At 54.1% G+C, this 262,799-nt stretch overlaps 8 protein-coding genes and 1 long non-coding RNA gene across 18 annotated transcripts; 4 read left to right on the top strand and 5 right to left on the bottom strand.

Annotated features, from left to right (window-relative positions):
• The first annotated feature begins 22,162 nt into the window (after positions 1-22,162).
• Positions 22,163-61,248, top strand: PER2 (period circadian regulator 2). Its single transcript, XM_065917169.1, has 23 exons — positions 22,163-23,002; positions 32,459-32,700; positions 33,329-33,391; positions 34,343-34,497; positions 36,232-36,353; positions 37,365-37,566; positions 41,145-41,196; positions 42,278-42,420; positions 42,728-42,806; positions 45,034-45,140; positions 45,721-45,874; positions 46,083-46,191; positions 46,759-46,884; positions 47,415-47,499; positions 48,259-48,421; positions 48,507-48,634; positions 49,380-49,544; positions 50,476-50,733; positions 52,540-53,354; positions 54,431-54,617; positions 55,402-55,594; positions 56,601-56,751; positions 59,014-61,248. The coding sequence occupies exons 2-23, from the start codon at positions 32,477-32,479 to the stop codon at positions 59,203-59,205; spliced, it is 3,873 nt and encodes a 1,290-aa protein (XP_065773241.1). The 5' UTR covers positions 22,163-23,002; positions 32,459-32,476; the 3' UTR covers positions 59,206-61,248.
• A 5,001-nt stretch (positions 61,249-66,249) lies between these two features.
• Positions 66,250-68,248, top strand: HES6 (hes family bHLH transcription factor 6). 2 transcript variants are annotated; one of them, XM_065930864.1, is made up of 4 exons: positions 66,250-66,386; positions 66,474-66,560; positions 66,651-66,732; positions 66,959-68,248. In XM_065930864.1, exons 1-4 carry the CDS (start codon positions 66,306-66,308, stop codon positions 67,384-67,386), a joined length of 678 nt encoding a protein of 225 aa, XP_065786936.1. In that variant the 5' UTR covers positions 66,250-66,305; the 3' UTR covers positions 67,387-68,248. The 2 variants fall into 2 exon arrangements, with proteins under 2 accessions (XP_065786936.1, XP_065786942.1); XM_065930870.1 differs by having other exon boundaries at positions 66,651-66,692; positions 66,959-67,204.
• Positions 68,249-70,177: 1,929 nt separating this feature from the next.
• LOC136165006 (uncharacterized) lies at positions 70,178-74,605 on the top strand. The gene is made up of 3 exons (XR_010662438.1): positions 70,178-70,738; positions 72,348-72,553; positions 73,292-74,605. It is a non-coding gene; the product is annotated as an uncharacterized lncRNA (long non-coding RNA).
• A 15,637-nt stretch (positions 74,606-90,242) lies between these two features.
• On the top strand, positions 90,243-114,440 carry ILKAP (ILK associated serine/threonine phosphatase). Of its 2 annotated transcripts, XM_065917167.1 has the most exons (12): positions 90,243-90,390; positions 97,497-97,562; positions 98,025-98,081; positions 100,958-101,077; positions 102,348-102,474; positions 103,554-103,660; positions 104,001-104,094; positions 104,380-104,467; positions 105,814-105,935; positions 112,105-112,224; positions 113,729-113,810; positions 114,193-114,440. In XM_065917167.1, the coding sequence occupies exons 1-12, from the start codon at positions 90,336-90,338 to the stop codon at positions 114,331-114,333; spliced, it is 1,179 nt and encodes a 392-aa protein (XP_065773239.1). In that variant the 5' UTR covers positions 90,243-90,335; the 3' UTR covers positions 114,334-114,440. The 2 variants fall into 2 exon arrangements, with proteins under 2 accessions (XP_065773239.1, XP_065773240.1); XM_065917168.1 differs by lacking the exon at positions 97,497-97,562.
• A 1,348-nt stretch (positions 114,441-115,788) lies between these two features.
• Positions 115,789-125,370, bottom strand: ERFE (erythroferrone). The gene is made up of 8 exons (XM_065930842.1): positions 125,142-125,370; positions 122,629-122,754; positions 121,476-121,578; positions 119,757-120,004; positions 119,570-119,678; positions 119,381-119,471; positions 118,577-118,655; positions 115,789-117,458 (listed from the first exon to the last, which is right to left on the bottom strand). Exons 1-8 carry the CDS (start codon positions 125,310-125,312, stop codon positions 117,360-117,362), a joined length of 1,026 nt encoding a protein of 341 aa, XP_065786914.1. The 5' UTR covers positions 125,313-125,370; the 3' UTR covers positions 115,789-117,359.
• A 5,572-nt stretch (positions 125,371-130,942) lies between these two features.
• Positions 130,943-145,173, bottom strand: KLHL30 (kelch like family member 30). Of its 2 annotated transcripts, none has more exons than XM_065917165.1 (8): positions 145,075-145,173; positions 142,527-143,343; positions 140,112-140,247; positions 138,182-138,268; positions 137,514-137,669; positions 135,704-135,892; positions 134,241-134,386; positions 130,943-133,008 (listed from the first exon to the last, which is right to left on the bottom strand). In XM_065917165.1, the coding sequence occupies exons 2-8, from the start codon at positions 143,298-143,300 to the stop codon at positions 132,757-132,759; spliced, it is 1,740 nt and encodes a 579-aa protein (XP_065773237.1). In that variant the 5' UTR covers positions 143,301-143,343; positions 145,075-145,173; the 3' UTR covers positions 130,943-132,756. The 2 variants fall into 2 exon arrangements, with proteins under 2 accessions (XP_065773237.1, XP_065773238.1); XM_065917166.1 differs by having other exon boundaries at positions 134,241-134,348.
• A 6,181-nt stretch (positions 145,174-151,354) lies between these two features.
• Positions 151,355-173,115, bottom strand: ESPNL (espin like). Its single transcript, XM_065930828.1, has 9 exons — positions 172,822-173,115; positions 171,477-171,667; positions 169,823-170,009; positions 167,351-167,533; positions 163,447-163,578; positions 157,368-157,482; positions 156,263-156,375; positions 155,242-155,439; positions 151,355-152,944 (listed from the first exon to the last, which is right to left on the bottom strand). Exons 1-9 carry the CDS (start codon positions 173,113-173,115, stop codon positions 151,355-151,357), a joined length of 3,003 nt encoding a protein of 1,000 aa, XP_065786900.1.
• A 1,039-nt stretch (positions 173,116-174,154) lies between these two features.
• On the bottom strand, positions 174,155-205,362 carry SCLY (selenocysteine lyase). 5 transcript variants are annotated; one of them, XM_065917162.1, is made up of 12 exons: positions 205,214-205,362; positions 202,292-202,407; positions 197,544-197,644; positions 192,310-192,490; positions 188,251-188,378; positions 187,904-188,068; positions 186,719-186,825; positions 180,383-180,419; positions 177,771-177,854; positions 177,132-177,231; positions 175,796-175,871; positions 174,155-175,065 (listed from the first exon to the last, which is right to left on the bottom strand). In XM_065917162.1, the coding sequence occupies exons 1-12, from the start codon at positions 205,276-205,278 to the stop codon at positions 174,912-174,914; spliced, it is 1,314 nt and encodes a 437-aa protein (XP_065773234.1). In that variant the 5' UTR covers positions 205,279-205,362; the 3' UTR covers positions 174,155-174,911. The 5 variants fall into 5 exon arrangements, with proteins under 5 accessions (XP_065773234.1, XP_065773232.1, XP_065773233.1 ...); XM_065917160.1 differs by lacking the exons at positions 174,155-175,065; positions 175,796-175,871 and adding an exon at positions 175,884-176,221; XM_065917161.1 differs by lacking the exons at positions 174,155-175,065; positions 175,796-175,871 and adding an exon at positions 175,884-176,221 and having other exon boundaries at positions 202,292-202,404.
• A 7,710-nt stretch (positions 205,363-213,072) lies between these two features.
• Positions 213,073-259,818, bottom strand: UBE2F (ubiquitin conjugating enzyme E2 F (putative)). 3 transcript variants are annotated; one of them, XR_010660822.1, is made up of 11 exons: positions 259,649-259,818; positions 254,877-255,010; positions 245,589-245,618; positions 241,936-242,001; positions 230,655-230,722; positions 223,155-223,225; positions 221,148-221,205; positions 219,832-219,864; positions 218,763-218,825; positions 216,248-216,825; positions 213,073-213,369 (listed from the first exon to the last, which is right to left on the bottom strand). XR_010660822.1 is itself a non-coding variant. In XM_065917158.1 (10 exons), exons 2-10 carry the CDS (start codon positions 254,992-254,994, stop codon positions 216,775-216,777), a joined length of 558 nt encoding a protein of 185 aa, XP_065773230.1. In that variant the 5' UTR covers positions 254,995-255,010; positions 259,649-259,818; the 3' UTR covers positions 214,968-216,774. The 3 variants fall into 3 exon arrangements, 2 of the variants coding, with proteins under 2 accessions (XP_065773230.1, XP_065773231.1); XM_065917158.1 differs by lacking the exon at positions 213,073-213,369 and having other exon boundaries at positions 214,968-216,825; XM_065917159.1 differs by lacking the exons at positions 213,073-213,369; positions 241,936-242,001; positions 245,589-245,618 and having other exon boundaries at positions 214,968-216,825.
• Between the last annotated feature and the right edge of the window lie 2,981 nt (positions 259,819-262,799).

The following is a 262,799-nucleotide window of genomic DNA, read 5'->3' as shown; positions in this document are numbered from 1 at the left end:
TTAATTAGTTTACTTATTTTGGCTGTACCGAGTCTTAGTTGAGGCATGCGAAATCTTTAGGCTGCAGTATGCAAACTCTTAGCTGTGGCATGCAGGCTCTGGTTCCCTGCTGTTGCTCAGTCGCTCGTCGTGCCTGAATCTTTGTGACCCCACGGACTGCAGCATGCCAGGCTTCCCCGTCCTTTGCTATCTTCCAGAATTTGGTCAAAATCATGTCCATTGAGTCAGTGATGCCATCCAACCATCTCATCCTTTGTCATCCGCCTCTTCTCCTGCCTTCAATCTTTCCCAGCATCAGGGTCTTTTCCAATGAGTCAGCTCTTCACATCAGGTGGCCAAAGGATTGGAGCTTCAGCTTCATCATCAGTCCTTCCAATGAATATTCAGGGTTTATTTACTTTAGGATTGATTAGTTTGATCTCCTTGCTATCCAAGGGACTCTCAAGAGTCTTCTCTAGCACCACAGTTTGAAAGCATCAATTCTTTGGCACTCAGCCTTCTTTATGGTCCAACTCTCATATCCACACATGACTACTGAAAAAACCATGGCTTTGACTAGATGTTTATTTGTTAGCAAAATGGTGTCTCTGCTTTTTAGTATGTTGTCTAGGTTTGTCATAGCTTTGTCTAACCAGGGATCAAACTCGGGTCTCTTGCATTGGGAGCGTGGGGTCTTAGCCACTGGACCACCGGGGAAGTCCCCTGCATCACTTCTTTTACTGCAGCAGTGACTGGTGAGGCATGCACTCAGTTGTGGCAGGAGATGCTGTTTTAAGTCTGGGCTCCCTGCTAACAAAGGGGATGATGGGTTCTCAGAACAATAGACGCCAAGTAGCAGTGCTTAAAGATCAGAAACAAGGCAGATACAATTACAGTCAAGAGCGGCAGAGTTGGGGTGGTAACCAGGAGGAGCTGACATGCAGACAGCTATGCGAACGGCTAACAGAGCACAGCGTTCCTGGGGGCCAGATGGACGGGCAGCCAACGAGGTTTAAGCAATCAAAGAAAGACAACCCAGAGGTTTAGAGTATCTGCCCCAGCTAAATGCCTCAATCCCTTACTTTTCAGACTTGGACCCCACTGACTGATGGAAAGCCCAGATTCCTACCACTGCCACTGTACACAGCTGCAGTCCTGAGCAGTCCATACTAACCTAAATTCACTCATCCAGGCAATGTTGTACCGGGGGAGGGTATATATATAGGGCCAGGGGAGCTGAAGCACCATCTTGACCCCTATTAGAATGAGGGCATTCAGGGTTGGTGATAAACAGAGTCCAGACCAAGGTTTGCTTAGGTTAGGTTTAGCTTTGTTCAGATTTTGTGAGTTCCTCTGAATCTATTGACCCAGCTGATCATCATTTCCCAAGTCCTTAAATGCACGGTTGAAATGGACATATTCCCAGGTGGGATAACCCCCGTGTCGGCCAGGTCTAGAGTGTGGAATAAGAGCCACAGCACTGAGGAAGGCTGCCTGGGAGCCCCGATACGCCCCCCCCAAACCGAGCCCCAAGGGTAAACCCAGATGACACTGCATGCTGGCGCGAGTGACGGCTGTTATATGAACGGATTCTACCCCACTCTTAGAATGGATCATTTCCCCATCACATATCCATTCATCAGTCTAGCTCCTATAAAACTCAGATGGATCCCGGACAGGGACAGTGGACGACTGCAAACCCAAGCAAGCAGTAGCCCCAGTCACGGAGTCTTTGCTAGAGCAGGTCAGCACAGTCTCAAATCCATGGGTCACACTTTTCCATCCCTACTAGAAAGGAGGACCAGAGGCAGTTTGCATTCATTAGGATGGACAAGAGGACACATTGGTGGTCTTGCCCCAGGGTTACGTTAACTCTTTTCCCTCTGCCTACATGGGCTGGACTGCATAGTCTGGACTGTCTGGGCACTCAGCATGACATCATATTGGTCCAGCATATTGATGAAATTATACTAATTAAGCTGGATGAACAAGAGGAAAATACATCAGAGCCTGGTAAGATCTATCTGCTGCAGAGGGTGGAGAAGAAATCGTGGGATGATTCAGGATACTGAAACGCCAACATTTAAGAGTCCAGTGCTTTGGAGCATAGCAAATTTCTGCTCCAAAAGAAAGGACAAATACTACATCTCGTACTCTGCACCACCAAGAAGGATACACAATGCCTGGTAGCCTCTTTGGATGCTAGAGGCAGCACAGGACACACGTATGAATAATGCCTAAATACATTTGCCGACAAAGGTCCGTTTAGTCAAGGCTACGGCTTATCCAGTAGTCATGGATGGATATGAGAGTTGGACTATAAAGAAGGCTGATCGCTGAAGAATCGATGTTTTGAATTGTGGTTCTAGAAAAGAACTCTTGAGAGTCTCTTGACAGCAAGGAGATCAAACTAATCAATTCTAAGGAAATCAACCCTGAATATTCATTGGAAGGACTGATGCCAAAGCTCCAATAATTTGGCCACCTGATGCAGAGTCAACTCATTAGAAAAGACCCTGATGCTTGGAAAGATTGAAGGCAGGAGAAGAGGATGACAGAGGATGAGAGGTTGGATGGCATCACTGATTCAATGGACATGAACTTGGACAAACTGGGAGTTAGTGAAGGACAGGGGAGGCTGGTGTGCTGCAGTCTTCAGGGTCGCAAAGAGTTGGACATGACTAAGCAACAACATTTACCAAGTGGCTCCGGGAAAAGTCTCGGCACACCTCTGAGTGGGTCCCAGAACTGAAAAAATTCTAGCAGTTTCAGGCTGTGGTATAAACATCCCTACCACTTACTCCATACAATCTGGAAGGTTCTATGGTTATAGAGGTACCTATGCTGGGAAAAGAGGCCGTATTCCTTTAAAGCACTCGGTTCACTTCAGTCACTCAGTCGTGTCCGACTCTTTGCGACCCCATGGACTGAAGCGCAGCAGGCCTCCCTGTCCATCACCAGCTCCCAGAGTTTACCCAAACTCATGTCCATTGAGTCAGTGATGCCATCCAACCATCTCATCCTTTGTCGTCCCCTTTTCTTCCTGCCTTCAATCTTTCTCAGCATCAGGGGTTTTTCCAATGAGTCAGTTCTTCGCCTCAGGTGGCCAAAGTATTGGAGTTTCAGCTTCAGCATCAGTCCTTCCAATGAATATTCAGGACTGATTTCCTTTAGGATGGACTAAGCCTGTGGTAAAATTATGACAAGCCCCTAAAGGAGAATCACAGAAGCCTAGGGTTCTGGAGCATGGCCACACACTACCTGCGCCCAAAACCAATGGCTGCCGGCACGCCTCTGTACCCTAGCAGAGATAGGGCGCCTGATCACGAAATGCCAAGTGGTCACCAGTCCACGAGAGCTGGGCTCCCCCAGACCCTCTGAGTCACATGGTCAGGCACAGCCAACAGCAACCACCGGAAGAAGAAAGTGGTACTTCAGGAGAGGGCACAAGCACGGCCAGCGGACAAGGAAACCACACAAAGGGCTTCCCTGGTTGTCCAGTCATTAAGAATCCGCCTTGCCATTCAGGACACTTGAGTTCCACCCCTGGTCAGGGAACAAAGCTGCGGGGCAAGTAAGCTCGTGTGTCGCAACTACTGAGCCCGCATTCCACAGCTGAAAGTCCGTGTGCCCCAACAAAGATCCCCCGTGATGCAACTAAGACCTGGTGCAGCTAAACAAACACATAAATAAATTTTTTAATAATTTTTTTAAAGTAAACCACCTAAACCCAGACCCTCACATCACCCACTGCTCTTGTCCCCATTGCCACACCTTACCTCCACTTATTACCGTGTTGGGTTGGGATGGCTCCATCCACAGAGGAGGATGGGAGCTGCGTTTCCAACAGGAATAGGTTGGCAAAAGGTGCCTGAGAATAGCAGCTGCCACACTCCAGCCTCACTCAGTTGTCTCTGAAAGGCAGAGGTGAAAGGAAGTCATCCCAGTCTCCCAGGCAGGAGACACTTGATGCGTTCGTTCACTGTTATTGCTGTGATAAATTTCCACAAACTTTAAAGCAATGTAAGTTAAGCATCATACAATCCTGGAGGCTAGAAATCCAAAACGGGTCTTGCTGGACTAAAATCCAGGTGTTGTCAGTGTGAGGCGAGCAGAAGTAACGCAGCTTAGATTAGGAGTAGGCTTTCCTACTTGGTAAGATTATCAGGCCACCTGGATACAACCAATTAGCTTTTGCTTAATACTGACCACTGTTTGCCAATTAGGAAATTAGGAACGGGGCGGAAACCCCCAGGAAAGTCCCGTGCGTGCGAAAGTTTTGACCAATGAAATTGCTTTGCAAACGTGTAACCAATCGGCTTCTCACCCTATAAATTTGTGTAACAGCTTGGGCTCGGGGCTCTTTGACCCGCACCACTGTGTTGGATGCGGCAGAGGGCCCTGGCTCGAGTCAGTAATAAACTTCCCCTTTTTGCCAGTTGCATTGTCTTGGAAGCCTTCTCTCTTCCCGCTCGGGGATTCGGAAATCGGGCATAACAGGCAGGGCTGTGTTCTTTCTGGATACTCGGGGAGAATTCATTTCCTTGAATTTTCCAGCTTCTAGAAGCCACCTGGGCTTGTTGGCTAGTGACTCCTTTGCAGCCATCACATCATTTCAACCTCTGCTTCCATCGTCACACCTTCTCTGACTTTGACACTCCTGCCTCCATTTCTAACTTTTAAGGACACCTATGACTATGCCAAAGTCTTTGACTGTGTGGATCACAATAACCTGGAAAATTCTGAAGGAGATGGGAATACCAGACCACCTGACCTGCCTCTTGAGAAACGTGTATGCAGGTCAGGGAGCACCAGTTAGAACTGGACATGGAACAACAGACTGGTTCCAAATAGGAAAAGGAGTACGTCAAGGCTGTATATTGTCACCCTGCTTATTTAACTTATATGCAGAGTACATCATGAGAAACTTTGGGCTGGAAGAAGTACAAGCTAGAATTAAGATTGCTGGAAGAAATATCAATAACCTCAAATATGCAGATGACACCACCCTTATGGCAGAAAGTGAAGAGGAACTAAAAAGCCTCTTGATGAAAGTAAAAGAGGAGAGTGAAAAAGTTGGCTTAAAGCTCAACATTCAGAAAATTAAGATCATGGCATCTGGTCCCATCACTTCATGGCAAATAGATGGGGAAACAGTGGAAACAGTGACAGACTTTCTTTTGGGGGGCTCCAAAATCACTGCAGATGGCGACTGCAGCCATGAAATTAAAAGACGCTTACTCCTTGGAAGGAAAGTTATGACCAACCTAGACAGCGTATTAAAAAGCAGAGACATTACTTTGCCAACAAAGGTTCATCTGGTCAAGGCTATGGTTTTTCCAGTGGTCATGTATGGATGTGAGAGTTGGACTGTGAAGAAAGCTGAGCACCGAAAAATTGATGCTTTTGGACTGTGGGGTTGGAGAAGACTCTTGAGAGTCCCTTGGACTGCAAGGAGATCCAACCAGTCCATCCTGAAGGAGATCAGTCCTGGTTGTTCATTGGAAGGACTGATGCTGAAGCTGAAACTCCAATACTTTGGCCACCTGATGCGGAGAACTGACTCATTGGAAAAGACCCTGATGCTGGGAGGGATTGGGGGCAGGAGGCGAAGGGGATGACAGAGGATGAGATGGCTGGATGGCATCACCGACTGAGTGGGCATGAGTTTGAGTAAACTCCGGGAGTTCGTGATGGACAAGGAGGCCTGGCGTGCTGCAATTCATGGGGTCACAAAGAGTCGGAGTCAACTGAGCAACTGAACTGAACTGATGATTAAGTTGGTGCTTCCCAGTGGCTTGGTGGTAAAGAATCTGCCTGCCAATGTAGGAGACACTACATTGATCCCTGGTTTGATACCTGGATTGGGAAGATCCCCTGGAGGAGGGCATGGCAGCCCACTCTAGTATTCTTGCATGGAGAATCCCATGGAGAGAAGAGCTTGGCGGGCTACAGACACGAGAAGTTGGACATGACTGAAGTGACTTAGCATGCACGCACATGATTAAATTGAGCCTGCACAGATAACTCGAGATCTCCTTCTCTTCTCAAAATCCTCAACTGGTGTGTGCCAGCCTGGATGAGAGGGGAGTTTTGTGGAGAATGGATACATATATACATACTGCTGAGTCCCTTCACCATTCACCTGCAGCTATCACAACACTGTTAATCAGCTATGCTCCCATATAAAATAAAAAGGTTGAAAGAATAAATAAAATCAAATTCATGCTTGGGAAAAAATCTTCAGCTTAAGACATCTGCACAGTCCCTTTGGCCATGAACATATTCAGAGGTTCTAGGGATCAGGACGTGAACGTCTTTAAAGGTCATGATTCTGCCCACCGCAGCACACTTAGTCATTCATTTTGTGTAGAGAGGGAAGTGACCTGACTGTATTCAAGCCCATGGACAGTGACTAAAGTCTTGACTGCCAGTAGTCTGGGCCTGGAAGGATTCAAAGATTGAGGGCAAGGAGTTTTGTGGAAGGGCATGTGTGTCAATCGACCCTGGTGAGTGTCGTGACATGATCTTTGTCTCCCACGCAGACACCCACCAGAAAACACCCAGCAGGAACAGGCAATAACCACCCAGGCAGACAAATGGTTTGACCAGTTGAAACCAACATCCCCCTGCCATTGGCCATTCAGAAGTCAGCCACAGTGGCAGGAAATAGGACGGCCTGGGCCCAGCCGCACGAGCTCCTGCCCACCGAGGCTGGATCAGTCAGCCTCTGCTGAAGCTCAGCTAACAACACCAGGAGCCAGAGCTGGCCCCACCCTCGCATCATCCCTTGAGGAATCTCACAGGCCACTCGGTGGAGAGTTGGTCACTCCGGACTTTTTGGCCACATGCGTTATGAAACCCAAGCCACCATTCTGCATAGTATACACAACACACATTTGCAGGATAAGATAAAAAATAAAAGCAAACCAAAGCTGCTCAGATGGCATCTCCTGAGAGACCTTCAACTCCCACCTCCACTGCTCCGCACAGCCCGTTTATCCAACCCTTTTCTCGGGCCACATTCTGGGGTTCCTTTTTTTATGGCTGAGCCCTGTGGCATGTGGGATCTTCATTCCTCAGCCAGGGATCAAACCCATGCCTCCTGCATCGGAAGTGTGGAATCCCAACCACTAGACCACCAGGGAAATCCCCCTGGGGATCATTTTGATGATCAGACTTCAGAGGCCCTTAGCCCCTCCCCTATCCTGCCTGACCCCCTCCCCACCAACCTCAGTCTTTCTCCTTGACTTTGTCCATCGTGCTGGTCTCTGATCCCCCCAAATAAGCCTGTTTACCACCTTCTAAACAAGGTTTGATATGCCCTTCCTTCTGATGTGCTCACCTACAAATCAAATCAACACTGTAAGGACAAAAACATCCAGAGAAACAGGGAAATAATGTTCATATTAATTCCCACAATATTCACTGCACAGCCAAGAAAAAGCCGAGACAGAGATCCAGGGATGACGTGTTCCTTCAGAAAGGCAGGATATGGCTAATGGTTTAAAAGTTAGTCTTGTCCTTTTGCTTTGTTCAATCAAAACAGATGAATTTTATATGTGCCCAACGGCTATTCAAGATGTAAGACAGGTAACAGGAGTCATGATGCCAACTGCTAGAAAAAAACAGGGTTGCATGGTTGAACCAGGCCTTTAAGTGAGGCCAGGTCCGGCTGAGACTCCTGGCGGGTCCACGGGCATGGAATTGTTGAAGAGTTAAAGCAACTGTTTTTATTGGAATTGCAATGAAATTTCATGAACGGACTAAAACCAATTTCACTTTCTGGGACTTAGTAGGCTCTCAGCAAATGTTAAGTGCATTGGGCTTGTCTTTCCTTGATGCTCTCTGCCGTGTGCAAAAGCTGAGCCTGGTGCCTGCGAGGCGTCCACCACCACCAAGAATGGGGGCGTTCACAGGCCTGAATCACAGGTACCAGCAAGGAGTGATGTTTTCAGGGTATTTCCACTGTGCCCTGTCAACTTCATGTCTAAAGAGAGGGCTTACATTATCACTGAGAAAGAGGAAACCAGAGTCTTATCAATTTTCCAGAAAGAAAGGAAGTGAGGTTTATAGAAGAGCCATGGCCAAGCTTCCTTCCCACCTGCTAAGCTGCCAGCACTTCTCTGAAAACCAACTTGGCCTGCTGGAGATGGCTTTCAGGTCTCCCACACAAACTGAACAAAGGCTTCGTCAGCTGCAAGAAGGTGGTTGCGGAAAATGGGTCAGTCTTTTGATGCTGGTGAAAGATGCTAGTCCCTGGTGATAGGCATACACACACACAAACACACACACATGCACGTACAAACACACACATACACACACACCTCACTAGGCCATGCAGCTAGAGGTCCAGAGCCACCGGGGATGAACATGTTTCTTCCAGGAATCACTTGGCTTAGCCTGAGAACCCTCTGAGGACCTGGAAGGACAATTCCCAGTAACAGGAGCTCCACGTACAAGCCTTCAGGGAGCTCCTTTATTGGCCAGCTAAGGGAGCATAGCAGAGAAGGCAATGGCACCCCACTCCAGTACTCTTGCCTGGAAAATCCCATGGACGGAGGAGCCTGGTAGTCTGCAGTCCATGGGGTCATGAAGAGTCGGCCATGACTGAGCGACTTCACTTTCGCTTTTCATTTTTATGCATTGGAGAAGGAAATGGCAACCCACTCCAGTGTTCTTGCCTGGAGAATCCCAGGGATGGGGTCGCACAGAGTCGGGCACGACTGAAGTGACTTAGCAGTAGTAGCAAGGGTGCATAGAGGAGAGTTCATCTCTGTGGCCTGAAACCTTGGTGACCTGAATATTGAGAGGAGGAAGGGAAACATTGAGGGGAAGATTGGAGACAAAAGAGTTCAATAGAAACAAAGCAAGAAGCTTTGGTAGGACGAAGTGGAGCTCGTCCTTGGAAAAACAGGAAGCGAGCTTCAAACAGATTTGAGAACACTCTTAGACCTACAGACCGAGCTGGTGCGAACTTTGTCCCTCACATAAAAAAGCCCCCCAGGCAGGAGTCTCATCAAATCTTTCCCAAATGGGGCAGTTGGACCATCAGTTCTGAGTGTGAGAAGAACCCTGGAGTCCTGACAGGTGCGGATGGAGAGGAGGGCAGGAGAGGAAACTGGGGACAGGTGGGCATGGGCACAGTGTCCCCGAGAGAGGACAGGCAGAGATGAGAGCTGGAGGTGGTGGAGACTTCCTGCACGAGGTGATGTCCAGGATTCAAGTCAGCGCACACCCAGCTCCGACCATGTCTTTTCTGGGCTTGATATCCCCACCCAGAGGACACCCAGGGCCATCTTCATGGATAGAAGAACATGAGCAGGCAGCACATGTTCAAACACAAGGCCTGCGGGCGTCAGAGGAGGAAGAGGCTGCAGAGTGACCCAGAGGCACGCTGAAGCCTCGGGGGTCTAGCTGTGAGCAGGTGGTACGAAGGGGCAGGGGTGAGCCCCCACCCACCCCCGAGAGCTCACCACTCTACCCTGACTCTGCTCCAGGTGGAGCCTCTTGCCAGATCTCTGCCTTCGATCCCCAAAATCTCACTCATGACAGATGCGTGGTCATTTTTTAATTGAAGTAAAATTGATTTATCAACTCTATCGATAACCTCAGATATGCAGATGACACCACCCTTATGGCAGAAAGCGAAGAACTAAAGAGCCTCTTGATGAAAGTGAAAGAGGAGAGTGAAAAAGTGGGCCTAAAACTCAACATTCAGAAAAGTAAGATCATGGCATCTGGTCCCATCATGTCATGGCAAAGAGATGGGGAAACAATGAAAACAGTGACAGACTATTTTGGGGGGCTCCAAAATCACTGCAGATGGTGACTGACACAATGAAATTAAAAGATGCTTACTCCTTGGGAGAAAAGCCATAACCAACCTAGATAGCATATTAAAAAGCAGAGACATTACTTTGCCAACAAAGTCCGTCTAGTCAAGGCTATGGTTTTTCCAGTGGACATGTATGGATGTGAGAGTTGGACTATAAAGAAAGCTGAGCAGCAAAGAATTGATACTTTTGAACTGTGGTGTTGGAGAAGACTCTTGAGAGCCTGTTGGACTGCAAGGAGATCCAACCAGTCCATCCTAAAGGAGATCAGTCCTGGGTGTTCACTGGAAGGACTGATGCTGAAGCTGAAACTCCAGTACTCTGGCCACCTGATGCGAAGAGCTGACTCATTGGAAAAGACCCTGATGCTGGGAAAGATTGAAGCCAGGAGGAGAAGGGGACAACAGAGGATGAGATGGTTGGATGGCATCACCGACTCAATGGACCTGAGTTTGAGTAAGCTCTGGGAGTTGGTGATTGACAGGGAGGCCTATCATGCTGCAGTTCATGGGGTCACAAAGAGTTGGACACGATTGAGTGACTGAACTGAACTGAACTGAAAGTTGATTTCCAGTGATGTGTTAGTTTCAGGCGTACAGTAAAGTGACATATATGTATATATGTATACATATGTGTATATATACATATAATTGCATATATTTTCTTTTTTAGATTATTTTCCATTATAGGTTATTACAAGATATTGAGTAGAGTTCCCTGTGCTATACAATAGATCCTTGTTGTTTATCTCTTTTATATAGAGTAGTGTGTATATCTGATAATTCCAAACTTCTAATTTATCCCTCCCTATGTTTCCCTTCTGGTAACCATAAGTTTGGTTTCTATGTCTGTTTCTGTTTTGTTAATAAGTTCATTTGTATATTTTTTTAGATTCCACATGGGAGTGATATCATATGACATTTGCCTTTCTCTGACTTACTTCATTTAGTATGATCATCTCTAGTCCCATCCATGTTGCTGCAAATTGTTTTATTTCATTCTCTGTTGTGGCTGAGTAGTATTCACAACTACTCACAACTTTATCCATTCATCTGCTGATTGACACTTAAGTTGCTTCCACGTCTTGGCTATAATAAATAGTGCAAGATGATGGTCTTTAAGCAAACATGCTTAGAAGATTGGTTTTTATTTTTTAAACCCAGATGAGAAAGACAGCACAGGAATTAGCATCCCCTGTTTGTTCGTACAAGCAAAACAAAAGTTGGAAATCCAGTGAGGAAGCCACTCTCTATCCACCAGACCAAATTATGTTCCTTCCATGTTTTCCCTCCCCGTGCTCCCCATAGACGTGTATGCGTCATATGGTTACACATATTCAATATAAGATACATGCCCCAGAAGCCCAAATGCTGCTCTGTCTCTTTGCAATATTGCCACCTCTACTTTCTCTGGTTTCTCAGAGACAGCCAAGGTCATCATTTCATTTTCTTCTCTTACCTTCCGTGGCAGCTGTGTTTTCTCCTGACTCTTAAGAGCTCAGTCCCGCCTGAGAGCCCACCGCTCCTATCTCTGTGGTCTGTGTGTTGTCCTCATGGCTGCACCCGATTTATGTCTGTCACATTGTTTTCTGAGGTTTGTTCATTGTTCCGTCATCTGACTTTGCCTCTGTAGACTGTTTATGATTTCTGCAAAAGTTTGGACAAGGTAAATCTTTGCTCAAAATTGCATGAGGTCCATGTTTGTGTGATTATTGAAGACAAAAACTGGGGAAAGAAGTCAAAGAAAAGTAGCAACTTGACAATATGAAGAATTCAGTTATCTTGATTTTGTACTGCTCTGGTCCCAATTCTCTATTAGAATTACAAAGCAAGCCATTTTAAAGTGACACTATATATATAAGTGTAGATTCTCTATAATTTACAATTTGTGTATACAAATATATGTAACATGCAATGGATGCTTACTTTAGTACATATGAAGGATGCTGAAAAGTATAAAAAAGAAAACTATTGCCCATATTCCACAACCCAGAGAAAAATCACTTTAAAATTTGGATGTTCCTTTTTGGTGTTCTCCTGTGTGCACATTCACACAAGCACAGTCACAGGCTACTAAGTGTGCAGCTCATCTGGAAGGTAAGTCCTTATTCTTTCAATAAAGTGCAAGTCTCAATGTCACAGGCCAATATTTGTGTGTGTGAATGTGTATGTAGAAGAAAACCAAAAAGGAACATCCAGACTTTTAAGTGATTTTTCTCTGGGTTGTGGAATGGGGCAATATTAGCTTTCTTTTTCAGACTTTTCAGTGTCTTTCATATATGCTATAATAGGCATTCACTCCACTCCCTGTCACATATATTTGTATACATAAACGTTAAATTCTAGATAATCAACATTTATATATAAGAAGAATTTTTATAATGAGAAAAAACATAGATTTAACTGAGGAAAAATATCTATCAGGGACACTGAGACTTTTCGGTGACCTCCTCCTGACCTTTGACCCTGAGGGCTGGAATCCATGGGGGGCGGGAACGGTGAGTTCAGCCCAGACTTCTAGCTCTCCAGGCTCAGTTGTGAGAGGCAGAAGGCAGGGTCACTCCCAGGGGGTGAGACAGGGGCGCTGGCAGCCGTCCCTCCTTCACTGGAGCCCTAATGACACAACCCAGTCCCTGGGCCCTCACTCAGGGACACACACACGAGCGGCCTGCTCTGCTGACGGTGGAGTTCACGGCTGTGCAGAGCAGGTGCGCCATGACTGAGGCCTGGCCTGTCCCCGCCCCAAGCAGCATCTCGAGAGCCACGATGTCAAGTCCAGCATGAACGGACTCCGGACATACTCCTCTGACAAGAAGCCAGAGGCCTCGACAGCCCAGAGATGTGTTTTCACGATGAACACTTTATTGGGATTACTGGACAGCAGTTACCTCTCTTTCCCAATCTTTTTAATGAGCTTTCTGTTGGGTGTAGCCAATTAACAATGTTGTGGTCGTCGCAGGTGGACCGCAGAGCGATTCAGCTAACACCCGCATGTTCTCCCCAGACTCCCCTCCCGCCCCGGCTGCCATATAACATGGAGCAGAGTTCTCTGTGCTCAAACTGTCCCTAACCATCACCTCTTCTTTAAGTCTTCTAAATAGAGTCTGAAAAAGAGCCTTTCAGGTGTTAAGCTTTGGAAGACCCATTTCTACTGGCAACTGAGCGAATTCACTCCATTTTCTAAAACACTTCTGTGAGCTGCACCGGACTAATGCGCAGTGGGTCTTTTCCCTTTGCAGGTTGGCCTGGGTAGGCCTTGCCCCTGTCATAACAGAGTTCTGTTAGCAGCTGGAAATTGGCCACAGTGGGGACATTTGCACCAGGACAAACTTTCCCCTCCAGGGACCTGGTTGTTAACCTTTTACCAACACACCACTGGAGTCATCCCAAGAAATGATTAGAACCAGTTGCAGGTGTTCTTGCTAAAACATTAAGTTCTAAACTACGGAAGGCTGCCCCACGCCAGTGAATTCTTCTCCAGCCAAGAAACCTAGCCTTGTATTCCTCCCCTTGCAACACTCTGAAGACCCACCATCACGTGACCTTCGGTCCTGTGGGTGGGTGTCAGCCAGGCCTGCTGAATTCTCAGCAGGCTGGTTCTCAGCAGGGCAGGGCTTATCTCCTCTGTAGACTATTTATGATTTCTGCAAAGGTTTGGACAAGGTAAATCTTTGCTCAAAATTGCATGAGGTCCATGTTTGTGTGATTATTGAAGACAAAAACTGGGGAAAGAAGTCAAAGAAAAGTAGCAACTTGACAATACGAAGAATTCAGTTATCTTGATTTTGTACTGCTCTGGTCCCAATTCTCTATTGGAGTTACAAAGCAAGCCATTTTAAAGTGACACTATATATATAAGTGTAGATTCTCTATAATTTACAATTTGTGTATACAAATATATGTAACATGCAATGGATGCTTACTTTAGTACATATGAAGGATGCTGAAAAGTATAAAAAGTATAAAAAAGAAAACTATTACCCATATTCCACAACCCAGAGAAAAATCACTGTAAGATTTGGATGTTCCTTTTTGGTGTTCTCCTGTATGCACATTCACACAAGCACAGTCACAGGCTACTAAGTGTGCAGCTCATCTGGAAGGTAAGTCCTTATTCTTTCAATAAAGTGCAAGTCTCAATGTCACAGGCCAATATTTGTGTGTGTGAATGTGTACGTAGAAGAAAACCAAAAAGGAACATCCAGACTTTTAAGTGATTTTTTTCCTTCTCCCTTTTCCCTTTAAAAAATGAAAACCATTTTTAGCTCAAAACTAAAACACCCATTCTTGGCCAGACAAAATGAGCCATGGCTGAACCCTGTTGCAGGGTTCACCCTAGGAACAGGGCCTCTGTGGCTTGGAGACAGATGGGCAGTCCGACTCAAAATGAAACTCTGAGGGCCTGCTCTCTAGAACCATTTTCAGCCTCCAGGGTCTTAGTTTCGAGTCTCTAATGTGTCCCTTGACACATCTGGTGTCAAGAACTGACACTTCATCAGGAGGTGCAATTCCAGAGCGTGAGCGTGGAGGAAGAGGGAGGAGAACGCAAGTGAGGCGTTTCCATGGCGACCTCTGCTTCCCGCTGAGCCACGTGGGACACACGAACTGGTCAGCAGGTTCATGTGCGCAGCCCGTGAACCTTTCTGGATCTCGCGGAATCAAAAACCAGGCCTGGGATTTCTGCCCATCGGAGGGTGAGAAGTGAGGAACTGGCGAGCTGGCCCTCTCCTGTCTCCTGCCTCCTGCCGCCCACTGGATAAGCGCAAGTCCAGCTCAGCAGTCCCACCAGGACAGCAGATACCACAGTGACCTTTCTTGGGCACCATCTGGGCCCTGGGCCTGGGATCCCCACCCTTTCCGGCGTAGATGAAAAGCAGTCCACAATCCCTCCTAAAGGGAGAAGAGGGCCAGGACCTCGGCCCTCATTTTCTGGTTTGAAGGACTCAGACAGGGTGTAGACAGGCCAGGCTGGGACTAGTCTGGCAGGGTGGACCCTACAGCCACCAGCGTTCCCATCAGGAATGGCTTTCCATGTAGTCGGCATGTGGCATGCCAGCCCTTAGCTTCACTCTCGAGGCCTTCAGCGGGGCAAGGGGCTTTGCCCAGGTGGGCCACAGAGGTGAGGGTGACAGGCTCAGCTCTCTTGCGGACTTCCTGGTCCCCCATCTTCCACCAGTCCCCTTTCTCCTAGTCGGCTTGTTAATCCCCCTTCACCATCACCTGCCCCCATGCATACGCATTCTTTCCAAGAGTGCTTCCCTACTCCTGCCACGGGCACCTCGGTCATTCTCCTAGATCTACAGCCTTCCACAGGTACGGCTTGGCCAGCCATCACTTCCCTACTTAGCACCCTCTGTTGCCAAGTCACAGCCACGTGGTTGGGAGGAAGCAGGGCCTCCCTCTCTCTGCTCCCCATCCTGATCTCAGGCAGAGATCTGGGATGAACATTCCACCCCGGCACTGCCTCTGGCCTAGAGGACCAAAGCCGAGGACGTCCGCCCACTTGGAGGCCCCATCACGTTAAATCACTTGGCGTTTTCTGACTCCAGAAGGCACAGTCAGGGATTCTTTCTGGATTCCCACGAGTTCCGTCAGGGAGCCCACAGCCTTGGTGGGGTGTCCTAGTTGATCTTAAGGTCTCAGGGGCTCCCCCAGTTGGAGGGGGGTGCTGTACCAGACTTCCTTGAGCTCCTGCTCCGAGACAGAGGTGGGAAGGCGTGTCTGTCCAGACCGCCGACTCCAGGGCAGGGGTCCTGGATGGGCCCCGTCCCCTACCCTCTGCTTTGCTCTGCAGCACCAGTGTTGGTTCTCCCTCCCGGCTTCCTGAGAGTCTGGGGTGCTGCTGACAGCCACGCTAGGGGGACCCCATCTCTTTACTGAGTGCCCACATAGATCCCCCCAATGCGTGGTCTTCTCCCTGCATCACAGGGCCTCAAAAGCCTCAGTGCTGCCATGGGGTGGGAGTCACCTATTTCCCCTTCCTCCTCCCTTGCAGCCCTTGATCTCTTGGGGAGGAGCCAGGAGATGGGCCCACAGCAGCCCTCTCCCACTGAGGATCTCTTTCACAATAGGACCACCATGTGCCCCAAGACTGCTGCTGTCCACAGCTAAGACCCCTGGGCTCCTGCCTTGACTACTCAGCCAGGTGACCCATCCCCATCTCCAGAGGGGATGTTGGCCATCCCGAGACAGTGGTCTAGCCAACCCTTTGTCGCTTCCTCAGAGGTTTGGTCTGGGCACTAGTGGTGTGTTTTCTACCCCATGCACCAAGGAGAAGCAAGTGAGCAAAGGCCAACATGGCAGGTAACTCAGGGTGAGTCGCGGCCCCAATTTACAGACGGAAAACTTACAGGCAGAGGCTCAGGAGAAGGCAGGGGTCCTGCCATCCAGGAGAGGCACTGTGGGCGGCATGGCTGGGTGGACCAGTGGTGGGTGGGCGTCCACAGGTGGGGCATGCACTCCAGCCATCCTCACCCCCGAATCCCCCACCATTGCAAGGCTCTCAGTATTTAAAGGGGGGTTAGGAGGGTGCGAAGAACTGACTCATTGGAAAAGACCCTGATGCTGGGAAAGATTGAAGGTGGGAGAAGGGGACGACAGGGGATGAGATGGTTGGATGGCATCATGGACTCAACAGACATGAGTTTGAGCAAGCTCAGGGAGATGGTGAAGGACAAGGAAGCCTGGTATGCTGCAGCCCATGAGGTCTAAAAGAGTCAGACACGACTGAGCGACTGAACTGAACTGAACTGGGAGGGTGCAGGGGCCTGGCCAGCTGCAGCACAGAGGGAGAATCGGGGCGGGGAGGATGTTCTGGGGACAAGAGGAACACTGGAGTTCGGACTTTGGCCGCCTGGTTCCCAGGCTCTGCAGTGCAGGCAGGGAGGGGATGGGATCGTTTTGCAAAGTCCGTCTCTCCCCCGGGGACACAGGACACAGCTCTGCAGGATTCCATAGCGTGTCCTGACATCGAGGGAGTCTTTGAAAAGGGACCATGCAGCTCTGGACACACGCCCCTCAGAGATGAGAAGAGTGTGCCCACAGGGCACTGCACGCGGTGAGCATGTGAGAGGTCACAGCTCGCCCGTGGGGCGGGAGGCGTCCTGGGGTCCAGGCCCACCGTGGAGGTGGCCCCACCTCAGCCTCCTGAAGGACCACACACCCTGCAGGGAGGGCCCTTCTTGGCCCCCAAAGCGCGCAGGGCTCCCATTCCAGACACTGGCCTGGGATAGGCATGTTTGGGGGGCAGGGTGCCAGCTTCAGCACCAACCCCGGCAATGCTGGCCGAGCCCGTCCTGGGACACACGCCCGGCAGCGTGTGTCAGGGTGAGAGACTCTGTCCCCGGGGCCCTGGTCCAGTCCACGGCCCCGAACACCAGCTGGAGGGCACGCCAACCAAGGAGAGACCCTCTGTACTGCGAAGAAAGGGGCACCTCGGATATGGGGGGGTCACCGCAGACATGGGAGCCTTGTGGGCAAGCTGTCTTTCTAGGGCCTTTCCAGGACAGTGAGGGGTACCAGTGGTCCAGAAACTCTGTGAAGGGGGCTCAAGCTTCCAGACACCAGAAAACCTGACCCATACATCAGCCTTCAAAGTCTCGAGGCAAAAGTCTGACAGTCAAACTCAACCTCCCCACTGCCAGCTCCCTCCCCCTCACCTAGAGCACAACTTTCATCTCAGTTAAACCCTCAGGTTACCTTTAATGGCCTCATGACCAGGAAGCTGGAAGTTTTCATCCTTTCTCACGTGACATGATAGCAAACAGTTTTTTGGCTTCCGTTAAGACCATGCCTTTTATTTGTGAAACAGATAATAAGAGAATTCGATTAGGTACACGTTTAACCATCGGGTTCCTCTAGCAAAAAGAAGAAACTGACAACATGAAAAAGGTGGAGTCTTGGGCACTAAGTTTTTTTTACTCGTTTAGGTTTTTTGTTTTAAGACACAATAATGAAGCAAGCAGGTCTATATGGAGTGCTGTATGGTAGAGACAAAGTTATGGTGGTTTAAATTATCTGCAGATCCACAAAAATAGATTAATTTGGGGGAGACATTTTAAAATAATAATAATTATCATGGGTTAAATGTCATTGTGTCAATGTATGATTTTAAAACACTCTCAGAGAAAATCCCCTGGCAGTCCACGGTTAGGACTCCACTCTTCTATGGCTGGGGGCCGTGGTTCAAGTCCTAGTTGGGGAACCAAGGTCTGTGTAGTATGGCCAACAAGGGAAAAGAAAACTCTCAGCAAACTATTAATGTAATAATAGAGAATAATATTTACATTAAAGTAGAGTAGTATTAATAGATAATAATTTCAGTCATCTCCAACTCTTTGCGACCCTATAGACTGTAGCCCACCAGGCTCCTGTGTCCATAGGACTCTTCAGGCAAGAATACTGGAGTAGGTAGCCATTCCCTTCTCCAGGGGATCTTCACAACCCAGGGATCAAACCCAGGTCTCCTGCATTGCAGGCAGATTCTTTACCGTCTGAGTCACCAGGGAAGCCCAATAATTATATTAATGACAATACAATAGAAGGACACTTTCTCTATATGACAAAAGACATCTACAGAAAACCAAACAACTGAGGCTCACATCATAATTCATGGAGAAATATTAAGCACTTTTTGTCCAGCTGGGAACTGGGCAAGTATGCCCACCATCACCACCTTTATTCTACTTTGTACAGAGGGCCTAACCTGTGCCATCAGGACTACGACACTGAGGATGTCACTTGCAAAGGGACAATGTAGACGAGGAGGCCAGCACTCCAGGCCAGGCAGCGCTGTGCAGACACTTTCAGTCCTTCTCAGAGTCTCTTTTCAGGGTGAGGTGAAGAAAGATGGAGGCTGCATCTGCAGTCTGCGACTTCCTGGGGAGGACTGTGAACACACACATACACACACACACACGTGTGTCGTGCACACACAGCATAAACAAGCGTGTCCCCAAAACAAAGGATGACCTTTCTTGCATCTGTATTTAGTTTAAAAACCAAAAGCCCTTCTCAGTAGGTGGCCAGCATAGTACAGACACCTCTCCCCGGCTCCCAGACGACCGTGCAGCCAGAGAGAAGCGCCAGCCCACTGGTCACTGTCCGGTTCGGGAAGCTTCCCAACCACAGGGGCAGGTGGGCCTTGCCTCACTTGTGTCTTCAGACCCTGGACATAGCTGCCCATGAGCTTGGGTTCCACTTTGGAAGCTGGCTAAGGGTCTCCAGGACAGGAGCTGCCTCGGTGCCCAGGGCCGGCACGGGGGAAGCTGGAGAGGGAGGTTCAGGGTCCGAGGTCTCGTCTCCAGGGTCCCTAAACCCAGGAAGGGGCTCTGCGAAGCCAGAGAGGCTGACAGGGTCCCCTCCATCTCCTTAGAGAGGACATGAGAGCCCCCTCCCCACGCACAGACCTCATCATTCTCTTCCCAGCTCGTGCCTTAGCTCACCGGCTCACAAAGCACAGGATCCAGGACCAGAGAAGCGATGGCCAGCGCAGTGCTCGTCATGCGGTAATTGTCCAGTAAACAGCTGGCCGACTGAGTGCAGGAGTGAGTGAGCGAGCCAGCAAGTGTCCTGGCAGGGACACCAAGGCCTGGAGGGGCCCTCCAGGCAGGGCCCAGGCTGAGTGGGCAGGGGTGCAGGGCTGAGAACTTGGGAGGCAGGGAGAAGGCTGAGACGAGAGGCCAGCTCTTTCCACAGACAGCATTCCTCAGGCACCTGGGACCCTGGCCGCCACCCCCAAATCCAGGTTTCCTTCTTGCTAGCTGCCTTCCCCAGGGCCAAGAGTCCTGTGCTAGAGGTGATGGCTAATCCAAGCACATTTCCGGGTCAGGATAAACTGACCAGGAGAGGATATCTTCTCCCCTCCTCCTCCAACCTGAAAGCACTAACGTGTGCCCCTGAATGCACACACACACATTCATGCACACACACACAAATGCTCACCCATCACCTTGGCTCTGGAAGTTACCACCCCGCAGCTGGCACTGGGGTGGACGCTTCCACCAGACCTATGCTATTCTCCTGGAACTCACAACCCATCTTATTTGAAATTGTCCCCAGACCTCCTTCATCACCCCTCCTATGCTGCAAACTGCTTATAAGCAGAGGCTCCAACGAGATGCATCTTTGCACACCCCCAATACTCAGGTGTCACCAAGAATTAGTGGAGTGAATGAACATTTCCAACAACAAGAATGAAGACAGGAATCATAAGACACTGAACACAGATTCAGTTCCAAAGAGTTGTCAAGGTTCACAGTGTTTGATAATTCATAATGGATTTCACTTTTTACCAGATTTATGGGTGGAAACTAAAATCATGGCATCCAGTCCCATCACTTCATAGCAAATAGATGGGGAAACAACGGAAACAGTGACAGACTTTATATTCTTGGGCTCCAAAATCACTGCAGATGGTGACTGACAGGATGAAATTAAAAGACACTTCCTCCTTAGAAGAAAAGCTATGACCAACCTAGACAGCATATGAAAAAGCACAGACGTCACACAGAGATTCTCCTCCTGCTCAACTTTTCTTTGGTCTTGCTCCATATTCAGGCTTCAGCCTAATGTCACATTTTCTATCTAAATTTAGACTTTTCTATTTTCACCCATCAGTCTGTTACTTTGTGGACAAAAGTCCGTCTAGTCAAAGCTAATGGTTTTCCCAGTAGTCATATATGCATGTGAGAGTTGGACTATAAAGAAAGCTGAGCGCTGAAGAATTGATCCTTTTGAACTGTGGTATTGGAGAACTCTTGAGAGTCCCTTGGACTGCAAGGAGATTCAGCCAGTTCATCCTAAAAGAAATCAGTCCTAAATATTCATTGGAAGGACTGATGCCGAAAGTGAAACTCCAACACTTTGGCCACCTGAAGTGAAGAACTGATTCATTTTTGAAAAGACCCTGATGCTTGGAGAGATTGAAGGCAGCAGGAGGAGGGGACGACAGAGGATGAGATGGTTGGATGGCATCACCGACTCAATGGACATGAGTTTGAGCAAGCTCTGGGAGTTGGTGATGGACAGGGAGGCCTGGCATGCTGCAGTCCATGGGGTCGCAGAGAGTCGGACATGACTGAGCGACTGAACAGACTGATGGGTGAAAATAGAAAAGTCTAAATTTAGATAGGAAATGTGACATTAGGCTGAAGCCTGAATATGGAGCAAGACCAAAGAAAAGTTGAGCAGGAGAATCTCTGTGTGATGTGAATGAGCTGTCTCTTTTCTCTCACTTACAGAACAAAGGAGCTTATCCTTGACGTCAATGTAGGTGAAGAAACAAAAGACTCTGGGTGTGTGCACGGTGCAGCTGGGCCTGGATTTGCTTGGCATTTGTGTAGGTTTATTTAGGAGGGGGCAGGGAGTCGTAGTTGAGGTGTCAATATCAGACAAACAGAAGGAGGGGCCATTCTCAGCAAGGAGCGTGCATCGCGCAGCTGGCCTGCCAGGACTTATGTGGGAAGGACTGTCCTGATGAACGTGGAGTTGCCCAGCTTTGCATCTGTGTCTGAGGAAGTGGCACACACCCTTTGCCAAGGGCAGGGGAAATCCTCAATATGCATTTGGCTTCTGGAACTAGCAGCTTAGTCTGCTTCAGGCCACCAGATCACGACTCTTTCTTCCTTCCCATCCCTGATCTACCAGGAGTGCCCAGGACGAAGAATATACAAGTGGAGAGAGATTCCACAGGCCCCCTCTGCCCTTCCAAGCCCAACCAACCTTGCTTCCCACGTCGGACCCTGCAATTTCAGAGCAGGGTGCGGCTAAGTTGCCTTGGAGCCTGCCTGTGTTTTGGGTCCCACCAGAAAGCCTTGGCTCTCCACCTCCTCTGAGGAAGTTCTACTCTCCTGACATTTAAAAAAAAATTTTTTTTTTGGCTGTGCCACGAAGCATGTGGGATCTTAGTCCCCGACCAGGCATAGAACTTGAGCCCCATGCATTGGAAGCCGGAGTCCTAATCACAGGGCCGCCAGGTAAGACCCTCTCCTGACACTTTTTAGACAGAAGGCTGGAGCCTTCTTCACAAACCCCAAACAGTGCTTATTGAAGAGTAAATGACTGCAGCCAAGGTGCTAAGAGTACAGGGCTCTCTCCCAGAGCCTGCTATGCCGGGCTCATGTCTTTGTGACTTCTGCTGTCGGAAAACCCTCCTTTTCCAAACGCCACTCAAGTGCTGCCTCCTCCACGGAACCTCTGCGCGTAACTCTTGCCCCGGTTAATTTCTGATCCACACCGCCCAGTTTAGTATTTGATTAAGTTCCCTTTTCATGAGATGGTCCTTTCTCCCGAATGACGCGATTGGGGGCAGGGACAACATGATTTATTTCTTTTGTTGTACATCCCCTTAGTAACAAGGACCTATTTGCTGAACCAAAACTTGCGACGCATAATCTGAAAAGTAAGAAAAGGCCCCCTGGAAGCTACGTGTCCTGACAGATCTGGGCTAGTGTCGACCTCGGTTGCCTGGGTGGGCGTGCACCCGAAGCTCCAGCAGAGCCGCCCAGTCTGCAGCTAGCTATGAATGGATACGGAGTAAATGAATGAAAGGGAGTGAATGAAGAGGTTTGCGGGGGGTGGGGGGACGTCTCTGGCAGTGACTCAAGGTGACGGTCTCTCGGAGTGGGCTTCAGCGAGGATTCGGCTGCCCGGGTTGGGCCTGGCAGGGGTGCCCCGGAGCCCCTCCCCGACCCGCGCCCAGCCCTCCCCTCACCCCGCAGTGGTACGCGCCACTCCGCGCTCCCCGGGCCCGCGGTGCCTTTCGTCTTGAATGGAAGGCGCCGAGGCCGGAAGTGGAAGGGACCACTCCAGAGGACGAGGCGGGGGGGGCCACGGGTCCGCCGCGTCTTCATTGAGGAACAGAATCGGGGAACATGGAGTTCCATGTGCGTCTTATGTAAAGAGAGCGACGGACGCCGCGGCCAATGGACGCACGGCGCTCGCAGGCCCCGCCCCCCCTGTATGCAGATGAGGCGGCACCGCGGCCAATGGCGGGCGCCGGGGGCGGGCGCCGGGGGCGGGCGCGGAGAGTGGTCACGTTTTCCACTATGTGACAGCGGCGAGTCAGCGGCGGCGGCGGCGGCAGAGGGCTGCCCTGCGGGCTACGCGCTGCTTTCGGCGGCGGCGGCGGCGGCGGGATCGGCGGGCCGCGCGCGGACAGTCCAGCCGACCGGTTAGGACGCGGCTCCGGTGAGTGCGCGCGGCGCGGCGGGCGTGGCGGGCCGGCCTGGGCGCAGACCGGCGTCTGGCCGCCTGACTCTCTGGTTACGTAACCGCCGGCGGGACGGCCCCGGCCCCTGCCTCGGGGGGCGGGTGGTGGCCTGGGGTCTCGGCGGGCTGGCTCCGGGCGACGGCAGATAATCCTCTCTAGTCCACAGAGATGCGATCAGAGGGTCTCCTGGGCCATTTCACTCGTCCTGAAACTGACCTGGGGGAGGGGGGTACCGTTATTCCCATTTTGCAGATCAAGAAACTGAGATTCAGAGAGGTCAGGCCCATGTCTGAGGTCACAGAGCTACTGAGGGGATGTACAGCGAGCTGTCCTTCTCTAGACGATTTTCTTTTAGGAACCCCTCCTCTTCTCCCCGCCTTGCCCCCATCCCTCAAGAGGGGAAGGCTGAGGAAGGCCAAGGCGACCAAGGGTGGGTGAGCAGAAGACAAGACAGATGCTGGACCTGAGCACAGATGCTCATCCCCTTTGCCCACGCGGGACTCTGTGTTTATTCCCTCTCCTGGGTCCCGCATAAGAAGGGGGAGGGTCCTGCTTTGTGATACAGCCCTCACATTATCCTTCTGGGCTGGACTTTGGCTGCCAAGTCCTGGGCAGGAACCAGTGTGTGGGGGGAGGGGTGGGGGCTGGCCTGCTTACCCGTTCAGGAAGGCCAGGGTAAGGGATGACAACTCGGTTGCCAGGGCTTCTATAACCTACACAGGAGAAACCAGTTGGGAAAGCTGATTCATACTCACAGAGAAACAGAGCCAGAAGGTACTCTGGAAATCATCCAGGGTAACCCCTTAGCTTGACAGATGAGGAAACTGAGGTCCAGCTGTCTGCTGGGCATTAAGCATGGCAGGGCCAAGCCCAGGCTCAGGGTGCCTGCAGGGTTTTTCCATCGTCCTGAGGGTCTTCATCTGGGTCAGGATGAACTTCAGAAGTTCTTCGAAGGCCTGGGATTGGGTGTTGCTGAATCTTGAGTGAGCTGGAATTTGGAGGGGGACGGCCCTCAGGTCCCCCAAACATTAAGAACCCCAGCTCCATGGCAGAAGCCCCTCCACGAATACCTCTCATCGCCCACATCCAGTGCAGCAGGGTCACTGACCTCCTCTCTTGCTGCAAAAGGGAGTTGCCCGGCCCCTACCCCCAGCCAGGGTTTCTGGTCCTGGGCTGGTGTGGCTAAGGAGGGAACAAAGCTCTGAACCTGAAGGCTTTCCTTCGAAACTGAGTTTTAAATTCAAGGCTAATCACTTTTTGTCACAAAGGTGATTTTTTTTCATGACGAAAAGTGATTAGTGGGTCGAGAAGATCCCCTGGAGAAGGAAAAGGCAACCCACTCCAGTATTCTTGCCTGGGAAATCCCACAGATAAAGGAGCCTGGAAGGCTACAGTCCATCAGGTCGCAAAAGAGTCCAGCGCGACTCAGTGACTTAACAACAAACAATCACTTTTTGTAAGGCGTCTGAGTAAAGTGAGGAAAGGGACTCCTGTTTCTTAAGTGGAAGCAACGTGATATGCCAACAGGGATGGTGCCGTGGGTGTTGGCAGTTACCTGTCACTGCCGTCTCCCTGTGATTCACTGGCGCAGAACTGACACAACCCGGGCTTTCTCTGGGGGCTGGGCATTGTGGGGGAGCTGGGGACTGTCGCCTGCCAGGCCCTGGGCTGCTGCTGGGTGACTCAGCAACCCCCCCCACACCCCTGCTTCCAGGGCACGTCTGTGCAGCAGCGCTCAGGGTGGGTGATCTCAGGTCTGTTTCCACCTCTAGCTTTTTTTTTTTTCCATTCTTATTGGAGTATAGTTGCTTGGCAATGTGTTCATTTCTGCCCTATAGCAGAGTGGATCAGTTGTTGTTGCTGTGTACTCATGGAGTCGTGTCTGACGCTGCATATACATATATCCCCCCTTTCTCAGATTTCCATCCCCTCTAAGTCACCACAGAAGATTTTAGTAGCTTTCCCTGAGCTGTGCAGTAGGTTCTCTGTAGTTATCTAGAGACAACTCTATGTTGTGGCATATGTACATCAGTCCCTCATCCCTAGCCTTTTGGATTCTGCTTCTCTGCAGACGATTTCCACAGGAGACACAAGTTCCTGACTTCAGGGCACATGATATTGCTCTGTGAGGCTTAGAAGGAAGCAGGGATAGTTCCTCTCATTTGTACTATTTCTCACCCACACTGAACTTTCAGAAAAATAACTGGTGGGCACGCCTCTGTTTTTAAATGATGATGTAATAACCTCACGGGGCCTCAACAAATCACAGGCTCTGGCAGGTCCCTGAGTTGCTGGCTGGGCCGCTCAGCGTTCTGTCCAGAGAAAGAGCGCCACAGAGAACTACCGTATTCGGCAAAACTAAGTAGAAGTACACGCCGATGACAGCTCTGCAGACACCCTGCAGAAGGCGGGCCCACCTGCCAACCCACAGAGACCTGGAGAGGGGGCCCGGCCCTGACCTCTGAGCTCTCTGTAGGCACCTCTGCAACAAGTTGGTTACTGTGTTTGCAAGTCTAGAGCGGATCAGAAGCAGTCAGTGAGCAGGCGAGCAGTGCAGGTCATGGGCAGGGCCAAGGCCCCTGTGTTATCAGAAGCAGGCAGTTCCGAAGATGGAGGTGGCTCCAGGCTGAGTGCTGGACCCTCCCCAGCTCCTGAAGGCCTTGAGAGTCCTCGCCCCCTTCCTGAGAAGAATCGCAACAGCTGGGCTGGTCCTGGGTACCCAGACGCTGAAGCCAGCGTTAAGCAAAAAAAGCAAGAGGCTTTTGCGTCGTTGTTTTAAATCAAATCTTGTGCTTCTTAAAGGCAGCAGAGCTAAGAGTACCTGAGGGGTCTCCACGAGGGGGCCATGCCTCTCCGCAGCCACCTTCTCTTCCATATTTGGACGGCTGCAGTCACATTTTCCTCGGTTACCAGCGGTTTCCATGGAGAGTGCCAGTGTTTATTCAGCAGGACAAACATTTTCTCCAGATTACAGCAGCCTGGCCTCGGGGAATTGGCTCCTGCCAGGAAGTAGCAACCGGGTTATGATATTTGGGGTTGTAAAATACGAGGGCTTGCAGAAACGAAGAACAGGCTATGAGGTCCCTGCTACGTAAAGTTCAGAAAGAGGGGGAATGACCAGGCTGTGAGAACTCAGGCTCGAGGGGCCTGGGGTGGACGTGGGGAGCAGGGGTGGGGATGGAGACCACCAGGGGCCCCTGGGGGCCGGCGGCGTCCTGCCTCTGGGGCTGGGGGCTCGGTTTGTGGACACGCAGCAAGGCGTCACCATCTGCAAGTGTCTTATCTCCCCTTTCAGCTCACGACGGTCTTCAGTGAGTGAGCCTGCCCTGATTTCTGGTCTCAGCTTTCCGCAGAGAAGGGCACGTCCCCCTCAAAGCAGGGGTGGTGAGTGCAGGCAGCGTGTACCGTCCTGGCGGTGCTAGTAGAGGGCGGCACTGGGGCTCAGGCTCTGTTTTCGTTCCCCGTTTCTACTGTTTATTGTGGAAACTGTGAGCGTGTGTGCAAGCAGAGAGGACGGGGAATGAAGGCCCCAGCCAGCGTCAGCGGGTTTCTGCTCTCCTCCGCCTCCCTGCTGGCTTCCTCCCTGTCCCAAGTGCCGCAAAGCCAGCCCAGACGGTGATCTCACCATGGACGGCACTTTCTCAGCGTTCCTCTGTCCCGGCCGGGCAGCCCCGGCTACTGAAGATGTGCTCAGGGGCCCGGGTCAAGGGTATGAGCTCAGCTCCTTTCCTTCCGTCTGGCTGTTCCCTGGGGCAGCTCCCACGTGTGGGCGTCTCAGAAGTGGCCGTGGCGGGTCTCTCACAGCGGGCGCCCCCCTGCCTTCCCCTCAGACCCTCTGCAGCCAGACAGTCCCTTCCTCCCCCAGGCCCTTGGGCTCATGAGGGCCCCCCACCCCACCACCACTGCTGCCCTGGTGGAAACACAGGCTTCCTGGGGCTTCCACGAAGCCCTGGCATGCTGGCGAGGGCGGGCGCTCCATGGACGTTTGTGGAAAGCAGGAGGCAAAGTCTGCTTTGACAGGCACGTTGGTTTTGCCAACTTGGCAAAATGAGGTCAGTCAGTTAGAGCTGTCAGTGCTGAGTGACGCGTTTTCTGGAATAATGAAGCTCAGACGGCTGGTCTGTTGTCTCCAGTTTCTGCCATGCTGGCCCTATGCTCTCAGGGGCTGGGACCCGTGAAAACCAGGGCTTCTCCGAGGACCTGGGCGACAAGCCCCGGGCGCGTGGAAGCACAGTGTGCCGGGCCTCCTCCACGGGGCGGCCAGAGGCAGCACTCTTGACAATGAACTCTCTCCTTTTTAAAAAGAAAAAAATTGTTAAACAATTTCCTCTAGTGATTGGCTGTGCTGTGCTGTGCGTAGTCGCTCAGTCGTGTTTGACTCTTCGCAACCCCAGGGACCGTAGCCCACCAGGCTCCTCTGTCCGTGGGATTCTCCAGGGAAGAACACTGGAGTGGGTTGCCATGCCCTCCTGCAGGGGATCTTCCCGACCCACAGATCAAACCCAGGTCTCCCGCACTGCAGGCGGACTCTTTACCGACAGAGCCACCAGGGAAGCCCCTAGCGGTTGGCAGGGACCGTAAAAGCCAGCCCTTGCTGGAGTCTCGCTGCATCCCATACACAGAATCACTGTCCTTGAAGCCTCCGAGCAACCAGTGGGTGTTGGGCGCTGCTGTGGCCCACCTTACAGGTGGGGAAGCAGGACCCCAGGACGTGCGGGAACTTGCCCAGGATCGCGGTCAGGAAGTGAAGGAGCCTGCCCACTGAAGGCCCCACTGTCCAGGGTCTGCTCACTTAGACCTAGACTGCCACCCCCTCCCCTTCAGAATTTGCTCAGCAGAAAGGCCCCACCCCACTGCTTATCTGGGGAGGGCTGTGGGGGAGACGGATAGTGTCCAGGGAGCTCTGGGAAGCAAGCAAAGTGCGGAGGAGCCCTAACAGGTGTCCCAGCCCCCAGCTTTCTCTGCCCTGTAACCCTGCTGACACCTGAGTCAGACCTTGTTGCACAGAACCCTCCAGCACTTTCCATCTCACTCAGAAAGCAGCCACGACCTGGCTCTGACCTCACGTCAGCCACCTGCCTTCCACCTGGCCCTCTGCCCCAGATTCATCCATGCTCAGACACGCCGGCCTCAGGACCTTTGAACTTGCCATCCCCCCAGCCCATCCTCTCAGTCTCTTCAGTCTGTCTTAGTTTCAGTTCAGTTCAGTCGCTCAGTCGTGTCCAACTCTTTGCAAACCCATGGACTGCAGCACGCCAGGCTTCCTTGTCCTTCACCAACTCCTGGAGCTTAGTCAGTCTCATGTCCCTTGAGTCGGTGATGCCATCCAACCATCTCATCCTCTGTCATCCCCTTCTCCTCCTGCCTCAATCTTCCCCAGCATTAGGGTCTTTTCAGACGAGTCAGTTTTTCACGTCAGGTGGACAAAGTATTGGAGCTTTAGCTTCAGCATCAGTCCTTCCAATGAACACCCAGGACTGATCTCCTTTAGGATGGACTGGTTGGATCTCCTTGCAGTCCAAGGGACTCTCAAGAGTCTTCTCCAATACCACAGTTCAAAAGCATCAATTCTTTGGTGCTCAGCTTTCTTTATAGTCCAGCTCTTGCATCTATACATGACTACTGTCTCAGTTCCGGTTCTCTTAATAGGAGCATGCGGGCTGAGGCCTAAATGCTGGTCCTTTACTGGGAGGTGTAATCCCGGGGCAGCTGAGGTGAGGGAGTGGGGAGTGCAGAAGAGACGACTGTCACACACATACACATGCATATACACACAGGATAACACTCTGCTTCACAGACCCCCAGCTGGCCACTCAGCCCCTTGGGGTCTCATTGAAAAAACTATCCAAAAAAAGATGAAGGAAGGACGCAGAGAAGAGGACAGTCTGTTCGAGCGAGGGATGGAGAGGCAGCACCGCCTCGGGGGCCATGGTCCCAGCTCACCCAGGGGTGTACGCCGCCTCAGATCCAGCTGCCTCACCCAGCCCTTCAGCTGCAGCAGTGGGGGAAGCCGGGGCCCACCTCGTGGTGACCTTGGCACTTCATCCAAGGTCACACGTGTCCAGCAGAGACTCCTCGGGTGTGGGCCCCGCAGTGACCCGGGAGAAGCGAGGCCTGCAGGCTTGGGGGACTGCGGCCGCGGGGCTCTGAGTGAGCACTACCCCAGGGCTCAAGAGCAAGGCCGCACGTCTCCTGTGTGTGGGCCTTTCCTGGTCCCCTTCCTGACTCGCGCCCAGCCGCTCCCACGCCTAGAGCCCTGCCCTGCTTCTGTCTCAGCTTCCCTCCTCTGCCCTGCACGCCGTTCCCTCACGGCCTGTTTTCTGCACTAGAAAGTGAGTTCCACGGGGCAAGAAAGTTGTCTGTCCTGTTCTCTGCGCTCGCCGGCCCCAGCGCTGTGGGCAGAGACGGGCCGGGATCAGCCCTGCAGTGCGCCACCTGTCCTTACAGTGGCTCCTGTTGTTCTGTGGCCGTCCGTTTATGCCCCGGGGTCTTCCCTCAGCAGCGCGCCTGGCTTCCGTCTTTTTACTGGGGGACACAGTATCCCCACACCGTGTGCCAGGCCCTGGGCTACAGCTGGGAGGGACGCGAAGCTCCCACGCCCTGGCTATCTCAGTGACCTCGGGGGGACAGGCCAGGCAGGGGACGCTGAGCCGAAGGGGCCGGGAGAAGGTGGAGCTGCTGGTGCGGGCCGTCGGGCCAGCTGCCGGCCGCGTGCTGCAGCAGGCTCCAGGCCTCCGAGGTTGGAGCCCAGCCTGGCCCGGGGTGGAGGAGGGCGGGTGGCTGCAGGGAGGTCCCGGGAGGCAGCCGAGGTCCTGCCGTGCTGGCAACCCCCATGCAGAGCAGGGCCATGCTCCACGCCCCGGGCAGAGAGGAGCTCAGCTTCCCTGCATGGACCGCAGCAGGGCCAGCGGAGGCTGGGCCTGTCAGGTGGGCTGAGTGGACAGGATGCCAGTGGCTTCCTTGCCAGTGGTCCTTTCCGGGTCTTTCTTCCTACATACCCCACACTCACACCTCTGTGTGTGGACGGAGCAGCTTCCCAGGTGTGAGGAGGGGCCAAGCTGTCAGCACAGCTGGACGTGCCCAGAGCCCCCACTCCAGGAAGACGTTGTTGGTCCAACACAGGAGCCCCCCATTGGCCAGTCCAGGATGCTGCCGGTCTTGCCGCCTTTTCCTTGTGTCTCACAAGGCTGAGCGTCTTCCCAGGCCAGTAGCTCTTGCCTGGTGCTTCTCTGTGTGGAAACAGCCTGTTCTTAGTCTTCAGTCTCTCCCCAGATGTTAGCACCTTTCGTCCTTTATCACGTTAGCTAGAACTTCCCTGAATGTTGAAGACCAAGCGGTAGACGTGCTTATTTGTTCCTGACTTTCGCAGCAGAGAGCTGGCGATTGAGGTTCTCATGATTCAGGGCCAGTAAAGAGCAGCCGTCTAAAACCACAGTGAGACGCTCTAAACAGCCTTCCTCTGTGGCCCTGATGTCTCCTCTCGGCATGTAAACTTTCTCTTCTGAAGATCTGATATTACAGCAGAGACGTCCAAGACTAGCGTGACTTAGCGTCCTTCGCAGGAAACTGTTTGCTTTTTCCGTAGGTAGAATTTTCTTTTTCCTTGAAAACATCGTTTCATCAAGGCGCAGCTGGGCTTGACTCCTCACGTGATTTTGCTGGGTGCTCAGGGAGCCAGGCACATACAGATATGTCTTCAGGATGGTTTCCTTCCACGTGTCTCTCTCTCTGTAGTTTCTGTCTCGTCGTTATGGTGTCTTCTGCAGAAACAGCTGTTATCTGCAGGTAAAAAAAGGTGACTTTAACATCAGCCCTTTCCCTGGGCAGGTTTAGAACGTTTCTCACTCTCATCCTTCCCACTTCTGAGTCTGAACTTTATCTGTCTGATTCTCTGTTCTGATGTGACCCATTCACCGCAGGTTGCAGCTTTAGCTCATCTGTCGTCACGTGTTTCATCGAACCCGTCGTTTCTTGATCTTGTCTGTGGTACAGAGCCGGCGCTGTCCCACGCTTCCTTGTCTCCCTGTGCCCTGGAGGTTGTATTTCTCTGGTCTTCATTGCACTTCTTTTCCAAAGCCGCACGTTGGCTCCTTTCTGCTGATTGGTTCAGGAACCAGACAGGGTCTGATCAGACCTGCTGTTTTTGTTTTACAAAGAGTGCTGTGGTTGGATTCTGCGTGGGCCCCATCCTTGGGGAGGAGGGGGCCCTGAATCCAGCGCTGTCTCTTGCTGTGTGTGGCCCTGGGCAAGTCACCGCCTGTTTTCCCTGCAACGGGATCCTGGTGCCCTGTGGACAGTAACCATGGGGGTTACCCAAGCCAGCGCGTGCTACGCCCCCCGCACTGTCTGCAGAGCCACCATCCGCCAGAGTCCTCTCCCTGTGGCCTCTAGTCCAGGCTCCCGAGCACGGGAAAGCTGAGGGGGCACATTCTGCCTTCCGGGGACACCCCCCCGAAGGCACCGCTGCCCGGGCCCTCCAGCTCTCCCGCCACTGCTCAGGGCCGAGGCTGGCCTCTGGGGCCCACGTCTGTGTGTCCCCCCGCCTTCTGGCTTCCTGGCCTCCACGGTCAGGAGGAGAGTGGAGCCTGGGTTTATGCCCCGACCCCCAGGCCACAGGCTGCCTGGTGCCCCTGCTTCAGAGGCCCCGCTGGCCCTCCAGGCCCGGCGGGGAGGACAGCCCCCCCACACACACACTTGGTCGCCCCAGAGCTGCGCATCGTTTGGAGTTTCCTTAACCCTGACCACATCCTCTCGTGCCGGGCCTCCATCCAGCTCTCTCCGGGTCTGCAGGAGGGTCTGCGTCCTGCCGGTACCCTCGGGAGGCACGCTGCAGGTCCTGCTTTTGCCCCGTGACCTCTTGGTCTCCCGTCCTTGGGCAGCCTTCCTGCCCTGGGTCCTCGCTATCTGTACTCACCCCAGCCTACAACCGGTCAGTCTCTCTCTCTAGCCCCTCTCCACCCACCTACCCCCCCAAAGCCCTGAAGCAAAACTTTCTGTCCAAATAAACAAACGCAGTTCCCAGAGTCTGCTGCTTCCGATGCATCTGTGGCTCTGCATGGACCCCGCAAGGTGTGGGCCCCACGCTGGCCTCATATGGACGCCCCCCGCCACCGTGAGGGCTCCCACCGCACGCCCTCCAGCCTCATCTCCCCCTGAAGACTTCCCACCCGCAGCCTGGCTCTGGGTCTCCCCTAATGTGTGATGGCTGAGATTTCTGAGCTCCACTGCACCCCCATCCCCGGGAGGGCCATCAGCAAAGGGGTATCCGGGGCTGTGGCCGCGCTCACAGTTCAGGGCAGTTGGGGGCCCAGGGCGCAAGAGCCACACCACTGACCCCACTTCCTCCAGCGAACCTGGAGGAGGCTTCCGACAGGGCGTCCCTCCTGGCAGGCCGCCTGCCCTCGCGTGCCTGACTACAGTCTCTGCTCTGCCAGCTCTGCTCCGGAGCCAGCATGAACGGATGTGATGACTACTCGCCCAGCCCCAGCAATCCCTCCGAGGAACCCGCGGAGCCCCGGACCAGCCAAGCCGCCCTCCAGGAGGACGTGAACATGGGCAGTGGCTCGAGCGGGAATGAGGCCAACGAGAATGGCTCGACAGGGCGGGACTCGCAGGGCAGCGACTGTGACGACAGCGTCCGGGAGCTGGGGCTGCTGGTGGGGCCACGGGCCCAGGGGTGGGTGTGGCTTGTTTTCTCAGAGCCTCACTCGGTGGTAATGGGAGTGCTTTTGCAGTCTTTAAGTCGTGATGACCAATTGTCTCAATACTTTTGAAAATCTTATTAACTCAGTTCAGTTTAGTTCAGTTGCTCAGCTGTGTGCAACTCTTTGCGACCCCATGGTCTGCAGCACACCAGGCCTCCCTGTCCATCACCAACTCCTGGAGCTTGCTCAAACCCATGTCCATTGAGTCAGTGATGCCATCCAACCATCTCATCCTCTCTCTTATTAATGCAGAACAACTAAATTCTCCTGAGGTCTGTCCTTCCTTATAACAGTGACATGGGTGTAGGATTGTGGTAGATGCATAATCTACCCAACAAGATCTCGGGAGGCAGAAGAGTCAGGTAACCCTGAACGATGCTGAGTGGTTTACAGACCATGAACTTGCTACTCTAGCCTAGGGTTTGTATCGCCCAGCACTTCCTTATCTGATATCCAGAGGTTTTCCATTCGTTTTCTCTTAACCTCGTGTTGTTCCTAATTGACTTGTGCAGTGTGGTCCAGCCTGTCATCCCTGGGTGGATGGGGAGGACGGAGATGGACACGCTCCTCTGAGTTTTGCATTTATTTTTGTTCTTTTAGTCCAGAAACCTTTGGCCTAATGATGGCGAAGTCTGAACACCACCTGTCCACCAGCGGCTGCAGGTAAGGCCAGTTACCACTTCCTCCATTCAGAGCCTTCAGAGAGGTTAAAAGGTTTGTCGTGAGACGAGGTTTTGGGGGTGAAGTGACTGTTTTCGAGCTTCCCTTGGAGCCCATCAGTCTGAGCCGCGATGCCCTCTGTGAATCCAGCCTCCTTCTTTCAGACGACTGACCCCTCGGTCTGCTCCAAGCCCGTGACTGTGCCCCAGGCCTGCAGTTCCTCTGGCTCTGACTTGGCAGGCCTTGTCTGCATCTCAGACATGTACCTGGAACATTCCTGACCTCTTTTTTAGGTGTTTTTGACAAACATGTCCTTAATTTCATATTGACATGATTTCCCATCACCACTGGGGCAAAATTCAGACCTTGGTCCCAGGCCTAGGGGCGCTATGCCATCACCCCCGAGGCCCAATCCCATCACTCTCTGGATCCTCTGTCTAAACAGCCTGTCTCCCTCTGCAAGTGCCCACATCTCTGTATCCTTGGATTTGAAGATCCTCCTTGTAAACTTCGTCTCCTCTCCTCTCCTTTCCTCTCACTGTTCACATCCTTGTGAACAGTGTTCTGGACGCCACCGTTCTGTCCCCTGGGGTCTCCCTCACTCACTCCTTCTCTGTCTGAGACCGGAAGGAGGACAGCTCAGCAGTGGGGTGGGCTGGTCGGGCGGTGGGTGGACCACTAGGCCTTGCTGGTAGAGAAGAGCCAGCAGGAAGGATGCCGTCCAGCGCTCACCGGGTTAGAGCACTGATGCTCCCAGGACGGCCCCTCTCCCTGCGAGCACACTGGCGTGTCTGCAAACGGTGTTGGTTTCACAGCTGGCAGGGTGCCCCTGCAGCCTGCATGCCCGCCAAGAACGCGCAGACCACAGGGTCCTCGCGCCCCAGCGGGGAAGCTGGGCCAGAGGCATGGTGAAGGCAGCACTCAGGGTGCTCACATCCTTCTTCAACTCCGCAGCAGCCAGCAGTGCACCAAAGCCGATGCCCACAAAGAGCTCATCAAAACACTGAAGGAGCTGAAGGTCCACCTCCCTGCGGACAGGAAGGCCAAGGGGAAGGCCAGCACCTTGGCGACCCTCAAGTATGCCCTGAGGAGCGTGAAGCAGGTAAAAGGTAGGTGTTTGTTCCAACCTGTAGCAGTAAGTCTCAGATCTCCCCAGATCAGAGCTTAGACTGGGTTGATTTTCTGAAATTCAGTCCTGAAATAGCAGAAGGAAATCATAGAAGTCTGATGAAATCGCAGTTCGTTGAAAACCTCGGTTCATCAGAAGTTTTCTATTATATGTGACTTTTAGAGGAAAGAAAAAAAAAAAAGCAGGTAGAAAACCAGCCAATAAAGAAACCTGTTTAATAATGCAACATGGAGCTTTTGTACCCTGGGCTGGGGTCCCGTCACGTTCCGGAGTGTCCAGCGCCTTCCTGGCTCTGGCCAGAGAGTTATGTGCATGCGGGCTGAGGCTGTGAGCAGCCCCCACACCCAATCCAGCCTGCCGCTGAGGGCTTACCTTTAAAAAGTCATGTGAGGAGATACAAGGAGGGTATTGCCTCATTTTTCTAAGCGTGTTGAGTTTCTCCTGTGGTGGTCTTTCTGCCAGGAAGGCGGGCGGGCAGGCCCCGTGCCCCTTTCCATCCCAGGCAGTAACAGTCTGCGTGATCCACATGCCACTTCCCTCTGTGGGTCTGTTCGGATTTTATCATTAGATGAAAGAACACGGAAGAGTTTTCAGAACTGTCAGCAGAAGCGAAGGGTTTCCCTGGTGGCTCAGCGGTAAACAATCCACTTGGAATGCAGGAGATGCGAGGTCGATTCCCGGGTCAGGAAGATCCCCTGGAGGAGGGCATGGCACCCCCCTCCAGTATTCTTGCCTGGAGAATCCCATGAACAGAGGAGCCTGGCGGGCTATAATCCTCAGGGTCACAAAGAATCTGGACACGACTGAAGTGACTGAGCACGCACACAGCAAAATCGGCTGAGGCCTTTACCTGAGGTGGCATGTGCTGGACTCTCCACAGAGGCGGTGTGGGAATTTACTGCAAACACTGCAGGCTCCAGCACGCTTGTGTCCGCAAGCTCAGATGCCTTATGTTTCAGTAAATTCCACATCCCATAAATGGCTCCCAATGAGCTTAGTCTTCCTTCAGCAGCTCTGTGACCTGGCCTTCCACCGAGCCGGTGCCCCTGCCCTGGGTCTCAGGTAACCACAAGTGCCCCTGTCTCCGGGCAGGTAAGGAAAGCGTGACCCGCAAGAGCGGCCGGCGTTCCTAGCGCACTGTTCCGCCTGAAGCCCACCCCCAGGGGTCCAGGCACAGGACGCCGCGCCTGGGGTCACCTCTAGACGGTTTAGCTGCGGAAGTCGGTCAGCCTGGGCTCCACTCACCTGGGGCCCCTCTGGCAGAGTGGCTTTGTCAGCCTGTACGGGTCCCAGGATGAGTGGCCAGCATCTTCGGTTATCTTGTGAACACTTTGTTCCCTGGGTTGTTTCCATGCCAGGTGTGTTTCTAAGAGTCGATTCTGTCCAGATGAGAGCGTCCAGTCGCCGAGGGGGTGGGAGCAGGGGGCTGTCACACTGTCCTGCCTGGAAACAGCAGTCTGTCATAGCATCACGAAGATAGGCCTGTGGGGGACACGCGCTCAGGTGGACTGTGTGGTCATGTTTCTGAGAAGTTCCTGAGAATGATTTAAAAGATTCGGTGATCAAAGTCCTTCTGATTTTTCAGGGGAAAAACCCTGGATTTCTGTTTGTTCAGCCTTGACTCTGTGCTCTCCGCCCAGTTTCTCACGAGAAGGGCAGAGCCCCCAGGCATGAGTCAGGCAGCGCGCTCAGCCCTCCCGTGCTCTCTCCGCAGCCAGCGAGGAGTACTACCAGCTGCTGATGTCCAGCGAAAGCCACCCTTGCAGCACCCACGTGCCCTCCTACACCGTGCACGAGATCGAGGGCGTCACCTCCGAGTTCCTCGTGAAGAATGTGGTGAGCGCCTGAGCCAAGCCCAAGAAGCTCACCTCCGCCGGCCAAGTCTCCCTGGGGGAGCCGGCCGAGCCCTGGCTTCATAGCAGCGGGGCTGCGAGTTTCAGGAAATGGGTTCCTTACTTTAAAAAAAAGAGCGTAAGTCAGGGATTCAGAAGCAGCGGCCATGTGCCAGCTCGTGCTGCTCTCTGAGGCCGACCCCTCGCAGCCCAGCCGACTCCACCCCACACCTGAGGGTGTGGGATTGAGCCCCCACTGACGGGGGGGGCCCCAAGTGATGGGGGGAAGGGGAAGGACACAAGTAGCCTATAGGTGGGGCCCACCCTGAGGTCTGGGAAGGGGGGTGAGTCACTCCCAGTTCTCAGTCAGGAGAGCAGACTCAAGGGCAGGTGGGGACCCAGAGGTCCCAGAAGCACAGCAGGGCTGGCCTGGAGAAGGAAGGGGCTCCTGACTCTCCGAGGTCACTCCCCCAGTGCCTCCGCTGCAGCTTAACCTCGGGGAGCCCCTTATCCCCTGGGGAAGCCCAGCCCCGAGCTCAGAGGGCCAGCTGGCCAGGAGAGCCTGAGTTTGGGCTGGGGCCCCACGGCCTTCAGCCCCCCAGGCAGCCCCGAGCCCGGGAGAGACATGCGCTGCACAGGTTCGTGGCTGACAGTCGCGGGGAGCGGGGGTGAGGCCCCTGCCACCTCCCGGGTCACCTGGGCGGGCCGCCAGCAGTGCCATGCCCAAAGACAGGGCGGGCGACGGCTGCAGAGGATTCCCACAGGCGGGGTCCTGCTCGGCAGTGGAACCCCACGTGTTTTTCCAACAGCATCCCATTGGGACCCTGTATATGTGAGAGAAGAAGTCCAGCCACTGTGGTCCGGGCCGGGGAGAGGGGTCCAGAGGCCTCCCGACCTGTCACTTGTCCTGCTCCCTGCCCGTCCCTCGGCCCGATTCTGGAGGGACCCCAATTCCAGGGGGATGTCCAGTCCTCTCCTGCCTGGCTTCACCAAAGCCACGTTCTCCGCATCCCAGGATGTGTTTGCGGCCGCTGTGTCCCTGGTGACCGGGAAGATCCTGTACATCTCTGACCAAGTGGCCTCCATCTTTCGCTGTAAGAGGGACACCTTCTACGACGCCAAGTTTGTGGAGTTCTTGGCGCCCCACGACGTGAGCGTGTTCCACAGCTCCACCACACCATACAAGCTGCCGCCCTGGAGCGACCGCCGCCAAGCAGGTGAGGGCCCTTCTCCCTGGGCAGCACGGGAGGAGGACTCGGCCCAGCAGGGTTGGGGCCGGGCAGGGTGACCCCTGATGTGGGGCCGCTGCCCACCTCCCCCCCACTGGACTCCACTGCAATCCCCCAGTGTGCCCTCCCAAAGGGGCCGGCGTGTCTGTCCCAGGTGAAAGATTAAAGGTTGTCTGCTCAGAATAAATTTAGGGAAAAAGTAGATTTCGGAAATGGAAAACGACTTCAGAAGATTTTAAGAGATGTCAGGTGTTTTTGAAAGGAAGGTGATGGAAGCTGAAGTCTGGAGGCGAGGCTACAGGGAGGGGGGAAGGACAGAGGCACATCTGGAAGGCTTCCTGCAGGCGGTGTGGTGATGTCAGCGCAGAGGGGAAGCTCAGCACCTCTGCAAGGCTGCTTCGTGAACACAGACCACACCGTCCTCCCAGCTCAGACCCAGCTGGGCGTTCTGAGCTCCGTGGGCTCCAGTCTGTACGACAGTGGCTGCGTGCCCAGGCCCCGGGACTCCCAGCCCGCCCTACTCTGCTCCGGGCCACGGGCTGTCACGGCCAAGTGTCACGTGTGCTTGTCCTGCAGTGTCTGTCCATCTGCGCCTGGACAGTCATTAGCCCCTCTTTGGGCTCTGAGTTCTCGAAGCTGAGATGGACCCGAAGAGGAGAAGCCCCAGGGAGTCAGAAGAGACAAGCAGGAAATGGATGGAACCAGGAGTGCTCCGGACAAGCTGGACCTCGGTCATGACCTTGACTAAGAGCCAGCCCTGGCTGCGTCCCCCAAAACTGACTCCTGTCCTTGGCTCCTGGATGAGGTCTCTGCTCTCATCAAGATGCTCCTCCACCCACATCCACCTCCGCCTGGACCTCAGGTCCCTCCATACCGTGGTGCTCCCCTCCCCTGCTTCCAGGCAGCAAGGCCGTCACCGTCACTGTCAGAGCCCCAGTTCAGCAGCTGTTCCTACACGAGCCCAGACAACCTGGGCCAGAGCACAGTTTGCCCTAAGGTTGACTCATAACGAGGGGACGCTCGCGTCACGTTTCAGGGGTCGAGCCGTCTGCTTTCTCCTGAAGCCCCAGCCCGGGAACTGTGCAGCCAGATCACTCAAGACTGTGGTCAGTGTTAGGAGGACCGCTCAGCTCTGGGTCACTGCAAGGAGGGAGGGAGCTCTGCGTGTGGGCTCACAGCGTGAACGGGTTGGCACCGTCCCCCTGGGATGCTTGGGGCTGAATCTTTATCTGAATAGAAAATAAGGCCTTTCCGGGCCAGTAATTTTATATCATTTTCCCTAACCAGTAATTGTCTACTTTTCCTTGCGTTTTGTTGTTGTTGTCGTTGGTTTCTTTGTTTTGAGTAGGAGAAGCTTTATGAGAACAACCAAATTAAGATTTCTTTTCTTAAATTGTGTTTATTATGAAAACACTGTTCTTTCATCTCTAATGAGATCATCGGGTTGAACTCATATTTTTGCTAGACATTTAAATTTTAAAGTAAGGATTGATGTAAGCTGTGAAATGCGCTGAGTTGCTTCTATTACAAAACAATAGAATGGGAATGATTAGAGACCTCTTCAAGAAAATGAGAGATACCAAGGGAACATTTCATGCAAAGATGAGCACAATAAAGGACAGAAATGGTATGAACCTAACAGAACCAAAGAATATTAAGAAGAGGCGGCAGGAATACACAGAACTGTACAAAAATGGTCTCAATGACGCGGATAACCATGATGGTGTGATCATTCACCTAGAGCCGGACATTCTGGAGTGTAAAGTCAAGTGGGCCTTAGAAAGCATCACTATGAACAAAGTTAGTGGAGGTGATGGAATTGCAGCAGAGCTTTTTCAAATCCTACAAGATGATGCTGTGAAAGTGCTGCACTCAATATGCCAGCAAATTTAGAAAACAGCAGTGGCCACAGGACTGGAAAAGGTCAGTTTTCATTCCAATCCCCGAGAAAGGCAATGCCAAAGAATGCTCAGACTGCCGCACAGTTGCACTCATTTCACATACTGGCAAGGTAATGTTCAAAATCCTTCAAGAGAGGCTTCAAAAGTATGTGAACCAGTAACTTCTAGATATTCAAGCTGGATTTAGAAAAGGCAGAGGAACCAGAGATCAAATTGCCAGCATCTTTTGGATCACAGAAAAAGCACGAGAGTTCCAGAACTCTCTGGAACTTCTGCTTTATTGACTACACTAAAGCCTTTGACTATGTGGATCACGACAAACTGTGGAAAATTCTTCAAGAGATGGGAATTGCAGACCACCTTACTTGCCTCATGAGAAACGTGTATGCAGGTCAAGAAGTGACAGAACTAGACATGGAATAATGGAGTGGTTCCAAATTGGGAAAGGAGTACATCAAGGCTGTATGTTGTCAACCTGCTTATTAACTTCTATGGAGAGTATATCATGTGAAATGCCGGGCTGGATGAAGCTCAAGCTGGAATCAAGATTGTTGGGAGAAATATCAATAACCTCAGATATGTAGATGCCACCACCCTTATGGCAGAAAGTGAAGAGGGACTAAAGAGCCTCTTGATGAAGATGAAAGAGGAAAGTGAAAAGCCTGGCTTAAAACTCAACATTCAGAAAACTAAGATCATGGCATCTGGTCCCATCCCTTCATGACAAAGAGATGGGGAAACAATGGAAACAAGGACAGATTTATTTTCCTGAGCTCCAATATCACTGCAGATGGTGACAGCAGTCATGAAATCAAAAGACGCTTGCTCCTTGGAGGAAAAGCTGTGACAAACCTAGACAGTGTAATAAAAAGCAGAGTTGTCACTTCGCCAACACAGGTCCCTATAGTCAAAGCTATGGTTTTCCAGTAATCAGGCACAGATATGAGAGTTGGACCATAAGGAAAGCTGAGCGCTGAAGAACTGATGTTTTCGTAATGCTGGAGAAGACACTTGAGAGTCCCTTGGACTGCGTGGAGATTAAACCAATCAATCCTAAAGGAAATCAGTCCTGAATATTCATTGGAAGGACTGATGCTAAAGCTGAAGCTCCAGTACTTTGGCCACCTGATGCGAAGAGCCGACTCATTAGAAAAGACCCTGATGCTGGGAAAGATTGAAGGTGGGAGGAGAAGGAGATGACAGAGGATGAGATGGTTAGATGGCATCACTGACTCGATGGATGTGAGTTTGAGCAAGCTCCCGGAAATGGTGATGGACAGGGAGGCCTGGCGTGCTGCAGTCCGTGGGGTCGCAAAGAGTCAGATAGGACTTAGCAACTGAAGAACAGCAATCCCCCCAGAAATGTTTGGGTTGAGATACTAGGGTGTTTACATGCAAACAGTCTGCCCACCAGTGAGTACACGTCCCAGAGTTAAATCTGTCATTAGTTGGTATGTTTGGTGAGTGCTCGCTCATGAACTAGACCTCACCTCCGTCAGGACTGAAGTCAGAGGTCTGTACCCTGAGGGCTCCTCTCGGTGGCAGGTAAACCGGCTTCACACCCTGACTCTCGATTCTCCTGCTCCTGCCTCATCTGTGGGCAATAAAAGCACCTTCCGGGGTCAGCCGTGTGACGGGCGGAGTGACTGGGACTTTCTCTTTCAGACTCTTTTACTCAAGAATGCATGGAGGAGAAGTCTTTCTTCTGCCGTATCAGGTGAGCCCAGCTCCTGAAGGTGGGGAAGATGCGGGAGTGCCCTTGCCCCGCTGCCCGCCCAGGCCCTGCTCTCCGGGGTGGAGGCTCAGCAGGGGCACCTCTGCCGCACAGCACACCTGGTCCTGAAAAGTCCGCGTGAAGACACGCTTCCATAGGCCAAGCCATTCTGTCTTGTTTCACTTGTTAGCCATGCTGCTCAGCTTGTGCGGCCTTAGTTCCCTGCCCAGGGATCGAACCGGGGCTCTGGCAGTGCAAGCAGTAAGTCCTCATCACTGGCCTGCCAGGGAAGTCCCGAGCCTCTTTTTAAATGTGCTCGGAGAGTTAGGAGAGATGGGTCAACAGTGCGGTGACTGAGCTGCTCCTCATGAAGAACGTCAGCCTGGGCAGCCCAGACTTACAATTCGTCACCTGGGAAACTGGCCAGCTTCCCCCTCCCCCAGAAAGGCATGAACCCCAGGTTCTGTGAGGACCCCCAGAAGCTCGTGTAGCCTTTGGTCTGAGTGTGTTTTCTCAGGGAGAGCCCACAGCTTTCCCCTCAGGTTCTGTGAGGACCCCAGAAGCTCATGAAACCCTTAGTCTAGGTGTGTTTTCTCAGGGAGAGCCCATAGGTCTGTGGCCCCAAATCAAGCGACCCATTGAACATCCATCTGTAGTGTCAGGAGTGGCCCCAGCAGAGTCGCATACCCTCAGGAGCTGGGGCCAGGACCCCCGCACTGGAGCAGCAGCCCTTCCCCCAATTAAAATGCAAACTGTCCCAGAGAAGGACCCCTGAAGCACTCCCATTGCTCAGGCCAGTGACTGTCTGATGGTCCCCTCGCTGTCCCCAGGCGTCTGAGGGCAAGGACAGAGGAGCAGGGTGGTGGGTCGCAGACCCTCTTGCAGGCTGGAGGCACAGATCAGAGACCAAGGAAGCATGCCCGACTCGGCCTGGGTGAGGGGCCAGGCTCAGCTCTGTGGACATCTGTGTAATAAGTAAAGGACCCTGAGACACAGCAGCCGCTGGTGGGGGAGAGGTAACCAGCAACAGAGGACGAGTCCTTCTGCCCTAATCCCTGGCCTCTCCTCCCACCCTCCTCTGCAGTGTCGGCAAAAACCACGAGAGCGAGATCCACTACCACCCGTTCCGCATGACGCCCTACCTGGCCCAGGTGCGCGAGCGGCAGGGCGCGGAGAGCCAGCTGAGCTGCGTGCTGCTGGCGGAGAGAGTGCACTCGGGCTACGAAGGTAACGCGGGCCAGCCTGCGCCCCGGCTTCCGCCCGCGGCTCAGACGTGTCTGTAAGGCGGGCTCCCGGCCCCCCGCTTCTCCCAGCCCCGGGCGGTCTCCTCTCCCTCCAGATCAGTCAGCACCCACTGTGTCACTGTAGCCCATCCACACCCCCTCCCCTGTCGGCCAGAGGCACTCAGGCCCCGCATCTCTCGCTGGGTCCAGGTGTTGCTGGGCCGTGGGTGCCCTCCCCTTCCCCACCACAAACTATGTTCTAATATAACTACATTCAAATCAAAAGTCTGTGGAAAATTCTTTTCTTTCAGCCCCTAGAATCCCTCCTGAAAAGAGAATCTTTACGACCACACATTCGCCAAACTGTCTATTCCAGGACGTGGACCAAAGGTAAGCCAGGCAGCAACCCCCCACCATGCTCACCTCCCCCTCCCGCTGGTCTTGGAGTCAGTGCTGTACCCTTCACAGCAGCAGCTTCCCCGCCCCAGAGAGTTCGTGTCTCATCACTGTCTTGGTAGTTACTTAATAACCAAATAAAGCCGAATGAACTTTCATGATTTTGATGTTGAAGCTATTTAGCTAAAGCTCAGGCTGCATGTTATACATAATAATCAATGAAAACACTCAGCTATACGTAGACAATGAAATAATTATGGAATCACACTAAAACCTCCTAAGGTATGGTCGCTACGTAGATGAGACATGCTGGGGAGCTGGTCATCATTCTAGTTGAGCTTGTCTACATACCCTTGTTTAAACCTGGTTCAAAAGTCGGGCACACATGTCAGGGCTGGTGTGGCCAGGGACCACACGCCTGGACGGTGCTAGGACTGAAGCTGAAGGCACCCTGGCAGGGCCCCAGCAGAGGTGCGTCCCCAGCCTGCCTGCCACGGGCCGCTGCAGGGAGCGGCCACCGCTGTACCCCTGCCCAGAGCCCTCCCGCGCTCCCCGCCTGGGTCCTCGGCGCAGGGTGCTGTAGTCGGTGCCCGTGACCCTGCTGGGCTCGGGAGCACTGACCATTCTGAGGGCTCAGGGTCCCCGTGTGACTTCCTCAGCTCCTAGGCACGTGCGCGAAGACACACAGGATGCTGCTGCTGCCAGCAGGGCTCGGGGAGAAGTCTCCTGGGGAGACCCACAGGGAGCTTGCTGGGCTTTCTGCAGGGTGTCTGTGCAGGGTTAGGCCCCCCACCGCCCGCACCAGGCCCAGGGACACCAGGTGCCCCCGCCCCCGGCTGCAGGCGGCCTGCTGGGAAGTTCTGCTCTCCGGCAGCCAGGCCCATCAGCCTCCCCAGCCCCAGGCTGCTCAGCTGTGCACGACCAGCCACCTGCAGCTTCCAGGAGCAGGTTCCAGGCCCCGCCTCCCTGGGGGACAGGATCCTGGAGGTTGGGCCTGGGAGCTACATTTGTGAAGCAATCCCAGGATAGTTTCTATTCCTCCAAAAGCCTAAGCATTCCTGTCGGCAGCCACCCCAGGTGTTTACTCATTTGTGTGCAGGAGGCCTGGTGAGCTGGTCACTGTGGGCCAAGAGGCTGCAGAGCCTGGCTCAGCAAAGCCCAGCGGACAGTTCAGCCCATGGAGCCCAGGCTGGCCAGGACTCCTTCCCCCTCCTCCCCTCCTGGACAGGCCTTGACCAGGATGTGCTGTACATCCTGTCCAGAGGAGAATACCAGGCCCAGGACGTGCCCCAGGCAAGGAGGAGGAAATCAAAGCACTCCCACGAGGAAGTTCTCCCCACACAGAACAGGGAGGCTTTGCTGTAAGGGAAGAACAAGCTGCTCCATGTGAGCAGAAGTCAGCTTGAGAAGCAGCTGCTGGGATGAAAGGGGACCGGCCTGAGAAGGGAGACTGGGGTGCCGCTGAGCCACCAGAGGGTGCTGGACGCACAGAGGGGACGGGACGCACAGAGGCAGGCGGGGGGACTACAGAAGTTCGGTGTAAAACATTGCCCAGAAAGCAAGACAGCTGCACCCAGGGAAGACCTGATGTGCACAGGGCAGGGGCCCAGCCGCCAACGGCGGCTCCTGGGGACCAGACGCAGTGGCCACGGTAGGACAGGAGGATGCTGGAGCTGGGGAGATGCCCACGGGCAGGCCTGCCCTGGTCCAGGCAAACTTGCTTTAGAAAGTCCGTGTCAAGCCAAGTCTGGCCAAACTTGCTATTGCTAAGTCACTTCAGTCGTGTCCGACTCTGTGCGACCCCATAGACAGCAGCTCCGCCGTCCCTGGGATTCTCCAGGCAAGAACACTGGAGTGGGTTGCCATTTCCTTCTGGCCAAACTTAGGACACACTAAAAGGAAAAGATCTTAGATGAAGAAAACAAAAACGTCATCATGATCAACTCTTTCAGGAAATCAGGTCTAAGCACTGAGCCTGTGACGGGCAGGGCCCTGTAGGACCCAGCTTCTGGTCGCAGACCCTCGGGATGCAGCATGCTTGGTTTGCTAATTAATGAAAAGCCTCACTGTTGCCTCGTCAGCACCGGTACCCAGATTTGGTCTTTAGGGGATTCAGAGCCGGCCTCGTTCCTGGAGATGATGGGCTGGCTGCCACTCCTGGAGGCCGTGCTCTGGCTGGCGTCCTGAGCACGGCTGTGACCCCGTGCCGCTTGCCTTGCAGGGCCGTCCCTCTCCTGGGCCACCTGCCCCAGGACCTGATCGAGACCCCCCTCCTCGTGCAGCTGCACCCCAGCGACAGGCCGCTGATGCTCGCCATCCACAAGAAGAGTAGGTCCCCTCCTCGAAGTCCTTCCTGGGGGCGCAGACAAAGCTAGTGCAGTCTGGAGGTGTCTTCCCGAGGTCAGCACCCACCAGGACTGGTCCCGGGGACTGCGGGCGAGGGCTGCCCCACCGCCTGCCTGAGTCCTGGCACTGTCGGTCAGTCGAGAGTAGCCCACAGCCTGAGTCCTCGGTGTCCTGTTTTGACTGTTGGCTGCGCCAGCAGGCAGGAAGAAAGGAGACAGGGTCAGCTGGTGGGGCGTGGGGGAGTAGGGCGGTTGGCCCAGGCCAGGGGAGTGGACGACCCCGGTCCTACAAGCCCACAGACAGGCGACACTGAGATCCCACTGGGAGAAGACCAGTGAGGCTCGCAGGGGCGTGTGTCCTAAAATCCGCGAGGACACTGCTGCAAGCAGCCCCACGTGCAGCCTAAGGCAAAACAGAAGGTTCAAAGCAGTGGCTTTGAAGAGGTATTGGTGTCTCCTGAGTTTTCACATGATTCCAAAATTAAGTGTATCTCCACGTGTCTTCTACTGCAAGCACCAGCTGCATCTGTTCACATCCTGAACTCTGTTTCTCCCTCCCCTAGTCGTGCAGTCCGGGGGGCAGCCCTTCGACTACTCCCCACTCCGGTTCCGTGCCCGAAACGGGGAGTACATCACGCTGGACACCAGCTGGTCCAGCTTCATCAACCCCTGGAGCAGGAAGATCTCCTTCATCATTGGGAGACACAGAGTGAGGGTGTGAGTGCTCCCAGGGCCTGGGGCGGTGAGGGAGCTGGTGGGGGGGCCAGACCCAGGTCACCTCCCACCATGGATCTGCCCCCCGCCCCCGGTGGACGGGACAGTGAGTGGGAGGAGGGAGTGAGGAGCGAGCAGGTGGCAGCCTGGGAGGTCTGCAGGGAGGAGGAGGCAGGGGCCCGACTCACGGAGACAAATGGAAACTGCGCAGGGGGCCTCTGAATGAAGACGTGTTCTCTGCTCCGCCGGGCCTGGAGGAAAAGGCCCCTCAGCCCGGCGTCCAGGAACTCACGGAGCAGATCCACCGGCTGCTGCTGCAGGTGGGTGTGCTGCCCCCCGCCTCCCAGACAGCCTGGGGCTGCCCCCAGGCCAGGGCCCACCCTCCTTCCCAGGCCCGTCTCCTGCCCCCTAGTGCTGGTGTCCACAACCCGCCCCCCTGGGCAAGTGGCTGGAGGGTGTGGTCCTCATGGGTGGAGGTGGGTGGGGGTGTCCCTCCAACTTGGGAAGCCGAGCTGGCCCCAGGGGACTGGAGAAACCCCCTCCCGTCCTTAGGGACACAGCCCTCAGGAAGAATCCCTGTGAGCACCTGGGCCCCGGGGGAGCGACTTCCTGCTTCTCGGTTCCCAGGGGCTGGGGGTGCTGTCAGGCACCTTGTTTTGTCTCTGAACCCCGTGGCCATGGATTCCCTGGGGACTGGGATCCAGGCCCGGCCCCATGGCTGGAGGCGGGGAGCCCACCGCCGCCCGACCCTGGGTCCAAGCCCAGCCCCACCGGGGTGCCCCCTGAGGGCCGCCCCCCGTCCCCTGCCAGCAGGTTACGGCCTCTCTGAGATTCGGTGGGGGGCCACACCCCGCCTGTCCAGACTCCTCCTGCCGCTGTCTCTGCAGCCCGTGCCCCACAGCGGCTCCAGCGGCTACGGGAGCCTGGGCAGCAACGGGTCCCATGAGCACCTCATGAGCCAGACCTCCTCCAGCGACAGCACCGGCCAGGAGGACCCCCGCCGGAGGAGAGCTGTACGTGCTCCGCGGTCCCCCTCTGCCCATCACCTGCGACGCGGGTGACCGTGCGCTCTGAGACCAGTCCTCGCTGGGGCCAAGCCTGTCCGGCCTCAGCTGCTTCTGGCTGCACTAAAAACTCGGCTCACCTGGGACTCACTCTCTAGCCTTGAAAGGGTGGGAGCAGCTGCAAGCTGTGGCTACAGGTTTGGGTGAGAAGTATTTAAAGCAGGCAATCAGACAAAAGTGAAGATCAAACTGAAGGATTAGGGTTAGAAAGAAGAAAGTATAACCTAACGTTCAGATAAAACTGAAGATCAAACTGAAGGATTAGGATTAAAAAGAAGAAAGAGTAGCCTAACATTCACTTTATTTCTTATTATTCTTCAGAATCGTAAAATCTGCTTTGTCTGGGTCTCAGATCTCATTTCGAACTTGCTTCTCTGTTCCTGGGGTTAGTTGGGCTCTTCTTTCTCAGCCTGTAGGGCACAGATTGCAGGGTCTCCTGGGGTGAATAATGTGTTCATTTGTTTTTGTTTTTCTTCAAGGAAATTTGTAAAAATGGTAACAAGGCCAAAAGCAAAACTCATTACTCTGATGAATCTGGAGAACAAAAGAGCAAGCCTGCTTCAGGTACCAAGTGATCCAGCATTTCCTTAGTGAGGCTGCAGCGTGGCAAGACGTGAAGGCGGGTGTGACTCGAGCTCTGGATGCAGGGAGTTTCCCCTTCGAGTTGGGCCGTTCGCTTCTGTGCTGACACAGGGCTCAGCCTGGGGTCCACACCACAGCCCCTGTCCCGGGGGCCCAGCCCCCGGAGGCCCACGAGGTGCAGCCAGGTGTGCGCCTCTGCCCCACGACCCCCTCGTCCCACTCTGCAGAGTGGCCCTGAGCCACGTGAGCAGACGCTTGCCCGGGGGCTGCCCAGCTGTCCCGCGGACAGTCCAGCCCCAGCTGCCTGAGGTGGGGGTGCCGGCTCTGCTCCTGGGCCCCCCACCCTGCACCCCAGGCCTGATCCCGCTCACCACGTGGCGAGTCACGTTGGAAGAGACCAAACCTTCCGAGGCCAGGAATATCGATGGACCACAAAGCTCCTGTGATCTTCAGGGGTTCAAGTAGGAACTGGCCTTTCCCACTGCTGAGTCCCTAAACCTGGGGACAGCCCTGACCAAGTGGGGATGAGAGAGCTCCCTCCGCTGGCCCAGCGGGGTGACCTGGATCCCAGGCTGGCCTGGCAGGGTGGCCTGAATCCCAGGCTGGCCCGGGGTCTCTGTGTCTTTGAGGCACTTGCTGAGCCCCGGCCTTATCTTTCAGTAGAATTGAAATGCTTTGTAACCCTAGAGTGGGCACTGGGGGAAACAGGTACTAACGGGAAGAACGATGTTGTTGCTCTAGAAATGCAGAGTGGTCCCCCGACTCTGACGAAAGCTGCTGTGGCTGTGGAGGAGGACAGCTCCAGGGCCAGCCTGCCTGAGACCCACCCTCCCAAGGCGCCGGCCTACAGGGACCCGCCGGCCGGCTCCTACCAGCAGATCAGCTGCCTGGACAGCGTCATCAGGTGCGGCCCTTCTGGCCTCCCTCCCCGCCAGCGGCGCCCGCGGCCGGACTCTCGGTTACATGAAGCCCTTTCCGACCCCCCACAGGTACCTGGAGAGCTGCAGCGAGGCGGCCACCCTGAAGAGGAAGTGCGAGTTCCCTGCGAGCCTCGCCACGCCCCAGGCCGGTGACAAGCGCCAGGCCCTCGCTGCGGGCCCCGGGCTGCACGCTGCAGGTACCGTATCTGCTTGAGCTGTACCCACCACTTACCCCTCTTTCGGGATCAGGCCTTATCTGAGCACCCGAGGCCCCTTCTCCCTTCCCCTGTGGGTTCTGAGCAGCCTCAGGGACACATGTGGGGGTGTCAGCTGTTGATTTAAATGACCAAAATGGCTCAGAACTTTCTTACCAGCTGGAGGTAGAGGTGGTTCTGGACTTAGAGGACAGGATCCCCCGGGGCTGCTGGAAGCCAGGGTATAGTTCTCGGGCAGGCCTGTTTCCGTGGCGTCTCAGAGGAGGACTGGCCTCTGAGTGTCAGCGGCCCCAGGAATCAGAGGAGATCGGATGTGCGGCTATCTCTGGTGGTCCTCAGCAGGACCACAAGCAGGGTCTCCACGGTTGATGGAAGCCTGGGCGACTGGTGAGGCCTGTCCCAGCCTGCAGGGGAAGCCCAGCTGCTCACCTGCCCTCAGCAAAGGGGCCCTGGCCACAAGGCGGAGCTCCCCACGGGCCCCGGCAGAGGCCCTGAGCCCAGGCGCCTGCCTCCTCCCAGAGGACGCAGGGTGTCAGGGTGCCGTCGTCCCCATTTCTGAGTCTCTGCTTCTCTGCCGTTCCCTGGAGGACACGGCATCCCCTGGCAGGTCAAGTGCAGACTTGAGCCTCCGGGTCCTGGAGTGCCCCCTCGGCCGGCCTCTGTGCTTCTTGTCCTAGCAGCTCACCCTTACCGTGGTTTGTGTCTGCTTCCGTTTTCTCCTGCAAAGAGGCAGCATCGCCGTCCCCGATGAAGGGCCGCACGGACGTGAGCGCGCGCCTGACGTCGCTGACGCTGCCCGGCAAGGCGGAGAGCGTGGCGTCCCTCGGCAGCCAGTGCAGCTACAGCAGCACCATCGTCCACGTGGGGGACAAGAAGCCGCCGCCCGAGCTGGGTACGCGCGCCGCGTCCTGGCGGCCGCGGGAGCAGTCTGACGCTGACTGTGGCGAGCAGGGGCTTGGCGCCCGTCCCCAGATCCTAAGTGTATCTGAGTGCAGGCGCACCCACGTGGCCCAGTAAGGGGGTGTCCAGGAAGTCCAGGCACGTGCCGTGCAGGGTGGGGGTGGTGACACCCGCCCCCACCACAGCCCGGCTCCCCTGTGACAGGCTCAGGTGTCAACATGGAGGGGCTTCCTGGGACCGAGCAGTGATGCCAGGACTCCCCTTTGGTTGGGGCCAAGGCCCCCCGACCTCCCGGCTGCCATGGGTGGGGTGGCGAGCCTGGCCCTCCCGTTGGAGGACAGGAGCCAAGACAGGACAGCCAAGGGCGATATGCTGAGCTGTCCTTCAGGCACCTAGAGGAGAACCAGCCTGAACCTGTTCTCTGCTTGGAAGAAGGGCGTGATGAGGGGGAGAGTCCACATCAGAGGGCCAGTGGCCAGCCCCCATCAGGATGGCCCGTAGTCCCACGGGCCTCATCCTGCCTGCCCCCATGGTTGTGCTGACCACACCGTCAGGCCTGTGGTCCTACACCAGGACAGGGCCGGGTACCTCCTGTGCTCCGAAAGCCCAAGACAGCCTGGAGTGTCTTCAGTGTCAGAGGCTGAAACTCTAGGTGCCCCCAGGTTAGAGGACGGCTCAGTTTAGAGGACGGATTCCAGAGCCTCCACATGACGTGGCTTCGTGTTCCCACTCTTGTTGGCTTTGGTTGGTAGCTTTCTCAGAAAGCTGAGCAGACACATCTTGAGCGTCAGCCCCATGCTGTGGGCATTGTGCGGGAGTCTTCTGTGGGAGACTCTGTCCTTTGTGGGAGCGGTGCGCGTTTTCTCAGCCCTTCTCGGGCAGAAGGGCCCTTGCGGATGAGAGCTCTGCGTCCGCTGTTCCAGAGCCGCTGGGAGATGCTGCTGCAAGCGGACCCGAGTCTCTGGAGTGCCCAGTGGGTCCTGCACTGCCCTGTGGCCTCAGCCAGGACCAGGAGGCTTTCCGGAAGCTGGGCCTCACCAAGGAGGTGCTGGCCGCCCACACCCAGAAGGAGGAGCAGAGCTTCCTGCTGCGGTTCCAGGAAATCAGGAAACTCCATGTTTTCCAGTCTCGCTGCCATCATTATCTGCAAGAAAGGTCCAAGGGGCACTTGAGCGACAGAAGTAAGTGACGATGTCTGAACTAAAAGTGGGTTTTAACTTTGTTCTTAACACTGCTGCGTCCCGTGCTGCTTCCAGACGGTGAGCGCCCCTCCTTAGGACACGGGCGTTTGTAAGATGCCATTGGAGCTTGAGCACTGACACTCGCGGGGATGTCACCTGCGTTCCCAAGGGAACTGTGCTATAAACAGTGGTGACAGGCCCAGCCCACCCCTTGTGAAACTCAGGGTCGGGCAATGCCCTCCTGCCTTGCCACGCATTCTCTGCCTGGGTGACCCCACCCCTCTTCCCTCCCTCAGAGAACCAGGTGGGCGAATTCACCGCCCAGGGAAGGAGCATTTGACGTCAGGCTCCTGAGGAAGGAGGGATCCCAGATGACAGTGCAGGAGGAAAGGGTGCCCTTCTCCCCAGAACGCACACCCTCCTGGCAGGTTGGCCTCACCGCTGCCGTGCAGCAGGAAACATCTCTTTTTAAGAGAGATCTCTTAAAAACATCTCTTTTTAAAAGTTTGTAAAGTTGAGATATGAGGTTACATAAAATCAGTGGTTCTGCCTTTCAATTCAGTTCAGTTGCTCAGTCATGTCCTCTTTGCAACCCCACGAACCGCAGCACGCCAGGCCTCCCTGTCCGTCACCAACTCCCAGAGCTTACTCAAACTCATATCTATTGAGTCGGTGATGCCATCCAACCATCTCATCCTCTGTCATCCCCTTCTTCACCTGCCTTCAATCTTTCCCAGCATCAGGGTCTTTTCCAATGAGTCAGCTCTTCGCATTGGGTTACCAAAGTACTGGAGTTTCAGCTTCAACATCAGTCCTTCCAATGAACATTCAGGACTGATTTCCTTTAGGATGGACCGGTTGGATCTCCTTGTAGTCCAATGGACTCTCAAGAGTCTTCTCCTACACCACAGTTCAAAAGCATCAATTCTTCGGTGCTCAGCTTTCTTTATAGTCCAACTCTCACATCCATACATGACTACTGGAAAAACCATAGCCCTGACTAGACGGACTTTGTTGGCAAAGTAATGTCTCTGCTTTTTAACATGCTGTCTAGGTTGGTTATGGCTTTTCTCCCAAGGAGTAAGCATCTTTTCATTTCATTGTGTCAGTCACCATCTGCAGTGATTTTGGAGCCCCCCAAAATAAAGTGGCGCCACTGTTTCCATTGTTTCCCCATCTATTTACCATGAAGTGATGGGACCAGATGCCATGATCTTAGTTTTCTGAATATTGAGTTTTAAGCTATTTCACTCTTCTCTTTCACTTTCATCAAGAGGCTCTTTAGTTCTTCGTTTTCTGCCATAAGTGTGGTGTCATCTGCATGTCTGAGGTTATTGATATTTTTCCCAGCAATCTTGATTCCAGCTTATGCTTCATCCAGCCCAGTGTTTCTCATGATGTACTCTGCATATAAGTTAAATAAGCAGGGTGACAATATACAGCCTTGACCTACTCCTTTCCCGATTTGGAACCAATCCATTGTTCCATATCCAGTTCCAGCTGTTGTTTCTTGACCTGCATACAGGTTTCTCAGGAGGCAGGTAAGGCGGTTTGGTATTTCCAACTCTAAGAATTTTCCACAGTTTGTTGTGATCCACACAGTCAAAGGCTTTAGTATACTTAGTGAAACGGATGTTTTTCGGGAATTTCCTTGCCTTCTCTATGATCCAGCGAATGTTGGCAATTTGATCTCTGGTTCCTCTGCCTTTTCTAAACCCAGCTTTTATATTTGGAAATTCTTGGTTCACGTACTGCTGAAGCTTAGCTTTAAGGATTTTAACTCTCATTGTGTTCCTATTATTTTAGCTGCTCCTGGACTAAGAAATACCTCTGGAGTAGACTCCTCTTGGAAAAAAACCGGGAAGAACCGAAAACTGAAGTCCAAACGTGTCAAGCCTCGCGAGTCCTCGGGCAGCACCGGGTCTGGGGGGCCGGCGCCCCAGCGCCTCCCACTGGTGGGCCTGAACACCACAGCCTGGTCCCTATCGGACACGTCACAGTCCAGCTGCCCAGCGATGCCCTTCCCTGTCCCAGTGCCAGCCTACTCCCTGCCCTTGTTTCCAGCCCCGGGAATAGTGACCGCACCAGGGACCGTGACCACAGGGTCCGGGGTTGCCCACACCGACCTCGCAGTGTCCGTGGATGCCCAGCAGGCGCTCAGGGTCCATCCCCCGCCGTTCACCAGCCCCTTGGCCCCGGTCATGGCGTTGGTCTTACCCGGCTACTCCTTCTCCCCGGTGACCCCAGCCTTGCCTCCAGCCTTCTTCCCCAGCCAGCCGAACTTTGCATCTGAGATGCCTCCTGCCTCACAGCCCGAGTTCTTCCCCGATCGGACCTCAGCCCCCAAACAGCCGTGCCCATGTGCCCCAGTGGAGCAAGGGCCGCCCATGTCGCGCGTGGCCACCCCAGGCACCCCGCCCCCCTCCGCTGGGCCCCCAGACAGGACCTCCCCGCTGCTCTTCCAGTCCCGTGGAAGCTCACCGCTGCAGCTCAACCTCATGCAGCTGGAGGAGGCCCCTGAGGGCACCGCAGTGGCCACAGGGGCCATGGGGACTGTGGGTGCAGGTGCCAACTGCAAACCTGGCTCGTCCTGGGACTGGCAGCCCAAGTCACCCCCAACCGTAAGCACCTCCTAATGCCCTTTGTCTAAAGCAGGTGGCGAATTCGGGTACCGGGGCAGGCCATGCACACCCTCATGCCCGACGTGGGTGGCCCCCACCCCACAGTTCTGCCAAATCGCTTTAGTCTGGATGCAGATCCGCGTGCCAGACATGAGCATGTTCCCAAGGCTCCGTCACAGTAGACCTGTGACCTTAACTGTCCTGGGACCTGAAGAGAGAGACATGGCCAGCAGATGCAGTGTCCAGACGGCCACGGGGACTTCATCACGCATTGTCAGGGGCCTCCGGGTGTTAGGTGGACTCTTGGAGGATGGAGCCGTCAGGTTAAACACCAGAGCAGAGGCTCCTCGGAGCGGGGCTGGAAGCAGAGGGGCCCTGGTGAGGCCCAGAGCCGGGGGAGAGCTGGAAACTGCTGCTCTCAATCCCTGCCCTCCCAGGGTGAGGACACGGGCACGTTTGCTTACTTGGTTCATGATACGGCAGTGTGATTTCCAGCTAACGCATCTGTGTTCTGAGAGCCAAGGCAGTGCTGTCCATGAGCCGTCCCCCCACACCTGGCCTGTGTCCAAGGCAGGGCCACCCGGGTTCCCGCTTCCCGCCTGTGTCCATGATGGGGCCACGTACCCCCCCACCTGTGCTCCGGGAGAGGAGGTGGGGACAGGGACCCCCAGCACCTCTGCTGCCCGCCTCGCCTGCAGACTGGGCGCTCCCAGACCAGGCCCCTGGTGCCCAAGGCTGCCCCTGCCGTAGGGTGCAGAGCCCTGCCGCTCTGAGGGCGCCTCTGAGTGCTGTTGAGGCATGGTCCTGCTCCCGTGTGCACTCGGTGGAGAAATAAGCATAAAGCTTGGATCCCTGCCAGGGCTCTGGGAGCCACCGTCTCTCGAGGGACTCTCCCCAAATGGAATCTAATCAAACGTCCTCCTTTCCGCCTCCGAGAACCGGGCTGGGTCCCAGGAACCCCAGGGTCTGTGCACACGGCCCACAGAGAAAGGGCCAGCGCCCAAGGAGCCTCCGTCCCCTCGCCCAGCCCCACTCTGTGTGGAGACCTGACTGGGTGTCCCCCCTGTCCCCCCAAGCGCGAGGAGCCAGCGGACGCCCCGAACAGCGACGCACTCTCCTCGTCCAGCGGCTTGCTGCGCCTCCTGCTGCACGGGGACCTCTGCTCGGCCACGGGCTCCGCGCTGTCTGGGAGCCAGGCCTCCGCCACCTCCTGCTCCCTGGCCTCCGGCTCCCTGGGCTGTGATGCATCCAGAAGTGGGCCAGGTACATGGGGGGCACCGTGAGCCCTGAGTGGGGTGGGGGGCGCAGTTGATGTATGTTTGGAAGACCCCCACGTGAGGCACCTGGGTATCCTTGGCTCTCTGCACCTGAGGGCACCAGTCACCCCCAGAGCCTTAGGCTGCTGCTTGCAGGGCCCAGCATCTGGGTCCTGATCGTGCGGCTTCCGGCTGCACCCCAAGCGGCTCCTCGGAGCCTCACACAGGCCACAGGGCTCCTCCTCCTGCCCCATGGCCAGGCCCGGTTCCCGCTGTCACCTGTCACTCTCCGTGTCGGTGGGCAGGGCAGACTCTGCACCCTCGTCCCTGGCTGGACCGTCCCTGGGGCTCCCCGCATCTGCTGGGAGGGCAGGTGGTGGAGCGCCGTCCCGAGTGACTCCCCTGGCTGGCCCTGGCGTGTGGCCTCAGGCGGTACCGGCCAGGATGGTGCAGTGTGGCTCGGAGCTGCCCTGCGGGAGCAGCACACACATCCCCAGGCTATAAGCGCCCCACTTCGCTCACCTGGGCGGACCCCCCACCCTGGGAGGCTAGGGAGGGGAGAGCACGGCCTCCTCGGTGGGGCCCCGCCTGGACTCCACGACTACGCCAGCAGAGTCACCTCTGTGGTTCCCGCTGATGACTGGTCTTTAAGTGACTTTTAAATTATCATCCAGACAATTGGACCATTGGAAGAAGAGAAGGGACAATCCCCCGACACATGCAGTAGCTGCCTTCCCCTTATGGGGCCGACTTAGGTTCGAGGTCGTGACCTGCGGCACTCTGTTTTAAAGGCAGCAGCGACACGAGTCACACCAGCAGGTATTTCGGAAGCATCGACTCTTCAGAGAATAACCACGGAGCAGCAGTGAAGGCGGAGGTGGACGGGACTGAGCACCTCCTCAAGTACGTCCTCCAAGACCCCGTCTGGCTGCTGATGGCGGACACGGACGACAGCGTTAGGATGACCTACCAGATGCCTGCACGGTAACCGCTCGCCCCTGCTGGGACGGTGCAGAGCTGGGCTCGGGATCACCCCGACAGCGAGGCCAGAGGACTTCCCCAATGCCTTATCTCAGATGGAGCAGAGGGCACCGCTAGAAGGGGCCCCTCTGGGTGGATGGCCGGCCGCAAGCAGCCCTGCGGAGGCTCTGCTTCTGGGCTGGGGACCCTCCAGGCTGTCACTTGCCGCGCACGAAGCATTTGTGCCAATGTCGTCTCTTTTGCTCTGTTGCAAGTAACCCTGTGTGATCAGTGGTGTGTGTGTCTGTCTGTCTGTCTCGGAGATGGCAGAAACCAAGAATTGAGGTGGGTGACCGTCCCAGGCCACCAGCTGCTCTTTAGGGAGCCTGGTCTGTGCCTCAGTTCTGACCAGTCCAAGGAACCTGGAACCTGTCAGGTGCGGTGCCCCCTCGGTGGGGGTGATTAACCCCAAGGCTCAGAACAGCCAGGGCTCTGGGCCAGGTCAGCCCGGGGCTCCGTCTCCAGGGTCGCTGCGAGGCAGGCCAGGGCAGCAGGTGGCAGGAGGGCTTGTCTACTCTCCACCTCGCTGTTGATCACCACCTTGCTGGTGAGAAGCTCCCAGGTGCAGAAACAAGTGTCTGCAGGTACCCGGCTCCCATGGCTGATCTAAACTAAAATTAAAACCAGAACTTGGTGTATCACTTTCATAGAAAAGCTACAGCTCATTTACTAGATTGTTACCTGAAATAGGGTAATTTATTTTAAGTGGAAAGGAAAGTTAAACAAAATCATCTAAAATTCCCTGGGGTCCAGTGGTGAAGACTAAGACTCCTTCTACTGCAGGGGCCTGTCCCTGGTCAGGGAAGATCCTCTATGCTGAGGAGTGTGGCAAAAAAAAAAAAAAAAATACATTAAAATAAAATTATGTGAATAATACTAGAAGTGTTGGTAGAAAATGAGCATATACTTTAAAAAAAAGTTAACCCTTGAGGCATTCTAAAGCTTCCCTGTTTCTCTATATTTCATGAAGAAACTTAGAGACGGTCCTACAGGAGGACAGGGAGAAGCTGAAGGCGCTGCAGAGGTTCCAGCCCAGGTTCACGGATGGGCAGAAGCAGGAACTGCAGGACATCCACCCGTGGATGCGGTCAGGTGGCCTGCCCACGGCCATCGACGTGGAGGTAAGCTCTGGGACACAGCGGTTCCTGACATGGTGTTAAAAGGCGCTGTGATGAGAATGCCTGGCACTATCTCTGCACCTGTTCTGTACATTTAAAACTCTGAAGATTAAATAAGAGCATTAAAAGAAAAAAGAAACCGCAACACTGTTAGATGTCCTTCAGAGAACTTCCTTCCAGTGGCTTTTCAACACTGTTTCCAAAAAGGTCTCTGAAATGTCTAATCTCAGTCACGTGCTGAAATTTGAAAATTTTTCAGTTGTTGTGACAATTAAAGCACAGACCTACTTCTTCTGTCCTAAACCCTCCACATCTGTGTAGACCGTAAGAAGCAGGGGACAGCAAACCTTCCTTACACTCTTATAAGCGGCTGCCCCCCGCGCTCTCTGTTCCTTCTCGAGGGTGTCTCTGTGCGTCATCTGCCCCCACCCCCGGCTCACTTCCCCGGTGTGGACACAGCCAGGCTCCAGGGCGCCCCGGCCTTCTCTGTGCACACCGCCCTGGCACGGTGAGCTCCCGCCTCCGCGCGGGAAGCGGCATCTACGCGCGAGCCCCGCCAGCGTCCACCTCTGGGGAACTTCCTGGGTTTCCCCGGAGATGACCTCCCCAGCCACTCTCTTCCCGCCCACTCCAGGGCAACTCTGCGCCACCCCACTTGCTCACACCTCGGGCCCCGACTCCCCTCCTCTCTTACCCCCATCTAGTCCACCGGCAGGTCACGCTGGCCTGACCTTCCAGGGGGGTGGAAAGCAGCCGCTTCCCATCGCCTCCAGCGTCACCACCCTAACACAGCCATATAACTGTGCCGCCCCCTCCCCGCAGCGCCCGTCCCCCACGTTCCCTCCTCTCTGGCGGTTCTCTGAAGACCAGCACGCGGCTCCTGCCCCGGGGCCTTTGTGGCTGCCCTGCCCTCTCCTGGGCATCCCCTCCTCACACAGACACAGGCTCACTCTGGCTCCTGGGCTTCCCCACACACAGTTGTGCTATTGACCTGCCATCGCTGTGTGTGTATGTCGCTCAGTCATGTCCGACTCCTCTGTGACCCCAGGGACTGTAGCCCACCAGGGCGCTGTCCGTGGAATTCTCCAGGCAAGAGTATTGGAGTGGGGAGCCATGCCCTTCTCCAGGGGATCCTCCCAACCCCAGAACCGAACCTGGGTCTCCTGCATTGCAGGCAGTTTCTTTACCAGCTGAGGGACCAGGAAAGCCCCAGTTGATCTACTGCTGCATGGCAAATAACCCCCAAGCTTAGTAGCTTAGAATAAGAACCGTTTATTCTCCCCACTGTTTCTCTGGGTTGGAATTTAAGAGCAGCTCAGCTGGGTAGTTCTGGCTCAGGCCCTCTCCTGAGGGTGAAGGCAAGGTAACGGCTAGGCTCCCACCTCCAGAGGCAGGACCAGAGCTGGGGATCTGCTTCCGAGGGGGGTCCCTCCCGCAGTGCTCGTGGGGGCTGGCCGTTGGCAGGAGGGCTCTGCTCCTTGCCACGTGGGTCTGACCACAGCGCTGCGTATGTGTCCTCAGGACAAGATCCCGGCCTCCCTCGAGGGCACAGGGCCGGGATGCTGGGGGCCTGTGACAACCTCCGTCACCTGCGCTTTGTTAGAGTCACATCACTGAGTCCAGGCCTCCACCTTTGGAGGAAGGAATGTCAAAAACTTCGTGGGCATATTTTAAAGCCACTACAGTCGCTCTTGGTGGCCTTTTCTGAACATCCACTGTAAAATGAGAGTCCTCACGTGCCTCGTTCCACGTCAGCCCAACACCTCCCGTCTTAAAACACCTCGGAGCACCTCTCCTCTGGCTACTAGGAGATCTCCTCCAATGGGACACGGGTTTTCCTCTCTGTTCACTGCCGAATCCCGGTTCTTAGAACGAGCCTGGAACACTACAGATGCTTAACAGATAGGTGTTCAACAGGGGGAGGAACAAATAAGCTGGTAGCTTCTTGGTGTCCCATTTTACAGATTAGAACACTGAGGTCAGAGAAGGTAGGTAGCACTCCAGGTCATGCAGGCAGAAGGAGGAGGTGCTGGGACCGGGGCCTCTGATTGATGCCCCCCACCTCACAAGCCCCCTCTCAGATGAGGCTCCCAGGGGACTGGGAGGGCCCCTCGGGAAGAAGCAAGCAGGGATCCCACAGCCTAGTGGCACCTCCTCGCCTGCCAGCAGCCTCAGGCCGACACCTGGTCACCTGAGCTTCGTTCAGACTGAACTGTTTGTACCAAAGATCTCATTTTCGTTACTGACTTACATTTTTCTTTTAAGGGATGTGTTTACTGTGAAAACGAGGGAGAAGACAGCCTTTGTGTGGCATATGAGGAAGACACCCCTACGCCGGGGCTCAGTGAAATGACAGACACCAAAGGAGAGGAGAGTGGGCCCTCCCAAGTCCCAGAAACGAAAGGCAGACGCAGCCCCCCTCCCCAGGGTGACAGTGCCGCCAGTGATGTCCGCTAGGTGGTTCTCTGAGGAGGGGAAGGGTCTCGCGTGTGTCTCCAGTGACATGGATGGATATACTTTCGTGGTTTTTTTTGTTTTAGAAAAAACCCATAGTTTTCTGAAGGGGTGATTTAAAACCATGGAATGTAGGAGACGTTTGGGAAGAAATGCTATTTTATATTTATGAATAAAACACAGATATAGGGTGTTAGGGGGCAGGGGAACGAGACCTTCATTATTTAACTCGAGAAAGACTGCCTGCCTCTTTGTGTCAGGAAGTGGCTGAGCGCCCCCAGGAGTCCCCGGACAGGCCGGCCCGGGCCTGCTGGCTCCGTGGGCTATCCCGAGGCGTGGCCCAGGCTGCGACCACCAGCCCAAGGGTCGCGGGGGCTCCGCGCTGAGGAGCAGCAGTCCAGGGCTTGCCCAGCGTTTGTGTTTGTGTTTGGATCAGATCAAATTCTGTCCTCTCCGGGGGCGGCTTTCTCTCTAAATTATTTAGTCAGACTAGATGGTTTTTAAACCTACCAAGTGGAGATCACAGCCTATGCTTATTTCATTTCAAAAACCTCCTTTTCAAAACATTTCACATTAAATGATGTGTAGTTTGGCAAACCCTGCCACTTCAGCTTCCAGTGCAATTGCAGCAAACGTTTCATCTGACAAGAGTGTACGTCCAGGGCGAATAAAGTTGAACTGCTTGCCCCAGATGAAAGAAGCTGACAGGTTCCTGTGACCACGTCCATCACGGAAATTACACGTCCTCAGAAACACGACACAGACCCCTCTGGGTGTGGCTGCATCATCCGTGCATCCTTTTCAGACCAGGATGGCCAGCGTGTCAGGGAAAACGTGCTGCTGGTCGTTCCCTTCTTGGGACTTGGCCCTCCTAGCCCGGCCGTGACCGCCACGTTTGGGACTCAGCGCGCGTTGGTCCTTTGTTGGCGCTCCCCGGGCGTCAGCTCTGGGCCAGCGGTGCCAGCGCCTCCTCCTGGCTGAGCTGGGCCCCGAGTCTGTGTTCCAGGGTGGCCCTGCACCCTTCTTGTGAGCCCTGACTCACTGATGCCGCTTCCGGTCTCTGGCGTGATGTCCACTAGTGTCGCTGGCACTTTCCAGTGAATAGGACGCCTGGGGAAGAGTGAGACCAGACTGCTCACCTTTTTGCAAAACCTCATATCGCATCGTATATCCCAAAGATAGCTTAGAAAAAAATGTTATACTGGTCCCTGGAGTGAATGAGAAGCTGCCAGTGATGAAACAGTTGACTTACAGTTGCACTGAGTCTGTAGCACCTTCAGAGAAAGCAGCTTCCCCTGCCCCCCATCCTTTGATGGAGAAGCAGCTACTAGAATAGGTGAAGCTTCTTTGTAATCCAGTTGGTTTTCATAGTAAAATCATTTTATGCCTGAATATCAATCTTACTTTTCATAAATGCAAAAAGTTTAATTATTTTTTTAAATGTAAAAGCAACATCATCTTCAGATCCCCAAGGCAAGGTGTAGTGTGTGAGTTTGTGTGGAGATCAGATGCTACAAACAGCTTCTTGCCTCTGAGTTAGATCATCAAGGGCCAGTCGAGATTGCATTGACTTTAGCTGAACTGCCAAAAGGTTCTCTCCTGTTATGAATGTTTACCATCAGCGTTATCTTACTATTTCTGTCTGTCCGCTGATTGTTAAGTGCCGCGTAGCTTCGCTATGTGCTGAGAAGTGGGCAGTAGGAGCATCTTGTGAAATTGTTTACGTGGCGCCAACATGCATCCGGTCTTGTTTCCTTTAGTGTGTGTGCTTACATGGGTGTTATCAAGACTTCTTGTCAATTTTAAACTGAGCCTTCTTTTTAATATATTCCTGAAAAGATATGTAAATAAGCTCTCAGAGTCTGTTAACAACACGTCAAGCCTTGCCGGACAAGTGGTTTGTTTATGCGCAAGCCAGAATTTCTTCACCCAGTGCAATATGCTTGTTGGACTGCTTGTGTCTTTTTATGACTTTTTTGCCTTTTAGAAAATTGGTAAATAAAGCAAGTATATTTTTATTTTGTATATTTTTAATATAGCACAGAGAAATAGGAGCCTGAGTTCTGTCCGTTTATTTATTTTCTGCACGGTGTGTGAGATCTTTACTTAGTTCCTGGCCCAGGGATCAAACCTGTGCCTCCTGCAATGGAAGCACAGATTCTCAACCACTGGATCACCAGGGAAGTCCCTATTTTTATTTCTGTATTTTTAATGTAGCACAGAGGAATAGGAACCTGAATGGAGACAAAGATTATCAAGTGATTTTTCTAAGACAAACTCTAGAAATTCTGCTTTAGGAACTATTCTGTCTCCAAGGCACCCCTCACCTCTTCCCACGCACAATGTGCCTCTTGCTGACCCCTTCCTGTGTGCGTGTGCGTGTGTGTGTGACATGCAGCCCCCATCGCAGTGAACTCTCTGTAGTGTAGAGTTAGTCACTCAGTTGTGTCTGACTCTTTGCAACCCCATGGACTGTAGCCCGCCAGGCATCTCTGTCCATGGGATTCTCCAGGCAAGGATCCTGGGCCATGCCCTCCTCCAGGGGATCTTCCCGACTCAGGGCTCAAACCTGGGTCTCCTGTGCTGCAGGCGGATTCTTTGCCGCCTGAGCTATAGGGGACTCCCTGCTGTAGATCTAATCCTGGAGTCCAGCCCCTCTGGTTTCTCACTCAGATGGGGAGTAGGGCCACTCAGCTCAGCCTCTGGTGTTCACATCCGCTCTGCAGTGAGCCTGGGCACCTGCTCCTCTCTCTCCCTGCCGACTCTGGGTCATCTCTCCCACCGGGGCTGGCTGCCTGTGCGCTGGCCCAGGGCTGAAGGCAGCGAGATCAGAAGGATCTGAGGCCAGAAGGGCCTCGTGTCTCCACCACAGGCAGCATGGCAGTCTCCTCGTACCCCACCCCACCCCCGTGCCTCCTCCCACTGCAGCGAGCCCTTGCAGGGCCTGATCAAAACAGCGGGGGCTGCTTCTCCCTTCCAAACACTTCTTCATACCAGACGGCATCGTGGGTCCCAGACCTGGTGCCCGGCCTTCCCGGAGCTCCCTCAGCAGGAGGAGGAAGGCTTGACTCTCGCCTCCCGTCCTGGCCACCTGGATCCAGGTGGTGATTGGGGGTGGGGAGGCTAAGTCCTCCCAGTGGACCTAGAGGCCTTTGCAGACCTCCTCAGTGGCCAGATGTGGAGATCTGTCTGCTTCACTGAAATTCTGAGAGACTTCAGGGTGTTTAGCTGGATTTTTATCTACCGTTTAACCCCAAGGGCACCCCTCCCCTTTATTTCCAAACCAAAAGGAGCTTCTCCAAGCCGCTGGGCTGATTGCCCGCCAGGGGCCTGGACGTTCATAGGCTGGCCACTGCCTTTGTTCCCTGGGGATTTTATGGCTTGCCACCCCTACCGCTAACTGGTCCCCCTGTGGCCACTGCTGCCCTGCCCAGCCTCTGTTGGGCTCTGTCTTTGGATATGGGGATCAAAGAGCCCAAATGCTCAGGAAGCCTGTGCTCAGGCAACCTTTGAAGGTGGGATCAGTCTAAGCGACAAATGGCAGGAAGCGGGTCTGCTAGCGGAGGCCACGTAGGGAAAGAGAAAGGGCGAGGTGGTCCTGAGACGGAGCAACTGGATTTCTGGGAGGAAGAGGCCAGGCCTGCCAGCCAGTGGGCCCATTAAAGGAAACTGAGGCTGGCTTCAAAGATGAGGCCTTGGGCAACTTCCGGTCTAGGCAAGGAGGATTTTGCTGACACACCCTACTCTATGATTTAGTCACTCAGTTGTGGCCAGCTCTTTGTGACCCCATGGACTATAGCCTGTCATGCTCCTCTCTTCAGGGGGATTCTCCAGGCAAGAATACTGGAGTGGGTTGCCATTTCCTTCTCCAACCCTACTCTATCCTTGTGCTTTTTGTCCCAAGGCTACTTAGACTGAGGCATGTCCCAGCACTGAGTTCTCCTTCCTTCACATCTAGACAGCATTCCTCAAAGCCCCCCTAACCCCATGTAAGATCAGGCTTTGGAGATCCTTAGCCCTTGCTCAGCCATCTTCTTCTGGCAACTGTCACCTGTCCTTTTGTTTTCACAAAGTTAGCTCTATACCCTACAACCACCATTAAGCCTTTCTTATAGATTGACTCTAGAGTCAGACATGACTTAGTAAATTTCACTCACTCATAGATTGACTCTAAATCTTGAAATGCTATGAGCTGTATTATCTTGTTGTGACTGTGAAAGAATTGGCTACTGGGCCAAGTAAGTACTAAGGTTACATTTCTCTCCTTGGGCAGCTTTTTGTTTTTCCCGGAGTTCCAAGTTGCCTTTGATTTCTCGTTTGCACCGTTGGCCTTTATCACTCTTCCTGCACTTCCAGTTCCCCATCGAATCTGGCAAAGACTAGTAGTCTTTTTCCAGAGGCCCTCCCTAGAGCCCCGATCATCCTGTTCCAATATAAAGTGCCTATCCTGGAGAGCACTCTAAAATACTCATTTGATCTTATTCAACAATACAATCAATAATGGGAGAGGTAAGAGTCAAGAGTAAGATATATCCCCAAGTTGGTTTTTCCATATCTGAGTTCCTTGAAGTAGGACAAACTTAACTGTGATTCCTTGGTGTGGGGGTGGGGTCTTGCTCCCTAAATGGTGAAGAAAAGTGGAGTTCCAGGCCAGCTATGGGCTCTCTCAAAGGGTTCCACTACTCAAGCCCCTTCCACACTCTGTCCGGCCCTCCACTAGGAGGGGGAAGGGCAGTCAAGCTTCTGATCAGGCAGGGGAGGATGGGAGAACAAGAACTAAGCTTTCTCCCCCATGGCTTATGAGGGAGACCGGGAAACACACAGGGTGTCTGAAGGAGAGGAGTAGGTTTCTACCTGGGTGAGCAATGCAGGGCTGGGGGTGGGTCAGAAGAGCAGAGAGACAGCCAAGTGAGGATCAGCAGAAGGGGTTCCCAGGGAATCCCCGAGTCCCAGAATCCCTACCCACCCAGGGCTCACAGAGGTGCACTGGTCTTGCTTGTGCTTAGTCGCTCAGGCGTGTCCAGCTCCTTGTGATCCCACGGACTGTAGCCCACCAGGCTCCTCTGTCCATGGAATTCTCCAGGCAAGAGTACTGAAGCGGGTTGCCATTCCCTTCCCCAGGGGATCTTCCCAACCCAGGGATCGAACCCGAGTCTCCTGTGTCTCCTGCATTGGCAGGAGGGTTCTTTACCTGCCGAGCCACCTTTGAGAACCATCAGATCTCTCAAAAGCTTGTCCTATTGTGGAGATCCCTCTGGCAGAGAACCTGAAGTGAAGTAGACACCGGAAGGGCTGCCAGAGCCATCTTCGGATCATGGGGGGCCCTGGTGGGCGTCTGCAGCCCAGTCCTGCCACCCAGCCCCCCTGCCGTCCCTGGATGTTTCTTTCCCCTGCTCCCTCCAGCTAGGCTCGGGACACTCATCTTCCCTCCCCACCCAGGGCTTCTGCTTCGCCAGTCTTTGTGCTGGGGGTTGTGACAGGGTCCTGGTCAGGGTACCCCTGGTCAAGGATGCTTATAACCTGGAGGGGCACAGAACCAGCAGATCCTACAAGGGCGCAGGTCCTCCCACCGGGAGGATGGAAACCTGAACAGTGGGGAAGGGGCCCTTTAAGAGAAATCCCAGGCGCTCCAGGTGTAAGGCTCTCTGTGTGCCAGGTACAATTCCTGGCTGCCTGAAGGCTAATTGGCATCCCGGCTTTGCCAGGAGAGGGCGTGGACCTGGGCCTTCCGCGCTGGGGCCAGGCTGGGGGTCCCCAGGGTGTCGCCCCACCGCCCACGCACCCCACCCTCAAAGAGGTCGGGCTGGCAGATGGGCGGCCGGACCTGGGGGTGGCGGTCGTCTGGCGACACAGGCGCACCCACCCCCGCGCCCGCCCTGGTGACAAAGCAGCCCGAGACAAAGGCGCGGCCAACACCTGTCGCTCTTGGCTGGGCTGCCGCTTTTCTCTGCCGAAGCGTCTGCAGCTGCCAACTGTCACGGGCATCAAGTTACGGGGACCAGACGGCGGGCTCGCCAGCCCGGCGAGGGGCGGAGGAGGGAGGGGAGGACTGGGGGGAAAGGGAGCCCAGGGGCTGGGGAGGAGGCCGGGGCGAATGGAAAAGGGTTGTGGGACCAGGGAAGGGCGGTTGGGCAGGGAGGGCAGGATGGGGCGGGACGAGCTTGGGTTGGGGACGGGGGGTGGGAGGGGAGGCGGCGGGTGAGAACCAGATGGGGGGGCAGGGGAGGGAAGGTCGGAGGTCGGTGGGTATATTGAGGGAGGAGAGGGTGGGGGAAAAGAAGGTGAAAGGGGGTCAGGGAGCGAAGGGGCCGAGGAGATGGGAGGGCGATGAGGACCAGGAAAGGACCGATGACCAGAGGAGGAGGTCCGAGAGATGGAGCTGTTGAGGACGGGCCTGCGGACCCCGCCCCACTAGGATCCCTGAGCCGGCTGCAGGCAGGACTCACAAGTCCGCTAGAAACGCGAGGGAGCAGGAGCTCGCTCCCACCCCTGCTGCCCGTAGAGCCCTCCCCTCCCTGGGACTCTGCAGCCTCCCCAGACCGGACCTGTGGCTCCCTCCAGCTTCGGAGACCGCGGTCTTTGCTGTGGCTCTAGCCCCCAGGACCCCAGCAGGCGCGCTGAAGGGTCCCCCTCCTGTGGCATCTTAGGTGAAGGAAGTCAAGCGCGAACGGATGGGTGCGCTCCTGCTCGCGCGCGCAGCAAACCTGGGCGACCGGTTCAGGGTCGGAAGGGGAACAAGTGCACCCGGGGCCACAGCTCTCGTGGTCATCGCCCCCTCGGGTGCCCACTCCCCACCCTCCCACCCCCACCCCCCGCCAACGCGGGGGTCGCTCGGAGGCCCAGCTGGGCTTGCCCCCAGCCCTCCGCCCTCCAGCTCCCGGCCTCAGGCCACGCCCCGCCAGCTGCTAGCAGACCCCGGCGGCTGGGCCGGACAAAGCGGGCCTCTGCCATTGGTCCGCACAAGCAATTGGCGTATTGAGATGCAAATAAGGCGCTATAAAAGGGGTGGGATCGGCGGCGGGCGCGAGGACGCCGCGGAAGACGCGAGGGGGTGAGGGGCGCGCTCGCTTGTTGCGCTCGCCGGGCTCCCGGCTGTGCGCGTCATGGCTCCGCTCCTGGCGCCGGGCCGGGACCGGGCAGGCCGGGAGGATGAGGACGGCTGCGAGGCGCGTGGGGACCGCAAGGTGCTGGCTGTATCCACGGATGGGCGAGGGAGCGGGCGGGCTCCGGGGCCCACGCAGGGCCGGGACTCAGTTGCTCGCTTCCCGCAGGCCCGGAAGCCCCTGGTGGAGAAGAAGCGGCGCGCGCGGATCAACGAGAGCCTGCAGGAGCTGCGGCTGCTGCTGGCGGGCGCCGAGGTGAGGCCAGCGGGGTCGGGGGTGGGGGGCGCCCAGGGGTTGCGGGCCCGCGGGCCGGCCTCGCCTCACCTCCCCTCCCCGGCGGCGCAGGTGCAGGCCAAGCTGGAAAACGCCGAGGTGCTGGAGCTCACGGTGCGGCGCGTGCAGGTCTTGCTGCGGGGCCAGGCGCGCGGTGAGTGGCGGCCGGGCGCGCGGCGGGCGGGGGGGGGGGGGCGCGGGGCGCGTTCGCCCGGTCTGCCGCGCCGCGGCTCCACCGAGGACTTCCCCGGCCCGGGACAGGGGGTGCCCCCCGCGTCTCCTGGGTGAGCCTCGTCCCCGCGGACCGGGAGGGCCGGGCCACAGCGATCGCCGCTCACTGGACCCGGCGCGGCTGTCTCCTCTCCCATCTCCGAGCGCAGAACGCGAGCAGCTGCAAGCGGAAGCCAGCGAGCGCTTCGCCGCCGGCTACATCCAGTGCATGCACGAAGTGCACACGTTCGTGTCCACGTGCCAGGCCATCGACGCTACCGTCGCCGCCGAGCTCCTGAACCACCTGCTCGAGTCCATGCCGCTGCGCGAGGGCAGCAGCTTCCGCGATCTGCTGGGGGATGCCCTGTCTGCGCCGCCCGCAGCCCTGGGGCGGAGCAACTGGCTCGTAGGAGGCGCCCTGGAGTCCCCGCTGCCCAGCCCCCGGGGCTCCGGGGACGACCAGTCCTCAGACCTGGAGGAGGTCCCCGAGGCTGAACTGAGCCGGGCCCCACCTGCCGAGGGACCAGACTCGGTGCCCGCAGCCCTGGGCAGCCTGACCGCTACCCGCTTGGCCCAGAGTGTCTGGAGGCCTTGGTGACCAACGCCAACCTGGGGCTTGCGGGGTGGGCTCTGCCTTCCCAGGTTCCGTTCCCTCCCGGGGGTTCAGACGTGGCGGGCAGGGGTCTGGATGTTTCCCGGTCCTGCCGCGCAGACCCGCATGGCCAGTCCAGCCAGGCTCCCTGTTTCCCGCAGGAGGAATGTTTATGCATTCCCCCGTCCCAGCCCGCTGGTGGGTGGAGGGAGAGAGCTACAGGCGGGAGGAGGAAGCCTGAAGGCTCCCAGGGTTGTCCGCGCCTCGCCTGTCCCAGACTCAAGAGGCGCCCTGTGGGTCTGGGGGCACAGGTGAGGGAACGGAGCTGAGCCTCTCCTGGGTGCTGAGCACGGGTGTCCTGGCGGAAGGCCTCAAGCCCTGGCCCTCCAGCTGGGACAGGCAGGAGGCGTCCTGCAGGACTGCCCAGAGCTGCCAGAGAAGCACGCTTCTCTGTATGTCTTGCATTTAGCACACTTGAGTTTGTGTATTAGGTTGCCATCGATGGTTCCAGTTGTGTTAAATAAAGGCTTCTGGAGAGGTAGTTACCCTTCTGAAGTATTGCTGGATGCTGTGGTGTCACTAAGATGTCAGTCAAATGCATAAATACAAAGCCAAGCACATTTTCCCCATATCTAATGCTGTGAGTGGTTTTAAAACTTCTGTCAACAAACAAGCAAGTGTAGAGGCAGTGATGATGAACGCCCCATGGTGCATCTCATGATAGACAGTGCTTCCACCTCGCTATGGTCAGGCCATTGCAGGTGGGTTTCCCCTGCAAGTCCGTGGACCTGGCCTGCTCTCCCCGGGAACTGTGTGTGTTCTGGTGATGGAAACTCTGGCATGGAGTTTGTCTCCAGAGTCACGAAGGAGAAGGGAAACTACTGGTTCCCAGACCATTCTCTTGTTTGTGAACTTCCAGGAATAAAAGTTGCCTGACTGCTAGCCACGTGGTGTGGAAATTTCTTTCAGAAGCCTGTTGTAGGGTCCATGAGTGTGGTGCAGACGTCTGTCCACTTAGGTGATTACTTTTCTCAACTGAAGAGCGAGCTTCCCCATTGCCAGTGACCTCAGGGGCACAGAGACCCACCCAGTTCATGGCCCAGGCAGTTTGGACTTCAGGCCAAATTGAGCCCAGGAGGTCAGCAACCCTGGAAGGAGGGATACAGGCAGCTGGGGTGTAGGGATCCCACCCTCTTGGGCTGGATCAGGGCCTGTAGGTCATGTGGTCAGCTGATTGCAGTCCCTGCCACAGGGAGCCCAGCCCCCACATCTCCTGCTTCAGAACCCCAAGCTTATTCTTGTTCTCTCTTAGGGTTGGCAGTGCCCAGGCCTAGTCAAGGGGTGACAGTTTAGGATTCATACCTAGGTCTCCTCTCCAGTGTGTACCTTTGCTTTAAAAGTCTCTCCCTGGAGCTTCCCTGGTGGTCCAGTGGTTAAGACTCTGTGCTTGCAACGCTGGGGGCATGGGTTCAATCCTTGGTTGGGGAACTAAGATCCTACATGATGTGTGTGATCAAAAATAAAAAAAATCAGTCACTCAGTCATGTCCAACTTTGCGACCCCATGGATGCAGTACAACACGCCTCCCTGTCCATCACCAACTCCCGAAGTTTATCCAAACTCCTGTGCATTGAATTGGTGATGCCATCCAACCATCTCGTCCTGTCATCCCCTTCTCCTGCCTTCAATCTTTCCCAGCGTCAGGGTCTTTTCAAATGAGTCAGTTCTTCGCATCAGGTGGCCAAAGGATTGGAGCTTCAGCATCAGTCCTTCCAATGAGTATTCAGGACTGATTTCCTTTAGGATGGACAGATTGGATCTCCTTGCTGTCCACAGGACTCTCAAGAGTCTTCTCCAACACCACACTTCAAAAGCATCAATTCTTCAACTCCTAACTTCCTTTACAGTCCAACTCTCACATCCATATATGACCACTGGAAAAACCATAGCTTTGATTAGACGGACCTTTGTTGGCAAAATAATGTCTCTGCTTTTTAATATGCTGTCTAGGTTGGTCGTAACTTTTCTTCCAAGGAGTAAGTGTCTTTTAATTTCATGACTGCGGTCACCATCTGCAGTGATTTTGAAGCCCCCCCAAAATAAAGTCTGTCACTGTTTCCACTGTTTCCCCATCTATTTGCCATGAAGTGATGGAACCAGATGCCATGATCTTAGTTTTCTGAATGTTGAGTTCAGAAATGTTCCCTGTCACCCCTGCCCAGTAAGTCCATCTGGTCCATTTGGTTACATCCAAGTGCCCTCGAGCTCAAGTCCATTTCCATCTTGTTGGTCTCCCTGCATCCTCCTGTCTACTCAATGTTGACACTTAGACGTAAGATGGGCATCACAAACCACCGCCAAATAACAACTGATTTTCGCCCCACCCCCACCCCCCAAAGGCGTTCGGAGGCGCCCTGCTGTCCGACGCTGGAGCTCAGAGATGTTCGAAGGCCCTGGAGGCGCTCGGAGGTATTCCGGAAGCACCCGGAGGCGCTCGGAGGCGCTCGGAGGTATTCGGGTAGCACCCGGAGGCGCTCGGAGGTATTCGGGAAGCACCCGGAGGCGCTCGGACGTTTTCGGACCTTTTGGAGGCGACAGGCTCTTGGCCACGCCACCGCCACCGCCACGCCCTCACGCTCACGCGGTGAGTTCTGGAAAATGTAGTTCCAGCCCTTTGATCTTCCTTTCCCCGAGAACCCTGCAGGCAGTGTCAGAACTACGACTCCCAGGGCCCTCTGCGGCCTAGAGGCCCCTCCTCCCCGCTACCTCGAGCTCCGAGTCCGTTGCCGACAGGAGGCCAACGAACCCAACGGCGCTGAGAAGTTTCGCTCGGTCGGTTAAGCGGCTTTGCAGTAAGCAGAGGCTGGGCTGCGATCCCTTACGCATCCCCGGGACCAGGAAAGGGAGCGATGAAGGCGCCGGCGCCCCACCGCTCGAGCCCTCCGCCTGCGGCTCCAGCTCAGGGCCCCCGACCACTTCGGGCCACGAGGAGACCTGGCCGTCGGGAGTATTAAAAGCGCCCCGGCCTCTCGGAAAGTGCGGCCAAACCCGAAAGCGATTGGTGTCGAGGAAGAAGGGGGTCGTTTCAGGCTGTGACATGGAAGCAGTTTTCTCGAGGAAGAAAGACGAGTCTTACCGACCGTTTGGTGACCGCGCCTCAGTTCTGCCCAGCGTTCACTCTACAAGTGCAGTGAGCACCTGTTATGTGCTCAAAGAGATGAGACTGACCAGAGCCTTGCTGTCGAGGAACTGAGCAAACAAGAACCCACAGAGGCCCCAGGCCTCTAAAATACATCCCAGAGGTCGACAAAGGTGGTGCTTGGTTAAAAAGCAGCCAGAGGAGTGCAGAGCTCATCAGGTTATTAAAGACAGTTACTGGGCTTAAGTGGGTCTGAAAGGAGGAGGGATAAGATTTTAAAACCAATGACCCAGAGTCTTTTAGCTGCTCTTGGGAGCGCCCAGGCTTTTTTGCTCTTCCATCCCAGTATAAAAAGTTGCCCCCCCCAAAAGATGGTAACTCTGGCCATATCTGTTCTGCTCCTAGTTGTTGTCATTCTGCCCCTCCATTGTCGACAGATGACACTCCAGGCACCTTCTTCCTTTCCCCTCCAGATCCCACCCCAGCTTAACCTGGGGAAATTGTATACGTCTCTTAGACATCTCAGTCAATAGGCAGGCCATGGTCTCTGTCACCCCTGACAGCTCCATCCCGGGAAACTTGTTCAGACTTCATCGTGGTCTCTCCTAGTTAACTGTCTCCCTGTCTCCTTCACAGTCAGGTTTCTTGAGAATAGTCTCCATTCTTAAAACTTTTTTCATTTCCTCACCTGCTTGCCCCTAACAAAATTTCACCATTTTCCCTTTCCCACCATTGTACTGGAAACTTCTGGCAGTCTCTGGTGAAGTCCTAAATGTTAGAGCATCTGACACGGTCAAGAATGTCATTCTTGAGACACTGTTCTCTGTCTAGTCTTCTTGCTTCCTCTTTGTCCATTCCTTCTCAAGTTGTTCTCTGCAGCCTACCCTGTACATCTCGCTGCAGCCCACGTCTTCCTTGGACTGACTGCTCTATGGTCTCCCTGGCTTCTCCCAGTCCTCTCTGGAGCTCCAGTCACATGGGGTCACAGAATCAGACACGACTGAGCGACTAAGCACAGCACACAGCATTCTAGTGGCTAAAGTTTCTTCTCAAGTTTATACTGTAATAAGGGAGACAGACAAGAAATACCTGCTCTGGCAGATGGTGCATTCGTGCCAAGAAAAATGATAAACCAGGTCACGGGGACAGGGCATTATGGTGTGGAAGCAGGGTGCAGATTTCAGTAAGTTGGTTATAGAGGATTCCTTTCTCTGTAGGTTTGTTTTGAGCGGGGAATGGATGATGCTCGTGGATGGGGACAAAAGCCAGTGGCTGTCCTGGGAAGGAGTGTGTTAGGGTTCAGATGGCCTTAACAATAGCACCGGCCTTGCTTTGCGCATGAAGTGTGACTGTGGGAGCAAAGAAGGTGAAGTCGCTCAGTCGTGTCCGACTCTTTGTGACCCCATGGACTGTAACCTCCCAGTCTCCTCCGTCCGTGGGATTTTCCAGGCAAGAGTACTGGAGTGGGTTGCCATTTCCTTCTCCAGGGCATCTTCCTGACCCAGGGATCCGACCCAGGTCTCCCGCATTGCAGGCAGACGCTTTACCGTCTGAGCCATGTGGAAACCCCGGTGGGAGCAAAGCCCTTCCAAGACCCCTTTCAGTCCCCACTCGCCCCCTGCCCCTCCCACTGTTTCTGCCTCCTTCATTCTTTCCTGCCTCTTCTGTCCTCTTCCCTTTCGTCCTCCCCATTCTTTTGACTCCCCCATCTAGCCTCTGCTTCTGCCTCTCCTCCAGCCTTCCTTTTCCCAGCGTGGGGTGGGCTTGACTGGGGGTGGCCGTGAGCCTCCAGGCTGCGTGACGCCCCCTCCCTGCCCCTCCACCGCAGGCTCTGAGCACCTGGCTTCCTGGGAAGGCGTCCCGGCTGCCGCAGTCCCCCTGCCAAGAGGGCTTCGGGGGCACCAAGGACGCCTGCTGACTGTACCCAGGTGAGCCCGGGGAGGCAGGAGGAGAGCTGCAGAAGGCATGGTGGTCTGCACCCCATTTCTTCCCCCGCTGCACACAGCCTGGCCCTGCTGGTCCTGACTCAGATGGGTAAGCAGGGGCCGCCCTGTGGACACCGCCGAGGGGCAAGGGAGCCCCTAGTGCAGGGGTGCAGGCTCGGCCGGGCATGCTGGGCCCAGGTCAGGAGGGAGAAGCACCTTTCCCATGAGAGCCTGCACGCGGGCACAGATGCTGCCGGTGGTCCGCGAGCCTGGAAGCCCCGGCGGAGCCCAGCTCTGCGCGTTTCCCCGCAGACTTCCCCCCCGTGGACCTGGTCTGTAGCCAGGCCTCCCCACCAGGCCCCTCCACAGGCCGAGCAAGGTCCAAGGTGGAGGGTCAGGAGGCACCCTCTGCTTTGGGGAAGCTGAGACCAAGTCTCAGGGGGCAGCCTTGCACCCTGTAAGCAGGAGGAGGGGCAGACAATTATACCACCTGCGGGGGAGTGGGGCCTTGCCCTTAAGGAAAATGTGATTTTAGAGGAGCAGATACTTCTTGAGCATTAGTGTCTGAGGAACAAAGGCCATGGGAGAAGAACAGGAGAGCTGGGGGTTTGAGAAAAGGTGCGGTGACCTCCGACAGCAGCTTCTGAAGGAAGGCTTCCTGGAGGTGGCCTGGGAGCCCTGTAGGAATCTGGTCCCCACGGAGAACCGGGAGGGTTTGCGGAGGGGGGCCAGAATAGAGCACAAGGGCCCCTCCTGTGGACGGTGGGCTTGGGGGCGCTCCTGAAGCCTCCTTACCTCCCTCCCGCCTCCTGTCAGCCTCCCTGCATCACCTCTCCTCCTCCAACAGCTTCCCGGAGCAGCTCCCTGGCAGTTGGACCTGGAAGGCTGGGCAGGCTCCCACGCGCCCCCTGCCTTCCCTGGGCCCTGGACCAGGGAGCTCACAGCGCGGAGGACAAGACGGTGGCCTGTTGTCCCAGCACGTGGCAGCACCACAGATCTGTTATCTCCGTTTCTGGGGGTCGGGGATCCAGCCAAGACAGGCAGGGGCGTCTGCCTCGAGGTCTCGCGAGGCTGCACCCGGGCATCGGCGGGGACTGTGGCCCATGCGCAGGCTCCACCTGGAGGGTCCAGACTCACTCGGGGTCGTTGGCAGGATTCGGCTCCTTGGTTCCTCATGAGCTACTAGGGGAGCATCATCCTTGTCTGCATTTTGCTGGAGGGCTCACTCCGTTCTTGGCCAAGTGAGCCTCTTCGGAGTGCATCTCCCTACAAGGAGGGCGGGCCATCTAGGGGAGCCGGCCCCGCATCGAATCGGATCAGCGGTAGCGCGCGATGGGGAGACAGGCCCCCGTAACCCTGTCTGCAATGGCAGCTTGTCCTTCTGTGTCGTTAGATTGAGCTCACCCTGGGGAGGGCCTCGCAGAGCGCTCGTCAGTGGGGACCACTGGGGGCCACACCCCCGCCCCACTCTGCACTCTTCCTACCGTCCCCCAGGCCTGGGTCTCCAGAGACGGTCATACTGTGTCCAGTGTGACAATTGTGTGTTTTTCTCCCGTTTTAGAAACCGTAGCCTGGGCCACCGCACCCTGAGATAGATGTACCCAGAGAGTTGTAGGCTGCGTTGTGGGCACTGTTCTGTCCACGCCACCCCTGCATCAGCCCTCCCCGGGCCTCTGCTTACTAGGCTTTCCCGCCTCCTCCATGACAGGAGCCACTTTGCTTAAACTCAGGAGTTTGCATTTTTATCAGAGCAGGATCAGGCCCCCAGTCTCCAGGGAGTGGAGGAGCAACAGGGGGAATCTGAGAAGGAAGCAGAGGGGCCCCCACAGGCCACACAGTCAAGGCTTGAACCACAGCTAAATCTCGGTGTTGGTGAAACCCTGGGAAGAGCCGTTGCGGAGGCCTGGGCACCCCTGGTGCCCCAGGAGGCCGAGCCGGAGGGGCTGAGTGATGCAGGGCGGGCCCCCGGGTGCACGGTGTCCCGACGCTGCAGCCACCCTGTCCCTGTCTGGTGTCCCCTGCCCAGGGCCCACCGGGAGCTGGCACCTTCGGCTGCTTTTCTGTTTGTGGGCTGTGTAATAAACGGAAGCTAAAAAGGACTGGCTCTTTCTTTAGAGGCTAACCTGCCAACCTTGCTGCCCGGGCTTGACATGATGGAAGGAAGGGGCGGGGAGGCGGGAAGGTGAGAGGAGGTGGGAAGAAGGGCCCCAGGCCCCGACCCTCGTCACCCCTCCCCTGGGCCGGAGCCAGGTCCTGCTTTCTGGTCCTGCTTTTCCCGCCGGGGTTCCACCCAACCCCGTGGAGTTTGACCACTGCACTCCAGGGACACTGTGCCCCAGCCCTGCCCCTGGAGACACTCGGGTAAGGGGAGCCGGGCTCACTCCCAGATCGGAGCAGCCCTCAGGTGGGCCAGCACTGGGGGCAAAGCGGAGAGGACTCAGCCCTTTTTTCCTCAACATGCTATGGAATTTTACAAGCAGAAAGTTGAAGGAATTTTTGACTACACATCTGTACACCCACTGCCGATGGTCCCACTCAGCGTTTTACTGGACTGTTACATCTAGGCAACCATTCTTTAATTCTTTAGATTTTTGATGCATTCAAAATTAATTTTAGCCTTAAGTGTGCTTGCCCCTACATACTTTAGCATGTACATTAACTAGAGTCCATTACTGATAGTCTTTTAATATAAAACAAAGAAATGCCCAGCTTGTAAGTGAACATTCACTCTTTTGACAAGTGTATGCATTTTTGTTAACTCAGACCCTTATCGAGATACTGAGTGTTCCCATCACCCCAGAAAGTTCCCTCATGGTCCTTGCTGGTTGACCCCCAGTGCACTCAGAGGCAACCACTCAGTAACCTGCCTTGTGATGCTGGTACAAAGGTACAAAGTGAAGTCGCTCAGTCATGTTCACCTCTTTGTGACCCCATGGACTGTAGCCCACCAGTCTCCTCCGTCCATGGAATTTTCCAGGCAAGAGTACTGGAATGGGTTGCCATTTCCTTCTCCAGAGGATCTTCCCAACCCAGGGGTTGAACCTGGGTCTCCCCCATTGCAGGCAGGTGCTTTACCATCTAAGCTACCACAAATTACATATAATACTGGAGCCTAAAGCAAAAGGAATTATTTTTTAATGGCTAATACTTTATTTTCCAGAACACCGAAGTAAAAACCTGTTGAAAAGTAGATAAATCAAAATAGTTTAATTCTTTTATTTATATAAAAACCAACTGATAATCTTGCTTTCCTGGTTTTAGTGGAAACGAACTCATCAATATTTCCAAAGTCTACTACTTGTCTTTAAAGGAGAGAATTGCCATGCTAATTTCTTTTGATGAAGTGATCTTAATTTTTCATTTACTGCAGCTTACTGAAAGTGTCTTACAGGATGCCATGGTGACTGGGAATGCTAACAACCTTCTCAAGACCATGTCCAAATTGGAAAGATTGCGCTAAGCAAATTTGTGAATAAGTCTTAGAAGGTACAAACACTATTTTGTAAATAACTGATACTGCATGCTGCTTAAAACTATATCAGATGGATACATAGGACTTCGGATATTTGAGTCAAGTAAGTGGCTGCTTTGTGGAAGTCAGAGGTATCCATAGAAAACTTTTCTCCAGTTAAAAATTCAAAATGTAAAGACACTTAATTTTTCATATATTCATTTAAAATGTGAAATTAAGGCATCTATAATTTCTTTAATTTCCATTTGATATGCAGTTTTCTTATAATAATTGACATCTAGTGATTCATTTCCAATTTTTATACTTTAATTTTAAAATTCAAGTGCAGCATTGGTGACATAGTGGTGAGCATAACTGCCTTTCATAAAGTTCAAGCAGTAGCCCATATCTTCTGCTAAGATTTCACATTAATCAAACATGAAAGGTTTCTGTTATTTCTAAGCAAAGGTACAGGCCTTCTAAGCATACAACTTAATGTATAGTCTTTTTTTTAATTGTATAGACATTAGCTGTTACACTTGGTTTAGAATAACATCCTACACAGATAGATTGTATAAAATAATGTATTTACGCCAAGATGCTTTTGATGTATGCATTTCATTTAATATATATTTAAGTATAAGTGCCTTTGTATATGAAATACCTTGTTTACATTTAATCTTGATCCTCACAGGGTATCTGGATGTGTTTTTAATGTAGGTTTTAGAACAAACATAAAAATATCCCATCCGCATCCATTTTTAAAACTTCACACACAAAATGTGTATATTATATGTATCCATATACATATATATAAATGCTAAAAAATGGTTAACATTTTATTTCCCAGGGGCAGCATTTTTGCATATTATTATGAGCTGAGGAAGCACAAATTTGGCATAATCATATTTGGAGGAAAATGTCTTATAAACTCTTGTATAACATGCTGTATTTTCTCCATTAGACTATACCTGGCCACAGGCATTTTTAATTTTATTTCCAACCTCTAATTTTATAACCTAGACTTAGAAAGTTTCATCTCTCATTTCAATGAAGTCAGTACAACTTATTTTATTGTCATGACATTGTTCTTAATGTGAGCAGACCTCAGGGTCAGATATGCTTGTTCACAATGAACTACATCTTGTGTACAAGCAAAAAATAAAAAGTACTTGCTCCGTTCTTGACAATTATTTCAGAACTCATGTGATTTGCTTGTAGCATGATATACTTGTTTTGAATTTTATTAGACCAGGCACACGGATTTCCAATAATTTCCTGTGATTCTCTTAAGATTTAAATTGTTTTCTTCAAAGTGTAACATCTAAAACCACTCAATATATTGTGATTTTTGCTGCTTTGATTTTGTTATCTTCTGCAAAACATCTATTAAACTGTCAGTTTGAATATTTTTCAAAAACACTTCCCATTTTAGACAGCATCACAATGAGATATCAAATTTTCAAGATCACAGCTTCTGTTTAAATTTTTCTAATATTTGAAACTTTTTGATGGTTACAAAAATTGATTCTGTTGTATTATTGTGGAGAAATATATGTGAAAAACAAAGACACTTCTTGTAAATAAATGAACCAGTCACAGTGAATTTATTTGCCATTATAATAGTAAAAAAAAAAAAAAATATGCAAGAATCTTTGGCCATCATGTGAAATAGATTCTTTAACCTAGCTTCTCTAAAATATACCCTTTTCCTTTGTTGGGTCTGTGTTGTATTAAAATAATTTTTATTATCACAAAGTAGCAACCATAATGCAAAACTATTAAAAATGTATTTCAAAATGGCATCTTCTTACTTTTGCTCACACAAGTATCTGAAATTTCTAATATTTCTCTTTAGTTCCCAAATAAGAATCTTTAAGATTCTGAATTTGATGGTAGTTCTGTTCTAATAATGTCAACGTTAAGGAACCCTCATTTTTAGTTGATAGAATACTGTTTTTCTAGTCCAATTTGTAATTGTCCCCTATTATTTTAATACATTTCTGCATATATTTTTCTTCTTTTCCAGAGTATTACACCATTTGACTTTGTAGATACTACAGATACCATATTTGTCTAAAACAATTTAGTATACATTTAAAATATGTATTTAATGAATTATATAATTATTACAAATATAATATTTAAATTAATATGAATTTTTAATATTTCACAGGTAGGTATACATAAAGTTTTATTTCAAAAATAGAGAAATCAATTGCTGTTTGGAATGTAAAATTCTATAGTCACTATGAAAAAGAGTTTGATAGTTTTCAGAAAGTTATACTAAAATTACTTTATGACCTAGCAAGTCCACTCCTAGGCAAAAACCCAAAGAATTGAAAATAGGGACTCAAACCAATTCAGTTCAGTTCAGTTGCTCAGTTGTGTCCAACTCTTTGCAACCCCATGGACTGCAGCACACCAGGCTTCCCTCTCCTTCACCAACTCCCGGAGTTTACTCAAACTCATGTCCATTGAATTGGTGATGCCATCCAACCATCTCATCCTCTGTCATCCCCTTCTCCTCCTGCCTTCAATCTTTCCCAGCATCAGGGTCTTTTCACAAATGAGTTAGTTCTTCCCATCATGTGGCCAAAGTATCAGAGTTTCAGCTTCAGCATCAGTCCTTCCAATGAACACCCAGGACCGATCTTCTTTAGGATGGACTGGTTGGATCTCCTTGCAGTCCAAGGGACTCTCAAGAGTCTTCTCCAACACCACAGTTCAAAAGCATCAATTCTTCAGTGTTCAGTTTTCTTTAGAGTCCAACTCTCACATCCATGCATGACCATTGGAAAAACCACAGCTTTGACTAGACAGACCTTTGTTGGCAAAGTAATGTCTCTGCTTTTTAAATATGCTGTCTAGGTTGGTCATAACTTTTCTTACAAGGAACAAGCATCTTTTAATTTCATGGCTGCAGTCACCATCTACAGTGATTTTGGAGCCCCTAAAAATAGTCTCTCACTGTTTCCCCATCTGTTTGCCATGAAGTGATGGGACCAGATGCCATGATTTTCATTTTCTGAATGTTGAGCTTTAAGCCAACTTTTTTTTTTCACTTTCATCAAGAGTCTCTTTAGTTCTTCACTTTCTGCCATAAGGGTGGTGTCATCTGCATATCTGAGGATATTGATATTTCTCCTGGCAATCTTGATTCCAGCTTGTGCTTCATCTAGCACAGCATTTTGCATTATGTACTCTGCATATAGGTTAAATAAGCAGGGTGACAATATACAGCCTTGATGTACCCCTTTCCCGATTTGAAACCAGTCTGTTGTTCCATGTCCAGTTCTAACTGTTGCTTCTTGATCTGTATACAGATTTCTCAGGAGGCAGGTCAGGTGGTCTGGTATTCCCATCTCTTTAAGAATTTCCCACAGTTTCTTGTGATCTACAAAAAGGCTTTGGCATAGTCAATAAAGCAGAAGTGGATGGTTTTCTGGAACTCTCTTGCTTTTTTGATGATCCAACAGAAGCTGGCAATTTGATCTCTGGTTCCTCTGCCTTTTCTAAATCCAGCTTGAACATTTGGTAGTTTTCGGTTCATGTACTGTTGAAGCCTGGCTTGGAGAATTTTGAGCATTACTTTGCTAGCGTGTGAGACAAGTGCAATTGTGTGGTAATTTGAACATTCTCTGGCATTGCCTTTCTTTGGGAATACATAATACACAATAGAGAAAAGGTGGAAACATTTCATGTCCCTCAATAGAAGAATGTTAAACAAAATGTGGTATATTTATACAATAGGATACTATTTAGCCAAAAAAAAATTAATGAAGTTTCAATACATTCTACAACAAGGATGAATCTTGGAAACATTTTGCTAGGTGAAATAAGCCAAACACAACAGAACAAATGATTATTCCATTTATATATGGAGAAGGCAATGGCACCCCACTCAGTACTCTTGCCTGGAAAATCCCATGGACAGAGGAACCTGGTAGGCTGTGGTCCACGGGGTCGCTTAGAGTCAGACACAACTGAGCAACTTCACTTTCACTTTTCACTTTCATGCATTGGAGAAGGAAATGGCAACCCACTCCAGTGTTCTTGCCTGGAGAATCCCAGGGACGGGGGAGCCTAGTGGGTTGCTGTCTATGAGGTCGCACAGAGCTGGACACGACTGAGGTGACTTAGCAGCAGCAGCAGCAGAGCAGGCAAATCCACAGAAACAGAGTAGAATTGGGGTACCAGGGGTGGGGGGAAGGGAGGGATCAGAGATGTCATTTAATGGGTGCAGAATTTCTGTTTGGGATAGTGAAAAAGTTCTGGGAATAGATAATGTTGGTGGCACAATGTTGTGAATGCCACTGAATTGCACACTTAAAAATGGCTAAACTCATGCTTCCCCGGCAGCCAGTGGTTAGGACTCTGCGCTCCCACTGCAGGGGACCCAAGTTCAATCCCACATGCCACATGATGTGGCAAAAAGAAAGAAAGAAAATGGCTGAAATGGTAAATCTTCTATTATGTATGGTGGTGGTTGGTGGTTTAGTTGCTCAGTCGTGTCAAACTCTTGCAACCCCATGGACTGTGGCCCGCCGGGCTCCTCTGTCCATGGGATTTCCCAGGCGAGAATACTGGAGTGATTTGCCATTTCCTTCTCCAAGGGATCTTCCTGACCCTGGGATCAAACCCAGGTCTCCTGCATTGCAGGCAGATTCTTTACTGACTGAGCTATAAGGGAAGCTCCTTAAGCTCTGTTATGTATCAGTTCAGTTCAGTCACTCAGTTGTGTCCGACTCTTAGCGACCCCATGAACTGTAGCACGCCAGGCCTCCCTGTCCATCACCAACTCCCAGAGTTTGCTCAAACTCACGTCCATTGAGTCGGTGATGCCATCCAACCATCTCATCCTCTGTCGTCCCCTTCTCCTGCCTTCAATCTTTCCCAGCATCAGGGTCTTTTCCAATGAGTCAGTTCTTCACATCAGGTGGCCAAACTATTGGAGTTTCAGCTTCAGTTCTTCCAGTGAATATTCAGGACGGACTTCCTTTAGGATGGACTAGTTGGATCTCCTTGCTGTCCAAGGGACTATCAATAGTCTTCCCCAATACCACAATTCAAAAGCGTCAGCTCTTCGGCATAATGATCTGTATGGACAAAGAATCTTAAAAGGAATAGATGTGTGTACATGTGTGACTGATTCACTTGGCTGTGCAGCAGAAACTAATACAACACAGCAAATCCATTATACTCCAGTATAATTTTCAAAAAACCCACAGAAATTAATTACTCAAAATAGCAGAAAATTATGTACCCAATGGAGATAAAGTAGTAAAGACCTTTTTTTATATAAGAAGTAAGTAATGATGAGCTATTTCTTTTCTTTTCTTTTTTTTTTTTTTTTTTGAGCTGTTTCTCATAGTATTAAGTGAATAGAGGATGAAATTTTCCTGGTAAATGTATTTTTCTAGTTAAAACATTTCAGAAAATATTTGACCAAGTCTCATTTATGGAAAGTCAAATTATATTCACAAATATAATATTACTATTGCTCACCTAAAAGACCATGATGAGGGTCTTGCAATTGGAAGACTTAAAGCCAGGAGGGCAATAGACTGAGTCATGTTTTCAAAGATTTCTCTCTTTTTCTGGAAAATCGGGAGGGCAAGGAGTCTAAGAGAGAGAAGACAATCTCATTCATCTCGGAAAGAAATAGCAGGGCTTGGTGTGTGTGATCATGGTGGCAGAAATGGGATGTCCAAGGTTTCCAAGTAGGGAGGCAAGACCTTCCACTGAACTGGACACGGGGGTGAAAGAAGGTAGGAATGGAGGATGACACCTAGGTTTCGGTAGGAGCCTCTGGGTGGATGGTGAGATAAGAAAGATTGGGGAGGACAAGTTTTGGGGAAAAGAGCAGGAGCTGTATTTGGCATGTGTTTAATCCGAGATGTCTGTTAGCCATCCCGGCGGGGATAGTGAGCAGACGGCTGGGGATGTATGTATGTACGCAGAGTTCCGAGAAGAGGTCAGGACAAGAGTCCTACATGAACAGGTCATCAGAATTTTGGGGTCTTTAAAGCCACAGAAAGAATGAAGATGACTTCAGAAGACAGGAAACTGCAGAGAAGAGAGGGCCAGGCCCGCAGGCACACCAACATTCAAATCAAGAGAAGCCAATCCATTGAATCTGAAAACGGGGGGTCTCAGAGTGGGCCACGTTGCCTTTCTAACGTGGAGTGGTGGGATTACAAGTCCTCTGGGGCTCTTTCTGCCCTAATAACGGGTCTATAGTTCTGAATGGCTACAGATGGAAGATGGTGAGGGGGTCGGGGAGGGCGGGTAGGTAGACGCAGGAGAGGCTGCACGCACCCATCACCTTGTGGGAAGGCTGAGATTTTGCTAATGGTAAAATTGTCTATGATCCCCCCATCGAGCTTCACTCACCCTCTTGGCATTCAGGACCCTTATGAAGTGATCCCAAGTTAACTGTCCCACCTGCCAACCCAAATCCTCTCTACCCCTTGTGGAGGCCTGGCAGCCCCACACCCATGCCTTCCAGCTCTGCCCTTTGCCCATAGAGAATTTATTTTGGCATCTCAGCATCACAACCAGTTTTCAAAGAAGACTTCCCACTCTGGCTAGTGGATATAGGAACTACTCCTGGCCCTGTGTGAACAGCAAGAATGCAGCCATAATAATTGCACCACTGTTATTCAGGCTTGTTTTGTGCACTGTGAAAAAGGACTAGCAAAACAAACTAAACAAGACAAATAACTGTCCTGTCTTCTGTGGCACCGGGGAAAGGTAATAGCAGCTTTCCCGTGCTGGTTGTTCCTTCTTCAGCCTTAGGTAGATTTCTCACACAACCGCTATTCGGTTCTCACCTGAAGACTCCAGGGACACCTTCTGCAGCCCTACCCATCGCCAGTATCACTTTCCTCCAAAGCTGTTGAGAGATGAGTGCCTGGTCCCAGACAGGCAGTGGTGGTCTCAGTTCTCTGCCCCGCTCCCACTGTGCTTTGGCAGTACTGTGTGCCAGGCATGTGGGATCCTAGTTCCTTGACCAGGAATCGAACCCACATCCTCTTTTTAATTAACAGGGTTAATTAATCTGGTCACATCGGGTCTTGGTCACAGCATGCAAGGCCTTCCCGCACCGTCTTTCGCTGGGGCACACGGCCACTCCAGTTGCAGAGTGTGGGTTCAGTGACCCCAGAGCATGTGGGACCTTAGTTACCCACCAGGGATTACAAGCTGGGATCTTATTAGGCACTGGATGACCAGGGAGGTCCCTCTCCCCCTTCCTTAAAGGATGTGTTTCACAATAAAAATAGGACTGCCAATTAAATTTGCACAGTGTGAGAGATTTTCTGACACTTAAATTTCCCCAAACCAGAGTTGCTAGAAAATTCCTTTCCCCACTGCCACAGAAAACAGAACAGTTATTTGTCATGTTCTTCCTTTTCCAGTCCTTTCTCACAGTGCACAAAACAAGGCTGAATAACAAGGCTGTTCAGTTACCACTGCGGCCTCCTGTGGACCCCAAACCTGGCAGTTTACGACAACCTCTCCTTTTGCGCTTGGCCTGGCCCTCCTTGCTTCAGACCTGTCGCTCAGGTGCAGTTGAAACTTCCAACATTTTTCCTGGAAATCTTCCATGCCAGAGCCGTCGGTTCACTGGGCACAGTTTTGTAGCATACATCTTCCTACATTATTGCGGGCAACAGTTTTGCTAAGCTTTCCATCAGTGTCCAACAGTAATTTTTTCTCCATCTTCCAGCAGCATGGTTCTCACTTTGAGCATCATCCACAGCCTGCGGCCCATCAGGGTTCCACTAGGAGTCTTCTCAGCTCCTTCCAGGCACCTGCTGCCCAGTCCAGGACAGTACTGTGCATTTTGAGTTTTTGGTGTATTAACACCCCACTCTGGGTACAAAATTGCTCTTCATGCTACTACTGTTGTGTAACAAGTCACCCCCAAACTTAGCAGCTTAAAAAAAAAACTTACTCTGCTGGAGAGTGTGTGGAGAAATGGAACCTTCCTACACTGCTGGTGGAGATGTAAATTGGTGCAGCCACTATGGAAAAGAGAATGGAAGTTCCTTTAAAAACTAAAACTACCATATGATCCAGCATTCCCACTCCTGGGCATATATCTGGAAAATATGAAAACTCTAATTAAAAAAGATACATGGATCCCAGCATTCACGACAGCACTATTTATAACAGCCGAGATATGGAAACAACCCAAGTGCTCATCAATAGATGATCTGCTTAAAAAGACGTGGTACATATACATGATGGAATATTACTCAGCCATAAAAAAGAATGACGTATTGCCATTTGCAGATGGACGTAGAGAGGATTATACTTGGTGCGTGCGTGTGTGCTTACTTGCTTCAGTCGTGTCCGACTCTTTGCGACCCCGTGGACTGTAGCCCACCAGGCTCCTCTGTCCATGGGATTCTCCAGGCAAGAACACTGGAGTGGCTTCTCATGCCCTCCTCCAGGGGATCTTCCCAGCCCAGGGATCAAACTCGCATCTCCTGTGTCTCCTGCATTGGCAGGCAGGTTCTTTACCACTAGCAACACTTGGAAGACCCATTATACTTAGTGAATTAACTCAAATGACTTACTTTCTTAGTGAAGAAAGACAAACATTAAATTCTATCACTTATATGTAGAACCTAAAAAATAATACATATGAATCTATATACAAAAGAGAAACAGACTCATGGATGTAGAAAACAAACATGGTTACCAAAGTGGACAGGAAGGGGGGAGGGATAAATTAGCAGTATGGGATTAGTTTGTATCTACAAACTACTATACATAAGATAGATAAGCAACAAGGATTTACTGCATAACAGGAAGTTAACTGAGTGCCTTATAATAACCTTTAATGAAAAATAATCTGAAAACTCTCTCTATATATATGTTCAAACTACCACACAATTGCATTCATTTCACTTGCTAGCAAGGTAATGCTCAAAATTCTTGAAGCTAGGCTTCAACAATATCTGAACTGCGAACTTCCCGATGTACAAGCTGAATTTAGAAAAGGCAGAGGAACCAGAGATCAAATTGCCAACATCTACTGGATCATAGAAAAAGCAAAGGAATTTCAGAAAAACATCTACTTCTGCATCATTGACCACACTAAAGCCTTTGGCTGTGTGGATCACAACAAATTGGAAAATTCTTCAAGAGATGGGAATACCAGACCACCTTATCTGCCTCCTGAGAAACCTGTATGCAGGTCAAGAAGCAACAGTTAGAACAGGACATGGAAAAATGGATGGGTCCCAAATTGGGAGAGGAGTACTTCAAGGCTGTATATTGTCACTCTGCTTATTTAACTTATTTGCAGAGTACATCATGTGAAATGTCGGCTGGATGAAGCCCAAGATGGAATCAACATTGCCAGGAGAAATGTCAATAACCTTGGATATGCAGATGACACCACTCTTATGGCAGAAAGCTAAGAGGAACTAAAGAGCTTCTTGATGAAGGTGAAAGAGGAGAGTGAAAAAGCTGGCTTAAAACTCAACATTCAAAAAACTAAGATCATGGCATATGGTCCCATCCCTTCATGGCAAATAGTTCAGGAAAAAATGGAAACAGTAATAGTCTTTATTTTCTTGGGCTCCAAAATCACTGCACATGGTGACTGCAGCCATGAAATTAAAAGATGCTTGCTCCTTGGAAGAAAAGCTGTGACCAACCTAGACAGCATTTTAAAAAGCAGAGACATCACTTGGCCAACAAAGTTCTGTATAGTCAAAGCAATGGTTTTTCCAGTAGTCATGTACAGATGTGAGAGTTGGACCATGAAGAAAGCTGAGTGCCAAAGGATTGATGCTTTCGAACTGTGGTGCTGGAGAAGACTCTTGAGAGTCCCTTGGACAGCAAGGAGATCAAATCAGTCAATCCTAAAGGAAATCAATCCTGAATACTCTTTGGGTGCTGAAGCTGAAGCTCCAGCACTTTGGCCACCTGAAGCAAAGAGCTGAATCATTTGAAAAGACCCTGATGCTGGGAAAGATTGAGGGCAGGAGGAGAAGGGGGCAACAGAGGATGAGATGGTTGGATGGCATCATGGACTCCAATGGACATGAGTTTGAGCAAACTCTGGGAGATACTGAAGGACAGGGAAGCCTGGCGTGCTACAGTCCATGGGGTCACAAAAAGACACAACTGAGTGACTGAACAACAACAAATATATATATATATATATATATATATATTTGAAATATATATATGTATATATACATATATATATATGAAACTGAATCACTTAGCAAAGCGAAACTAATGCATTATTGTCAAATGAACTATACTTCATTTAAAAAAAAAGAAACTTTGTTTAGCTTGTGATTTTGTGGGTCAGAATTCATAAAGCACTTAGCCAGGCCTGATCCTTAGCCTGATGCTTGCTCAGGGTCTCTCATAAGGTTGTAGTCAGATGTTGACTGGGGCTCAGAATCCTAGTGTGAGGGTTCCCCAGGGATGGACGTCCAAGATGACTCACTGAACTTGGCTGGCAGTCACTGCTGGCTGTTGGCCATGCCAGCTCATCAGGGCCATCGTTGAATGCAGCGCTTAGGTGTGTGGCTTTTCCTGTCAAGCCGCCTCAGAGTAGCTGGACTTCTTACTTGGTGACTGACTTCCCTGACAGCAAGCATTTCAGAGAAGCAGGAAGAAGTTGTGTGGTCTTTTATGACCTAAACTTGGAAAACATGTAATGATGCATCGTCCACTCTCTCTGCTGGTCAAAGTAGTCATAGTTCACCCAGGTTGGCGGGGAGGAGGCTCAGAGCCTCCCTCTTGATGAGAGGAGTGGCAGAATGCTATTTAGAGGAGCACAGGGAACAGGAGAAACATTGTTGCAACAAACTCTGGAAAATAGCATCTGCTGCTTATGCAGCTGAACATGTCCTACGACATCAATTACCTTTCTTATTGCTAGACAGTTTAAGGTCTCAAAATCAGAAATTAGCCATCTTTTTCTAAGAGCAAAACTGAACCTAGTTTGGGTCGTCCTGAGTGAGTACACAGGAGGCAGCACTTTTGGCTCCAAAATTCCCAACTTTCTGGAGGTAGGAAGGCTTGTATTACAAACCCTGAGCATCAAAAAGGGACTTATTGGACTTCCCTAGTCAACCATTGACTAAGACTCTGCGATCCCATTGCAGGGGACCTGGTTTTCATCCCTGGTCAGGGAACTAGAGTCCACATGCTGCAGCTAAAAACACTGCATGCTGCGAAGGAAGATCAAAGATCCCAGGTGCCACAACTAAGACCCAGGGCAGTCAAATAAATAAAATGTTTCTTAAAAAATAAATAAATTACACTCCTTAAAAAAATAGACACTTTATCCATTCATTCATTTGATCATTCATTCATCTAGGCAGTGTATCTACTGTTTGCCAAGTGCTGGGGGTTCAGTAATATGCAAAACTAAGCATAGTTCCTGCCCCTACAGCTTACATTCTGATAGAAGACGCAGTCACTAAGGACAAAATGACAGAAATAACTGTAAAACTGCAACCATGACAAAACCCATTTAGGAGAGGTGTCAAGTGGGGGTTGTACTTAGGACACTCAAGAAAGGTTTTCCTGAGTATTTGATGACCAAAGTCTAAGGAATAAATCAGATTTCCTAGAAGCAGGGGAATAGAAAAAGATCCCAAGCCAAAGGACCCACATGAGAAAATGTTCTGGGACAAGACAGAGAAAGATGAGTTGAGGAAAGTTCTGAAGTAGAAGCCAGAAAGGAGGCTGTGATTTGGTGACACAGGATTGGTGGGCATGGGGGTCAGGGGATAAAACTGGTAGGACTTGGTGATGGAAGGTGTATTTGTTATCTACCGCTGTGTAACAATGGAGAAGGCAATGGCACCCCACTCCAGTATTCTTGCCTGGCAAATCCCATGGATGGAGGAGCCTTGTAGGCTGCAGTCCATGGGGTCGCTAAGTCGGACACGACTGAGCGAGTTCACTTTTACTTTTCACTTTCATGCATTGGAGAAGGAAATGGCAACCCACTCCAGTGTTCTTACCTGGAGAATCCCAGGGATGGAGGAGCCTAATGGGCTGCCGTCTATGGGGTCGCACAGAGTCTGATATGACTGAAGTGACTTAGTAGCAGCAGCTATGTAACAAATTACCACAAATTCAGTAGCTTAAAACCACATCCACTTGTTATTGCAGTTTTCCTGGGTCAGGAGTCCTCTGCAAGGCTGCAATTGAGGTGTTGGCCTGGACTGGAGTCTCATCTGAGGCTTGACTAGGAAGGACCCATTTCCACACTCATGTAGCCGTTTGCAGCACTCATTTCTTCATGTGCTCTTGGATTGAAGGCCTCCTTTTCTGCCGACTGGAAGCCACCCTCCATTCCTTACTGTGGTCCTCTTAATACTGTAGCTCACAATTTCAGTTGGGACATGTTGAGTTGAGTGACTTTTGAGACATCCCTGAGATATGTGAATGATATATGAATGTGTGGATCTGGAGCTGGTAGGAAACACAAATGAATAAACCATGTTTAGATCATTGGAAACTCAAGCCATGTGTGGATGAGATTTGCTGAAGGAGGGAGTGTGGGGTGAGGAGGACCCAGGATCAAGTATTAAAGAATTCCCTCAACGAATAACCAGGCAGAAGTGGGCCTGCAAAGCAGACAGGGAACACTTTCAAACAAAGACAGTGACATGTCCCACAAACCAAACGGAAAGAGAGGCTGACGGTGTCAATACTGCAAGGATTCATGTATGCTGAGGACTAAAAAACTCAGTTCCTTTTAGCATCACAGTGGGAATTCACTGATGAGCTGAGCAGGAGGTGTCTGGAGAAGTGATGAAGTGAAGCAAGGCTGGGGTGGGCAGGAAAGTGGGAGAGAGGTGAGGAAACAGGGCTTTGTTATTCCTTTAGAGCACGCCTGCAGGGAGGAGGCAATTCATCTGCTAAAGGAAGAGGAGAGAGCCCTGAGGGTTTCAAACAGTAGCGAGTGAGCAGCTGGGTAGATGTGCAGCATGAAGGCTTGCTGGGCCAACAATGTCCTTAGCCAGAGATCACCAGAAATCAGTAATCAGTAGTCCACGGAGCTGTGCTTCATCCCAGCGAGGGAGACCATCACCATGGGAAACCGCAGTAAAGGGATGTGTAGATATATCCCTGGACCGTAAAGGCAAAATGTCAAAGAATTGATGCCTTTGAACTGTGGTGCTGGAGAAGACTCCTGAAAAACCCCTGGACAGCAAGGAGATCAAACCAGTCAATCTTAAGGGAGATCAACCCTGAATATTCACTGGAAGGACTGATGTTGAAGCTCCAGTATTTTGGACATCTGATGTGAAAAGTCAACTCACTGGAAAAGATCCTGATGCTGGCAAAGATTAAGATCAGGAGTAGAAGAGGGCATCACCAATGCAAGGAATGTGTACTTGGGCAAACTCCAGGATACGATGAGGGACAGGGAGGCCTGGTGGGCTGCAGTATATTTACAACATTTCAGTTGTGTTAGTTGATGTGGGGGAAACATTTAAGGAAGCCAGTCCACTTTGGATTGGATGTCAGGAAAAGGAAGCAATTCCTTGACCAGATGTCTTCATAGATTGCATCACAGAGGCAAGAAGAATAGAGAAAAGTTAAACCTGTAACTGGTAAAGAATGAGCAGTCACTCTGATTGGCCGAGACAGAAGGAGGTTTGGTCATTTTTGTGGCTTGGACAATGTTCGTCTTTTGTCTGTGTTCAGACAAGTATGGAAGGGCCTCGTTTTTGCCGTGGATCGAACATCAGAGCCTGATGTCTACGTTTCATGGAACTCTGTATATCCAGTAGAACACCGAGGCCAGCTGTGTGTGCCAGGCCAGCTCCCTGATGTCACCGCCATGGACGCTTGTTTTCCCCTCTTCCCCACATGTCCGGATGGGAGCAGACAAGTTCAGAGATGCCTCCTCTCCACCATGCATCTCAAGGGTTCGCTCCAACAGGATTCTACTTCTCAACCTCAAATTGGCCAGGGATGGCGGGACGGAACCAACGTGAAAACTCCATAGTCTTCCGGGTCACCAGGGCTCACTACAGCTGCCCTTGAGCGCAGACTTGTGTCTCTGGAAGGGGCCTTCTCGGAATCCAACGCCCATGTCCAGAGAAAACTTGAGGAGCCCAGGACAGGCGCGCGCGGGGAACATGGCGCCGTCGGCCTCACTGTCAGCAAGCCAGCCGGGTTACCAGCTTGCTCTCGCGGCGGAAGCGAAGCCAGTGCGCTTGCGCGCCGTCGCCCCGCCCCCGTCCCGCCCGCACGCAGGCCTCTGGGGCGGCAGGGCCATGCCGCGCGCCGATTGGTGGCGTTCCGGGCCCGCCCTCGGGTGATTGACGGCTCCCGGGCCGCCGCCGCCGCCGCCCGGCAGCCGCCGCAGGGTGTGGAGCCCGCCGCCGGTCGCGGGCTGCGCGTCTGCCGCAGCCGCTGCCCAGCCTCCGTCATGGACCTGTTCGGGGACCTGCCGGAGCCCGAGCGCTCGCCGCGGCCGGCTGCTGGTAAGCGGGCGGCCGCCGGGCTGGTGAGGGCCAGCAGGGCGGGCGGGCGGACGCGCGGGAGGGCGAGCGCGGCCTGCACCGGCGCGGGGAGCCGGGCCTCCGCCATGTTCGCTGCGCAGGAGGAAAGGCCGCGCGCGGCCCGGCGCCCTTTGTGCGCGGCCGCTTTTCCCTCACGGGAGCCCCGCGCCGCCGGCCTGCGTCCGGGCCGCCCGCCTGGGCAGCTCGTGGTCCCGGGCGCTCTCCCGGTTCGGCGTTTCCTGTGCTTTGTGTTCTGTGTGTACCCCGGCGATCGAGGTGGTCCCGGCTCGGCTGCTCGTGATTCTGAAGCTCAGAAGAGAGGATTCGTTCTCTCTGCGTCCTCCGATCTTGTCTCAAGGCTCGGAGTAGTTGTTGTTGTTCCCTCTGGGCCCCGGAAGTCCCCTCTCCCCAAAGGGAAGCCCATTCGCCCGGGTCCGCTCCCCAGCCCTGGCTGCCCCCTGACCTCGGCCGCCGTGCGCGTCCCGGAGGCCGCTGGTCGGAGCTCCGCGGGGTAGCCGTGCGGGGACCACCACGCCTGGTCCTCTGTCGGGCGGGTTATTACCGCGCCCAGGCTGAATTTGGCAAGACCTGTTCACGTTTTCAGGTGCAACACATTCAGCTGGATGCTGTGGTTTAGGACTTTTTTTTTTTTTTTAATTTCCTAGTCTAACTCGGTGGCAGGAAACGTGGAAAACTCTTCAGAACACTTTTCACATTCCAGGCCCAGCTCAGCCCCACTCAGCTTGCAAGCCCGGAAGGTGGGGCCCGGCCTCTGTGTTACGAAATCCGCAGCGGATTTTGTTGGACAGTCCCGGAGGGGGTCTGGAGACCCTGGTTCGGCAACTGCTGTTGTCCTAGGGGCAAACGAAGGTGACTGACACCCAGCGTTTGCTTTCTTTCAGAGAAGCCGAATTCTGAATGCGAGTGGTTGACATCGAAAAGGGACAAAGTTAATGACTGGGAGTTGCTGAGTGCCCCGGGAAAGGGGTGTCTGTGATCCGTGAACGGAGAGTTGGTTGGGAGGTGGTGCTGGACTCGGGCTTCCAAAGATGGATAGACTTGTAATTTGCAGAGATTCTAGGCAAGGGAACAGTGTGCTTTTGGGGGAACGTTTGGTTCTCCGGTTTGCCTGCGCATGCAACGTGGAGAAGTAGTGCGACCTGCGACTTGGATCCGTGAAGAAGGCTCCCAAGAAGGAGTTGTTCTGCCCTCCGTAGGCTTGGATTCTGGCGTGTCACATGTGGACGCCAGGCCAGTCTTAGGAGGCCGTTAGTCACAATAACGGCACTGTTAATTTTCCCAGCAGAGCATCTCATTTTGTGGATTGTTCCCTAGATTTCTTTTCTGGATTGTTCTCGTTGTGGGTGAAAACTCTGGCTTGTCTATGCAGTCTTTTTTACTCTGTTGGTGGAGGATAACTTCTGTCTGAATGTGTTTGGGGCAGAGTTTGCATTTGCAGATGCACCTGTATGCCTGTCATTTTCTTTAATTGCCATCACTTTCTATCTGAAATTAATTCGGGTTCACTCAGGCGGAAGGGACCCCTGAATGATACAAAAGTTGATGATTCTTTAGGTTGGTGCCTGGAAGGACATACCCAACCCTGGCTGAGACGACAGGGTGGCCGAGGTGCTGCGTGGTGTTTAAACCCGGGCTCCCTCAGGAGTGGATCAGTGACCCGCCTCCGGTCTGTGAGGAGGGTGCTGGCACTGTCACAGGCTCTCCTTGACCGAGTGTGTTTTCTGTAATAGCTTTAAAGGCAAAGAAGGCATGCTTTCTGAATTTGTTGATAACAGACGCTGAGAGGGATAAGTACTAAAGTGAGTACAAAATCAGAACCCAAAGTTATCTTGATAGGCATTTAGTTAAAACCAGTAAGATTAAACTTAACAGGTTAAAAAAAAGTCATTTGAACAAGAATAGAAACTGATTTTATGATTTTGTAAAATAAAAGTACGTTGATTTTTGAAAATTCAAATGTCAAAAAAATAAATGTCATACTTTTTGTTTCTGAAAAATTGTTGATAACATTGAATCTAGAGTGAAGGAGAGGAAAGTGAAGTTGGCTTCTTGAAGCAGATGGAGAGAGGAGGCTAGATTGCCACAGTCAGAGCCCTTGAAGGATGTGCAGGTGTCACAAATTTCTGAGCTAATGCGGGCACAGTAAAAAGACCTAATCATTCTCACAGTCCCCCAGCAGAGTTGTTTGGGGCATGTACTCAGACTGGTTTCAAATCCTCATTCTGCCCTTACTGTCTTCTGTGGCTGTTCCTGCATCTGAAGAATTAGTGTTGCATCCTGCTGTTACCCACAGGTTAGAGAGAGTGAGTACTGTGTGGAGGGGAGAGCAGAGGCTCTGTGCTCAGTACTGATGGATGCTAGTGCTTTGTAGATGTTACTCTGTGAGTTAACTTTCACAGCTGTTCAAAAGGGGGGGAAATGCACTCTCAAATGGATTCTGTCAAAACGCCCAGTGTCCAAAGGGAAGAAGTATCCGCTCCTGATCATGTCAAGTGTATTCTATTTGTTGTTTTGATTTTTGGTTTGAACGTCACATCTAATGTTCCTACACCAAGCCTCTTACTTTTTATGATTTGAAGAAAAACGTGGAAAGAATACAATAAATGTTTTCAGATTTTGAGCTGAATTAAGGGTTTTCATCCCAACCCTTAACAGGTTTTGCTTGCTGGGTGAAATTAAGTTTCTAATGTACAGTATACATACTTACTTAAAAGAGGATGTGTATTTGTTTGTATCAGATGGAGATGGAATTTCTTTGGTTGTTCGGTCTCTAAGTCATGTCGGACTCTTTGCAATATAGTCATTAAAATGCCGATTGATGTCTTTGAAGATTGATAGCTTATATTTGGTAGTCTGAACAAGTTAAAGGTGTCTTGGTTTAAAGTCATTTGTGTAGTAATCTGACTTCAGTTTTATAGGGTGGTTCTTTCACTACACCAGTACACTTTAAAACTGATGGTCTGCTGTCGACGACTAAATAAATACTTGCTTTGCAAGGCACCCTCAAAATATTTCTTTTTATGCAATTGGAGATTGAAATATAAAATAAAGGCTAAGATATTAGAAAAAACTTGCACTAATTGTAAAACTTCAGGGTTAGTAAGAAAAAACTTAAGTCATAAAAAAATTAAAATAGATTTAGCTATGTAAAAGTAAAAAGTTTTTGCAGCCAAAGTAGCACAAAGGCAAAAGACAAACTGAGAGAAAATAGTTGTGGTACCGTTACTAAAGGTCACTGCCCCTGGTAAGGGAAAGGCTCAGACAAGTTAACAGGAAAAAGAGGTGACCCATTAGAAAAATGGTCAAAGGATGTATCCTGACAGTTTACAGAGAAATGCAGGTGATCCATCGATGGGAATTGGTGCTAGCTTCCTCAGTCACTGGGAAGGAATAGCAGGTCACTGGTGTACCATGTTTTTCACTTGTCAGATTTAAAAATTGTCACGATGGTAATGAGTATTCAGAGAAATGGACATTCTCACAAAGTATGTTGAGAGTGAAAGTTACCACAACTTTTTTTGGAACACATTTTGACATTTGTCAAATTTCTTTGTTTACTTTCTTACTAGCAATCTGGCAGATAAAATGAGCCTATAAGTTCCGGGTTGTTCATTATGGCATTATTTGTCATGTAATAAACCAGAATCACCCCGCATGCCCATCAGTAAAGGACCCGGACAAGGGAGTGGCAGTACTTCCTGTATATTGTAGGATAGTGGGGGACTGTTGGAAAGAATCCTTAGACCCAGTGTGCTGGTCTGGAGCGTGCACTGATGGCTTACATGAACAGTGATATAGGTAGAGTATTGTATATAATGATGGCAGTGGCTCATGGTAGAGAATCTGCCTGCAGTGCAGGAGCCTCAGGAAACACAGGTTCGATCCCTGGGTTGAGACGATCCTCGGGAGGAGGAAATGGCAACCCACTCCAATATTCTTGCCTGGAGAATCCCATGGACAGAGGAGCCTGATGGGCTACAGTCCATGGGGTTGCAGAGTTGGACACGACTAAAGTGACTTAGCAGTAACAGCATTGTATATAGCGTACTTACACCTTTTAAAAATTAAAATGAACATCTACGATTCAGTTCATGAGCATAAAGGGAAATGGAAAGTATACACTAAGGTGTTATTCTGGTGGGGATAGATGGAGCAGTGGGCCTTTTTCTAATACATCTGTGGTATTTGGAAAACATACACAGTTGTCTGTCACTCTCTGCAGGGGATCGGGTCTGGAGTCCTCTTCAGATCCCAGATCCGAGGATGCTTAAGTCACTTATATAAAATGGTGTAGTACAGTTGACCCTTTGTATCCATGGATGAGGAGGTCAACTGTATTGCATTTATAGGTAAAAATTCAGGTGCAAGAAGCAAGTTAGGCAAAATATTTAAGGTTTCTGTTGCTATGTTATAAGTAGCAACTTTTTGCTAACCTGAAAATGATCAAGAGTATTTTTGTCAGCATAATATGTAACTTTCAGTAGACTTAGCTTCAGAATGTAAATAACTTAAAAAAAAAAATCAGATGAGATTAAGTGTCATGGAAAACCTGTTTTCTGTCTTGTTTCTTTCTTTATGAGAGTTCTTGTATTTAGAACTCAGGGACCACTTCTAAAGGTAAGGTCAAAGTCACACTTGGTCCAGTGATTGCAGCCCCAGATACTTCGAATTACTTATTTATTCAACACAGAATGTAAGGTTCTGACTAACCAGAAGTTCCCTTTATAGCATCTGTGATGTACAGATTGTTTTTAAAGAATCCAGATGCAAACTATTTTAACTTTGATCCTTATGATGATGCAAAAAGGTACTCCAGAGATCTTATAGAGCCTTAGGCTTATCTTTGGGGGGTTGTATAAAAGTTAAATGATCCTTGTGAAGTTCCTGTAACAGCGAGGAGGCAGTATAACACCTCACAAAGAGCATGTGCTAGGAAAGCAGGCTATCTGCGTTTCAACCTCCATTTCTCACTGGCTCTTCTCTTGGACAGTTACTTAAGCAAGTGCATCAGTTTCCTCATCAGTAAGTAACCATAATAATAGTACCCACCTCATAAGATTATTATAAGAATTCAATCCATGAAAATATGTAGAGCACTAGAGTAGTTCTTGACAGGCAGTGAACGTTAATTATCATTTGCATAAGCCATTCTCAGTTGTGGCTAACAAAACTCTGAGATGATCTCACTGTGTTTAATTGCAGTACCACTCAGAATATTCTAGAGTGATAGAGAGCAGTTGAGGTTCACTCCATTCAGCAGGGGAAGAGAGGCTGTTCTCTGGGGCTGGTGGTAGGTTTGAGGCACTCTCTTAACTAACTTGTCAACAAAGGAGAGCAGCCGGGCTAGTGCTGAGCTGGAAACCCTGTTATGAGGAATGCTTGCCAGGACCGAAAATGTTTTACCTGGGTAAAAGAGGATTCCCCCCATTGGACACTGGATTTGGAAAGACCTGGTGTAGAGAGGTAGTTTAATTCAGAAATTAAAATCTGGCCCTGCATAAGTGGAGGGTTGGTTGCTCTTCGGGTCGGCCTCCTCCCAGCAATGTCCCTCTGTCCCAAGGTGCCTCGTGCTCTGAGCCCCCTGAATATAGTGCGACTGTTCTGGGTCATCCTGTTCAGTTTGAAGTCTGTTGAAATGGACATGATGATGCTTAGACTAGTATGGTTTGTGTTCCCTTTGGAAGTAGCCTGCTGAAATATTAGTGATTCTTGTAGGAGGAATAGTACAGTGAGTAAATGGTTATCCTAAATGCCTTTTAATGTTCTAATGCTGTTTTTGGAATACTTCCCATAGAGTATGTCACTTGTGAGAAAAGTGAAACTACTTGTAATTACTTAATGTCTTTATGCCAATCCTAAGGGAGAAAACTATAATTTAACGGAATAACTATTTCCTGTTTGTGTTACGGGTATAAAGCAAAAGAGTTACTTTTTGTTAAATTAGGAATTTATCAGGTATTTAATGTACTTCTGACCTAAAGACTCCTAAAGAAATTTATTTCCTTGAAGTTTATAAATTTTGCTTAAAATTTTTAGTTTTTAAAAAAGTAGAGTTAAAAAAAAAATAAAATAAAAAAGTAGAGTTGATGCCTAGCTCGTTTCTAGGCAAAAAGACAGTATGGATGAAACTTTCAGAGCACACATGTTGAGGAGGTTTTTTTTGTTTGTTTTTTTTTTTTGAGTAGGTTTTTAAATGGGTGCATCTCTGTACTTGAGCTCTGAGGAACAAGATCAGTGTGTTCGATCTCAGAGAACGTGGACATCCACATCTTCATCTTTAGCCCGTTGTTTCCCCCACATTCCTGTGGGCTGGTTCGTATATTTCGTAACTTCAGTAGAAATTTTGAGGAAAGCTGGAGAAGGAATAATGATTAAATTTTATGTGGAAAGGGATAATTGAGTATAAAACATTTAAGGCAAGTACTTTTGTTAGGTAAATCTTTAGGTTTTTAAGTAGAAAGATTTCTTAGCTTTCTCCTGAGTTTATCTTGGAGTATCTGAAATTCTTCATTTTCTTCATAGATATTTATTGAATTGGGCTCTGTGCTGGAGATACCAGGTTAAGACAGATTCAGACCTCTCACCGTCTCTCTGCTTGTGTGTTTAAGATTCTGCTTGGTAATTAGTTCAGAGTGTTGTTGAAATAGGATTTTTTAAGATCGGTAGACCTTTGAAGAGTCCTTTATCGAGGTACCAAGATAGAATTATTGTTTTGCTCTAGAATCAGTTTTTTCTTCTCAGGATTCACTCTTAAAGAAAGGTTTTTTTAAATTTGTTCCTTTCAATACTGAAATTAGCAAGAAGAATACTTGTTTTCCTCAAAACACTCAGTAGCCCTTAAAATTCCTTTTGGATCATCCTTCATTGCTTGTATATTGACTATAACTGTTGGAAACAAATGTCCATATTAAATGACTGTTGAGAAAGTATTTTTGGAAACAGTTACTCTGTCCAACAGAGAGGAGAAGATTTTAATTTAATAGCTGCCTTATCTCAGAAGATCTCCCCCTTCGAGCCCCACCTGGCCAGTGTCCAAGTGCTCTCTAAGCAGGTGTTCCGTGTTCTAGGGAAAGAAGCTCAGAAAGGATCTCTGCTCTTTGATGGTCTCCCTCCGGCCAGCAGTACTGACTCAGGTACAGTCTCCAGGCTCTCCCAGGTGTGTGTCAACGTGTCATCCTGGGATTGTAGTTGTCTCAATCTTTTTCCCTTTCCCCCATTTTCAACACACAGATGTTTTAGGTGTTGGACTGTCTTAAGTTTTGAATCCATGGCATCAGGTAAGGCAGAAAAATCTGCTAGTTGCTAGCCCTGAGAAACTGCGTGAAGATATTGAGCAGTGTTCTCTGGTTCATCTGAGCGTCTATTTTACTAGTGAAATAAGACTGAACTCCAAGGCAGGTTTTCCGTCTCCTTTGAAATGATGAGACTTAAAGTAGGTTCAGGACGCTGTGTGCACAGTATGAGTTGCCACTGGATTGACACGAGAGTTTTGAGTTTATTTCAGTGACCTGTGTAGGTATCCTGGTGGGATGGATTCTGAAACTGGAGCCCCACCCTGGTTTTGTGGGCTCATTTGGTGTTTTGCTGTGTTTCAGGCTCTGGGGGACCTTTGCTTTTTGACGATCTCCCACCAGCCACCAGTGGCGATTCAGGTAAGTGGTAGGGAAGCTAGTCCAGTGTGCTGATGGAAATAACATATAATGTTTTACTCTTACATAAAGTGTATTTATTTATAGCTGTAAAAAGCCTTAGGATGACAAATCATAATACTACATAAGGTTTATTAAAACTAAATAGATACCGGAAATTCCCTGGCGGCCCAATGGTTAGGACTCAGTTCTTTCACTGCTAGGGTTCAGGTTTGACCCCTGGTTGGGGAACTAGGCTCCCGCCAAAACGAATAAACAAACAAACTAAACTCAGTAGATACCATCAGTTGGGAAGCAAAAAGTATACATAAATACTGCGTCACTTTTTGGTGATTATTTTCTACTCCTTGGAATTTTAAGAATTCAGTCGTTTATTTTGACCTTTGTTATTAAGGTTCTTTAAAAAAAAAAAATCTGAGTCTGTCATTCTAGTTTTGCCTTGTATTCCTGACAGATCCAGATGTATCCAGCAGAAAAGTATCTGAATATGTGAAGTGCTTTCCACATTTCACACTGAAAAAATATCTTCAGTATCCCTGATAAATTAGTCTTCTGTTTTATACCACTTAAAAAAGAGAAAGAATTTTGATCTTTAAATGAAGTTGGAATGACACTGCTTTACTGACTGGTACAAACCGTGTGCAGGAATTTGAATTCTTGAAGTTTAAGACCTTAGTTAATTAATTTCCAGCCAGTGCTTTTATGTTCGTTCTCAACATTCTTTTTGTTGATTTTATTTCATTTTTGTCAAGCCTATTAACACTGGCTCTACTCGTTTCTGTAAATGTTTAACTTTTCCTTTTACATCCCAATTGAACAGAAGGGGAAAACAGAGCAGATTCCTGTAGGTTGTCATACATGATGAGTCTGTTATTCCGTCTGAGGACTTCTCACATGGAACCTCCCCCAAAGGGGGGTGGGGGTGGCAGGGTGGATGCAGGCTGTCCTTTCTCATATGTGAGTATCTTCTAGTGTGAAAAAAACCTTCCTTATGTTGTCAGATAGAACTCTTACTGCTTTTCAGGTATATTTTTCTGTATTATTAATTAATTGCTACTAAATCATTGCAATTAGTCTAACCAAGCATGGATTAAATTAGTGTTTTTCCTATATTTGAGCTTCCCAGGTGGCACTAGTGGTAAAGAGCCCACCTGCCAATACAGGAGATGTAAGAGACGTGGGTTCCATCCCTGGGTCAGGAAGATCCCCTGGAGGAGGGCATGGCAACCCACTCCAGTATTCTTGCCTGGAGAATCCCATGGACAGAGGAGCCTGCCTGGATACAGTCCCTAGACTCACAAAGAGTCAGACATTACTGGAGTGACTTAGCACACACACATTTCTGTATTTAGAAAAAGTATCACAGTCATCTTTCACAAGAATTCTCAGATTTTCAGGCTCTGTCCATACAAAAAAATTACAGCATTCTCATACAGTTTACCCTAAAACCTTCCTAGTAAAGACAGCACTCTTAGTTATAGTGAAAGTTAAATGTGTGCAACTGGGGCTCTCAACAGATCTAGTTAAAGGAAGGAGGATTCAGGATAGTTATGTCTTAGCTATCCTCAGGGCAAAAGGCAATAAACTAATAGCAACTTAGAAGACTTCAGCACCATTATTAACAGGGTTTGTAGAATCCAATCTTGTATCCAATATTTAGGATTTCTTGAGAAGACATACTTTTCTTCTCAAGCAGGCAAGAGCCATTTACAAAAGTTGACTACATTCTAGGCCATAAAGTAAGTCCTAGTACAGAGTCAATATCATATGTAGACCACATTCTCTGATTACAGTGTAATTCACTTTGAAGGCAACAGCAGTTTAAAAAATTTCTCTGTTTTGCAATTTAAAAGAAAGGAAGTTTTTTTTCATACACATTTGGAAAACAAACAGTAAGTGGCAGGAGGCTAATGGCAAGACCATTGAGAGATCCATGGCATTGTCCCAGCTGGTTTGCCTCACCATGTTGGGTAGGGTGTGTGTGTTACACTGTTGCAGAAATCTGTCCTTTGCAAGTAACTGATTATTCTTGAAGGCAAGAATGTTTCCTTTCCCCCCTCAGTACTCAGAAAGTTCTGGCAAAGAGTAGTTGTATGAATAATAAATGGTTGTTTGCTTTTATACCTACATGCAGAGAATACTTAGGGCCATTCATTGGACACTTGATGGACCAGGGGCTGTGATGAAAGCTTTACACACGTGCTCCCCATCAGTTTTAAACAGCCTTCTGAGAGGACAGTTTTCTCCCTGTTACGGATGAAGAAGCTGAGGCCGGCAGGTCAAGTAACTTGCCTGGAGGGTACACCCCTTGTAAGGGGCAGAACTGAGACTTAAAACTAGACTTTGTCATTCCACAGTGCATACGCACTGCAGGTGCCCTTAGCTCTTAACTTTGACTAGACGTTCATCCCTTTGCACGTGGGAATGGCTTCAGCAGTAGTCTTCTGCCTTTCAGGATACAGACGGTTCTTAGAGCCTGATATTGGTCTCATTTTAAGTCTTTGTTGGTTTTTTTGAGTGGTTAAGGATGTTTCACTTTGCAAGTTTTGGAGAATGTATACGTAAGGGCTTGTGGATATAAAATACCATGTGTGTGCCATAGCCCCAAGGTATGAATGTGTTTTTGCCACTGAGAAGCTTCTCACATGTCCCCCCGAAGCCGTCTGAGCAGGGCCTGGATTTTAACGTGTGGTCCCCCACTGTGAGCACCCAGGATACTGCCCCACCCCTCAGAGTCATGGCCATGACCGCTGAGCCTCCCTCTCCCAGGCCTCACACGAATGTCCTTTCATCTCCGAGGGCTGGGAGGGGACCAGGTCTGCTCGGGACTTAACAGTCTATAGCTATGTTTCTGTCTGGTTTTTACTTTATATTTCCAGGTTCTCTTGACACTTCGATATCCCAGGTGGTAAAGAATGAAGGGAAAGGAGCAAAGAGGAAAACCTCTGATGAAGAGAAGAATGGCAGTGAAGAGCTTGTGGAAAAGAAAGTTTGTAAAGGTTTTCAGACAGTTTGAAAACAAATGTATTAGACTTCATGTTGTAAGCCAACCCAGAGCAAAATCAAGCTTAGCTTTCCAGTGATAGCACTTCCTTTATGTGTCTGTGTTTAAGAAGTGGATAGGGTTCCCTGTTTGCACACGGATTTCCAGGTTCACACGTGCTTCCTCACTCTTTGCTCTCCATGCGCTCCATCTCTTACTCACCTTCGGTCAGGTAGGAAACCTGCCTTAGTCCTTCAGGGGTTAGAGACAGGTTTACTCGGCTGTGGTTAGCGTATGGGCCCCCAGTCTCTCTCCAGCCACATGTCCTTGCCCTCCGCCTGTTGATTAGTACTTGGAATTCTGTGAAGAGCTCGTAGGCAGCGTCCCAAGAGATGACCTGAGGCTGGAAAGAGCAATTGAAATTTGTAGTCAGCTTTGTAAAGTGTCACAGTGCATGAGGAATAAGTGAGGAGTATCAGCTAGAGAGAAAGCTGACTTTCTGGGTTTTTACCGACTGCACCAGCCAAGCAAGCCACTTGGTCGCATGCCATAAGTGATCTCCGGCGGAGGCTGCGGGCTCCCACGGAGGTGTGATGTGAGGATGCAGGTTTCAGCGTAGCTTGTCACTGCCTGGAGCCTGAAGAGCGCTGTGCCTGCCAGCGGCCGCCCTTCAGGAAGGACATCTATCACTGACGTGGCTCTCAAGTGTCAGAATATGAGCTCCAACCAGCCATTAAAGAGAAATTTCTGCACCTCCAGTGGACTCCCTTTTTCCTTTTCCTTCCTCAGTTAAAGTAAAAGCAACTGATCTTTCCATTTGTTCAGTCTTCCAGCCTCAAGCATGGAAACACATATTTCCAATGTGTCCAACAGGGCAGTTGGGATAAACTACTTACTTGCATTTCTCTAAACTAGATTTTTCTGTCCTCATGAAATTATTGACAGACGAGATTTGCAAGGAGCTCCTTGCCCTGGTTCCAGTCTCACTTCTGTGGGGTGACAGCACATTCCTTGCTCTGGTGCTTTGACCAAGTGCTCTCTTTGGAGGAGCCGTTCTGTCCTGACTTGCTGTCGCCTGCTGTCTCCTCTCCGCTGCTCAGCCTTGCAGAGGCCGCCCTGATCAGCAGTGGTCTGTAGCAGACTTGCCTCCCGGGAGATGCCTGGCAGGGCAGCTCTCGAACACTGCTGGGTAGAACAGCCACAGTTCCCTCTCATTTGCTCTGGGACTAGGGCGTCTGGAGAGAAGGGCACAGTTTTGTATTGGCTTTGTGTTCTCCTTTCCATAGCCTCTTCGGTGATCTTCGACCTGAAAGGCTACGTGGCTGAGCGGAAGGGCGAGCGGGAGGAGATGCAGGACGCCCACGTCATCCTGAATGACATCACTGAGGAGTGCCGGCCCCCCTCCTCCCTCATGTGAGTGCCCTGCTCTGGCTGCCCGGGTGGTGTAGAAGTCTGTTCTGCCGCTGGTGCAGCCGTGAGTGGCATCAGGAGAGCTGGTGCAGTAGTGAGGGCCCAGAAGGAGACCAAGAAAGCGGAAGACAGACTGTGAAATCTCTCCTGCAGTTGCATAAAATTAAAGGGAAGGAAAAGGTATGGAGGAAGAGCCCTTGTCACCAAGAGCAGGAGTTGCTTGGAGTTGCTTTTAGAGCCAGGAGAGGGACTCTGGGGAAGCCTCGGGGGCACGTCTTTTGGGAACAGATTTAATTGGGGGACACCAAGCCATAACTAGTAGATGCTACACTGTAAGATTCTGAGTTATAAACCACATATGAGAGGCATATATATACATATATATCACATTATATATAATATTACATATTGGAATATATGTACACACATAATAGAATATCAGTCAGCCATTAAAAAAATAAAATCTGCTGTTGGCACCAACATGGATGGGCCTCAAGAATATGCTCAGCAAAATAAGTTTATTGTTTCATGACTCATGATGTCCCACATTGAGAAGGGATTCTAGAAACGTTTGAGGAAAAGAACAGCTCTGCAGAGTGTCATTTCTCACAGCATATTTGTTCTTTCCTTCCTGAAACAGTTTTAATGCTATTTATGTATGTGAGTTTTTTGGCCAACTTGAAAGGGGAATAGGAGTAGGAGTGGTGGGGTAGGCTTTAAGAATCTGATATCCATCAGAGTTTGAGTAGCAGTTCTGAAACTACCTGTCCTCTTACAGATGTTCTTGACTGTCTTGGATCAGTAATTTATCTGTGTTTATCTGTGTGTTGGTGTTTAAATCTGCTGTAAGTAGGAAACTAAATCTGCTTTAAATAGAAAAGAGTTCTGAATATTAGTGAAAAATCAGAGTTAACAGATCTTGATTTTTGAAGTAAGTGTGAGTTTTTAATTTTAAAATGTCATGGACGTTACTTCAGTATTGTCTCAGGTACTGTTATTGCTTGCTGTCCGAGTTAAAAGCTTTAATGGAGAGGAGTAATCTTTGCCTGAGGATCTTGCTGACTCTCAGTTCATTATTCCAGCACTCGGGTTTCATACTTTGCTGTTTTTGATGGACATGGAGGAATTCGAGCCTCAAAATTTGCCGCACAGAATTTGCATCAGAACTTAATCAGGAAATTTCCTAAAGGTGAGGCTCAGAACTCAATCGGTTCGCGTTCATCTCGGGGTTGGCCCTTTGTGCTGGTGAGTGAGACGTCACTGGCTTTAAAGAATCCTTGATCGAAAGAGCATGGCTTAGAGGGGCAGCGCCGAGGGGAGCGGGGGCTGTGCAGCGGGCCCACTGTGGAGCTGCTTGTGTCTGGGCGATGGCACCTCTTGTCTCTGTACTTGGGAGGTTACTAAGACCCCCACTTACAGTGGAGGAAGCACAGCTTGTTCTTGGTCATAATGCAGAAACACAGTGATGGTGGCGGGAGGATAATCTTCCTTCCTTAAGACTTTGTTTTCTTTCCTGCCCTCTGCAACAGGAGATGTAATCAGTGTAGAGAAAACCGTGAAAAGATGCCTTCTGGACACCTTCAAGCATACTGATGAAGAATTCCTTAAGCAAGCCTCAAGCCAGTAAGTGTAACCACATGAAGACCTGTGGTGGAGGGGGTGTGTTGTTTTCCTACACGCATCTCAGGCCTTCCAATACGGTTTAATGCTAATGCTTGTTGTCCAAAAAACTCCTAGCACCAAGTAAGCTCTTAAAGCTTAATGAAATCTGAATTTTTAAAAAAAACACGTATTAAAGAACCCGTCCATTTTAAAAGCAGGACACTTCCGTTTCAGCTCTGGAAGTTCAGTCTCAGAGTGCTGGCGCGTTGGTGGTGACTGTGTCTCTGATGTGTTTCCCCCCCCCAGGAAGCCAGCCTGGAAGGACGGGTCCACCGCCACGTGTGTTCTGGCCGTAGACAACACTCTGTACATCGCCAACCTTGGGGACAGTCGGGTATGTGGCTGTGGTGCGGCCCCCGAGACAGCAGCACTTCCGGGGGGGACTGTAGGCAGCACTGGTGAATAACCCCACGGTGGCGGGGTTGCTACAGGGGGCTCTGTTGCAGTTAAAAGTTCTGGGTCAGGGAATGGCCGCTAAACTGGAGGCGCTTTGTTCTGGGAAGACTTATACCCTGTCTGTCAAACAGGTACAGAGCTGTAAGTTGGAATTTAATTGGCCCTCAAGTAAAACTACTTATATTTAAACAACTATTTGTCTTCATTTCTTTGTCCTCAGATAGTAATGAATGAAAAGTATTAGCCCCTGCCTTTCCAAATTATATAATTTCAAAATAACAGCTGTGACTGGAAGAGTGCTTGGTGATGGGATGAATGTCCACTGAGCCCAGCACCAGGGCTGAGGGAGAAAACCCGGCTACTTCCCACGACGACAGCCTGCGTCACATCCCAGCTGTGGGGCTGACTCAGAGCCAGAGGGTGGGCTCCATAGGGCCTGTGTGGTCCCTGCTGCCTCCCCGGCCAGGAGTGGACGGTCGCCTCCCTTGCCGCCTGCTTGTCAGCCAGCCTCCTTGCCCGTGCAGTGGTCACGGACAGAGTGACCTTCCCACTCTTAAAGCATCTTCAGACACGGACATAGCCGCTCCCCACCCTGTTGCTTTTAGGGTGACTTGGGATATGGGGCACTGGGAGCCACGAGCATCCCAGATGAAAGCCCTGCCCCAGTGGGGTCTGTGTTGGGGTGACCCTTTACTGGTTCTCTCTGGTGGGACTGCCTCTTGTACACGGGCATTTGGACCAGAGGACTTAAAAATAGCACGTGTATGAATTAGCCCAGAAAGAGAGACTTTGGAGTCAGACGCAGTTTGAGTCCTGGCCCTGTTCTGTGACTCCAGGCCTGATGCTTCTCCTCTGGGCTTCAGGCTTCCCCCTCCGTAGAATAAGAGGTTTGTCCAGAAGTGACCACCCAGTAAACATGGTGATGGGAACACGCGGACATGTGCTTGCTCAGCCCACCAGGTGGGCCAGTGTAGACTCGGGGAATGGTAGCGCCTAAAGGGACCTCGGTGCTGTTTAGGGACCTCCCTTTCACGTCACAGGTGGGAAGACAGTGACCTGGTGAGGGGAGCAGGGGGCTGTGGTCACTCAGCAGTTCTCTTCCTTAGTGTTTGTGTGTGTGTGACACCACTTTGCCACTTGATCCTTCTGACGCTGGACCCTCTGAACTCAAGTTTGTCAGCAGGAGGCTGAATCTGAGAGTCAGTTGTTAACCGTGCTCTCCCCCTGGCAGCGTTGGCCGCTGGGCTTGTTCAGTTCACACCTGGTGTCCTCTTGTCATCCCAGGCAATCCTTTGTCGTTACAATGAGGAGAGTCAAAGACACGCAGCCTTGAGCCTCAGCAAGGAGCATAATCCGACCCAGTATGAAGAACGGATGAGAATACAGAAGGCCGGAGGGAACGTCAGGTACCGGAGGGTGGGAGGGGCCACTGTGGACGCGCAAGAGACCTCTGCGGGCGGGCACTCTGCTTTGTGCAGTCTTCAGCGCGATGAGACTGCCTGCGGTCTAGCTGGGTGAAGCGAAGTAGGTGGACACATGTTGTAGGAGTTCACGTATGTCCCAGTGGAAACAAACCACGTGTGCGAGAAACATGCCTCCCTACGTCTGCAAAAGGAGGATTCCTGTCTCTAATTCACATTCACCATTTGCATTTGCAGCATTTTCTGTGGTCCTAGGAACTCTCATGAAAACTACTGTTTGTCACAGCTGAATAAGCTACAGTTTGGGCAGTTTCTCCAGAGAGAAAATCTGAAGTGGTTAGGACAGTAGCATGAGCTGATCACCTCTGGGCTTCTGGGGAGCAACTTCTCAGGCCCAGGGGGCCGCTCTTGCCTGGCTTGGTCTGCCGCAGTTGTTTCATCTCTCGTGTTTACGTCTTTGAAGACTGTGCCAGCTCTAGTTTGTCATCTGCCATCTCTCAGGTAGTTAAGCAGGGCTAAGGATGCTGCATTAGGAATATCACCAGAGGTCTTTTCTGGTTCATCTTTCCGTTTGAGCCCTTTCAGACTTCGTTGCCTGTTGGAGACAAGGGAGACGTGAGATGCCAGTGTGAGACTGCAGCAGGAGGTGTCGGTTCTCTTCTGTCGTGTGCTTGGGGCAGTTTTTGTTGTCGCTCCAGGCTGTTTCTAGCCGGTGGTGCAGGGAGGGCTCGAGAGGAGTCAGAATTCTTAGGGTTGGTTAAAAAGCTCCAGGGTTAGTAAAAGGTGATTTTGGTCTGGGTTATGGCTGTCTGCGTGAGCAAAGACAGAATTACAGACGGGGTTCTGACCTTGGCCAGTGCCGTGACTGACTGAGCCCCCGTGACTGCTTGTGGGAATTAATGCCCAAGGATGTGACCCCAGCGCTGGTGTTAGTAGCATCACCTTTAAAATTCTGCATTTGCCCAAGCTCCTTGGAAAGATTTTGACATTAGCATTCCTATGGCTGAAAGTAAGATCAGCTGTATTGCATTTACTTCCTGTTTCCCAGTCCCCATTTATTAAGCACTATGTGGACTTAGGGTGTGCCCCTCAATTTGGAGACATGAGTGGGGGTGCTCAGAGACAGGAGGGGTGACTTGTTCCCGAGCAAAGGGCTGGGCTGTGGCCCACCTCCGGCCCAAGGCTGGGGCTGGCATGCTTTTACTTTTTGTCCATGCCCTCTCACTTTCATTATTAAGATTTTCAAACATGCAAAAAAAATTTTTAAATAGTAAGCATTTAAATATCTACTACCTAGATTATAATTAACATTTTGCCATATTTGCTTTGTCTGTGTATATGTGTGTGAATATGTGTGGCTGAACTGTTTAAAAGTTAGTTGCAGGCATAACATCTAAGAAAATAATCATTCCTTAGTTTGTGTTAGCTTATCTTAACATTCCATCTGTGCCCCATTTCCCCAGTTGTCCCCAGAGTGTCTATGTTGGACACCAGGGTCTGGTCAGCATTGGACTTGCGTATTTCCATGAAGAACCATCTCTGCTTTGCCTTGGATCATGTCCCTAGTCAGCCCTTGGATAGGGTCACCAGCACTGTTTTCTCATGGTGTCATTTGAGGCGCCTGTATGTTACGTCTCATAAAGCAGAATGTAGGTCTACAGGCTGCTTTAGATTCAGGTTACACATTTTCAGTAAACGTGGGGGATTTGTTGGGGAGTGCCAGGCGCTTCTGACTGCCCCCGTGTCAGTAGCCGTGTGCGATCACTGCTGGAGATGCGGGCTCCGTGCTGACCACCATGCGGTAGCAGATGGCTCTGGAGTGGAGGGCATGTTTCCGTGTGTGTCTGCCGGTAGTCTGGGGAGACCCACTCTGTCCCCTTGTGACTGCTGCCCGTCAGCCTTTCAGCTGCCACTTTTAGCACCCCTCGGTGATCTTGCATGAATCAGCCACTTCACAGCGCCAGCGAAGAGGACCACCGGCTTCTGGCTGCTCCTGCACGTGGTAGCAGGCAACCTGTTAGGAGAGGCTCTCCTTCGCAACAGGGGTTGAACCAGCTTCTCCCTGAAAGGGTGTGTGTTGAATTCTTCCATCACCATTTACAGAGTGGGAGCCATCCACTCCTGTGGAAACTGGTGTTTTTATTTCCCTTCTCCGCTTCTTCCATCCCCTTTCCTTGCTCCAGGAGTCACTGCAGGTGGGTTTCTGTACCCCGGGCGCTGACTCCAGCCGTAGAGGCAGGGTGTTCTTGCTGCTCACGTGCCCTTTGTGGGCCGCGGGAGGGAGCGCCTTCCACACGTCTGCCTGTCTTAAAACAGCTCCATGTGCTGGGGCTGCTGGCGTCAACTGCAGGTTCCTCAGTTCACGTTGTTCAGGACAGAACCAGGACACACACACACGTGTGCTCTCTGTAGCCTGTGAGCTTAGATTGCTACTTCTCATTCGAATTGAGCGTTTATAGGGCTTTCTCTTAACTTCTTTGAGTCAGTAGTTGTAGTGTCTTTTATCCTGAAAATCTTGGTTCCTGCTAACACCACATATTTATTTGCCAAAATAGCCTTTTGAAATTGAATTATCAACAGCATCACTGTTAATGAACATGAACTCCTTCTGACTCTCTTGTCTTCATCTGTGTCTCACTGAGGATATACCGAGTATTGTGTGTAAACACGGAATAATTATTTTCACTGCGGTTTTGTTACACTCGGCTTGTCATGATTATTAGTTTCATTTTGTTTTCAACTTCAGGGCTTTCTTACCTTCTATTAAGAAGCATTTACATGGCGAGATAGGAACCCTGGTGCACTGTTGGTGGGAATGTAAAATGGCACAGCCATTGTGGAACACGGCATGGCAGTTCCTTACAAATTAAAACTAGATCTACCATCACAACATTGCAAATCAGTACTTTAAAAAGAATAAAGATAAAAGTTACGTAGACCTGCCATGTGATCCAGCAGTTCCAGTTCTGGGTCTATATGTCCCAGAATTCAAAAGGGGATTTGAACAGATAGGCATGCACCCACGTGCATAGCATCACTTTTCACAATAACCACAAGGTGGAAGCAACCCAAGTGTCCATCGTTAGATGAAGAGAAAACAAAATACGGTCCCTCCATAAAATGGAAACACTGTACGTGGCCTTGTTGGTAGGAAATCCTATCACATGGATGAGCCCTGAGGGCATTTTGCTAAGTGAAGTGAGCCAGACAGAGAAGAGCAGACACTGCATGATTTCATTTATATGAGGCCCCCCAAGTGGTCAGAGTCGTCATCCGGACAGAAGGTAGGACAGGGTGGTGGGGGAGGGCAGCTGGTGGTTAGTGGTCACAGAGTCCTGGCGGGGGGATGGGAAGGCTTGGAGATGATGGTGGTGATGGTTGCACAAGAGTGTGGATGTACCTAATGCCACTCAACCGTTCGCTTAAAAGTGAAAATGAAGATGGCAAATATCATGTTACATATTTTTTCCATGATTTTAAACATGAAGAAAGCCTGCATTGACATGGTCAGCGATCTAAAATACAGAGCAGAGACATGCTTCCAGGTCTCGTTCTCTTCACCTCATCTCCTGAGTCTTCCCAGTGTGTCTTCTTACAGAGACACACATATCCACGCATGTGTTTTTATTTCCCTGCTTTGTTACACTGAAGGGTGTGGACTGTATGTGCAGTGCTTTACGCTGCTCAGGAGAATTCCTCAGAGAAAGTGAAGACAGCTTGATGTTTATTTTACGAGGAAGGGAAGCTTGCACCTGTAGCATCTGCTGTCAGGTCCAGACTGCTGTGTGTCTGAGACGGTCTCTGATGACAGGGAGATAGTTCTGGAATCATAGGTGCAGTCCTGCCCTGTAGCACCCACCCTGCTGATACTCCAGACCTTGGCATCTGCCATCCTGGGATGGTCAGAGGAAGATGGAGCTTCCACCTCCCAGCCTCAGCTTTGCAAGCCCAACCTCAGCTTTGCGAGCCCGTCGAGACCACAGTGTCCCTGGACTGGAGGCGCTGTAGTCAGAGCAGGTTCAGCGGGCAGCCAGGGTGTTGGTCTCTGTGGCCCTCTCCTGTTGTGAAGGATAAACCAGAACAAAACACCAGCAGAAGGTGCTGCAACCAGCGGGCTTTGGTGCCTGACGTGGCGCCAATAGGACAGCTGCTGTCTGACTAATGGGCGGACGGAAGGGAGACGGGAAGGACGCTGTGTGGAGCAAATTCGCAAGTGCTGGAGGGCAGGAGCCCCGGCCTGTGGACAGCAGGTCCCCAGGGAAGGCAGACTGGCTCGTGGGCTGGGACTTGAACACCCACCCCCTGCCCAGCACGGTGGTCTCAGGGGAGAACTTTGAGCACAGTGGGAGAAGAGCGGATTCTCGGCAGTTTGCCGGGGGAGAGGCCGATGCAGAGCGTGCAGCGTCCCGTGTTGCGTATGGGAAACTGGCTGTGTGTGGAGGGGCTGTCGAGGAGGCTTGGGGCGGGCGCAGTCCGTGACCCACGTGGCTGGTTCCGGGCAGCCCTTGCCGGGAGCGGCCCTGTTGGGCTCGCTGGGCACAGAGGGCAGGTGGTGTGGCTGTGCTCAGGCACAGCCTGAGCTGGCCTGGGCCGCTGCAGCCGGCTGGCGCCCGCACCACACACATCTCTTGCAGCCTGTTGCGCCGAGTGCAGGCAGAGCGGCAGCCAGCCCACCGGGTCGGCTTCGGAAGCGCGAGTGCGCTCCGAGTTGCCCTAGTGGTGCCGGGGTCTTCGGCCTGGCCACTGCGCGCAGTCTTGTTGAAACAAGCTGGGTCTGTGACTCGGGGGGAGGACATGCGCCCGGCTCCCCGGCCCTCACCCCAGAAGACGCACTCTGGTCCACGGGCTCCAAGCTGCCACCTCTGGCTGAGGGACCCCCACGCACTTCTTCACCCTCAGCTCTGCGCTGGCGCCCTTTGCTCCCTCTTGCTTTTTGTTTTGCTGTTTGTACCTGAGAAGATTGTTCAGCTGCTCACAGATACCAGCACAAGTCTTTGCTGCTGGTGATCTGGCGGTGGCCACCAGGAGGGTGACTCTGAGGGCCAGCGAAAGGCCGGGAGCCAGGCGGGATCCTGACTCCGTGAGCGGCCCCGACCTTGGCGGGCGGTTCCGGCCCCTGGGCGGGTGGCTCACTTCCAGGGCACGCTCCCTGTTGGGGAGCCCCAGTGGTGATGCGGCACCTCTGCACACAGCTCTGTGGTTGGCTGAGCTCTCTGGCGCCCCTTGTCGAGTGTGGCGTCTCCTCTGGCCTCACACTGAGAGCCCGGGTGCTGGGCGTTGGCGCTGCCTGAGGGGCAGAGCACGCACGCCACCAGGATTGTCCTTGGGAGCAGTGGGCATGGGGCTGCTTTCCCTACCGACGGAACTAACTGGCTATCTTAGGCCCTGCAGTCACTTTCCCCTCTTCTGAAAGTAGAATGAGTGAAGGTGTAGTGCTGCCCAGAATTCTCCTGTTTATATTTAAGTTATTAAATCATGTTCATACCCAAAGTAAAGAACACTTGCTTCTGAACCAAGGAATAGTCACTTTCAGGTATTTTCCAAATTAATTAGAGTGAAATGCAAAATATCCCTCTATCCCAGCTGTTTGTAACCCTGGTGACTTTAAAGTGAAAGTGAAAGTCGCTCGGTCGTGTCCAACTCCTTGCAACCCCATGGACTATACAGACCATGAAATTGTCCAGGTCAGAATACTGGAGTGGGTAGCCTTCCCCTTCTGCAGGGGATCTTCCCAACCCAGGGATCGAACCCAGGTGTTCCGCATCGCAGGCAGATTCCTTACCAAGTTATTCCTTCCCTGAGTTATCAGGGAAGCCCATGTGACTTTAAGGTAAAAACAAAACAGACAAAGCCAGGTCCACACCCAGTCAGGCTTGCCTCTGGGCTGTGGGCAGACCAGTGGGTCAGGCCTGGTGCGGCCCCGAGCCAGGTCGAGGGGGCGCTGCTGCCATATGTGCAGGGCAGCGGGCCGGTGATGACCCGGGGCAGGAAGGCTCTGCGCAGTGCCGCAGCGCTGTTACTGGCGACTGAGGGGTGTGGGTGCCACAGCTCACGCCCTTCGCCCTGTCCCACTTCTCTGCTTCTGAGGTCAGGGTCTGGGTCCTGGGCCCCTGGTCTGCCAGGTGGGGTCTGATGTGCCTACCCCTCGCTGCAGGGACGGGCGTGTCCTGGGCGTGCTGGAGGTGTCCCGCTCCATCGGGGACGGGCAGTACAAGCGCTGTGGGGTCACTTCGGTGCCGGACATCAGACGCTGCCAGCTGACCCCCAATGACAGGTAGGCTCTCCTGGGGCACGGGGTGGCCTCCTCTTTTTTCTCTTCCGACTTCTTCCAGCTTGCATACTGAACCTGGGGTGGCAAGCAGGCGGGCGGCCGTGTCCTAGGCACTGTGCTGGGCCCTCCAGGTGCAGGGATCAGTAACATCCCAATCTGCTCTCGTGGGCCCAGTCTGACTACACATGAACGCATGCACAGTCCTGTGTATCTTAGGGCTGCGGGCTGCTCCGGGAGCCTTCGGCCGTGGCGGGAGGGAGACACCCGTGTTGGGGACAGCAGGGCTTTCCCGCAGGGGACACACACCAGGGTGGTGAAGTGGGGCGGGGTGAAGGTGTGGCCGGCTGACGCCACAGTGGGGGTTGGGAAATGGTGGCAGGCACTTGGACAGGTTGCAGAGGCTTGCGTTCTCTGCTGAGCAGTCTAGGGTTTAGCTCATAATGGGAGAATCATGGGAGGTTTTTAAGTGGAGCCAAACTAGAAAGCGATCTCTTGTCCAGCCTCTGTTTCTGAGCTGCTTGAGAATAAGGCCCTGTGCCTGCGGGAGAAGGCCTCCGCAGGTCAGTGTGGAAGGAGGACGGGGCCCAGGGGCCTGTCAGGCACTGGCGCACCAGCCTGCATCGGGGGTGTGGGAGCTGAGGCGGCAGCGAGGGGCCAGGAGGCCAGTGCTGCCGGGGGCACCTTTCCGCACCTGCCTCAGCCCCTCGGGGCACGTTTCCACCTGCTCCTCCAGCTGCCCAGGTGACGCCTCGGGAGAGTCTTTTGTTGCCCCTTGAGACCAGGCCCCGTGTGGTCCCTGCTGTGGGAACCCCTCGCTTGCAGCAGAGCAGAACACCTCTCCGGGGTCTTTCACCTCAGCGGAAGGGGCTGGCGCTGCTCGGGCTGGGGCCCTGCCGGGTCCCAAGCACAAACCATGTGCCTGTAAATGCTTGCTGAGTGAGTGCCCAGTCAGAGGTGGAAAACCAGGACCTGGGTGTTAAAATGAGGAAAGAGGCGAGCAGGAGGACTGGAACTGTCCTGCCCCTCCGTCCCTGCTGGAGAGTCTCCCCTCGGCGGTTGGGGGGACTTTGAAAGGAACGGAGGCCTGTGCTCCAGCAGGGAAAGCGGAGGGCTGTCCCCCTTCACATGGGCAGTGAGCGCTGGACATTCCTCAAGTCCAAGCATCCGTCCAGTTTGGGAAATGGCCAGAGGCCTGTGTGGACCGACACTCACCATGTATTCACCGTCCCACCTGATGGATCTCACTCGGTGATGTTCCTGGAGTCTGTCTGAGAAACCGGGATTGGATTAATCCCTAACTTCTGGTGAACAGTGTAGTCTCAGCTTTGATATATACCGTCTCACCCAAAGTACTTTTTAAGTGGTTTTAACCTTGATCTCGTAGAAGTTAAATTGGTTTAAAAATGTGTAGCTTTTGAGGAGTTGGCCAAATATATTTCATCTCTATTGCCAGGCCATTTTGTAAAGTTTGTGCTAAAACCCATCTATGTTTTTCTCCATGTTGTAGGTTTATTTTGCTGGCCTGTGACGGCCTCTTCAAGGTCTTTACCCCAGAAGAAGCCGTGAACTTCATCTTGTCCTGCCTGGAGGTGAGCACTCGCACAAGTGGGTGGGTGCCTGTCGTTCCGGCTGCACTTGGGCTTCAGAGGAGAAATCCCAGGCCCCCTTCCTCCCCGTGTCCCCGTGGGGAGCGGGCCCCCTTCCTCCCCGTGTCCCCGTGGGGAGCGGGCCCCCTTCCTCCCGTGTCCCCGTGGGGAGCGGGCCCCCTTCCTCTCGTGTCCCTGTGGGGAGCGGGCCCCCTTCCTCCCGTGTCCCCGGGGGGAGTGGAGCTCCATCCAGGACACTCACCGCTCAGTTTCTCCCGCGCCCCCCCCCCCACAGGGACTGGGGGGCGGTCGTCCCTCGGGGGTGCATCTCGGGAGTGGTGGGACACAGGTCCCTGTTCACCAGCGCCCCTTCCCCACTCGGCAGGACGAGAAGATCCAGCGGCGGGAAGGGAAGCCCACCGTGGACGCCCGCTACGAGGCCGCCTGCAACAGGCTGGCCAACAAGGCGGTTCAGCGGGGCTCGGCGGACAACGTCACGGTGATGGTGGTGCGGATCGGGCTCTGAGCGGGCACGGCCCTGACTCCGAGGTTCGCTTTTGTGTTGTGCACATTATGTGTTTCGTGTACTCCTGTGGGATGCCCATGGCTGTAAATAAAGGTGTTTTTTCTAGACTTCTGAGTTATGTTTTGAGCAACACTTGACCTTTCAGAGGTTGTATTTCCTTTTGAACGTGTTTTGGGTCTTCCCTTGTTAAAGGCGTTACTGGCCTCTCGGATTGGCCAGTAGTCATGGCCGTGACTGCTCACCGCGCAGCGCTTTGTAGTTTAGGGCACCTTTCCCGTGCTGCCGTCCCCCGATAACTGGTGGGGAAAGTGGCATTTCACAAGGTGTTTGAGGCGGTGACTGGCTTAGACAGGCGAGCGCCGGAACCCAGGGCTGCTGGAGGCGCTGACTGCCTTCAGCCCTGCAGACGAAAATAAGGTGACAAAGCATTAGCGCAGCGTGAGCCCAGGCTCCGCCAGGAGGTCAGGCTGATGGCTGAGGCTGTCGCCCTGCAGTGCACTGCCCGCACCAGGCCCTCCAAAACACCCGAGTCCTGCTCATTTCCCGTCCTGTGATGACGGGCGCCATCTGGCTGCGCCGGTGTGGAACACGTGCGTCTCCAGGTCTGGGCAGTCCCGCTGCAGCCCCGTGTGGCCTGAGGTCTGGCCTCCTGGCTCGGGGGCACACACTGGGCCCTGGGCTGGGCTGAAGTTGGGCTTCACAGCAACACTCCTGTCCAAGATGCTAAAAACATGTGAGGAGCCTACCCAGAAAAACAAACTCGAAAATTCTTGTCACGCCCTTCACAGAGAGAGCAGGTATAGCTGGTGAGGCTCCTTAGTGAACCGGCCTTCAGGTCTTTTGTGTGAATGCTTGCCTCGGGATGATGTAAGATTCGGAAGGCTGGCTTTTGAAGCTGTTGTGTCACGTTTGTGGGCCGCGCCTAGCCTGCACACAGGCCTTATCACCTCGTCAGCTCCTTTAGGACCAGCCTCCCTGCTGCAAGCAACTCAGGAACGTTTCCAGCACACCCCTTCCCAGCGTGGAGAGCCGGGCTCCCTCTCTGCGAATGGGTGGGACGAAGCAGTGTGCCATCACAGGAGGAAAGAGCCTCGGCGTCTCAGAACGGGGAAACCACGCGAGTTACTCAGTCAAACCTTTTCTTACAGCCTACAAGGCACCAGTCTGAGCCCGTGTCCCTAATTGCCAGAGTGCCGCTGTCCTGGAGCTGGGAGAGGCTTGGCGTGGGGCTTCTCTGGCCAAGCCCATGCTCCCCCTTCCAACCCCAGAGGGAACCTCCCCTCCTGGAGATCTCCCCTTGTCCTCGGGGGCCTGGCCTGAAGGACTCCAAGTCTGTTTTTAAGGTCGGCCCTTTGCTTTTGTAACTTTGTATAGCCACATAAAAGAATTCTCAAACAGGCAGTTTTTATACATAAATATATTTCACCTGACAACATTACACAATAAATACTTCAATTAATTGCTGTATAACACACTTATATCAAGAAAAAGGACTGTGGGTCTCCCCAGGGTGAAAGCTTTTCTAAAGTATCTGTACCCACTGGGTAAAGAGAAATCCAGAAGAGGGTGTGGCCATACCACCCCTTATCTAGGAGCGGGGGTGGGCAGGCAGGACGCCAGCTGGCTGGCCCTTCCTGGTAGGGTGGGGGCGCGTCCTACTGAGAACTGTGCCCAGCCCGCCGAAGGGCAGAGCGCCCGCCGAAGGGCACAGACTGGTCGGTTTGTGTGTGCAGTGCCTGGGGTTCCCGTTAGAGTCAGACTGTGGGCTGGAAGCCGAGGGCTCCTGGGCACCTGCTCACCCCCGGGCCAGCTAGGAGGTCAAGGAGCAGGGTGACTGCAGTCATCGCCCCTGCCTCTCCCAGGCCTGGAGGCACCCTTGCCAGACCAGCTTGGCCCCCAGGAGCTCCTGTGGTACCAGTATTCCTGTGGCCTGTTTTCCGTGCAGGAACAGGGGTGGGGGTAACTTCAGCAGGCCAGGGGGGGCCCTGCGTCAAGAAATGGCAGGAACTCTCAGACACCCTTGTCTCTTCACGGGAACAGCCGCCATCCCCCAGCCCCGAATCCCATCACCACTGCGTCAGGGCAGAGCACTTGTTCCCCAGCCTGCCCACAATGCCCATCTGAACTTGGGGCCACAGTGCCACCCGACTGGGGAAGACGCTCTGAAGAGCCCAGAGCCGGATGGACCCAGCGGGGCTGGACCGTGTTGACTGGGCACCCAGAGCTGCCAGCCTGCGGGGCCGCAGCTTCACCCATCCAGATGAGGGCGCAGGGCCTGGCCCTCCCCAATCTGCAAGGATGTTCCAGCTCTCTCCTCTGGTGGGTGGGCCCGAGCAGCGTGCCAGGGCCTCAAGGGGACAGGCAAGACGACCTCGTCCGGGGGAGGGTTTGCAAAGGAGGGGATGGTGGGGAAGCCAGGCGAGCTCATGAGTAGACTCGCGCGCACACATGAGAACAGCTCCGGACTCACTGTCCCCGTCAGCCCCTATCAGTCCCTGGTGCCCAAGGCTGCTGTGCCCAGGGGCCGCAAGGACAGGCTCGGGCCCTGTGGCCCCTGCAGGCCAAGCAGTGCCCTGAGGTCCACGGCAGCCAAAGGCACGGCTGGGAAGGGGCAGGTGGACGCTAGGCAGGCTGGGCGGCCTCTCCCCTTCTTGGCACACCCAGCGGGCAGCCCACGAGAGCCCCAGGAAAGATGGAGAAGGTGTGGCCGGGACTCAGCCATGGAACTCAGGCCACCTGGGCAAGCTGCCCGGGGCAACCAGGAGGGGCCCAGGTCTGCAGCCGGGGAGGGACAAAAACGCGCGCGCCTGGGCACGCTGAAACCCCTCCTTGGGAAAGACCGCGTCCTGGGATCATCCGGAGTTCTGGGACCACCAGCGTGCGTGTCGCCTCCGCGGGCTGCCCATAGTGGCATCTCTGGCTTCAGCTGCGGTGGCCAGGGCAGGCAGTCCGGTGGGTTCCCTCCTGTCCGCAGTGTCTGCCACTCCAGCAGTGCCCCTGGGGTTGTTCACACTCCGGAGTGGCGCTCACACACCCAGGAGGACGGCGCTGAAGTGGGAGCCGCCGCGCACCGTGAGTGGGGAGCCGCTGGCGTTGTCCAGGAAGACGGAGGCGTACTGCCCGGCCTGCGGGGAGGCTCCGCGGTCAGCCTGGGTGCTGTGGCCCCACCAGCGCAGACGCCTCGCCCTCAAACCCAGCACCTCCGACCCCGTTCTCACGCTTTCTCCCCAGCTCCATCAGCCTCCTGTGCTGGCTGGGGGCTCCCTGTAGTTTATGCATGTGGGGGCGAACCTCCCTCAGGGCCAGCCAGAGTCAAGCTTTCTTTGCAAAACTCCGGCAGGAGGGCGCCCCTCCCACCACAGGCCTGGCCGCTGACCCCTCTGGTAGAGCCACTGTGAGGCCGGTAGTCGGGCCTGGCTACTCCAGATGTGGTCCAGACACCACAGGGTCACATCCCCAGATGTGAAGCGGGAGCTCCCAGAAATGCAGAAGCCAGGCATTCCATCCCAGGACCACAGGCCCACCACGCCGCCTGAGGTCATCATGCAGGGACCAGACCTCGCAACAGACACAGCCACAGCGCCTGCGGCCACAGCCTGGCCTCCGATCCTGGCGTTGCTGGGTGAGTCTGGGCGGGCTACTTAAGCCTTCTGTGCCATAGTTCCCTTACCCACCTCAAATCACTGTGGGTTGATGAGAAATTTATGGGAAGCGCTCAGAACAGGCCTGGCCTACTTAAGGCCATTTGCATGTAAGCTGTTATTCAACACATCTGCAACTAGACTTCTGTTTCCAGGAAGACCTTTTCATCCATTTCTTGACCACCTGCCCCAAATCCCCACAGTCTTTCTAGACTGTCACTCGGGGTTTTGTGTGGGAATAACCGCGTCTGCTTCCCACAGTCTCAGAGGGCCAGGGGGTCGTGCTGTCCTCCTTGGGAGAGCTGACCTCTGTCGCTGTCCTCCCCTGCCCAACCGAGTTCTCTCGGAAGGGCCTGTTGAGGCCAGCATGGAATGCTTGGGAGGTCAGAAAACAGATGGAGGGGCAGAGCAGGGGACAGGTGATGGCGGCAGGGCAGATGTGGGGAAGGGAGACCCAGTAACACAGCTTGCTCTGCTGGAACTAGCATGAGTACTCCGTGCTGCCCTGACCCTCGGGGGGCACTGCACCCACAGCTCCCGAGCCCACCAGCACTCCTCCCTGCCAGCGGTGGTCCCCCCACGGCGGAGCCTGCCCCACACACCTGCAGGTAGAGAACGCCATTGACCGAGATGGTAAAGAGCTCGCTGCTGCTCTCCAGCCCCATGACGGCCTCCAGGGAGCTGTGGCCAAAGGAGATAAAGGGGGTGCCTGAGACCCCGGCCCCAGACCCCCCAACCCCACCGGCGATGTGCTCCCCATCATCCAACTCCTGGCCCGGCGCCACGAAGCAGCAGCCTTGGCCAGGCTTCTGGGGGAGGTGGTATCTGAACTGGGTCCCCAGCAGGAGTGAGGACAGGACTGACGCGCACAGGATGGAGGGTGTGCCGCCAGGGCCGCAAGTCCAGGCTCTCATGGGACAGGAGACTCCCACTCTGGGCGGCTGGAGGTGCCCAGCGGCGGCAGGGAGTCTGGGTTCAGGCCAATCGGAGTGCAGCTTTCCGAACCAGACTGAGATGTGAACTTCACTCATGCACGCCTTCTGCCACTACTGTGGCACACCTGCTCTCCGCCTGGGCTGTCTGGGCGCTGGGGTACAGAACGAGCGGCCCAGCCCTTCTGAACCGACATCAACCGGAGGATGGATGTGGCGGGAGAGTGCCGGCGGAGAGGTCCAGCACAGACCGGGCGGGGAAGGCCTCTGAGGCCGCGATGCTGGCATCTCGGTCGCCGGGAGGTATAGTCAGTCCCTTTTGGGTGCAGGCGGGATCGGGGGTGGTGGGGAGAGCGGGGCGGGGGTGCGGGCTGCGGAGGGTCGGTTTGGGGAAGCGGGCGGGCGCCAGGAGGCTGGAGGAACCTTGCCAGCAGGCGGGGGAAGCCCCGAGGGAAGAGGCGGGCGCCCACTCACGCATGGTGCTGGCACCGGGACTCCAGACAGATGAGCAGACGCAGGCGATCCCGGGGGCGCGGCGGCCCCCGCCTCGGAGGCTCGGCCAGCGCTGCGGAGGAGGAGCGGGGGCGGTGATCACCTGGCGGCGGGGGCCCGAGCGCGGCGGGGCGACCCCCACCCCGCCCCCAGCCCCGGGCCGGGCCTCACCCACGTGCAGCGTGGCGGCGAGCGCGTAGAAGCCGGCGACGGGCGCCGTGTACTGGCCGCTGGTCAGGTTCAGGCCTGGGCCGCGGCGGAAGGCGCCCTCGGCGTCGGGCTGCGGGCGCACAGACGGTCACCCCGGGCCCGCCGCGCCGCACAGCGCCCGCCCCGCCCCGACCCGGCCCGGACTCACCACGTAGTAGAGGCCGAGTTCGTGCAGCGCGCGCCGCTCCACCGACGCGTCCCGGCGCAGGCGGCAGTGGAAGGCGGCTTCGACGCGCGGCGCCCGCGGGCCGGGGGCCACGGGCGCGGCCAGCAGCGCCAGCACGCCCGCCCCCCCCGCCGCCGCCTCCTCGTCGTCCTCCGGGCGCGCGGCCGGCACCGCGGCGGGAACGCCCGGGCCGGGCTCGGACTCCGCGCACTCCCGCGTGCGCACCGCGCCTGGCACAGAGCGGGCAGTGGTCGCGCTGGGACCCCCAACCACGCCGCGGTCCGCCCTGCCGTGTCCCGCCCGGAGCCCTGCCCCAAACCCGGGCGCCGCCGAGAGCGCAGGCACGGTGACCGATGACCCCTGGAACCGCGCGCCGGGCGCCCGCGCTCGGGAATCCACGTCCCGTGGATTCCAAGACCCGCCCTGGCCTGCAGAGTCTTCTGAACCGGCTTCCCGATCCCGCGGCTACTCCCGTTTCCTTTCACGCTTTGGCTACCGGGAAGCTCAGGGCTGGTGCACCCAGGACCCCTGTTCTCCTGCCTCACCTGTTTATCCTACCGCTTCTCACCCCGGGGCTGCTGCCGCTTTTGCTCTGTTTACATTTTTATTGAATCAGGAAGTGCAGCAGGATAAGCCAGACCCGTCATTTGGGGAAAGAAGCTGAGTGTAAAGAAATTATTATTGCAGAGAATGTGGAGGTTCTTCAGCCTCTGAAGCTGATCTATTTAAATGAAGTGTAGTTGCTAGTCGCTCAGTCGTGTCTGCCTCTTGGCGACCCTATGGACTGTAGCCCACCAGGCTCCTCTGTCCATGGGATTCTCTAGGCAAGAGTACTGGAGTGGGTTGCCATGTCTTCCTCCAGGGGATCTTCCTGATCCAGGGATCGAACCCGGGTCTCCATCATGGCAGACAGCTTCTTTACCGTCTGAGCCGCCAAGAAAGCCCCAGTACATAACTGGGGAAAGACTCAATAGCTCTTCACGGTGAAATGAACTCTAGTCGGTACCCAGAGCCCTCGCCCAGCAGCTGGCCTCAGTGCAGGGACACCGCCCTGGGTGCTAGAGGCCCCCTCAACTCTCGCCCTCTGCGGGCTCAGCCCCAACATGCTCCTCCCAATGCTCCCGGGACTGTTCTCCCCGCCCCGTGCGGGCAGCCTCCTGGGGCCCGCCCACTGGGCTCAGCAGCCAGCAGCAGCGCTGTGTCAGCGGAAGAGGCGCGGCGCAGGTGAGGGGAATAAAGAGGCCTGCGATCTCCCTGATCTCCCTGCAGGGCTCGGTGGAGCACTCTGCAAGCTCAAGGGGCTCTGACTCCTCCCTCACAGTCCCCACTTGGGGAACGCGGGCTTGGATCTCTCAGCTTTTGCAGGCTCAGCGGCCTCCTAGGTGGGGCATGGAGGCTAGTCCCCAGGCGCCTGCTGAACACAGAGGCCAAGTCCATCCTCCTCTGTGAAGCCAGCCCCTCACCCACTTCTCCCCGACCCCCACCAGCCCCCGACCCACACACAGCCCTGACCCGGGCCAGCACCAGAGCCGTGGCCTCCCAGATACAGGTCAACAAGACCAAGGTCTGGGGTATCTCGGCTCCCTGCCCCCGCTCTCCCCAGTGGGGTGTGTATCCTGGTCCCATTCTCCCCAGTGGGGTGTGTATCCACACCCCGCTTTCCCCACTGGGGTGTGTATCTGTGTGGTACCCACCCCCTACCTTTCAGCAGCAGCTGGAACTCCTTCAGTAGGACCTCAGGTGGGGTGATGGGGCCTGGGGGGCCCTGAGGGCCGGGAGGCCCTGGGGGTCCTGGCAGACCAAGCTGAAAGAGAAGGCTGGCAGTGAGGACTTCTGAACAGGCGGGGTGGGTGGGGGGAGGCCGTGGGCACCCTCTCAGTGAGTTCTTGTCACCAAGGCTGCTTACGGGAAACAGGGAGACTCCTGCTTTGACCCCTGAGGGGGAGGCTGGCCTCCAGTCCCCTGAGGAGGCAGTGGAAGCTGCAGGCATAGGGCTGGGGTTGATGGGGCACTGAGGGCCAGGCTGGGAAGGAGGCCGCAGCCCATCCCTGGGGCTGAGGGAGCGAGAGGGGCGCAGGGGGCGCTCCAGGCCGCCTTTGAGTCTGTCACCACCCCAGTCGGCAAGCCACCCCCAGGCGGGGGGGCCCTCAAGGAGCCCTCACTGGACTGGTCCGGGACCCTGCTGGAGGAGCCTGGGGACCCCCCAGCTCAGCTTGGGGGTGACGGGTCAGGCCCTGGTGGCCTCCCAGCCGCCGGGCTGCCCCAGGCTTAGAGCCTGGCACTCCGTCGCTGGGGCGGCCCTGGGGAGCAGAGAGGCCAGGACTCAGCAGGGCAGCACAGCGCCGCCCAGAGCGCCCCTCCGCAGGGGACGCGGCCCTCACTGGGGCCCAAGGCAAGGGTCAGCCGTCAGAAGCAGGGACCAGGCCCCGCCCAGGCTGAAGGCGGGTGGGCACCAGCTGCTGCCCAGGCCCCCGGTGGCCCCCGGACTGTGGCACTCCGGCCCACCCGCAGGTCCCTCCTGCCCGGTCCCTGACTGCCTCCCAGGCCAGGATACAGAAAGGGAAGAGGAAGTGGGGAGCCAGGGAGACTGCCTGGCATTCTAGGGGTGCAGGTAAATGGCCAGAACAGGCACCCCGAACTCAGGGTCACATGGGCCCCTGACTTGACACTTCTATGCTCTCTGGCCTGAGAAGAGGGTCTGTGCTTGTTGGAAATGCTCAGCGTGGGACCGGGGGCAGTGAGTGAGGATGTGGGGTGATGGTGGTGGGCTGGGGGCTGGGGAAAGGCCTGTGGGTGGAGGCTCACACTCACACACTCACACACACACTCACACTGGCTGGGCCCCCGTGCTCACCTTCAGCTTCTTGGCCTTGCCCCTGCTCCCCCTCTTGCTGTTGACGCCCTTGTCACTCTGCCTGACGAAGAGCATCCAGGTGTCTCGGGGGTCGATGAGACCGTGTGCTCGCTCCACAGGGGGCTCCTGGAACACAGCCGCCAGCGGGTTGTTTTGCCTCCCAGGCAGGGCTGCCGGCCAAGCAGACCGAACGCTTTGCAAGGGGTCACAGGACTGGCCTCCTCCGGCCCCCTGGGTCCCCGTCTCTGTCAACAGTGCTGCCCCCCAAGACAGCATAGCCCCAGCCCCCGGCTCCTTCCTCCTGACCGCAGAGGACAACCCCCGGGAACAGCCACTCCTCAGCCTGGACCCTGCAGGGGAAGACCCTGGGCGTGGGCAGAGGAAGGTGGGGTGCAGAGCTTCAGGGCAGGTGGAAGCTGGCACTGCTGGGCCCCTCCCAGCCTCCCTCCAGGGGAGCTGCAGTGCGTGCCCCGCCCTGAGGACCAGACCACCGGCCTCCCCAGGGGCTCAGGCAGGGCTGCCCACGGCCAGCAGGCACCCAACCAACCCCGGGGGTCTGGAGTTCTCGGGAGGCCAGTTTCCGCCCTCAGGGCTGCAAGGCCTGCCTTTCCGGGCTGTTTCAGGCACCATGGGTGGGGTGTCCAGTACTGAGATACGATGACGCAAGGCCACCCCTGTCCTTAGGGCTTCTGAGACTCGAGCCTCGAGCTGGGACAGTGAGGGGTCCAGAAATGTCCACCCCGCCTCCCCCCCCCCCCCCCACAGGCTGCATTCTGACCAGTTCTGACATGGTGGAGCTCCAGGAGGTAACTTCCAGGGAGAGGAATCCGGCCCTGTGGGCGGCAGGCCCTGGACAGTCTGGGCTTCGGGCAAGGCTGCCAGCTGGGAAGGAAACTGGCTCAAGAGGGCTTGGATGAGGTCATGGGCACTGACTCGGGCGGCTGGTGGGAGGACCCTGGGATCTTGGAGTTGGGCAGACTCAGGGGTCTCGTGGCCACTCGGCAGGGGTCCAGGGCCTTCTCTCAGGAGCCGGTGTTGTGTGATGGGGACGGGGCTTCTGTGATGGAGGGACGCGGGTCGGAGGAAGAGGCCTCAGAGTGCCCGGGGCGTCCCCACACCTCCCTGGGTGCCGGGCCCTGCGAGGCCTCCCCCCGTGGTTCCTCTCCATGAGGACCTGTGACCCCAGTTCACCGTCCCACGCCGCCCTCAGGGGGGACACCCAGGAGGAGGACTCTGTCCAGGGTGCATTGTGTGCTGGGCCAGCCCTCCCACTGGCCCAGGAGCCTGTGGAGGGACTCAGACCCCAGTTTGGCAGAAACAGGTGGAGCCACTTCGGTCTGGGGGCCTGGGAGACAGGCTGTGGCACTGTGGGTGGGCGTCGGGCCACTGCCCTGGCTGATGGAGGCCTCCAGCCTCCAGCGGCTCTCAGAAGGGAGCCCTGCCTCCAAGGCCAGAACCCCCCTGCCCCCACCCCCAGAAGCACCTGAAGCCCCTCTGTTTCCTGACTGCCACAGGCCAGCCTCTGGAAACCCTGCCCCCTGGCGCCCCGGGGGCTAAGGTGGGCTGTCAGGGTAGGCTTTGCCTTCAGTCCACGGGAAATGGCAGGGGGCGATGGGAACAAGGGCTCTGGGGAGGAGGGGGATCAGGGCTGGCTGCCACTGTCACCTGTCTTCAGTGGGGGCGTCCCCGAGTGGGGGCGTCGTGGTTCCCAAAGTGATGCTGAGAGCAGAGGTGCGGCCTGAGCCTCCGGGCACCACCCACAGCATCTTCGGAGAAAAGAAGCCCCAAGCACCCTCCCCTCCCCTCCCCTCCCTGTCTGGAGGCCCCGCCCACACTGAGGGCAGCTCCGAAGGCCCCAACCCCCTGGACTCCCCCAACCTGACCGCCTGGCTTCTGCAGCCAGAAAGGAAGGAGTAGGGCAGAGCTCAGCGTTGGCCAGGAATCACACATCGGAGCCGGCACACCGTCCAGACACAGACTTTCTCCCTCCCTCCCCAGTTGACAGGAAGACAGCTGTTTATTTTCAGAGAAGGCACCAAGGAGATAGGGGGCAGGCGTGGGGTGGGGAGGGGTCGGGGTCAGGGACTCGCTCACACTTTTACAGACACCCTCTTCCCAACTTCAGGAGGGTGGAGTTATTTACACTTTACCAGCTTTCAACCTGAGAGTCCCCAGAGAACAGGCATTTCCCCCAGTCCAGTAGAACTGTGCTTTTTATGACAACCCCAAAAGCCAAGGTCAGGGCTGGCCCTTAAGGCGCCGGGCTGGGCAGGGGACCAGCGCCCAGACGTCCGGTGCCAAGCCCGCAAGCTAAGCGTTTTCCCCTCCCCTGTAGAGAGAGGACAACCGGGCCAGCCCCGGTCCCCGCGGGCTCGCGACGCCGCGCTCCCCGCCGCCGCGGAAGCAAGCGCATGGCGCCCGCGGGGCGCCCGGGGAGCCAGCGGCGCGCGCTGCGGGCGGGGAGGCTGAGGCTCGAGGTCTCCAGGGCCCGGGCGGGCCGGGCGGCGTCTTACCGGCGGGCGGGCGGCCGGCCCCGCGGGCAGTTCGTTCCCGGGCGGCGGCTCGTCGCGGGCGCGGCTCCCCGAGGGTGCGCCGGGCTCCGGGGAGCCCAGGCCCACGGCGGCGGCCAGCAGGCTGGCGTAGGCGAGCAGCAGGGCCCGCGCGGGGCAGCGGGCGGGGGCCATGCGGGCGGCGGATGCCTCTGGCCTGCGATCGCAGCTTCTGGACTCTGCCCCGGGCTCCGCGCCTTATAATGCGCTTGAATCCCCCGCCTAGCCCGGGGCGCGCCTCCCCGCCCAGCGCCGCCTCCCGGCTCCCGCGCGCGCTGCCGCGGTCGGGGGGGCTGTGCGGGGAGGCGGGCTGCCCCACCGAGGCGGGGTGCGGGGAGGGGCGTGGGCGCCCGGGGAGTGCGGGCGGGGCGCGAGTCGCGGTCGGGGGGCGCGGGGTCAGCTAGGGGATGCGAGGAGGGCCGCCCGGGGGAGGCAGGGGCTCGGGGAGCCGCGGCTGGCGGTGGCCGGAGCGCCCCCTCCTGTCGGGCGCGTTTCCTCTCCGCTGCGGTCCCCGCTGCGCGCTGTTCAGCCTCTGCTTCGCGGGCACCCGTACACCCTTCTCCCGGCCACGGGATATCCCGTCTCTCCTCTCTGTCCCGCGCGCCTCCTGCGGGGACCCCGAGACGCCTCTTCCTGACCGCGCGCTGGGCTGGGTCTTACTAGATGGATCACATCTGAGCCAGAAGACTGTCAGAGCCCCTCTTTGGCGCCCCTTTCTCAGGCGGCGACCCCTCCCTGCTTCCCACGGCCTGGGCCCACCCTGAGCTGAGACGCGCTGTTCCTCCCCGCCAGGCGCACCTGCGGGGGCCTCGAGGGCGCGGGGCTGGGGGCGCGGAAGAGATCTACCGCCTGGGAGCGGGCGCCCCGAGGCCTAGACTGAGAGGACGGAGCCCTGCCTCGAACTCGCCGGGGGTCGGGGGCAGATCCAGATACCCGCAGACCCCCGAGATCAGGGCAGCCCACTGGGGCACCCGACTGGCCGGCCTGAGCTCCAGTCTCCTCCCTGAAGACAGGCAGCCCCTCGCAGCTCCCTGGGCTGTTTGTTCTGTGACCCGACTCCCTCCGCAACCCCCGCTCCCTCCATCTCTCGCTCCCCCCACCTCTCACCGCCCCCACGCCTCACTTCCCCCACCTCCCGCTCCCCCACCTCCCGCTCCCCCCACCTCTCACCGCCCCCACGCCTCACTTCCCCCACCTCCCGCTCCCCCCACCTCCCGCTCCCCCCACCTCTCACCCCCCCACCTCTCACCCCCCACCTCTCACTCCCCCCACCTCCGGCTCCCCCCACCTCTCACTCCCCCCACCTCTCACTACCCCCACCTCTCGCTACCCCCACCTCTCGCTCCCCACACCTCCCGCTCCCCCCACCTCCGGCTCCCCCCACCTCCGGCTCCCCCCACCTCCCGCTCCCCCCACCTCCCACTCCCCCCACCTCCCACCACCCCACCCCTCAGTCCCCCCACCTCTCACTACCCCCACCTCTCACCCCCCCACCTCTCACCCCCCACCTCTCACTCCCCCCACCTCTCGCTACCCCCACCTCTCACTCCCCCCACCTCAGGCTCCCCCACCTCCCACTCCCCCCACCTCCCGCTCCCCCCACCTCCCGCTCCCCCCACCTCCCACCACCCCACCCCTCAGTCCCCCCACCTCTCACCACCCCCACACCTCAGTCCCCCCACCTCTCACCTCCCCCCACCTCTCACCACCCCCACCCCTCAGTCCCCCCACCTCTCACCCCCCCACCTCTCACCACCCCCACCCCTCAGTCCCCCCACCTCTCACCCCCCCACCTCTCACCACCCCCACCCCTCAGTCCCCCCACCTCTCACCCCCACCACCTCTCACTCCCACCACCCCCCCCCCCCCAGGCTGGCACTTCAGGCTCAGGCTCTCCTGTGCCTCCCTGAGGTGCCTGCACCTGGAGGGTAAACTGCATCTTATTTAGGGGGCTCAAGGGAAGGGCACCTCTGAGGAGGGCACCTTACCAGGCCCTGCTGCCCTCACCAGGGATGACTTCTACCTCTTCTGAGAAGAGGGGAGCCCCCCACCCCGTCCTGTTTCAGAGAGTGGCAGCCGGGGCCTGGGGGAGGAGCCGTGGGTCACCTCGCTGCCCCACTGCACCACCCACGTCTCCACCACCCTTGGACTGTTTCCAGGGGACAGGAAACACTACACTTTAGGAAAAGCCTGAAATTTGATGTTAATTGTTCCCTCTGATTCTGCCTCTTTTCCTACAGGATGGTGGGGGTGATGGTAGTTTTAGATTTCTTAAAGAAACAAATGCTCTTCCCACCCTGAGAATGTGTTCCCCCCACCCAGGGGTCTATGTGTCCCATAGACTCACTCTATGAGACTTACAGGCAAATTAGAACTCCACAGGCATTCTGTCTTTATACATGTTTGGGGGGGAAAGGTATCAATGGAATAAAAAAATAGAGATTCCTATAGAAATTGCAGCTTTGCTGTGGTACATATACACAATGGAGTATTACTCAGCTATTTAAAAGAATGCATTTGAATCAGTTCTAATGAGATGGATGAAACTGGAGCCCATTATACAGAATGAAGTAAGTCAGAAAGAAAAATACCAATACAGTATACTAACACGTATATATGGAATTTAGAAAGATGACCCTATATGCAAGACAGCAAAAGAGACACAGATGTAAGGAACATACTTTTGGACTCTGAGAGAAGGCGAGGGTGGGATGATTTGAGAGAATAGCATTGAAACGTGTATATTACCATATGTGAAATAGATCGCCAGTCCAGGTTCGATGCATGAGACAGGGTGCTCAGGGCTGGTGCACTGGGATGACCCTGAGGGGTGGAATGGGGAGGGAGGTGGGAGGGGGGTTCAGGATGGGGACACATGTACACCCATGTCTGATTCATGTCAATGTATGGGCAAAAACCACTGCAATATTGTAAAGTAATTAGCCTCCAATTAAAAGAAATAATTAATTAAGAAAAAAAAGAAATTGCAGCTTTGCAAGAAGACATGTGAGAAATACTGGTTTATATTATATGCATTCAATAAACTATATGAACTTATCCCATTGACAACCGTTCAGTAGTTTTGTTGCAAACAAAGGCATTTGCTCTAATATTTGTAGATGGTGTTGCTGGAAGGCCTTCAGAGAATTCAGGCTTTCTTGGGTGGCTTCTTGTTTCTGGCCCCACAGGCACATCTACCAGAAGACCAGGCACTGGAACTCTGTAATGGCATGTGTGTGTGTGTGCTGGGTGTGTGCTTCAGCATTAAGTATTAACATTTTTGTTCTGTTTCATTTTGGGGGGAAGACTTTGAGACCGTGAGATGCTGAGTGTGGGGTGTTTTCGTTGCTGAAACCCGCAGTCTGCTGGCAGAGAGGGGCGGCTGTCCTCAGCTGGTGCAGCTGAGTGGTACCTTCATGATTCTGAACAAGCCTGTCCTTACTCAGCGTCGCATTCACTTCCCATGGCCCAGCTGGTCAGCCCGTGCGGCCGGGGCTCACCAGGCACGCACAGCCTGGGCTTGGGGCCGCGCTGGGCCCCCGTCCCCCTGGGCATGGTCACATCTTCACAGCCACATGTTTTGCATCCAGCTCCTTCCTATTTCTGATGATGAGCTGGAAGGGTACTGAAACTACAGCTTTGTCTTTTCCCTGAGATGGGCCCCCCTTAGGAGTCTCCTGCGGGGGTCTGGCTGCGAGTGAAGCCCTGGGGAAATGCGTGCAGCTGCCTCTCTTGAACCAGGGGCTCATCACAGAGCTCTCCCTTCCCTGGATGGTGGCAGGGGTGGCGGGGGGAGCAAGGCCACAGAGCAGCCGCCTGGTGTGGTGGGAAAGGGGCTCCTCCTGGGCCCTACCCCTTGCCCGAAGGTGGCCAGCCTGTCCAGGAGCTTCTGGGAGCCTCAGCCTCCTTGCCTGAGAGTTGGGGTGAATGCACGTGTGTCCTCAGGGCCTGCTGTGGGTGAGGTGCGGCCCCAGAGGGTGCTGCGTGGAGCCGTGAGTGAGGCCAGCCGGCCTGCCTTCCGGGTCACCGTATCATGTTGTCGGGGGGAGGGGGCCCTCAGAGCTGCCTGAAGACAGAGGCCACGGGCCGTCGAGGCCTTGACCGAGCATAGTCAGAGCCCCGGCCAGACCCAGCCGCGGGTTTGCTCGGCAAAGCTGGTCCTCACACAGCCCCCTGTGGCTTTGGAGGAGGCCCATCTCAGGGCCTTTAGACACGCATCTCTCAGAGCCTCAGTTTGCTGCTCTGTACAATGGGCACAATGACAGCTGTCAGCCCCGAGCCCTCGTCTGGGATCCCACTCATTGGGGGGTAAGGTGGCTGATAACGGTCACCCCCAGAGGGAGGCCTGCTGCCTGGGGACCCCATTTCTGGGTTGCTGACCTGTCTTCTTTTCAGCTGAGGCCGGCTGCTCCCGGGACCACATCTGCTGTTAGTCCCATCCTATGCCCTGGGAAGATGAGCCTCAGGCTCTGTCACCTTCAGCGACACCGGAGACATGGGGGGACGGAGGGACCAGGTTTGGGTCACGTGATCGTTTGGATATTCTTGTGATATGGTTTCCAGCTCACGGTAGGGAGCCTTGGCCCGCGTGCAGCCAGCAGTGAGGACCGGAGCCGTTGCCATGTGAAAAATAGTTATTTTCCCAAGCAGTGAGCAATCCTCATGATGTCACAGGCCCGCCAGAGGACCCAAATCTAATCTGTTCCGCTGCTGAGTGGCCTCTACACTCTCTGGAGGTGATGACACGGCCCAGCCCCAGGGCGGGAGCGTGCAGAGGGCTGGGGCCTCCAGGTGGGGCTCCCTGCGTGCTTCTGGGGGGATCACAGCTCCACAAGAGCCCCCACAGAGGGGAGGAGAGCTCAGCAAAGTGTCACACAGGCCAAGGACCCCCCGCCACGGGGCTCTGGGGGCCCCACGTGCCCCTCCCCGGCAGCAGCGTCCTGTGGGTGCAGAAAGGGAGGCAGTGCAGAAAGCGGGCAAGGTCATGGGTCCCAGGGCCGAGGTGCTGGAGTGGTCGCGGGCAGGGGCCGGGCAGCATCTGGGGGTGGCCCCCCGGCCTTGCGCCTTCAGGCCTGGCAGAAATCCAAGCCTCATTCCTGGGCCCTCAGGTCACGGCCTTGGCCCTGGCTTCCCAGCAGCCTGATGCAGCCAAGCCGTTCCCACTCGCGTCTCTTCCTGCAGAGGAAGGACCTCTGCCGATGAAGTCATGGGAAGCCCAGCTCCCTCTGCCCCCAGAACCGCGGGAGCCTCAGCAGCCTGTGGAGTGGCCTCTGGTGGGGGAGGGGACGGGCAGGCAGGCAGGCCGCCTTTGCCATCTGCCTGACATCACCCCACCCTCAAAGCATGTGGTTGCCCCCACTGTGCAGATGTGGAAACTGAGGCTAAGCCTTGGGTTGGCCCGAGGTCGTGGAGCCCCCAGGTGCCCTCTCCCTCCCCAGCCCCCTTTCTGGGCTCTGCTTGGCCCTGGAGGCAGAGGGGTGGTGACAGCCCCCAACCGTTGGTGGTCCCGGGAGCCCCCCGAGCCCCCCGCTGAGTCACCTCAGCCTGCCCCCACCTCGGAAGCAGCCCCCCGTCAAGTTCTCCCATCACTCAACTTGAGGGGCCAGATCCAGGTGCCCTGAATAGCAGCAGCTCAGGCCCCCCAAAATGGAGGCCCAGACCCTGCAGGGGGTGTGCTCCTCCACCCCAAGTACTGAGCCCTGTTGCCGTGCGGGTGGGCAGAGCAGAAATTAGGCCTTCCCCTAGGACATTTTCAACTATGCGTGTTTGATCAGAAAAAAAAAGTCCAGTGTGACATGCTGAGTCTTTGAAATAGCACCTTAGATCAGTGTCTCAAAAATATTCCAGGTGATTTTCTTACAGAAAGCGGCGAGGATCCCAGAGACCTCGTCCTCGGTTTCACCCACCCCATCCACCATCTGACTGACCAGGCGTCCTGAGGGCTGTGGTTCGTGTTCCTTTGGGAGCAGACCCTCAGCATGCCCCGCTCTGTCTGGGTCCTGGGACCCACTCAGTTCTCTCAGAAGAGATGGGCAGGAAGAGTCAGTCTGGGAGCAAAGTGGCCCTGGGTCTATGGAGGCCAGAGGGACCCAGGATCCGATCCTCAGAACCAGCAATGTCAGGGGGCCCTGCGGTCCCCGAGGGATTCTCGGAGGAGCCCACAGGCTGGCCCCCGAGAGGAAAGCCAGGTCCGGAGGGTGACGGGAGCTGCTTGAGTGCTTGGCAGGTCGGCGCCGGGGGTGGAGCCAGGCTGGGTGCCCCCACGGAGCCTGTGTCGAGGCGGGAGGGCCTGGTGAGGGGCCCCTGTCCTCCCCGTGGCCACAGACGCCGTGCCTCGTTCAGGACGGGTGAGGAGGGGCAGGGGCCCAAACCTGCCCTGCGAGGGGCCCCAGTGCGTCTTGGGGCACTCTGGTCAGTCTGCGTGCTGCGCCTCCTTGCGCAGCAGGCCCCCCGAGGGCAAGTCACTGGCTCACCCAGGAGCTATCCCCAGAAGTCCCCGCAGGACACCAGCCCTGCAGGCTCCCCCTGGGGACCTTCCTTCTGACGAACTTCGTTTAGGTGCTGGCGGTAAAGAACCTACCTGCCAACACAGAAGACGTAAGAGACAGGGTTCAATCCCTGGGTCGGGGAAGACCCCCTGGAGGAGGAGATGGCAATCCACTCCAGTATCTTGCCTGGAGGAGCCCACGGACAGAGGAGCCTGGTGAGCTATAGTCCATAGCGTCGCAAAGAGTCGGACACAACTTAAGCAACTTAGCACATACCCCAAGGAAAGGGGGAGCCCTGGCCCTTCCTGCTCCCCTCTCTGGGCAGCCTTGCCGCCCTCTCTGCCCCCAGCCCGCCCCTCAGCCCCGGCAAGCAGAAAGACTCTCTATCCCAGCCCCTACCCCTCACCTCCTTCTTTGTTTCTGTGGGTGCTGCCCTTCAGGGGGGCTGACCCAGAAGGAGCTGGACCTCCTATTTCCCCAGAAGCAGCCTTTGGAAACCAGGTGCCAGTGTAAGCCTGGGGGCTGGGAGACCCCTCCCGAGCCAGCCCCGTGTGCCTGAGAGCAGAGAGGGTGGGCGGCCGGCGGAGTCACACAGCTGTGAGGTAGAAGCAGGCCCACCAGGGCAGGTGCTGACCCCACCTTGGGGTGCTTCGCTCGGTGCCACCCACCCTCTGCAGCCCCGGCTTCCCGGGCCCCCACAGTCACCCTCATCTGTGTGGCTCCCTCTGACCGCCACCCATGGGACACATGGCCCAGAGCGGCTAGTCCTCAGACAGATCACGAGTTCTCATGCTGCTCCACAGGGCCCAGCTCCCTGCTCTGAGGTCTCAGACGCCCCACGGCAGGCGCGCAGCTTCTCCCATCCTTCCAGGCGTCCAGAGGCCCAGCCCTTGCCGCTGATCAGCTCTGAGCTTGGAGTGGTCTTGCCGCAGAGACGAAGACTCTGTCCCCTGTCGTCCCCGGTGGCCGGAGCCCAGCCTGGACCCAGAGGGGCCGGTGATGCTGAGCCGTCAGACAAACCAGAGTGAAAGGGGGTTCATCCCCCGGGGTGGGGGCTCTGCCGGCCTGCTCCAGGGGCACTGCAGGGCGGCTCAGGGCTCCGGGGCGGGCCCGAAGGGCTGGGTCCACTTGGAGACGTCCAGGAAGACGGCGGACGCCCCGTGGTAGAGCCAGAGGCGGGGCATGGCGCCGAGGCGGACCCAGGCGTCCCGGCTGCGGTCATAGGCCTCCATCTCCACGCGGTAGTCCCCAGCCATGCCCTGCCAGCGGCCGCCCGTGGCGTAGAGCGCATCCCCCAGCGGCACCAGTGCCCCGTTCTCGTGTAGGCTGTGCAGGGGCTGCACCTGCGGACGGTCTGCCCTCAGCGCCCGGGGTCTCAGGGTGAGGGGCACCCCGCCCCACCCCCCATCCAGGGTGCCCCCCACCTGCCTCCCGGGACCTCAGCCCCTCCCCCGGCTGCCCCCGGGGACCCCTGAGACTCTCCCTTGCGGGGGAAACTCCGCTGCTCCGGGGATAACGTTCTCAGCCGTCCCTTGCTTTTCGAGTTTGCCCATATCTGAGCCTGGCGGGTCAAGGGGGACCCGGGCCTCGCTCCCAGGGTGCAGGCTGGGCCTCTGACTCTCTGTCTCTCTCTCAAGGACATGGTGTGGCTTCCACCCTGACAGATGCCCTGGAGACTCATCGCTCTGCCCTCGCCTCGGCCTGGGGCCTTGGGCGTACCCTGGCCGGGGGCTGTGGGCTGAGGGCTCACGGCTTTCCCCAGGCCAGGGAGAGAGGTGTGTGCCCTTCCCGAAGAGCCGGGGAGGGTAGGAAAGAGGAGGCCACCCAGGTGGATTCGGGAACGGGCGGCAGACCTCCAGGCCTGCGGAGGACAGACCCCGGCCCAGAGCTGGGCGGCGGGCCGGGCCAGCCCCGGGTGACGGGCCCCAGGGACAGAGCCTGGCAGGGCCGGCCTGCACCTGTCGTGCTGCTGACATGGGGGCCTCCGGTCAGCTGAGCGCTGACGCCAGGGGACAGCTGCGGTCAGCGGATCACAGAGGCCCCGCTGTTGCGCGGCTGGCCTGGCTAGCAGAGGCCACTGCGGGCTCTGGGCACTGTCCCTCCTCCTTCTCGGGAAGAAATGCGGAGGAAGGCCAGGGCTCTGGTGCCTCCATGAGCCCGCGCCCCCTGCCCAGGGGTGATGGAGGAGGGAGCAGTAGCAGGAATGCGGGTGGGGTGGGGGGCCAAGGGCTGGCTCCTTGCCCCTGAAACAGCTCAAGAAGCCCCCTCCCTGGCTTGATCACCCCCAGGGGTGGGGGAGTCTCTCCCTCGCGGGCTTGGCCGGCACCAGCAAGGAGGAGCTCTCTCTTAGTCCACCGACCCCTGAGCGCCCCTGGCCAAGCCTGGTTTTGCCCCCTGAGGAGGAGGACAGGTTTCTCCATGTGCTGGGGACAGAGCATCCACAGTGACCAGAGGCCCCAGGTCCTCGGTAGGGGGCCGCTCTGGGTCCTGGTGTCCCCAGGCCCCGTCCCCTGCCCCCTGCCCCAGCGGGGACCACAGCCCAGGCCTGCTCTCTCCAGAGGCGGGAGGGGCTCACCTTCTGCCACAGGTTGGCCCCGGGGTCGTACACGTAGACTTTCTTGGTGTTGTCCCCCACCAGGTAGAGCGCCCCGTGCAGCGCGGCGCAGCGTGGAGAGGACAGGTACTTGGGGAGGAAGGGCGAGGCGATCACACTCCAGGCGTCTGCGGACACACGCCCGCCCGTGTCACCAGGGAGGCCCTCCCTGAGCCTCCCGGCCATGCGGCTGGGGGCGCCCCTCTCTGGGGGGCAGGGTCCCTGGGAGCCTCATCCTCGGGTCCTCAGGAGGGGCCGCGAGGTGTCCGGAGGCCATGGCCTGAGTGGGCGCCCCAGGCCTCTGCCTCCATCCTGCTGGCCCCTTGGTCCAGTACCCGGGGCCCCCACCTGACCCTGGGCCTGGTCTGCCTCCTGTGGGATCCTCAGCCCCATCATCCAGAGGATGGACCAGAGGGGCTGCCCTGAGAGAGAGAGCTGGCTCCTTCCCCCTGAAACAGCTCAAGAATCCCCCCTCCCTGGCTTGATCACCCCCAGGGGCGGGGGACTCACTCCCTCTCAACTCACTCCCTCTTGGGCCTGGTCCATGTCAGGAAGGAGGTGCCTTGTGCGAGCCCTGTATCCTCAGGCTGGGGCCCAAACCCCGACCCGGCCCTAGAGCCCAAGCTGGTGCGGCTGGGCTTCAGGGGTGTAGGCCCGCTGCCCCTCCCCACGAGGCCAGTTCCAGGCAGATCCAGCAGCCAGACAGGTTTAGGACCCAGGGCGGGGCTTCCTGGTCCCCTGTCCCCACACCTCTAGACTGTGGGGGGCTGTGGCTCCGTGCTGGTGATCCCTGTGGGCCCCTGCCTTCCTCCACTGCCCCATCCATCGCTGTGGGGCCGTGGCCCTTTGTAAGAAGCCTGCGACTGCCCGCTCCCTGACACCACCTGGCCACACCTATTCCCGGGGCCCCCACCCCTCCAGTCGCTGAGACGTCAGGGCGTGCCTGACCTCTCGGTCCCGCCAGCGCCCCGCCCCCTGGGTCCCACCTGTGCCCCGCCCCATGGGTCCCTCCAGCGCCCCGCCCCGTGGGTCCCACCTGTGCCCCGCCCCCTGGGTCCCTCCAGCGCCCCGCCCCCTGGGTCCCTCCAGCGCCCCGCCCCCTGGGTCCCGCCAGCGCCCCGCCCCTTGGGTCCCTCCAGCGCCCCGCCCCCTGGGTCCCTCCAGCGCCCCGCCCCTGGGTCCCACCTGTGCCCCGCCCCCTGGGTCCCTCCAGCGCCCCGCCCCCTGGGTCCCGCCAGCGCCCCGCCCCCTGGGTCCCACCTGTGCCCCGCCCCCTGGGTCCCGCCAGCGCCCCGCCCCCTGGGTCCCGCCAGCGCCCCGCCCCCTGGGTCCCGCCAGCGCCCCGTCCCCTGGGTCCCTCCAGCGCCCCGCCCCCTGCGTCCCACCTGTGCCCCGCCCCCTGTGCCCCGCGGCCGCCCCGCCCCGGCCCCCCCACCGCCCCCCACCTGTGACCGGGTTGTAGCACTGCAGAGCCAGGGCGTTGTACTTGCAGGCGCTGGAGCCCACCAGGTAGAGCCGGCCCCCGCAGCCGGCCGCCGAGAAGTTGCTGACGTACTTGAGGGCCGGGCGGATGGGCGTCCAGGTGTCCGTGAAGGGGTCATAGCTCTCCACCTCTACCACGTCCAAGGTGGTGCCTGCCGGGCCAACGGGTGGGGTCAGGGCTGCCGGGGGCTAGGACGAGGGAAGGTTCCTGGAAACGCAGGGTCTGAGGCTCTGCGGAGACTGCAGGGCTGCCCTGGGTGCCCAGGCAGGCAAGGGCAGGGGGAGGTGGGCACAGCCTGGAGAGGCGGGCGTGTGTGTGCGTGGTCTGTGGCTTCAGTCCTGCCCAACTCTTTGTGACTCCACCGACTGCAGCCCGCCAGGCTCCCCTGTTCATGGGGTTTTCCAGGCAAGACTGCTCAAGCGAGTTGCTATGCCCTCCTCCAGGGGATCTTTCCAACACAGGGATCAAACCTGCATCTCCTGCCTTGCAGGTGGATTCTTTGTCCACTGAGTCACCTGAGAAGCCCTAAGAGGCAGGCGACATGCCCCATTTTAGAGAGAGGGGAGCAGAGCTCCGAGAGGGCAGGATGTCTGCCCAAGGCCACTCGCCTAGAAGTGGCATGTGAGTGGGCTCCTGGACCAGGGATGCCCGACTCCGGAGCAGGTGATGGGGCCTCCCTGTGAGGCCCAGCCACTTTGAGCCCTTCAGAGCCCAGGGTGCCTGAAGAGGTACCCGTGGGGGTCCCAGAAGGCTGCCACCCCCAGGCCCTTCACATGGTGGAAGCCCTTCCTGGGATGGAGAAAGTCATTCTTGGGGGGACTTTTAGGCAGCCCCTCACCCAGCCCTTCCCAGATGGCCCTAGTGGAAAAGAACCCGCCTGCCAATGCAGGAGACCTAAGAGACTTGGCTCGATCTCTGGGTCGGGAATATCCCCTGGAGGAGGGCATGGCAACCCACTCCAGCTTTCTTGCCTGGAGGATCCCATGGACAGAGGAGCCTGGCAGGCTACAGTCCATGGGGTCACAGAGAGTCAGATACGACTGAGCAACTTAGCACACATGCACGTTCCCGGCCCTGGACAGCCTGGATGTGACGGTGACGCAGAGCTGCGGCGAGTGGGCACCCACCTGGAGCCTACCTCGGTCTCTGAGAGCCTGGGGCCCCGAGCTGCTTTATACCCCTGTGCGAGCCCTCTGTCCTCGGGTGGGGAACACGGCAGCCACTGAGGGAAAGGGGCTCTGGGACAGGTGGGGCTCCGGGGATGTCCCTAGGGCCAGCTGTCACCTCCGGAGCCCGTGGGACACTCTTGCTCAGCCACCCAGTGCGTCTCTCACTATTCATCTAACCATCAGCATCCCCGGACGACTCCTCGCTGCACCTCTGTGGTGCGGGGGGGAATACCGCAGGCCCTGAGCTCAGGCTGGGGGTGTGTGGGGCCAGGTGATAGCAAAAGGATGCCCCATGTGTCCCCTCGCCCCAGGGACGTCACCGAGGAGGTGACCCCAAGCTGAGGGCTGAGCCCTGGGTCCTGGGATGAGCGTGGCCAGCCCCACTGGCAGCTGAGGCCCCCGCTCCTCACGGGGTCGGCAGAACTGACTCCTTGCCCTGTTCTCTGCGTCCCAGAGAACATGGAAGCAGCCTGGAGCTGGGCCCCCGAGACTCCTGCCTGAGTCGCACCCCAGGATGCGGGGGGTGGGGTGGGGGTGGGGTGGGGTGTGAGGGGCCCAGGTGTAGGGGGCGGGGGGTGGGCGGGGCGCAGGGAGGGGCCTTACCTCCGACAGCGTAGATCTCCCCGTTGAGCGCGGCGCTGGCGTGGTTGGTGCGGGCTTTCAGCATGGGTGCCACCGGCCTCCAGGCGGCCTCCTTCAGGGGGAAGCACCAGGCTTCCGTCGTGGACCACGCGTCCGTCCTGGAGCCCCGAGAGCCCCCTGCAGGAGAGGCTGTGTCCATTCGGGCGCCCACCGGCCTGGGGCCTCCGGGCGGGCGGGGGCTGAGCACCAGGGCTCCCGCCCCCTCCCCGGTGCCAGGCCTCTGCCCTGCCAGATGCTGGGCAGGGGGGGTGACCGAAGTGGCACGGTCTAGCCCTGTGACCTGCAGAGATCCCTCCACACCCCATAAACAAGCGGAACAAGGGCTCAAGCCTCCATCAGCGGAAGCTTTTTTCTCAACCAAACCTCCCGAGGACCCCCCAACTTCTAAGATGTGAGAGCAGAGGGACAACCCCCTCCTTCACACGCTTCCTCCTGGGGAGATCCTGGGTGCAGGACAGAGCCCATGACACTGCCCCATGCCCGCTTGTGGACCCATGGACTTGACATTTCCTTGTCTCCGTAGGATGAAAAGGTCTGCAAGAGTCTTGACCAAACGGTCAATGATCTGAGCGTGGCATTCAGGGGTCAGCTCAGCCACGGGGCTCAGGACAGGGGCCCCGCCCGCCCACCTGTCACGTAGACGTCGTTGTTGAGTGCCGCCAGCGAGAAGCCCCACTTGTGATGGTCGGGGAAGTCCGGGAGGGCCATCCACCTCTCTGGCGGAAGACGGGGGGCAGTGTCAGGGTGGCTGGCCTCACTGTGGGGGCCCCTCCTTCCTGCTCAGTGCCTCTTCTGCTTGAGGGGGGCAGAAATGTCCCCTCACTGATGGGGGCAGAGGCTGGACTCAGCTAGGCACAGAGGTGGGGGACATCACCCAGTGGGGTGGGTTCAAGGTGGCCCCGGGCATCCCTGGTGCCCCAGGCTTGGCTCCAGGGGATCCCTGGCTCCCCCCGCTGCCCTCAGAGCCTGGCACCCTGGGTGTGCAGAGAAGATGTCCAGGCTCCAAGGGGCTGGCTGTCACCCTGACCCTCCAGCCAATCCCACTGACCCCACTGAACTTTTTGGCCCCGAGTCAGCTCTCATCCCAATCAGATGGAGGAGGGGTTAAGGGCTGGCTGATCGCCAGCCACAGGTGGGTCATAGCACAAGCATCTTCACTTGTTTCTCATCCCGAGCACCTCCTGGGCCCATGGGCAGCGGGGAGGGGCCAGATGCGGCCGTGCAGCTGGCAGAGTGGGTCCCAATCCCCGCTCCCCTGCCCCAGTGCCGTGGCCTTGGACAAGCCCCAGCCTCAGTGTCCTCTTCTGTAGAATGGGGCTAACTTCTCTCCCAGTGGGTGGGGACTGCGGGAGGTGCGTCTGTCACACAGCAGCTGCCCAGCTGATGGTGGCTGTAAGAACAATTGTCCCTAAGGTGAGGCACAGAGTAACGTGCCCACATTACTGCATGAAGCAGTAAAGGATCTGCCTCTACGAAGCTACAAGATCAAGAGATGACTTTGGAAAAAAACAGAATGAGCAATAAAAGTGTTTAGTACTCTCTATGGACACATTTTGGGTGCTTGTGGAAGGCTGTGGGAGAGACCGGGCCTCTGGGATGTCCCTGGGAGGACTCCTGTTTACTATTTACAGCCATACGGCGGTTTTCAGGACATGTGGAACCCCCTCTGGGCAGGGACTCCATGTCCCCCTGACTCACGTCTGTGTCACCCCAGGGTGGGGATTGCCCAGCGGTCACCAGGCCTTGGCCTGCCAGCGGCCCTGCTGCTCCCCCCCCCCAGGGTCTCAGGGACAGCTGCTTCCAGCTCATCTGTTGACGTCAGCCCCCAAATTCCCCCCGTCAGCCCCTGACCTGGGACAGCCGGCCCCTGGCTTCTTGGAGCCTGCCAGTCGCTGACGCCACAGGGTGGTGGCCCCCTGCCCGGCGGCCCCAGGACAGCGGCCAGCGAACTGCTGGTTTCCAAAGAACTTCCCGGGGCTGGTGTGGCGCCCACCCCAATCCCGAGCCTGGCTGCCCTCTCACCCTCCTTTCTGGTGGGGGGGGGGACCTGTGAAGGGGCTCCCGGGCAGGAGAGGCAGGCCTGCCCCCCACCCACCTACTGACTCCTCATCACAAAGGCCATTTCACAGATGAGGAAACTGAGGCTTAAGGAGGCGAAGTGACCTGCTCAAAGGCTGGAATCGGGACCCCACTGGGCCGACCCAGATCCTGGGCTGTCATGCCCCAGGCTCTACACCCCCCAGTTCCCTGTGCTCCCCCAGGACTGAGGCCCCGTTAGGCACACAGAGCAATAGTGCCAAGGGGAAGCAGTTGCCAGCTGTCCCTCGCGCCCGGGCCAGTGGCCACTTTCCCACCCCGGGCAGACTGGGCGGGAGCCACTTTCCCCAGGTCCCAGTGCGAAGAACCCCAGAGTTAGGGCTGTGGCTAGAGGCAGAGGGGTCCACTGTGCCCCCCGCAGTCTGCCTCCCTCCCCTGCTGGGGCCCAGGCTCCTCCGCAACCCCCCACCTCGAGGACAGATGATGCCCTGCTCCAGGGCTGTGGGGCCCATGAGTACTTACTGGCCTTGGTGTGGTAGAAGGCGAAGTTCCCAGCGTGGGGAGCGAGCTCCTCAGCTCCCTCCTCCTCCTCCTCCAGCGCCCTCCCGCCCACCACCACCAGGACCTCCTCCAGCTTCTTCGGGAGGGCCAGCAGCGCCTGTGGGGCCAGGGGGCTGGGGTCAACAGCAGGCCCTGTCCTTGGGCAGAGGGGCCTGGGTGCCGGCAGGCCTCCGTGGTATCTTCTGAGGCTGGCCGTGGCCTGGACATTTGGGAGCTGCTGTGGGTCCACAGTGTGGCCCTGCATCAGTACACAAGTGTGGAGTGGGGAGAGCTGCAGTGTGTGTGTGCCTGTGTGTGCTTGTGCACACGTGTGGGGTGGGGTGAGCGTCAGTGTGTGTGTGCCTGTGTGTGCTTGTGCACACGTGTGATGGGTTGAGCTGCAGTGTGTGTGCTCGTGTGTGCTTGTGCACACGTGTGGGGTGGGGTGAGCGTCAGTGTGTGTGTGCCCGTGTGTGCTTGTGCACACGTGTGGGGTGGGGTGAGTGTCAATGTGTATGTGCCTGTGTGTGCTTGTGCACACGTGTGATGGGGTGAGCGTCAGTGTGTGTGTGCCTGTGTGTGCTTGTGCACACGTGTGATGGGTGAGCGTCAGTGTGTGTGTGCCCGTGTGTGCTTGTGCAGTGTGCATGCCTGTGTGTGCTTGTGCACACGTGTGATGGGTGAGCGTCAGTGTGTGTGCCTGTGTGTGCTTGTGCACACGTGTGGGGTGGGGTGAGCGTCAGTGTGTGTGCCTGTGTGTGCTTGTGCACACGTGTGGTGGGGTGAGCTTCAGTGTGTGTGTGCCTGTGTGTGCTTGTGCACACGTGTGGTGGGGAGAGCTTCAGTGTGTGTGTGCCTGTGTGTGCTTGTGCACACGTGTGGTAGGGTGAGCGTCAGTGTGTGCATGCCTGTGTGTGCTTGTGCACACGTGTGGTGGGGAGAGCTTCAGTGTGTGTGTGCCTGTGTGTGCTTGTGCACACGTGTGGGGTGGGGTGAGCGTCAGTGTGTGTGTGCCTGTGTGTGCTTGTGCACACGTGTGATGGGTTGAGCTGCAGTGTGTGTGCCCGTGTGTGCTTGTGCACACGTGTGGGGTGGGGTGAGCGTCAGTGTGTGTGTGCCCGTGTGTGCTTGTGCACACGTGTGATGGGTTGAGCTGCAGTGTGTGTGCCCGTGTGTGCTTGTACACATGTGTGGTAGGGTGAGCGTCAGTGTGTGCGTCCCTGTGTGTGCTTGTGCATGAGTGTGCATGCATACCCGTCCACATGCCATGGCCACCGTGGGCTGGTGAAGGCAAGTGCTCAGAACCTGGACAGGTGGGAGCCGGGTCCTCGTGGGCCTGACGTGAGGCCTGCTCCCTCCCAGCCGCTCCCCCGTTCCCGCCCCGCCGTGCAGAGGTGCTTCTGCACCACCTTTGGAACCAAGCCCCAGCCCCTGTTCCCACCCCCAGGTAGGCTCCCCTCCCCCGGGAGCCCAGCTCCCCTGTGCCAGCTGGGGTGGCCACTGGGACGGCCCTGGGTAGCAGGAAATGCTGGAATACTTCTCGCTGGGGTAGAGCTCCCTGGATCCCAGAGTCCCACTGCCTCTCTGACCCGCCCTCCAATGTCCAGACCTCCCACCTGCAGCACCTACAGGGTCACCACCTCGTGGGCGGGTGGCCAGCGGCTGCACCCTGTCTCCGGCAGGCCAGTGGTGCCTGGCCGCGGAGTGGCCAGTATTTGCACCACACACCCCACCGCTGGCCTGAGCCACGTCTCTGTCCCCAGAGTTGGCTCCTAAGAGGTCCTTCTGAGCAAGGCCCAGAGCCGGCTGCCTGGGAGCAGACAGACTTCAGCTCCTTGCCTCAGTCACAGCCTGGCCTGTCACTTCATTAAGGACCTGCCCTCTCACCAGGCCCACTGCCAGCCCAGATAGGAAATTGCACCCCATAAACGCTTGAGCAGCTTCCTAAGGGCAGGTGGTGGCTGGCTGCCACGCCTGTCCATGTTCCTCACCTCTGTACAAGCTGTGCATTCTTCCTGGCTTATTTCCCCCTGCCGGGCTCCTATCTTCCCTCTAAAGCCCAGCTCAGATGCTGCCTCCTCCAGGCAGCTCTCCCTGACTGCCTGCCCCTCAGAGGACACCCAAAGTCCAGCACTGGCCTTTCTCATGCTGCTTGGGTGTGTTTCCAGGGGATTTCCCCGCCACGCTGTGGGCTGGGGATGACCACTTCTGGGTCGCCTCTCCTCACGGGCAGGAAGTAGCACACACAGGGGCACAGTACATACTTAGGAGGTGAACCGATCCCAGGGAGGTGGAGTTGCAGTCTGGGGACACCTTGGGGATACCCACTTCATCCCGTCTGTCCCTATGCGGGTGGGGTCTCGGGGCTCCTCTCCCTGCTCCCCGCCTGTCACTCACCCCCTCGTGGCCCTGGGCCAGGGCCTCCCGACAGGCCTCCGACTCCCGGATCAGCGGCTCCGAGGCCAGCAGCTGCTGCACATGGGGCCTGGGCACGGCGTCCAGGTGCACCAGGCCGAGAAGCTCGGGCAGGTGGGCGGCCCGGACCTGGGGGTCGTGGCGTACCCAGCGCAGCAGGGCCTCCAGCCGGCTCTGCTCTGGCTGCACCTGCAGCAGGTCCCCGGCCAGGCAGGCAGCCAGCCGCTCCTGGGACAGCTGCAAGAACTCGTCCTCCCGGGCCACGGCCTCGAAGTTCTCCCGCAGGAAGGCCCAGGCCTTGGCGGCCACGCCCAGCAGCCCCTGCTGTTCCCCAAACTCGCAGATGCCCAGGCAGTTGGTGGCGTCAAGCTGCTGCTGCAGGTAGCGGCCGCAGACCTTCTGCACGGTGGGGAAGTGCAGGCGCGCGGCCGTGCGGGTCAGCGCCTCCACGTTGCCCTGGGTGACGGTCAGCCGGCCCGTGTACACGAAGTCCACCAGCTGAGCCACCACGGCAGGCTCCACGTCCTGCAGCTCCACGCGCGCCGAGCAGCTCTCCGCGAAGTCGCCGGCGAACATGGCGTGGAAGTAGGGGCTGCTCAGCGCCAGGAGCCCGCGGTGGCAAGGCAGCTCCCGGCCGCCCACCAGCAGCGTGACGTCCACCAGCTTGGGCTGTGAGCGCAGCCGCTGCAGGCCATCCAGCACGTCCTGGGCATGCGAGGGCAGGTGGAAGTCCAGGTCGTCCACGTTCCGCACCATGACCGTGAGGTTCACCTACTCACGGGCGTCCGTGTGTGGGCTCCTGGGGAGAGGAGCCAGCAGGGTCAGCCAGGGGGACCGTCTCGTCGGCCCGAGTTGCCTGTCGGGCTGACCGTTGGTCCGAGCATCAACCACGTGTGAAGCGCTTCACTCAGCCTCTCACCTAAGCCAGCCCCGAGGCCCTGGGAGGCGGAGGCGCTGTCTTTCCCAGGTGAGGTGGTTGAGGCTTAGAGAGGCTAGGCAGTCGGGGCAGGACGGGCCAGCAAGAGAACCAAGCCTCAGCCCCTCTCTGCACCGCTGGACTGTGCGGAACAGGCCCCCTGGAGCACGGGGGTCCCTACCACCCCAAACCCTCCTAGTGGACTCCTCTATCCCCACATCCCCCCTTGCTGGGAAGGGCATCTGCCTTTGAATAGTTTCAGCCCCGTGGGTCCTTACTGGCCCGTGGTTACGGAGAAACTTTGTTGCCATGACCTTGCTGGGTGACCTTGAGTGAGCCACGCCCCTCTCTGGTCCCAGCCTCCTCATCATCAGACGGAGAGGCTGGAGGTGAAAGGGCTGAGACATCAGCCGTGCCCCCACGGACCAGGCCATCCTGGACTTTGCACAAACACCAGCCCTCATGGGAACCCCACCAGCCAGTTGCTGTTCACATCCCTTTAAAGGTGAGGAAACAGAGGCAAAAAGAGGCTCAAGTCCCTTATCCAAGACCACACAGCTCGGGGGTCCCGGGCCCCTGGACCCCCCCATGTTACATGTTGCTGGACGTAGGTTGGTAAAGACAAGCAACCAAAAGAGAGCAATCTCAGTTCAAGTCGCCTGATCCAGAAAATGCACGTCTGGGCTAATTTAATTATGCGCACATTTCCTTACTATCTTCTGATATTTTTGCCCTAAGAAAACCGCCCCAAAGAAAAGAAAGTTATGCGCAGCTGGTCTTCCCCCGAGTGACCCCACAGCAAGAAGCTGCACCCTGAGACACCGCATGTCCACCAGGGGGCGCCTTAGCAGCCAACAAAGCGAAGGCCAGTGCAAAATGCCGGGTCCACCCAGTGCCATCGAAACGACAAAGCCCCATAAGGAGAGCTTGCACTGTGGCCGCCCCAGGGCAGCTCTGCCGCTGGCGGGAGCTTGAGGCACACAGAGAACCCACCCAGAGGCCCAAGAATCTGCCTGGGCTCCACTGGGTCAGGACGGGTCTGGGGCCCTGGTGGGCGTCCAGCCTGCCTCACCCCCTCCCCACAAAGCCCTCTGGCTGGAAGGAAGGCAGTGTGTCCCTCCTAGGGGAGCGCAGGAGATTAGTCAGGCTGCCCCCGCCCCAGGCAGCCGGGGGCCAGCGGGCGGGGGCACCTGGCACCTTCCCGGGGAGCCTCAGGTCATCTGCTGACACCTGCCACCCTGCAGACCTTGCTGGGGCCAAGCATTCCTGGGGGCTCAGAGCTCCCCACCCAGTGCCTGCCAGGCCGGGAGTGAGGAGGGCAGAGCGGGCAGGACAACAAAGGGCCTCAATCCAGCTCTGGCCGGGGCTGGACGCCACGGCCCTGGCTGTGATTCAGCCTTCCCCCCACTTCTCCAGAAGGGCCTGGAGGGAAGCAGGCCCACTGAACCCCCACCCCAGTCCCCCGGGGCTGGGTCTAGGCCGTGTGCAGGTCTCTCCGCACAGCACCCAGGACTGGGACCGCCAGGCCCACTGGGCTGTCCACTAGAAGCCCCCTCCCTGCTGGTCCCAGCCCTGGTCCTCCGCTACCTCTTCCAACTGCCCCCCTCATCCTACCTCTTGGTGGGCACCGAGACCTCGTCTCAGAATGCAGGCTGGAGAACACGACTGCCCAGCTGGCCAAGGGGCACGGAGGACCTGCTGGGATATGACGGGGCGAGGCTGGGCTGGGCTGGGCCGGGCTAGCAGCCACGTGGGGACAGAAGGGTATTTTTAGCCTCTGTCAGCATCGGGTGGGGGGGAGGTGGCCAGCAGGGGGAGGAGGGAGGAGAGAGGTGACAGCTCCTCTCTGCCTGTCCTCTCTGAATGACCATGCTGGCCGGGAGCCTCCTGTGACCCCCGGGCCAGGACAGACGGCAGGAAGCACCTGGGGAGCAGCATGTCTGGGCTTCCGCTCCCGGGGTGTGGGCCCCCTCACTTCTGTGTTTTTTCATTGGCAAGAGGGGCACAGTGAAGCCTGAGCTGAGGACTCAGGGGCCACACGGAGCCCCCAGTTCAGGGCAAGGGTGTCATGAGGACCCGGCATGTGTCAGCTTTCCTGTGGATATTGACAGGGGCGCACGTGGCCTCTTATTTTCCATCAAGTGGGAAAAAGTGACCATGGTGAGGAAATGGGCGTTGCTCAGCAAAGACTTTCAAAACCTGGGGTCCCTGGTGACGGGGAGTCCTGGTGGTGAAGGAGGGGCTCAGAGCGTCGCCCCCCGGGCTGGTGACAGGGGTGTGCAGTCCCGAGGCTCTGTCCGCTTGTATCGCGGCCTTGGCCTTGGGCCTGCCCTGATGTCTTCATTAGTTGTGATGCCGAGGAAAGCCAAGAAACGGGATGGTCTAAAAATACAGCCGCAGAGGCTCGTGGCCTCCTGGGAGGCCTGGGTTCACAGTGTCACAAGGGAACTCCTGACATCTGGATCTCTGCGGGCCCTGGGATCACAGGCCCCGACCGAGTTTGGGGTTGAGCCCAAGGGCCTGCAGGGCATCTCTCACGCCAGGGGTCAGAGAGAAGTTCCCAGCCCCGGGCCTTCAGGTACCAGGGAGGCCAGCTGGGGGCCTCTGCCTGCCAGCCCCTCTGTCTTGTACCCACTCGGGCCTCACCAGCACAACCAGTTTCTAGGTGTGCTGGGACGTGGAGGAGTCGGGTGGCCAAGGCTGACCAGCCTCCCAAAGCCCACCGGGGACTGGCTGATGCTCTTACAGGGCAAAGAGGCCTGGGGGCACCAGGGTGATGAGCCCCACTCCTGGCAAGGTAAGGGAGTTTCTCAGGGTGTCTGGGGGTCAGGACAGCACGGCTTTGGGACAGCTGTCTCCTCCCGGGCACAGGGCGGCTGGCCTGGCTTCCTACTGGGGCGCTGGTTGTGAGCCGGCCCCAGTCTCTGCTCTCATGTGAGAGTGTGGTCATCACACAGACACTGCAGGGATCGCCTCCCCGACCACGTGTTCACCAGGCCTCCCACACGCTGCTCACTCACAGGTGTCCTTAGTCCACGCTTCCCTCCCCAGCCCAGTCCAGCCAGGCCAGTCATAGCCCAGTCCAGCCAGGCCAGTCATAGCCCAGCCCAGGCCAGCCCAGTCACATCCCAGTTCAGCCCAGGCCAGCCCAGTCACATCCCAGCCAGCGCAGTTCAGCCCAGCTCAGCCCAGTCACATCCCAGTTCGGCCCAGGCCAGCCCAGTCACATCCCAGTTCAGTCCGGCCCAGTTCAGCCCAGGCCAGCCCAGTCATAGCCCAGACCAGCCCAGTCCAGTCATAGCCCAGCCCAGCCCAGTCCAGTCATAGCCCAGCCCAGCTCAGCCCAGTCACATCCCAGCCAGAGCAGTTCAGCCCAGTTCAGCCCAGGCCAGCCCAGTCATAGCCCAGTTCAGTCCGGCCCAGTTCAGCCCAGTTCAGCCCAGGCCAGCCCAGTCATAGCCCAGTTCAGTCCGGCCCAGTTCAGCCCAGGCCAGCCCAGTCATAGCCCAGTTCAGTCCGGCCCAGTTCAGCCCAGGCCAGCCCAGTCATAGCCCAGTTCAGTCCGGCCCAGTTCAGCCCAGGCCAGCCCAGTCATAGCCCAGCCCAGCCCAAGGTCCTGCCCCTTCCCCAGAGTCCCAGGACTCCCCCTAGCCTTCCTTAGCATCAGCCTTACTCTTGGGGGCCTCAGGGATGTCTCCAGCTCTCGCCGTGTCCAGGGCCACCCTGGAGAAGGCATTGGAGGAGGAGCAGAGGCATTGCTTTTGCCTCCCGACCCCAGCCCCCACTTTGTTTGCGGGCAGAGCACAAAGGGTTAATGCACCCCTGACTTGGGCCGCAGGAGACAGGACAGCCGATGCTGATGCCAGGCCATGGTCACAGGCAGCTCCCCTCACCCCACCCTTAAGTACAGCGCTGGGCGCCAAGAATGGACGCCCTACGGGGACCCAGCGCCTCAGATGACAGGTCAGTTTGGGAAACTTGAAACCAGGGGCTCAACAGATCCTCATCATCAGATTGCTCCCCAGTGGGGCAATTTTTAAAAATACGCTGCTTGTTTCTTTTTATGATGATAAAAATAATACATGTTTGTGGTAGGAGATTAGGAAAACACAGAAAGACACAAAGCAGAAAACCGGCAGAAGACAATCCCTGTGAACACACGGGGTTAGAATGACCGCGGTGGGTCCTGTGTTGTTTTATCATGATGCTCTATGGCGAGCATTTCTGATGTGGTGAGTCATTTCTGATGTGATGAGTCTTGGACCATGTGACTTTTAATTCCATCATAGTGGGGACACATCACGCTTTAAGAAGGTGGAAGTGATGCCCGGGCACTTCTAGGAATGGACGTGTAGGTTGTGAGCCATGCGGACTGTGATGACGAGTGCGGTGTCACCTCTGTGCCTTCCCCTGGAGCAGACTGGAGCATGAGATGACCGCAGTAAAGCACACGATCGTCTTTATAGCCCGATGCGTGGACAGAGGGCCGTCCAGCTCGGGTGACCGAGGCACTTACCAGCAGGAGGTAAGACCGCCCCCTATGTCAGCCTGGCCCAGTGTCGCTGTGAGGTCCTGCACAACCAGACCCGACCACACCCTCTGTGGGTGTTTCACGGATTTACTTGCTCACACTATCTCTTATTCCATCTGGGATTTATTTGGGGCATGGGGTGCTGTAAGGTCATATATTTTCTTCCCCAAATAGCTCCCAACACTCTCAGTACTATTATTAACAATCCCTTCTTTTCCCCACGGATTTGCTGCAGCACCTCTATAGAAAAAGGGCAATGTTTTCTGTGTGAATTGTCTCTTCTGCTGATTTGAATGAGCATATTCTAGGGTCAGAGCAACCCTAGTTCCATCAATGGACTATTATTCTATAATTATAACTATTATACTAGTCCGTCAATGGACTATTACTCTTCATACCTGAAATGTAAGCCTCTTCGTCACTCTTCTATTTAAAATCATCTAGTCTTGTATTAGTTAGCTATTGCTGCATAACAAATGACCTCAAAGTCTAGTGTTGTAAAACAACGAACATTTATTATCTCACAGTCTCATGGCTCTGGGACTGCTTTAGTGGGTGGTTCTGCCTCAGGATCTGTCCATAGCTAGTGCCAAGGGGCCCACCGGACATCAGTCACGGGACAGAGGCTGGCCTGGGACAGAGGTCCACACCGACCTCTCCACAGCACTACTGCTAACACGGTGGCCGGCTTCTCTCAGAGGTAAGACAGCAGCAAAGATAGGAGTCTTTCATAAGCTACTTGGAGGTGCAGTCTGTGGCTTCCGCCATATTCTGAGCTACAATGAGGGAGAGACTCCACCAGACGTGGCACCAGGAGGCAGGCTCACTGGGGCCTTCTTGTAGGCCGGCCTCCACAGCTGGCTTTGTTCATGCCTTATCACCACTAGCACGACCTGGGAAGCCAGCTTTGTTCATGGTTTCTTTCCAAAGAACTTCAGAGTTGTTAAAAAGAAAAAAAAAGAGCTTGACTCTTCTAAATCCAAGCATTGACATTCAAAGAGCTTACACTGTTACAGCATTTATTCTCATCATGAGAAATATGTACCACCTTGGGTACAGCACTTTCTTCGCATTTGTCCTGCACACATTTACAATGGGCCAGGGAGAGAGACCGGTCTCCCCTTCTCCAGTATCTTCCCGAGTCTTCTGGAAGCCTCTGGTTCTGCACCTTGTTTTGTGTCTGGTCACCTCACTGAAGTCTGCACGCTCTGGATCCCTACGTAGGGGCTCTGCGGTCCTCAGTGGGGTTTTGACAACTGGACACCAAGATTAAAGGGCCCTACAGCTGAGTGTGGCCTTGCTGGGCCAGCGCCCCCCCACCCATGGCAGTGGACACCTGCTTCCCACAGGTGGGTTGCTAGTGGGGTTCCGAGGTCACTAAGCATCAGAATCACTTGGAACGTCTTTTAAATAACAAACCAGCTTTCTCCGGCCCAGCCCAAGGGACTCAGGGTTCCTGGGGTGCTCTCAGGATGCAGAGTATTTATAAGGAGGCCCCCAGGAAGCAGAGTGCCTGCAGAGGGGCATTTGGGGAGTCAACCGTGAGTGCCCAGCAGAGGGGTCCTTTCCCTCTGCCAGGCCTCTCGCTGGGGTCTGAGTGCCCCCCGCTACCTAAACCTGGAGTCCTGGATGCTCATGGGAACATGAGAGTCGGGGCCATGGAGGGCCTTGCCCAAGGCCACAGTGAGTGGGGGGGTGCCTCAACTCGAGTGTGCAGGCCTCCTGCTCAAGGTCTCCTGAGCAGCCCTGGCCAGCAGCCCACCTCTGGGGCTCGGCTCTGCATCTGCCGCCCACCCTGGTCCCGCCTCCTCAGACAACAGGGTCCTGTGGGTGGCCCAGGGTAGGGAGACATCAGAGCGTCCACCACCTTCTGACTCCCACCTCCAGGCTCACCCTGTTTCACCTTGAGCCTGCAACCCGCCAGCCCAGGCAGTGGCAGAGTCCTGTGGCTCAGCCCTTGTCTGGCTCCAAAGGTCAAGCTTCAGGGCCAAGAGCCAGGGCCTCAACACTGTACGGGATGCGTGCGGCTGCCTGGGGCCAGGGCTGTGCTCCTGAGCACGTGCTCCTTAAAATACTAACGTGGCTGGCGAGCATCACTGTCATCCCAGGACAGAGACCCCCATACTGGGCTTCAGTCCACCCTCACCAGGGCCCCGGGGATGGGCGAGTCAACACCTTACCCCCATTTTACAGATGAGGACATGGACGCTCTGTGGGATAAGGACGCGGCTGAGCTGAGCACTGAGGTTTGGGTATGCCCCCAGCAGGGCCCCCTCTGGGCTCAGGGGCAACAGGCACGCACAGAAAGGCCGGCAGGAACAGGTCTTTATATTTAGCAAACTCACGTCCAGTGTCGACCCAGGAGGGCTTGGACCCAGACCTGGCCAGCACCGCCCCCTTGACCAGCCCACGGAAGCCCCGACGGCCTGACCCCCCCACTTTATTTCTTCCCGGGCATCCCTCCCCGAGACGTCAAGCCAGCAGCCTGGGAGGACCCCCGATCCCCCACAGCTGGCCTGAGCCCTCCCAGCTCTGCAGGCAGGGAGGGACAGGCAAGAGAGCTGTCCTGGGGGGCTTCTGCAGGGAGGTGAAGGCCGTGGAAGGTTCTTGAAACCTCTTCCCCACTCCTGCCTGTGGGGCCATCGCACAGCTGCAGGTTACCTCTCCCTGAAGGCCCCTGGACTCCGCACCCTGACCAAGAGGATGCGGGAGGGAAGGCCAGTCTGACAGGAAGGCCTCCTGCCCCTCAGATCCTGTTCCCCCAGCTCCTCCCTCACGTCACAGGTGGGGAGGGGGGCCGCAAAGGGGAGGGGCACGGCCCAAGGTCACCAGGCTTCACAGGTGGGGGAGGGGGGCTGTGAAGGGGGAGGGGAGCTGCAGAGGGGGAGGGGCAAGGCCCAAGGTCACCAGAAGGAATGGAGTCGGCATTGGAGGAGGGCAGACAGAGGCTCAGGATGTGACCAGGACCACGGGCACGGGAGGACCTGAGAGACGGGACGTCCTGGCGACTCAGTGGGGCCTGGAGGACGGCCAGTGGGGAACAGGCTGGCATCAGAGGCGCCCAAGAGACGTGCAGGCCGAGGGTGTGGGCAGAGCCCACGAGTCATCCAAGGGCAGGGCGACTGGGGTCCTGAGAGGGCTTCTTGGGTGCGGCAGTGACAAGGGGGGCTCTGAGCCCAGTCTTGCAGCCTAGGAGGAAGCCGTCAGGGGGCAGACATGGAGGGTGGCAACTAGCATGCTGAGTCCCTGCCGGCCTGGTCCCGAGGCTCACCTGGCCACCAGGTAGGTGAAACGGAAAAGAGGGAAGAAAAACCAAAACTACCCCAAACCCGCTCCGGAAGGAAGGCAGGCCTCCGGCCCACATCACTCCCCAAAGCCGAACATCTCGGCTTCCTTCTCCTTCCAGAAGGCGAAGCTCCGGTCGATGTAGCCACAGATGTCCTCGCTGTTGAAGCTGCCCCGCTGGGGGCCGGACCCCAGCCTCTGCGCTGCGGGCTCGGGGCCGCCGGAGCCCGCGTGAGCCAGGGGCCCAAGCGGGGTCAGGCCCGACTTGCGGCCGGGCTCCGCGTCCCGGGCGGGACTGTGGCTGGAGCCAAAGAAGCGGGCTTTGATGTCCTCGAAGCCGTCGGTCCAGGCACGGCGCCCGGCAGCCACCTCGTCAGTCACGGCCTTGTGGAAGGCACGGGCCGCCTCCCAGCCGTGGGCGCCCAGGTGCTCGAAGACCTCGAAGCACAGCAGGTGGCGCATCTTGCGCTCCTCGGCCGGCAGGTCGCACTCCAGGAGCTGGAAGTAGCCCAGCATGAAGAGGTCCAGCGTGAGGCTGCCGTAGGGCACCGGCGCCCCGTCCACGTGGGGCAGGAACTGCTCGGGGGACAGGGGCCCGCGGGGCCGCCGGCTCAGCCGCCGCAGCTGCCGGGCAGGCACGTGGGCCAGGACGGCCTTCCAGTGGCCCAGCAGCTGGGCGATGACGCTGCGCTGCTGCCAGAGGCGGCCGGGCCGCGGGCTCTCGCTGGGCGGCGGGGAGGGCGGCAGAGGGCCCCTGGCTGCCTCCTGCCCCCGCGGCCCCGCACGCCGGGCCTCCAGGGTCCTGCAGGCCGCCGTCTTGAGCGCTGGCGTGTAGGCCGATTTCTTCCAGTGGCTGAGAAAGAGGGTGACGATGCGCTCCTTGCGAAGGCTGGCCAGGTCCGGGCCCGGCGCGGCGCCCGCCTCCGATGGGGCCTCCTCACAGCTGATGCCTGAGTCGCTGGCCTCCTCCGTGTCGCCCAGCCGGGGCCTCCCTCCTATCGGGCCGCTGCAGGGCAGGATGGGGGCAGGCCAGCAGCCCCTCGGGCATGACCCCGGCTGGGCCCCCGGCTCACAGGGGGCAGGGCCTGGGGGGCAGGGCCGGTCGGGGGCTGACTCAAAGTTGCCGCGGAGCATCCGCACAGACACCCCACACTGTCGGATCTCGCGCTGGGCCTCGCTCCTCGGGGGGCTGGCCGGGGCTGGCCTGGGGGCCTCCCTGGGGGCCTCTGGGGGGGCCCCCTCCTCTCCCTGCACCAGCCCGTTCACGCCCTTCAGGAGCAGGGACAGGCTGCGCACCAGCCGAGCCACGTGGCTGCACCAGAAGGGCAGGGCCTGCCCGCCCGGCGTGGCCTGCGAGGGCCCCTCCTCGGAGCCCCGGGGCTCAGCCTCCGCGGCCTCCAGCCTGGGCCCCGGGGACGGGAAGCGGCTGTTGACGGTGATGCTGACCAGGGGCGCAGGCAGCAGGGCCTGCAGCTCGGCCGCCAGCCGGCCCAGCTCATTCTCGTACTCCTGGCAGCGGCGCCGGAGCTGCAGGTCAGCGATCTGCTTCTCCAGGTACACCAGGTCGTCCTCGGTCAGCAGCTCCCCGAAGGGGCCCAGGATGGCCTGGTGCGTCTGTGAGTACCGCCAGGCCGCCTGCTCCATGGGGTCTGCATGCCCGCCGTCGTCCTGGACACAGGGAGGGCAGGTTAGCGGGGATGCAGCCCACATGGTGCGCTCCTGCCAGACACAAGCTCCCCTGGGCGGCCTGGCCCCAGGGAGCCCTGGGGACCCTGGCTGGCCCCTGCCTGGGCTCAGAGGGTAAAGGAGGTGATAGGCCAGCCCCAGGCCCCAGCCCGAGGCTCAGGGCAGTTCTCACCCCAGGCAGAGCCAGTCTTGCCCTCAGAAGGGGCAGGGGTGCCTCTGCTCTGCTACCCCCGAGTCCTCCTCCTCTCCTCTGTGGTGAAGTCAAAGGCTGTCCCCAGGGCCCTCTGGATCCCTGCACAGGATGTCCTGCAGGTGGACAGTGTCCCCAAGGAAGGGCAGCCTCTGAGTTCTCATGGCGTGTGGCCAGCTCTACCCCAGAACATCACCCCTCGGGGCTCCCCCTGACGCCAGGATATAGCCTGACCCCAGGGCTAGCAGTCTGTGGGAGACAGACACAGAGCCTCCCAGCTGGGGTCCCTCTGGGTGGCTGCGTGCCCGCCCGGTCACTCCCCCGAGAATCCCGAGCGAGGTCCTGTGTCTGCCCCACCTCACAGGTGAGGAGCATGAGCTCTTGCCTAGTTGCCAAGAAGCCCAGGATCATCTGGTGTAGGTGGGCACTCGGCACAATAAGCCCCCACGAGGCCTGGGGCAGAGAGGGGAGACTGGGGGTGTTTGGACCACAAGCGTCAGGCCGGGAACTTGCAGCCAATGGCCAGGCTGTGCCCAGGCCCATGCCCTGCCCTTTTGGCCTGTTTTCTGTTTCCCTGAGTTTTTCACACACCCTTGGCTCTGCCCTAAGGTCAGATTCTAAAGGGCCTCCTGGCTGCAACAGGATGCCCCACCCACTCCGGCCTTGCTCCACCCCCAACCCCACGGGCATCCTGGACAGGCTGGGCCACTAGACCAGAGCCACCCAACACTTCTGAGATGAGGGAGAAGGTGTGCCGAAAACCCTGCAGGAGCCACTCCTCAGAAGTGCAGCTAACTCAGGAGCAGGGGAGTTTATTTCACTTGAAATCCTTTAAATAGCCGCAGCTGCTGGGACAGATTGAAAACAGGAGGAGAATGGGACGACAGAGGACGAGATGGTTGGGTGACATCACCAACTCGATGGACAGGAGTTTGAGCAAGCTCCAGGGATTGGTGATGGACAGGGAAGCCTGGTGTGCTGCAGTCCATGGGGATGCAAAGAGTGGTACAGGATTGAGCGACTGAACTGAATTGAAATAGCCACAAATGGCTGGCCTTATGGTACTGACAGGGCAGCTCTAGACAAAGGGTTGCAGAATACATCATCCAAGACAAAGCCACACCCCTTCAGGATACAACTCTAGAACAGCTGTCTACAGGGCGGCCAGAGGGAGCCTGTTAAAATCCAAGTCAGACCAGAGCCCTTCCCTGCTCAGATTCTCAAAGGCTCCCTGAAGGTCCTGTAATGCCTGTCTGTCCCCTCTCTGACCTCACCTCCGTGCTGCCTCCCTCTGCAACCCCCAGCTTGGACCAGCCCACCCTGCCTCCGGACCTCTGTGCTCGCTGTTGCCTCCACTCACAATTGCTTGTCCTTCATCCCCAGAGAGCTCGCCCCTCACTTCTGCCTGACTCCTGCTCAAGGACACTCTCCAGAGAGGCTGCCCCTGAGCACCCGGACAAAGCAGCCCCCTCCCCTTTCCACTGCCTTCTCTCCACAGCAGTTGGACCCTCCCTCCCCCGCTCCCCGTCACCCCCAGCACAGTTGCCCAGTCACCCGGCCTTCCCTGCTGGCATAGAAGCATCAGGGGGCAGGGCTGGTCCCCTTCACTGCCGAGAACAGAGTCTGACACGTGGCAGGCAAGACATACAAATCGTGAGACCAAAGAACACTTGGGCAACACATCCCTAAGACAGTTGAAGGAGCACTGCTCACAGCCCTCTGACCTGGTTCAACCTCATCGTCTGGCAGAAGAGGAAGTCGAGGCCACAGGACACGCAGTGTGGTACCCAGGTCTCAGGACTCGAGGTGTGGGCTCAGGAACCCACCTTCCACGTCTACCTGCTGGTACTAAGTCAGTCTCCTGCCCCACCTCCGCCCTCTACACCCTGGTCCCACCCGGGCCCCGCCCACCTCCAGCGACACCACGCCCTCCAGCCCCGCCCACGTCTGACCACGCCCCGCGTCTGGCCCCGCCCCACATTGCCCGCCCACACCTGGCCCCGCCCCCACGTCTGGCCCTGCCCTGCGTCTGGCCACGCCCTACCTCTGGCCCCACCCCGCATCTGGCCCTGGCCCCACCTTGCCGGACCTGGGCCTTTGGCGCTGCTGGAGCTGCGTCCAGGCGTGCCTGCAGCTTCCGCACCATCACCTGCCGCTTCCACTCGGGGATGGGTTGGCCGCGCTCATCCCGCGTGGGCACCAGCCCGTCGAGGTCGCCCAAGCGCATTCCGTCCAGCTGCAGCGCGACCAGGCTGTCCGGGGCGCCCCCCGCCACCGTCTCCGCCCCCTGTGTGGGTGCAGGCAGGTCATTCGAGGAGGCCCGTAGGAGACTGCCGCTCCGAGAGGAGGGGAGGGCCGGCCCGGAGGAGCACAGCTGCGGGAGGAGGGGCGTGGGGGCTGACCAGGGAGGTCGGAGGAGCTGACCACTACTGCACCCGCAGCCTGTTCAAGTGTGAGGCTTTGGAACGCAGGGACCCCCGTCTCTGTGTGACCCCGGTATGTGTGGGAAGGCTCGTATGCCGAGAGACTCCCCCCGACTCGGCTCCGAGCATGCCATGTGGATGGGGAGACTCATTGGGGAACAGCTGCATGGACAGAGCCTGGTGGCCGATCGTGGGCTGCAGGACTTGTCAGAGCCTTTAATGTGCTGGGTGCACTGTGACTGCGCTTGCCAGGCTTGCACAGAACAGCTCAGGGGCTGGGAGCTCCCAGCCCCAGTGGGAGTCGCTGGGGGGGCGAGGGGCAGCAGGGGGCGCCAGGACCAGCCTTCCCATGGACGGATGCTTTCCTGTACGGTGACAGCAGCATCTGTCAGGGTGAGGGGCTTGGCCCACTGGGACCCCCTAGGATCGAAGACGGTGGCATTTCCACTCTGATGGGTGGACATTTGCTTGTGGCCTTGAACTCCCATCTCCCCAGAAGCTGGGTGCGCCCCCGACTCCAGGCCAACCCGTCATCCCAGGGACCTCCTGGGCTCCACCTGGAGCTGGAGGGAAGTGCCTGGCTGCCCCGAGTGACCTGGCCAGGGCTGGCATAGGAGACCATGCTGAGAGGCCAGCTGGGCTTGGGCTGGCGGCCTTGGAAGACAGCGACACGGCGAGGGCGCTCACCGTGAGGACGACCGTGTCACCGGTGGTGACCCTCGGGGGCGCCATGTGGGCTGTGTGCTCCCTCAGAAGAGGCTGGTCTGGCTGGCTGGGCCAGGCTGGGCTAAGAGACGCTGCTGCTGGGAGGAAGCAGGAGCTGGTGTCAGAGAGGTGGGGGTGGGGTGGGGAGCAGAGGCCCCCAGACCGTGGCTCAGCCAGCCTTCCTGAAGGACCACTGGACCAGGAGCTGAAGGCCCAGCCAGACCCCTGACCAAGCGCCCTGGGCAAACTCACTCGTCGCTGCGATCCCATGGGTGTCCATGGGGCCAGCTCCAAGCCCGGCCAGCCGGGGAGCCTGCATTTTACCCACCTCATCCCAGCCATGGCCTGTCCCCTGTCCCCACTCTCCTACGGCCTGGAAGGAGCTAGAAAGGGTGTAGTGTTCGGTAGTCTGGGGACCAAAGGCAGCCCCATCAGAGCAGACCTGTCCTTTTATGACTCCCCTCTCCACTGCACGTGTGTGTGCGCATGCACACACATACACACCCCTACCTATGCGTGGCTACATAACTACCACCCATTCCACGAAGCACACGTACCCTCAGTACACATGGGGCCTGCTGACATTTTTCATGCTATCCCATTCTACTTCGTTTTGATAAATGCTGGTCCCGGTCCCCCTAGCGGGTGGTGACCTGCAGTTTGAGGACCACCCCCTGCCCCCTGCAGGAGTCTCAGGAACAGCAGTGGAGAGAGCCGACCTCTGCGGTCCCTCTGGACGAGCTGAGGCCCAGAGAAGGACAGACTGCCTGGGACCCCAGCAGCAGGGAAGCTGGGCTGCGGGGGCTCGGGGCTCACAGAGACGCCGAGGCCTGGGCAGGAGGCAGCTTAAGTGTGGTCGTGGAGCATTCTGTCCTCACTTTAGCAAGGTGGCAGGGCGATAACGAATCCCGGGAGAGCTGGGGGGCTGGCCCCAGCCCAGGCCTCGGTGCTCTTTATGCCAGCTGTCCAGCCTTGCTGCTCCCCACACCCCAAGCCCCCTCGGAGGACCTCAGGGGGAGGCCAGCAGGGCCCAGTCCCTGCGCCCCCGGCCTGGACCAGCCCCCCTCCCAGGGACGCGGTTACTCACCGGTGGGGCTCCCAAGGCCTGCGCCTCCACTTCCGCCATCCTCCGGGGGATGTCTGGCGGCTGACAGCGGAGGAGGGGGGAACGGCGGGGGCGGGGGGGTCATCAGGAGCGGCACCTGGGGGCGGACAGGCCTGGTCAGCGGGAGGCCGGGGGGCGGGGCGGGGCCTTGACCTGGGCTGCCAGGCCGGGGTGGGGGCACGCAGGTCTGGCCTGGTCTCCCTGGGGTGGGGCTGGGAGAGGGAAGTGTGTGGGGGCGAGGGGCGGTACCCCTGGAGGTTATGCCCCCCATGTCTCTCCACCCCGGGGGCACGCACCCCCACCCCCACTGGGTGCGCCCCCATCTGGAGGCCCAGCTCGTGAGCGCCCTCTGGAGGCAGCTTAACTCGGCTCCGGGTCAGGGGCTGGCGTCCCCCTCGGGCTCAGCACTCCTTGGCCTTACAGGGGACACGTGTACACACGCACACTTGCGGGCACACGTGTACACACACACACACACCCCTCGCCGACTGTCCCCTGACGGTGCCGAGACAGACTGCCTGGACCTGTGCTCGCGCTCAGCCCGGGGCACACAGGGAATCCCAGCGAACCTGGATGTGCTCTCAGCCCCGCACCTCAGAGCAGTGGCGCGGTGCCCAGGACCCACCCCGCAGTCCCGGGGAGCCTGGGGCCAGGGAGGCCCCGTCTGGGCTGCAGGGGCCCCCACGTTGCAACCCCACGTCTGCCCCAGGTCTGGGGCACCCCCACCGTCCCCCCTGTTCCCAACACTGATAGGTGGGCAGCCAGGAAGGATCTCAGACCTGGAGCCAGCCCAGCCCTGTCCCCCGTCCCCAGTTCAGCCCTGTGAGGCCCCCGCTCTGGCCTCTGACCAGCAGGAGCCAAGACGGCTGGCTGGGCTGACAGACGGGCTGGCCCAGCAGAGACTGCGGCGCTCAGGCCGCTGTGTGCAGGACTGCCCTCGCCGCCTGCCTTCCCAAGCCCCTCCTCAGGTGGCAGAGAAGCTCTCCACGAGGACGTGAGCCGTCCTCCAAGTACTCCAGAGCCAGGCTTGCTGCGTTTTAAAGCTGAGCGTCGCAGGCGGGCCGACCCCGTCTTGCAGGTGGCTTGTCTCCCAGCTGCCCCCCTGGTCGCCCTGATGCCTGAAAGCACACGACCGCCCCAGCTCGGGCTCCAGCAGAGAGGGCCACCCATGGCGGGCCCGCTGGGCACTCACCCTTGACCGTCAGACCGAAGCGCCTCGGCCTGCTCCCTCCCGTGGGCGGCGATGGTGGGCGAGGGCCTTGGGGCCCGCAGGCTGGCGCTGGAGAGAGCCCCGGGCCAGGCAGAGGAGCTGGATCAAACCTGCCCCCAGGGACATGTGGTTTGGGCTCAGTGCTGGCCCCAGTGTTGAGTGGGTGGCTCGTGCCACGGCTTCATTCAATATCCTCGCCTGTCCCTGTCCTGAAATCCTTGATCGGTTTCTAACAAGAAGCCCACGTGTCCGCTTCGTGCGGAGCCCTGCACTTGAAGACGTAGCTGGCACTGCTGGGGTTAAGTCCCTCGGCCACCTGAGTGTCCCCAGCTCCCCTGCAGGTGGGCCGGGTCCCTCCCCCCCTGGACGAGGAGGCGCAGGTGTCGTGTGGCCGCCCCTGCCTGGGGAAACCCCTCAGAAGAACCCCAGTGCCTACAGCCACTGCTGCAGGGCCCTGGGTCACAACCCGGGACCCTCTGCACTCCAGGGCCACCGGGAGGGGAGCCTGGGGCCCGAGTGCTTATCTGCCTGTCGCCGGCACCTCCTACCTCTCTCTGCAGAAACTGGTCCCGGGAGCCCAGGAGCCCAGCCTTGGCAGGAGCGTCTCCCAGCCCCCAGCCCGGGAGGACCCTTGGAAGCAGGCACTGGGCTGTGAGCACAGGGAGCTGAGCCGTCTGGAGCCGTCGGGGTGTCACAGCGCCCGCCCCCGGGAGCAAGAGGCGTCACATTAATATTTGAAGGCAGAGGTGTCAGGTGGCCCAGCGGGTTTTGGGCTGGCATGGGATCCCTTACCACCAGGCCTTAACCCTCCCCTGGACAAGGGCCAGGGTAGCAGACCCTCTGGAGAGGGAGGGGAGACCAGAGCCCCTTGGTTGTACAAAAGAGACAGCAGAGAGGGGTCCACCAGGGCAGCCCTCAGGCACAGCTGGGGAAACAGATTCGGGGAGGCAGGGCGCTTTCTCAGGGGTCCATGGCAGGGACGGGGATGGGACCAGAATCCTACTTGAGACCCCCGCCCCCTTGCTCCTGCCCCTGGAGGAGCCCAAGGACCGAGCCCCTCGAGTCGCTGCCCCTTCGGTCCAGGACCACCAGCTGTGGAGGGGGAGGCAGGCGGGTGGGCCTCTAGGGGAAGCGCGGCACCGGTGGGGTCCCTGGTACCCCCGCTGAGGATGCCAAGTCTTGGCTGCTGTTCGCCTACCTGCCTTGGCACAGGGGACCCAGAAGGAAGACCAGGCTGCTCACGCTGGCTACAACTTAGGGGGCGCCCCGGCTAGGGGTTCTCGGCTGTGACACAAAGCTGTGTGTAGCAGCCATCTGCGCCCAGGTCGGTCACCCCGGGACTACGGGGTGGGAGGGGGGTGGATTCTGACAAAACACGACGCCTGCTCCCTGCCGTGTGCCGCAGACCTGGGAGTCTCCTGTCTTCCCGCGTCCACAATGCAGGCATAGGTGGGGGAGGAGCCTGGAGGGTCCAGTCAGACCCCAGACCCGACGGCTGGAGAACCTGGTGCTGACGGTCTGACGGACAGAGTGGGGCTGAGCCCCAGGCGCTGAGCCTGCCAGAGCCTCCCCGGCCACCCCCGCCTGGAAGCCCTTGGGGCTCACCATACCCCCGCACCCCCGGCTGAATCTGGGATGAGGCGAAAGGGCCTCCCATTCCCGGCAGAGCGCACGGCTCAGCTGGGGTGGAAGGAAGAAGGAAAAGACAGGACATTGGTCCAGGGCCCAGGGGAACAGACCTTGGCCCCAGACCACCGCACCCGCAGCCTGGGAGGCTGCATGCCATGGGTCCCTGAGGCCGAATTCTGCTCCAGCTCTCCACGAGGAGAAGCCCTGGGGAGTTGCTCAGTGTCCCCCGGGCCTGGGACTTACTGGGAGCCCCTGGCAGGGCCTGGCGCACCGCGGGGCAGACCCTTGCTGCTGTTAGCACGGTGTCACGAGGATCTCTGAATTTTAACCAGCATGGGGGTCTGCTGTGGCGGCCCCCAGTGACGGGAGTATCCAGGCCCTGGACGAGTCTACGGGACCTGGGGGAGTGCTGCCGACCTCTGGGGTCCTGACAGCTGGGTGTGTCCAAGGTTGGTGGTCAGCTGGCCATGGGTTGGTGACCTTCCTGTGGTCTGGTGTCTCTTTTTCTGTCTTTCTGATGAGATTTGAGCAGTGCCACGCCCGCCATGCATTATACATGGAGGACAGCTGTGGCGAGCCGGGTTACAGGCCTGTAACGCCACCCGGGCCGAGAAAATCATGACCCATGGATGGGTGCTGGACACCCAGGCACCACGGCTGAGATTGGGTTACGGCTGCCCTTCCCCCAAGGAGAGCAGTCTGCCTCGGGGAGCCCCTTGCCCTCTCTGGGTCTCAGTTTCCCCATCTGGACAGTGAAGGGGTCTGAGGGCCCCTCTGGACCCAGGGGGTGCAATTAGCCACTAAACCGGTTGCTCAAGGCACACCTCTAACCCCCAGCGAGGCTCCTCGGTTACGTCACACAGATGAGAAAACCAGTGCTCACGGGTGCTCAGGACTTGGGGGTGTCGCTCGGCCAAGAAGGGTTGCTCCAACTCTGGTGGGCGTGAGTACAGGGGTGGGGGAGCGGCGAGCTGAGAGGCTGGGCTCCCCCCTGCGTGGAGGGCTGTGCTCACCCCCCTGGATGGCTGCTCCTAGCTGCGGCAGCCTGGCCCACACCCTGGAGGTCTGGGGAGCAGGGGGCCCCCTCTAGCCACTGCCCAAGCCCTCCTCACTGTGCAGAGGTGACCCCAGGCCCGGGAAGGAGAAAGACGTGGCCAGGGTGGAGGTGGGGTGGTCCAGGCGGCCGGGGGAGTACCTGCCCAGCCTCACCCCCCAGACTGCCTCTCCCGGGACCCACGACGCCCTGGGAGCGGAGGCAGGTGGCGGATTGAGAGGAAAAGGCAGTCTTCCACCACCTCCTCTGAGCTTGACACGGGAAGAGGCTGCGCAGGCGACCTCTGGATATTGTGTTTCCATCAATATTGCATCGGGCCCCCGCCTCCCCCAGCCTGGCGGCCCCAGCTGACAGCCTGCCCTCCTGCGGGGCCGAGACTGAATGTGGGGGGTCGGGGGTGACTCCAGCCAGCCCCGGGTGCAGCGGCTCATGGGGACGAGCTCATAGTCTGACGACCCTGCCCCTCCGCCACACAGGCGGGGCAGGTGGACGGGCTGGACGCTGCGGGCCTGCAGGCCGGGTGTGGAGGCTACATGGACCTCCCAGGCCGGTGTGGGGAATCCTGAGCAGAGGATCGCTGCCTCGTAGCCTGTGGTGACTCCAGGGGAGACCGCCAGCACCAGAAGGAACCCCAGGAAACCTGACGTGGGCTGGTCCCTCAGCCCCCAGTGGAGGGGTCAGCAGGGCGCCCACAGTCCCCACCCAAAAGAGAGCCAGGAGGGGTGGGCTGGTGTGCCAGGGCCTGGGGAGGCGGGGCTAGGCACAGAGGTCCTGATCGGACAGAAGGCCCGGCCGTGGGCACCGCTGCGTGGGCTGGGGGCGAGCCAGGAGGCACTTGCCCCTGCCAGCAGAGGGGTCGCCCAGCCCGGACCACAGTAGGCCCCAGGGCTCACACGGGCCAGGGACCAGGGGGCCAGGCCGTCCCCAACCTGCGGACTACAGAGCTCCATCCAGCACCCCAGAAACCTGCAGAGTTCCCCCAACCTCTGGAACCCAAGCCAGAAAGACAACTCTTGTCAAGCAACAGCCAAACGAAAGAAAGTCTGAAAGTCGCGTCTGACTCTTTGCGACCCCGTGGACCATACAGTCCATGGGATTCTCCAGGCCAGAGTACTGGAGTGGGTAGCCTTTCCCTTCTCCAGGGGATCTTCCCAACCCGGAGATCGAACCAGGGTCTCCTGCATTACAGGCGATTCTTTACCAACTGAGCTATCAGGGAAGCCCATAGCCAACTGAAGGATCAGTAAACAGTAAACAGGTTGCTTCAAGCAGTGACTGCAGCTCCTGTGTCTGAAACTAGGATACCGAGACAAACCAGGACTCCAGCACATGTGCCCTGAAGCACCCCCAGCCCCCAACCTGGCCGCCCTGGCGTGGGGGTTGGGCGGTGGAGACAGGCTGTCTCGGTGGTGGCCGGGTGAGGACCAGCCCGCTGGCCCACGGCCGCGGAGGAAGGTGGCTCTGCCTCCGTTGTCCTGGACACTGTGGGGGAGATGCCCCAAGGGAAAGGGAGGCGCAGCAGCCCTGGGGTGGGACCCGGCATGGGGGGCATCATGCCCCTGTGGGCCTCGGAGCTCTCACCTGAGGGGGCAGCCAGCCGGTCCCAGGGACACCTTCCAAAGGGGTGGCCAATACAGAAGACTGCGGCAAAATCTGTGCAGGTTGGGACGAGGCGTCAGTCACCGCCCGGGGCCTTGGGGGGCAGGACCGATGGAGCAGGCCGTCCCCGCACACCTGCACGCCCATGGCTCCATTCATTCGGCAGACACACGGCCAAGCATGGGCTGGGGGCCGCACACGGGGTCCCTGCCCTTGCAGAGGCCAGGCTGGGTGAGGTCACGTGCCCAGCTGGGAGCCCGCCTGAAACTGTCCCCTTCTGGGCTGCACAGGCCTGGCCCGCCTCCTGGGGTCACGCGCCCGAGAACCCGGGAGGGACCCCACTCCCACCCCCGAGTGTCCTCAGCCCGACCCAGCCGCCTGGCCTGAGTGTGAGCATGGGCTCTGTGGCCTGCAAGGTGGGCAGATCTCCGCGGAGCTCCAGCCGCAGCCCAGCCCTGGTCCCCCTTGTAGCCCTGAGGCCAGGCCCTCCCCTCCTCCCTCCAGAACATGGGGTGGCCGGGTGAGTTCCCCGGCTGTCAGCGCAGGAAGGAAGGGGCCGCGCTGCTCACCGGCCGGGTGCTGTCCCGCAGGTACTGGGCACAGTCGCGGTGGCCGTGGTACTCCGCCAGCTCCGCGGCCGTGTAGCCGTCCTCGTCCCGCAGGGTGGGGTCCACGCGGTGGGACAGCAGGGTCTGGCAGCACTGCAGGGAGGGGGCAGACACACGTGAGCACCGCCAGCTCCCCACACCCCTGAGCTGAGACACCGAGGCCTGAGCTCCCGCCCTGACCCGGCAGCATGCGGTCCTGCAGGCGCCAGCACCGCGAATCTGGCATGGGAGCCCCAGGCGCCCTCGCTCAGGGGCTCGCCGAGGGCCCAGACTGTAAGCAGGCGGCACAGTGGGATCCCAGCCAGGCCGCCCGACCCTGACTTTGCCCCTGTGGCCCAGGTCTCGGGTTTAAATACAGAGCCGGTTTCCATCTTTACAGCAGGTCCTGGAGGGGTGTCCCTTCTCACACAAAGAAACTGGGGTGCAGAGGCTAAAGAAGAAGGCTCCGCCCCCAGGTCTCCGGGCTGTGCCCTCGCCCACTCGCCCACCTCGCCCACCTTCCCTGCCTGCTCCCTGGCGCCCAGCGAGCCCCTCCTCTTGGCTCCAGGCCCGGGGTGAGCTCCGGGGGTCCTCACTCCATCCCGCATGTCCCCATCTCTGAGCGTCCGGCTCCTGCTCTGGCCTCACACGCTCCCTCCCCTGGCCAAGCCGGCGCTGGGCCCCCAGTTTCCCTCCTGGTTGGGTCCCCGGGACCGGAAGGAGAGGAAGGCAGCTGCTCAGCAGTGGGGAACAGAGGAGGCTGGAGCGTGGAAAGCAAGAGGCGCCCGGGCGCACGAAGGCCCTTTGTGGGAGGCTGCGGTGGGGTGGGGGGTGCAGGAGCGGGCCATCTATCTAGAGCCTGGGGGTCAGGGGTCACAAGAGCGCGGGGGGTACTGGGTGTGGGGCCTGAGCCCAGACGAGTCTGGGGCAGCGGCCCTGGGGACCGGGAGAGGAGGACTTCACAGCAGTGACGGCCACCAGAGCGGGCGCCTGTGAGCAGGGGCGGGAAGGCAGATGTGGACTCGAGCAGGACGGTCTGTGCCAGTGCCTCCACTTTTCTACAACTCTGCAATGATTCTAAATTCTTCTAAAATACGAATCTATTTTAAAATATGGAGTGGGCATTATCAGAGAAATGCAAATCAAAGCCACAATGAGGTACCATCCCACGCCGGTCAGAATGGCTGCTATCCAAAAGTCTACAAGCAATAAATGCTGGAGAGGGTGTGGAGAAAAGGGAACCCTCTTACACTGTTGGTGGGAGTGCAAACTAGTACAGCCACTATGGAAAACAGTGTGGAGATTTCTTAAAAAACCAGAAATAGAACTGCAATATGACCCAGCAATCCTACCACTGGGCATACACACCGAGGAAACCAGAATTGAAAAAGACACGTGCACCCCAATGTTCATCGCAGCACTGTTTACAATAGCCAGGACATGGAAGCAACCTAGATGCCCATCAGCGGACGAATGGATAAGGAAGCTGTGGTACATATACACCATGGAATATTACTCAGCCGTTAAAAAGAATTCATTTGAATCAGTTCTAATGAGATGGATGAAACTGGAGCCCATTATACAGAGTGAAGTAAGCCAGAAAGATAAAGAGGATTACAGCATACTAACACATATATATGGAATTTAGAAAGATGGTAACGATAACCCTATATGTGAGACAGCAAGAGACACAGATGTAAAGAACAGACTGTTGGACTCTGTGGGAGAAGGCGAGGTTGGGATGATTTGAGAGAATAGCATTGAAATATGTATATTGCTGTATGTGAAATAGATCACCAGCCCAGGTTCGATGCATGAGACAGGGTGCTCAGGGCCGGTGCACTGGGATGACCCTGAGGGATGGGATGGGGAGGGAGATGGGAGGGAGGTTGAGGATGGGGACACATGTACACCCATGGCTGATTCATGTCTATGGATGGCAAAAATCACTACAATATTGTAATTAGCCTCCAATTAAAATAAATTAATTAATTTACAAAAAATAAAATAAAATACAGAGTGGGGTGGGGGGATCATATTTCCTGGATGATCATAATATTCCAGAACTGTTAACAAATTTAAGACCCTACAGGTGATCAATAATGTGTGGACTCTGCTTCCGTGCTGGTTACAGCACAACCAGAGACATGGATTTGAGACGGATATTAGGCTGGATCGTAGATGGCGTGGAGAAATTATCGTGGGGCTTCCCTGGTGGTCCAGTGGTTACAGACCCACCTGCCAAGGCAGGGGGACGTGGGTTTGATGCCTGGTCCGGGAAGACCCTTCATGTCGCAGGACAACTAAGCCTGTATGCCGCAAGTACTGAGCCCGTGTGCTGCCAGTCCTGAAGCCTGCAAGCGCTAGAGCCCGGGCCCGCAGCAGAGAAGCCACCGCGATGACGATAAGTCCCTGCACCCCAACGAGGACCCGCTCCCACTCGCCACAAGCGGAGGAAGCCGGAGGGGTGGGGGGCCACAAGGAGGACCCAGTACGGCCAAGGGAAGAGGGATTTCCACAACAGAGACGGAAACGGAGGGCGGTTCTCGGCTCTGAGGCTTGAGTTCCTTTCCTTTCCCACCGGGGGAGGAGGGTGAGGAGCTCGCGAACCCTTGGCTTATCTGTTGAACCCCCTGGACGCCTATAGAATACTTCACTTGAAAACAGATATTGCCGCTTCAAAATAAAGGTGGCAGGGCGCTCCTCAGGCCACCCTCGGGTTGTGGAGGCAGTGACCAGTGGGGGCGGGATGCTGTCTGAGCCGCACCGCGCTGGCTCAGGGCCCTTCCGGCCACCCGCAGCCTCCCAGCCCAGGCCCCTCTGGACACCACCCACATCATCTGCTTGGTGAGCCCACGGGGCTGAGTGCTGGCCTGCAGGGTGAGAGGAGGGGTGTGGCTGGGGGTGGGGGGAGCAGGAGGGGGCCCTCAGGGCTCCTGAAAGTCAGGAAGAAGTGTTCGGCCTTGCTGCTGGGCATGGGGTCACCACGCCTCTCTCTGACTCGTCAAAAGGACCGCCTGCCTTCCCGGGTCTCTGGCTGGCTGCCCTGGGCTGCTCGTGGGCCACCTGGGCCCAGGAACACTTGGGGTTCCAGCTGGAAACAGCTGTCTAAAACCGAAGTCCAAAATGGGATAGTGGGCTGCACCTTGATAAAACACCCGCCCTAGACCAGCCTGCCTGGGGCCCGCGGGCCCGTGGGAAGGCCACGGGCAGGCCCGGGAGACGTCGTAGATGCACTGACCCACTTTGGAGCCCTGCTGGGTGGTTCTGGGGAGGGCGGGCAGAGGAGTCATCCCACGTGTTCCCCTCAGACGCACTCCGCTCAGACACGGCCTTGCCTTCGCAGGAGGTCCGCGGGCAGGTTGCGCCAGTGCAGGGGCCAGCGGATCACGGCCGGGTCCACTCCCAGGCCTGGACTTCAAGTATCGGAACACCGACCCTGCCTACTCCAGGTTCCCAGATGCTGTTTCCTGGGCCACGTGCGCCCCTAGGTTTATCTGGATCACTGCGAAGGGGCTGACCTCACACCCCCGCAGGGCTCTGCTCCCAGGCTGCTCAGAGCAGGGGGCCAGCGGACCCCCTCCTGGGAGGACTGGCAGGAAGACTGACCCCTGAGCCGGCACACGGGGGGGGGGGGGGGGCTCCAAGCGAAGGGAGGGGTTCCCCGCTGAAGTCAGAGCCTGAGCTTTATTCCCAGAGAGGTCTGAGTCTGCATTCTGGGCAATGGCTGCCCTGCTGAGGCTTGGTTTACCTGTCTGTAAAAGGGGATAATAAGATGTATGCTATAGGTTGTGTTGAGGGTTCGGTGACTCAGTTACAGGAAGCGGTCCACGTCTGCCAGCTCTTGGAGGCTCCCCTACCAACCCCGTGACCCCCACCGCCTTACCTCCATCTGCCCATTCTCCGCTGCATCGTGGAGGGGTGTCCCCCCCCAGGAGTCTCTCATGATGGGGGCGCCCATCAACAAGAGCCGGTCCAGAATGGGCGTGTGGCCACCTCGAGCGGCGAAGTGCAGGACGGTGGCCCCCTCGTCATCCCGAGCTGTCAGGCCGATGTCCGTGAAGGTGACCTGTGGATGGAGGAAGGGGGACAGGCCAGCTGAGGCCGGATGAGGGCAGCCACTCTCCCCCGGGGAAGGGGGCCCTGGGGACATGGCTGGCTCCTCTTGTGCGCCCCGGGCAGCCTGGAGGCGCAGCAAGCTCGGTGGTTTTTTTTTTTAAGCTCAGTGGTTTTACTGCGAGATTCCACAGTCCCCAAACCTGCCCCAGCCCAGATCTTAAGCTGAACACCCCCGGGGCGTTCCCACTTTAAATAAAGAACGCCTTTGGGCAGCACCCCAGGGCCAGTAAACAGGTGTTTGCTGATGAAGGGAGGGACCTCCTGGCACCAGGCCTGTTTGCATCCTGACCGTCACAGCTCCAGTGCCAAGACGCAGGGTGCTGGGGGCAGGCCCTGTGCAGCCGTCCTCAGCACGCTGGGCGCGAGCCCGGTCATCCTGTGGCCGGGGCCCCGCACCGGCAGCCTTCTGGCCAGCCCTCCTCACAGCCCTCGTCGGCCCCAGCCTGGGCCACGTGCCCCCAGGGCAGCCACGGGACCCCTGCCAATGCAATGCTGGAAGGGGTTCTTCTGCCTTCCCGACGGAAGGGCTGGTGGACATGGCGTCACCCCCTTTTTCTCCCTCTTCCTACTTTGAATGTGGCCAACCTTCTCCATGAAGGCGAGGCCAGGAGAACAGCAAGGATGTGACCAGGTGTGAATGGCCTGCTGTGTTTCCTATGTGGAAGGGATAACTTTTTGGTGATTTAGTTCCCCGGTCAATGCAGCCAAATGCTGGCTGATCCAACATTCAAACGTGTCTGTCTGTTAGAAAAAGGACAGTGAACTGGGAGGAGAGCGCCTGCCATCAGCCAGCTACCCCAGGGGAGCGCAGCCCCATCCCTGAGTGGGTCAGCCAGGCTGGACGCTGTGCCCCCTGCCCAGGGTCCACCCTGCAGGAGGCGGGGGTGGGGAGGCCCATCTGGAAGAGCCTTTCTGGCCCTGGGACCCTCGGCCACAGCTGCTTCTTCCTGGGATGAACCCTGTGGGGGTGCCCGGGGTGGCTGGGTGGACGTTCTTCGCTCCTGCCTGCCCTCCCGCCGCTCCCGGGCATCCACACTGCTCTGAGACGCCGCAGGTCCCGCCGACTCGCTCCCACCATGTGTGCTGAGCGCCCGCTGCCCTTGTGCCTCCGCGGCCAGACCCGGCCGGGACTCAGGCTCCCGCAGCGCCGGGAGTCCAGGTCTGGGGACAGGCACGTTCCTCTCGTTCACCATCTGAACTACAGGGCAGAGGACGGAAGCACCGCTCCACCTGAGGGCCAGGGCGGGGACCACGCGGGCGGACTTCTCCTATGAGCAGGGCTGGCCCCGTAGGAGCAGCTGCAGAAGGGCGGCTGGTGGGGGGCACAGCCGAGGCAAAGGTGGGTGCCGGCAGGTGCTCCAGGGGTAAAAGGCCAGCCTGGGAGAGGCGGTGGTGAAGGGAGGCTGGAGGCAACTGCTGCGGGCTTCTGAGGCCAAGGTGAGGGGCTGGGGGCCAGAGGAAGTCGCTCCTTCCTTCCTTCCCTCACTCAGCATCCCCAGGCACAAGAGGCAGAGCAGCAGGACTGAGTCCCTTCCCAGCCACCTCTTGCCCACCTGCTCCTCCCCGGAGAGACCTCCCCACTCTGACCCCTGACCGGGTAATGAACACCCGCTCAGTAACCCTCAGAGCGCCCGGACACCCCACAGGCCTGGTTTTCCAGGGCGGAGGCGGAAGTCCCCAGCCCTGGAAAAAGCCTTGGAAGAAGGCATCCTCCCCCCATCTAGGTCACTCTGTTTCTTCTGGAAAGAGGCCCAGATGATGCCTCCATGGTTCAGAAGGGAAGAAGGGTGGGGCTCGTGGGGCCTGCCCCAGGGTCTGGGTAGCCGGGCATGGACAAGCGGGCAAACAGTGGGGCCAGGCACTGCCTGTGCAACCCACCCTGGGAACCAGGACACCCACCAGGACTCCTAGGGGAGGGGCCGGGAGAGCGCGCAGGGGGTGCCGCACACCCCCACGGGGCCACACCCACCTGCAGGGGCGGGTCCAGTTCAGGGCCATCCCCAGTCAAAGCTCCCCGCTGCGCCCTAGACTGGGCCTGGCATGTGGGTGCTCTAAGGCTGGGGGAAGCACTTCTGATCCGCCCACCACCCCGTGGTCCGTGAACTTCCTGTGGGCTATCCGAGACCCAGGGGGTGACGCCTCGGCCCCAGCTGGCCCCGCTTGCTAGGCGGGAGCAGGTGCCAGTTTCCGCGGACGCCCCCCCCCCACGCCCCGCGCGCGCATCCCGGCGCCCCCTTACCAGCCAGACGACGAGCGAGTAGTGGCCGCCGGCGGCGGCGGCGTGCAGCGCGCTCATGCCGTCGAGGGCGCGCAGGTGCACGTCGGCGCCGCAGTCCTTCACCAGGAACTGCGCCAGGTGCAGGTGGCCCTCCTGGCAGGCCAGGTAGAGCGGGGAGGCGCCGCTGCGCGTCCGCCGGTTCACGCCGCTGCGGAGGAGGCCGGGCTTCAGAGCGCGCTCGGCCGGGGGTCTCGGGGAGCCGCTCTGGCCTAGGGCCCAGATCGGGCGCGGAGGCCCGGCACCTGGCTCTTTGCGGCCACCCCATTACCCACTGAGGGGCCTAGACAGTCGTGGCCCAGGTTGCTTGCGGCCCAAGGAATCCAGCTCCCCCCACTCGCCATCAAGCTGTGAGCGCCGCAGGGGGTTGGCCGGCAGGGGTCTCCTCTTAGGGTGAATGGCCCAGCGGGGCCCGCCGTGGGCAGCTCAGGGAACCTCCGGACCCGGGGCCTGCTCCGTGCAGGGGGCCCTTGTGAGCAGGACACTAGCCTTTCGGGGCGCTCGGCCTGGCACCGGTATTCCAGGTCCCCGTGTGGACCGAATGGGCAGGGTTGTCAGGTTTCCGCATCCAGCCTCGCCTCCATGTGGTCGGGGGGCCAGGTGAGTTCTCGGTGCCCTGCGAACCCCTGCAGGGAGCGGCAGCCCCCTCCCCCAAACCGGCCCGCACTCTCCGTTGACAAAGACTTCCGCTCCGGCTCCTGCGGTCTCTGCCGGTGGCATGTGGGCCCTGGGGCAGCGGACCATCCCCGTGCATGTGGGTGTTTTGATGTGAAATCTCCCAGTTTTCAAATGACAGAAAGTACTTCTAAAACTGCCAGTCTGACAGACACTCTGCGGGCGGCCAGGCCCGGGGCAGCCGGTGTGGACTCTTTGGGGAAGACGCCCAGAAGCGAGTCTCAAAGGCCTTGGGGGAGAGGTCCGGACGGAAGGCCCAGGAACGGCAGCATTGTCGCGGGGTGACCAGGACGGCCGGCCAGCTAACAAGAGCCCCGCAGGAGAAGAGGTGTGGTCAGAGGCAGATGGGGTCGGGGGAGAAAGTCCAGGTCGGGTGAAGGGTGGACAGAGTCCCGCTCCCGGCCAGGACAGCCGTCCTGCGGACAGACGGTGCGGGCGGCAGGCCACAGACGCCGCACCCCCTGACGGCCAGGTATACGCCCGCAGCCCTGCCCACACGGGGAAGGGGCCGTGGTCTGCTGCCCCCCGCCCCCGCCTTAGCTGAGCCGGTCCCCTCCCTGCCTGTCTGCCTCGCCCATCCGCCTACTCGGGGCAGCGGGACGGGCGTGTGGAGGGAGAATCCAGGCCCATCCGGGGGGCTCACTGCCCCCAAGCCCAGTGCTCACTCTGCTCGCTTCGGGAGGCGTGAGCGGCGACCTTCGCAGCCCAGCGGGGGACGTCAGGCCCTGAGACGCCCCCAGGCCGCGGGCGCGTCCCCCTCCCCCTCGCCCTCCCCTCCCCCCTCCGCCCCTCCCAGGGGCCCGTCCCCCTTCCCTTCCCTTCCCCCCACCCCCTTCCGCCCACCCGTCCCCGCCCCTCCCCCTCCGCCTCGCCTGGCCTCCTCCCCGCAGCCCGCGCCCCCCACTCCCCGGCCGCTCCGCCAGGCGGCGCCGCAGCCCCTCACCTGCGGTGGGCGGCGGTCAGGAGCTTCAGGCAGGTCAGGTCCCCGCTGACCGCGGCGTGGTGCAGCGGCAAGGCCCCCTCCAGGGTCTCCAGGGTGGCCGCGTGGCCCTCGCGGAGCAGCCACTCCACCAGCGCCGGGTGTCCGAAGCGGGCGGCCAGGTGCAGCGGGGAGACGCCCGACGCGTCCTGGTCCTACGAGGGCGCAGGCGGCCGGTGAGCGGGCGGCGGGCCGACCCGGGCCTGCCGGGCAGCTGCTCAGGACCGCGCGGCGCGGACCCGCTGGAGAGCTCCCACCCCTCCACCTGGCTCCAGCGCAGGGGTGCGGAGGGGTCTCCTGGACTGAGCCAGGCCACCGGCTTGGGGTCACTGGCAGGGCCGGGACCAGTCAGGCTTTTGGGTCCAAACCCCTGATCCTGCACATGCGAGCCCCCTCCAGGCTGCAGTCCTGCCCTTCCCGCTTTCTGCTCGCCATCGGGGAGGCTCCACTAGCCCAACCTGCTCGCCTAGGGTGGGCAGCCTGCCTCGTGTCCAGGGGTGATCCGGGGGCCTCTGCCCCACCCTCACTGAGTGCCCACCCCGCGCCCCGAGTCCCCTTGCTGGGGAACTTCTCCCCCGCGGGCATCCGCACACCTGGGCGTTCTCCCAGGCTTTGGACCAGCCCCGCTCCCGCCCTCGGGACTGTGGGAAGAGCCCGAGGATGGCGGGGCTGCGGCTGTTGGACACTCAGGCTGTGTGACCCGTGGGTCTTCCCTCTCCTGGGACCCAGCGCCTCACACGGGCGCCCACCCAGCTCTGGGCTCCGGGAGGGAGTCCTCTCTCCATCAGAGCTGGCTCGCCCACACCCACTGGGCTGGCAGGGAGGGGCAGGAAGGAGAAATGTCCACGGGGAGGCCATCACTGAGCCCCGGAGCCTCCACCGGGGTCCCTGAGCACCCGGCGTGGGCCAGCATCTCCTGAGCCCCAGTGCCTGCTGGGGTTGTTTGCCCAGACCCTTTTCTAGACGCTTTGGAAGCAGGCCCCGTGGATCAAGCCTGATAAGAAGGAGACCCCAGGAGACCCCACACTGGCAAGGCCAGGTGCTCTTGAGTGGGGGCCGTGGGGTGAAAGGACGAGAGGGCGCTCTGTGTTGGGTGCTGGGGAGTACCAGGCGGCTCAGGAGGTATCTGTGACTTCCGGGGGCCTTGTTTGGGGCTGGGGAGAGGCGTGGGGTGGAGACATGCCGCTGTGTGTGCCATAGGAGTCGTGTGGCCATTCCCCCAAGAGCAGCAGCCCCGGGCCCTGGGGAAGCCTGGGGCTCCAGACCCGGCTCTCGCTCTCGCCTCCCCATGGACGCGGGCCCCGCTCACCTGCAGACCGCAGCCACCGTGACGCACCAGCCAGCCCAGCTCCGCCAGGCCGCCGGTGGCCGCGGCGTCGTGCGCGGGGGTGGCCCCGTTGTGGGCACGCTGGTTGCCGGGCAGCTTGGCCCGCTGCACCAGGAACCTGACGCAGGCCAGGTGGCCGGCCCGGGCGGCGTGGTGCACCAGGCCGGCCCCCAGGGCGTCGGTGACGCGCGGGTCCAGGGCACCTGCCTCCAGCAGCTGCTCCAGCGTGGCCAGGTCCCCGTCCTTGGCGGCCGCAAGCGCCCGCTGCTCCTCCATCCTCTGCCCCGGCCGCCTGGCCGGCTCTCTGAGGTTCATGCAGGCCCGGGCTTCCTGTTTCAGGCGGGGACGCAGCTGGCAGCTCCGGTTACCCGATAAGCGCGCACAGGGCAGATGGGAAGCGGCGGGGGTGGTGGGGGGGAGCAGGCCTTGGGGACCGGGCCTTGCAGCCCTGCCCCAGCCGCTCCCGGGGCACCCAGAGCAGGGGGAGCGCCCGCGTCATGTTCGGGTAGGAGGTGGGCACTCTCCTGTGGCTGGACCACGTCTCCCCTCACGTGGCTCGAGGGCTGGGACAGACTTCCCACATCGAGTGGGTATTCACGGTTAGTGTCCTTTCCAGGAAGTGCTCAGCTCCCGAGTCTGCTTCCTCTGGGCCGGGGACAGCCTCCGAGGGCCGTGCAGAGGCCTCCTGGGAGACAGACCCTTCCCCCAGGAGGGCAGAGCCATCCAAGGGAAGCCCGTTCTGGGCGTCTCACACCAGGTGCTGGAGTCTAAGCGTCTGAGCCGCGTCGCCCACAGGTGCCTGGGCCTGCTACCCCCTGGGCACGCTCTCCTGAGCCTGGCCTCGGCTGGCACCGGGGGCTCCCTGCGCCTCTGGGTGGCGGTGGCTCTGCAGACCAGTGATGGGCCTGGGTCTGGCCCTGGACAGGAAGGCCTCTGAGAGGAGGCTGAGGGCCTCAGGTGCCCTCCCCAGCCCACCCTCCAACCACAGGGGCTGGAGTTCATGGTCCCAAGCCATCTTTCAGAGCTGCCCAGCATCTTTTCCCAGGCCATTATCTGCAGTGGGGCTGGACACCCACAGTGCGAGCTGGCGAGTTCGGGGCACCCTGGCCTCTGCCTGGAGCCCGCTGGATGCTCACTCGTGTCAGGGAGCTGCCTTGTGGGGCTCCCGCAGACATGGTCTCAAGCTGAAGTCCTGGAAATAATTATTCACTGGGATTATTCAGTGACTGGTGGGTCTGACCCCACCCCGCAGCAGGCACAGACATATGCTGCCCCCAACAAAGCGAAAACTAGAAAAACCACAAAGTGTCCAAAACAAGCATCGGCATCTTTTATTAGTTCATCTCATTTCTGACAGTTGTATTCTCAATGTCATCATGAAGTTCTCTGCTCCTTTCAATCACACATTAAATGTGTCGTTCAATTAAAAAAATCACTCCTATGTAAATGTCTCCACAGATAAAATTTGCCGTGATTCAGACACCCCAGAGCATCTGTGGAGATCCGAGAGCCCTCCTGAACACACCTGCGGGGGAAGGTGTGAGGGATGGAGGCTCGCCTGCCCGGGGGTGACTCACATTCACAGGGCGCCTGCGGCTGATGGAGGAGCCGAAACCCTGAGCGGGTGATCAGAGGGAAGGGGCGGCAGGGACCCGGGGGCCGGTGGGGAGGCGCCCAGCGGCCGACAGCCGAGGGACCAGCAGGTGACCAGCGGAATGGGCAGGGCGGGAAGTGCGGGTGCCCCGCGGGGACGGGGCCTGACCGCAGCAGCCAGCCCCCGCCTCTGGAAAGGCCTTGAGGGTCTGAGGGTGAGGCGACACTGCCCTCTCTGCAGACAAGTGCAGGGAGACCAGGACAGTCCCTGAAAATCACGCTTCCTATGTTCATGGTAGCAGCCGGTGATAAATGCTAGGATTTTATCTTTCGGATAAAAATGCCACCTTCCAGGAAAGGAGTGCCCGTGACAAGCTCGCCCTTCCTCCCAGAGGGGAGCAGGGAGGCGGCCATGGCACTCCCCCCTCCCCGGGTGCTGCGGGGCGGCGGTGTTGGCACAAGGAGGGGCTCCCACGGCACTAGGCCTGGCCTTCCAGCCGGGCCACTGCCTGCTTCAGGTCCTGCACGACGAGGTCCACCTCGGCCCGGGTGCTGCTACGGCCCACGCTCAGCCGGATGGCGTTCCTGGCCACGTCGAAGGGGACGCCGCAGCTCAGCAGCACTGGGGACGGCCTGCGGGTGGGAGGTGGTCAGCCTCACTGCCAGCAGGGGGGTCCCTGCTCTGCAGCCGCAGACTCCACCCTGGAGGCAGCCACAGCCCCCTCCCCGGGAGAGGCCTCCGTCCCTGTGGCGTTTAACAGGATTGGGTCTCAGCGGGGCCGCGGGGCCGCCACGGAGGCTGGGGGCTGGCCTGCTGCACCGCGGGAGGCTGCGGCCCCTGGTCAGAGCTGTGTGGTCTCTCATTGCCCCGGCGCCCGGCCTCCCTCCATTGAGGGCCCCTGCTCGTCAGGACCTCAGCCCTGCTCTCTCCTGAGCCCAGGCCGCCTCGTCTGGCTGCCCTCCCACCTGCAGGCCCCCACCCAAGAAAGCAGACCCCCTTCTCTCCTCCCGCCCGGCTGCTCCCAGAGCCTGAGCCCCCACACCAGCCCGCCCCCTCCGCAGCCTGCTCCTGGCAGGGGGAGAGATCCGAACTCAAATCTGCTCCCAATGTCTTGAGGCCTAAGTGGGTGCCTGCCGCCGACCCTGCGCCTCCAGGCTGCCCCACGCTGAGATGCTGCCCCATCAACCTGGCCAACCCCAGCACCCACAGGCTGCAGCTCCCACCCCCCGCCCGCCTCCCAAGCACCCGTGATGCCTGCTCACCGCCCCCCCACCCCGGTCCCTGCCAGGCCGCAGAGCTCCCTGGCGCCTGGAGCAGGGATACGCCCCAGATACCACAGCCATATCCGTGCGGAGCACTTACCGGTCCCCAAGGTCCGAGTGGCAGGCGGCCCCCACGCTGGCCAGCAGCGTCCGGCACTGCGCCAGCACCGCGCGGCCTGAGGGGACAGAGCGTGGGTCCCTGAGGGCAGGCCAGGCGGCGGCCGCCTCTAATCCTGGCTGCCAGTTTGGAGGCCCCTCCCTGGTGCCACCTGGCAAATCCCAGGGCACAGGCCCCTCTGACCGCAGGTGGGAAACGCCACGGGACCCAGCGGAAGCGCTTCCTCCTGCCTCCTTCTGCCTCCTGAAGCCAGCCTCAAGGACGCGGTACCCTGACAGGCTGGCATCCCGACCGGCTGCCTACTGAGTGCCGTGTTGTCCTGGTAAGAATGTCCGTCCTGACGTCTCTGTGTGTTATTGGTGGAGACTCCGGGGATTGCCTTTGTTAAGGCTTTATTAAGCCTTCTTCCTTCACAAGCACGGAGATTTAAAAAACACACTGATGGAATTGCCCAGTGGCTAGAACTCCACGCTTTCACTGCCAGGGCCCAGGTTCGATCCCTGGTTGGGGAGCTAAGGTCTCACAAGCCGCACGGGGTGGCCAAAAGAAAAACACACCGGTGACGGCTGATTTACTTAGAACGAGGAGCCTGTCTCGTTTAAATTAACACGGGCCCTCAGGGAATATAAAGTCTGTCCCAGAAAAGGGGGAAAGGTACTTGAGGAACTCCCCTCCCACAGCCTCCTTCCCAGAAAGAACGCGCGTTCAGTCCAGTGACGGCTGCCCCAGGGCCCCTTCATGGTCCGAACACGCTGCCTCGTTCCCCAGAGTGACCCAGGAGACCCTTGAGGCGATGAGTTCGTCTAAGAAGTTAAAACCACCCTGTGCTCTCCTGTCCCCGGAACCCCTCCCAGACAAACAGGATGCTCTGCCCTGGACTCCAGCCTCAGGGACTCGGGCGTCTGGGGGATGCATCATCTGAACCTGAACCTCAGCCCCAGGGTTTCCAGCCGGGGCTGCGGGAATGGCAGCAACAGAGGAAGCCCGCATACCTGCACTTCAGCCTCCCTCCCAGCCGGGGTTTAGTAGCCCGCCTCTCCTTCCCCCACCCTCACACAGCGTTCTGTAAAAGTTGCGGACAAAGCTGGGCCCAGTGGCCTAATCTTTTGCTCATCTGACCTTCCCTTCCACCGTTGGGGCGGGCCCCTGTGCGTGCTGAGCGCCTCTGCGCCTGCGGTCTCAGCGCCCTGAGTCGGTCAGCAGCTGTGGTCAGAGCCCCTCAGACTGCGCCCGGCAGGGCGAACCTGCCCCCAGCCCCCGACCAGCCCCCCGATGGCCCGAGCTGGGCCCGGCGCGGCCCAGCCTGCTCCCTCCTCACCTTGGAGCTGGGGTCCCCGGATGGAGAAGTTGCAGGTGTTGGGGAGGCGCTCGGCGCCTGGAAACTGGCTGTTCAGATGGATTCTCTTACCAAATTCAGCCTGAAAAATGTACAGAGTGTGTCATGTCTTCGAAGCCCCCCTCTTCACAACAGTTTGAACTTCAGACTTTCTGGAAAACAAAGCCTCACCCTCAACACAGAATGATTGCTTTTTCTTGTTGTTTTGTAGCTAAGTCCTCTCCGACTCTGTGTGACCCCACGGACTGTAGCCCACCAGGCTCCTCTGTCCCTGGGATTCTCCAGGCAAGGACACTGGAGTGGGTTGCTATGTCCTTCTCCAGAGGATCTTCCTGACCCAGGGATGGAACCCACGTCTCCTGCACTGGCAGGCAGGTTCTTTATCATGGAGCCCCAGGGAAGTCCGACAGAATTATTATTTTATCTGTAAGTATCTCCTTATAATACTCAGGGAGACTGAGTGCGGAAGGCAAGGTGAATTGGAAGAGAAAGATTCTGAGGACACTTGGATCTTCTTCACAGGAGCATCAGGTGTCTTGTCCCTGGTATGTTTCGGTCACGCGTCCGTGACCCCTGGGGGTCTGGGCCCGGCCTGTTGGGGCTCCGGGCGCAAGCACTCACCGCCAGCCTCTCCTCCAGGTAGTCGCGCACACCCCGCATGTGGGCCTCATAGGCCTCGCAGTTCTCTGCCACCAGCTCGGCCGCCTGCGGACACAGGAGGGCGCGGGGTGACAAAGCACCCCAGTTATGGTAAGATGGGGTGGGGGGTGCAGACAGAATTGGAGGTGCTGCTTCCTGAGGGCAGAGGCAACGTCTCCTCCGACTGCTGCTTCCCCGGGACCTCACGGACACAAGCCGCGTGCCGACTGCCCGCCTTTCGCTTGTTGGCAGGCATCTGACAGCTGTCAGGCTTCTGATGCCCCAGGCACTGTGGAGTCCTCAGTCGGTGACTGGAGGCTCTCCCGGCCCACTCTAGAGACAGACGGACAGGACGGAGGAAGAGGCGGCCGTGTCTGACCTCGGGTGGGCGCTGTGAAGAGAGCGTGGAGCCTGGGGAAGGGCATCTGGGCGGAGCCCTGAGGAAGGGCGAGTGCTCCTGGAATGGCGTGAGAGAGAGCACGGTGCCTGGAGGCCTCGTGACTGCGGGCTCTGAGCCAAAACCTGGATGCTGAAGCTGGGTCTGAGCCCGATCTGTGTGTTCCCAGCTGGGTGCCGTGTGGAGCATGCACGAGGCGTCCGCAAAAAAGGTGGGGGTGACCTGGCCTAGGCTCGGTGGAGGTGGACAAGGGGCAGGCCTTCATCTGTGGCGGAGGCTGGATGGACGGGGCCAGCTGCCGCGTCAGGTGCAGGGGGTGAGGACAGGGAGGACCAAGGGCCCCTCCTGGGTTTCTCAGCGAGAGCCCGGGTGACAAGGGGCACCCCGGGGAGAGAGACCAGGACACGCCGTGGGCTGAGGAAGCAGGTGGGGACCTGGGTCTCCCCGGAGGTCAGGGTCTGCCCTGCGATGGCAGGTGGAAGACTGGAGCCCAGGCTGACATCAGAGTCCCCGGGGGGTGAGCACCTCGCTGGGAGAGGAGGCTGGCCGGAGAGGAAGCAGAGAAGGAGTCAGGCTGGGGCGGGGGCGGAGAACTGGCCCCACGTTCTCTGGAAGTCACAAGGCAAATGGGGACCTTCTCTGAGGCTTCAGGGGAGCAGAGCAAGCAGCAGACCTCAGGAGGAGGGGCAGGAGGGTGCGTGAAGGTCACTCCACAGGGGCGGAGGACACCGAAAGAGGAACGCGAGGATGTGGGGGGTGGGAAGGGGGCAACAGCAGGAGGGGCCTGCCTTCAGCCACACGGGGAAGGGGTGAAGAGCAGCCAGGAGACCTGGACTTGGCCTCAGTGGGTGAGGACACACACACCTCCCGGGGAAGGTGAGCAGTGTGGGGGGCGGGGGTCCTGGCCGGAGTGCACTGAGGGGGTCCAGGCTGAGTGAGGGGCGACGATGGTGGGCCCCCCGCCCTGAGTGACAGCAGGGTCAGAGGGGCCTCGGCTGCTACTGGGCCGCCGTCTGGTCCTCTGAAGGAGCCTCCCTAAGAGGTTGCACTGTGTCCCCGTCTTCGGGGGTGGGCAGCCAGGCTGGGGGGTGGGGGGGAGGCAACTGGATCCAGGGAGGAGCAAACCTGTGGGAATGATATCACTGTTTCTTATATTAGAAGACTCAAAAAGAGAGCCTTTTCCTTTCAAATGCTAGGTATGTGAAACCCACTCCACGGATCCTAAAAAGCATGTCTCCAGGTTGATAAATAAAATTCAAGGTTTCTCTTATTAATACACTGGTCCGTTTATTGGGGTCATGAACGTGACCTCCTCTGAAACCCGGGCCACCTATTGGAGCGGCTGGGAAACTGCCCCACAGAACACGCCCAGTGGTCTGCCCTGGCCCTGCAGACGGAGACCCGGGAGTTTCCTGAGTCATCCCGGCATGATGGAGCCGCCGTCATGTTATTCTAATTGTTGGCCTTGGACTCTGGTTCCCGATGCCGAGCTCCCAAGTCCCTTGGAGTTTCCTGGATGACAGGAGTGCTTCCTGCTCTAATGAGGTGACTCTGGGTGGGCTTCTAGGTGGGGGCTGGTCACAGAACCGGGATTAGAAGCGTGGGGTTTTCAGTGCCCTGGCCCCACCTCCAGAGAGGGAGAGGGACTGGAAACAAAGTTAATGATTGAGCGAAGCCTCCGTAAAACCCCGGGAGGATGATGGCTTCAGAGAGCTTCCAGGTTGCTGAATACAGAGGTGCTGGGAGGGGGCGCTGGCGAGGGCATGGACGCCCCTTCCCACATCCTGCCCTTCAGGGTGTCCTTTATCACACCCTTTCATGATAACCTGTTTACTGGGGTCAGTGGTCTAGTTCCTCTGAGTTCTGTGAGCTGTTCTAGCAGACTCACTGAACTCGAGGAGTGGGTCGTGGGAACCCCTGATTCACAGCCAGTTGGTCACAGGCACAGGTGACAGTTGGCATCTGAGGTTGTCGGGGGGGGGGGGTCTTGTGGGACCGAGCCCTCATCCTGAGGGTGGATAGTGTCAGGATGGGCTGAATTGCAGGACCCCTGGCTGGTGCCACAGGTGCGCTGGGTGGGGACCCCGCCCCCGCACATGGGGTGAGAGTGAGGAAGAAACGCAGGAGGAGGACTGATGTTCCCTTGCATGCTGATGGGCAAAGCGGGCTTCATCCGCCCAAGGCTCCCAGGGCTTACCTTCCCAAGGCCGGCAATCATCGGGGTGTTCTCTGTCCTGTAAAAGACAAGGGATTCAGTCCCGTTTCCATGCCAAGTAATTAACCAACATTCCTGGAAGAAATCCCAGCCATATGAAAGTCAGGTGCTCAATTAAAGACAGTCAGGCCAACATCTTTCCTAAATGAGGGCAGCTGCCAGCCCCCCAGACCCTCCGTGGCTGTGGCCCAGGGCACTCTGGGCAGTCTGCCCTGGCTGTCACTGACTGGCCAAGTGACAGCTCTGTCTGGACCCTTCCCCTCCCGCAGGAAACCCCCCTCCGGCTGCAGGCCCCGGAGCCCGTCTCTTCGGTCCCCCTGCCAAACCCGGCCAAGGTCCAGGGGCTCATTTCCCGCCCGGCTCCCTTGCAGCCTGTCAGCTGTAATGTGGGGTGAATCTTTGGTGACTGGAGGTTTGGGGTGGTGTGTGTGTGTGTGTATGCGTGTGTGCACGTGTGTGGCTGTGCAGGGGACAGGAAAACCCCCGAAGACCAGTGGTTCCCACGTGTTGATCTAACAAACTAAAACTACAACGCTTCACTCTATTTCAGGAAAAACCAAAACAGTAACTTAACTTTCTGCTTTGGCTAAATGAAGTTCTCTTAAGCCTCTGGAGCTGTTTCCTGCTTGTTTACTAACAGCAAGATAAATGGACTCAGATGCATCTAACAGCACTGACAGTACAGGAAATAAGGTCCCACCGACCTTGCCTGCACAAGTTCACTGGTCAGGCCTGTCCCCGAGACAGGCCCTGACACCTGGAGGGGGCGGGCGGGGTGGACAGGGACGAGCCAGGGGCTCTGGGCTCCGTCCGGGGCTGTGAGACCTCTAATGTCGCCCTCCTCTGTAGGATGACATGGTCGGACCTGACGCATTGCTCAAGTTCTGTGACCTGGGACTGCCTGGGGGTTTGGGCAGAGCGACAAGGCCAGGCCTCTGTAGGACCTGGAGCCGGCCCCGCACGAGCCTGGCCCTCCACCCCCACCCAGACTCATGCAAACCTGCTCCCTCACCTGTCCACCCACGGAGCTGCCTGTATGACTATGGCACAGCTGCTGTTCCGCCTCTTCTCCCTCCCCACCTTTTTCCTAGCATCTATTTATTTGGCTGCATCAGATCTTACTTGCGGCAGGTGGGATCTTTGTCAGGGCGCACACTCTCAAGTTGTGGTATGCGGGCTTAGCCACCCTGTGGCGTGTGAGATCTCAGTGCCCCGACCAGGGATTGAACCCACGTCCCCTGCTCTGCAAGGCGGATTCTTAACCACCGGATGACCAGGGATGTCCTTCTTCCTTGTTTTTGTTTCCTCTCTCTCCCTCCTTTCTTTTTAATTAATCTTTTTATTTTTGAGAGAACATAGGTTCACATGTCGTTGGCAAAAACAGCACAGAGGCACTCTGTGTATCCTGTACTCAGTTTCCCCAACTGTTAATAACACTGCAGGCCAGAATCCCAGCCTGGACACTGACAAGATAGAGACACGGCCAGCGCCACAAAGACCCTCTCGCAGCCCTTCTGTAACCACGCCCACTCTTCATCACCCACACCCTCAGCCCTATTCCCTCCTTAACCCCGGAGGACGTTTCAAATTTTGTCATGTAAAGTGTTTATAACTTGGAGGGCTTGGCTATTTTCGTTCGCCAAAGTCCTCTGGAGGTTCCCCCAAGCTGCTGTGTGTGTCCGTGGTTCCTTCCCCCTCGTCCCTGAGAGGAGTTCCAGAGCATGCATGTGCCCCTGCTGTTTAACTGCTCCTCGTTAAAGGACATCTGAGTGGCTTGCAGTTCGTGGCTGTGATGAATAAAGCTGCTAGACACTTTTGGGTACAGGCTTTGCTTGTGAACACAAGTCTTCATTTCTCTGGGATAAATGTCCAGGAATGAAACTCCTAGGTTGTATAGTAGTTGCATATTTCATATTTTGTTTATGTATTCTAGGGACCAGCCCTTTGGCGGATGTGTCATTTGAAAATATTTTTTCCTAATGTGTAGCTTGTCTTTTCATCCTCTTAACAAAGCATTTTTCAGGACAAAAGTTTAGATGAAGTTCATCAATTTTTCCTCTTATGGATGCTTGTGGTGTTGAGTCTAAGAAAGAACTCTATGCTTAGCTCTAGTTTTTGAAGATTTTCTCCTAAAATTTTTACGGTTTTATGTTTTACATTTCAGTTCATGATCTATTTTCAGTTACATTTCATAAGGTGTGAGACTTGGGCTGATTTCCATCTTTACCTGGGATGTCTAAATGTTCCAGCAGTGTATGTTGAAAGGCTACCTCATATTAGGGGAATTACAGTAGCTCATATTTTTTGATGAAGTAGTCCACTCTTCATATCAAATTCATGTATGTGGGGTTCTTCATAGCATTCCATTATTCTTTTTGATGTTTGCAGGGCCCACAGTGATATCTTGTTTCATTCTTGATAATGGCAATTTGTTTCTTCTCTTTTTGATCAGTCTTGCTAAAATAAACATTTGTCAATTTTATCGATGTCTTCAAAGAGCCAGATCTTCAATTCATAGATTTTTAAAGTGATTTTTGTTCATAATTTCACTGACTTCTGTTCACGTCTTTATCATTTCATTCTTTCTGTTTGCTTTGGGTTTGTTTTGCTCTACAGTTTCTAGGTTCTTCAGATGGGAGCTGACTGACCTGAGATGCTTCGCTTCATCTAACATATGCTTTAGTGCTGTGCTCTCAGCCATGCTTTAACTGGGTCTCACAAATGTTGGTAAGTGTATTTTCATTCATTTCAGTAATTTGCCCCATGGATTACTCATAAGTGTGTTGTTTCTAAGTGTTTGGTGATTTTCTTATTATCTTCCTGTTATTGATTTCTAGTTTGATTCCACTGTGGTTAAAGAAAACATTCTGTGTAATTTCAGTTCTTTAAATGTGCTGGGGTTTGTTTGATGGCACAGAATATGAATTTATCTTCGTGTACATTCCGTGGCACTTGAAGAGAATGGGTATCTTACTGTTGTTGGGTAGAGGTCCAAACATGTTGATTAGATCCTGTTGATAGGTGTTACTGAGTTCTTCTGTATCCTGGCCAATTTTTGTCTAGTTGTCTACCCATTGTTGAGGGATGGGTGTTGAACTGTCCATCTGTAATTGTGGGTTTGTCTATTTTTCCTTTCAGTTCAGGTTTTGTTCCTCACATATTTTGAAGCTGTACTGTTTGTGCATCCATATTAGGATTGCCATGTTTTCTTGGTGAACTAACTCTTTATTCCTTTCACCCTCTGGTAATTTTCTTTGCCTTGGAGTCTCCTTTATCTAATGTTATGAAGACAGTCCTGCTTTCCTTAGATTAAGATTAACATGAAACACTTTTCCCCAACTTGCTATATTTGAAGTGAGTTTCTTAGAGACAGCATATGGTTAGACCAGTTTTCAAAAATTTATTCTGCCAACCTCTGCCTTTTAATTGATATATTTATTCCATTTACACTCAATGTAATAGTTGATGTTCAGGCTTAAGTCTGCCATTTTATTGTTTCGGTTTGTTCTATTTTTTCCTCTGTTTTCTTTTTTCTACTTTTCTGTGAGTTAAACAGTTTTCAGAAGTTCAAGTAAAGAATAGAAAATGTACTTCTTTATACATCTGTTATTCTTCTCCATTCACAAAATAATCATCGTAAATATTTTTTCCACTTACATTAAAAAAAAATTTATTTGTTTTTGGCTGCGCTGGGTCTCTGTTGCTGCACAGGGGCTGCTCTCCAGCTGCAGCAAGCAGGGGCTGCACTCTGCCGCAGCGCCTGGGCCCCTCACTGGGACGGTTTCTCTGCAGCGAGCAGGGGCTGCGCTCTGCCGCAGCGCCTGGGCCCCTCACTGGGACGGTTTCTCTGCAGCGAGCAGGGGCTGCGCTCTGCCGCAGCGCCTGGGCCCCTCACTGGGACGGTTTCTCTTGCTGTGGAGCACGGGCTCTAGGGTGTGTGGATTTCAGTGGCTGCAACATGCAGGCTTAGGAGTTGTGCCGCATGGGGTTGGTTGCCCCACGGCATGGGGTATCTCTCGGACCAGGGATCAAACCCATGTCCCCTGCATTGGCAGCTGGATTCTTAACCACTGGACCACTAGTGAAGCTCCCTGCACATATATTTTGAACCACATCAGACAGTGCTATGATTTTTGCTTAGGCTATCAAACATAATTTAGAAAACTCAAGAGGAGAAGGAAAGTCTTATTTTATTTACCTATTTTCTTGCTTTTCATGCTCTTTTCTCTCTGCTGTTCCAAGTTTCCTTCTTTTACTGTTTCCTTTCTGTGTAAAGAACTTCTTTAGTCATTTTTAGCATAGGTTTTCTGGTGACAAATTCTGTTAGTTTTCTCTTTCACCAGAAAACATCTTGATTCCTTCTTTGTTCCTGAGGATATTTCTGCTGTGTACATGACTCTGGATGTACAGGCCTGCCTTTTCTTTGAGCACTTGGAAAATTTTGCCTTGCTTCCTTGGGCCTCTGTGATTTCTGATGAGTAATCCACTGTCATTTTAATTATTTTTTCCCTATAGGTAAGGAGTTGTTTATTTTTTCCTCTGGCTGTATTCAGGATTTTTCCTTTGTCTTTCATTTATGGAAGTTTATTTTTTATGTCTTAGATTTCTTTTGGTTTACCCGGGTTGGGTTTTGTTCAGCTTCTTGAATCTCTGAATTTGTCTCTTTGCTAAGTTCTTTTTCATCCCATCCTCCTTCTCCTCACCTTCTCAGACCTCAATGAAATGAATGTTAGATTTTCTGTTGGTTCCACAGGTCCCTGAGGCTCTGCTCAATTTTTTTCCAGTCTGATTCCTCTCTGTTTTTTTTTTTTTTCTCTTTGTTTTTTATATTGGTTAACTCTGTTCTTTCAGTTCACCGAGTGTTTCTTCTGTTGCCCCATTCTGCTGGTGAGCCTGTCCATGGCCTTTTTACTTTGGTTGTTGAAACTGTTTGTTCTAAAATTTCAGTTTAGCTCTTCTCTGTATTTTCTTCTTCTTTGCTGACACTTTTTATTTCTTCTGTTTCAAGTGTGTTCATAATTGGTCACTAAAGCATTTTTATTGTTTTTGCCTTAAAATCTCTTGTTAGACAATTCAAATATCTTTATCATCTCAGTGTCAGCATCTATTGATAGTTTCCTTTTTTGGTTTAAGATCTTTCTGGTTCTCAGTATGATGAGCAATTTTAAACTGAAACCTGAATGTCTGTATGTTATTTTATGATTCTTGATGTTTGTCAACCCTTCTGTAGTAGCTGGCACTTTCTGACCCTGCTCATCACTGCCAGGCAGGGGTGGACGTCTGGGCTCCCAGCTCAGTCCGAGTCAACACCCGAGAGGAGCAGGCACCTTGCCAGTGATGGGTGTGGGCTGAAGCCCAGGGTTTGTTAACCCTTCTGTAGCAGCTGGCACTTTCTGACCCTGCCCATCACTGCCAGGCAGGGGTGGACGTCTGGGCTCCCAGCTCAGTCCGAGTCAACAAACAAGAGGACCAGGCGCCTTGCCAGTGATGGGTGTGGGCTGAAGCCCAGGGTCCCCGTGTGGTCCCCGCTGACACCGTGGTGGGGGCGCGTCGCTGTGGTGGGGCAGATGTCCTGGCTCCTCACTGGGCCCTGTCTGGCACTGGAGGCTGTGGGCTCCTGTCACAGCGTGTGTGGGTGGAAGTCTGGGCCCCTGGCACCTCCGTGGTGCGGGTGGAGGCAGGTGCCCATGGTGGCAGTGGGAGGACAGCACATGTTGTCTAGAAGCCCTCCATCTTGCTAGGGTGTTCTTTCCCTGCCACCAGCTGGAGAGCGGGCTCGTTGGGCTTTCTTCATCAGCCCTTTCTGGTGTTTCTAGTCGCTGGCTTCTTCTCCTCTAGTTCTGGAATAACAGAGGCAAAAGAAACCCCAGGGACCCAGTGCATGTCCGGTCTCTCCCTCTTGTTATCACGTTGCTGACAACATGTGTGGTGCTGGCCTCACCTCCATTGCCTGCAAGTCATGAGGACACAGGAGCTTCCGGAAAGGAAGCCAGGTGCTTCCACATGGCCCTGTGCACCCTCACAATCAAGAGGGGGCAGCAGAGCTCAGCCAAGGCTGGGGGGGTGTGCAGCAGCCCCTCTATTGTCGGCCGGGCCCAAATAGCAGAAGGAACTGGGCACACTGATGCAGCCACAAGACAGATTGCTTCATCTGCTTTGAGTCCTCCCCAGCGAGACGGCATGCGTGTGAGTCCCAAGTGCAGAGTCAGCCAGTGGAGCCACGTCGGACTCAGTGGAGGGTCTATCGCAGCGCTTCCAAGAGGCGGAAGGGCCACGGCGTGGCCAGTGGGCAGACAGCTCGTTCACCTCCTGCCTTACCCTGGCCTGAAGTTCCGCTCTTGTCCGCCTCCAAACAGCATCGGGTACAGAGGGGTTTGCTCACCGAGCCCTCGGACGTAGAGCGCGCCGATCCTGGGGCCGTAGAACTGCAAGGAAAAGCCAGTCACTTATCCAACAAGAACCTTCGGGGACCTTCTCCTGCACGTGCTGAGAGCGACACGGAGATGCTCTGTAACGTGAGGGCCCTGCTTTCTGCGGTCTTGTGACCGGGACCCGTCCAGACATGGGTGCGGGTCAGGCACTGACGCTGGGCCCCAGCTCTGGGGCAGAGAGCATCTGCCTGCCGCGGGGGAGGCCGACGGACGGGCTGGAGCCAGAGGTGGCCGAGGGCTATCCTGTGGGCGGCTCCCGCTCTCACAGCCTCGTTAGGGGGAAGTTTCACATGCTAGCGTGTCACGTGGGCACACTCATTCCCTTGGGAACCAGCTGGGAAGAAAGTACTGAAAATACTCCCAGTTCTCTTGGCTGCTGGAGAGAGACACAAGAGCTTCAGAAGGGTCTTCACTGCTAACTATCAGAATTCCCCAGCACAGCCTAGAGCTGAGGGTCGCTAAAACCACACCTTCACTGTCTGAGCTGCCCTGTGAGTCAGATTAGACGAGCCCTCACCGATGAGCCCTGCGTCTTCCATCCCTGGGTGGGGGTGGGGGTGGGCTGGGAGCGCAGAGAACACTCCGCAGCTGCTCAGTCATCCAGCCGTGTACGACTCCTTGTTGACCGCATGGACTACAGCCCACCCAGCTCCTCTACGGGATTCTCCAGGCAAGAATACTGGAGTGGGCTGCCATGTCCTCCTCCAGGGGATCTTCCTGACCCGGGGATCAAACCCATGTCTCTTACATCTCTGGCATTGGCAGGCAGATTCTTTACCGCTTGCGCCACCTGGGAAGCTGCAGAGGACACTCGCTCCCAGGCTAAGCCCACCTGAGACCACCCCTCCACCCCCTCCTTCCCCACCTCCCCACCCCTCCCCAACCCCTCCACAGCTTGCCTGGCCACAGGGCCACAGTCCGCCTGGCACCTTGACCCCGGGCCTCACTGGGCGGGCATGACGGGCACGCCAGGTGAGGGAGGGTGAGTGGTGCCTTGGGCTCTGTTCAGGGGTGAGCCTCACGGGTGTCGAGGAGTCTCCCTGCAGGAGGGCAGGGGGCCAGGTGGACACACCTTGTGCCCCACGATGGTCAGGAAGTCCACGCCCAGGTCCCGCACGTCCACGCGCCGCTTCCCCAAGGCCTGGGCGGCGTCCGTGTGCACGAGCACCCCCGGCAGCCCCCCCGCTGCCCGCTGCTGGTTCAGGGCTCGGACTCGCCGGCTGATCTCAGGCACGGGCTGGAGAGGGAAGAGCAGACAGCGGGCTGGGTCACTCTGATTCCACAGAAATGGAATCAAAGAAATGAGGAGCCGTGAACGAGGGTGCGGCAGAAGTTCCCAGACTAAAGACCAGAGGAAAAGGGGAGGCTGGGCGGGAAGCCCGCGTCCCCATCGGTCTCCCCAGGAGGACAGCGACTCACCATGACAACGCCCGTCTCGTTGTTGGCCAGCATGATGGTCACCAGGCACGTGGCCGGGCGAATGGCCGCCAGGATGTCCTCAGCCTCCACCTGCCCGTTCACCTTGGACACAGGGACAAAGGTGACCTCTGAGGAGTAAGACACAAATGTGAGGTCAGCCCGACAAGGCCTCCTCTCTGGAACGGGACACAGTGAGAAAAGCAATTTATTGTAAAGGTTCAGAAGACTCTGAAGGAATATGAGCCACTCTGTCACCAGGCCCACAGACAATGGCTTGCAGGCTTCACCAATGCGCCTCGGTGGCGGGGTCTCTCTGGGGACCCTCTGTTCTCCTCTGAGGGACCTGTGAGCAGCTGAGACACCTCAGTTCACAAAAGCATCTTGAGGTGCCAGCAACGTGACCTTCACTCACTCGGCGCTGACCCAGCCCTCCTTAAGCCCCTCCTGTGTACCCGGCACTTAGACCCCTGCTACTGCAGGTGGAAGACAGGCAGGGTGACTAAGCCCGGGTTTCGGGTGCAAAATGCTGAAGACAACACACCTGCTTTCCCCTCAAGGTCCCACTGAAATGAGAGAACGGATATATTTCTCAACATGGGCAGCAATTGTGGATGAGGAATCCTGAGCCATGTCCAGAATAGAGAGGTGGTGGCATCAGATTAATGCCAACAGGGAAAACCCACCCAGGTTGCGGACAGGTGAAAACTAACTCTGTAAAGAGTAGGAAAGGACCTAGAGGTCAGCTGAGTTCAGGGTGTACATGCGGAGAGCTGGGGGAGTACCGACTGCTGGGGCAGGCAGAGGACCAGGTTCTGACACCCAAGGACCCCCACCCCACTCCCAGAAGTGGGCGGCAGAGGCACTGGCCTGGCCAGGCAGGCTCCCGGGGTGGGGTTGGGGGTGGGGGGGGCAGCAAGAGACAGGCGCTGCTGGTGCCTCCACTGTGGGGCTCAGAGGGGAGCGAAGCAAAGGCTACTCCAGCAGGGAGTTTTGCCTATTAACATATGTGAGCACCCGCTCATCATCATCAACCCTCAGGGAGACGCAGATCAAAACCCACCCATTAGAGCTGCCTGCGTACCTGCTAGGACAGCTGTAATAAAAAACACTGACAGCAGACAAACGTTGGCAAGGACCCAGAGAAATCAGAAGCCCAACCCCACCCCAGGCACCGCTGGTGGGAATGTAAAATGGTGCAACTCAGGTGGAATACAAAGGTTAGGGCTAAACAGGTAGAGCCTTTGAAAGGTGAAACACAGAATTACCACCTGACCCAGCAGTTCCACTCCTGGTAGATACTCGAGAGAAACAAAAACATACATCCAGACAAACACGTCTATACAAATGCTCCCAATGGCATTATTCATCATATTAATATCAAATGTTCATCAACGACGAACAGATAAAATGTGAATATCATTCATCCATAAAAAGGGAGTAAATGTTGGCACAGGCCATGATGTGGATGAATCTTGAAGACACAGTGCTAACTGAAAGAAGCCAATGACAAAGACCACGTTTCCTATGATTCCCTTCACATGGGAGTCAGAATGGGCAAATCTCCAGAGACGACTATGGACCAGCTTGCCCAGGGGTGAGGGAAACAGTTTCAGTTACAGGTCACGAGGTCCTCTGTGGGACATGATAGGCATCAAAACTGATCGTGGTGATGGTCACACAACTCTGTGAATACACTTTAAAACTGAAATGTACACTTCAAATGGGTTCAGGGTATAGTATGTGAGTTCTGTCTTCATAAAGCGGATGTTAACAAAAACAAACCCACTGGGATATTGTCAGGGTGGAGGGGTGGGAGACAGGCAAGGTCAAGTCCCCGTTTCACACTTGCGCATCAACAGAAAGGTGCTCCAGTGATAAACCAAGAGATGGAGATTATGTTTGTAAGCAAGTAAGTATTAAAGTGGAAGCAGCTAAAATGATGATACTGAGTGGGAGAAAAATTGAAAGCAAACTCGAGGGGCGGCTGCCTCAGGGCTAGGGCTTTGGGGAAGAATCTTTGCTTTTCCTTGAAGGCTTTCTGCAGATCTTTATTTCCATCCCTGCGTGTCTATACTTTGTAAAAACTTGTGTAATTTTAAACGAAGTAACATGTAATAGTAACCAATGACAATGTATTACATTGCCTTTCCCTGTTACAAGTGAGAAAGGGATGAAAAGGAATTACAATTTAAAGAAGAAAGTTGGACCTGACTTGTTTTAGTTAAAGTGGTCCACTCAGGAGAGATCACAAAGAGAAAAACCTTTCCAGTAGTTGAATGGGAAAACCGGTAATAAGGCTCACGGTCCAACCGAGCAGTTCTGTCCCACTCCTTATCCTTAAGATACAAACACTTTCCCTGCTTCCCCTCGGGTTTGCAGGCAGATCAGGTAATAAGGTGAATGCTGAACAGAAGAGCATTGTCTTATTCCAGGCAGAGTTTAACCTTAGCTGTTCTGAGAACGATGACGTATAAACTAGTTTTTGAAAAACTAGTCTTGACACCCTGTGTCTCAGGATGCCACATCACAGGAAAAGTGAAGGAAGGACCAGAAGTGACCCAGGCCACTGCCACTGCTGGGCAGCCCTACCTACCCTCAGACTCCCTGGCAGGGGCACCTCCTGGGGGTCTCCGGACCACCCCGCCCCTCGCCTGGGAGGCCCGGGCCTGCTCTGGGCTGAGAGAAGGGCCCCCAGCGGGAGTGCACGTATTCTTGCTTTTTCCACCAGGAGTCAGGTCTGCTGGGTCCTTTTCCTTTCTCCCAGAGGGAGGGAAGCCAAGGTTTAATTACTAAAACCAAACAATGAGAAGCACGAGTTAGCGTTCATAGGCGTGCTACTAAATATGCATTTACTTATCATACACAAGGGGCTTCCCGGGTGGCTCGGTGGTAAAGAATCTGCCTGCGATGCAGCAGATGCGAATTTGATCCCTGGGTCAGGAAAATCCCCTGGAGGAGGAAATGGCAATCCATTCCAGTATTCTTGCCTAGAGAGAGAGGAGCCTGGTAAGACAGTCCACGGGGATGCAAAGAGCTGGACATGACTGAGTGAGTAAACTACCACCATACCATTTAAAGAACACAGAGTTCATGGTGAGCTGGGCTCTGGATTGGGCAAACTGGTAATTCTTTCCAGGTCTTCAGGTCTTATGAGGCACTGGACTACGGGAGAGTAAGCAAGTTGGCAACCAGGAGGTGGTGTGTGTATGTGTGTGTGTGATCACACACAAGAGTCTATGCATCATTTGATGATAAATGACCAGTTCCACACACTGATAATCATGGGTGTGTGTGTGTGTGTGTGTGTGTGTGTGTGTGTGTGTGATCACACACAAGAGTCTATGCATCATTTGATGATAAATGACCAGTTCCACACACTGATAATCATGGGTGTGTGTGTGTGTGTGTGTGTGTGTGAGATCACACACAAGAGTCTATGTATCAATCGGTGATAAATGACCAGTTCCACATACTGATTATCATGGTGTGTGTGTGTGTGTGTGTGTGTGTGTGTATCATACGCGAGTCTATGTATCATTTGGTGATCAATGACCAGTTCCACACACTGATTATCATGGTGTGTGTGTGTCTGTGTGTGATCATACACAAGAGTCTATGCATCATTTGGGTGACAAATGACCAGTTCCACATACTGATTATGGTGGGGTGTGTGTGTGTGTGTGTGTGAGATCACACACAAGAGTCTATGTATCATTCGGTGATAAATAACCAGTTCCACATACTGATTATCGTGATGTGTATGTCTGTGTGTGATCATACACAAGAATCTATGCATCATTTGATGATAAATGACCTGTTCCACACAATGATTATCATGGTGTATGTGTGTGTGTGTGTGTGTGAGTGATCATATACAAGAGTCTATGTATCATTCGGTGATAAATGACCGGTTCCACACACTGATCATCCATTCGTCCCTCAGGGAAAATCTGGAAGAAGCACAGGCCGTGTAAGCGTCGTACTGCAGCACAGCCCGGTGGGCGGGTGTGGGAGGGCAGGTGGTTCACTCGGCTCCCGGGTCGGTCAGCGGTCACTCACCGGCCACGTGCTCCTCCCCCAGGTGCTCCAGTGGCAGGCGGATGGAGTCGTGCTCCACGGTGCAGGTGATGATGTGGGGCAGAGCCCCGTCCACTGGGCTGGGACGCCCGCCTGTGTCCCCGTTGGCGGCGTGGACTTTGTGGAAGTGCTTCACCACGGACTGGATTACTAAATTATTTGACTGCAGAGACAGAGCGGAAAGGTTACTTATAATAACCACCCAAGGGGAGCCGTTGAGTAACAATAGCTCTCATTTGTAGTTTCTTTTGTGGCTAACGTGGGAAAAAATGGTCTCAAAGAAATTCAGGTCCTGAGCTGCGCCTTCTGAAAGACCCAACTACAAAGATCTGGGGGTTTTCAACTTTCAGAAATGTCAGAATTCACTTCTGGTGGATTCTGATTTTTGTTACTGCTGTTAAGCAACATTATACATTTAAAATTTTCTAAATCTGTTAAAAAAGCATATTTTGCCCAGGCACCCATCGCTGGTGGGAGTGTGAACTGGCATAACCCCTGTTAAGGGCCACCTGGTGCATTCATCAAATAAGCCCTCTGACCCAGGAGATCTACTTCCTGGACTTGATCCTACAGCTGCGCTTGCATAGAAGCAAAGCGATGGACGTGAAGTTGATCAAATGTACAAAGATGAAGCAGCAAAATCTTAGAAGCCTCAATGTCTATCAATAAGGGGGCTTGGTAAATAATTACACATTGTTAGGTGGACACCAAGCAGATGTAACAGCATCGAGGGACCACTCCACAGGCTGATGCCAAAGATCTCAAAGGCACTTGTTAAATGAAAGAAGGTAGCATGCACTGGATGCAGCATCCTACAGTCTCTATAAAAAGGGCAAGACACATACACATTCACACATACACCCCTCCCCGCCACATCCTTCCTTGAAGAGGTAAAAAAGGAAGGAGAGAAGATAAGAATTATCTACACCTTTAGCTGCATTTGGACTTCCCTGGTAGCTCAGACGGTTAAGTGTCTGTCTACAATGCGGGAGACCTGGCTTCGGTCCCTGGGTCGGGGAGATTCCCTGGAGAAGGAAATGGCAACCCACTCCAGTATTCTTGCCTAGAAGATCCCATGGATGGAGGAGCTTGGTGCAGGCTACTGTCCATGGGGTCGCAAAGAGTCAAGCACGACTGAGCGACTTCCCTTTCTCTTTAGCTGCATTTAAGGCAAAGACTGTCTCTGCAGGACTCGACAGAAACTAACAGTACTGGTCTCCTGTAGGGACAGGAAGTGGATAACTGAGGAGATGGGGTGGGAGATTTTTGTGTTAAATCTTTTTCTCTTATTATTATTATAACAGTATTATTATTATTGTTCTCATTATTATTATATATGGGCTTCCCTGGTAGCTTAGCTGGTAAAGAATCTGCCTGCAATGCAGGAGACCCCGGTTTGATTCCTGGCTTGGGAAGATCCGCTGGGGAAGGGATAGGCTACCCACTCCAAGATTCTTGGGCTTCCCTGGTAGCTCAGCTGGTAAAGAATTTACCTGCAATGCAGGAGACCTGGGTTCAATCCCTGGGTTGGGAAGATCCCCTGGAGACGGGAACAGCTACCCACTCCAGTATTCTGGCCTGTAGAATTCCATGGACGGTATAGTCCAAGGGGTCGCAAAGAGTTGGACACAACTGAGCGACTTTCACTTCACTCTTGTTATTAAATTTTACATATGCACAGAAGAGCACAGAAATGTAAGTTTAATGAGAAAGTATGACAGTGAACATCTGAATAACAGTAACCTGAATCAAGACAAAAAAACACAGCCCCCACTTAGGGACCCCCCCCCCACTTGCTCTCAATCACCACCTCCCCCACCGCAGCTAACTGCCACCCTGATTTATATAGTAATCATTTTCCTGCTTGTCTTTACATATTTCCTTCCTGTGTTAGCATTTCTAACCAATTTTGCTTATTTTGCCTCCTTTGGACCTTCATATGAATGGAATTGAACTGAACTGGTCTTTTTCTCAACTGAACATCCAACCTATTCAGGTATCCGAAGGCACCACCTGCGGGAAGGTGGGGGCTGTGCTTGCTCGGTGGCGAAGAAGCCTGCACACTGTCACCTGGCGGGGACGGCAAAGGCTCTGATCATGTAAATAGGGAGCCCTGGGGGAGAACGAGGCAGCCGATGCAGGGACCCCAAGACCCGAGACGCATCAACCTGGGTGATAGGGAGGAGAGGGTCAGGATGGACAGCTTGGATGCGCTTCTCTGAGTGGCGGGTGGTTCTTTATAGAATCCCATCCCCTTCTGAGAACACTGCTGCCCACACAGTGATTCCTGGTCCAGAAAGGGGGGCCCTCGGGGGCTGCACACCTCAGGTGAGAGCTGCTAGAGGCGCTGGGAATGCAGCAGCCTCTGTGGGAACCAGCTGGTCACAACTGAAAATGCACTGCATGCCCTCAGACCAACAGGCTGCTTGGCACCTGGCCCCAGACGAGATCAAGACGGCTCCATGCGGGCCATCAGGAGTCTGGACCCGGTGTGCGGGGGTGGTCACAGCCCAGGGGCCTGTCAGCGCCCCGCGCCCCTAACCCGGCCCCCCCGGCTGGGGTCAGCTAGTCTCAGGCTGGCACCCTCTGAGCGGCACCTGGGAGTCCTCCGGCTGCCGCAGGGCACCGCCTGGTACCCTCCACCTGGGACTGCCCCAGAGACGTGAGCACCCGTCCGTGCTGTTTGGAGGGACGTGTGGGTGATCCCTAGTCTCCAGCTGTCACGAAGGCGCCATGAGCGGTCCCACCTGCCCCTGGTGTCCACATGCCCCATTCTTCTCGGGCATGTCCCCGAGCGGAGCAGCTGGCTGACAGGGCAACATGGCCTCAGCTTTGCCAGGCGGTGCCCGCCCGCCTTCCAGCGTGGTTTCCAGCCTGCGCCCCCATCTGCCCTGTGCTCGATACCTCCTGCCATTGGACCTCTTGCTTCTTCCATCCTGACAGGTGGGCAGAGGCACCCATGTTGCTTGTTTACCTTTGATCCTGACCAATTATGAAGCTAAGAACCTTTTCCCATGTAGAAACCACAGGGGCGTCTCCTTGGTGCAGGGTTTAACGTCTCTTGCCCATTTTCTACTGGGTTGTCTGCAGGTATATTCTGGATGCGAGTCTTTTGTCAGTTACTTGCGGCAAACATCTCCCAATGCCTGGCTGGTCTTCTGATTTCCTTCAGGGTTCACTGATGACCTACAGTTTGTTTTGTGGTGATGGGAGAATTTATCAATCTTTTATAGCTAAAGGTTTCTGTATTTTATTTAGGAAATCTATCACTCTTCAGAGTCACAAGGGCCAGGGTTCGCCACATGACAGGGGCCCGTTCAGGTACGGCCCTGTTTCTGGCCCAGTGTCTCTCATTGCCCTAAGACCGTCTGTCTTAATTCATAGAGCAATTCACTGCATTCTTAATCTTCAAGAAGTCTTGGCTATTCTTGGCATTTTGTATTTCCATGTGGTGAGGCGCCATGAAAAAAGGAGTCAGAATTCTGACCGACGTTGCACTGAATCCATAGACCTAAAGAGGTGACACAGTTATACTGAGCCTTCTCCTCTGTGAACATGATATACGCTCTGTTATTCAGAACTTCTTTGAAGGCTCTCGGTAATAAATTCTATTCCTTTCCCAATGTGTATATGTATTGGGGTGGGAGTGGTTTACAAAATCTTTTTTACTAGATTTATTTCCTAAGTATTTGATATTTTTTGGTACTCTGATAAATATGTGCGGTTGACGGTACATAAAAATACACTTGATTTTTTTTTTAATCTAATAACTTTGTTAAATTTACTAATAATCTAGCTACAGATTCTTTTTTTTTAAATATGGACAGTAACATCACATGTGAGGGACCTTCCTTTCCGGAAATGAGATGGTAAGACTGACTGAGTAGAGGCCTAGATGCCATCAAACCGTCATTGAGAATCTTCTATCAATTTAAAAAGGAATACCTTTCAAATGGGTCAAACCTCACACTCATTTTTCCTTTTTAATCGGAGCATGGTTGATTTACAATGTTGTGTCAGTTTCAGGTGTACAGCAGTGGTTCTGTCACACACACATTCTTTCTCAGATTCTTTTCCATACAAGTTATTACCGGACACTGAATATAGCTGCCTATGCTGTGCACAGGTCTTGGTTGTTTATCTGTTTTATATGTAGTGGTGTATATATGTTAACCCCAAATTCCTAATTTCTCTCTCCTTGCCCCGCTTCCCCTTGGTAACCATGGCTTCTTTTCTAAGTCTGAGAGTCCACTTCTCTTTTATAAATCAGTTCACTTGTATCATTTTTTAAAAAAGATTCCCTGTACAAGAGATGTCATATAATACTTGTCTTTCTCTGAGTTGCTTCCCTCAGCATGTATCATATATATGTACCACATCTTCTTTATTCACTCATCTGTTGATGGACATTTAGGTTGCTTCCATGTCTTGGCTATTGTAAATAGTGCTGCTATGAACACTAGGGTGCACATATCTTTTTGAATTAGGGTTTTCATCTTTTCTGGGTATATCCCCAGGAGTGGGATTGCTGAATCATATGGGAACTCTATTTTTAACTTTTAAGGTACCTCCATAGGGCTTCCCTGGTAGCTCAGATGGTAAAGAATCCACCTGCAATGTAAGAGACCTGGGTTTAATCCCTGGGTTAGGAAGATCTTCTGGAGAAGGGAATGGTTACCCACTCCAGTATTCTTGCCTGGAGAATTCTATGGACAGAAGAGCCTAGCGGGCTACAGTCCATGGGGTCCCAAAGAGTTGGACATGACCGAGTGACTAAGCACACACATACTGTTCTCCATAGTGGCTGCATCAATTTACATTCCTACCAACCATGTAGGAGGGCTCCCTTTTCTCCATACCCTCCCCAGTATTTGTTGTTAATAGATGTTTTGATGATGGCCATTCTGACTGCAAACCTCTTAATAAGGTAAACTTAGGGATATAAAGGAATGATTCCAGGGCAAAATGAAGGAGACACTCTCTTTATTGAGACAGCAATGCAAAGCAAGTTAATTCATACGTTAGGTAACAAATATCCTATCAGCCCCCTGGAATTTACTTACAGGATAAATACTGCCTAATAATATCAGGCTAATTTGCAAAATACCAGGACAAAGCATTACTCTTTAAAAGACAATAATATCAAGAGGGCACCACCTCATACTTTTTTTAAAATAACTGACAGCTAAAAGAACATAAAACTTCGAACTGTTTACCTCAGTGCCCCCCGAAGTGAAGATCACGTCCTGAGGCTGCCCACCTATCATCTTGGCGAGGTTCTCCCGGGCTGTGTTGATAATCTCCTTGGCCTTCCTACCTGGAGGAACCAAAGTGGAAATTCAGTAACTTGGCTGCACCAAATCCAATCAACACACATTTAAAGGAGCGACCAGACATGAGGGAGCAGGATGGCTTAGTGTGCAGTTCCAGGACAACACGTGTTCACTAACATGAGTGACAGCCTAGATATCATGTGGCGAAGGGACAGCAAATCAGGGGAAACTACTGAGACTCAAAGAACTTGGGAGGAGCTAGAGACAGCTGGGGGAGGAGGCCGGAGCCCTAAAATTCTGAGAGTGGCTTTCTTCTTACCCGACGCTACAGGAGAGGATCTGTGGCCATCTGCCCTGCTTCCCATTCGGGAAAATGGGAGAAGGAAAGGGTGGAGTAATAGATCATGCTGCAAAACAACAAAAATAAGCAGAAACAGAACCCATGACTGCTCAACACAAAGTCCAGCACCATATGTCATAGTGCAGGTCCCCTCAGTCACTAGAGAGGTCACTGCCCCAGAGACCCATTTGCTTCCAAACCTGGGCTCGGAGCCCAGCTACCCCTAGTTTCACGGGAGAGCAGGAAGCAGGAACTGAGCTTCACGTGGTGGAGAAAGAAGGGCTCAGGGTAGGAATTCTGGAGATGTCCATGACCATTCATACTTCAACTACAGACCAGTAGCCTCCAGACCTTTTGACCATTCAGTCTTATTTATAAAAATACTTTTTTGAGCAGGTACCGCTATAATAAATATGTAAATAGAAAACACACACAAAGATAGAAATGTAAAAAGATGTGGTAAAAATACATATACGAAGTCATCCCACACTCCCTAAGACTCCTGCATTAAGTTTTCATTACAAGTTAGGAAAGTCTGCAGTGTTTAGGAGACCCAGTCAGTTCAATTAGGGATACTTGAAAGACTGTGATCAGCGTCAGTCAACATGGGCAGGAGCACCGCAGACACCGTGAGCCCTCGGGCATGCCTCTCAGCCTGTCCACCCGCTCCCTCCCCATCCTGCCCCAGGATTCTGTCGAGAAGCCCCTCAGAGGAGCCGAGAAGCCCCTCAGAGGAGCCGCCCCTCAGAGGAGCTGCTGGGCTGGTCCTCTGCCTACCCCACCTTCCCTCCCCACAGCAATCCTGTGGCCCATGTGGTGTGCGGCAGCCTGCAGCCTTTTTCGACCCACTGACAGAACTTTGTCTAAGCGTTTCTTTTCTTTTCCCTTTTCAGAACTGGGTTTCATAATTTACATACTGGTTTGCAAAAACTCCCCCTTCCACTTATCGACAAAGTCTTGGAGACCCTTCTATGTAAGGATTCGTGGGGCTACCTCTCTACCGTCATGTGCCTATTAGAACAGCTAAAATGAAAAGACTGGCCAGTCCAAGTGATCAGGAGGTTGTGGAGGAAATGCAACTCTCATCACGCCAGTGGGAACACAAAATGGTACAAGCGTTTTGGAGAGAGGGCAGCGGTTTCTTAAGAAGTCTAACCTCCACTTCCCATCCGATCCCACCATTCCACTCCTAGGTGTTTATGGTATAAATATTGTTTACCCAAGAAAAAAGAGGCGATGACCATGACTCGTACATCGACATTCACAGCAGTGTCATTTACAATTGCCAAGAACCGGGAACGGCTCACACACCCATCAGCAGATGAGAACATGAGACAGACCAGCTGCTGACAATCACACAGGTCAGTCTCAAGGTAACTATGCTGACCAAAAGAAGCCAGATGAAAAACTGGTAAGATTCCATGTTTATACAAACACAGAAAATGCCCACCGCTCACAGGGCAGGACGAGAGCCTCTTCCTGAGGGTTATTCCTAAACTTTTTCATGACAAATGCTTTTTATTAGTGCTCAATTGTTTTCCACATTCTCCAGTTTTATGCGTCAGAAAGTTCAGTTTCTCTAGAGGAAGATTAGCTACAAGGCAAAGTCCAAAAGATTAACCAGAATACATGTACAAAATAAACCAACAATGAAGTTAATGAATGACTACTATCTAATTTTGAAAAGGCTTTTAGTTACCAAGATTACTAAGCAAATGGACCTGAAAACCCACAGAAGCCTGTAAATCTGTACACAAGTATTGCTAAGTCAGAGGCTTCCCTGGTGGCTCAGCAGTAAAGAACCTGTCTGCCAATGCAGGAGACCCAGGTTCCATCCCTTGGTCAGGAAGATCTCCTGCAAAATGAAACAGCAACCCACTCCAGTACTCTTGCCTGAAAAATTTCATGGACTGAGGAGCCTGGCCGGCTACAGTCCATGGGGTTGCAAAGAGTCGGACATGACTTAGTGACTAAAACAACACTGCTAAGTCAATTCTAAAGGAAACCAACCCTGAATATTCACTGGAGGGACTGATGCTGAAGCTGAAGCTCCAATACTGTTGCCACCTGATGCAAAGAGCCGACTCAATGGAAAAAACCCTGATGGTGGGAAAGACTGAAGGCAAAAGGAGAAGGGGACAGCAGAGGATGAGCTGGTTAGAGAGCATCACCGACTCAATGGACATGAGTCTGAACAAACTCTGGGAGACAGTGGCTTCCCTGATAGCTCAGCTGGTAAAGAATCTGCCTGTAATGCAGGAGATCCTGATTCAATTCCTGGGTCGGGAAGATCCGCTGGAGAAGGGATAGGCTATACACTCCAGTATTCTTGGGCTTCCCTTGTGGCTCAGCTGGTGAAGAATCCACCTGCAATGCCGGAGACCTGGGTTCCATCCCTGGGTTGGGAAGATCCCCTGGAGACGGGAATGGCAACCCACTCCAGTATTCTGACCTGGAGAATTCCACAGACTGCATAGTGTATAGTCCATCAGTCCATGGGGTCACAAAGAGTTGGACATAGCAGCTGAACAACAACAATTGTTAAGCCCTATCCCATGAACCGAGGAGCGTGGCAGGCTATAGTCCATGGGGTCACAAAGAGTCGGACACACCTGAGCAACTTAGCACGCACACAGCATGCATCCCTGATAAAACTTTAAATAAGAAGGCACAGCTTCAGCTCACCATCTGCAAAATAAAATGTGACTCAGTCAAGTAACTACTGATCTAAAGCAAATTATTTTGCAGAACCTCTAACTTAAAGCTCTACATGGAATCAACAATAAATGAGAAACATATTTCCAACAGACTGTGGAAAATTCTTAGAGATGAGAATACCAGACCACCTGATCTGCCTCCTGAGAAATCTATATGCAGGTCAAGAAGCAACAGCATGGAACAACTAATTGGTTCCAAATCAGGAAAGGAATACATTAATGCTGTAAATTGTCACCCTGCTTATTTAACATATATGCAGAGCACATCATAAGAAATGCCAGACTGGATGAAGCACATGCTGGAATCAAGATTGCCGGGAGAAATATCAATAACCTCAGATATGCAGATGATACCACCCTTATGGCAGAAAGTGAAGAACTAAAGAACCTCTTGATGAAAGTAAAAGAGGAGAGTAAAAAGTTGGCTTAAAACTCAACATTCAGAAAACTAAGATCATGGCATCCAGACCCATCACTTTATGGCAAATAGATGAGGAAACAATGGAAACAGTGCCAGATTTTATTTTTGGGGGGCTCCAAAATCACCGCAGATGGTGACTGCAGCTATGAAATTAACAGATGCTTGCTTCTTGGAAGAAAAGTAATGACCAACCTAGACAGCATTCTAAAAAGCAGAGACATTACTTTGCCAACAAAGGTCCATCTAATAAAAGCTATGGTTTTTCCAGTAGTCATGTATGGATGTGAGAGTTGGACTGTAACGAAAGCTGAGTGCCAAAGAATTGATGCTTTTGAACTGTGGTGTTAGAGAAGACTCTTGAGAGTCCCTCGGACTGCAAGGAGATCCAACCAGTCAATCCTGAATATTCATTGCGAGGACTGATGCTGAAGCTGAAACTCCAATACTTAGGCCATCTGATGTGAAGAATGGAGTCATTGGAAAAGACCCTGATGCTGGGAAGGATTGAAGGCATGAGGAGAAGGGGACGACAGAGGATGAGATGGTTGGATGGCATCCCCAACTCGATGGACATGAGTTTGAGTAAGCTCCAGGAGTTGGTTATGGACAGGGAAGCCTGGCGTGCTGCAGTCCATGGGGTCGCAAAGAGTTGGACGTGACTGAGCGACTAAACTAAACTGAAAGAACTTTAAAGTAATTTTTATTTTTAAAAAAGGAGGCCAGGATTCTATGTGATCCTGATTATGTAAAAGATCTAGTTTGTAAATTTTGTAAGGATTGACAGAGACAGATACGTGACAGGGTCTTAGTAAGTACTGTTATTACAAACTTTTTTTTTTTCGATTGGGCCTTGCAGCAAACAGGGTCTCAGTTCCCTGACCAGGGATCAAACCCATGCCCCCCTGCATTGGGAGCACAGAATCTTAACCAGTGGACCACCAGGGAGGTGCCCTACAAGCAGCTCTTAATACGACATCTTTTTCATCTGGGAAAGGGGGACAGGAGAGCACGTTAAAGATGAAAGATTATGGTATCAACAAAGCTCAAATTTGGTCTTTTCAGGAAAAAAAAAAAAAAACTATCCAGAATTACAGCTAAAGACATGCAGTTAACAGAAAATCCACTCAAAACCGAGTCATGCCATATTGTGTAGAGTTCCTGCAACAATGCCCCTGCCCCTCATCTCAGATCTGGGCATGTCTTCTAGAATTACCTGCTGGGTAAGAGCTACTGGGATTTCCCCAGGCTTCCCGCATGGCCTCTGTCATGGCCTCGATCACTTCTGGCTCCAAGGGGGTGGTTGCATTATAGTCCATATACACTTTCCTGCTGGAGAGAAAACAAAGACGTGCCTCTTCAGGACAAGAAAATGAAATGTGGAAAAACAGCTGCACTCAGTCTATGTCGTCAGCAGGAGCAAACAATGTGAAGGTTGGGGGCTTTTCTGCAATTACACTGTGTGCTTAGGAATGCCCACATCTGCATCACTTTTGGAAAATGTATACATGATTTCTGATTATCTAGCGTTCTCGTCTGGAGAATCCCATGGGCAGAGGAGCCTGGTGGGCTACAGTTTGTAGCATTACAGAGAGTCGGACATGACTGAAGTAGCTTATAGGAGGAGGAGTATTTGCTAGTTTCCTTTATCACTGCTGGGAGACTGTCTACTTAAACTTCCAGAGCTTCTTTCCATCCCATGCTGCTTCCTTCTAATGCAAGGGGGGAACCTTGCAGGCCCAGGGAGTCACACATTCCTGAGGGCTTTTCCCCTGGTATTTGAACTTCACCACTTCACTGGCAGTTTTCCTGTATTTCCCGGTGGTGTCTGTGATGGCCGTGAGGCTCGGGTAACCTAGGCTCCCACGGTTCCTCTCACGGCCCCTATGTCCCCTGCACTGCAGTCTCAGGGACTTCTCTCTTTGCATTTTCTGTTTTCTTTGCCTGCAATGACGATGCCCTCCACCATTGCCTTACTTTTTAGGTCTTTGCTCCAACTTGACCTCATGAGGCTAGTTTCTAAATGAAACTGCAGCCACCCCTGCCCTCCTCCCCAGGGCTCTGTGTCCCCCTGCTTCTCCGCAGCACCCCATCATCTAACACACGAGTCTTGCCCCTTGTTAATTCTCTGCCTTGATAGAATGTGACTGAACAGCAGCTCCACGAGCTCCCATATTTCTCCCAGGTGTGTCGCCAACACTGAGGACAACGGCTGGTACACAGTAGGAGCTTGACATATAAGGTGACAAATGTCATAAGAAAGTGCGCAGCCCCTGAAAGATTCCTAGGTGAAATTTACCTGTGTGTGTGTATATATATATATATATATATATATATATATATATATATATTTATCAGAATCAAAAACTTTCAAGCACAGGGAACTCTACTTAATACTCTGTAATGGCTTATATTGGAAAAGAACCTTAAAAAACAGGAATGGACACAGGTATACATATAACTGATTCACTTTGCTGTACATCTGAAACTAACACAGTACTGAAAATCAACTCCAATAAAAATTTCTTAAAAATCTCAGAAACGTTCATGAATGTATATAGCAGACAATCCTGTCAGATACTATTCATTATTTTACCTGATTTTTAAGTCAACAATAGTGTTCAAGCCAATTCACATGAAAATTCAAACAGAATTACCAACAGTGGCTGCTAAACACATTTTTAAAAATCCATGGAGTGTTTGAATGCAACATTTTGTCTCTAAGATGCCCAAGTACAGGGCTTTGGGGCTTGGGAAATCTGACCAGCATTCCTTGACCACCCTAGGATTAGGAATCCCTGCTGCTGAGAATTAAATCTGCTTGTGTCCCTAACTCTGCTCTCACTTCCGGTAAGTATTTTGAAGTTCCTCAAACTACTAGTGAACCACAGCTCTTGAATCTTCTGCTTGGCTGAGTTAATTCACAGCTTGAATTTCAGACGAACCCATCGTAGATTACTCTGCCCCAGTATGTGCTGTTTCTTTAAAGTGTTATCAATATTGCATGGGAAAAGTAAACTTTGTTAGATTCATAACTGAAAAATGAAAAGGTATCGTGAATCTCTGCCTTCAGTCAGTACGTTTTCCTACTTAGCTCCCTTTTCTCCGGCCCAGACAAATGAAACCGAAAGAAAGAGCAGTCAGATTTAGGCCTAGACCCAAATGTTAAAGATACAAACCCATTTCTCACATTCGGTAGAGAGGATTACCCCCTCCCCCGCGAAAGTATTTAACAAATTCCTGGATTCAGGAATGAAGACTCTGTCAAACACACCCAAAGAATTTCCCGCCAGCCCCCACCACACCCAGAGGAAGAAGGTCCCAGCATCGGTGGACTGAGGTATCTCCCAGTCTTGCTCCCCACTCTGCCAGCTGCTCACGCCTGGGAGCTTCCTTTTTAACACTCCCACCCCCCCGACTCCTTTCCTCACCCCCACACCCTGCTTCGAGCAAGCATCAGCAAGTCGGGCAGGTTTTGTCAGGTACTTTCGCTTCTCCGCCACGCCTGCGCCCGCTGAGGTCCACACCACCTCTGCCTCCCAGATGATTGCAAAAGATTCCTAACGGGTTTTCCTGATTGCTGCAAACCCTGACTCCCTACCAAGCGGCCAGGAGTCCTGTAAAATATACAACAGCAACCTATAATGTAATTAAATTACATCACTTCCCTTATAATTAAATTAAATCTGCTCAAACTTCCAGGAGCATCATCGCAGTGACAATACGCCCCAAGGTCTTCCCCGGATCCTGCCGGTGGACAGCTGCCCCAGGCCCTACGGTCCCCGCCTCCCGGGACCGCGCGGGCTCGTTCCTAGAACCCGTGCTGCGGACTCCTGAGTGTCCCTGGGGTTTTCGGCCCGAGCGTCACCTCTCCGGAGCCCTTCCCAGGCCCCGCCGTTGCGCCGCTCGTCCTCCCGGCGGTCATCGTCGCATCCTGCACGGACCCTCCCGCGCGGGAGTGACCGGCCAGCTGATGCCCCGCTCCCTAGGAAAGCCCCGTTCCGCCGAGAGCGGCCGGCGGCCCACCGCCCCTCGTGGAATGACCACCCGCAGCCGCCGCCACCGCCACGCGGCGCCTGGAGGGCTTCTTGGAGGAGCGCGCCGACGGCTCTCCCCACCTTCCCCTCAAGGAGCGCACCTCTCGGGCGGGCTCTTCTCCGCTCGACCCCGCGCGTCCCTGCTCCGCGCCCCAGCCGCCTCCATCCTGACCCCACCGCGGCCCGCTTCCAGCCAGCCAGCCCCCTCAGGCGAGGCCCAAACCGGCGGAGCCTGTCACGGTTCGGAGCGCCGCCGGGAGGGGGCGGGGCCGCGGGCGCCGGGACCGTGCGGATTGGCTGAGTCGCACAGCTTCGGCCAATCCTCGCGCTGCAGCGGCGCTCCGCGGGGAGGTGGGGACCCCGGTCGCGCGCGCTGAGGAGACGGGCTGGGGCGGGGCTTCAAGCGCGTCACGGGGGCGTGGTCACGTCGGCGGCGCGCGGGCGGGCGAGGCGCGCAAGAAGGGGCGCTTCGCGGGGAGACAGGGCCCCCTGACGCGCGCTCTGAAGAGACAGGCTGGGGGCGGGGCTTCAAGCGCGCCGTGGAGGCGTGGTCACGGCGGCGGCGCCCTAGGAGGAGGTGCCCGACCCGGGCCGGCGGGGCTCCAGTCGCCGGTCCGCTTAAGTCCGCTCGGCTGGAGCTGGAGCCGCCGTCAGCCGAGGCCGGTAGGCCGTACCTTTCGCCTCCTCGGTGACCCGACCCTCTGCGCGGGTGACTTCGGGCTCGTCTCGCAAGGGTGGGTCTGAGGGACCAGGCGAGACCCGTGGGACACCGCCCGGGGCGCGGGGCAGGGCGTCTGGAGGGCCTAGGCCGCGGGGGCGCCGCCAAGCACGCGGGAGCGAGGGGAGGAGTAGCGCCGGTACCCGGACGGGAAGGCGCCCAGGCCGGCGGAGCACGACCTGTCGGATGGGAGTGTCTAGTGTTCGTGCATGCCGCCGACCGTAACGTGAGTCGGTTGCAAAAGCGGTGAGAGGGCGAGATGCAGATTCCTGAATGCTAACGAGCCGCCCACCGTCTCTTGCCCTTTTGGCAAGTTAACAGTTTCTGAGTTTGAGCGCCGAGCGTGTGCCAGGCGGTATTCCAGGCGCCTTTCGTGTGTTCACTAGTTTCGTCTTGGCATCACCTTTATCCGGTGGGTATCTGGCAGCTCCACCTTACACGCGAGGACGTTCAGGTAGAGGAAAGGCCAGCATCTTGCCCACGTTCGCACGGGGAGGAATGGAGCCAGAATTGAACGCAGGGGTGCTTTGCCAAGAAATTGAATTTTAGTTGGATTTTTGTAGACTTGTTCAATGTTATCTCCTGGCAGGGTCCAGAAGTTGTCTTTTGCAGCTCAGCAAGCCTCTTTCCTTTCTGGATTCTTTATTTCCTTTCATTCCTGCATGCAAACCGAGCTCATGTCTTGCCAAATGCAGTCTGGAGCAAAAGGCACATGAAAATTTAAGAAGCAAATAGACATACAGAAGCTCAGGGCCAGTGAAAAGAAGAGGAAACAGAATGAAGAGTGTCAAGAGCACAGGTAGTAGTTGAGAGGAAGTCTGAAGTGTCTACTGTATCTAACAGGCAGGAGATACTCATGATTTTGTGAAAGGAATTTCAGGAGAGCAGTGGGGGAGGGTGAGAGTGCAGCACTGAGGAAGCAAGGAGACAGGAAGAGGTGGAGGATGTAGCCAGCTCTTCAGAAGGCTGAGGAAGGAGGTAAGAAGGGGCACAGGATGAAGGGGCTGAAGGAAGGCAGCTAACAAGAAGGCTGAAGATGAAGAGGTAAAAAGTCCTGGAGGCAGTGAGCAGGTAGGAGGTTAAGAGCAGAGGTGGGTGGGGAAGTTGACAGGTGGGGTGCAGGTTTCATTCTCTGTATCTGTATGGAAGGCTGTCAGGATGGGAGCTGGAGGGGCCAGGGACTACCCACAAGTGGACTGATCCAGCCCTCCTTGGACCAGTTAGGCAGCAGTTAGAGGGTTTGTTTTTCCAGGTGGATACATCGACGGTAGTGGTGGAGTCAAGAGGTGAGAGTGCCCCACACTCAGGACCATGGCCTGGACTCCACTCTTCCTAAAAGCAGTAGCAGCCACATGATTCCGAGTGGGCTGATCACACACGCAGCAGATGCCTGCAGAGGATAATTATGAAATCAGTGCCCAGTAAAGATCAAATATTTGAGGAAATGCCATCTCTGTGGCAGTGAAATAGTAAATGCAGCAAACAGAGCTTATACCTAAGGGGAAAAAGTCATAGAGCAGAGTAAGTCCTCAGAGAGGAAAGGTCTCCAAGGAGTCAGTTCAGTCACTCAGTCGTGTCCAACTCTTTGTGACCCCATGGACTGCAGCTCACTCAGGCTTTCGTGTCCATCACCAACTCCCAGAACTTTCTCAAACTCATGTCCATCGAGTCGGTGATGCCATCCAACCATCTCATCCTCTGTCGTCCCCTTTAAGGAAAGTCAAGGGAGCATCTTGTTTCTTTAAAAAGGCAGTCGTAAGAAAAAGCAACAGTTAAAAAAACCAACTGGATGGAAACTATAATAATTGAGATTTAAAAACTCAATAGAGGGGACTTCCTCGGTGGTGTGGTGGTTAAGAATCCGCCTTGCAATGCGGGGGATGTGAGTCTGATCGCTGGTGGGGAAACTAGGATCCCACGCAAACTGGAGCCACTGGGGCCAAGCTCTGCAACTGCTGAGCCCATGTGCCGCAGTGGGAGAGCCTGCGTGAGGCAACCCCAGCCTTGGACCGAGGTTAGGGCCTGCCACAGTCACACACAAATTAAAATTTTAAAAAAGAAAGCGTGAGAAACACTCAATAGAGTTGCCAGGGATAGGGAGTCAGGCGAGCATGAACAGGCAGAGCACAGAGAATGTTTAGGGCAGTAAAACCACTGTACGTGATAGTATAACAATAGATGCATGTCATCATACGTTTGTGGAAACTCATATAATGTCAGACACCAAGAGTGGACCCCAGTGTCAACTAGGGATTGTGAATGACAGTGATGTTTCCGTGTAGGTTCAGCAGTTGTGACAAATGCCTTACATCTGTGTGATGTCAGTAGTAGAGGAGGTTAGACATGTAGGGCATAGGGTGATATGGGAACTCTGTTCTGCTCAATTTCTCTGGGAACCTTTAAAACTGCTCTGAAAAATGAAGTCAGTTTTTGAAAAAATCAAAATCAAAAATAGGCTGAATAGAACAGGCATAAAGAGTGAATTAATGCATTAAATGCCTAAGCAGAGGAATTCTCTCAGATAATTGGTCAAAAACACAAGAGATGTAAAATATGAAAAGTGATTCTCAACCAGGAGTGGTTTTTTCCCCTCCAGGGGACATTTAACAATGTCTAAAACATTGGCTGTCATCACTGTGGTCAGTGCTTCTGGGATCTGTTAATAGCTCGTAAGGCCATATATGCGTTAACCACCCTACAATGCACTGGCCAGTCCAACTGGGAGCCACATCTGGCCTAAGCGTCAACTTAGTGTAACCCTTCTGTGGTTCTATATTCCCACTTGATATCATGTCTGAGGACTTTGTTCAAAGTTCCTTGCAGTGTTCATCTGCTGGCATGACTTTCAGATTTTGTATGTATGAGAAACATCTTTATTTTGCCTTCAGCTTTGATACCTTCCCCAGATACAGAATTCTCACTTGAGATTTTTCTTTCAATAAAGTTTTTTTTCTCCACTGTTTCCTTGCTCACATTCTTTCCAACGGGAAACCTGCAATCACCCTTTTTTACGTTCCTTTATACATTATGTGTCTTTATTTCTTGACTGCTTTTAATATTTTTGCTCTGGTACTGATTTTAAGCAATGTAGAATGTGATTTGATGTAGTTTTCCTCACGTTCTTGTGCTTTGAAGTTGTTGACCTGGTATCTGTGGGCTTGGAGCGTTTATCAACTTGGAAATCTTTTAGTAATTAAATCTTCAAATAATTTTCTTTCTCCCTTGCTCCTTTGGGAACTCCAGTTACAAGTTTATTGGGCTGCATGAAGTTTGCCCACAGCTCACCCAAGTTCTGAGTGTTTTTTCCTTAGATGTACTGCCACCCACCAGTTTTCATTTTCTTATTGCTGTCTTCAACTTCATAAATCTTTTCTTCAGCAATATGTAACCTGTTGTTAAACCCATCCAGTATACATTTCATCATGTCTGTTTTTCTTCAGAAAATTGAATTTGTGTCTTATATTTTCCACATCTCTCCTTAACATGAGTAGTCTTTTCTTGATCATCTTGAGTTGTTTTAACTTTTTAATCTATTAATGCTATCATATTTGGTAAGACTCTGTTTCTATAGACTGATTTTTTCCTTCCCTCTGACCATGGATGTTATTTACTTGCTTCTTGCATACCTTGAAGTTTTGTGTTGTATACTAGGCATTGTAAATTTTACCTTCTTGGGTGCTGGGTGTATAGTTTACTTAAAAATTTTATTGGGACCCTTATAGGTTTACATGCAGTTGTAAAAATGATGCGAAGTCCTTTACTCAGTTTTCCACAATGGTAACATCTCCCCAAACCAGAGTAATCCACTCTGCAAATCTTTGTCTTTTAGTGTATTAGACCATTTACATATAATTATTAAGTGGTAATAAATCTTAAATCTACCATTTTATTATTTATTTGTTTCATCTGGTTCTCAACTCTTTGTTTGTTTTCCTGTGGATAATTTGAACATTTTCCAGTATTACACCTTAATTTCTTCATAATGTTTAAAAAGAGATAGATCCATATACCATAAAATTAACCCTTTTAAAGTGTATAGTATTCATAGGTTATGCAACTAAATACATCTAATCCCAGCACATTTTCATCACCCCCAACAAGAAACACTGTACTCATTTCCTCTTCCCCACAGCCCTAGCAACAACTAGCTACTTTCTATCTCTATAGATTTGCCTTGTCTGGGTATTTCATATAAATGGAATCATAAAGCATGTGACCTTTTGTGTCTAACTTCTTTCAGTTAGGATACTGTTTTCAAGGTTTCAACCCATGTTGTAGCATCGTATAAGTAATTCCTCTTTGTTGATGTTCACTGTTCCTTTCCCCGGGGATTCCACATTTCATTTTCCCATTCATCACTTGACGAGCATTTACCCTGTATCCAATTTTTGACGATGATAAATAGTCTTTGTTGCGGTGCATGGGCTTTCTCTAGTTGCTGTGCTCAGCCTCTAGAGCTGCAGGCTCAGTGGTTGCTGTACAGACTTTGTTGCCCCTTGGCATGTGGGATCTTAGTTCCCCAACCAGGGATCGAACCCGAGACCCCTGCATTGACAGGCACATTCTTCACCACTGGGCCACCAGGGAAGTCTCAGTGTGGTTCCTGTATATGTAGCCTGAAGAACTTCCAGAATGTTTTTAAAAGGAGCTGCCCCATTTGCCATTCTCATCTGCAGTGTATGAGGATTCCAATTTCTCAGCATCCCCAGCAACACCTAATGTCTGTTTTTTACATTTTATCTTAGCTGTCTTCATGGGTGTGAAACAGCCCTGCTTGTATTCCCTAATGACTGAGATACTGTGCTTTATGGTAAAGAGTGTATTTTTGACCTTTGTCCCGGTTCCTGGCACCGAGGACGTTAATCCATCTTAGCCAGTGCACGAGCCCCCTCTGCCCTGTTACCCTCTCTACAGATGACCTTTGTCTCTTTATTGTCCTTTCCTGGAGAGTTCACCAAGTTTGTCTCCACATCATTGATCTGTTTTCCCGGCAACGATCCGGCCCTGCACCATTGTGCGTTTATTATTACTTTTTTAAAATCTAGTTTGGGGCTGGGCTGGGTCTTCCTTGCTGCATGTGGGCTTTCTCTAGTTGCAGCGAGCGGACGCTGCTGTTGCAGTGTGCAGACTTCTCACTGCAGCGGCTTCTCCTGTGGAGCAGTGGCTCTAGGCGTGCAAGCTTCAGTAGCTGTGGTCTGTGGGCCCTGGAGCGCTGGCTCGGCATTTGTGGGGCAAAGGTTGAGTGGCTCTGCTGCGTGTAGACTATTCCCAGATTGGGGATTGAACCTGTGTCCCATGCACTGGTAAGTGGATTTTTAACCACTAGGTCACCTTAGAACTTTTTGATTTGGGGTCAAAGGTGCATTTTCCTAAGCATGTGGATCTTTTTGCTCCCTGGAAAAGTTTCTTTAAATCCTACACTTGGTTCCCAACATCATGTTTATCCCAAGTCTGCTGGATATTATTCCTTCTTTCTCAGCAGTATTTTTCCAGAGGCCCATTTACTCAAGCAAAGCAAACTTGAGACGCAGCGCCTGTCACTGAGGGGTGGGGGGGAGGGGGGGGGGTCTGTCAGCCCGGGTGGGCTGGGCTGGCCAGCGTTTCCCGCCCCAGGCAGGGGCCTGTCCTGAGCAGGCTTGCCTCTGGCAGACTCGTGCTCTCAAGTTCCCGCTGCACCTACTTGTAAGAACTGACTCAGTCACTGCTAGCGGCGAAGACGAGGCCCTGTGCTCCAGGCGCTGACCGATGCCCGGACAGGCAGAAATAGACATGCAGGCAGGTGCAGACCTCCCCTGGTGCTTCTGGAAGCCTAGGCGAGGTGAGGACACCGCAGGACTGTCCACCGGCCTGTGAGACCGGCCGCACGGGGGCACCACCTGAACTGAATCCAGAAGGAAGCCCCAGGAGGGACGCTGAGGCTGGGGGTGGACGGGCCTCCCTGCGGCAGGAAAGCTGGGGTCCTGGGTGCAGCGGCTGGCAGGGAAGACAGGCCCAGTGGCCGCGGGCTCCACAGTGGTGAGCTGTGGGCAAACTTCATGCAGCCCAATAAACTTGTAACTGGAGTTCCCAAAGGAGCAGGGGAGAAAGAAAATTATTTGAAGATTTAATTACTAAAAGATTTCCAAGTTGATAAACGCTCTAAGCCCACAGATACCAGGTCAACAACTTCAAAGCACAAGAACGTGAGGAAAACTACATCAAATCACATCCATGCGTACTTTCCTCCGCCCTTGTTCCATTCCTGGGGACACACAGGAAGACTTCACAGCTCCAGGAGGTCCTCAACCCTCCACCCGGGCCGCGGGCTCCGGGTGCCAGGTCGGTGCCTCCTCTGGAGGTGTGGGAAGACGTGGCTTGGGAAGGCTGTAGGAAGCGCCGAGGGCTGCCCCATGTCTGCTCCGGTCTCAGCAGGTGTGCGGCTGGCCCCCCACCCCGCTGCTGCTGTGCGGGGACTGCGGTCTGTGTCACACCTCGGTCACTGGTCCCGCCAGGCACGTGGCAGTGACACTGCGCTCACCTGGGACACGGGCATCATTTCTCAGACTCTTAACTTGAGGACGAAGCCGTGTGGGAGCAGGAAGCAAGGCTCTTCCCGAGTGCTGCACCCAGCTCATGGCACCCACCCTCATCCAGGTGAGGGGACGGGAGGACGCAGATGAACAGGGCTATTGACGTTGGAGTAAATTCTATTTTTATTTTTTTATTTGGCTGCACTGGGTCCTAGCTGCAGCACGTGGGATCTCTGAACTTCATTGCGGCATGCAGGACCTTTAGTTGCAGCATGTGGGATCTAGTTCCCTGACCAGGGATTGAACCCAGGCCCCCTGCACTGGGAGTGTGGAGTCATCACCACTGGAGCACCAAGGAAGTCCCGGAATACGTTTCAGAAAGAGGTGTCAGATCATGAATGGTTAAGTAAAATGATCTTTCACCATCAAGCACCACGAGTGGCCTGTGGGAGTGACTGCAGGGCCTCCCCGGGGTCGCGCAGGAGAGAGCATCCCTGGCCATGAGCTGTGGGGAGGCCAACCCTTCCCCGGGCCCCCGACCACCATCTGGCCCGGTGTGCAGAGCACAGGCTTGTCCGTAGTCTCTCCTCCAGCACTGGGAACTCTTGCAACACCGATGATTTCTTATAACTGCCCATAAGTTAAAAAAAGACAACCAAAACACCAGTGAATTTACTGGAAGAACTCTGGCCCAGCGTGACTGGTGATCAAAGTCAAAGAGCCCTAAGATGGATTTTAAAAAAGAGATAATTCAGTTCTTTATACAGCTTGACACAAGGAAACAGATATTCTCAACAGTGCAAGGTCCCCAAATGCCTCCATATCTGGATTTTTTGAAGAACATTTGCCCAACCACAATTCTTTCTGTAAGTCACTTTGGTAACCCGTGGAACCCCAGGGCATGAGCGAGAACTTCAGCAGGTGATGTGGATTCCTCTGAACTGGCCCCTCCAATCTGCTGGATTTGTTTGAGGCAGGGCTGTAGGAGCAGGGAAGGATAGGTGTGACCGGTTTCCCCATTTTCCAAGTTCTTTGGCAAAGGAAAAGGAAAACATTATTTTACTATCTATCAATAGCATTTTACTACACACACTTTATGAAGAAAATGAACTTGTAGCAAACCTGACTTTCCAAGATTAAACATTTTTAAGTGGATGGACGTGAAATGACCCTGGAACAGACTGTAGCCGCTGTGAAAGGATCTTAAGTTTGAGTAAACTCCAGAAGTTGGTGATGGACAGGGAGGCCTGGCATGCTGCGATTCATGGGGTCGCAAAGAGTCGGACACGACTGAGCGACTGAACTGAACTGAACCCTGCAGTTGGTGGTTAATGTCTTGTTGGACTTCTTATATGAAAAAAATTCTGCTTGATTTGATCATCAAATCAGCAAAAGGTCCGATGGCAACAGGAATTTTTTTCCCACAGCAGTTCTTTAAAGAAAGAAGGGTGGGGGTAACAGAGCAACCCAGGCTTGTCCCCTGAAGACTCATGACACATCATGGTGGTCACCACCGCCTGGGAATTTGGCCTCTGAGATGTTTTTGCTAAGCTTCAGAGCCCAGCAGGTCGGTTCAATCTGTTTCTGCTGCCTCTGCCACCAGTTGTCCTGAGGGTGGACTTGGGACTCTGCTGAGACCAGCCTGGTTGTGGCCACATGGTGGGGAAGGCCTGCTACCTCCTGGAGCTGTGAAGTCTTCCTGTGTGTCCCCAGGAATGGAACAAGGGCGGAGGAAAGTACGCATGGAACACTGAGACTGGCAAATATGAAGGGACGCCTTCCTTTCAAAGATGACATTCAAAGTGTTAGCTACTGCAAATAGTCTGAATAGCACAGTCTTCCCACAAATCTTGTACTGCAGACTTCTCCACCCAGGCACGTGCACCACCCATCTTAGTCTGAGTGCCTGAGGTCAGACAGGCAGGCCTCTGAGGCTTTCAGGGCTTGGAGAGGAGGGCGGGTAAAGCAGGGCATCTCATGAAGTTACCCAAGACCCTGCTCCCTGAGGCTGGCGTTGGGCAACAACACAGACACAGCAGCTGAAAAGCACACGCAGGACACGCGATGTCCCAGGCTGCAGGGAGAGACCCAGCCAGGAGGACCGTGCGCAGCACCTGAGTAACGCTGGCCCTGGCTCCTCCCAGAGGCAGCTTGCAGGCAGTCTGTCCAAGGGAAGGGGGGGGAGTGCGAGCTTCTCCTGACAGGGCTACCCTGGAGCCATCTCCACGTAAAGTGTGCCTGAAAACCACGCAGCTGACACGTGCAGTTCTAAGTAGCAGTGGCATGGGGACAGGGCACCACCCCAGCTGGCTCCAGGGCAGTCAGGGTGCCCAGAGGCCCAGCAGCCCCACCCCCTGGCAGAGCAGACATCACCCACTGTCCTGGGTTGGCGGGCACAGGAACTACGGCCAGAAATGTTACTGTGGCCTAAGGGTGTGAAAAAGACGCCAACAAAGCAAAAGTCCCGGAGGTCAGTGTCCCACAGCCACCGAGAGCTGCCACAGGGCCCACTGGGCAGGCACCCAGGATGGCACCATGGGCCACGGGGAGGGCCCAAGTGGGTGGGCTCTTTAACAAGATGGGGGGGGGGTCAAGGTGCCTCTGAGGGCGGGCCACTGGACAGAAAGGGATGATCCAGAACGTGGGAGTGTCCCTGCTGAAGAACTGCTTGACCTCTGATGAGCAGAGACGTGTGTGTCAGAACCCACAGGGAGCCTCATCCCTTTCACACTGTCCAGCGAGCGGTCTTTGCCCCGCATCACCCATGTTTCATTTCTTCCACCTCCATCTGCACCACCAGGCAGGCTGCCTGGACAGCTAGGGGTGTGACCTAGGGAGTCGGGCGGGAGCTGGCAGGGAGCAGTGTGCCCCGGGGCGTGTGGACGGCCAGCTGCTGCTCTCCGGACCCACCTAGCAGAGGGTGGCTCTGTGGTCTGTGGGGGAGCTCCCGTGACACTGTGCTCCAGTTAGAAGTATGTGACTGGGGTGCCTCTCCCAGGACCCTTGTCCTGACAGGCCTGGTCAGAGATGCCACCCCCAACCCCCCACCCCTGCTCCGTGCACCAGACATGGCGGCCCAGTAGCTGGGTCAGCCTTCTGTCTAATGGGCAGGGTTCCCAATGACCAATGCGAAATGTCACCCCAATTCCTTCCTGGACAGACTGATCTCATAATCAGAGATGATGCTATAAACTAAGAGGAACCGACCACACCGGGCAGATGGCAGACGGGGCATCCAGAGACCTGAGGAAGCTGTCAGTTAAACCTGAGTGTGTCAGGCAGGCAGCAGAGGAAACCACTGGATTCCAATGTCTAACGCCGGAGTAAAGCCACTCACCTCTCTTCCCTGTTCTTACTCCGAAGTGTGCTGCTTGTGACTCCTAGTCCACCAAGGAGACCCGCCCCCGAGACTCAGGGACCCGGGAGCAGGGGAATGCCAATACCTCAGAGGGCCACAGGGGTGGTGTCAGGGCCTCAGGCTGCTGCCTGAGGTCTCTCTCCCCGCCCCAGAACATAAGGCTCCCTTGCACACTGGCTCACAGGTGTGTGACCACGCAGGAGCACCAAGCCCCAGGGTGGGCTGGGCTATAGCCTTGTCCTCCAGGCAGCATATGAGGATGGGCTCCCTGCTTTTCTTTTAAATCTTCCAGATCTAGCTGCAAGGGCTCCCGAAGTTCCTTTGCCCCATCTGAACCTGGAAACAAGCTGATTTTTTAAAACACAGATTCTTGGTGTATTTGGACACAATGAATACTGTGCCTTTCATATTTTCTTTGTATTTCTCAATAGTTGCTTGACCCAACATCTGTCTGCTCTATACAATGAAAATACAAACTAAATGAGAATAGAAAAAAATAATTAAAGCATTAAATTGTACAAATTACAAATCTGTTCCAAAATATACTTACATTAAATAAAATACGCATTTCAGTAAGAGATCTACAGTGAATGACTCTGCATTCTGGGAAGCTTCACGACACCTAGGCAGGGCCGACATTGGTGGGAGGAGCTAGGAGACTTCGCACCAATCACAGTTTGCAGCGGGTTTCTGACGGCCAATCTGCGGGCTACACTGAGCACGTCATGAGCATCACCTGCGCGGGACTGACGGGGGAGGGGGGAAGCAGCTCTAGCCTCGACGCTGAGTTCATTCTCATCAACAGCCTATACAGTACAGTTTCAAAAAAGTAAACATGTTAAGGTAAGCAGACAACTCTTTAGGACCCCAGACACATTTTCTGGCTGTATTTATGTGGAACTCTCCGGCTACAATGGGCGGTCGTGAAGAGGTTCTTCCTCAGGACAACACGGTCACAGGACTCTGATGAGCTGGCGGGACTGAGGGGAGCTGAGGACCGGGGAGAGGCTCCCTCTGGTTGCGGGTGGAGCCCATCTTCTCACGCACAGTCCGCGGCCCTGCAGTCCTCTCCCCGTATCATCTGGCGTAGCGCTTAATGTAGTCCTCCACTTTATTCCGGAAGTCCTCCTGCGGGGGCGGGGATCAGGGCCGTGAGTCACTGGGAGCGACTCTCTGGGGCCAAGTGGGGCTCCCCCAAGCCAAGGGCCCCCGTGAGCTCTGGGGAGTGTGTGGAGGGCCCAGCCTTGTCCCCCGGCCCCCAAGTGGCAGGACGCACAGAAACCCGCGGGCAGAGTGCCGCCTCCCTGCCACTCGAGGTGCTGGGGTGCCGGGGTGGGGACACTCTGGGCGGAAGGGAACTGAAGACCCTTCGTTCTGCAGACGGGAGAGATGCCCAGTGCGATCAAGGTCCCCACGTGGGTCAGGTCAAGGCTCTGGACGACAAACGGTCCCGGCTGCTGCTCTTGGGAAAGCCCTTTGTGTCCAGATCTGCCTTCCCAGGACCCTGCTACCTACGGCCCAGGTGTGGTTGGCCATCAGGGTGCCCACTCTGCCAGAGAGGAGAGGGGGGCTTGAACAGAGCCGCCTCCTTGGGCAACAAACAAAAGCTACCTGGCTCCTGGCTGATCCCTCAGGTGTAAAAAGGCCGCATGCATGCAGGCCCCTCCCAGGCCAGCCTGGGCAGGAAAGGCACCTCCCATCTGAGCCAACGCCCAGGTCCCAGGTCCTGTATCTCTAAGGTTAGGAGAATTCCCTGGCCTTGCAAGCACTGGGTAGGGCCCTGGGGCTGTCTGAGCCATAAGAGGGACTTGGAGCTCGTCCACCTCAGAAGGCCTGCCCGCGTTTGGTGGGGCAGCGTGTGAGCTGAAGGTGGGCTCCCATACCCCCTCCTCCCCGCACTGCTGCCCACAGGGGCACCCGCATCCAGGAACACACACAGCCCGGGGCCTCATGTGCACCCTCTACTGGTGACCGGGAGGCCCCCACAGGGGCCACTAGGGGGCAGAACCACACTGAATTCACCCTGCAGGTGGGGGCGGGCTCTGTACTGAGGAAGGGGAGAGCTGTGACTGTCACCAGGTGGCCCAGGGCTGCGCTCGGAGACCATCACCAGCCCCCTGCCCACAGCCAACACGGGCTGCACGGAAGCCCTGGCTGCCTTCAGCCAAGCTCACAAGGTCACGTCCACAGTGCCTGGAAGCCCACAGTACCACTGGCTCCTGGGGCCAAAGCTCTCGGGGTGGAGTGACGATCCCACAGGCAGCCCTGCCCTCAGTGTGACCCTGGGAGCACAGGTGCCCTGGCTGAGCCCGAGTCCCCTCCGGTCTCCACGGCCCTCCAGAAGGTGAGCAGCTTCCCGCTCCTCCGTCTGAGTCTGCCTGAGAAGGCCAGGAACTCCGGGCTCAGGTCCCGAGCTCTGCCCTCTCCTGGCGAGTCTTCTCCCTTCTTGGTGGCCCTGCTTCCTCGCCCCATGTGGAGCTGTGGGCAGACGGATGGGTCCTGGGGCAGGCAGGACAAAGCCTGTGGTGTGGGGGCAGAGGGCTGCCTCCATCCTCCTATCGGCATTCCTACACTGTCATGAGTTGAAGCAAGGGTTGCCTGTTGTCAGTCACTCACACTGAACTCTGCTAGGAAATCACACCTTATATAGGAACACTCCTGTTTGACCTGGGGTCAAACACTTTCCTAAGACCATGCACGTTGATTATAACACATCAATTATAAATGCTTTAAGCTCCAAACCTGGGTTCCACCATTCTCTATTTCATCCTTATCTACTCAAGGGGCAGTAATTTTCTTTTTAGGCTTCCCAGGTGGCACCAGGTAAAGAATCCGCCTGCCAATGCAGGAGATTCAGGTTTGATCTCTGGGTCGGGAAGATCCCCGGGAGAAGGAAATGGCAACCCATGCAGTTTTCTTGTCTGGAGAATCCCATGGACAGAGGAGCCTGGTGGGCTACAGTCTGTGGGGTCACAAAGAGCCAGATAACAACTGAGTGCACGCACACATACACAAGTATATTTTCACCAAACACATCAACCTAGAATGTTCTGTGAATAGCTTACCTTGTCTCGCAAATGATGTTCCGCAGCTTCAATATTCAGTGGATCATCAAAATTCAACAGATCCTTAAAAAGAAAGAGTAAACAGTGGAAAGAACCTGTTTTTCTGCTGTTATAAGTCTTCATTTTATGAAACAGGCAACAGAAATTTAATTAGCAAATGTTAGAGTGACCTAGAGAGTTGAGAAAATTGCTGAGAAATGAAGTTCTTTTGATGCAGAAGCATTGAATGTGAGACATTTTTTTCAAAATGGTAATTCATGGTCGACTGAGAGAAGGCTGGAATGTGTGTACACATGACTTTCCAAAGTTTGGTGAGGAAATAGCAATTACATTAATTTCTAATGCTATTTCTTGTAATTAGGGAATGACAAGCCAGTCTCAATATGAGCATTTATGAATAAAAATCCTATTTTTCCTTAGAAACTCATTTTCTCCTTGATTTTGTGATTAACAGCTGTGCCTTCTATGCTTTCATTCTGTTCTTGCCCGCTTCCCCGTCATCTTTAACTCATCTCCACAAGCACTGCACTCACAACCCAGGAGGAATGATGTCTGGACCCAAACTGAACAGAGGCCTGGCGTGCTGCGGTCCATGGGGTTGCAAAGAGTTGGACATGACTGAGCGACTGAACTGAACTGATGATCAAAAAGTCAAAACTCAAAGGAACAGCTAATTGTGAAAAGCCTAAAGGTTGGTGACTACATGCTCCTTCATCCAAACTGGAGCACTTAGGAGAGAAGCAGAGCGGAGTGTGGGGCGGCCAGGCCCCCAGAGGAGCCTAACCCGATGGAGGAGACCACGGGGAATGGAGCTGGCCCGTCCGTGCTGCCCCCGAGGCAGTGGGGACCCTCTCCTCTCCCCGCCCTCTGCTCTCTCCCCACCTGTTCCCCCGACCTCCCCATGGATTACTCCAAAGCACCCTCAGTTTTTAACTCACTGTTCTTCTGACTCACAAAAGTGCCAAAGAAGGAGGGATTCAGTGATCCCCTTGTGTTATCTTTAATGCAATCTTTAAAACCAGCAGACAGAGGAATTAAAATAGTTTGGAATTTTGTTCAACATACTTACAGTAAACAAAGAGTTTAATCCCCAAACAACATCCTGAAATGAGAAGAAAGAAGAAAACAAGTTTTGGGTGAGTGTGGCCTCTAAGAGATGAACCAGTAAGTCCCCATTTTATGAAGGATAGTTTTCTGCAAAGTTATTTTAAAGGCAGGGCCTAGAGAGTTAATCAGCAAAGAACCGTGGGGAAACAGAGCCTGCATGCAGGTCCAGTCCTCTCAGGCCCACCCTCACCACCCAGGGACGGCAGCCAATGCAGCAGCTCCATGACCAGCTGCTGCCCGCTTCTTGTGACCTCGGCACAGACTGAGGCCTCTGAGCGGTTTCAGTCAGGACGGCTTTCATCATCCACACCTGACTGAGCCAAGCTGCCGCATGTGAAAATGTTACAGGAAACAGAGGGGCAAGGAGACAGCGTGTGCGCTACGCCAGGCAGCCGAGAGCCTCAGATGGGCCGACGTGCTGCCTGCAGCCCTTTAGGTTAAGAGGAGGGGGACGGTCACCACAAAAACGGCCTCGCTCAGAAGACCACATCTCTGCACTGAAGCGAAGGGCAGGCTGGGAACACCACTGTCCCCAGACCCAGTCTGAGGAGAGTGCTCCTCCTGGCAGGGCCAACCCCACGCCAGACAGGCAGGGGCTGTGACACTGTGGAGCCACTTCACTACTCAAAGAAGATGGCAGAAGTCAGGCAGCTGCTTGCCACTCATTGAACACTGGCCAAAAGCCGGGACGCTTCTGATAAGAGTCAGGGAAGAAAGGCAGGGGGCCCAGGGGCAGCAACATGGGAAAGCCTAGAGATGACGCATAGCTGGTGGCGCCACGTGGGCACCCAGGACACACCCCCGAAGCCCACTTGAGCCACACTGGCAAAACACCTGGGGTCGGTTCCTGAGTCCCTGTGGCTCCCCGATCACCCCCCGCCCCAGAGAGGTGCCCCCTCCAGCACACCTGGCCACATCCGCCACCCCTCCTCTGTCCGAGGTGACTCAGCGTAGACATGGGACCCCAGCCTCCCCCTCCTCTGTCCCTGCCCACTCCTGGCAAGCCTCCACTGTGTTAGGGGAGACCACTGTGCAAGCCTGGGGAGCAGCAGGACGAGCAGGAACGGTGAACCACTGCAGCACCCGTGGCAAAGGGCAGAGGAACCAAGCGGGCCCACCCTTGGCCAGCAGCCCCAGGAGGGCCGGCAGGTGCTGAGGGGAGCAGGAGCGGGGTGGGCGGCCAGCGGTGCGGATGGGATAGTGTGCACTGCACACCACTGTCCTCCCGGGAGGCTGGCTCCCAGACAGGAAGGCCCCAAGGGGAGGCCCGCACTTCACCTTCAGCGTCCTTGTGGGGGCCCAGCCGGTGCCGTCGATCGAATGTTCTCTCAGTAAGCTGAAACAGATGGAAAAGAGGAGCGGTGAGTGAGCAGCAGCCAGCAGGCCCGTGAGCCGCAGGTGCGCAGCTGGGCCCAGTGGCACAGAGCAGCTCCTGTCCACCGGGCCGGGCCCTTCTTTGCTCTGTGGTTTGCAGTCTCCTTCTGGCTGAAGGACCAGGGAAAGGTATACAGATAGACGCACCCTCCCGTGGAACAGAAGCCTGTCCACACGTGCACGTGCACACACACACACGCATGCACGCTTTGCTGTCTGCCAGCCTGAGAAGTGGCGAGCAGCCTCCCCTTGCTTCCACGCGCTTGTCTCCCATCACCACGGAGACCGAGCAGCCCCAGACGCTTTCCGCCCACTGTGTGCCTCCTCCTGTGAATCCCCTATTTGGAGCCGATGCTCATTTTTCCAGTGGGGGGGCTCATCTTTTTCATATTGATTGAAAGGACTGTTTACATACAAGGGCTGCAATCCTGCTGATACTTTCTCTTTCAAACTGTGTGTTTTTAATTTTAACACGGCTAAATGTATCAACTATTATCCTTCATGGTTTCTAGCTTTTGTAGCAGGCGACCATCTGTTAAATTCCTATTATATTTTGTTAATAATCTGATTTCTCAGAAGATGGCAGAAATGATCAGAGAAATGCCCTCTCTGGACCCACCCTGACTGGAGGAAGGGAGACAAGACACTTAGGATCTGAAACTGAAGATCACAGATTTTTCTAAAGTTTCAACATTTAAAGGGCAGATACTTAAAAAGGGAAGATGCCTTTAAAAAACAAAAAACACTAAAAAAACCTAAAACTAAAAACACTAAAAAACTAAAACACTAAAAAAAAACCTAAAACTAAAAACTAAAAAACTAAAAACACTAAACAAAAACTAAAACAACTAAAAAAAAATACTCTCATAAAATGTATTTTTCACTATCAAAAGCCAAAGTGGATGTGAAAGTGGGTATCCTCGTGCCTGCAGGGAGGACGGTTACAGCTTGCACACGGCCTTTCACAGGTGCCGGCATTCTCTTCGGGGAGAAGAGGGTGGGAGGACAAGACCCAGAGGCAGGGCATGAGGAGGACGAGATCACGGAGCAAGGGAGCACAGAGCATGCTGGAGACACACCCCACATGGAGCAGCCGGGCTCCCCAGGTCACATGGCTGCCAGGGCTGGGCCAGGACTCGGCCAGGGAGCCAGCACCAGAGCCCTGCAAGCTGACCTCACTGCCCTGCCAGGGAACGTGCGGGGCACAAGACAGACACAGCCCACAGGCTAAACTGACTCGAAAACCACCTCCACCACCGACCTCTCTGGTTCTCTACGTTAGTGACCAGCAAGCTCTAGAAGCAGGAAATGGCTGGTTCCCAGCCATCTGCCCCTGGAAGGGCAGGGCCCAGGACACGACGGGCAAAAGCTCCAGGGACGTGCTCTTGCACACATCAAGACCATTTTGGTAAAGAGAGGATGCTGAGGGAACTGCCTGGTGGTCCAGTGGTTAGGACTCCGCAGTGTCACTGCCGGGGCCTGGGACTGATCCTGGCCAGGGAACTAAGATCCCATAAGCCACGTGCACGCAGCCAAAAAAAGTAGAAAAGAAAAACCACAAGAGAGGACATTTAAATATAAGAGGGGGTGGGGGGTGTCTTCTGAAGCCTGCCATCCACATTATCCTCCTACTGTGAATCCTGTTAATTACAGTTTCCCCTTTTATCTAAAATCAGCCACATGGCGGGAGTATGCCTCATTAAAATAAGAGGGGACGGGGTAAAGGTTCTCAGAGGGGGTGTCCTGGGTGGATTGCAGAAGCCAGGCTGGGATGGGGGAGCCGAGAGACCGCTCCAAAGCCTCCCTACTCCTGGCCCAGCCTCCGAGTGTCCTCTCGGGGGAGATGACCCCTGGGAAGCCGAGCCTCAGGCAACGCTCAGAGCACAGGAGATAGGAGCGGAGAGAACTCACCTGAGACATATCTCACCAGTCTCGGTGATGTTGGGGTGCCAGATCCTGGTCAAGCATTTCACTTTGGGAGGCTGCAACACAGAAGGAAGAGATCACAGGCGCTCCAGAGCCTTCCGTGTACCCCATCCAGCGCCGTTTTACCACGCACTCCCAGCTTGTCAGGCAGCGGCCCTGGCCCCTGCAGCAGTGTCTGCACACCGCATGCAGCGCTGGTCTCGCTGGGGGGGCTGCTGCCCCCGCACAGGACCCCTCCAAACCCCGGGACTGATGGCAGATGGTGCTGGCTGCTGGGCTCCTGCCCCCTACCCCTCCCTGGGCCCCGGCTGTGGAGGAGCAGCCTCAGAGGCCTGGGGAAGCAGCTCTGCACCCCCGGAGCCCGCTGTGAACCAGGAGCCCCTAGACTCCTTCACACTACGTGGCTGAGCAGCTGAAGTGCTGCTCCCCACAGCACCGCTGGTGCCCTTTGTGGATGTTTCTGAAGACGCTACTGTCATTTACCTTGTCTAGATGCAAGTCCTAGTCCACTTAATACTTAAAAGAGGGAGAGAGAATGGAAAAGATCACGTGGAAATAAGACACATCAACATCACTTAGGATGGAGCGTGTTTGGATAACGTTCTTTTAATCTATTTTAAAACCGATCACACTCATCTTAGAAAAAACAAAAAAGAAAAAAAATAGGAAAGATGTGTATAGACAGAGATATAGCACTCTATCGAGAATAATTTCTATTAATATCTGATGCACATTTTGGAGCCTATTTTCTAGGCCATACACACAGGTGTGTGTGATGCACAGTCATTTTTCTTTACAGAAGTAGGGAAACGTGCTGTACATTTTTTCACATTTATTCTTGTCATCATCTCAGATGCCTTTGGGCATCCATGCATCCCATGGCACAAACAGTAGCATTTAGCAAGCCAGTCCCCCTGTGCCTGGACACTTAGGTTCTTCCCACTTCTACTACAAAACTGCTGTATCAATGCTATCTTCACTCACAGCGGAAAGAAATACTTCACTGGAATGAAGACCAGGAACCGGGCGGGGGGTTCTGGCCAGAGTACTGCTGCGGATTCAGTGCCAAGCGCTCTTGCCTCCAGGGAGATCACAGGCCCACCCTTGCCTGCAGTGAGGGGCCCCTTCCCCAGGCCCAGTCCACTGCAAGGTCACCATGGTTTGAGGAGCATGACAGTCGTCTCTCAGAATCTCACCAGACAAGTCATCTACAGATTTAAAATCTTTGTAATGAAAATTTTTATCTTTGAGACCAAATCTAGAGAATCTGTCACCATCTAAATCTTCTGTACTCTTTCTAGTACTCTAATAGTTTCACCTTTTGAATCTGTATAAAACAAACATTTTTAAACACTTTTTTTCAGTACCCTCATTAAATTTTCTTCCTGATTTCAAAGCAACATGACATCAACAGATTCCCCTGAATGATTATTCCAACCAAGTAGAGGTGGGTATCTGAGGATTACAAAATTTAGGATCAGCGGGAGCTGAAATCAAACTGAATATTCTCAAACTTGCTTTTCTGCAGGTAAATATAGGACTGCATTTGACAGAACAAACACTAGCAGAGCCTGCACTCCCAGCAAGGCCTTCAGACTCAGGAGGAAGGCTGGCACTGTGCATGTGGTAAGCCTGCACTCCCAGCAAGGCCTTCGGGCTCAGGAGGAAGGCTGGTACTGTGCATGTGGTAAGCCTGCACTCCCAGCAAGGCCTTCAGGCTCAGGAGGAAGGCTGGTACTGTGCATGTGGTAAGCCTGCACTCCCAGCAAAGCCTTCAGGCTCAGGAGGAAGGCTGGCACTGTGCATGTGGTAAGCCTGTACTCTCAGCAAGGCCTTCAGGCTCAGGAGGAAGGCTGGCACTGTGCATGTGGTAAGCCTGGTGAACACAGCAGCCTGCAGGGCAGACTGTGTCGCGCCTCAGCGTCTGGAAGGGCTGAAGGCCCCCTCCCTCCTCTGAAGCCCTGCCGCACTGTCACCTGCCTGGTCACTGCAGCTCCCAGGGTGGGGCCGCACCTGCCCTCTCCTCTTCATCCCCTCACACCTGCCACAGCTGGAGGCTGTCGATGGCCCTCTTGACATCAGTGCCCCAGGGAGAGAGCAGACTTCTGCACCACACTGGGGACCTGATTCGGACACACACTTTTTAAGTTGAACTATTCTCACAGACCCCCACCACCTCCAAAGCCAGACAAACAAGACGCACCCAGCTCCAGTTGCTACCTCAGGGGCTGGCATCACTAGCCGTCCTGTCACACAGCTCAGGGTTTGTACATGACAAAGGCCATACTGCAAATCAATGGGGATGGGGCACTTCAGGGGTTATCTATTCAGAAAAGTACAGTCAGATGCTCACTGAGAGCTTTACATAACATAAACAACACAGAACGCTAAAAGTACTAGAAGAAAACACAGATGAGTTATCTTGGGGTCTGAAGGCCTGTTATAAGCATTCCACAACACGAAAAATTCAAAGAAAAAGTAGATTTGGCTACACCTTAAAACAAAAAGCCATAAGCTTTTACTGAACAACAAAAAGACAAATGAAAACAGGAAAACGTTTATGACACAGCTAACTAAGAAAAAAGTTTCATATAATTTCTATATAGGAATGCTTATAATAAGAAAAACAAACACTACAACAGAAAAAAAAAAGGGGGGGGGCTAAGCACATAATAATAGCCCATAAAAGACATAAACAGTTAATAAGTAGGAAAAAAAAATTTAGCATCCTATTTAAGAAATGAAAATTCAAATGACATTTACTTATTATTTATTTCCTTCCAAAAGAGCAAAAAGAAAAAAATAATTAGAACATCCCATGTTGGTCAAGGTTTAGGAAAAACAATTTTCATACACTGACAGTGGAGATGCCAAATGGAAACTCTCTGGAAGGTAACTGAATCGTATTGATTAAAAAGCCTTAAAATCAGCATCAATGACTCAATACCTGTAACTGCACTTCTAAGAGTTTATCCAAAGGCAGCCAGCAGCAGGCATGCACGTGCTGCTGTCCAGGACCTGCGTCACAGCACTGCTTATTCCAGGGGTCAGCAAACTACAACCCGCGGACCAAATAAGGCCGAGCTTGATTTCAAGTGGTCTATGATCTAAGTATGGCCTTTATATTTTTAAAGGGTGTTTTTGTTTTTGTTTTAAAAAAAGACTATATGACAGAGACAATATATAGTCCACAATGCCTAAAATATTTACTGTTTGGCCCTTCTCTAAAGTTTTGCTCACATTATCAAATATTGGTCACCCAGTGATCAACCATAAAGGATTAGTTTAAAACCATGACACATCACACAATTAAGTGCTCCTACTAAGGGTGATATAATTATACACTAATTGACAAGAGAACATACGTTCTTATGATACGATGATATACTTTATTATGCTGCTGCTGCTGTGACTCCACAACCCCATGGACTGTAGCCCACCAGGGTCCTCTGTCCATGGGATTTCCCAGGCAACAATAATGGAGTGGGTTGCCATTACCTTCTCCAGGAGATCTTCACTATCCAAGGATCAAACGTGCGTCTCCTGCATTGGCAAGTGGATGCTTTATGGCTGGGCCACCAGGGAAGCCCATATTGTACTATGCTGTAACGTTAAAAACCCCAAGTCACCAAGTTATGTGCAGCATGATGGCACTTGTATGTATGGTTAGATAGCGTGCATAACATCCATCAGAAAGTTAGTGGTTATCATCTCTGATGACGGAGAGAGACGACAGATGACTAATATTCTATTTTTTGCGCAGTGATTTTTTTCTCAGTTTTCCACGGAGTATAATAAATTACCCTAAAAAGAAGACGGCCAGTGGGCATTCAGGTGTTACTGGTGGTACCTCCTGTCCTCCTTCTGGAAATGTGGCAAAACGCTTGTGATCATGTTGCCTGATGTGGTTTTATCACATAACCTCACTTCCAGGAAGAGAGAAAAGCCACATTCCTGTCTCCTGCTTCAGCACACGACTTCCTACCACAGCTCAGGTGACATGCTGGGGGAGCCGTGTGTGAGTGTGTGAGACCACAGCCAAGCTGCTATCTGCTCCCAGGCCGCCTCCTGCTCTGCGCGTCCCCACATTCTGGGACGTCACCATCGCCCCGTCACCACCCTGGCTTGTCACCGTTTCTGTGTCCAGAGGCTGAGCTTCTTCAAGGCCGCCTGACTTCTCACCTCCAGCCCACAAGGCCTGACACAGAACCCATAGCATTTTAGGAGCTCGTTAAACATCACTCCATCCTTTCAGCCAACTTCTAGGGTTGAGAGAGACTGCGAAGCAGCTAGAGACTGTGACATAAAATTCAGGGATCAAAGGACAAAGACCCAAAGGAAATATCTGCATTTTAGCTGCGGGTGGTGGTGAGGGGATATCAAATATGTGTTTCTTTCTTTTTTAAGAAGTTTATTCTAAAATAATGATTTATTGATGCTTAACTGATTAAAAAAGCTTCATTCACAATCTTAAAAACTGACCGTGATTGCAGGAACCATAAGTGTAAGGGGTTTAAAAAAAAACAAGTCCTTATGAAGTACAGAAATCCTATAAACTGTGATGTAAAAGCATATGAGTTCTGAGAAAGCTCCACAAAGTCCTTTCAGGCTGACTTGCTGAAAACCGGCTGTCTCCTCACTCCAGTGAAACATGAATTCCTGAAAGTCTGCTCTCAGAATCACTATTCCACATACCTGGAACCTCTATATTTTCAAATGCTGGTTTATTTTCCACACCACAAATTTCTTGGGGGCAGAGAACATACCAACCACTGGAGAAATGTGAGCCACATGCCTGGTGTGGCCACCCCTGCCCAGCAGTGGAAATACAGTGAGATCAAAGCACCCCCAGACTCCTCCTTTGGGGAGCAGACAGTCCAGTGAAGAGAGACAGTGAGGAGAACTACATAAAGATGAACTACTAACAAGCGGAACACCACCACCTCTGTATCTATGAAGCACGACACCTCACGTCTTCGGGGTCAGGGCTGCCCTCTTCGCCCTGCTGTGAGCTCACGGCTCTGGCTGGCCTCTGCCTGCAAAGAGGCAGACAGAATATGCAGAGGCCCTCCCGGCAGCAGGGTGGGGTCTGGATACACCCGGACGGCCTGGTCTCTCAGTGCTTCCTGGCTGGAGAACACGGGTTTTGTTCCCGAAGAAAGAGGACTAGCCCACCACTTAGAAATTTTCCAAAGGAGGCAGAAACTAAAATAGAAAAATGTGAGATCTTTATAAGTCACCAGCAACTAGAGGGAATGTGTCTTTGAGGCTCAATGATTTTCTATTAGCTACTTATTTCATTTCCCACTTCATTCTTAAAGAAGTCACAGGGACAGGGGAGTATGACAAACACTTCTCACTACGAAGCAGCCACCAGGTGTGCTGGGAAGGGCACACGTTAGGAAGGCGGGCAGCTCTTGACAAGAATCGGCTTTGGCGATGGACACCGAGACTAGCAAGGCCAACTAGTTAAGTTCTCACCTTTCCTTTCTGAGCCCTAACTTCCTGGTGGGTAAACACAGGAATACTGACGTCACCCAAACGACTGGTGTGTGACCGAAGCAAAATTAGTGGAAGCCCGAATCACACCTCTGTTCCTCCCTTCCTGTTCTGACACTCTGCTCTATCCTTACACTGGGAAGAAGACACTCTGCCACCAAATGATGCCCAACGCATGCCAACAGCAGTTCTTAGCTTCCTCGAGGCTTGTTTGGAAAGTTCACCAGCTTACGCTAAACCCTGTGATCTATCCTCCTCCCCTGAAATTCCCTGCTTTTCTGAAGGCTGTATCGCAAACCTGCGACTTTTAACTCTCTTTAGAGAGAGGGCGTATGTCCAGGAAGCTAGAGCCTAGAGTTTTAAGTACTGCATGTCTGGTTGTTTCCAGAAACCATCAAAATAGCCCCATGTTCTAAACATGTGCCTATAAAGCAAGTTCTCACACTGTTCTTGCCTGAAGGGGTGCAGGTTCCCCTGTCAATGATCAGGGCAACAGGAAAAGTGTCAGCGGGCGGCTGGATGGATGGGTTGACAAAGACCTGGAACGCATATCTTGCTATCTTTGATTAACATTTAAATCTCCTTTTTCTTTTTCTTAGATTGCCAACTCTTCCACATCCTCCAAAGGGGCTTTGAACACAGTAGCCCAGTAGAGATCAATTGCCATACAGAAAAGTTTGGCTTTAAATAGACAAGTGTTAGAGCCACCGAACTAGACAGTGGGGGTTGGGGGTCGGGGGTCGGGGGTGGAGACGAAGCATGGGAGGAGGGGGACAACCCCACTTATCAGAGAGGAGGGAGCTGTCGTTGAGGGGAGCAAGGGCCCGAGCGGTGCCAATTCCCTCAGCCTTGGGTTCACAGGAGACTGAATTTTACCACCAGATTTTTCTTTCCTGCTCAATAGGCCTAGAGAATGTGAAGAAACATGGCGGGAAATAGACATATCAATATGCAAAAGTAGAGCTGGCCACGTGCCAACCCGGAGGCTCAGAGCCTGGGCGGGCATACCACACCCTCTCCTCGCCCCTGCTCAGGGGGTGTGGAGCTGTTCGGAGCCCTCACGGATTTCTCACTGCTGTAGTGAAAACGCCCCCCAAACCCCAATCTGAGTTTTCTCACCTCTCCACTATTTCTTGACCCCAAGTCTTCCTTCAAGTCGACCTGGTCAACCTGCCCTGTACACAGGCCCCCAGTACTCATTTCCACAGCTGTCAGCACAGCAGGAGACGTGTCTCGGCACCCAGAACCCCTGCCCCAGTTGTGCTCGAGCCAACCCAATTCTAGCTCTCTGCAGACCCTTAACTGGCCCTGACCACTTTCTCTCTTCCTTCTCTGAATTCTCCAGTTTCCTATCGTTGACCAATTATCACTGTCTGCTACTTACCACTTTATGATTAATTTCCTACCCTTTCTCTCACTTTCCTACTTGGTCAGCACGTTCCTAAAAGCAGACAGAATGTGACTGCACTGGGCAGTTACTACTGGAGGCTCCTTGAAGGATCTGACATGTTTACACGGGTGTAAACAAACACTCACAGTTTAAAACAGGTTGTTATCCTTTTCCAAAATTCTAAAACACACGTTTTATACAAATTTTGGTGTTACACCATAAACAAACGTAGTTTTAAATAAAATGCTCTTTCCTCCAGTGTCAGAATTTAACAAGATTTGTATGAAATATACAGGCAGATCCCTGTAAACGTGTGGCCTCAGGACAGTAATTCCAGCCTCAGTAGAGCTGCACCCTGGCACAGACTGCCTGGCACACAGTACTTGCAAATGTGCACTGAGAAATGAACCTCTCTACTGAAACTCGAAATACTGCTGGTGAGGGACATTAACCGCACAAGTACCGGCCATTTCATGCTCAGTTCCAGGACTGGGTGGGCAGCATGTGGACATGATGCTGGGGAGGGGACCGCCAGGCCCTGTGATAGCCAACCGCCACGCAAAGGGGGAACAATGACTCAAGGGCAGGCTACTCACCACCATGTTGTATGCGTCAGGAACTTCAGTTTCAAACTGAAATTTTCCACCCTGGTAGTAACCCTCATCTATCAAAAAACACAAAACAAAACAAAAAAATCCTTTAAATTAAAAAAAAAAAGAAAAGGAAACAAAAGGCAAGCACTGTGTTAGGACACGGCAAATACAGAGAATTGAGAGTCTAAACAGAGGACTGCCAGGCTCCTGTGTCACAGCACCAAGCTCAGCCCTGAGCTGATGGTACTGGCCGGCCCGCTCTCCTCCTGGCGGGCAGCGCCCTTGGGGAAGGGGAGGCTTCTTCTGGGAGCCTGGTTCTCCTCCTCCTCCGTCCCTGGAGCAGCCCAGCCCAAACCGCAGTGCCCAGGGCCTCCCCTCAAGCCTCCGGCACACCTCATGACAGGCTGCTGCCCTGCCTCAGCTCTTGGTCGTTTGTCTGTCTGCTGCCGGCCTCCCCTGCCGGCCTCCCCTGCCGGCCTCCCCATGAGAAGTCAGTTCCAAGTGTCAGGCGAGCAGATGGCCGTGTCCCCTCCCACCTCCCCTTTCACGACCTTTCTCCCGCTCAGAAGAAAAGGCACGCTGCCCATCCAGCCTCTCCCTGGGGCGCGCAGCACACAGCGGGGCACCCTGGATCCAGCCCAGTGCGGGCTGGTATTCTCTCCATCCCACACCTGCTTCTCCTCGGGGCACAGCGCAGCACTGCAGACAAGATGTCATGGTTCATGCTGGAGTGTCTGGAATTCAGACACACTCTGGAGCCTGATGGCAGGGATGGTTAAATTTCATTTAGTCACTTCAAACTTAAGACTGCTGTAAAAGAAAGCATCACCTTTGTGAGGAGCAGGCAAAGAGGCCTCCAAGGAGCACAGAGAGGCACCTTCCTCCACATGGTGATCAGCTCCACACCTCACCTCTCCACTAGGAACTGAACTTGGAAGTGGGATGGCTGTCAGATGCACACCTTAAAGGTTTTAAAAAGTTAAGGCCTCACCCAAGACAGTGGTTTGACAGAACTGGTTCTGTCTATTCATGCAGATATTTCTGATAAACTGAATGAGCTTAATCTGCAGCCACGAGCTTTTGTAAGGCCCACATGTTTAATATTGTAAGGGTAAGATAATATTGTAAGGGTATGATAATATTATAAGGGTATGATAAATTAATATCACAATTTTCTTAGTGCTTCCTAGTATTTCATGTACAACGAGAGGCTGTCAAGTGAAGGACAGGTATGATGAATGGTCAGCTAGCTGGTGTCAGGAAACTGGTTTTGGGGCAACCTCAGAAAATGTGACACAAAGGGACTCCAATGACCAGGTTTGAAAGCCATTTCCAGCCAGCTGGTTTTTAACTCTTTGCCATCAACACAATAGAAGGAACTTAACCTAGTCGTCAGCTGAAAGATGATGACTTATCAAACACCGTATATGATTTTTGGCCCCTGACTCTGAAGTCCAGCGACAACAAACAGCTTCCATGCCTGCCTACTTATTCACACGAACAGTTTTCAAGGGCTACACTTAGAAAGACAAGGAAGGAAGAAAACTGATACTGAATGAACCCTTCTTTCTAGTATTAAGTGATACTGTTCACAAACACCTAAACTGAATCAGAGGAAAATGCTACCAGTAACCTCATCATTCTCAGATACATTTCAGATAAACTGCTATTTGGTTTAATAACCATCAAAGCTTGCAACATATTGTTTGAAGTCATTATTTATCCTACAACATTTGAGGAGTGTCTACTATGTGTCAGGTACTGTTCTAGACAAGGGCTGACACACCAGTAAGAGACCTTCCTGCCCTCAGGAAGCTTACATTCCAGAGGAAGGGAGACAAAGTAAATAAGTAAATCATACAATGGAAAGTGAAAAGGAGCTAAGGGGCTAGGAGGTGGGAGGAACGACAGTTTTAACAGGGTCTGAGAGTGAAGGCTTAAAGGAGGAAGGTGTCCAGGCAAAGAACACCCCAGGAAGCAAAGCAAGGTGAGACCTCTGAGAGGGCTTGATGCATTCCAGGGACTGGGCAGAGGCCAGAAGGCAAGGCAGGAAGGAGGAGCTGAAGCTGGAGAGGCAGCAGGCCACCGTTAAGCACAGCTGCTTTTATTCAGTGAGGCTGCAGGGGGCTTGGGCAGAGGAGGGGCAGGACCGCAGGAACAGGCCAGCTGAGAGACTGTGCTGCTTAAGACAGGTGAGGGCTGCCGAAGCAGAGGTCCCGTGAGAGTGACACCACCAGGGTCTGCGGACAGAGGAGGGTGGGCGGGGAAGGGCAGAGCTGCCACCGCAGAGACAGCAGCCTGTGGTGGGCACAGCTGTAAGAGTTCACATCGGACGTCAGATCCATCTGAGACCTCACATCCACATCCAAGTGGAGACATTGACGGGAGTGCTGGGGAGAAGTCGGGGTTGCAGGAGCATGGCTGGGGGCTGTGCATGGAAGCATCCAGACTTCATGAGCTGGTGAGGTCCTCAGGGACCCGACTATGGTGGACCAAGTACAGGACGAAGCCCTGAGGGGCCCCATGCTTAGAGGGGCCAGAAGGAAGGACAAGATGGGCAGTGGTGGCAATGGAGGAAAACCAGGATATAGGAGCTGGTACAGACAACTGCAACAGTCACAAGATCAGGCTCAACACCCAAGGGTCTCACATTATAGAACGTCTTAAACAACTGAATTTAATAGTTACAAAAGAGAATGACAGGCTGAAAAAATTCTTATAGGCAGAAAAATGTTTACTTCAGGATAAAATTCTGTGTGTGTGCTTAGTCACTCAGTCGTGTCGGACTCTCTACGACCCCATTGACTGCAGCCCGCCAGCCATCCTCTGTCCATGGGACTCTCCAGGCCAGAATGCTGGAGTGGGTTGCCATGCCCTCCTCCAGGGGATCTTCCCAACTCAGGGACTGAACCCAGGTCCCCCACACTGCAGGCAGATTCTTTACCATCTGAGCTACCAGGGAAGCCCCAACTTCTGTGAGAGAAGAGAAATAAAAACATGAGCGCAAGGAGAAAAAGTAGCAATGAACATCTCCCAATGGTTAAAGTAGAGCTTGTTCATGTATTTTTTAAATGCATGATGGTAGGTATATCCATGGTATTTACACTCCACTGGAAATATTTTAAAGAGTAACACAAGACTTTCCCCCCTCTTTAAATGTCAATATTTACAGCACACTGGAATCACATGGTATGCAAATTTTAAACTCGAAGGAAAAACACAATCCCTGCCAAGATGAGCCTGTAGATAGGAGGTCAGCAATCTCTCTGTGAAGGGCCAGGCGCTGCAAACTTTGGGTAGAAATAGAGAAGATCCACGGTGAAGCACACAGAGAAAAGTAAACAGAACTGCGGCCCACAGTTCACACGCAGAGGGTATATACAGCCAAGGTATTACCATTCATATACGTAACTGAAGTTCCATAAAGGGCTTGTGGGTAAAATATTTTTAAAATGTTGGTCAGTTATTTCTAAACTTGATGAAAACTGTAACTTACGGATCCAAAAATATCAATAAACCCCAAGTGAGATAAACAGGAAAAAAAAATCACATCAAAGCACATCATAATAAAACTGCTAAAAACTGTGACAAAGAGACAAGGCACATCACAGAAAGTGAAACAAAGCATCACCACTAACTCTTACAAGAGGAGAAAGAGCAAGTCAGAAGGCAGAGGAATGATATCCTTAAAATGCTGATATTGTCAACTTAGGAATTCAGCATTCAGCAAAGCTGGCAGAATTCATCATCAGCAAATCTGCAACCAAAAAAAAAAAATTCAAGGAGGTTGTTGTTCAGGCAGAAGGAAAATAACAGATGGGAACTCAGAACTACAAAAGGAATGAAAGCTGTAAGTGGTAAATATGTCAATAAATATATAAAGAAAATATCATTATCTAAAACAAAGGTAATTACATTTGTTATAACCCAGAATACACTGTTAAGTAAATGTGACTATAAAATAAAGGTCTGAATGGGGAAGTGGAAATTCACTACTAACCTGGCTCAACTTCCATTTTAAAATAGAAAAAGAAGAGCAAATTAAACTGAAAAAAGGACATATGAGCAGAAAACTAAAAAATACACCCCCCCCAAAAAAAAGAAAACTAAAAAATATTAGAAGAAAATCAATGAAACCAAACACTAGTTCCTTGCAGAGACCAATAAAATTGATAACCTCTAGCTAACTGGATCAAAAAAACAGAAATTTTCAACGCCAGGAATTAAGGAAGGTATATCAACACAAACTATATAGAACTTAAAGAGGTCAGAAGATATTAAGAGCAAACTTACACCAATAAATTCAGAATGCAGATGATATGAACAAATTCTCTGAAGGATACAAATCACCAAAGCTCACCCAAAAATAAGAAATCCAAGTAACTCATACCTATTATATTTATACTTAAATTCCTACCACAAAAATAAATCAACAAAATGGTAGACATAGGTGGTTTTACTGGTGAATTCCATCATTTAATAAAGAATTAATAGTAACTCAACATAAAACTCTTCCAGAAAACAGAAAGGAACACTTCCCCATTCATTCCAGAAGAGTAAGGAGGGAAGGAAAAGAAACTAGAGCCTGATCTTGCACCATATGCAAAAATTCACGCAAAATGGTTCACAGACCTGACTTTAAAACCCAAAGCTATAAAACTACTTTTTTTTTTAAAAAAGGAGGAAATCTGCATTTCTTAGACAAAGATTTCTTAGGACACAAAAAGCACTGTGTTAGCTTTGCATTGTTGCTGTAATAAATTAGTAAATAAATTATTATAAACTCAGCAGCTTAAACAATAAAAACTTATTATCTTTTGTAGGTCAGAAGTCTGAAACCAGTCCCAGCGGCTAAGAGATGGCAGGGCTGCAGCTCTTTGTGGTGGCTTGCGGAAAAGTCCATTTCCTTCACGCTCCAGCTTTAAGCGGCTGGCTACCTGTGCTCCTTAGCCCAGGGCCCCTTTCCTCCATCTTCAAAGTCACTGATGGCCAGTGGAAGTAATACTACAGACAACAATGTGGATGTGCTAAGTGAAAGAAGCCGTGTGCAAAATGCTACATCCTGGTTGGGGCCATTTATATGACTTTCTGGAAAAGACAAACAGCAGGGCAGAAATCAGATCAAAGATTGCCAGGGGCTGGGGGTGGGGAGAGGAAGCTCACTAACAAGGGGCCCCGAGTTCTGAGCTGATGGACACACTCTACGCGCATTTCAATTGTGCCGGTGGTTACACAACTATATGTATTTGTCATAAAGCAGAGAATGCTACACCTAAGTACGCTGAATTTACTGTCTGTAAAATTATGCCTCACTAAACATGATTTTTGAAAAAGATAAAGCCTGCTACATGAAAGGCACTATCAACTAGTATAGGAAAATCAAAGCATGCTGGCCATTTTTACAATGCCAGAAAGCTTAACATTTAAAGAGCGTGTCCTCTTAAAAAACATTTTATATACAATAACCATCAGAATATACATTTAACAATGCAATAACGGTTTTTAAAACAGTATGTCAAGACATCTAAATTCATACCCACTCCTGGAAATCTGAGCATCCCAAGAGAGAATCTGCCTCGGAGTTGTACATGCGAGGCGGAGGGCAGAAATCAGTCTGAGCACAGTGGGTACCAGATAACACATTCCCTGCTCAGCAGGATCTAAGCACAGACAAGAAGGGCAGTGAACACTTCCCTAACAAGGTTAGCTAGTGCTAAGGGAGGTAACTGGTCGTCTTGAGCGCTGATACCACATTTCTACTATATATGAAAGGAGAATAATTGCCACTGTATTTCTAGGGTTATTTGAAAGAAAAGACTCCATCAGGAAAAAAGTCTCTTCTGCTTCAAATTTTTCTCCTTGCAATGGTTATCTCCCAGAAAGCCAAAAACCAACCTAGAGAGAACCAGGGAGGAGGGTTCACATTCTGTGTGTCTGAAACGTTGACAGAGTAACAGTAAACTACACTCCAGCTACCAGGAGACCAGGGTAGTGGTCAAGCCAGAGGTCTGCTTCAGTGCTCTGATCCATCTTCATGTCTTTAAACATGTTCATGATCATTTAAATGTTGCTCTAAAATGTTCACGTGTGGGACCAAACCTATGCCTCAGGCTTACTAACCACACTTCTCTGCTGAGAAACTGGGCTCTTACTTTATTTCACGTTTAGAAGCTTTTCCTTCTATAACTCCAAAGCTGCGAAACAAAGCTAAGAATAACTAAGAACCAAACATCATGGGGTAAAAGATAATTTAAATTTCATGACTCACTGTAGGGTGCATTTTTATTATCAAGTTCATCAGTTACGGAGCTTTTTATAAATTATATGTTCAAATTAAGAAAACATGACTAATCTGATAATTAGGTGAATATATACCTAAATATACAAGATCTACAATATAACTATGTAATTTCCTAATCAGAACTTTTATCTTATGTAACAATTAAAAAAAAAAAAGGATATTATTATTCACTATTAAAAAAAAACTCCCACATATCTAATAACAAACATATAACCAGAGGATGAGATTGTTGGATGGCATCACCGTCTTCATGGACATGAGTCTGAGCAAGCTCTGGGAGTTGGTGATGGACAGGGAAGCCTGATGTGCTATAGTCCATGGGGTTGCAAAGAGTCGGACACAACTGAGTAACTGAATTGAACTGAACCCAGGTACATAAATCTCGCAACTCAATAATGAGACAAGCAATCCAATTTTTAAATGGATAAAATATTTGAACAAAGGAGATATAAACAGAGCAAACAAGCTCAAGAAAAGATGCTCAATATCTTTGGTCATTAGGAAAATGCAAATCAAAGTCACAATGAGATACACACACATTGGAATGGTTAAAATTGAAAAAAGTGATAACACTAGCTGTTGGCAAGAATGTAGGTTAACTCGAATGCTCATTCATTGCTAGCAGGAATGCAACATACTTTCTTTTTGGAAAACAGTACACCATTATTTAATAAAGCTAAACTTATTCTTACCATCACTAATTATTAGAGACATGTAAATCAAAACTACAATGAGGTGTCACCTCACACCAGTCAGTATGGCCATCATCAAAAAAAATCTACCAACAATAAATGCTGGAGAGGATGTGGAGAAAAGGGGACCATTGGTGGGAGGGTAAACTGATACAGCCATTATGGAAAACAGTATGGAGATTCCTTACAAAACTAGGAACAAATCTATCATATGACCCAGCAACCCCACTACTGGGCATATACTCTGAGGAAAACCATAACTGAAAAAGACACATGTACCTCAACGTTCATAGCAGCCTGTTTACAATAGCCAGGACATGGAAGCAATCTAGATGTTCACCAACACTCGAGTGGATAAAGAAGCTGTGGTACATATATACAATGGAATATTACTCAGCCATAAAATAGAATGAATCTGAATTCTAGTGAGGTGGAGGAACCTAGAGCCTGTTATACAGAGTGAAGTAAGTCAGAAAGAGAAAAACAAATACAATATATTAATGCAAATGTATGGAATCTAGGAAAATATCAATGAACATATTTGCAGGGAAGACACAGATGTAGAGAATGGACTTGTGGACACAGTGGGGAAAGTAGCATCAACATATATACTCTACCAGGGGCAAGATGGAGAGCTGGTGAGAAGATGCCATGTAGCACAGGGAGCACCATCTGGCGATCTGTGATGATCTGGAGGGGCGGGGGGAGGAGGGGATGTAAGTATAATTGTGGCTGATTTGCACTGCTGAATGGTAGAAACCAACACAACATTGTAAAAATTAAAAAAAAAAAAACCACTGGCAAATGAAGACCTGCACGCAAAGGTTTACAGCAGCTTTTACGCATGGTGGCCCCAAAGTAAAAACAGCACAAAGGTTCATCAATAACCTGGTGTAAATAGTGGTATACACCCATACGACAGAATAAAACCCAACAATAAAAAGACACAAATACAGCACAGGTGAAACTCAAAAGCATTATGCCAAGTAAAATAATGTAACTTATACCTCAACCAACATTGCCTTCAAAGAACTTTTTAAAATCAATCTACATTTCCACCTTAAGAAGATAGAAAAAGAAAAGCAATTTAAACCCAAAGTACAAGGAAGGAAATCACAGACAGCAGAAATCAATAAAATGGACAGACAACTCAGAAAAACAAATGCTTGCTCTTTCCAAAAAAATAAACTGGATAAACCACAAGCTAACATGATCAAGGGAAAAAACAGAAGATCCAAATAAACCAACATCAGAAATAAAAACAGGGATGTCAGGACAGATCCCACAGACATTAGCAGACTAATAAGAAAATATTCTGAACAAATTTGGATGGTGTGAAAATGCCAAGAGCAGTCTTGCTCATAATAGCCAAAAGCTGGAAAGAATTAAAATGCCCATCAATATGAAAATAATTATGTTCATCATAGTCATACAACAAATATTACTATCCACAATAACACATATGAATTTAAAAACATGTTAACAAGAAAGAAGCCAGAGACTAAGAGTACATAGTATGATTCCATTTAAATGAAATTCAAGAACTCAAGGAATTTAAGGACTATAATAAGAGAAATCAGAAAGCAATTTTGGATAGGTAGCAGGGGGTGAGGAATCGATTGCAAAGAGGAAGAAGGGAACTTCGGGAATGCTGCAAAATCTTTACTGGGATTAAGGTTACACAAGGGTATATGTCCATTTTGCACCACTAATTATGCTCTGCAGTTAAAATTAGCACACTTTACTGTTAATAATTTTATACTTCAGTAAAATTTATTTAAAAAGTAAAACCTGAAATGAAAACTGTCTATGGTCCCCTCTGCCTACAAGTCACCATACCACAATGGGAGCAGGCTGGGGGGACCTCCACAAGTCAGTAGGCCCAGTTTTTCAAACCACACCTCTGACTTCACAGATGACACCAGGGGGTATTTCAGCCAGTCTTGAGATTTTTGCTTTGTTTCATTTCCCTTTCTAGTATTGTTTCTTGTTGTATGAGTTAATGTGGAGATTTTTTTCTTCCAAATTTAGTTCTTTTCTTTTCTTCCATCACCTAATTACATTTCCATCTTTTCTCTGAAGAGTACATTTATTCCCAAGCATGAGGGATATTCCAAAAACAAACAAAACTATAAAAATTGTACCAAGTACAAACAGAGACTATTCTGCCAGGAGCCAGAGAAAGAAGAGATCTGAGTTTCAAGTGCAGATGCAACTCTCCCCCCCAACCACCTAAACATGTAGATCCTGTATGTTAGTTTTCATCCCAAGATTACTGGCCACAATGAGCCAATTTCAAAACCACCTGTTCCATATACTGTTAAAACACTGTTACTACTCGGGTCTATCTCTATAGTTTCTCTTCAATACTAAAGACAGCACGACTCCACCAAGTTTTTATAAAAAACCAGGATACTGGGCAAGCTTTTGGGGTTGGCAGATGTCTGTGATGCTTCTCTGAATAATCCAGGGCAAGAGAAATAGCAGCTTCACTGTCACAGACAGCACCACTTCACTAGAGGCGCCCCACTGACACCACAAACACGAGCACACCACACAGCTCCACGTGCGCGCGCCCCCAGGCACGGACACTCAAGCGCCAGGCAGCCACAGGCACCAACACACAAGTTGCTTTTTCACCTGAAGGAACACTCGTGCTACAGCTCCAAGAACAAGAACATCAAAGATGGTGTCAGAGACACAACCGTAGTGAGAATGTTCACGTCATTCAGTAAAAACATTCAGTTGAAAAAAAAAGGAAAAAAAAAAGAAAGAGTTATCCAGAGGTTGGACTCGACACATGTAAGAGAGCGACGAGCCTGGCAAAGCAAACAGGTCTCTGAAGAGCTGAGAACCACAAAGCCCAAGCTTGGGCAGAACAGCAGAATCCATGAGAGCCACTGAAAATGCTTAAAAAGGCAGAGGGAAGAAAATTTTTCACTACAAACAGACAAGAGTGAGACCACTTAGTAAACAGAGAACCAATCTAAATCACCACAGTCATTTCTGAAAATACCTTGCAGTGTGTAACAGTAATAGTGATGCTCATAATGGTGACCTCTGGTCACCAGGAAACATTAGAGTGTGCTCAGTACCCCATGCTACACACAGCAAACCTGCGACATCTTTGTGAAGGCGGCCAAAGGATGGTAAGAGCCCCCCGCACCTCACAGGTAAAAGTCCTCTCTGGGGGTCAGGCCCATTTCTGATGACAGTGCCCTGGTGCTAGGATCTCTACTCTGGTGCTCGCTCAACTTAGACAATGGAGATGGTACCAGACTGAACATATGGATACATTCCAGAGACGACTGTAGAAGCACCACACAGATTACATGAAATTTTTAAAGATTTCAAGCACATTTTGAAAGTAGGATTTCTCCTGTTGTCATACATCACCTCCCATCCTACCTGCAGGCAGAAAACACGAGGGCTTATTTGCGGATTCACTATCACCCACTGAAATTCTGCATTCTCCTTCACTGTTTAATTAGCTAATGACTCATGATTCCCAGTTTCCACTTGCTTTCCACCTCCCAAATAAAACACCATCCTCCACTTCCTCCACAGTACTCCATCCCCTTGCTTAATTCTCTCTGCCCTGCTCTCTCCTCTCCCCAGCCAGCCCACCACGGCACAACGCCCTCTGTCAAATGAACTCTGGTGGGCTGCAGTGTTGGAAGCTGTACACCCCCAACCGCACCGTAACTAGGAAAGACCCACACCCTCTCTCCAGCGGCTCAGCATGACCAACGAGAAATATCTATCAGCTTAGACACCTATCAGTGCTAACGAGGACAGCTGGTTATCTGCTTGTTTCCTCTGCTAGACCTGGGCTGAAGAGCTTCACACACATTGTCTACTTAATTCTCACAAGTGTCCCATGAGATAGGTTCTATTTGATCCCGCTTTGCAGCTGGGTGGGCTGCAGCTGAGACAGGTTCCTGAACAATTCAGGCATGGCCGTGCTGCTGCAAGTCGGCAGAGCAGGATCTGAACCCAGTGAAGACCTCGGGGCTTGCACTCTTCACTCTGTGTCAGCAGCCTCCACCATTATTCCCTCGGGCTGTTAAAGTCTGTACCGGTTCCTAGAGTACATGCCGCATGCCTCAGATCACTTCACGATGCTTTATCTGACCACACGGCATGCATCTCCTCTTCATCTGGAATGTCACTGCTGTCATAACTTACAAAAAGTTAGAGGACAAATCAAACCAAAGATTATAGAATTGGAAAATCTTTAGAATGTGCTTTCTGAAAATCACTTTAACACATACACATGTAAGAATATTACCTGGGGTGACAGTTAGCTGAAAGTAATGAAGCTTGTTTGGATCAGGAAAATGCACTTTACACGTACCTGCAAAAGAAACAGCTCGTCAGGAAGGCTAGTGGTAGTCCTTACATTGAGGCAAACTTCAAAGTACATGGAAAGTTTAACGCTGCTGAGGAGCTGACAGGCCAAACCAGTAGATTTCGTCTATCTGTTTGGTAATAATCATGCCAGTGTGCTCAAATTGCAAACCACTGATACTTGTCATGTGTCTTCCTCCTTACAGGTTTTTATTAGTTAACTCCAAATTGACCATGTTATCTGTCACCCTTTAAATGGTTCCTAAAAACAGAGCTCTTTCCATTAATGTCAAGACTGGTGCTACTTTACTTTGAGAAGGGAAATCACACCTCAGGGAGATTAATGTATGTGGGTAAAGACGAGCTAAACATAGAAAAACCAGGAAAAGAGCCCAGACCACACTTCTGGTCTGTACCCACCACAACATACAAAAGTTACAAAGACCTGTCCCAGCTGAGGGAGCGCATGCCCAGGCCACAGCATTCTTTTTTTCCCCCCTAACATCCTCACAACCCAACCGGTAACTCCACTTGGTTTGCTGGCAGAATGAGGCTCGGCTGACTCAGATGGTGACACTCGGTCCACGTGAGCCGCACCAGCGTGTCTGGATTAACAGAGAGCCCCCTGAGAGCGCTGCTGCAGACAGAGTAAGGTGGCCACAGCCGACATCTGCCGCCTTCAAAGAAAGGACATGTGAGAAGAGCAAATACCCAAGGGATTAAATATAGAAGGAAGATGGAGGGAATACAGATAAAAATTGTATTTTATAAACCTGGAAAATAGTATGCTAAATTCCTTGAGTTGTCTACTGACAATTTCTTACAAGTCCTACTGGAAATATCTGACTAGTTTCACACGGTATGAATTTTCATCCAAAAGAGAAAGATTCTACTTTAGCTTGGGACACAGTCTTAGAGACCATCGAGTCTGACATCATCAATTGTGAAAGATGACACGAAGGCCAAGAGAGGCACAATGACCGGCCCAAGACCACACAGGTTATCAAACAGAAGGAAGTTTAGCCCCCAAATTAAAGCTAGTCTATGCCTCATTTCATTACTCCATGAACATGCCAGATATGACACACAACAACAGGGCAGAACTGCTCGTGGGGTATTTTTTTTTGCAACAATCCTTCAGAAAAATCAATGCAGAGTAAAAGGTAACTTAGTCTAGAAAAGCGGGACAGAGTCTCAGAGATCACACTGTCATTCTCTTTGTTTCTGAAACAAAGGAACCAGGGACTGAAGAATCCAAGGTTTTCACCCAAGACACATTTGAACCATGCACAGTAGTTTAAATGGGTTTTGTTTTTCCTAATTTAACTTGAAAAGATAAATGCCATTTTTCTAGTGAAATATATGTAACAAAAACATATGACAAGGGTGTGGGAAATGCTTCATTAATTAGATAAAATTGGCACCATCCATTTGTCTTTAATGCTTCATATTCTCATTTAACAAAGGGACAGATATAGACATCAATCCCTCTAATACAGACTGACCCACCAAGAATAAAGAAATTATCAAGATGGGTTAAAAAAAAAAAACAAAAACAGTAAAACTCCCAGAAAGAACCAAATATTTTAAAGCTAAAGAGAAGTCTAAGTTCCTACAATGACAACAAAAAGTTAAAGTCAGGTTTTTGTTTTAGTTCAGGTTTTGTTTTCGTTCAGTGTAGGGGCATCATTAAACTAGAGAAGGGAACGGCAAACCATTAATTATTAAAACTCCAGAATTAAGCTTTTTCTCTGTCTGTAGACACAGGTTAAGACTTTCATAGTATTTCCATCTAATTGAAAGAGATGTTTTTTATTTTTTGCAAACAGAGACACCTCTATAAACTTGCAGGTACAGAGTTCCAAACTAGTTCTGAATAATTTCTAAGCAGCATTGCTCTATGGCAAGTTATTTTGTTTGCCTTAATATTTTAGAAAGATTATGAATTAGACAGGAAAGATCTGTTCTTTCATGGCTTCTTATTTCCTCTTTAGAATGAGCTATGTACTTGTGGAAAGCCTGGCTGTCTGTATAAACTGATTTATATTGTATCCACTATGACTTGGAAAGCAGGCAGGAAGATGGAGAGAAGCATGCAGCATGTAGTGGGTTTAATCTGACACACCTGTACGGCCTGGGAAGATAGGTCATGCCTTTTTCAAACCTAAGATATCCAGTTAAAATCCTGGTTTGAAAGCCAATTATAGTTTTATTGTTTCAAACTAACCTTTTAGATAAAGCTAAACTATATTCTATGGTTTACTAACCGACAATCTCTGGGTTTTTATGGTCTTTGATTAAATGTCTGCATGAGTATATATGTTCAAGCTGGGGGGCCAGTGGGAAGACATGATGGGGGCTCAGAACAGAAGGACCACATCATTTTCCTCTTTAACTGGATTTTACTAGATTATTACATAATCTGAAAAGAAGAGAGGAAAAAGAGTGAGAACAGTGTAACGCAGCTGCCACCCGGCTTCAGGATTCCACCGACCTTGCTTCCCTGTCCTATTCACACACAGTTGTGTGCCTGTTGTCCTGGAACGTTTTAAAGCAAACCATTTGTAAATACTTCCATAGGTAGAAAGATAACCTTTTCATAGAATCCCAAAGCATTTCCTTCTTGTTCTGCCTGGAAGGAAACTTTAAAGTCAACCAATCCAGCTACTTTTAAGACATTCTTGACCAACACTAAGAAATATATTTTAGCACAACCCACTATACTCATATATAAATGTTATATACTTAAAAGAATTTTTCAAGGAGTATGTACTAACCCTTAAATACTGGTTGCACAACCACTGAAGCACTGCACCCCACAAGGATCTTTCCAACTTTCAGTGGGGTTGGAGAAGGCCCTCTCTCACCTTGTGTGAGATAGGCCTCTGTATCAAGCTCTCCCGAGCATCTGCCCAGACTAGGAGACCTACGTATAAAATATTTCACTGAAATCGTAAACGTCCTTAGCCTTAATCAAGTGTAATGATAAAAACTTCTAATTCCAAAAAGCACTACAATGGTCAAAGCATTTAGACTTCGATGGTCCTGCACACCACAAAGGGCTTGGGAAGGCATCGATGACACGTATCGCAGGAGTGAACGCTAGGTAGGCACGCCTGCTCACGAGTGAGGCCCTCAGTCAGGCCCAGTGTCAGGTGGGAAGGACCAAGCAAGGGGAGCGGACCTGAAGACATAAAGACAGCACCGCTGTCCAACCTTGGGCACAAGGACCAGTCACAAATAAGTATTTTCTGGACCAAAACGGTGGTGCCATCACTAACAAGAACAGGACTGTGCATCCCTGATTCACATGCCTCTTCACGGGAAGGGGACATTGGACAGAATGTGTGCAGGAGGAACGAGCCCTAACCAACGCACTCCTGCGGCAGTAAGGAGAGGGGGTGCTGTCGGCTACCTTCTCCTTCCCAGGGCCTCGAAAAAACCCTGCTACCTGTTTGCACAAAATGCAAGCTTATTCCTAATACACATATAAAATAGGCTTTTTGCTATGTAAAGTTATTAAAACATAAAACAAGCTTCTCCATGCAATTTATTTTATAACATTTAATGTTTGGTTGGGGATGCTATACTTACAAGGTAAATTAGCTTCAAGTTCTGCAACCTCTGTGGAAACAAAGAGATTACTGTTAATATTAGTTAATTACTCCACATAAAATCACCTGCTCTAAATTGGCATTTTCCTCCAAGACACCAAAAGAAAAAAATAAAAAAAAGAATTAACCAAAATCTACACTTGGGTCTGACGCTTAAACTTTAAGCCATGAAGTTGCTTTCAAATACACACAATGACTTGCAGGATGCCAACAAGTGCAGTCAAGGGCCCTTGAGATTTTACTTTAGTACAAATGAGAATCATCCAAAATTAACAGAAATTACCTACGGGTAAACAGTCACTAAAGTGGTTTTGAAAATCTCGTTCCCCCAAGTAGTGGAACTACTGCCCTCAAAATCTGATTTCTATTTATAACTCTGCCTCTTCCAGTTTTTCCAGATTCATCTTCCCGTGAGGGCTCGCCCAGTTTGCACTCGAACTTTTCCAGTAAGAGGAAACGCTATGCCTCCCGCTGGGCCCATGCGCTGGCCCCATCATCTGTGGGTGCGCCGACACCCAAGGGAGCCTGCTCCTGGGGCGACGCTCCTCAGCCCCAGCGCTCTCCTCTGGGGCTCTCCATCAGGCATGCACTCGGTGCTCAGGCCCAGCACCTCTCTGCCAGGATGAAGCTGCAAAGCCCCCACCAACTGGGCAGGCAAGTCGCCTGTGCCTCTGACATATCTGAAACTTTGCCTAAAGGGCACAGCTTTAGACAGGGCAAGGCGGGGGCCAGGGCAGCTGTGAGGTGGCTGCTCCTGACCGGCAGGGAGAGATGGCAAGCCCGGAAGTGAGGTGGATGGAAGGATGGGCCAACTGTGTGGGGGTGCGGCTGGGGGCCACTGAGGGGGAGGGCGACAGAGGTGGGACGGAGGGAGTGGAGTCTGGGTTCACGACCAGGGATGGAAGCCCCTGCAGTCATGCCACCTGACAGCATGAGACCCACGGAAGGGAGAGGCTGGTGAGAAGGAAGACCTCTGGCAGAAAGCGGAGGACAGGAGCAGGGACAGTCACCAGCGGAAATGCAGGAGCGACTCCGCAGAGACAGCATGCTGGTCCGGTGGTACGAGGGGGATGAGGCCTGAGGGAGAGCCCGGGATGTGGGTCAGACCCTGTGGAGTTCATCCAAACCAGCAGGAAGGTAAGTGGAAAGACGGAAACCAGACTACAAAACACGAAGGAGCAAATAACTCCTTCAAGTGAGGAGGCGGGAGGGAACAGGTGGGGAGGGGGGCCTTGATGTTTGCAGAGTTGAGTGCATTCATGGGAAGACCTGTTCAGTTGCTAAGTCGTGTCTGAGCTTTTGTGACCCCATGGACGGCAGTATGCCAGGTTTCCCTGTCCTTCACCATCTCTGGAGTTTACTCACATTCATGTCCACTGAGTCAGTGATGTCATCCAACCATCTCATTCTGAGGCCAAGGGTTTAGGGAAGAGCCAGGCCTCTGATTTCAACTAGTTGACAATCTGGGTAGAGACAGTTGGCCCACTAGACGTATTAGCTCTGGGGTCCAGGCATTAGGGATGGGTAACCAGGAAAGTGAGGTGGGGCAGGGGAGGGAGGAGTCAAGAAACAAAGGGCAGTCTGTGATCAAATGCGAGCCTGGGGTCTATCCTCTGGGTACTCCTATGCTGTGGTGCATTAGAATATACGCACTTAAAACAAAATGCTGCTGATCCTCTAAGGTTCACTAGCACCATCCTTATAATGACCCTGAGGACTTTCCATTTCTTCTTTCCGACTGGTCCACTCTAGCCCTTCCATGGGCTTCCCTGGGAGCTCAGCTGGTAACAAATCCGCCTGCAATGCAGGCGATCCCGGTTTGATTCCTGGGTCAGGAAGATCCCCTGGAAAAGGGACAGGCTACCCTCTCCAGGCCTTTCATAGAGCAGGGCACTGGGCAAAGGAATGCTCTGATGCGGTTCACATGGGCCTTCTGACCAGGACGGGGTCAAGGACCTGGCTCTGCTCCAACAGTGCACACAGGGCATTCATTTTATCAAAAAAGTGCACATCTTACCAAATGAGTTGTGCATATTAATCACTTCTAAATAAACATTATCCATATGATGAAACCTATATAGTTTTAAGGCAAATACTATTTACATATTTATTACACTATTAGCTTTTGATTGGTAAGAATTTACAAGAAACCCTTCTTGAGGACCATTTGGAGAGACCGATGCTGCCCCCGGGACCCAGTTTTCTCTGGCAGGCCTATTCTGACTGCTGTCCTAAGAGCTCTGGTCATTCAGTTTCACAAAAGCCCAGTGAAACAGAAAACGTGCCCAGAGGACGTGAAAGGGGGCCACATGACAGAAGGGAAATACTTGAGAAGACAGGTTGGCACCAAGGAACAGGGAAGAGGTGAGGTCTGGGCGCAGGAGGGCAGAGAGGCACTGACCAGGGCATCATGTTGACCGAGAGACAGAACGGACCCTGCACACAGGGATGGGGTCGGGGGACGAGAGGCTCTCAGCTGAGGATGCCTCACATGGGACAGGGACTCTCCGCCCTGACTGCACACAATCATCGGGGGCGTACAATCCACGTAGTGTAAACAGACCAACGTCAAGTTTACAGTTCAGTAACTCTTAGTAAAACTTGGAGCTGTGCATCCATCCCCACAATCTAGTACCTGCTGAGCAACCCTTCACCCCCTCATCCAGACCAATTACACTGAAAAGCCTGGGTGGGGCCAAGGCCCCTGAATCTTACTATTCTCTTCAAGTGTAGGAAACCACTGTTGGCTATTCTGCCAAGCTAAAATATCTACACACAGCTATTTTCATAGACGGATTTAATAATTTCACATCGTGGTCTAGAATCAAACTCCAAAGAAGTGTGTTATGCCTGAACTTCCCCGTCAGTGTAACTCCCTTGGGGAAGGAAGATGAGGGCCAGGAAGGGCAGCCCCCAAACCCAGTCCAGTGATGACCACAACCACAGTCAGGGCCTCTGGACCAAGAATCAGTGCGTGCAAGAAATGTGACCTTAGAGGTAGAAGGGTTTCATTAAAGAAGCTTGACACTTTGGTCCAGCCCAGGACAGAAGATAAATGAACTACAATGCAGTGTTCCTCTCAGGGAGGGGTCACAAATGACACCTGTACACTTCAAATGAGGGCAAACAGTAATTCACTAACAGCAATTAACTCAGAAAGTGTTGAGTCTCTAAGTTGTGTCCAACTTTTTTTCAACCCAATGGACTGTAACCCACTAGGTTCCTCTCTCCATGCAATTTCCCAGGCAAGAATACTGGAGCAAGTTGCCATTTCCTTCTCCAGGGGATCTTCCCAACCCAGGGATTGAACCTGAGTTTCCTGCATTGCAGGTGGATTCTTTACTGCTGAGCCAGCAGGGAAGCCCAATTAACTCAGAATCTACGTACAAAGACTATGACCAAACAAACGAGCGATCTGCTTTACATGCCTGAGAGGCCTCTTGGCAGAGCAGCAGTCCTGCCCTGCTCGAAGGACACTCACTACCCCCACCTGGAAGGTACCAAGAAGTTATTTTTAAACTGCCAAAGTCTTGCCTATTCCAACCAAAGATGCTAACACCTCTCTGGCTCACCAGCCCAGTCTTTGGAGAGATACCTGGCACCTTGCACAATTAAGTGGCTGCACAACTTCCTTCTAAGAAATTAGACTCTTTTCCTTTCTAACTAAAGACCAAACCACAGAGCCCACTTGAAGCACAACTGCACTGAAATGTCAGATTACAAAATCCACCCATTACCACAATGGCCCCCACACAGCATGGACCCCCCTCCTGCTGTGGGCTGCTCACAACACAGTGCTCCAGCTGCTTCCCACCCCTGGAACCTGCACATTATCCATGGTGGGGGCTGCACATTCTAATCCAGCCCTGGGACCCCAGTCCCTGGGCCTGAGCTTGGCACACATGGAGTGCTTGGGAAATGCTTGACCAACAAGCACACTTGCCAGCAGAGCAGCAGTACTTGCCGTGTGGACATCCTGAGATATGAGGAGCTTTGTTCCTCATACAGTTGGTGACCAAGGCATTCCAAAGGTGTAGTGGATTGAACTGAGCCCCCTGCCCAAGTTCATATGTTGAAGCCCTAAACTCACGTGATGACATAAGGTGGGGCCTCTAGGATGTAATTAGGGTTAAATGAGGTGGGGTGGGGCCCTCATGATAAGATTAGTGCCCTTACGGGAAAAGACCCAGGTACTTACAAGCGAGGAAGCCCTCCCTAGGAACTGAATCTGCCAATGCCTTGGCCTTGGCCTTCCCCATGTCCAGGCCCCCCCCAACTCCCACGTCTGTGGTATTCTATCATGGTACCTTGAGCTGACTAAAACCAAGCCCAATCACAGGTGCCAATGGTTCTGGGCAGGAGCCAGTTCCAAGCACTGTCAGGAAACCCAGGCAGGACAGCTGTGCCCTCTGACCCAGGTAGAGCTGGAAGCTGCTGCCCTGAAGACTCGATTGCCTCTTCTTACCTCTATTACCCCTACTTCTTAGGTTTCTCAATCTAGGACTTTACCTCTTAGCTTCCTGTATGTCTTTACGCCTTGAGTGCCTCTTCTGCACTGCCAGTGTCCATGAACAGTGCCTTTATGGAGAGACACCTGCCCCAAGGGCATCATCCCACTCCCAGAGACGGCACTGCTACAGCTGAGGCCAAGCCCCCACTGAGCCACTTCCACTCAGTCTAAGGGCCTTCCAGCAGCACACTGCAGAAAGAGGGCCACAGGAGAGGAATCAGGGCTACGCCACACTCTGGGGCAGCAAGGATGTAACCCTGAAAACCAGCGTCTGCAGCAGAGACTGCTCTGGATGGGGGTGGAGTCCCATGGCGTCCAACCACCCACTCCCAACATGAGCAGACAAAACTGACTGGAACCTTCACTCCTCTTGCACAGATCCTCCCCACCCCCGCCGGCCCTGCCTTCCCCAGATCCAGGGCTATCTGGGGCTATTTGGCAAGTCCAAGGGGGCTGCCACATTCCCAGGCGGTTTCACTGGTGTTTAAAACCCTGTAAGAAAGCATTAAAGGGGAGCCGTGGGCCACCACCTTACTCCACGTTAGTAGGGCTCCTCCTCTCTGGGCTACTGCCCTAGTTTTATTTTAAACACATTTTATAACACATAGCCCACAACTTCACACGCTGCTAAATGCTCTGGACACTCTGCCAGCATGGCCAGCCCACCTCCAGAGTCCTGGGCAGGGCTGGCAAGGACAAAAAAGCTCTGGAGAACAAATGCTTCTCTCTCGCCCATTCTTCCAGGAAGCACCCTGGACCAGAGCCCTCCCTATACCACCATAGCACTGGACTGCTCCGGTGGGCACAGAAGTGCTCAACCAGGGAGGCCGCATGTGGCCCCTTGTTGGGACACCTGCACCTTGGATGTTGGAAAGCCCATGCAGGTAGGCAGCCAGGCCTCTTGGCTCGGCAAACCAGGCCAGGAGCACAGAGAGCTGCCACAGCCATGGAAACAAGAACACCAGGGGCCACTTGGGGCACAGGGGCTGAGGGGATGAAGGCTGCAGAATCAGTCCTTGTAGTTTCCAACTCCAGACCTGGCCCTGAACTCAGTCAGCGCAACACCAAATCTCCACATTTAGCAAACGCTTCCAGTCAGCCTGTCTGGAGCCCCGAGAGGTCTTCAGGGGTCACTAACAGGAGGCTGGCACACACTGGGCAGTAAAATCTTCGTCAAATGAATAAGTCGAAGGACAGGGAGACACGCTGACATGTTCCCATTATGTGAAAAGTAAGCTTCAGAAAGAAGAAAGTAGACCATTCTGCCCAGAGGCTTTTTTGGGAGGTGGGGAGCATCATCAGACTCAGAACTAATAGACCCAGCGGAACCACAAAGGCCCACCAGAAAGCAGCGCCCCCAACCTGTGGCTGAGAACACAGGGAATAGCTCCTAGCCATTCTGGGGCCAACAGGAAATGCAGACCCAACACTCTCCCCCCAGCATCCCCAGCTCCCAGGACTCAGGACAGACAGCAGCCCTCAGTCTTCACGCAGAAACACTCAACTGCTCTACCTCAGGGACTGCTGTTGCAAGCACCTCTCCAGTTCCAGCCTGGAGGATGTCCTTGAGGGTGACCCTTAGGGATGTAAATGAAAAGTTGGTGTGGCCCAGGGGCCAGCATGCTGGCCAGCTGCTCCAAGGCAGGCCCCGGTGCTTCCAGGGACAGCTGGCTACACCTGTCACCTTCTGAACCAGGCCCACAATTCTTCAGTTGTGCAGCCACCACTGGCCCTCACCACTGGAGACGAGTGTCCCTGTGAACCTTCAACCTCCCATGTTAACCCCACGGCCATGTACACCGAGCCAGATCCCCTACTGTGTAAGCTCATCCAAGCACGACAACAGACCAGATAAAAAAATATTTTTGCCTGGAAGCGTCTGTGGTCTTTCCTCTGGGATATGGGGCACACGGCCCAGATGCCCTCTCAGTGAGGGCTGACAGCAGACAGCCTTCAGTTCTCAGTCCTTCCGGGAACTGTGAGGTGCACAGAGCTCCTGCCTCGGGCCAGACTGGTCGACAGAGAGCAGGAAGGCCTGACAGTCTTACCTGACTGGGGTCTGCTCCGAAGGGCTGAGCTGGCCCCGGAGCAGAGGGGCAGGAGCAGACCGACAGGCCCTTGTCTGTCCTGGGGCCTTCGTCAGAGCTCTCCCTCTTCCCTGCTCCTGCTTGCTCCACCACCCTCCAGAGGATCAGTCCCAGGGACACCATTCAATAACCTCATGGTATGCCAAACTCCCCACTTTGAGAGCTCAGCACACAGCACTGAGCCCCAAAGACACATTAACACACTTTTCTACAACTTATTGATCCTCACAAGTAACACTTTCACAGGAGCCAGAGGCAAAGCCACAGCCCCGGGTGACTGTCCTGACTGCAGCAATCCTGCTGAACACAGACAACCAACCTACCTTTTTCCAAGCCTCAAAAGGGGAGTTTCACCTAGAAGGGATTCTTGGAATTATCACTCCTCCAAGGGCTTCACCAGGCCCACAGGAGCCATGGACTGCATCAGACTTCACTTCCACCATCAGAAATCCCCAGAATGAAGGCTGCGGCCACATCCAACCAGGAGAAGCAGTGCTACAGGGGTGGACCAAGCAATCATCACCCATCAGAGCATCCTCTATCAGGCACCTCTTGCCACAGCTTCCTCTCTCAGGACAGACCCACCCTTCCTCTCCACCTACTCCCCACCAGAAGCCCAAACTACTCACCACTCAGTCAGCCTGGCCGCCCCCAGCCTGAGGGAGAGAGCAGATCACACGAGAGCCGTGTTACTCTGAGTCCTGCTGCACAAACACCCATCAACTGCAAGTGCTTTGGGGCCCAGAACCCTAATAACCCCCAGTGTTTCTGGGAGAAAGAACTGGTGGCCTCGCGAGGAGGTTCCGCACCTCTCCCTGATGAGACTCATACCAAAAGACCTCAATCCAGCCTGTCAACCCAGGCAAAGACATCTCCTGTTCTAGGCGCTGGGACCGAGTCCAGCACTGTGGGCCTCAGCGGGCCCCCTTGGGCTGCGTCAGGCCCTGGAGGCACCTGGGCATTCCCTGGGAGTCCCTGAGCAGGAGGAGGTGTGGTGGGGCCTGGTGCCTCTTGAATTCTGTCTTCTGTGGACTCACACCTCTGCTCTGCTCCTTCAGGCTCTGCTCCCCAAGTGCCTTCCCTACCCCAAAATGTGGGTCTGGCTGTCTTGCTACAAAAAAGCTGAAACCTGGGCAAGTTTTTGAATCCCTCTAAGCCTCAGTTCTTCAGTTGTAAAATGAACTACCCACCTGGCAAGGCTTCATCAAAGTCAAACAAGAACTGCCCCATAAAGTCCCCAACAGAGGGTCTTGCCCCAAGTGCTCAGTGGACAGCAGCTGCCATCAGCCGTGACAAGGAGATGGAAAGAAGGCGACACTGTCTATTGTGCCAGTGTCCCACCCGCAGAGTTCAGGACAACTCTCCCTCATAACAACTCCCTGGCATTAGAACACCCTCCCCTTGAAGGACCACAACCTCAAGCATCGAACCCCTTCCCTGGCTTGTTTGTCTGGCTCCTGGCTTCTCTGTAGATGGAACCCTAGAGCCAGGAGCCAGGAAAGTCTTACCAGGCCTTCCAAGTAAGGGGCTACAGCCAGGCCCCACCCTCAGTGCCCAAAGGGTAAACTTCCTGCACTGTAACAAACTGAATGCAGTCTATGCTCTCCCTGACATAGCAAGTACTAACAAAATGTCAAAAAACGATCCTTACTCCATCTTTAGCCCATCATCCCTCAGGCTGGGAGAACCAGAGCTCATCAGGACCCAAGAGGCAGAGAGAAAGCAGGGTCAAGGGCACCACCAGTCTCCCCGAACCCAGCACCTCTGTTCACAGACGCAGCGGTGCTTTATTTCTGAGAAGGCCCAGCATGGGGCACTCATACATGCCAGGTCTCCCACATCAGATCTGTTCCCAGACATGCAAACGCCAGGAACCCCATGGTGTCCACCTAATACAAAATGAAACAGGCGGTTCTAACAAGTTAGTTAACACTCTGTGCTTCTTGGATCCTTACACTTACAAAATGTAAACATGCGTCTTAAAGTAAAAAAGTGCTGCCAGGTATAAGGTATTTCAAGGAAACCGTTTCTTCTTCTGTGGGTCTCATGATCCTGGGAAACTGCCTTTGCACTCAAGAGTTCCAACTCTGTTCAATGACTAACTGCACAAGTTTCACACACATACATATCCATCCACACACACACTACATAACCCTTCTCCAAACACTACACAGCTCTAGGACACCTTTATTAATTCTGTGAAGAGAATCAATTTTGTACAAGGTTCTCCTAAGGCTGTGATTTGAATGAGAGAGAAAAGGACCCTAAGAAATTACCCTCCCTCTACAGATGAGATCCTCTGGTGCTGAGGAGTCTGGGAGAAAGGATGAACCCCACCCCCCACCTAAGACAGCACCGAGACCAGAGTCGTGGGTCTGCTGTCCCTGGCGCCTTATTCCTTCCACTAGCACTCTGGTGGCCCCTTAGAGAACACCCCAACTATGTAAGATACATCACAGTTCTAATACCATTTTCCTGCCATCGGCATTCCCACAGTGTGTGCACAGGGCAAAGTCCTTCTGTTGTAAGCAACGAGGAGTCATATTTAAAAATATCTTGAAACAGGTATTTCTATTTAGCAGCAACAGGCTGCTTCATATCCCCAAAGAGCCACACGCCAGACATCATTTTGTTGTGGGATATAAAAACAGCTCACTTGGGTGGCCCTTACCTTTAACAAGCAGCCTGTCCCTCACAGACACCCGCCGACTGGAGTCAGAGGCTGTGGCTGACGCCCGGGATCCTTTGAGACCGTCATCCCGCTTCAGCTTGCTTGCCAGCGTCAGCATCACTGCTGCCTTTTTCCTGAAAGGCCAAAGGCAGGTTAAGCACTCATCTCCAGACACTGAGACAATGAGGTAAGGTGATTTTTAAATTTTTCCCATAATTTAGTTGTAGAAAAATGTAGCATGTAAGATAGATTAATAAGACTACATTCCTCCATAATGAATTTGGGTAAACTCTATGCCTCTCTAAATCTGATTTTTTTAAAGTATGAATGAAAATTTTAAAGGAGAGCCAAGCATTCAACACTCACTGAGCAGCAGGCCCTGGGATGTAGAGCAGGCCCTGGGATGTACAGCTGTCTACGGCAGCCTCCACTGACGGGTTCCACATGGGCCCACCACTGTTCACTGCCCTCCCCTGCTGCAGGGACCATGCCTCTGAGGGTGTGGCCCCAGTGTCCGCCCCTGGTGAGGAGGGAGCACCGCAACGCTTCCCCCACTCCTTTAAGAAAGGTGTGGCTAGAACCTTAGTAAGCATCTTCACTTTTGTGTGTATTGTGCTGTACTCACACTGGAAGGCAATAGCAACTTAATTAAGTTATAATTAATGCCCCAAACTAGATTCTTTTCACTGGGCTGCTTCCAGCCCACTGTGTTGCAGGCTCCCTCCCTGACAGCTCACTGGGAAGGACAATAAAAACCAAGCACAGGTGATGCACCTGACTGCTTGGGAAAAAGGACTTAAGGTGTCAGCAGTGTTTACAGACAGAACTGTCCTCAAGCATCGCCTTCTTTATGTACACAAACCGCCATTCCTGACGGGCCTCCTGACTCCTGCATGCTTTACCAGTCAGAGAGGAACTCTGAAACGTCTGACTGAAGACAAAAATTGATCACCAGCTCAATATTTTCATAATTTCCTCTGTTGTTTTAGTATCGTTTTCTTGCAATATCACTCTGATCATTTTCAAGAGAAAATGATCCAGAACTTCCAGATGAAAAATTTAAACCGACGTAAGGAAAGAACTTTTAGTTTGAGGCCAAGGTCCTGAAAGTCAAACTGTAAGAATAACTCTCTCCCAAGTGATATTTTTTGGAGAAGGAAATGGCAACCCACTCCAGTATCCTTGCCTAGAAAATCTCATGGACACAGTAGCCTGGTGGGCCGCAGTCCATGGGGCCGCAAAGAGTCAGCACGACTGATCGACTAACACTTAAGTGATCTCTTCAGCCATTTTAATCCAGGTCCCTCACTTTTCACACCATCATCTGTGTATCTCCCCACCCTACAAAGACTATAAGATTTTATTTGCTATTATGAAAACAATATATTGAATATGCTCTTCTGAACTACACAGGACCTATCACTCACCTAATCCCTTTAGGAACCACTGGTCTCAATGCTTCAAAAGACAGTTCTATTACACGTCAGCACTCACGAGCTCCTAGAATGTCAGCTCTGGGAAGGACCCCTTCCCCTGACTCCTACTTTTTCATGGATGTGGATTCTGGGACAGCTGGGGCCCAGGATCTGGATTGTGTGAGGCCACTCAGCTGCTAGAAGAGGTCACCATAGAAACACTGGTTTCCCACGAGTAGATGATGGGGCTGTTTCTATCCTGAAGCTGGTGATGGTTCCAGGGCTATATACACACATCAAGACTGATCAAATCACACGATTTAAACACGTACAGCATAGTGGACTTCAGTTGTACCTCAGTAAAATTGGTCAAAATGTGACTCCAAGCCATCACTAGTTTCCTTATTCCCACTCTACCATGCCGTCTCCCCAGGTGGGCCTATGGAGAGGACATAATTCTTTAACACACATCTCAGCTTCACCCAGCGAGGGGGACTATCGCTTCAGCTGACAAAGCAATCTCATGAGGGAGGACTGGGGTGGTGTCAGGAACACCTGTGGGCTCCAGCCCACAAGTTACCAGGGACAGCAGCACCATCTACAGTCTGGGGTTCCTGCTCACCCCCACCTCCCCGCCCAGTCCTGCTCCAGGGAGCTTGTTATTAACCTCTCAAGCAGATCTGGATCCCAAAGCAGTGTCTGTCTCCCGACCAAGCCCACTGCCAGGCACCCAGACTTGAGGACACCAGTCCTGCCACATGGACAGGGTGGCCTGATGATGGGCCAAGATCTCCATCTATCACAAAGTCCACTTGGTTTTTAAACTCTAGCTGACCTTGGTAACACAAACATGGCAAACAAAAGCACAGCTTGTGTAAAGAGAGTTCGGTAGGCAGTACCCTAGGAAAGTCATAATAAAGAGCCCAGTGGAGTGGGTCCCAGGGCACACGACTGGCCCACACCCAGCTCCCTGCGGACCTGCACGAAAGGGGCTGTTCAGAGGGTCCTGGCAAGATCGACTGACACAAAGAAAGGCTCACACCAAGATGCTTCTGTGTCACCTCAGCCTATGGACTCTGCTTAATTATCTTACACTCCTACCCCACACTAAATTCTTCTCTGTGGGCAGAGTATGCCCCATACGCAATTCCATTTAGTCAGATTCCTGGTTGTCAATATTCAACAAGTTTGTGACCCCTAATAAAAGACACTGGGCTCTGATTAAGCAAGATATAAAACACTGTGATGTCCCGTTTTTCCATAGAAGACAAAATATATTTTGAAAATTCTAAGAAATCTAATTATATAATGACCAACTTTTCTCCATCATCTGTATCATTTTCATATACCACTTTAGGGATAAACCAAAGGTCTAATTTGGGCATGTTCCATAGCTGTTAATTTAACTCTGTGCAAAGAGATGTAAATGAAAATAAATTATTCAGGCTGTCAGTTTAACTGAACACCTGTGGCTTGCTTCAGAATTCTCTTTTCCTTCGTCGATATACTTCACCCTTTGAAGACCTGGTTTAAAACTAAAATTTCCTTTTTACCAAAAATTACACTTTGACCATGGCAGCATTTTCAGTAACAAATCAATTACACTGAATAGCACACTCAGTCTCTAAATTCCTTAAGTTGTAACTGGCCCATTTATGTTCTTCCTCTGGGTGGGACTTTATTGCAACTGTTCAAAGATTTTTATGTGCTACTACTGTGGTTTAGTTGCTAAGTTGTATTTGACTCTTTAGCAACCCCAGGGAAGTACCGGTCAGGCTTCTCTGTCCATGGGACTTCCCAAGGCAAGAATACTGGAGTGGATTGCCATTTCCTTCTCCAGGTGATCCTCCCAACCCAGGGATCCAACTTGAGTCTCATGCATTGCAAGCATTTTCTTTACCACTGAGCCACCAGGGAAGCCCCTGTGCAGTTTACTAGGTTCATCATCAAGGAGTACTCAGCATTCTGGCCTGCAGTTGCAAAATCAAGCCAGGCCACCTGTACAGGCGCCAGTCAGAGAATAGGGTGGGGTACTCCTTAGTTACAATTCTTCCTGCCTTGGCAGAGTCCCAATCTAAGTGTAAAAGGTGGAACCCCATGTCACTAGGGGTAACCAACTCCACAGTCAAAAAGGGGCCCAGATCAGGACATAAAAATGTCCACACCCCATTCTCCTCCTTCAGAAGGCCAGGGCCCAAGGAACCCACCCACCTGGCTCAGTGGTTGGCTGCCTAATGACCTTTGGAGCCCAGCCCTTTTATCTGGAGCGGTCAACCTGCCTCCCCCTGCCCTGCCTACTACCTGAGGGGCAGTTTGTTCCGGTGGAGGTCCTCAAGCCCCTTAACAGTTAACCTCCTGGTGATTCTTTGAACATCTCCCCCACGTGGGCCCTTCCTCTGCCTCATCCCCTTACCAGCCTGGAACCCTCCGTACAAAGTAGAGGGGCCTCCTCCCTGTTCTCAGCGACACCTCGCTCATTTCTGGAAGCTTCTGCTCAATCTGACATTCAGGTCTGGATGCCCTGCCTCCCCTCACCACTTCATCCTGCTTCTTCCTTCGGATAACCGATGACTAGGCAGCAGATTCCCGCACCTCCTCCAAGAAGCCTTCTCCGGCCACTCCGAAACCGTCCTGACCCCACTTGGGAGCTGGAGGGAAGGCAGAGGGGCGGGCCCGATCCCGCGTATGACAGATGAGGGAACCGAGACCCGGGGAAGGGAGGGCCACACCCAAGACTCCACAGCAGCCGGGACTCGGCGGCCTTAGGGATGGGTCCAAGATGTCCTTCCCCATCCTCTGCCCCGGGAAGACCCTCCAAACCGGCCCCGGTCGTCCCCAGTGGGAAGCCGCAGGCACGCCGGCGAGGCGGCCGCCCGGCTCCTCCGCACCCTCAGGGGCGCCCCCCGACTCCCGGGCCTAGCCCGATTCCCCCGGACGTCAAGAGTCCGGCTGCCCGCGTCCGAGTCCCGCCGCCTCCAGCCACTTTGGACCGGTGACCTTGAGCCCGCTGGGCGCTGCGTTTCCTCGCGGACAATGCGGCTCGCAGCTTCCCCATGAGACGGCGGGCGGAAGGGGGGGCCGCGGTGTGCCCCCAAAGTCCGGGCTCGGGCGAGCTTGTCCGTGGAGCCGGAGGCGGCCAGCGCCCCGGCCCCAGCCCCGCACTCTCCAGTCCGCGCCCCGCGGCGCCCGCCGGCCCTCCGGCCCCCCACAGCGCCCGGCCGTGAGGAGAGGAGCGGCGCGGCCTGAGGCGGCCCTACGCCCGCCCGCCCGCCGGGTGCACCGGCGCCGAGGGAGCCAAGCCGCCCTCCCGCGGCCGGCGGCCGCCCGCCGCCCGCCGCAGGGCTGCGCTCTTCTCACCTGGGCACCCCGAGACAGGCGAGGCGGGCCCGGCGCCCAACACCATGCCCCAGCCGGCCGGCGGCAGCGAGACGCGGCCCCTCACAGCCTGCACCGGCTCCGGGCGGCGGGACCGGAAGTGGCGAGGCGGGGACTCGGCCGCTCTCGCCTGAGGCGGCGGCGGCGGCGACTGCAGCGGGCGCTTTAAAAAAAAAATTCAAAGGCCCGAAGAACTTTATTTGGAGCCTGAATGCGAACAGCAGTGCGCACTGGGAAAGGGGACTGGATTCGGCGGCCGGCTCTGGGGCCTGGCTCATTGGCTGCGGGGCGGGCACGGATCTTGCGACCCTCGCTGATTGGCCAGTAGCGACAGGGGGGCGGGTCGGGCGGGTCGCCCAGTCAGATCCCGAGCCTGCGCGCCAGAGCTCCTGGGACTCCGAGCTGTGTTCATGCCTCCATTCATTTGGTCCTGTGCTGGGTCTGGGCCTGTGGCTCCGGATCGTCACGCAGCGTGGTCCGCGGAGGCGGCCAGGCTGATGCGGACGGCTCGGTGGATGGGGCGCCCGCTGTATGCCCATCACCGTGCTCAGAATGCAGAGAAGCGCCCCCCCGCCCCCCGTACCCTGCCAAAGCCCGCACGGTCGGGACAGACCTGCAGCCTCCAAACTCCCCGGGGTGCTCGCGGGGCCCGCCGTAGAATCGGTGGGCCCTTTCCTGTTGCCCAACTTTTTTTATTCCTTCTTTCATCGCTTACACTTTTGTAAAGTACTTACTTTTAAAAATCTGTTTCAAATTGTTCTAATTTCTAGCTGCTTAAGTTCAGTTGCTCAGTCGTGTCCGACTCTGCGACCCCCATGGACTGCAGCACGCCAGCTCTCCCTTATCCATCACCAACTCCCGGAGCTTACTCACACTCATGCCCATTGAGTCGGTGATGCCATCCAACCATCTCATCCTCTGTCGTCCCCTTCTCCTCCTGCCTTCAGTCTTTCCCAGCATCAGGGTCTTTTCCAGTGAGGCAGTTCTTCACATCAGGTGGCCAAAGTATTGTAGCTTCAGCTTCAGCATCTGTCCTTCCAATGAATATTCAGGACTGATTTGCTTTAGGATGGACTGGTTGGATCTCCTTGCAGTCCAAGGGACTCTCAAGCTTCTTGAGTACACATTATTTTCCTGTCCCTTTGCGTCCTGGTGTAGTTGGTAACAGGCTCTCTGGGGGAGTTGTGCAGGGCTCCTGGAGGAGTGAGCCATCTGAGAGAAGAGGTTCACCTCGTGGACAGGGAAGAAAGGGCCAAAAAGTTAGAATTTTATTTTCAGAAGCCCCATTGAGAGGTGTTAGAGGGTGGTGAGACAGTATCAAGTTTCCTTTCTAAAAGGGGCTTCTGGTTCTGAGAGCTGGTGGAAGAGGGGACAGGCAAAGAGGAAACCTGGGTCAGCAAGACCAGTCAAGAACAAAATTCATGGTGTTACTTCTGTTTGGGGACAGTTTCCTCTTTCTTTACCCTAAATTTTTCTAAGCTTCGACATCACTTTCTCAGAGAGGGCTGAAAGCTGTGCAAGGGGTGAAAGGGGTGAAAGCTGTGAAAGGGGTGCAAGTGCCCCTCTGTGATTTTGCTGAAACCCTGAGCTTCCTTGTTCCTGGTGGTCAAGGCCAGTGCCTGTTTCCATCAGCTCCTCTTCTGTGTTTCACATCGTCTGACCCTCCTCCCCAGTCCTGACATATAACATGTACCAGATAAATACTACCCGAGCTTGTTGCAGGAGTCCTGGAGAGAGAAGATAAGGCCTTGAAGCAAGGCAGCAAGTGAAGGTGCAGTGGGCTGGCCTGGGTGCTTGTCTTGCTGAGGAACTCTCTATAGGACAGCCTGAGTACACACAGGCCCGTGGTGGCCACACCTCACCAATGCAGGTAAATGAAGCCATTCCTAGCTCCATTTCATGAGGCTGCCTCATGCCTTCATCTGAGCCTTATTTAGGGACTTGGTTGATTCCTATAATCTTCACAACAAGCTAATGAAACAGGTGTTTTATTATCTCTGTAGATGAGGAAACCAAGGCACAGATGTCATCTGCCTGCCAAGGTGGAGCTGGGGGTCTGCCCTCAACCCGTGCACCATGGTGGCTGGTGCTGCCATCAGTCAAGAGAAGGGCAGTGCTGGCCCTCCTGCTTCCTAGGGAAGCAATTGGTTTTCATCCATAATCCCTTCAGAACCAAGCTTTGACTAACTTAAGCACAAAAGACTTAGAGGACAAGATATACATGTGGAATCAATCTGAGGAGGAAACTGGGAGCCTGGCTCCTAGCCCTTAGTGGCTCCAGCTGAATCTTGGCCTCTGGGGACTGGCCTTGTCCTACCAGATGCTTCTGTGTAGCTGGGGCCTGGCCTGAGATATGTCTTTACAATCTAAGCCATGGAGGGACAGTCGCTTCCCTCCCAGCCTCCCATGTGTGCGTGCATGTGGGCATGTTGGTGTGTGCTCATGCCCATGTATGTGTGTGCATGTGGGCATGCCTGTGTGTATGTGTGCATGCATGTGTACATGCCTGTGTGTACATGCATCTGTGTGCAACTGCCTGTGTGCACATGCCCATGCACCTATATGTAAGGGCGGAAGGGGTAGAGGACCAGTTGTGAGCCTCTAGTAGGGAAGAACTTTTGTATTCTATTACAAGTTAATCATCAAAGGGATATTGCCTATAAATTTAGATGATACATAATGACCCATCCTTGGGAACCCTCTGCTGCCAGGTAATGAGCATTAACCTAAAACTCATTTGTTTATCTCACGGGAACCATCCTGACCAGGCTCACAAGTGAATGACTGCAGGAAGGAAGAAATTAACACATCCCCTCCAGAGGCTGATGGGGACCAGGAAGTGTTTGACTTTACCCACCTTCACTTTTAGTATAAAAGAAGTCTGAATTCTAACTTGGGTGGGATGGTTCTTGGGGACACTGGTCCATCATCTTCTCAGTCTGCTGGCTTTCTGAGTAAAGTCGCTATTTCTTGCCCGAGCAACTCCTCTCTTGATTTATTGGCCTGTCATGCAGCAGGCAGCATGAGCTTGGACTCCATAACAAGCCTCTGAGAATAGCACAGTGCCCAGGGATGAGCAGGTGGACACAATTCTTCTGGTGTCCTTTCCACCTCCTTCATCCCTACCCTGAGA

Source organism: Muntiacus reevesi, chromosome 1 (assembly GCF_963930625.1).
Source record: "Muntiacus reevesi chromosome 1, mMunRee1.1, whole genome shotgun sequence".
NCBI lineage: Eukaryota > Metazoa > Chordata > Mammalia > Artiodactyla > Cervidae > Muntiacus > Muntiacus reevesi.
Note: the sequence above shows the minus strand (reverse complement) of the source record. Positions and strands in the feature narration are given on the sequence as shown.

Bases quoted from the DNA above. Each gene is read 5' to 3' on its own strand.
- ERFE (XM_065930842.1), bottom strand. From the start codon at position 125,312: ATGGCCCCCGCCCGCTGCCCCGCGCGGGCCCTGCTGCTCGCCTACGCC. The intron at 119,679-119,756 runs GTGAGTCCGGGC...GTGCGCCCGCAG, and splicing joins AACTCGGCCTCTACTACGTG to CCCGACGCCGAGGGCGCCTT. The intron at 119,472-119,569 runs GTGAGGCCCGGC...CCTCCTCCGCAG, and splicing joins CGCCGCCACGCTGCACGTGG to CGCTGGCCGAGCCTCCGAGG.
- ESPNL (XM_065930828.1), bottom strand. From the start codon at position 173,115: ATGGAGGAGCAGCGGGCGCTTGCGGCCGCCAAGGACGGGGACCTGGCC. The intron at 157,483-163,446 runs GTGAGCAGCGCG...GTCCGCCCCCAG, and splicing joins TGCGGGACAGCACCCGGCCG to GTGCCGCTCCTGATGACCCC. The intron at 155,440-156,262 runs GTGAGCGCCCTC...GCACCCACACAG, and splicing joins GTGACACGGTCGTCCTCACG to GGGGCGGAGACGGTGGCGGG.
- HES6 (XM_065930864.1), top strand. From the start codon at position 66,306: ATGGCTCCGCTCCTGGCGCCGGGCCGGGACCGGGCAGGCCGGGAGGAT. The intron at 66,561-66,650 runs GTGAGGCCAGCG...CCGGCGGCGCAG, and splicing joins TGCTGCTGGCGGGCGCCGAG to GTGCAGGCCAAGCTGGAAAA. The intron at 66,733-66,958 runs GTGAGTGGCGGC...CTCCGAGCGCAG, and splicing joins GCTGCGGGGCCAGGCGCGCG to AACGCGAGCAGCTGCAAGCG.
- SCLY (XM_065917160.1), bottom strand. From the start codon at position 205,278: ATGGAGGCGGCTGGGGCGCGGAGCAGGGACGCGCGGGGTCGAGCGGAG. The intron at 186,826-187,903 runs GTGTGTCCACCT...TTTTCCTTGCAG, and splicing joins TGACCATCGTGGGGCACAAG to TTCTACGGCCCCAGGATCGG. The intron at 180,420-186,718 runs GTAAGGCAGGAG...TGTCTTTTACAG, and splicing joins GAGCGGAACTTCAGGCCAGG to GACAGAGAACACCCCGATGA.
- UBE2F (XM_065917158.1), bottom strand. From the start codon at position 254,994: ATGCTGACGCTGGCAAGCAAGCTGAAGCGGGATGACGGTCTCAAAGGA. The intron at 223,226-230,654 runs GTGAGTAGCCTG...TCTGTGTTGCAG, and splicing joins CTGACGCATACAACATGGTG to CCTCCCAAAGTGAAATGCTT. The intron at 218,826-219,831 runs GTAAGTATGTTG...TTTCTTTTTAAG, and splicing joins GATTAAACTCTTTGTTTACT to GATCTGTTGAATTTTGATGA.
- PER2 (XM_065917169.1), top strand. From the start codon at position 32,477: ATGAACGGATGTGATGACTACTCGCCCAGCCCCAGCAATCCCTCCGAG. The intron at 46,885-47,414 runs GTACGTGCTCCG...TTTTTCTTCAAG, and splicing joins ACCCCCGCCGGAGGAGAGCT to GAAATTTGTAAAAATGGTAA. The intron at 53,355-54,430 runs GTAAGCACCTCC...TGTCCCCCCAAG, and splicing joins AGCCCAAGTCACCCCCAACC to CGCGAGGAGCCAGCGGACGC.
- ILKAP (XM_065917167.1), top strand. From the start codon at position 90,336: ATGGACCTGTTCGGGGACCTGCCGGAGCCCGAGCGCTCGCCGCGGCCG. The intron at 90,391-97,496 runs GTAAGCGGGCGG...TCCGTGTTCTAG, and splicing joins CTCGCCGCGGCCGGCTGCTG to GGAAAGAAGCTCAGAAAGGA. The intron at 102,475-103,553 runs GTGAGTGCCCTG...TCATTATTCCAG, and splicing joins CGGCCCCCCTCCTCCCTCAT to CACTCGGGTTTCATACTTTG.
- KLHL30 (XM_065917165.1), bottom strand. From the start codon at position 143,300: ATGGTGCGGAACGTGGACGACCTGGACTTCCACCTGCCCTCGCATGCC. The intron at 135,893-137,513 runs GTAAGGCCCCTC...TTGGCCCGGCAG, and splicing joins GGAGATCTACGCTGTCGGAG to GCACCACCTTGGACGTGGTA. The intron at 134,387-135,703 runs GTGGGGGGCGGT...GTGTGTCCGCAG, and splicing joins GTGCTACAACCCGGTCACAG to ACGCCTGGAGTGTGATCGCC.